The following is a 281817-nucleotide window of genomic DNA, read 5'->3' as shown; positions in this document are numbered from 1 at the left end:
TCCTGGGCATGGAGTTTACCAGAGCTTCACAGGTTGCCACTGGAATGCTTTTCCACTCCTCCATTACGACATCACGGAGCTGGCGGATATTCGAGACTTTGCGCTCCTCCACCTTCCGCTTGAGGATGCCCCAAAGATGTTCTATTGGGTTTAGGTCTGGAGACATGCTTGGCCAGTCCATCACCTTTACCCTCAGCCTCTTTAATAAAGCAGTGGTCGTCTTAGAGGTGTGTTTGGGGTCATTATCATGCTGGAACACTGCCCTGTGACCCAGTATCCGTAGGGAGGGGATCATGCTCTGCTTCAGTATTTCACAGTACATATTGGAGTTCATGTGTCCCTCAATGAAATGTAACTCCCCAACACCTGCTGCACTCATGCAGCCCCAGACCATGGCATTCCCACCACCATGCTTGACTGTAGGCATGACACACTTATCTTTGTACTCCTCACCTGATTGCCACCACACATGCTTGAGACCATCTGAACCAAACAAATTAATCTTGGTCTCATCAGACCATAGGACATGGTTCCAGTAATCCATGTACTTTGTTGACATGTCTTCAGCAAACTGTTTGCGGGCTTTCTTGTGTAGAGACTTCAGAAGAGGCTTCCTTCTGGGGTGACAGCCATGCAAACCAATTTGATGTAGTGTGCGGCGTATGGTCTGAGCACTGACAGGCTGACCCCCCACCTTTTCAATCTCTGCAGCAATGCTGACAGCACTCCTGCGCCTATCTTTCAAAGACAGCAGTTGGATGTGACGCTGAGCACGTGCACTCGGCTTCTTTGGACGACCAACGCGAGGTCTGTTCTGAGTGGACCCTGCTCTTTTAAAACGCTGGATGATCTTGGCCACTGTGCTGCAGCTCAGTTTCAGGGTGTTGGCAATCTTCTTGTAGCCTTGGCCATCTTCATGTAGCGCAACAATTCGTCTTTTAAGATCCTCAGAGAGTTCTTTGCCATGAGGTGCCATGTTGGAACTTTCAGTGACCAGTATGAGAGTGTGAGAGCTGTACTACTAAATTGAACACACCTGCTCCCCATGCACACCTGAGACCTAGTAACACTAACGAGTCACATGACATTTTGGAGGGAAAATGACAAGCGGTGCTCAATTTGGACATTTAGGGGTGTAGTCTCTTAGGGGTGTACTCACTTTTGTTGCCGGTGGTTTAGACAATAATGGCTGTATATTGAGTTATTTTGAGGGAAGAATAAATTTACACTGTTATATAAGCTGCACACAGACTACTTTCATTGTGTCAAAGTGTCATTTTGTCAGTGTTGTCCCATGAAAAGATATACTTAAATATCTGCAGAAATGTGAGGGGTGTACTCACTTTTGTGATACACTGTATATGACAAATAAAGGCATTCTGTTCTTCTATTCTATAACAGTGGCAACTTGGTGATGGTGAAGCTTGAACCAGAAACCACATGATTACAAGTCCAGTACATTAACCGCTAAGCTGCCACTGTCCTGTTCATGTCAATTGTTGATACTGCAGGAATGTTTTGGAATGGCAAGAACCCATTCTTCTCCCCTGTAGATTTTGTCCCCTGCAGCCTCAATTTTGCTCACAGTAGATGTGTTTACCAGCAATTTAAATGACATTGGTAAAAGGTAAGTCGATTATGTCCTATAATAGGTTTTGATTACAATTAACAATAAATCTAAGCTTGATCTAATCAAACGGTAAAGGGCAACTTTATGGATCGCGGTGGCAATGAAGTACTGTATACAGTGTATCACAAAAGTGAGTACACCCCTCACATTTCTGCAGATATTTAAGTATATCTTTTCATGGGACAACACTGACAAAATGACACTTTGACACAATGAAAAGTAGTCTGTGTGCAGCTTATATAACAGTGTAAATTTATTCTTCCCTCAAAACAACTCAATATACAGCCATTAATGTCTAAACCACCGGCAACAAAAGTGAGTACACCCCTAAGAGACTACACCCCTAAATGTCCAAATTGAGCACTGCTTGTCATTTTCCCTCCAAAATGTCATGTGACTCGTTAGTGTTACTAGGTCTCAGGTGTGCATAGGGAGCAGGCGTGTTCAATTTAGTAGTACAGCTCTCACACTCTCTCATACTGGTCACTGAAAGTTCCAACATGGCACCTCATGGCAAAGAACTCTCTGAGGATCTTAAAAGACGAATTGTTGCGCTACATGAAGATGGCCAAGGCTACAAGAAGATTGCCAACACCCTGAAACTGAGCTGCAGCACAGTGGCCAAGATCATCCAGCGTTTTAAAAGAGCAGGGTCCACTCAGAACAGACCTCGCGTTGGTCGTCCAAAGAAGCTGAGTGCACGTGCTCAGCGTCACATCCAACTGCTGTCTTTGAAAGATAGGCGCAGGAGTGCTGTCAGCATTGCTGCAGAGATTGAAAAGGTGGGGGGTCAGCCTGTCAGTGCTCAGACCATACGCCGCACACTACATCAAATTGGTCTGCATGGCTGTCACCCCAGAAGGAAGCCTCTTCTGAAGTCTCTACACAAGAAAGCCCGCAAACAGTTTGCTGAAGACATGTCAACAAAGGACATGGATTACTGGAACCATGTCCTATGGTCTGATGAGACCAAGATTAATTTATTTGGTTCAGATGGTCTCAAGCATGTGTGGCGGCAATCAGGTGAGGAGTACAAAGATAAGTGTGTCATGCCTACAGTCAAGCATGGTGGTGGGAATGCCATGGTCTGGGGCTGCATGAGTGCAGCAGGTGTTGGGGAGTTACATTTCATTGAGGGACACATGAACTCCAATATGTACTGTGAAATACTGAAGCAGAGCATGATCCCCTCCCTCCGGAAACTGGGTCGCAGGGCAGTGTTCCAGCATGATAATGACCCCAAACACACCTCTAATACGACCACTGCTTTATTGAAGAGGCTGAGGGTAAAGGTGATGGACTGGCCAAGCATGTCTCCAGACCTAAACCCAGTAGAACATCTTTGGGGCATCCTCAAGCGGAAGGTGGAGGAGCGCAAAGTCTCGAATATCCGCCAGCTCCGTGATGTCGTCATGGAGGAGTGGAAAAGCATTCCAGTGGCAACCTGTGAAGCTCTGGTAAACTCCATGCCCAGGAGAGTTAAGGCAGTTCTGGGAAATAATGGTGGCCACACAAAATATTGACACTTCAGGAACTTTCACTAAGGGGTGTACTCACTTTTGTTGCCGGTGGTTTAGACATTAATGGCTGTATATTGAGTTATTTTGAGGGAAGAATAAACTTACACTGTTATATAAGCTGCACACAGACTACTTTTCATTGTGTCAAAGTGTCATTTTGTCAGTGTTGTCCCATGAAAAGATATACTTAAATATCTGCAGAAATGTGAGGGGTGTACTCACTTTTGTGATACACTGTAGATAAGCTGACACCCCTCCTAATTATTGGGTCACACCCATTGCTAAAAGGTGTATAAAATCAATTATACAAAATAAATGATATGCTTTTAACTTTGTTCCAGCAGTTTGTCCCAGCATAACTGCCCCCGGTGCACAAAACAAGGTTCATAAAGACATGGTTTGACATGTTTGGTATAGAAGAACTCTAGTGGCCTGCACACAGCCTGACCTAAACCTCACTGAAGACCTATTGGATGAATTTGAATGTTGATTGCAAGACCTTTTTGCTCAGAAATGCTCTTTTGACTAAAATGGGAACAAATTCACACAGACACTCTCCAAAATCTTGTGCAAAGGTCTTTGTATTAATGTTAACGGATTTGAAATGACATGAACAACTCGCTCATGGTCAGCTCTTTGCATACGTGTGGCCATACAGTGTACATTAATTTGAATTTTGCGTTGATCAAGATATAGATTTTTAGTACAATTCTATGAAATATAGGCCTTAATGGGCCCATAAATGCCTGGGTGTTCATTAATCAACATTTAGACAAACTGGTTACTCATAGTGGTAATTTAGTACTGTTGCATTTTCTGTGACTGGGTGTTCTGCAAAGAATTAAGAAGCACAGCATGCAATGCTAAAGGAAGTAAAGAAGAACTAATGTGTAACAAGAAAAAAATAGGCTTTGATAAAGTCCATATTCATGTGGCACTGTTTGAAAACGCGCAAAAACAGATTTAATGAAGGAACACCACTGAGAAAACCATTGCACTAAAAATGATTAAATGCTTCCTGTACATGGGGTAAAGTTCTACCAAAAACATGTGAGATCATGCTCCATGAACAGATGACTACAGAGCCTAAACCATCTAATAAAATATGTGCAGACAATAATTACTAAGGCATTTATTTATTCAATTCTAATAGTGGCCGTGGAGTTAAAGGGTGGTAGCAGCATGGTTTGGGGTTGCTTTGCTACATTTCAAAAGTGTTCAAACATCGTTTACGCCCTGGTCTGTAAATAACTAATCAACGTTCAATCAGTGTGTTTGGCAAAATGTGTTTGTAAGATCAAGCCACATTTATTTAGCAACTGAAGCGTACATGTGCATGTCAAAGAATGCACAAAACAACTGTATACCAGGATATTGTGCTAATCTTTACAAAATCCCCAAGTTGCCCTTCAGCAGGGACTCTGATGCATTTTAAAAAGGGCATGTCAAGGAAAGTAAGTCACGACCTTATGAAATGAGTTTTGTGCAAATGTGAAAAACAACATTAAGTTTTGTTTAATGTACCCCCATAAGCAGTGCGTTATTGTGAACACAAACTGAATGAGGGCAGGTGGGTAGAGAGACTGCTTTTGGTTTTGTCTTAATTGTGTCTCATATCACAGTTAAAAGCACCAACCAAGCTGGTTGTGTTGACACAACAAGCACAGACCTGTTAAACTGCACCGTCAGCTCAGGGAGGTCAGCTCAGAGACCAGTAACTTACAGTAACCTCTATCAGTGGATCACAATAACATCAAATTTAATCGGTATAACTAGAATAATTAGTAAAAGAGCTTCCTTTGGCTTTTAAATCTAATTTTATGATACATTTCTTTTTATTTTATTTTTCTTCTTTTACCAAAGAATGCAAAGCCTTCTATCAGAAAAAAAACACATTTTTATACTAAACCAAACCACAGTTATTAAAATGACTCACCCAACAAACAACATTTAACTTCAATGTGTTTTAATTTACATTTTACTTTTGTGGTAGTTCTAAGTATTTAGATAATAATTCATGTAATTCATGACCTAAATCCCTAAGTCATTCATGACTTCCTGTTTAACTAAGGTATAGACTGACAACAACCAAACTCCATGAACTTTAAAAGACATACACTGATCAGCCAATGAACATTAAAACCACTTCCTTGTTTCTACACTCACTGTCCATTTTATCAGCTCCACTTACCATATAGGAGCACTTTGTACAATTACTGACTGTAGTCCATCTGTTTCTCTGCATGCTTTGTTAGCTCCCTTTCATGCTGTTCTTCAATGGTCAGGACTCTCCCAGGACCACTACAGAGCAGGTATTATTTGAGTGGTGGGTCATTCTTAGCACTGCAGTGACACTGACATGGTGGTGATGTGTTAGTGTGTGTTGTGCTGGTAGGAGTGGATCAGACACAGCAGGGCTGCTGAAGTTTTTAAACACCTCACTGTCACTGCTGGACTGAGAATAGTCCACCAACCAAAAATATCCAGCCAACAGCGTCCTGTGACCACTGATGAAGGTCTAGAAGATGACCAACTCAAACAGCAGCAATAGATCAGCGATCGTCTCTGACTTTACATCTACAAGGTGGACCAACTCGGTAGGAGTGTCTAATAGAGTGGACAGTAGATAGATAGATAGATAGATAGATAGATAGATAGATAGATAGATAGATAGATAGATAGATAGATAGATAGATAGATAGATAGATAGATAGATAGATAGATAGATAGATAGATAGATAGATAGATAGATAGATAGATAGATAGATAGATAGATAGATAGATAGATAGATAGATAGATAGATCTACACCACAGACTCAATGAAGTACCAGGAGTTTAAATTAATAAAATCTGGCTGCCTCTGCCAATAACCTAAAACTGAGTCAGGGTTGGATTGTATCTTCTAGCAGGACAATAATCCAAAACCACAGAAAGGTGGATAAATGAGCACATGATCACAGCTCTTTGATTTCAACCACACCGAAAAACAGCTGAGTGAGCTGTAGAGGAGATTTCACAGAAGGAGCTCAGGAAGACTGAAACTGGAGAGATTCTGTACTGAGGAGTGCTCTCAGATGTCTGTATTCTCCAGTCTCAGAAGACAGTGTTGTTATGTTGGTCAAGGGAGCTTACATACAGAACTAAATGCGTTAGAGGTTCTAATAACTTTTAAATAAGAATATACATTTTTAATTTTAAAGTTTTCAATTATATTGTTACACCAATCTTACCAAGGATGCCAACAATTCAGGAGCTCTTTTGATTCTTCACTTTCACCCATTTGCTCGATACTTTGGAAAGGTTCAGAGCAGCCAGTCCACCTACTTGCTTATTTTGGGAGGTGAAAGAAAGCAGAGTATACAGAGTAAGCCAGCTCAGTCATTAGAGGAACCTGACTCAGGTCCATTGAGGTGCCACACAACAACCTGAATCTGATCTTCACTTTCGGTCAGGGCTAGCCAAGATTAAACCATTAGCATAACATGCACAAATAAACATTTTAAAATAAAAGAATAGCAATCTCAAGTTTGCAATTAGTTGGGTTGTATAAAGTAATAATAATTTTAAAAAACATAACCCTGCATTTGCTTTAAGACTGCAGCCTGATACACAAACTGCATTTCCTCACGATAGCTAATGCTATTTGTCTCCATCTGGTGGAGGTGGACAACAATCAGTACAACAATCAACACCACTGTTTTATGGCGTGCATTTTGCTATGTAGCTTTCTAATAACAATATAATGACTAAATTAATTTGATTTATTTAGTGAAAATTAACAGTTACATCATTTAAAGTAAAAAACAATTGTGCATTTAAAATAATACAATAATAGCAGTATGTGTAGTGAGCAATGCACAATTATGTCCAGCAGATGGCAGAATAATCACACTTACACCAACGATATTGATACAGTAATTATAATCTCTGATAAATAAAATAAAAGCAATGAATCTCCCATTTACAATGCTGTTCTTCATTTAGAATCATTATTATTTCATTATAGTTTTCCCATCCTTTATCAACATGTCTGTCTGTTCAGTTTTTTTTTTTTTTTTTGACTAACTGTCTCCAAAAACACAGGCTGCATTGGAGGAAAACAAAACACACTGGACATGGTCAGCCAATGCAGCTGCAGGTCAACAAATGCCCACTCACTCCTACGGGTAATTTAGAGCAGCCAACATTTAGAGAGAAAACAAAGTAGTCACAGGAAACCCTTGCAGACATGGGAAAACAAAGAACATTTACAAAAATCAGTAAAATTGTAAAGCACACATGACATGCATGTTTCTTAAAAGTGTATGTAAACTTTCAACTTCACCTTAATGTTCTATTTTAAGCTGTTTGAACATCAGTTATGTTCGCATCAAAAGCTAGTAAGGAAATTAAGAAATCCTCTTGCATAGAGGTTCACTGAAAGTTATTTTTATGCCCTGATCTTCTGGAATAGTGTTTAATAATAAACATTAAAGCTGCATTACATACATTTGGTGGATATGGAAAAAGCAGCATTACTCCTGTGCCATGTTGAGAAACATCTTAGTATCAAGTCAAATCTTCAGGTTTGTCCAATAAGACCAATTATGTATGATTTCTAAGTCAGTATTCATCTACAAAAATGACAGTTAAAGGCTTTTTAAAGTGATTGTCAGCCACATTTCTCTTTGTGTTTTTAAAGCTAAAATTACATCATACAGCTTTAAGTTTAGGGTCATAAAACTATTAGAGAAACAAATCTATGGACGTATTTCTATAATAGAATTTCACTATCCATTGGATAAAGAAAACAAAATAGTTTGGAAACAAATAAGAAATGGGTCAACATGAGATCCCAGAGGCAAAAACACTTCATCCTCCAGATCAACAGTGGATTAGCATTAACATTTCAGGAAAATCTCTCTTGTTTGACTGATAAACCTAATGGCTTTAAGTTCTTCCATCAGTTCGAGAATACATGAGTTGAAAAATATATGAGAATTTATGATTTAAAAATCACACACCATGTGGTGCAACACTGCTATCCCTGCTCTGTTATTATTTGAGGTTTTTCAGGTTGACTTGCATTGACACAGGAATGCCACGTAATTTGCTTCAATCAGTCCTAAACAGTTCCACACAGGTAGCAGCTTTGTGCCTTCATAAACAGCAATACAACAAGTTCAGCTTTGGCCTAACAGTGCAATTCATTTATGATTGTGTTAAGAACATTTTAAGATTTTGTGGAGTGTACATGATCGTGCTCATGGTGAGTGTCACTATACAGGCTCAGTGAGGTCCTCTCCATGGTACAGTCCATAGTGGAGCTGCCCTTGCTGGGCTGCAGCCCATGACATCTGTTTGCTGCTAAAGCGAGCTGCCCAGGCACCTTTAGGGTCCACAACCACCACACCAGCCAGACCATGCACCCGCTCTTTCATGTAGGTCAGGGCCATGTCGCTCGCCTCCTCTGGGCTTTTTCCTACAAAACAGTTAGCCTGTTATTCACATGACTAGAAATACTTAGAGTAGAAAAGTAATGAGAAGTCGAAAGAAAAAAAATGACCTGTAAGCCCTTCATGACTAACAGATAATCATCCACAAAGACTTCCACGACCTTTACCTTCGCATAGATCTTTTTTCCACTTTATATTTACTCAGCACATTTTGCAACACTCAAATAGTGATTAAAAACAGTTTTTCTATTTTTGAAAGTGACATTTTGTGTTAGTAGATTTTCCTGAAAATGGAAGTCCATTTGACAGTTTCTGCACACGGCCCGTGGCTGGTCCTCTGGGTTCTTAAAATACTGCCACACTTCAGAAGACAATATACTAAGTGTGGCAGCAAGCAGCCCAGTGTGAAACTCATTTACACCACAGATCACATGGGAACTTTTCTCGCTGAGCCAGCTATAATTCCCAACTACACTTCCATTTGAGAAAAGTCACAAAAGTTGGCTATGCATTGTGTGTTTTGTCCAAAACATAAGCAAAAGTTTAACTTAAACTTTAAAAAAACAACCATACTCTGGAAACTGTGATTTTCCTAATGCTACACCAACCTGACAGTTAATGCTTTGATTATGTGATTTACATTTATGGTTATAAAAGGCAAACTTTGCTTAAGTGAATTTCTGGATACTACCTATACAGTGGCTATGTTTACATGCAAAGATCTTCTCCAAACTGACTGAACTGAATTCGATTACAGGTTAAGACCTACACTCTACTCAACAATCTGATGAAAATCTCAGTTTACATGCACCCTACAAAAAAATCTGATCCAAAATGACGTTTCCAAGCTACTAGTCAGAGTATTAACAGATTATCAGACTGCATGTAAATGTGGATAGTGTGCTTTAAATGCTATTCACGAGACCAGTTGAATCTCCATTCAAAATGCTGTGTAGTCAAGGACTAGGTTTAATCCCTGTCTGTGAAACCAACCCAATATGTTTACTAAATAGTTTACAAGAGTTATAGAGTAATACTGTGCATGGTGTGTAAATCCCTATAAACTCAATAAGTGCTTTAACTGTAAAAAATACTCAGACATGATCAGCATTTTATAAGAAAATGTTCTTTTAGATTTAATTTCTTTATGTTCCACATCCATCTCAAACCACACTCTGCTCTCCTGAATGACTTTTTCTGCACTGTAAATGCACTTTAGAATAAAGTATGGTTTAAACAATAGTTATCGGAAGGCATCAGTGTCACACTAGCTGTGATAGACAGGCAGAACTAGATTCTACCTCTAGAAGTGTAGTGTGCTAGTCAGTACTACAGTATATACCTGTTTGCAGTAAATACATTGACATTATGAAATGTTTTAGGTTGTACAGGTTATACTGTACCTTGCTCCATGTGAAAGAGAATAAGTCGGGACAGACAGACTTTCATGATGGCTTCTCCATGCCCAGTGGGTGATACAGCCCCAGTCTGGTTATCAGCATAGCCTCCACACCCTGAAAAAGAAACAGTTAGATGTGCTCAACCTATATGACAACAAATGTTCAAAATGGACCATGCTGGAAGCTCTGTATGATATATTTTGTTCAAAATATGAAGCATGAAATTAAGTTTTAATATAGTAATGCACTTTGGATAGTAGTACACCATTCTATATTTCCCCAGTGAAATAACAATGAATGGAAGGTTACGTTGCTTTACTAAGACTTCTTTTTTTGTACCAGTAGATGACAGTACTTCACTCTTTTATGGATGTTTCCCCTTATTTAAACTATAGAAAAACATTGATTAAACATAACTGTGTTGCAATGCATGGAAAAACAGGTTTGATGAGTAAACCAAAAAGTTATGAATGAGTGATGGCTGATGTATGACTATGCTGTTTGGGTGAACTAAACCTATAAAAGTTAATTATCAACTCAGCACCATCCTGAGCAGCTCAACAATGGACAACCTCTGCACCACTTTGATTTTAGTCATTTACTAACTCTTTATGATCAGTTTCTGTTGTGGTGATTCTTGTAACAAAAGCTCGTCATCCACAACATAAGCTGCAACAAGATTATATTAGTGAAATAAATCAATAATCAATAATCCAGTTCTACTAGTTAAAGAAGAAGAAGATATACTTTATTTGTCATATATACATATACAGATGTACAGTACAATTAATTTCTTTCTTCGCATATCCCAACTTGTTTGGAAGCTGGGGTCAGAGCGCAGGGTCAGCCATCGTACGGTGCCCCTGGAGCAGACAGGGTTAAGGGTCTTGCTCAAGGACCCAACAGTGGCTGCATAGTAGAGCCTGGATTTGAACTGCCAATCTTCTGGTTGATAGCACAAAGCTCTACCCACTAGGCTACCACTGTCCCCCACTAGGCTACCACTGTACCCCCACTAGGCTACCACTGTCCCCGCCTAGATAACATTCATTGGGTTCAGGTGTCATCAAACATGATCATAAGTTTGAATGCAACATCCCAACACCACATATTGGTACTAAATAAGGATAATGATAATCTAGGGTGGATGGAATGCCTATATTTGTCATATATACAGTGTATCACAAAAGTGAGTACACCCCTCACATTTCTGCAGATATTTAAGTATATCTTTTCATGGGACAACACTGACAAAATGACACTTTGACACAATGAAAAGTAGTCTGTGTGCAGCTTATATAACAGTGTAAATTTATTCTTCCCTCAAAATAACTCAATATACAGCCATTAATGTCTAAACCACCGGCAACAAAAGTGAGTACACCCCTTAGTGAAAGTTCCTGAAATGTCAATATTTTGTGTGGCCACCATTATTTCCCAGAACTGCCTTAACTCTCCTGGGCATGGAGTTTACCAGAGCTTCACAGGTTGCCACTGGAATGCTTTTCCACTCCTCCATGACGACATCACAGAGCTGGCGGATATTCGAGACTTTGCGCTCCTCCACCTTCCGCTTGAGGATGCCCCAAAGATGTTCTATTGGGTTTAGGTCTGGAGACATGCTTGGCCAGTCCATCACCTTTACCCTCAGCCTCTTCAATAAAGCAGTGGTCGTCTTAGAGGTGTGTTTGGGGTCATTATCATGCTGGAACACTGCCCTGCGACCCAGTTTCCGGAGGGAGGGGATCATGCTCTGCTCAGTATTTCACAGTACATATTGGAGTTCATGTGTCCCTCAATGAAATGTAACTCCCCAACACCTGCTGCACTCATGCAGCCCCAGACCATGGCATTCCCACCACCATGCTTGACTGTAGGCATGACACACTTATCTTTGTACTCCTCACCTGATTGCCGCCACACATGCTTGAGACCATCTGAACCAAACAAATTAATCTTGGTCTCATCAGACCATAGGACATGGTTCCAGTAATCCATGTCCTTTGTTGACATGTCTTCAGCAAACTGTTTGCGGGCTTTCTTGTGTAGAGACTTCAGAAGAGGCTTCCTTCTGGGGTGATGGCCATGCAGACCAATTTGATGTAGTGTGCGGCGTATGGTCTGAGCACTGACAGGCTGACCCCCCACCTTTTCAATCTCTGCAGCAATGCTGACAGCACTCCTGCGCCTATCTTTCAAAGACAGCAGTTGGATGTGACGCTGAGCACGTGCACTCAGCTTCTTTGGACGACCAACGCGAGGTCTGTTCTGAGTGGACCCTGCTCTTTTAAAACGCTGGATGATCTTGGCCACTGTGCTGCAGCTCAGTTTCAGGGTGTTGGCAATCTTCTTGTAGCCTTGGCCATCTTCATGTAGCGCAACAATTCGTCTTTTAAGATCCTCAGAGAGTTCTTTGCCATGAGGTGCCATGTTGGAACTTTCAGTGACCAGTATGAGAGAGTGTGAGAGCTGTACTACTAAATTGAACACACCTGCTCCCTATGCACACCTGAGACCTAGTAACACTAACAAATCACATGACATTTTGGAGGGAAAATGACAAGCAGTGCTCAATTTGGACATTTAGGGGTGTAGTCTCTTAGGGGTGTACTCACTTTTGTTGCCGGTGGTTTAGACATTAATGGCTGTATATTGAGTTATTTTGAGGGAAGAATAAATTTACACTGTTATATAAGCTGCACACAGACTACTTTTCATTGTGTCAAAGTGTCATTTTGTCAGTGTTGTCCCATGAAAAGATATACTTAAATATCTGCAGAAATGTGAGGGGTGTACTCACTTTTGTGATACACTGTACATATGTAGAGTACAATAGAGTTCACATATCCCAGCTTCTTCGAAAATGTTGAGCCAATCATTTTAGTCATAGTACATGCAACAGATTTAGTCATGTTAAATGCAACAGATATGATGAGGCATAAAGACTTTGCTACGTGTCAAATCATTATGGCAAAACGGCTAGGTTGAAGGTTCTCTGAAACAGCAAGGGGTGTCACATGGAACTGTGGTAAGAACCCACCAACAATGATCCAAGGAGAAACAAGCCACAAACTGCTGACGGATTGTTGGGCGTACAAGACTCACTAATGCCACAGGATATGAAGAATAAGGTTTCTTGTACAGACCAACAGAGGAGCTACTGTAGCTCAAACTGCAGAGAATTTCAATCCTGGTGATGATGTGAATTTGTCACAGAGTGCATGATATGCTTCAGTGTAATGGCTGCGTAGCTGCAGGGTAGCCAAAGTGCTCAAGCTTACTGCTGTCCACCACTGAAAGAACCTACATTTGGCACACAGGCATTAGAACTGGACATCAGATCAACAGAAGGTCGACTGATCTGATGAAGCCTGTTTTCTCCTATATAGCCGAGTGTGTATTATTTACCTGTGTGAGAAATGGAACCAGGATGCACTGTAGGACAACTGCACCACACAAACTGCAGACTTGACACAGAACCTCCTTAAATGTCTTGTGGGTCACAGCTGTTTTGACAGCATATTAGACAAGTGGTCCCAATGTTTTGGCTTATCACTCATCACATTTTATGCTGTGAACATGGTATTAGGTCATACGTTGCTTTGAACAAAAGCATCTGCTACACACCATACATGTAAATGTAGTAATTTGGCTACACCATTTTATCTTACCAACACATGGTGTATCTCCAACACGACCCTCCATTTTGTTGATCATGCCTCCTGTAGAGGTAGCACAGGCCACGTTTCCCTCTGCATCTACAGCTACTGCCCCTACCGTGCCCATCTTGCCCCTGTAGGACACATTCAAATAAAATACAAAGTGTCAGTCAACTAGAACAGCATGCATTATTAAAGCAGGCACTTTAAAAATAGTCCTATGTACATGAGCACAAGAAGTCACTAGCTATAGTCAAACATAATCATCAAGGAATAAAAAGGTCATGCTATAAAGCTAGACATTAAAGAAATTTGTGTCAAAAACATTGCAGATACCTTACATGTACATGTAAATCTATAACTATACTAGATCACTGTATTATTTTCTTTGTTGTAGCTGATCACATTTTATATTATACATATTCTCACATTTGGCTCTCCACTGGATTGGCACCCGGCACCAGGTTCTGCTTCCAACGCATCCTTGAATAGTCGGTGATCAGGGACTCTTCAGGTACTTCAGGGACGCCCATGGCTCTAGCAAACTTGGAAGCCCCCTCTGCAGTCAGACACAGGTGCTTCGTCTGCAATAACAAATGTAAGCTATTTCTGTTGTATTAACTTATAAATGAATAAACTTTTAACCAAAATGATTAGAGGTGGGAATCATCCAGGAGCTGATAGTTCAATACTATAATGATATTTTATACATAATTTTAACGGAGCTTTATTGTGTCCATGTGTTGTTTTACATTTGCATTTACAAATAAAATAAAAAGTGTTTAATCAGAATATAATACGGTCTAAAACAAAGTGTTACTGACTCACCCATGTTTGATTGGGCACAATACCTGATGCCCTTCCTAACTTTTAACACCATGTGCCTTCTTTATTTATGACCCCAGCCTAAGATTCGAACCTGCATACTTTACCATGTACTTCACACTGAATCAATTGTATCTATAAAAAAATCTCTATAAACGTAATGCGTGTCTGTCTGGTTAGCTGACCAATCAAAACAATACTTCAAAAAAGAGCTTTCACTATTCTGTTTTATGATACCTTAATTAAATCAGAATGTTACACTGTAAATGCTTGCATGATTATAAAAATTAGTTTTTATTAGGGATGTAACGATGCACCACAAGGCAGTTAATAACCGATTCAATAATTCCACGATTCAAATCGATATTCACTTTAAACAGCAGAGGGCACTGGCGCTATTCACCTCGCCTGGCTGACATCACTGGCACTAAACACCTGGTTGCCAGATTCGGGGGATTTCTGCCTAATTGGGCTTAATTCAAAATTGTTTGTACCTACCTCAGAAATTAGATGAAGAAAAGATAATTACAAATACAGTATTTTATTTTATTTTTTAGGAGAAATAATAAAAGGAAACTTTCTCATAATTTCTCTTCAATTTCAGTTTAAAAAATCTGGAAAAAATAGTATCGTGAACCCAGTATCGTGAATCGCATCGCATTGTGGGTAGAGTGTATCGTTACATCCCTAGTTTGTATAATATTCAAGATTGGGATAAGACATGCACCGTCTTACAATATTACATGTATTCATTACCTTTTACCTTAGTAAAAATTAACAAAATTAGAGTAAAAAGTCAGTACTAGATATAACCACCTGTTTTTAAGTAGCCACACAAGCACTAAGCATTAATATTTAACAATGCTGTTACTCACTTGAGGTTCTTAACCGTTTATTTACTTTAAAAAGTTCCTCTGTCTTTTGCAATCTTGGTTCCTCTTTTATGGACTTCCCTTTTTGAACACACACTTCAGATCTTTTATTAAGTCCAGACACCAAGATAACATTACAACTGTCTGATGCTATTGGTTTGTTTGTGTTGTTTAATTCTTAATGCCATGTCAGCTACTATGGCTATACATCAAAACGGCTGTCTTTAAACATCAGTGTAGGGGGTCGATTTGCTTTCTTTTCTTGTGTGTATAGTGGTTAGAGTGTTTGTGTGATTATGAGGGTGTAGAGCAGGGGTCACCAACCTTTTCAAGACTGAGAGCTACTTCAAGGGTACTAAATAATACGAAGGGCTACTTGTTTGATACAAACTTTCTGAATAACATAAAGTTGCACGATTCACCTTCAATTATATTATTATTATTATTATAAATATTCATATATATGAAGAGTCTGATCATGTTAATGTTAATGATTTTTAAAATGCTATGTTCAGTATTGTCATTTTTAAATCTACATCAATGCAAGTGTTATTGATTCAAAAAGATCTGCAACACAAATACAATTTTTAGACAGAGCTCTATAGTCACTAGTGCTATTTTAGAACATACCCTGCAGACGACTCACGTGGTCTCTGCGGGCGACCAGGTGCCCGCGGGCACCGTATTGCTGACCCCTGGTGTAGAGTTTATTTATTTAGAGAGTATTTTCTTCATACCTTACATGTCGTTTTTAGGTGATAGTGCTTCCAAGAATTTAAGCAGTTTTTTGGGGGGTAATGAGGTAGATTTCCTTATAGTTGTTTGTATGGTAAAATTTTAATGCTATTGGTCTAAAGGTTTGAGACTTCTCCTGATGAACTTGGATGAGTTTCTTTGTTAATATTTTTAATCTGTAAGCTTTCACATAAAATGCTGTAAACACTCTGTGCCCGCTGTGCCGTTGTTTTCCTATGAAGTGAGGCGGTGCCGTTTACTTTGCTGCTGTGCTATCTTAAACATTTACTGCTCGTTCTTACAGCTTTCTGCTTCGCTCAAAGTTCGATCTGATCTGATAGAACTTTGACCCGGTTTGCAGCTGACCTTTTCAAAGCGCCGCCAAGAAGACAAATTGTTTATTGAACAGTCAGAAGCGACGCACCAGATCTGATTCTAACTGCTTCACAGCACCCAGGTTGAGATATCTTCTGTTGAGCTGTGATGAATCTATTTACTGTGATCCATCTCAGCAGATCTTTTACCTGACCATTCTACCTCATACTTTGCTGAGTCTGGTTTCTTCCTTATGACATTTATTCATATATAATAATATATTACTTCCTTGCCACTGTTGCCCTTGACATGGTTATTAAAAGGTTTTTAAACCCAGAATCGGAAAGCGATATAAAAATTGATTAATTAATTGATCTTCATCTGACTTACATTTACGTGTTCAGCATTTAGCAGATGCTTTTATCCAAAGTGACCTACAGTACTGTGACAGTATACTGTCTAAGCAATTGAGGGTTAAGGGCCTTGCTCAAGGGCCCAACAGTTGCAACCTGGCAGAGGTAAGATTTGAACTGGCAACCTTCTGATTACTAGTCCAGTGTCTTACCCACTAAGCTACAGCTGCCCTGACTTGACTGTATCAGCTATTGTTTACAGATAAGGTGACTTAAAGGTGTGTTTATAATGAACAGTTGAACTCAGCATTTCAACCCAGGTACTTTTACACATAATCCCTACCTGGTAAATTACCCCATTGAACATGCATATATAAAAAAGTGTCACATGGCATTTTATAACAATGGATTTCAACTCTTACAATGGTACCTTGTCCATAACCAGCCTGGCCAGCTGAATCGGATTAGCAACTCTCCTAACAGCAGACACAGCTCCACTGGCTAAAGTTCGTCCGTCCATCACCAGAGCATCCATCTCAACTTCCCCTTTTACGTTCAACACTGACCCTCGACCTGAGCCACACAAATACCAACAATAAACACCAACAGTCCAGCACTGATCTACAAAAAAACTGTTTTCATCTCTTAATAATACCTGCATTATATGTTGGGTTGTTTTCTAAAATAGTGACCGATTCCACCACAGCATCCATGGCACTGCCTCCTGACTGAAGAATGGCATAACCACGCCTTGCTGCCTCCCGCACCCCGGCGGAGGAGAGCTCAGCTCTCTCATTGGGGATGTATCCTGCACCACCATGCACTACCACAACAGGCAACATGGGAACAGATGTGTCTCTATACCTACAAAGGCAAAATATAATCACACACTTGAGATGCAATCATTTATTTAGGCTACTTGCTTACTGAAAGATATTATTTCTTTTTTTAAAAGACAAAACACATAAAAGTATATGTTTTTTGTTTTTTTACTTTAAGTGTTTATGCAGTTTATAAACAATATTTTGCCAACAGTATTTGGACACCTAACCATGAGCTTGGTGGACATCACATTTCAAAATCAAATGGTATTAAAACAGAGTGACCACTATGTGATTTTTTTTTTTTTTTTTTTTTTTTCAAAAAAGGCTTCTCACAATATGTTGAATTATATCTGTGGGAATCTATGCCCATTCTGTCTCATGCTGTGAGCAGTTGTATGGCTGGGCACTGATGTTGGTCAAGAAAGCCTCAACTGACATGCTGTTCAGTGAGGCTGAGGTCAGGGCTCTGTGCAGGTCACTGGAGTTTCTTTAAAACAGTTTCTTAAAAAAGTTTTTCTTTACAGTCATGATGGAAGAGATGAGGGTCTTCCCTAAATTATTGCTGCAAAAATGGAACCATCTAATTTTCTTTATATAATTGAATCATCACACCTGTTTGCAATTGTTATGGCTAAAACACATGAATTCAAAAATTAAAAGGGGGGTCCCAATACTTTTGTCCATATAGTGTAAAAAGTCTTTAAAATGTTAATTTAAAATATAATTTGTATGATTAAATGCTATTACTGGGATGGAGAGCTGTTATTCTGATGTTTACCCTGAACTGTTCATAGCACTGCCGCCTCACAGCAAGAAGGTCCTGGGTTCGATCCCCAGGTGGAGCGGTCAGGGTCCTTTCTGTGTGGAGTTTGCATGTTCTCCCCTTGTCTGCGTGGGTTTCCTCCGGGTGCTCCGGTTTCCTCCCACAGTCCAAAGACGTGTAAGTAAGGTAACTACCGTTTCTGTCATGAATGTAACCAAAGTGTAAAACATGACATTAAATCCTAATAAATAAATAAATTAGAACTGTTAATTTGATCCGAAAAGCTTTATCTAAAATAAACATAAACAGACCGGATGTGATCGAGCATCAAACAGTAGTTTTATTATGGATTACATTAAATTACTACGTGAATCTGATTCATGTTTACATTATTGGCTTGTTGAACTGTATCACAGCGCGCTCATGTGCACAAACACTAATAAGAAACTACTGATAGAACGATTTACTCAGTTAAATGTACCGTCATGATCAAACCTAAATATAAATGTAATAATGATGATAATCACACATCACATGCCAAAGTTCAGTCATTAAAACGTGCGACTGTCTTACCAAACTCAGCTGAAATCACAGGACACAGAACACCCACAGAGACAGATCCTACAGAAACTCCTGCACTTCAACACTGATCATCTACCCCTGCAGATTACGTCACGCCTACGTCATGAGAGTGACCATGTGTCAAATTAAAAGTTGTACTATTGAATACTTATTTACATTTATATTTTAATAATGATCCAAAATCAATGTAATTAATTTATTAGAAAAACATTAACGTATACATAAAAATAGAGATGCATAAAGCAAATATAGCACATTCAAGCACATACTCTATATGTAAAAAAAAAACAACTAATAGATTTGCTGTCAAATCAAGGTTTATTTGTCACATACATAGTCATACACAGTACAACTGGCAGTGAAATGCTTTTGTGACTGCTCAGCCACAGTAATTACAAAAACTACAAAATAGTCAAAATATATATTATACAAAAAAATATAGAAATCTTTTTAAATGTAAAGTGTAGAAAAATTAGAAAAATGAACAATATAATTTAAAAAGAGCAATTTAAAGTGAACAAGTGTGTAAAAGTGACAAGTAGTGCAGACTCTGTGCAACATAATGCTATACAGATGTGATTACTATCCATATATATACAGTGTATCACAAAAGTGAGTACACCCCTCACATTTCTGCAGATATTTAAGTATATCTTTTCATGGGACAACACTGACAAAATGACACTTTGACACAATGAAAAGTAGTCTGTGTGCAGCTTATATAACAGTGTAAATTTATTCTTCCCTCAAAATAACTCAATATACAGCCATTAATGTCTAAACCACCGGCAACAAAAGTGAGTACACCCCTTAGTGAAAGTTCCTGAAGTGTCAATATTTTGTGTGGCCACCATTATTTCCCAGAACTGCCTTAACTCTCCTGGGCATGGAGTTTACCAGAGCTTCACAGGTTGCCACTGGAATGCTTTTCCACTCCTCCATGACGACATCACGGAGCTGGCGGATATTCGAGACTTTGCGCTCCTTCACCTTCCGCTTGAGGATGCCCCAAAGATGTTCTATTGGGTTTAGGTCTGGAGACATGCTTGGCCAGTCCATCACCTTTACCCTCAGCCTCTTCAATAAAGCAGTGGTCGTCTTAGAGGTGTGTTTGGGGTCATTATCATGCTGGAACACTGCCCTGCGACCCAGTTTCCGGAGGGAGGGGATCATGCTCTGCTTCAGTATTTCACAGTACATATTGGAGTTCATGTGTCCCTCAATGAAATGTAACTCCCCAACACCTGCTGCACTCATGCAGCCCCAGACCATGGCATTCCCACCACCATGCTTGACTGTAGGCATGACACACTTATCTTTGTACTCCTCACCTGATTGCCGCCACACATGCTTGAGACCATCTGAACCAAACAAATTAATCTTGGTCTCATCAGACCATAGGACATGGTTCCAGTAATCCATGTCCTTTGTTGACATGTCTTCAGCAAACTGTTTGCGGGCTTTCTTGTGTAGAGACTTCAGAAGAGGCTTCCTTCTGGGGTGACAGCCATGCAGACCAATTTGATGTAGTGTGCGGCGTATGGTCTGAGCACTGACAGGCTGACCCCCCACCTTTTCAATATCTGCAGCAATGCTGACAGCACTCCTGCGCCTATCTTTAAAAGACAGCAGTTGGATGTGACGCTGAGCACGTGCACTCAGCTTCTTTGGACGACCAACGCGAGGTCTGTTCTGAGTGGACCCTGCTCTTTTAAAACGCTGGATGATCTTGGCCACTGTGCTGCAGCTCAGTTTCAGGGTGTTGGCAATCTTCTTGTAGCCTTGGCCATCTTCATGTAGCGCAACAATTCGTCTTTTAAGATCCTCAGAGAGTTCTTTGCCATGAGGTGCCATGTTGGAACTTTCAGTGACCAGTATGAGAGAGTGTGAGAGCTGTACTACTAAATTGAACACAACTGCTCCCTATGCACACCTGAGACCTAGTAACACTAACAAATCACATGACATTTTGGATGGAAAATGACAAGCAGTGCTCAATTTGGACATTTAGGGGTGTAGTCTCTTAGGTGTGTACTCACTTTTGTTGCCGGTGGTTTAGACATTAATGGCTGTATTTTGAGTTATTTTGAGGGAAGAATAAATTTACACTGTTATATAAGCTGCACACAGACTACTTTTCATTGTGTCAAAGTGTCATTTTGTCAGTGTTGTCCCATGAAAAGATATACTTAAATATCTGCAGAAATGTGAGGGGTGTACTCACTTTTGTGATACACTGTATATATATATATATATATATATACAGTGTATCACAAAAGTGAGTACACCCCTCACATTTCTGCAAATATTTCATTATATCTTTTCATGGGACAACACTATAGACATGAAACTTGGATATAACTTAGAGTAGTCAGTGTACAGCTTGTATAGCAGTGTAGATTTACTGTCTTCTGAAAATAACTCAACACACAGCCATTAATGTCTAAATAGCTGGCAACATAAGTGAGTACACCCCACAGTGAACATGTCCAAATTGTGCCCAAATGTGTCGTTGTCCCTCCCTGGTGTCATGTGTCAAGGTCCCAGGTGTAAATGGGGAGCAGGGCTGTTAAATTTGGTGTTTTGGGTACAATTCTCTCATACTGGCCACTGGATATTCAACATGGCACCTCATGGCAAAGAACTCTCTGAGGATGTGAGAAATAGAATTGTTGCTCTCCACAAAGATGGCCTGGGCTATAAGAAGATTGCTAACACCCTGAAACTGAGCTACAGCATGGTGGCCAAGGTCATACAGCGGTTTTCCAGGACAGGTTCCACTCGGAACAGGCTTCGCCAGGGTCGACCAAAGAAGTTGAGTCCACGTGTTCGGCGTCATATCCAGAGGTTGGCTTTAAAAAATAGACACATGAGTGCTGCCAGCATTGCTGCAGAGGTTGAAGACGTGGGAGGTCAGCCTGTCAGTGCTCAGACCATACGCCGCACACTGCATCAACTCGGTCTGCATGGTCGTCATCCCAGAAGGAAGCTGACGCACAAGAAAGCCAGCAAACAGTTTGCTGAAAACAAGCAGTCCAAGAACATGGATTACTGGAATGACCTGTGGTCTGACGAGACCAAGATAAACTTGTTTGGCTCAGATGGTGTCCAGCATGTGTGGCGGCGCCCTGGTGAGAAGTACCAAGACAACTGTATCTTGCCTACAGTCAAGCATGGTGGTGGTAGCATCATGGTCTTGGGCTGCATGAGTGTTGCTGGCACTGGGGAACTGCAGTTCATTGAGGGAAACATGAATTTTAACATGTACTGTGACATTTTGAAACAGAGCATGATCCCCACCCCTCGAAAACTGGGCCTCATGGCAGTTTTCCAACAGGATAATGACCCCAAACACAACCTCCAAGATGACAACTGCCTTGCTGAGGAAGCTGAAGGTAAAGGTGATGGACCAAACCCAATTGAGCACCTGTGGCGCATCCTCAAGTGGAAGGTGGAGGAGTTCAAGGTGTCTAACATCCACCAGCTCCGTGATGTCATCATGGAGGAGTGGAAGAGGATTCCAGTAGCAACCTGTGCAGCTCTGGTGAATTCCATGCCCAGGAGGGTTAAGGCAGTGATAATAATGGTGGTCACACAAAATATTGACACTTTGGGCACAATTTGGACATGTTCACTGTGGGGTGTACTCACTTATGTTGCCAGCCATTTAGACATTAATGGCTGTGTGTTGAGTTATTTTCAGAAGACAGTAAATCTACACTGCTATACAAGCTGTACACTGACTACTCTAAGTTATATCCAAGTTTCATGTCTATAGTGTCGTCCCATGAAAAGATATAATAAAATATTTGCAGAAATGTGAGAGGTGTACTCACTTTTGTGATACACTGTATATATATATATATATATTCCACTTGCAAAACTGCAACAACTAGTGTCCTTACTACCCAAACCATTAAAAAGTAATATTTATGTGTTTATATATACACATACTGTACATCTCACAAATAATTCGTCCTTTGTCGCCCTCTGTTGTCGCTAAGAAGAATATTTGTGCCGTGATGTAGTCCAGCTATAAATTTTCAAAGGGCCAAGCAATATGAATTTAATAAAAGACCAATTTCTAATTAAAGTATTTATTTATTTATTTCATGTTTTACACACTTTGGTTACATAGTTCATGATAGAAACTTGACAAGATCAGTTCACAAGTTTAATATCAAATACAGTCATGCACAATTTTGTGTCTCCAATTCACCTATCTGCACGTCTTTGGACTGTAGAAGGAAACCGGATCACCCGGAGGAAACCCACACAGACACGGGTAGAACATGCAACTCCATACAGAAAGGACCACGACCGCCCCAACTGGGGATCGAACCCAGGACCTTCTTGCTGTGAGGCAACAGTGCTAGACACCATGCCACCCAAATTACAGTAAAATTGACCAATTATATCGTATCTCTAAATGGGTGGGTAAGGTAACATAAATAGAATTAGCTACAATTATGTACATTATAAATAGTAGGCATTCTAAGTTTTAATGACAGTCTCTTGGGGTAAAAGGCTGAGGTTTAAAAGTACTGACACACACTACCTACATACATACATACATACAGTATATTAATACACAGTGTACAAATTACATTGAGGTATTGAATAAACTATTGTTGTTTTTCTCAAAAAAATAAAGTAGTGTCTTACGCTAATTTAAGTTTTGTCAAAATATTGTACTTATAAGGTAGGCACACAACATAAATGCCGCCACAATCTCATAGTTTCTAGTATAAGAAGCTGTCAGACACACCTCAGTGCTCCTGCATAGAAAACAGCTGCTGTTGTGGGACCAAGAAGCAAACAAACGTTGTAATCTTTTCCCCATTGCACCTTTAAATATCCACCCAAACACACATTTTTATACAACAGTTGTGAGGTTATAAATGTATTGGTTTCATAGTTATATACCACCAAAATATGTTACCTTTGGGTTGGTTGCAGCATAACTATTTATTTATTTTACACCAACGATGTAATATATGCTTCCCTTCTGTGTATTTAATTAAACATTTACATGCATTTAATTAACTTACTAAATTATGGGTGGGTAGCACTGTCACCTCACAGCAAGAAGGTCCTGGGTTCAATCCCAAGGTGGGGCGGTCAGGGTCCTTTCTGTGTGGAGTTTGCATGTTCTCCTCGTGTCTGCGTGGGTTTCCTTCGGGCGCGCCGGTTTCCTCAGGTACAAAGACATGCAAGTGAGGTGAATTGGAGATGCAAAACTGTCCATGACTGTGTTTGACATTAAACTTGTGAACTGATGAATCTTGTGTAACTATCTGTTCTGTCATGAATGTAACCAGAGTGTAAAACATGACGTTAAAATCCTAATAAATAAATACACTCTTTTTTTGACATAGGTTTTATTGATTTTGCAAATAACAAAAGACATGAATTACACACAGTAATCGAAGAACAACTGTAAAATACAGAACAGATATTACATAAATAAAGTAAGTAAAATAATAATAATAAATAAAAATAAATAAAAAATAAATTAAGATACAGCGCCTTTTACATACCACTATACAATAAGCACAACATCCAAAATCGTAAACTAACTGATGTATTTAACCCCAGCCCACCCCAAATCGATTATCAAATCATTATGATCCCCATGTCTGCTTCTCCCCTCACCAAAAATCCTGAGACCCCACAAAAGAGCTTAATTACAAAAGGGAAAAAACATTAAGAATTAACCATACATACATAGATATTCACATTTCCCAATACCCGACAAGAACAACAACAACAAAAAAGGTTCAGTGCAAGGACAATTCAATTTCACTGTGTCTGCAAGGGATGACACCACTCAAAAACATATCCACCCTTAAAGATAATCTTCCTTAAGCTATGAGGTAAATAAGTCAGTAACGGGGACCATACACTTTTTTTTCTAAATATGGAAAGCAGATGTGGTTTGGAGTAAAAGGCCCTGACCGTGGTCCTGAAATCACTAACTTTATTTTCTTTTCAATTCAGCTCATAATTTTGTGATTTTTATGTCCCAAACACGACGTGCTATTTTTTTTTTTCATTTCACATCTATTTTACATCCATACAGCTTTTCAATATTTAATTAAGAATAGAAAAAAAACCCTTTATTTTTTTTTCTAGGATGCTATCCACCGTTCATGATCAGTGAATAATCCCATGCTTTGCTGTTCACACCAGTTTTTGGAGAGCTATGCTTTTTGTCAGCCTGAATTTATCCACGCCAATGGCTTTACGTTGACGGATGACGCTTGTAGCTACTTATAGGCACGGGTGCCGCTCTCGTGTGCGCGCACAGCATCTGGAGGCGAAGGCAAGGCGCGCCTCCGGAGAGCCATGATTGGACGACGGGCGGTGAGAGGCGGCGCGCGCACCGCGAGCCCCATTCTCAAACGAGTGCTGCGCGCGTTCTTGTGCTGAGGATGCGCGCGCCCGAGGGGCTGCGGTCCCATTGACTGTTCCGTCTCCCTGACAGCGGCGGCATCGGCGGCACCGGCTCGCAGAAAGCGGCGCACGGATTAAACCTGAGCGTCAGCCCGGGCAGAGGGGAGCTGGCTGTACTTCCAGCTGGAGGATAAACACAGAGATTCCCTCACCGCGGAGGAAGAGATATGGACTACCGATAACTGGAACAGCAGAGGGAAGACGGAGGGGAGAGGCAGGAAGGCGGTCGGTCGGTCGTTCAGCACTGGGGTACAGGGGGTGCTGGGACACCGAGAGAGGAAAACGAGTCGTTATAAGAAGAGACGCGCAAACGGCGGCCGCTCCGCCACCATGAAAGCTCCGCAACGCCTGCGAGAAGCGCCGCTGAGCCCGCGGACCATGTCGTGATTAGCGGGGGTTTCGCAGCTTTCGCAACAGAAACACGAGTCCGCCCAGGAACGGCAAAAACATGTCGGCCTCGGTGGGGCCCCGCGGCGGCCCTCACCCACCCACTGCGCCGCCGTCGATGCCCGAGCTGCCGGACCTCAGCCACCTCACAGAAGAGGAGAGGAACATAATCATGGCTGTGATGGTTCGGCAACGGGAGGAGGAGGCCAAGGAGCAGGCCATGCTCAAGTAAGGATAAGCTCGGTTCTTTTTTGAACAGCTGTTGCAGGAGGAACTTAGTGCTGCCGTGGGTTTAGTGCCTAGATTGAGTCCTGTGTGTTTATCAGGTTGCCATCCTGATAAAACACATGCACCTGCTCTGCTCTGCTGCGCCGTGTGTGTGTGTGTGTGTGTGGGTGGGTGGGTGGACGCGCAAGCGCGCAAGCGTGTGTGTGTGTGTGTGTACGCTCATTTTGGGTGCTTTACCTATAGACATAGTGTTATGAAGCTCATGGTGCTTACATGATCTTAGTAGACTGAACACTTTTGTAAAGCACAATACAACCAAACAAGACTCTGGTGCATCTTTAGCATCATCCCACATAGAATGGAATGTAAAGCAATAGAGTAGAATAGAATAGAATAGAATAGAATAGAATAGAATAGAATAGAATAGAATAGAATAGAATAGAATAGAATAGAATAGAATAGAATAGAATAGAATAGAATAGAATAGAATAGAATAGAATAGAATAGAGTCTTCATTGTCACTATACACAGGTACAATTAAATAAAAATAAAAAATCATTGTACCTGTGTATAGTGGCAGTAAAGATTCTATTCTATTCTATTCTATTCTATTCTATTCTATTCTATTCTATTCTATTCTGTGGGATGACGCTAAAGATGCACCAGAGTCTTGTTTGGTGTTTTTTATGCCATGAAGCACCATGAGCTTCATAACATAACAAGAAATCTGTAGTCCATAGTCAGATATGGAGCCATTCAGTCTAAAGCGTATGATAGCAGTATTATACAGGCTGGGTAGATTAATCTACCCGGAAGTGCCATGTGAAAGGATGAAATGGCACCTGGTTCAGTTGCAGTTACAGGTGCATTCAGGTTCAGTCTATTGTCAATCGCTTTTAAGTAATATTACCGCACCGAGCTCACAACAATCTCAATTATCTGTTAGTAAACTTATTGAACAGACTATTTCTGACATATATGTCCAGATGTTTTTGATCCCTGGATTTACACATGCTGGGTTATACACAGTGCAACATTAAACAGCTGGAATGTTACGCACAGTTCATTTACCGGTTATGAATAAAGACAGTCGCCAGGCAGGCGGGGATATACATTTGGAAGGGTTCTCTATTTTTATTAATAGGTCTTCATCACATCTGGACGTGTAACCGGTATCAAATAATAGTATCCACTTGCTTTGTCACGACTAAAATCCCCGTGCCTCGTCATCGTGACGGTCAGACTGGTTTTTAACCCATTCAGTGAATGGTTACTCTTATAGTCTACAGTTGTACTTGAAATCCAGAGACAGATTTCCTGTGTGAATGAAAAGCCATAAGATATAAGATTTTTACAGTGAAAGTAAAATCAGGAGCAGTACTGAAATAAATAGGAAAGGTGTAGTGCCCCATGCCAGCAAGTTAAGACACTATGTGCTGTCCAAATAGCAAATATATACTATTTTAAGAATAAACAAAGGTCATGATGTCTTTTTAGTTATTAATATGCTGTGTATAATCCCATTGCTCTAAATAATTTATGTACAGTGTATTGTAATACATCTATTTCAGTTTAACTTAGTTAACTAAGTATTATTTTAATGCACTTTACATTATTTTGACAGACACTTAAGTATGCCTCCATTTATATTTTATGTATTTCAGAGAGCTTGGCTAATCAACCATTCATACTGCAATACCACATAGTGCATACAGAGTGCATACTGTACTTCTTTTACAGTATGTGTGCATGCAGGGCTTGATCAAACCAGCTAAATGTACTGCGAGCTCTGAGCAGCAAAGTTCCAACACAGTCTGTGACACTAACTGAGCAAACTAAGCTATTAAAAGTATAAATCATTCCTCACTCATTTACTCTAACCACTTAATACCGGTCAGGGTTACAGTGGGTCCAGTGCCAGGGTGTAAACTGAAATGGGTGCCAGTGTATGGCTGTGTTACTTACACATACTGGCACTTCAGCTAATCCACCTTCTGCATGCACCTTGTTCCACATTGTTTTAAGTTCTACAATTTATGGTCAGAAAACGGTTCGTTTTCTTTTTATTTGTTAATTTTTAAGTAATCAGCTCCACAGTAGTGCACCAAAAAGTATAACTTTAAATGTTGTTCTCAGTGTAACAGATGGCCACCAAATGTCTCTGTCAGAACAAACACTTTGAAGGATTACAATAAAACTAGCACTGCCCTAGTCCCATTTTTCTCCCTTTTTTATATCAGGCTCTTAATATTGATTGATGAAAGTATGTTTTGATACCGGACAGGTTTACATTATCAAATTAACCTGCAGGGATGGAAATAGAATCCATCTGTAAATATACAGTTAAGATAAAAAAAAAAAGCCACTAACAAAAAAAAGGACTATTGCCAATAAATAAGCAGACAAATTATTAAAAACAAAATATCAAATGACATACACGAAAGCATTCCCTCAGAAATGTCGGAAATGACTGGGAACCACTTGAACCTGCTAGCAAAACTCAAGCAGAACCTTTACCACACCAATTTGCACTCCCCTGTGCATACCAGTCGATTTATGGGAATATCAGAAAAGTGGACTAGACCGAATGGGCCGGCCCCACAGCCTCAGAGAAATGCAAGTGTGCCAAAGAAGGGGATAGTAAATAAGACATGATATACATGGAAGTTAACTTAACGTTTTTAAGGCACAAGTGATTGTCAGTCAGGAGAAATTGATAGATCACATGCAACCAAGCCTCTGTGCCCCATCTGCCGGCCAAACTAGGCAGCGCAGAGGAACACAAGGCACAGTTGATTGTCAGCTAAGAAAAGTTGACAAATCAACATGATGCTGTGCCTCCGTGCCCCAACTGCTGAACAAACTAGGCTGCGCAAAGAGACATGACTCCTAACGTCCGGGCTCCATCAGTTTGATAATATCACTGTTTGAGCAGTAACAAAAAGAACAAAATGAGCAGAAAGAACTAATAAATAAAGACGAAGGTTACTGGTTCAAGCCCCACTGTCAGGTAGACAGTGTTGGACCTTGAGCATTGCTCTTCGTCCTCAGTTGCTTGGATTGTATTCTGTTTCAATTCTAATCCACGTTGGATAAAAGCATCCTGTAAATGCCATAAATCGAGGAGAAGAACAAACTTTTATGAACTCTGGTTCCACGGTACCTCTGCACTATCTTCAGTTGAATTGATGAGATTTAATTAAACCTGTCAGACTTATTAGTAGACCTGTAAACATTTTAAAACATCTAAGTACATTAATTTTTAATGTATTTTATATAGGCATTGGTACACTATTGTAAATGAAAGCACAATAAGATAAGTAAACATTGTTGACAGTCAGCTGCTTCTGTACAGTATCATGAACATTATATTTGACTCTATATTTGTCTCTGGTTTTTTAACTTAAAGTGTGCCTTTAGTTTGTATTTTTGTGAGATGCACTTTCCATAACCATACATGTTAAGGGGAACAAGCTCTATATTGTGAAACAGATAATTAATAAATAATACATTAAGTGCCATTAATTGGTTATGGGCTTTACAATTAATTATATACTACAACATGTACTATACCAGATGGTGCTACTTTTAAGACGAATACAGTTCTTAGTGATAGCACGAGCTCACTGAAATAGTTCTGATGTAAAAACAGGGAACGGGAGGGGGGTGTAACAGTAGAAGTCTATTTTTGGACATCTTCAGGTTTGGCGTTGTTGAATCTTTCGTTTATTTCATAAGAATACAAGGACTGAGAGGTGTTCCATTTATGAACGCTGCTCATGTTCATTAAAGAACAAACAATAACCCAGTTTAGAGGCCTGACTCAGGAATTCAAGAATGAATCCTTGGCTACAGATTTAAGGCTTTTTTTTATCAAAAAGTTTTGAAAGACACTTGTATTTTATAACACTTATTTTACCTTGAAGGTGCACAGCGGTGCTATCAACTGGTCAGGCATCTATATTTAGACATATTTGGCTATAAAGTGTTATATTAAAGTGTAAAATGCTGTTGTAGAAGAGCCTGATACTTGATCATATATCAGGATAAATCCGAAAACCCAACGTATGGTTAACAGACAAAGTATACTGATTTCAGAACCAGATTATGGAGTGCAGGGTTCATTATTCAGTATTCATTAATTATTTTATACACTAATGTTTTGTGAAGGAAAGACACAGGGAGAACTACTGATGTGCAAGGCCTTAGCAGCAGTTAGGCTATAACAACATGTATTTATTTAAGCTTCAGAAAAAATTAGATCAGGACAATCTTCACTGATGCTTGTGTGTGTATTCTTTCAGAGGTATAACATTTAAATAGGGGCAGTTTTAGCCTAGTGGTTAAGGTACTGGACCTAGTAATCCAAAGGTCGCTGGTTCAAGCCCCACCACCACCAGGTTGCCATTGTTGGGCCCTTGAGCAAGGCCCTTAACCCTCAATTGCTCAGATAATATACTGTCACAGTACAGTAAGTCACTTTGGTTAAAAACGTCTCTGAAATGTAAATGTAAATATTGCTCAGAATGCTTTACTCTCACTTAGATTTTTTTTGTCACCGTCTAAACAAAATGTCCTATTTTACAGAGAGGAGAAGCCCATACAAGCAAAAACAGTGAATCTGGTTGGGAACAAAAAGCCCCCACAGCAGAATGACATCAGGTAAGTAAAATGTTCATTCAGCCGTAGTTATTGGTTATAAATGATGCTTCCAGTTCGGAGGTGTTTGATGGAGTTGAAAATGTGGTCTGGTTTGTCACTTACAAAGAGCTGTGATCTTTCCTTTTATTGTCTTTGATTTTTTTCCTCTGAGTTTATTTACTCTGTAAATAAACAATAAATATATTTCAGTTGATTTGTACTGTAAGAAGTTGCTTAGTTCTGGACATAGTCTTGCTAAGTGCTTTAAATGTGGTTTGGGTTTAGTAATTTAAAACAGTCTCTGGAAAATAATCTGGGCTAGCATGAACCATACATGATAGATTTATACATACATAAAAAAGTGTACACCATGATCAGAGAAAATATTTGTTTTTATATGAATGACGGGTAACATTCAGGTGTGTGGTTCCTTTCTTTCATGCCTCATAATGGCATTTATGCTACATCTTGGTTTTAAATGGTTAAAAGGTGTTGATAAGGTGTTCATGGTGGTTCTAAACTGCTTTGAAATAGCTGTCTGTGGGCTAAATCACAGGTATACACTAATCAGCCAAAACATTAACACCCATTCTCTCAAAATGTGCTTAAAAATACCTGTTTTGTAACAATTGTGCATCATTTTCAGGGATATTAAATGTTGGGCTGATGGTAGATACTCATAGTAGACGTGTTGAATGCAGCATATATGATCAGGCATAAAGACCTGAGCGACTTTGATAAGGGCCAAATCATCATTAAAGCATGGGGTGCTCACAGACAGTAGTGGTGGTGGTGAGTACCAACTGCCAGTGTCCAGCTAGGGACAAGCCAGGTAGTTGGGCTGCCGAGATTCATTAATGGCGAAGGACAGGAAGCATGGTGTCTGGTATGGATCACCAGAAGAGCTAGTGTGGCTGAAACTGCAGATGAATTAACTACTGGTGATATTGTAAATGTGTCGCAACACATTTTGTTTGGTTATTAGGAGACGTAGGCCCATGCTAGCTCCTGTAAACTATAAATAACAGCTAAAATAAACATGCACAAACAATGATCTGGAGTGGCTACTGGGATCTGGTTTGTATTGTTTCCTGTTCCTGTGCTTGGGGAGTTTGGGATGCTCTCCAGATGCATGGATCAGCATTCTGTAGAGTGCCCATTGTCACCTGATGACTCTGGACCCACAGCAACCATGACCAGGATGAAGCAATTAGAAAAATGAAATGAATGAACATTAAAGTGTATGAGCTTTGAGTTAAACAGTGCTGATCTGTGTAGCGAAGTGTGAGTGCAAAACTGTTGGCTGTGCCAGCTCTGCTTTTATGATGTTTCATCATGGCATATAAATTTTGAGTGGAATGCAACCATAGGCCATTAAAATGATTATGATGCTAATGAGGGAGCTACTGCTTCAATAATGAAAGTGAAAGTAATAACTCTTTTTGTATCAGGGAGAGCTATGAGTGCACATACATGCTTTATGTCATGGTGTTTAGCCACATCCTGCCCAGTTTATGTTATCTTCTACTAAGATGTGGACATTTAACATGAAAACAAGCAATCACAATGAGCAATAAGTAATTGGAGTTGCCACTTTGGGGCCTTTAAACAGCTTGTATGTAAACTGCTTGTATTGTATTTGGTCACAATTGCTTTGAATAGACGTTTCTGCTGAATACTCTTAATATAAATGTAAATACAGACATAAAGGTTCCTGTATTTGTATCTGTGCATTTGATGCTCAGGAGAGTAATATTTATGCCACGTTAAAATATTTATGTGCCCAACTTTGCCCTTGTTTTGAATGAACAGCTAAAGACATGAAATATCTCGCTCTTTGTGTTGTCTTCCTTCTGTAAGTGCTACAGGAAATCCTAACTGGTGACTTGTGGTTTAGGATTAGAGGCCAAATTGCTTTTACCAGACGTTCCGGATGTGGTCAGCTGTAATGCCATGAAAATGTTTATAAACAGACACGTTAATACATTAAAAACTGTAAAGAAATGCTTTTTAACACAACGGGAGTCCATCTGTGTGCTGACCCGGGATGGGTTAGCACTATTTTCAGGGTGTATGTCTGCATTGTTCCCAGGGTCTCTGGGTACTGCACTATGCACTATGATTGCAAGGGAGTTGAGGTATGTGACTTGTGATAAGAAGGTCACTGGTTCAAGCTCCACCAACACCAAGATTTCAGTGTTGGGAGTTTGAGCAAGGCACTTAATGCATTGTATTTACTTACACTTGTAAGTTGCTTTCTACAAAAGGCGTCTTCTAAATGCCACAAGTGTAAATATCTGGAATACTGTATCAATTTCCAAATGATCACAAATGATCATGATTGTGTAAAAGTTGTTGTTAAAAGCTTCAATTTCAGTTTAGGTTTTTCCACAAAACTTGTTTCACCTCAGTATTCATCCACTGTCCCAACAGCTTCATTCAGATCTTCATTATAAGTAATGTTTAAGGAAAGCTTTAGACACACCAGCTTTTAGGAAATTGCATTCATCAATCAATGAATTGTTTGTGTTTCTGTGCATGCCCTGGAAGCAAACTTTTAGGACATTAGAAGACCATTTAAAGAAGCTTCTTATTCATTCATGTTTATTCATTTTCCATTAAGACAGCTTTTAGCCATAGTGGACTATGTCATGACATTTGTACTATTCTAGACCTTTCTTTGACCTGACAGACATCTCAGAGCTTAAAAAAGCTTTAAAATGATTTTTTAAAATTCAGATTAGGGTCCTAGAAGCCAGTCAAAAACATGCATTTAAAATGCTATCACAAAGCACCACACACTCACCAATTTACTTACTTTACCAGACTGTGTGGTTTTAAGAAGATCCCTTTAACATCATAGTACAAAAACGGCACAGTGACTCAGTGGGTCGCCTCACGGCAAAAAGGTCCTGGGTTTGATCCCCGGGTGGGGCGGTCCGGGTCCTTTCTGTGTGGAGTTTGCATGTTCTCCCCGTGTCTGCGTGGGTTTCCTCCAGGAGCTCCGGTTTCCTCCCACAGTTCAAAAACATGCAAGTGAGGTGAATTGGAGATACAAAAATTGCCCATGACTGCGTTTGACGTTAAAACTTGTTAACTGATGAACCTTGTGTAACGAGTAACTACCGTTTCTGTCAAGAATGTAATCAAAAGGTAAAACAAAATTTTTACCAAATAAAAAATCCTGATAATCAAACAAACAAATATAGCTCAAAGCTGTTTAAACTACCTATTTGTCAGATTTTGCTTTGCATTCATAAAAGTTATATTTAGATTTTCATATAATTTACATTAAAGCAACTACAACAAATCATTTTTATTTTTTAACTTCGCACAATTTAGTAACACCAAACAAACAGGATGCCAATTCATCGTAGGGCATTAACTCTCAATATCTGTATGTAGATGCCCGACTGGCCAATAGAACCGCTGGGAATCTGAAACCTGTATCCCAGTAGTAGTGGACTATGGTAATTTACTGCTCAGCCACGCTAGTTCTCCGCAGTTATTACATATGCATTTAAAAGTTTACATGGCAAAACAATTGTTTGGTAGCTCCTATAAAAAGGGAGGTAAATACACCAGACTTGTATCTGTCTACCCACTAGAACTAATTAATTTATTGGTTGTTAAACTTAGAGGCATGGAGGTGACTCCCAATCTAGTCTTTCCCCCTTAGAAATAGCAAACTGAGTCTGTGCAATGCCCAACCAATGTGTATTAGCTTACCACCCAAGCGCCTCTTATGACTGGGTCCTGTACTTCATGAACTGGGTCTTTGACCATCTATTGAATAAAACATTGTAAAAAGTTTTAGAAAATCTGGTAAAATCTCAGTCTGTGTGGGGCAAAGGCAGAAACCACCGTTAAATGTGCATGACTTTCAAGTCCTTGGTCAGCATTTCATGTCATTTGGGAGTCCATGTGTAACGAGGCTGATTGTTCCTCGCTATTGAATTGTAAGCTAAAGCCATGCACATGAAAGCATATACTATGGATGCAACATCACAAAGCATGTGTTATAATCTCATTAAATACAGTTCTCAATGACCATACCATTTTTGTCACAGGTGTATTTTGATCCTCAATGAGTCAGGTCCTTCCTTCCAAAGATCAGGCCAAAGAGCTCAGCTCATTATAATCCTCATCTTAGATCTTCTCTCTTCTTCTGCTTTTAGGCTCTGCTTCACCAAGCAACACTGACACAAATCCTCTAAAAAGGGAGGAATACATGAATAGGGAATAGCCAAAACAACAAGCAAATCATGCAGTTGGGGCTTTCAATGACTTCACAGTCCATACATTAGCACCCAGTGGAGGATGATCCTCAGGAAACCATTTGTTCCCACACACCAGCAGAGGCTACAGCACTGAATGTGAGTGAGCTCATGGGTTGGCATTCACTAAAGTCAGACTCCTAATGCTCCAGCTGCACAGTCTCGCTCTCTGATGAGCGGCATTACACATTGCCTGTTAGTATGGAGGCTGGAGTGGGCTTCGGCCTGATGGCTCATGCTGGCACATCTATAAGCTTTTAACTAGTGTGGATAAGTCAGCTTACACTGGCATTTCCTAATTCTTTCTTAGTGATTATATTACATGGTCTATGTTTACAGCATATAGACCAACAAAACCAGATTCACAGTGAATTGGGAGAACTTGGATCCTACATCGTTTATGGTAAAGCAAGCTTGACATTGTCATGGACCCAGAGGTTATCATGCTACAAAATCCCTTCCTTAAAGCTTGGCTGAAGTCTGATGCTGATTACATAGACAAACAAAAACGTATCTTTTCTCAGCATTACAGATTTTGAATCCAGGTTTGAATCTCAGTGGTGCTATCAGCTGGCCAGGAATCTACACCGATCAGCCACAACATTAAAACCACCTTCTTGTTTCTACACACACTGTCCATTTTATCAGCTCCACTTACCATATAGAAGCACTTTGTAGTTCTACAATTACTGACTGTAGTCCATCTGTTTCTCTGCATGCTTTCATAGCCCCCTTTCATGCTGTTCTTCAATGGTCAGGACCCCCACAGGACCACACAAGGTATTATTTGGGTGGTGGATCATTTTCAGCACTGCAGTGACACTGACATGGTGGTGGTGTGTTAGTGTGTGTTGTGCTGGTATGAGTGGATAAGACACAGCAGCGCTGATGGAGTTTTTAAACACTTCACTGTCCCTGCTGGACTGAGAATAGTCCACCAACCAAAAATATATCCAGCCTACAGCGCCCCGTGGGCACCGTCCTGTGACCACTGATGAAGGTCTAGAAGACGACCAACTCAAACAGCAGCAATAGATGAGCGATCGTCTCTGACTTTACATCTTCAAGGTGGACCAACTCGGTAGGAATGTCTAATATTGTGGACAGTGAGTGGACACGGTACTTACAAACTCCAGCAGCGCTGCTGTGTCTAATCCACTCATACCAGCACAACACACACTAACACACCACCACCATGTCATTGTCACTACAGTGCTGAGAATCTTCCACCACCTAAATAACATCTGCTCTGTGGTGGTCCTGTGGGGGTCCTGACCATTGAAGAACAGGGTAAAAGCAGGCTAAAAAGATAAGTAGAGAAATAGATGGACTACAGTCAGTAATTGTAGAACTACAAAGTGCCTCTATGGTAAGTGGAGCTGATAAAATTGACAGAGAGTGTAGAAACAAGGAGGTGGTTTTAATGTTATGGCTGATCAGTGTATACAGACATGATTGGCTATGTGTCGGGATTGAGTGGCTAAAGCCCTGCGATGGATTGCCGCCCTGTCCAGGGTATTACTGCCTTTCTTACAGTATTTCCCTGTGAGATCCTGTCAATATATAAACAGTTGATATAAATATTATGAAATAAAAAAATAAAAGAAAATTTATATTGCAGGTAGTATTCACATAAATTAGAGCAAGTGTCCACAGTATTGTGGTGTTGCTTTAAATAAAGAGACTGGTCATAAAGCTTACTGGCTATATAATAATGTCTCTATAATAATGTGCAGAGCAGTAGTATGTAATGAATAAGACCTACTGCCTGGTGAGACATATTTTGTGAAGTCTTATAAGTGCAGAGATGCTGAGTAGCACAAACTGTACTGGGTAACACTACACTTCACTAATGCAGCCAGACCAAGTACCAGCAGCTTTCTCTTTCTGGGAGTTTATTTCCCAAAATGCTTTAGTGCAGAGTCAACATAAAACATCCATAAAGCAGTTTCAATGTAACAACAAAGAAACAAAGCAAATGGAATACTTGTGCTCAGTCAGCTCCAATAAAGGACTACATGCTACCATGAAGGTGCAACTTATTCCTGTCATTTCTTCTTTTAACGAGAGCCTTCAAGCAGCAGCTACAAGAGCTTTACAAGTACATTAGCATGACAGTTGAAGACCGATTCAAAAAGTCTCCTTCAAAGTAGTGTAGCCAGACGTAACTGGTTTTTTTTTTCTGTGACTAAATAATCGGATCTGGAAATGTGCCGGGTCTTAAATGTAAACACTGCAACTTAGATTATTAATTTAATGTTGTAGAGAGTTCTATCATGACATTGGCGTGGTCTGTTTATTCATTCATCATTCATTCACTGTCTGTTTCACCACCGCTTGATTGACTATTCAGGGTCACTGTGGGTCCAATTCAACCAGACTGCATGTGTTTGGACTGTGGGAGGAAATCGGAGCTCTTGGAGGAGACCCACACATACACGGGGAGAACATGTCGCTTGATCATTAGGAGGGGTGTCCACATTTCTTGTTCACAATGACAGGAATTTGGCACAAAGTAATGATCACAAGAAAGATTCTGAAGTTGACAGTGATTTCCAAGCTTGAATAAACAGCACTTTGTCTAAACTACAGGACGGTAAAATTACAGAGGTTATAGAGGATCCAGAGACTAAGCGTTTTTAATCCTGAGCCACACAGTACAGTAAAGGAGTATTAGAGCCAGCATCTGTTACTGTGTCGCTGGACAGTGTTTACACACACCGGCCGGCAGGATTTCCCTGTGGTGTGAGGCAGGGTCACGCAAGACTCTGCTCAGATTTAGAATGTCGCACCACCCTGGGCCCTTCTGCCACTTCGTAGAGCCCTCCTGTCACTCTGCTGGTGCTGAACAGCATATGCAGGGGGTGGAAAGGCCTGGCACACAGAGACAGAATTATCATGTGCTTCTTACTAACCCTGTATAGATTATTAGGTTGGGTTTAGATATACAGTATACAGGTCCTTCTCAAAAAATTAGCATATTGTGATAAAGTTCATTATTTTCCATAATGTAATGATAAAAATTAAACTTTCATTTATTTTACATTCATTGCACACCAACTGAAATATTTCAGGTCTTTTATTGTTTTAATACTGATGATTTTGGCATACAGCTCATGAAAACCCAAAATTCCTATCTCAAAAAATTAGCATATCATGAAAAGGTTCTCTAAACGAGCTATTAACCTAATCATCTGAATCAACGAATTAACTCTAAACACCTGCAAAAGATGCCTGAGGCTTTTAAAAACTCCCAGCCTGGTTCATTACTCAAAACTGCAATCATGGGTAAGACTGCCGACCTGACTGCTGTCCAGAAGGCCATCATTGACACCCTCAAGCAAGAGGGTAAGACACAGAAAGAAATTTCTGAACGAATAGGCTGTTCCCAGAGTGCTGTATCAAGGCACCTCAGTGGGAAGTCTGTGGGAAGGAAAAAGTGTGGCAGAAAACGCTGCACAACGAGAAGAGGTGACCGGACCCTGAGGAAGATTGTGGAGAAGGGCCGATTCCAGACCTTGGGGGACCTGCGGAAGCAGTGGACTGAGTCTGGAGTAGAAACATCCAGAGCCACCGTGCACAGGCGTGTGCAGGAAATGGGCTACAGGTGCCGCATTCCCCAGGTCAAGCCACTTTTGAACCAGAAACAGCGGCAGAAGCGCCTGACCTGGGCTACAGAGAAGCAGCACTGGACTGTTGCTCAGTGGTCCAAAGTACTGTTTTCGGAAATCAAGGTGCCAAAGTCTGGAGGAAGACTGGGGAGAAGGAAATGCCAAAATGCCTGAAGTCCAGTGTCAAGTACCCACAGTCAGTGATGGTCTGGGGTGCCATGTCAGCTACTGGTGTTGGTCCACTGTGTTTTATCAAGGGCAGGGTCAATGCAGCTAGCTATCAGGAGATTTTGGAGCACTTCATGCTTCCATCTGCTGAAAAGCTTTATGGAGATGAAGATTTCATTTTTCAGCACGACCTGGCACCTGCTCACAGTGCCAAAACCACTGGTGAATGGTTTACTGACCATGGTATTACTGTGCTCAATTGGCCTGCCAACTCTCCTGACCTGAACCCCATAGAGAATCTGTGGGATATTGTGAAGAGAAAGTTGAGAGACACAAGACCCAACACTCTGGATGAGCTTAAGGCCGCTATCGAAGCATCCTGGGCCTCCATAACACCTCAGCAGTGCCACAGGCTGATTGCCTCCATGCCACGCCGCATTGAAGCAGTCATTTCTGCAAAAGGATTCCCGACCAAGTATTGAGTGCATAACTGAACATAATTATTTGAAGGTTGACTTTTTTTTGTATTAAAAACACTTCTTTTATTGGTCGGATGAAATATGCTAATTTTTTGAGATAGGAATTTTGGGTTTTCATGAGCTGTATGCCAAAATCATCAGTATTAAAACAATAAAAGACCTGAAATATTTCAGTTGGTGTGCAATGAATCTAAAATATATGAAAGTTTAATTTTTATCATTACATTATGGAAAATAATGAACTTTATCACAATATGCTAATTTTTTGAGAAGGACCTGTAGATGAGAAAATGCGTACGTGACCCACAGTTATTACATTGAAATCAAAATTAATTAATGCAGATGCAATGAATTAACCTGCATATTTAAGTACACCTGCTAATAAAACACATGGCAAAGAATCTTAAGTGTGTATGTCAGTGGTTTTTCGAGCATGATCAATGTAAGCTTTGAAGTTACTCACTCACTTTCTTAACCACTTATCCAATCAGGGTCACGTGGGTGCTGGAGCCTATCCCAGCTTTTTCAATGGGCACAAGGCACACAGTAACACCCTGGACGAGGCACCAGTTCATCGCAGGGCAGACACACACACACACACACACACACACATGCAAACTCCACACAGAAAGGACCCGGACCACCCCGACTGGGGATCGAACCCAGGACCTTCTTGCTGTGAGACGGCTTTGAAGTGCTTTGAAGTGCTTGAAGCGCTTTGATCACTTCAGAATGGACTAGATTTTTGTATTTTCTTTAAGCCCTGGTCTATCCTGTCACTCGTTGCTTTGCCATCTTTTGTATCTGTCTTCCAGTATGCTAATATTTCCAGCAGTATGACATGATTGCCCAGGTAGCAGTAGCAGGCTTGTAATGTAGAGCTGTGGTACAGTCAGTGCTGTTTAATGTTTAAACTGAGTAGATCAGGAAGAAGTGGGACAAGCACATGTGGGCTGAATAGACATGTTACATTATGCAAGCACAGTCATGCTAAATATTCGACACATGTTAGTGCTCTGTAAGTTTCATGCTTTTAATTAGCAAAGCCTTTAGTCAGACAGTCAGTCAGTGAAGTGTGGTACCAGCACCTGCTGCTTTACACACTCCCCCTCTCTCTCCACTGGTGTGTGTATCAATGTATGTGTGTGAGTTTCAGGTTGTTCGGTAAGTAGTTTTCTCTCCACATCTTATTTTATTCCTCTGACTGGTGTCACATTTCTTGTTGTGAGCTGGACCTTACGCCACCCTTGGGCTTTGAATATCATTATTAATCTTAAACTTAATCAGTAAAACCTTTGAATGGTCTCACCAATACAATAATGTTTAGAAAATTTTTATTTGCATTTCTTAGTTTCTTGGGCAACAAACTATTTTTACTAGTGCACATAGTGACAAGTTGACATTTAGGTTAGAAAGTAGGGCTGGCTCGATACCACTTTTTTATGTCCGATACCGATACTGCAAATTGAGTATCTGCCGATACCGATACCAATCCGATACGTCATTTCTCCTCTCAAACAACTAAGCAGTAATAATACGTCTCAATGCACCATGGTTAAACTAGCTATCTAAATAACAACGCTCAGACTGTGAAACAAATATTCTAAAGGAATAAATAAAGAACCTACAACATCACACTTATTCTAAACTGCTGTTAGTATTTTAACTTTTACACACAGAACATTTAGCAGCATTTTTGGTTTCACTTACGTTCGAGCTGTTGTTCACGTGACACATCTCGCTTTACAGCATGTCGTCCAAAGTGTCTACAATTGGAAGATGTGGATGTCAATCGAACACGATGGACCAATTGGAACTGACGCAGAGTTTGGTTGAGATTTTCCGTTAAAGTTCTGTCACGTTTTTAGATTATTAAAAACCAAAGCGCACTTATTAAAAAACCCTGCTGGATTTTGGAGAGGACATCTGTGGCTAAATGGTCAACTGTGTAGTTTGTTTTATTTCATAACACTAATGGATTAATTGTTGAGGATGTGAGATATCTCCAAGCCGGGACAAGATAGATTTTCTTTATCTCAGGTGAGCGATTTATCATTTATAAAGTGATTTTTATTGTGTTTAAACAGTGTTATTAGATGTGGCAGTAGTAGATGATTTTTAAAAATGCTAAAAGTTTAAGTATATCACTGTGTTTTAATTTCTGAATGGCTGTTGCAGATGAGTTGTAGATCAGTGGCACATGTTAATGATGTCATTAAGTTACGGCAGTTGTCGAGTGAGCTGGCAATAAACGGCACTCTGTTGGAGCGTATCTTTGTGTGTTATTTGCTTTACACACAAACAATGGCCTTATTTACATGAAGTGTTATTTACATTAAGCAACAGTATCAAATTGGATTACACATTTTTTTCCTTTTGATATCCGATCCAGTGATTTGGGCCAATATCGGACCGATACCGATACAGAGGATCGTATCGGTGCCAGCCCTATTAGAAAGGCTATTTTAAATACAGCTTATTTTTATCCAAATATTTAGATTTAAAGTAAGCTCAACCAAATGGTTAATCTGACCATTAAAGGAATAAGCAACTATGATTTTATAATGTAAACTTTTTTTGCATACACCTAATACACAATACATATACCCATACATCCTAGCATTTTTGTGTACTTGGGTTTGATATCCAACCCTGGAAAGGTTGGGACATTTTGTAAAATTGTTCAATTGTTAAATGTTTGTTCACAACAAATATGGAACTAAATGGTTTCCACCAGATCTCTGCATGTATCAAAGGATTCTCCACTGTTACCAGTTGGCAGATTGCATTCCTTTCTGCGTAGGAGGTCCAGGTTTAGTATTTTAACACATATATCATTTGATCCATAAAGCTGTGTGGTAGCCCTTGCTCTGATGTTCAGACTGGGTAACACAATCAGTTCTATTTTTTGGCATTTAGTAACTTTTTTCTTCTTTGCTGAAGCTGTATGTCCGTGTTTGTCATGTACTGCCTTGACTTTTGAGTTCCCTCTAAAGCAGTTTTTTTATTTTTTTTCCAAATGACCCATTTTGTCCATGATTTTTACCATGACTCAAGCAACAGTGAATCAAAACGACACACGAAACGAAATATACCTAATTATTAAAAATGGTGGCAATCTGGTCCCACTGTGGTTTACAAGATGTGACGTAAAGCTTCCACAAGGTGTGTTGGTGTAGTTTTTTTTGTGTTTATGTGTCTTTTTAAGTTTAAGTTTATTTAATTATTATTATTTTCTCTGCAACCCATTTTTTGGCTTGTGACCCACCCAAGGGTGACTCAAGGTTTGAAGAACCCTGCTTTTAAGCATTGAACGCTTTTCCAGTTTTGTTTTTGTTTTATTTATAGCTTTTGCAGTTTGGGCACCTTTTATTTGGCCTAAAGTGTTAAATATTGAGCTAATAATTGTCAAAGCTCTTTCAAGGCATGCTGTTAATGAACAATTATGCCAATATACCCACCTGTGTAGCTGTGTTTATAATTGAAATTAATGATTGACTGCTTTAAATTGCCGTTAGGTATTAGTGCCTTTTTGTGTGATATGTGATGCCCTGTAATTAATTGGCACCCTGCACTACTGTTTTTGGGTGGCACCAGACCTACCGCGAATCCTGACCCGGCTATATCCATTACTAAAAATAAATGAATGAATATTTATTATTTATCACGTTCACTACTTGCTTGTGCAATTTTCACACTTAAATACTGTGATATCAGGAAATTGTGGACAAGATGGCTAGAAAATGTCACCCCTAGGTGACAGACATGAGGGCATTTCCATTTCACAACCCTCCTATAGCCTGTACTGACCGAACACTGAAGAGCTGAATTAAGCAAGAACTAATGTGTTAGAGAGATGGAGGAGTCTCAAGTCTATCACGTCTATTTATGGATGTTTTGTACTGTGCACAGTATTAAGTGGGATAAACACACATTTACAGCATGTCCAAACTGCTTTGCTTCAGCCTGCTCTGAGATCGATGTGCATCCAGGTCCTTTATTTTACTTTGATGTGTTTCGCTTGTTCCCTCGAGTCCTCTCTATCTCCGGGAATATCCTTCACTAGGGTGACAGATTTTGTCAGATGAGTAGAGATTTACAGGAGTCAGAGCTGCTCTTGTATTGATGGGTGTCCACTCTTAACCTCACATAACTCTTACACTGCGCTGTACTCGAACTGTAACCCACTCGCCTGAAAGAAACGACCACACAAAAGAAATGACAGAGAAAGACAAACCCAGATATAACCTAAGACCAACGTTTGTTCATTCATTCATTCATTGTATGTTTTACCACTGCTTTATTCTGGTCAGGGTTGCGGTGGGTCTGATTCATTAGACAAAAGCCAGTAAACACTCCGGACAGGTTGCCAGTTCATCACAGGGCACACACACTCACACACACCTGGGACATTTTCTAGAAGCTCCAATCAGCCTGCATGGTTTTGGACTTTTGGGAGGAAACCAGAGCATCTGGGGAAAACCCACATGGACACAGGGAGAACATGCACACTCCACACAGAAAGGGGAATCAAACCAAGGCCCTTCTTCTATGAGGGGACAGTGTTCTGGGGATTTCTTTGGCGTCGTTTTTTGGTTGTCATACTTTTGTTTGTGACTCCCTACTAGTTGAGTCTTTCTTATAGCACAGATCTGATTAGAATTATACTTGGTATAAGCTACAGAGTTGACACATGTTCCCTAGGTTAATTTAGCACATCAGCAGTGTGTATTTTTATATAAAGTACACTCATTTACAGTGGCAGCAGTATAGCATGCACATACAGTATGTACACAGAGTAATGCAGCAAGCATAATCCTCTCCAAACACGCTAGAGACAACAGCTTACATTCTGTAAAACACATAAAACAAGATGCTGCATCTTTGTAAATGGTCACTTATTCAATAAAGGTCATAGGTTAGCTAATCAGACTTGAATAAGAGTGGTAACTGCCTACCATGGCATTGATTAACTGAAGAGAAAGCACTGCCATCCTTTTACCCAGAGAACAAGGCCAGCTGGCTGCCTTTAAAATGACATTTTCACTGTAAAGAGTCTCTGTAGAACAGAAGTGGGTATTTCCATGTCACAAAAAGGCATTTTCACACCACAGTTTCTAAGTTGTGTTAATTAGGCTCCATAAAATCTTTCTTTTCTAAAATGTTCTCCCTTCATCTCAGAATTTAGTCATTTCCAGTTCCCAACTGGTAATCGACTGGCGCTTGTGAAACCCACGATCTAAATAAGGAGAGCCAGATCACTACACGTCCCCTTCCGACTTGTGTCCAATCTGTGGCGCTTCTTATCACCTGCAAGTGTTGCATACGGAGAGCCATGCTATGCTCTATGTGCCCAGATCCAAAACATGGTCTTCAATTCTTCAAAATAGGACCAGCTGTGTTTGTGAGGATCATATGAGATGATATGAGAAATCATATCAGTGGCTACTCAAGAGTTTGAACACTATCCAGCGATATGATGGACAGTTAGACCACTCTGCTACACAAGTGCCCTGTCTTAGCCCTTCTGTAATATGTTGCATCTATAGTTATAATAATTTGGTTGAGGGTAGGGGTAGTGCTATGGTTATCTACTATTTTTATGGTGTATAAATTCCCAATTCCATTCGGCAGAGACTCCAGACCCTATTTTATGACAATTCCAGTCTTAACTAGTCATTGATTTTAATGTAGAATAATCAAATCCAATCAAAAACATCCACTTAATTCAGTAAATGACAAGTTAATATGTACCTGGTTAAACATGCATGTGTCAGGATATTAAAATACACTCCCACGGCTGTATAACGTGATTGTTTAATGGGCAACTGGGCAACACACAGGGTTGCCAGGGCTTTTCTTTGTGACCAACCTTTTTTTTTTTTTTTTTAGTCCATTGCTGCTGGTCATAAATTGCTGTATTTTTAGCGTGATTTTTGATAGTCTATGCTCTTGTGAATCCCTTTCCATTTGTGTCTGCACCTCAACCAGTCCTAGGGATCGAAATTGAAGTGGCAGCTAGGAAAAACCTCATCGTACCTTTTATCCCTCAGGCACAGCTAACTGTGTCTGTAGAATGACCGGCAGGAAATGCCCCGTAGAACTGCTGAGATTCTGACTCGAAAATTTGAGCACTTAACAGAAATAATGAGATTTAGTGAGTATTCTAAAGAATAAAGATATTTGATGTGACCAATAAAAAGCTCCTATGAGGAATTGGGTCACACTTTGGTTTCAAACACTAGAACAGTAAATCCGTTTTCTACTCTCCTTGTATAAGAAGCAGGAGACTCTGGAGAAGTCTGGAGACTCTGACTGCCCCGAGTGCATTTCTCTCTATCTGTATTCTTCTCTCTCTGCTCTGTTGACTAGAGCATGTTCTTCTGGGAAGGCTTGGGTGACAACCATGCACTGGTTGGAGAAAATGGGAAGCCCGGTGTGCATAAGGGCTGTATCCATGGTGTCTGCAGTGTGGAAAAGCTCCCAAAGCCCATGTCTGTGTGCTATGTTTTCTTATTCCCTATGGCCTTTGTCTTTTTTTTGGCATGATGCCTTTGTTTTTCGCCTCAGCATCATTAGATTCTTTCTTCGGAGGTCAATTATCACTCCAGAGCCTCGGGGAAGGCATGGCACTTGTGGTGAAAATACATTCTGGACTTTACTGTAATGTACATGGGGATGTTGAAAAGTGCAGCTTTTATGTTTCCGTTCACTTTGTCATACAGAATGAAAGGCAGCAATTTAAAATGAGGGCTGAATTTTCCTTTTTTTAATACAAACACCTCCTACAACGCCTCTCTCTTCCAGAATATTTTTAGAGCGCACTGAATGTGTTTAGTCCTCTCTGGTCTGAAATCCCACCCCTGCAGATTTCTGAGGATACGCACTTCCATCAGAGCCATATTAACAGGACTTAGAGCTGATCTCTCTTATATTATATCTTTTAGAGCCAGGTAATGTCCAGTACTGACTGGATACACATGTCCTCATAGTAACCCTGTAACCAACTCTGCAAACCTCTAATAGGTCAGTGCATCAATGAGTCCAGCTTTAAACAATGATCCTGTGAACATCTGGATTTTTTTTGCTATATCTAGTGGTAAAGTCCTGATGCTTTTTTTTATTATAATATTAATACTAAAACTTCCACTAGTAGCCTCAAGGATTTCTGCATAAGAACCAAACTGACTTCTCTGCTATCATTCATTCATTGTTTTTTCACTCTCTTACTCACTGTCTTAACCGCTTATCCAATTAGGGTCACGAGGGGTGCTGGAACCTATCTCAGCTTTTCAATGGGCGCAAGGCACACAGTAACACCCTGGACGGGGCGCCAGTCCATCGCAGGGCAGACAAACATACACACACATACACACCCATTCACCTATAGGGCAATTCAGTGTCTCCAATTAACCTGACTGCATGTTTTTGGACTGTAGGAGGAAACCAGAGCTCCCGTAGGAAACCCACGCAGACATGTGGAGAACATGCAAACTCCACACAGAAAGGACCCGGACCTCCCCGCCTGGGGATCGAACCCAGGACCTTCTTGCTGTGAGGCAACAGTGCTACCCATTTAGCCACCGTGCCGCCCATGTCAAACACAGTCATGGACAATTTTGTATCTCCATTTCACCTCACTTGCATGTCTTTGGACTGTGGGAGGAAAACGGAGCTCCCGGAGGAAACCCACACATACATGGGGAGAACATGCAAACTCTAAAAGGACCTGGACTGCTCCTTTTGGGAATCAAACCCAGGACCTTCTTGCTGTGAGGTGACAGTGCTACCCATCAAGCCTCCTCTGAGTATGTGGTGCCTGATGAATTGACACAGATTTTAGCTGACCATGATTAGGATAAAAGACATTTCTCATATTAAACTGTAATGCCCTACCCCAAAGAATAGTATGCAAATAATTAAATTACCCTCCCCACCCAAAAAAGCAAGATTAGGTGTTGTAGTCTATAATAAACACAGAAAGACATGAAGGGCAACCATTGTCTGTGCAGTGTAAAATTATTTTGCTCTTTCTCTACACAGTCTGCCTATGCATTTTAGGCACCATGTATGTTGGCTTGCACCTGTTTCCTCTGTGGATTAACCATATGGCGTGCTGTGAGGTGCACTGTACGATCGTGTACGGTTATAACACCATGCTGGAACGTAGAATGCGCTTTACACTGAGTGTCAGGATTAAGCCTCTTGGTTGGAACCACTGATGGTTTCTGATGGTTGAGGTGTGTAAATGCATTGCCAGCCATATGGACAGCATTGTCTGGGGAGGCCGGTACCCGCTTACTGTAGCTTTGCTGCTGCCACCACTGCTCACACAATTCATCTGTCTTTTTTTTTCCACCCCTCTTTCTCTTCTTGTTTTTCCCCTTTCTTCATTCCACCACCCTTCCTCACTTTGGTCGATTTGTAAAAGCAGATTCATGAGTAAAAGAAAGGCACAGTTATGCATATTCCCCTAATGAATGCATCATGACTCTTGTGCTGGCAGGTGTAAAGACAGGCAGGTTTATTAAGCTGAATGTTTTCATTGGGTTTCTTAAATGAAGATGTGGCCGGTTACTGATGTGTCACTGCTGCTGTTTAAAGGAAAGAGTAATTAGTTGTGCTATTGAGTTTAGTGTCCGCTTCTGTAAATGCTAGACTCATATCATTCTTATTCTACAGACCTTGTTCCACTGTTTTCTGTTTACAATTTGTAGTTTCTTTCTCTTAAACACTCTCTGATTGATCACTATAATGTACAATACTGAACATATACTAGTACCACATCTTTATCTTTCAAAAAATATAATTTAATATTATATAAAATACATAAAACATTTTTAACTTATAGTGTACCAGAAAGTTTGTGTTCTTAAACAGCTGTCTATTACTGGATTAAATATTTACTTAGAAGCACTTCTGTAGGTTGTTCTGTATAAGGACGTCTGCTAAATCCTAGTTAGAGTTTATTAGGAATTTCTTTTTATTATGTTTGTTACTATGGGTGCCTTTAATTTTGTAGCTGTTCACAAACTACTTTATAGCAATTGTGTAGCCTGGCAGAGGGGTGCCGGCAGGGGAGCAATCGGTTCCTTTAACCATGGTCTCTCATCTTTTCCCTATTTCTTTTCTATGGAGCTGCAGATTTTACACCGATCAGCCATAACATTAAAACCACCTGCTTGTTTCTACACTCACTGTCTATTTTATCAGCTCCACTTACCATATAAAAGCACTTTGTAGATCTACAATTGCTGACTGTAGTCCATCTATTTCTCTGCATGCTTTGTTACCCCCCTTTCATGATGTTCTTTAGTGGTCAGGACCACCACAGGACCACCACGAAGCAGGTATTATTTGGGTCGTGGGTCATTCTTAGCACTGACATGGTGGTGGTGTGTTAGTGTGTGTTGTGCTGGTATGAGTTTTTAAACACCTCACTGTCACTGCTGGAGTGACAATATCCATGCAACCAAAAATATCCAGCCAACAGCGCCCCGTGGGCAGTGTCCTGTGACCACTAATGAAGGTCTAGAAGATGACCAACTCAAACAGCAGCAATAGATGAGCAATTGTCTTTGACTTTACATCTACAAGGTGGACCAACTAGGTAGGCGTGTCTAATAGAGTGGACAGTGAGTGGACATGTTATTTAAAACCTCCAGCAGGACTGCTGTCTGATCTACTCATACCAGCACAACACACACTAACACACGACCACAATGTCATTGTCACTGCAGTGCTGAGAATGATACACCACCTAAATAATGCCTGCTCTGTGGTGGTCCTGGGACAGTTCTGACCATTGAAGAACAGGGTAAAGTCAGGTTAAAAATGTATGCAGAGAAATAGATGGACTACAGTCAGTAATTGTAGAACTACAAAGTGATTCTATATGGTAAGTGGAGCTGATAAAATGGACAGTGAGTGTAGAAACAAGGAGGTGGTTTTAATGTTATGGCTGATCAGTGTATATTTCTTTTTGTTTGGGGATATTGAGCCACAGTACTGTTATGCCTTGATTAAGCATCATGCAATTGCATTCATTTTCAAAATCTTGCAGGTATGGGGCTCTGTCTGGTGCGTATTACAGTAATAATAGTGCTATAATGTAGTGGTCAATCTAACATTTGTTATAGGCTACAGCTTAAGAATTATTGACCCAAGCTAATAAAACAAAAGTTGAAATTTGTGTAAATTCACCTAACTAGAGTAAGATGCATTTATTTATTCATTCATTTATAGTCTGTTTTATCACAGCTTTATCTTATTCAGGGTCGCGGGGGGTCCTATTTACCGGGCGTAAGGCTGGAAACACCTTAGACAGGTCACCAGTCCATCACAGGGCAAACACACACACTCATACCTAGCAGGGACTTTATCTCCAATTATTCGGACTGTGTGTCTTTGGACTGTGGGAGAAAACCGGAGCACCTGGAGGAAACACACAGATACAGAGAAAATGCAAACTCTAGACTGAAAGGACCTTGATTAAGCATCATGCAATTGCATTCATTTTCAAAATCTTGCAGGTATGGGGCACTTTGTGGTGCTTCTGTAGCGAGGCGTGGCCTACCCCATTACAGTAATAATAGGGCTATAATGTAGTGGTCAATCTAACATTTGTTATAGGCTACAGGTTAAGAATTACTGACCCAAGCTAATAAAACAAAAGTTAAAATTTGTGTGAATTCACCTAACTAGAGTGAGATGTATTTATTTTTTTATTCATTCATAGTCTGTTTTGCCACCGCTTATATCTTATTCGGGGTCCTATTCACCAGGCGAAAGGCTGGAAACACCTTAGACAGCACCTTATTCGGACTGCGTGTCTTTGGACTGTGGGAGGAAACGGGAGCACCTGTAGGAAACCCATGCAGACACAGGGAGAACATGCAAAATCCATACCGAAAGGACCTGGCTTGCTCCACCTGGGAATCAAACCCAGGACCTTTTCATAGTGGAAAGTTTTGAAGAGTGGTGAATCTACCCAGGAGTGGCCTGCTGATTTTTTTTCCAAAGGCTCAATGATAACTCATCCAGGATATTGCGAAAGATCCTATGAACAGTTCAATATCCTATAAAATCTACCACACTGGGTTTGTAATGAAAAAGATCAGAGATAAGCATCATCTCCTACAGTGTTTTCTGAACAGGAGTTTAATGTTGAAGTCACATTAATCTGCTCTGGAAATAAAACCTGAGGACATGGTTGTGAATCTCAGGTCACAGGTGAGCTGTTCTGTATGTGAATATTTACTATATGGTGTTAGTACTGCTTTAAGGCAGGCTCTCACCGGGTGAAGGGAGGAAGGGGCAACACTCCCCCGATGCTGCACGGATGCTCCAGCTTGACATAATGAGGGCACTGCTGTGCACTCCTCCCTACCTGTCCTGTGGGAGTCTCCTCACATCATGTGACCAGCTCAGCCTCCCATATTTAATGGCCCTTGTACTGATCATGTGACCTCCTTCACTTTCTATATTGCCTAATATTTTCAGTGATGACGTATGTGACGCTCTCAGTGCTCTACATTCTGCTATCCCAGAAGGCATTGCCGCTCTGCATGCCACAGCTTTCCTGGTTTGTTTTGCAATATAGAGCAAGCTTATGCTGTGCTGTATTCGTATTAGGCTGTTGTTATACACTTAAGTTATATTACTATTACACATTGATATCAAGTAAGTACACTGTATGGCCAAAAGTATGTGGACACCTAGAACAACATCCCATCGGAAAAGGCTTCTCACAAGACTTTAAAGTATGTCTGTGGGAATTTGTGAAGATATTTATGGTTGGCCCCTGCTGTTGGTCAAGAAAGTCTCAGCTGATGTTCCAGTTCATTCCAAAGCTGTTCAGTGGGGCTGAGGTCAGGGCTCCATTCAGGCCACTGAAATTTCTTTAAACCAAGCTTTACTTCATGTCTTTATAGAGCATGCTTTGTGCTAAAGCAAGGCTGGTATCACACACGCTTTGAGAAAAAAAGCATGTTTACCAGACAGAAGAGCTGGCAAATCTGTAACAGGGAAACTGTAATATATAGAAAGACTCTCACCTGAAGCGAATTTATGCTAATAAGGCGCAGATGACTTGTCAATTAAAATCAACAGACACATCAATCATATGATCTTCCATACCCCCTCTGTTGGCCAAACATGGAGAACATGACAGGCAAAAGGCAGGAAACACCCCTGACATCACAAAGCAGACACACACACACACACACACACACACATTCACACCTAGGGCAATTTTAGTTGCTCCACTTAACCTGACTGCATGTATTTGGGCTGTGGGAGGAAACCAGAGCACCCAGACGAAACCCACACAGACACAGGGAGAACATGCAAACCCCACACAGAAAGGACCCAGACTTTTCCACTTGAGAATCAAACATAAGGTGGTTAATGAAAATAAAATGAAATTAATAAATCTAAAATTTACACTTAGGGCCATTTATAGTATTTCCAGTTGGCCTGACTGCATGTCTTTGGACTAGCTAATTGTTTATTATAAATAACTAATTGAATTCATTGATTTAATATAATTATTGCCTGGTGTCTATTAATAAACTACATTATTAATGATATTCATTAATTATGTTTATTAATAAGCTATTAAACTGTATTTCCTAGTGACATTTTGCCACCTGTATTACATTATATTATAGTATATTATATTATATATACATGATGGTCTGCGGCTCTACTTGGTTGCAATTTAAAATAATTGGATATGACTAGATTGGCAAAGTGCAATGATTTATGTATAATTACTAAGTAAGTCATTGATAATAAACATCATGTTTGTCACTGTGTAAAGATTTAAGATTGTGGAATATGAATGTTAATATAAGAGAGTAATTGCTAAACATACTGTACATAATATAATGTGTGTATTTTAGGAGGCAGGGGGAGACATCAGGGCCGGACCAGTGCCACCAAGCAGAAATAAAACACAGATTATGTGATTTTGATTAAACAGAATGAGAAATGATTGAGGAATGGAAACAGAGCACATATTGGCACTGGTTTATGTGGAGCACTAGTCTCGTTGGCGGCAGTGGGGGGTGTGCATGAATGTTGGCCACAGTGGGGGAGTTCCGGTGGAAGAAAGACATAGTTATGCCAGTTCAGCCGTGTGCTAGCGGTGCCATATGGAACCTCACAATGCATCCACTCCCTCTCATGCCTGATTGCCTGGTCTGAGGGAGCAGAAATAATAATCTGGCACAGTGAACCACTAAGAATCAAGCCGAACACGTCACAGTATGGCTGCTAAAGGTGGAAAAAATATGGCCACATAATATGGGCAAAAATAGTTGCTCTTACCTAGTCACCTAGTTACACCTGTGATGTTGACTAAAATTATTGTAGTTTTTCTATTTGTTGTTTTATTTTACTACAGAACTGTTAATCCCCGTAACACTTCTACAAATTACCTATTTAATTTACACAATGACACACAACATTACAACAATTACAACTTTACAACAGTGGTATTTCATGTTCACTTTTCATTTCTTATTTATATATTTTTCTATAGTTCCTATATTGCACAAAAACACTGCACATTTAAACCCATAATGTGAATAGAGAGAGAGTGAGTTGCGTGTGATAAAAATGTCTTATTGTATTTTTCGTGCACTGTGAGTATGCATGTAACCAAAAACAAACTCCTTGTATGTGTGAGCATACTTGGCCAGTAAAGCCTGATTCTGATTCCTCAGTTTTCCTCAGTTTTTAGCTCATTCTTTTTGGCATGGAAGGTGTTAAAAGCTAATTTCTTACCTTAGCTTTTGCTCAGAGCTCTGTATACACTCTGTCTAGTAGGATCCTGTTTAAGCATTTCCAGGGGAAGCATTTCCATGTCTGGCATCACCTGAAGCTTCATTATGGCAAATAATATAAAAATCACAATAATGCTGTAAAATACACAAAATCTCACAACTTCAAAACCAATTATGTGTTTGCTATATTTTTTGCAGTGAAGCTTATTTTCTACATTGACAAAGATTCATTTTGTCACATACTTTACTCTTTTTACATTATCATTTGATAAATTTCCTAACACATTTTAAATTAAAAAAGGCTCGGAACATTTCATCTAACCTGCTCTTACCTCTGTAACTGTAAATATGTAACTGTAAATGTTATCAGGGTTTCGAGGGTTTAAAAGTTATTTTAAGTTACAAATAATTATATGCATTCTAGATGTGTTTTGTTTTATTGGTAACCTTTAGATTGGCTAATTCTAAAAATTTTGTTTTTAGGTGAAGTTACTTCTCACTGAGACCAAGTTCTTCTAGGAAAAAAAGTTGATGTTTTAAATATTAGGCCCCAGACAGTTAAGCAAGTCGCATTAAATTTTTTTTTCTATTTTATTTATGCATTTTCTCCCATTTTAGCGTAGTCAATTTGTCTTCCGCTGCTGGGGGATCCCTGATTGCAGTTGAGGTGGGTATATTGCTGCTCACGCCTCCTCCGATCGTGTGCAGCCCTTAACGGAACCCTTTTTTCACCCATGCATTCTGCACAGCCGCCTCTATATCTGCCAATCAGGGTCCTTACACAGCGTTTGAAGACCCCACCCACATAGTTCGGTCATCCCGCCCTAGCAGAAACGTGTCTGCTGCAGGCACTGCCAATTATGCCCGCTAGATGGCACCCAGCATATTTGGCTACTATGAAAGATAAAGTATATTCGCAATATTTTTTTTCGGCTGCTCCCATATTCAGGGTTTGACACAGTGGATCATTTGGGTCTGCTTACCTGTTCTGGCACAGTGTCCGGCACATATCCTTATTTATGCACCTCTTAATGGCTAGGCTGTTTGAAAATAGCCCTCCGCCCCTGCTAAGCAGAGTCTTCATTGACACTTATGTGTGTAGTTGCTCGATCAGTCAGTAGCACAATTGAGATCCAAACCCTCGTAGTGGGCTAGCATATTTTACCTCTGTGCCACCGGAGTGCCCAAAATTCCTCAGAATATTGTGATGCAAATAAAGACTGTACTGTACAATCCCTCAATCTTTCAGAAACTGACGAATGCAATGCCTTAAAGAGAGAACATATTTTATAATCTCAGTATTACCAGTAAAACATGGATGATAATGAATTTAGCTATGCAGCTTAAACATTGGTGCAGCGGGAATAGCTGGAAGTACTTAAGCCTGTACCTGGATTGATTTGACCCAGTGGATTTGTTAGACGGTGTGGGTTTAGTCTAGTCCTGCTGTGATTTGAGCCTGTTGCTGCTCCTGGGGCAGATACACACCCCAAAGGAGCATTCAATTATACAGGTCAGCCCCATTTAAGCAGGACTCGATTTGATTATAAGTCTGCTAAAGCATGGAGTAACGTAGAAAGCACTCTGTACAAAGTGCTTTTATGAATTGTCCAGCTGTTCTGTGTGTGAATCAGGAAGGGCTAGTTTAGTGGAGTAACGGCTTCAAGCTAATGTAACACAGCGCAAGTCCATCAGTATCAGTGTCCCAGCAATACAAATAAATCATGTTGGATTAACACGGGAACTCTGAGGCTAGCTGCTGTCCCTGTATTCTCTGGGGAAACCCTAGCAGAGTAGGGCTAGATTTACACTTGTATTGGGAATACGGTAGCACTGATGTTTGCTTTTGCATGTAGGCCCTTTCAAAGCCCCCCTCTGAGAGCGCTGTATGTAGTGTATGAGTTATTGCCGTACACATTAGCATGAAAGCAGATTAAAGAAGTCGTTTTGCTAAAAATACCTTTATATCTCATATTATCATCCCAGAAGTAGTCAAGTAAAAGAACATATTTGGCGATTCAAATTATATAGGGTTAATAAAGCTCATTAAGTCATAGAAGTCAATAGGATGCATTTTCATAGACACTCACCACACAGAACATAGGTCTTGAATTTTAAATAAGTTTAAAGGTTTACATACGCTGGTATGTGTCGTGCATTGTAAGTATCATCTGTCAATAGAAGTCAGTCTACCAGTAAAGATTTGACTGTGCCATTCTGCCATAATATAGATGCATCCTTTACAATATGCTATTAACTGTTATAAACACAACACTGTTCATCTTAAATTTATCAGGCCAAACTACTTTATATATTTTTATGTGTAACCCTAACCCTTTGTCATTAAGTTTTTTAAGTGTTTTAATGTAGTGGACTATAAATCTTATTGTATCACTTTTATGATAAAGCAGTTCATTCATTTCCATTCATTCAGTTTGTGCTTGAAGGAATGGAACGAACACACACACACACACACACACACACACTCACACACAGCAATTTTAGTAGCTCCAATAAACCTGCCTGTGGGAGGAAACAGGGCTCCCAGAAGAGACCCATATGGACACAGAGAGAACATGCAAACTCCACACAGAAAGAACACAAACTGCTTTCCTTGGGAATCGAATCCAGGACCTTCTTGCTGTGAGGCGACAGAGCTAAAATGAAATGAATAAATCTTAAATCTGATAAAATCCATAACTGAATTTTTAATAATGTGTAAAAGATGCCTGGAACCTCCTTCCTCTAAACAGTTCTGCAACTTTTGAAAATTAGATTGTCATTTCTTGTATCGGCAAGCACAGTATCAATATTAAACATCAAAGTGGCACAGTCATGAAGGAAGGAAAAGGGCCTTCCCCAAACTGTTGTCACAAAGTTAAGAGCATAGAATCGATTTTATAAAATTGATTCCATACAGGTGGCAAGGTGGCTCGGTGTGTAGCACTGTCGCCTCACAGCAAGAAGGTCCTGGGTTCCCCAGGCGGGGTGGTACGGGTCCTTTCTGTGCGGAGTTTGCGTGTTATCCCCGTGTCTGCGTGGGTTTCCTCCGGGAGCTCCGGTTTCCTCCCACAGTCGAGAACATGCAGTTGAACATCCGGTTGATTGGAGACACTGAATTGCTCTATAGGTGAGTGTGTGTGTGTATGTGTGTGTGTCTGCCCTGCAATGTACTGGTGTCCACATACTTTTGGCCAAATGCTGTATAACAGATTCGGTGCTAATTAGACAGAAGTGTTTAGGAATCTGTGTGACAGTAAAAGCAGTTTCTTGTTCTTATTTTGAAAATTCAAACCATAAATGCTGTATAATGTTTCAGAATCACAGTATGAGTCCAGCTGTTATATAATATTTAATAATAAAACAAAGATGTTAATTATATTAGTGCTACTTGGATTGTACAATAACTGAACTACAATGAATTGGTACCAGATTTCAAAAAATGAAAAAATTCATCTCACTAAGAAATCAGATTACTGTTCGATGTAAACATTTAAATGATCCATAATTAACTGACTGAAGTGCATGTAAACCCAGTAATTATTTATAATTGCATGATTCTTGCAATCATCTGATTATTTTGTGCATGTAAACGCGGTGTTAGTTGCCCTTTTTCTGACCTTTGACCTGCAGGCAGTGCTTGCTGGGGGTCACGGTGGGGACAGGAAGAGCAGTGTGGGGTACACTCAGGAGGAGTGATGCTGTCATGTAGGGGTGGGGGGATGAGGCACAGACATGAATGATCTCTCTCTCTGGGACGGGGCTGAATGGTTGGCAGATGTTCGTTACATGATGTGGATACTGTATTCTCAACTGTATGGATTGTTTAAAGGAATGCTTTTACGATACAGGAGATGAACATGTAATGGACAACGCCCCAAAGTAAGTCAGGCTTGAAGCATCGATGATTTAATTAATATTGATTGTTGACATTAAAATCTGATATCATTTTAATTGTGAATGTATTTTCCGGTCATTCTGATTCATAACTGCATTACGAAGTTCAGTAACTGTTTTTGATGACAGAAGGGTGAATATTGTGTAGGTGTATAATTGTTGTGCTCCTGGTGTGTACTGTCAAGAGAGATCTGGGCTGTTCTGGCTGAGAGACAGAACTAGAAAAGGCAGGTGAAGTAGGAATAGGGAAGTACATTCAGGACATGTGGTAAGGTTCTACACTGACCCACTCTGTGAGGAACACGGTCCAGTGAAACCACTATGTTTTATCGATTTTTCTCTGGAAATCGTTGTATTGGTTCTGTCCCCTGAAAGCTCACATTTCCTTCAGTCTCAGCACCAATCTGGCAGCCCATCAACTTCACCCACACCCATGTACTAGTATTAGCAGCTTTATTTTATATCATAACAACTAGCTCATGTTTCTTTATGTGCCATTTCATGAACTCCAGCTTGATCTTAATGATGATTAGATGTACATGATACTATATAAACTGTATAGAAATGTTTTAACTGTAGTGTGGTGCTCAAGCAGTTGCAACATGCACAAATACGTATATTTGGCATGGTGATGTCACAAATAATTTTGATGGCTTACAGCTCTGGTTACAGCCGTACATCCTAAAAACATGACAGCAGTTGGATTGTTGACTTGTAATTACCCTTATGTGTAAGTGTGTATAAATGTGTGGGTGTGTGATGTCCTTGTGATGGACTGGAGTCCTTTACCAGTAGAAGTCACATTGTGACCAGTATTTCAGGATAAGCTATGATCTTACTGCAACCTTGATCAACATAAACTTGCTTTTAAAATGTGGACAGTAGAGACAACTCACATTTATTATTTTCTTTTAGCTTTTTTACAAACATTTTACAGACTTTTAGGTTTCATTAAAGAAAGAAATATATTAGGCAACATATTTTATTTAGATTTACTTAATTTTTTTATTTTAAAGTACATTTTCTTGTAAAAATGCATGACTACATAAACTGGTGTAGTTAATGGCAACATTTTGTCTCACTATTTTTATTACTGAAAGAAGTATGCTATAGATAAGTGGTCCCCAACCACCACGCCGCAGAATGAAGCTGAACAGACAAAACATGAAATATCTTGGGTTGTATTCTGTCTGTAATGATTTTTTAAATGTGAATATCATATTACATATTGTCCCAAATTGTTCTGATTTGGGGTTGTATATGTTCAGAATCACGTTGGTCATTCACTATAAATAACTTCTGCTGAGAATTAACTGTCACACAAATGATTGTGATTATGATATTATCATATCTGTTTTATATCTTATAATCAATTATTCATTGCATCAACCTGGTGGAAAATAATTAGAATACCATGTTTGGAAATTCAGTAACTAACTGTTTAAAATGTACATTGCTTATTAGTACTATAGTTGTTTTTGTTCATTCCTCATAAACATATGTATTTATTTAATGTTTGTTGTTTTTTCTCTACAGTATGCACCAGCAGTTATCCAGCTATAAGGAGCAGGTGCGGCGGATAGCGCAGGAACCTCAGCAGCGACAGCAGGGCCAGCACAAGGATGATGCACCCACCTGTGGCATTTGTCACAAGACCAAGTTTGCTGATGGCTGTGGAAACATTTGTTCCTACTGCCAAACCAAGTTCTGTGCCCGCTGTGGGGGAAGGGTCTCCCTGCGCTCCAACAATGTAAGCCGCACCTTTTTATACCTTAACCTGTCAGACTTTTTCTGCTGGATTTAAGCAAAACTGAGTTTCACATTTTCTAGCCATGTTTGTGTCTCTATTTGTCTATCTTTTTTATTCAGTTCATATGCTGTATGCCCGCACTGTTATCAGAAGAAGTGTCACAGGAACATATGTCTACACTAATCAGTAAATCTAGAGTCTAGGGTAATGATCAGCATCATTTGAAACGTCCCCAATGCTGCGGCCGCTGACCTTGTTCCTACTGTTTCTAAAAAGAAAGCATAAACTCTTTATAAAAACACATTTTATCTACAGTATTACTGTATTATTAAATGTTTATACTCTTTTTGCCTGCTCGTTTCCATTTACCTGTGTCTGACTGACTGATGTGGGGACATTTAATCACAGCAGAGATAAGAAAGCCAGAACCAAGCAGAAAGGTTAATTAGGCATTACTCAGTGGAGATGAGGACCTTGGTCAGCGGGGGGTCACTGTATGCTCTCATCAGGGGGCTCAGTCTGACTCGTCATCTCTGCGGGAATATTGATGCCACTGGCAGGGAAACCCCAGAAATGATGCCTCTCTCCCAGGGCGTGATATTTACCCTCTCTAGGCCAATTTTCCCTAATGCTTCTTCCTCTTAGTCTCTGCTGCTAATTATTGTCTGTCCATACAGAGTCACCAAAACAAAACTGCTTGGTTTACCATTAAAGGATATTTTTATTAAATGTTTATATTAGCCTGGTTTAGGTGGTTGGATTGGTGTTTCAGAGACCTGTGGAAAATTTGAAAAAGCTACCATCCACAACAAAAGCTTATGTACTTACTGATCACTTCTGTAGTATTAGGCCTCTAAGACCGTCCTCAAATAGGTGTGGTCAGAGCTTAATTTCTTCTTTTATGATAAGATGGTTTGATGCATACAGTCAAATAATTTTAATAATCAATGAATGTACTGGATGTCATGTTAGTCTTTAAATTTTAATGATTTCTGCAACTGTTGTTTTCTGTGACTGAATGACTGGTGCACATACGTATCGGTCTAAAAGAGGTATATCAAAAAATAGATGCATGGGTTTATTTTGGGTTTTCTGCTAGGAGAAAAATACAGAACAGCAAAACTCTGGTTGGATCTTTAAGCCTTGTGCTTATACAGAATTACTTACAGGGTCACCAAATGTGGTACTTCAGGAAGACCATCCTGAAAGTTAAATTTTTTGGATGGTTGAATGGTTTGAAATGGTGAGTGGCACTGTTGCCTCACAGCAAGAAGATCCTGGGTTCGATCCCCAGGTGGGGCAGTCCAGGTCCTTTCTGTGTGGAGTTTGCATGTTCTCCCCGTGTCCGTGTGGGTTTCCTCCGGGAGCTCCGGTTTCCTCCCACAGTCCAAAGACATGCAAGTGAGGTGAATTGGAGACACTAAATTGTCCAAGACTGTGTTTGATATAACCTTGTGAACTGATGAACCTTGTGTAATGAGTAACTATCGTTCCTGTCATGAATATAACCAAAGTGTAAAACATGCTGTTAAAATCCCAATAAACAAACAAACTTTATATAAACAAACAAAGCATATAGTGTTGTAAAGCCTGCTTGACTGTGCACAATTACCCGTGTTTAAGCAGCTGTTAATTTATGGCAGACTTGTTTGACCATCCAGACAAAACTCTACTTTACACAAATGTTTGTACAGGTGATCTTGAGACTTAAGGTTGCTTATAAATGCCTCATTCCTGACTTTTCTATGCTTTGCTTTTTGAGATCTGTACAGAGCTCCCCAGGATTTCCAGTTGTAATTCTGTGGCTCATTTTTACTTACAAGTGTATTTAAACTTTCAACTTCAGCTGTATAAACAGGGTTCCAAAGCAAAAACTACCATGATATATAGTATGCAAAATTTGTTCATCACAAATGGCATCATACTTCTGTTTAGTATGCAGAGGCTCTGCGTTCAGTTGAGGCCGACCAAAATGCAGTGTTAAACAATATATAATGTTGAACAATGGCATTTCCATTTAATAACAGTTAGATTAATTATAACAAAAAATAAAGCGTTAATAAAAATACATTGCCATAGATGGCAGCAGGGTGGCATATCAGATAATGTGGGTGTCACACCCTGCAGAATCCTGGAGACCTGGTTTAAACCTCACCCCCCAGGTAATATCTGTGTAGATTTTGATATTTACTCAATGTGTTCTCATAAGTACTTAGATTTCCTCCCACTCTCCAAAACATGTCAGCAGGTGACAAATGCCATCCAACGGATTTGTGAGATTTTCCATGCTCTGGACCCAATGTGTTGGGCTTTGGACCCACCGTGGCTCTGAACGGTATACTTAAAAAGAACAAATGAATAAAACCGAATTTATGATGAACTATGAACTTTCTAGGGGTTCAAAAGTTTGATTCTGAAGCATTTTTGATGAAGCATGAACCAGACTTAGTGTCATACTTTCTGTAAGAGTGTATTGAGCTGACAGAATAAGAACAGATTAGCACTGTGGGGGCAGATTGAAAGTGTACAGCTGGTCTTGTCTGTGACTGATATCAAGCCAGGAGGTCAGAATGTGATGTGGGATGAGCTGATGTGTCCTGCTTATGGATGGAAGCTGCCCATAGGTTACTTTTGCTAAAAGGAGCATAGTGAGTTTCTCTTAGAACCTTGTTACGTCTTAATAATAAGAACAGCAGCTTAATAATGGAGTCACTGAAAGACTGAAGGTTAAACACGAGTGCTTTTACATGCACACTAATAATCAGATTAAGATCAGGTTCTGGAAGTAATCTGATTATTCAAATGTAAGAAGGCATACTTCGATCATCTTGATTCGATTAAGGGCTTATTAGGATTATGAGTAATTCGATTAAGATACCTGGGCTTCTGCCCAATAATCAGTTCAGATTAATCTTGTATACGGGTAATCGTCTTGCTATCGAATTTCTGTGTCTGCGCATGTGTGGCTGAAGAGATGATTCAACAGAGGTATTAAAAACTACATAAGGTAAAGAACTAAACACTGGCACATACACTGCGTGTTGATGGGCTGGTATTTACATTATAATGTTGCCTGAATACACACAATCAATACTTCCACACAACATAATACAAACTGTCTGTGTTGATGTGTGTCGGGTTTCACATTATAAGGTGTAAATGTGCCTGTCAAAATACATACATACAGAGTGTAAAAATCTGTATGCAGGTGGGTCTGTATGTAGATTTTTGTTAAAATTGAAGGGGAACAAAGACTGTGGGTCCATGAGCGAATAAAGCTTGTACTTTTGGTTAAAACAGACCAGTTAAAACAATGAAATGAATACCTCCAATTCTACAGTATATGGAGCAGGTCATTTCTGACATTAATTTTTTTTTAATTTTGGGTTACAATTTGTCTGCCTTGTTGGCCAAATCATTCACTTCTTAAGTGATAAGCTGATTAACAAGTGTGTAAACTCAGAGGTATAATCAGAACAGAGCAGGTATTATTTAGGTGGTGGATCATTCTCAGCACTGCAGTGACACTGACATGGTGGTGGTGTGTTAGTGTGTGTTGTGCTGGTATGAGTGGATCAGACACAGCAGGACTGCTGGCGTTTTTAAATACCGTGTCCACTCACTGTCCACTCTATTCGACACTCCTACCTAGTTGGTCCATCTTGTAGATGTAAAGTCAGAGACGATCGCTCCTCTATTGCTGCTGTTTGAGTTGGTCATCTTTGAGATCTTCATCAGTGGTCACAGGCTGCTGCATACAAGGTGCTGTTTGGTTGGTGGACTATTCTCAGTCCAGCAGTGACAGTGAGGTGTTTAAAAACTCCATCAGCACTGCTGTGTCTGATCCACTCATACCAGCACAACACACACTAACACACCACCACCATTTCAGTGTCACTGCAGTGCTGAGAATGATCCACCACCCAAATAATACCTTGTGTGGTCCTGTGGGGGTCCTGACCATTGGACAACAGCATGAAAGGGAGCAGATGGACTACAGTCAGTAATTGTAGAAGTACAAAGTGATTCTATATGGTCAGTGGAGCTGATAAAATGGACAGTAAGTGTAGAAACAAGGAGGTGGTTTTAATGTTACGGTATTTGCATATGGTTGTCTGTGTGTGCAGTGTACTATGTGAAAAATGACACGGGTAACTAGTTCTGTGATTTTTGTTTGACATGTTTCTGTTTCTGTGTGGCTTATTTTGTCTTTGCTTTGGAAAATGTCAATTAGACTTTTTTTAAAAGCGTTTTTATAGTCTTACTTTTACTGACCCGTGAACTATCTTTATTCTCTCACTGATTCACCATTGAATTATCCATAGTAAAGGTCGAGTAATAAACTGTACTGTCTTTAAATGTCCTGTGGGTGGCAACAGACCTGCAAACTTTGATCTTTGATCCGTTCTTACAAGCATGGTCAGGAACTGGAAAGAGGGTCCAAATCAAAATTTCTAGTCTAGTGAGCTTTTAGTATTAAACTTATTACATTGTTTTCATTTTCGTTCAGTTTTGCAGATACGTTCAGAAGTTGTTATTACTACATGCAACAAATCAAGATTCTGTGAGTTTGGTATGGATATTAATGAGTTTCTACATGTGATGGGACATGAAACCTGTTTTCTCCTTGCATCCCAAGAGAGTTCTAAAGCTCTCAGATAGTCAGATTCAGAGAAAAGAAGGGCATCTATCACTTTTTAAAGAATGTGAAATGGTGCACAACTTGAATTCAGTTTGCCAAACCAATTCTTTTTAACTGTTTTATCATAATGTACACATAATGTACCTGCATGGTCAAAAGACATGCAGTCAGGCCAGGTGAAGATACAAAATCGCCTGTGTGTGCATGTGTGTTTGCCCTGTGATAAACTGGCAACCTGTTCTGGGTGTTTCCTGCTTATTGCCTGGTAAATTGTACCCGCCGTGACCCTGAATAAAATAAAGCGGTGGTAAAACAGATAATGAATAAATGAATGAATGTGTTTGATACCCTGTAATGGACTGACACTCAAGTGTGCATGCCAAATGCCTCATGCCAAGTGATTCAGGGAGGCACCAGACCCATCTCAACCCTGACCAGAATGAAGCGGTTACTAAAAAAATAAATGATTTAATAGTGCATTACGGCAGCAGAGCAGTTGGTAGAATGGGTGCTGATCAGCAACATGGGTCCAGTGGACTTGGATTTGGTCCTCAGTTCAAGTTTAAGAATTTGGCAGGTTCCCCTCATGTCTGCATGGGCTTCTTTTTAGTAATCCATTTCCTTTCATTTGCCAAAAACATACAGAAGGTGTATGTTTTTTTACTCCCGCTATCTGTGAGTAAATGTTTGAGCATCTGCTGCTAGTTTAATACTTTAATCTATGATAAAGATTAAATTATGACGCACTGTGATTTGATTATATTAATTATATACTGTGTGTGTATATATATATATATATATATATATATATATATATACAGTGTATCACAAAAGTGAGTACACCCCTCACATTTCTGCAAATATTTCATTATATCTTTTCATGGGACAACACTATAGACATGAAACTTGGATATAACTTAGAGTAGTCAGTGTACAGCTTGTATAGCAGTGTAGATTTACTGTCTTCTGAAAATAACTCAACACACAGCCATTAATGTCTAAATAGCTGGCAACATAAGTGAGTACACCCCACAGTGAACATGTCCAAATTGTGCCCAAAGTGTCAATATTTTGTGTGACCACCATTATTATCCAGCACTGCCTTAACCCTCCTGGGCATGGAATTCACCAGAGCTGCACAGGTTGCTACTGGAATCCTCTTCCACTCCTCCATGATGACATCACGGAGCTGGTGGATGTTAGACACCTTGAACTCCTCCACCTTCCACTTGAGGATGCGCCACAGGTGCTCAATTGGGTTTAGTTCATCACCTTTACCTTCAGCTTCCTCAGCAAGGCAGTTGTCATCTTGGAGGTTGTGTTTGGGGTCGTTATCCTGTTGGAAAACTGCCATGAGTTTTCGAAGGGAGGGGATCATGCTCTGTTTCAGAATGTCACAGTACATGTTGGAATTCATGTTTCCCTCAATGAACTGCAGCTCCCCAGTGCCAGCAACACTCATGCAGCCCAAGACCATGATGCTACCACCACCATGCTTGACTGTAGGCAAGATACAGTTGTCTTGGTACTTCTCACCAGGGTGCCGCCACACATGCTGGACACCATCTGAGCCAAACAAGTTTATCTTGGTCTCGTCAGACCACAGGGCATTCCAGTAATCCATGTTCTTGGACTGCTTGTCTTCAGCAAACTGTTTGCGGGCTTTCTTGTGCGTCAGCTTCCTTCTGGGATGACGACCATGCAGACCGAGTTGATGCAGTGTGCGGCGTATGGTCTGAGCACTGACAGGCTGACCTCCCATGTCTTCAACCTCTGCAGCAATGCTGGCAGCACTCATGTGTCTATTTTTTAAAGCCAACCTCTGGATATGACGCCGAACACGTGGACTCAACTTCTTTGGTCGACCCTGGCGAAGCCTGTTCCGAGTGGAACCTGTCCTGGAAAACCGCTGTATGACCTTGGCCACCATGCTGTAGCTCAGTTTCAGGGTGTTAGCAATCTTCTTATAGCCTAGGCCATCTTTGTGGAGAGCAACAATTCTATTTCTCACATCCTCAAAGAGTTCTTTGCCATGAGATGTACTCACTTATGTTGCCAGCTATTTAGACATTAATGGCTGTGTGTTGAGTTATTTTCAGAAGACAGTAAATCTACACTGCTATACAAGTTGTACACTGACTACTCTAAGTTATATCCAAGTTTCATGTCTATAGTGTTGTCCCATGAAAAGATATGATAAAATATATATGAAATGTGAGGGGTGTACTCACTTTTGTGATACACTGTATATATATATATATATATATATACAGTGTATCACAAAAGTGAGTACACCCCTCACATTTCTGCAAATATTTCATTATATCTTTTCATGGGACAACACTATAGACATGAAACTTGGATATAACTTAGAGTAGTCAGTGTACAACTTGTATAGCAGTGTAGATTTACTGTCTTCTGAAAATAACTCAACACACAGCCATTAATGTCTAAATAGCTGGCAACATAAGTGAGTACACCCCACAGTGAACATGTCCAAATTGTGCCCAAATGTGTCGTTGTCCCTCCCTGGTGTCATGTGTCAAGGTCCCAGGTGTAAATGGGGAGCAGGGCTGTTAAATTTGGTGTTTTGGGTACAATTCTCTCATACTGGCCACTGGATATTCAACATGGCACCTCATGGCAAAGAACTCTCTGAGGATGTGAGAAATAGAATTGTTGCTCTCCACAAAGATGGCCTGGGCTATAAGAAGATTGCTAACACCCTGAAACTGAGCTACAGCATGGTGGCCAAGGTCATACAGCGGTTTTCCAGGACAGGTTCCACTCGGAACAGGCTTCGCCAGGGTCGACCAAAGAAGTTGAGTCCACGTGTTCGGCGTCATATCCAGAGGTTGGCTTTAAAAAATAGACACATGAGTGCTGCCAGCATTGCTGCAGAGGTTGAAGACGTGGGAGGTCAGCCTGTCAGTGCTCAGACCATACGCCGCACACTGCATCAACTCGGTCTGCATGGTCGTCATCCCAGAAGGAAGCTGACGCACAAGAAAGCCCGCAAACAGTTTGCTGAAGACAAGCAGTCCAAGAACATGGATTACTGGAATGCCCTGTGGTCTGACGAGACCAAGATAAACTTGTTTGGCTCAGATGGTGTCCAGCATGTGTGGCGGCGCCCTGGTGAGAAGTACCAAGACAACTGTATCTTGCCTACAGTCAAGCATGGTGGTGGTAGCATCATGGTCTTGGGCTGCATGAGTGTTGCTGGCACTGGGGAGCTGCAGTTCATTGAGGGACACTTGAATTCCAACATGTACTGTGACATTCTGAAACAGAGCATGATCCCCTCCCTTCGAAAACTGGGCCTCATGGCAGTTTTCCAACAGGATAACGACCCCAAACACAACCTCCAAGATGACAACTGCCTTGCTGAGGAAGCTGAAGGTAAAGGTGATGGACTAAACCCAATTGAGCACCTGTGGCGCATCCTCAAGTGGAAGGTGGAGGAGTTCAAGGTGTCTAACATCCACCAGCTCCGTGATGTCATCATGGAGGAGTGGAAGAGGATTCCAGTAGCAACCTGTGCAGCTCTGGTGAATTCCATGCCCAGGAGGGTTAAGGCAGTGCTGGATAATAATGGTGGTCACACAAAATATTGACACTTTGGGCACAATTTAGACATGTTCGCTGTGGGGTGTACTCACTTATGTTGCCAGCCATTTAGACATTAATGGCTGTGTGTTGAGTTATTTTCAGAAGACAGTAAATCTACACTGCTATACAAGCTGTACACTGACTACTCTAAGTTATATCCAAGTTTCATGTCTATAGTGTTGTCCCATGAAAAGATATAATGAAATATTTGCAGAAATGTGAGGGGTGTACTCACTTTTGTGATACACTGTATATATATATATATATATATAAAGTAGTATATATAAAATATATTTTTAATATATAGAAATATTTTCCCTGTCCCAACTTTCAGACATCAAATTATAAATGTGTTTATATTTACAAAATACATCATATAATATGTATCATTTGTCAGTGAAAAAATTGGAATTTTTTCTTGGTATTTTTGTCAGTTAATTAAAGAATCAACAGAATGAACAAATCACAGATTGTTTTTATTGCATTTTACAAAATGTCCCAACTTTTCTGGAAATAGGGTGTGTAGCTAAACGAACACAATGTGCTGAATGTTATTGTCTACATTAAATTAGGCTTCACAGAACTTTTGCTCCACTGAAGCTGGTTTGGACTGTGGAGATCCAGCAGAGCTTTTTTATTAAAATAAATGTGATGCAGTGAGGCAGAAATTCAAAGGAACCCATCCTGTAGCTTACTCAGACTAAAAGTCAAGTTAAATGCAGCCATGAATTGATTTAAATGCACTCAAGTACTAAAGATAGAAACTCTCGTTTTAGTTTAGTGGCAGTATGACCTGCTCCTGCTCAATAGTTTGCATCATGTGCATCACACTTTCTCATGGGAAACTGTTTAAAGTTAATCATAGCCCTGGCATGTGCTTCAGTCCTGCTGATAAAACCACTGAAATGCAATCCAGCCCTCATTATTTCTGTAATGATCAGAACTGCCTTTCTACATTTCTGAATTCTGAATGGTGCACCTGACACTTGGTATTCTGTGATTATTTTTATTGGATCTGTTTGATTTTGTGGTCAGCTAGACTGGATTTGTGCTGGGTATTTTTATAGCTTAATGTTGATGGCATAAAAAAATAGACTAATGTGTCATTTTCTCTAAGAGCAACGCCATGAAATGATTAATATCGATTCCTTCCTTCCGTGTTTGCATCAGGTTATTGACTGAGACTCAGAGAACTGTTTCTGCCTGAGCATTAACATAGTAAAAGACAGAAACAATTGTAAAAAGCATCTGTTTTAATAAAGGATGAACATTTTAGCCATTTTTATTATCTGTTTGATTATCTTAAGTGATAAATAAATAGTATTCAAATTACTGAGCAAGACAAAATGCCATAATAGCAAGTATTAATTATTACAACAAAGCAAATAACATTTGTTTGGAACTTTATTCAAACGAAAAGGTCAAAATGGATATAACTTATCTGATTATGGCTGAATCTCAGTTGCCATTCTTTTGTTCTGTAAATGTATAAATAGATTGTAGAATGGTAAACTATGTAGAGCGCTAACTTGTATGTTTATTAAAATGTCTACTTCAATTACTGTGTTTAAAGAGGAATAGTAAAAGAGTCATACATAGTGTAGTGTACACGATCAGCCATAACATTAAAACCACTTCCTTGTTTCTACACTTACTGTCCATTTTATCAGCTCCACTTACCATATAAAAGCACTTTGAAGTTCTACAATTACTGACTGTAGTCTGTTTCTCTGCATACTTTTTTTAGCCTGCTTTCATCCTGTTCTTCAATGGTCAGGACCACCACAGGACCACTACAGAGTAGGTATTATTTAGGTGGTGGATCATTCTCAGCACTGCAGTGACACTGACATGGTGGTGGTGTGTTAGTGTGTGTTGTGCTGGTATGAGTGGATCAGACACAACAGCGCTGCTGGAGTTTTTAAATACCGTGTCCACTCACTGTCCACTCTGTTAGACACTCCTACCTAGTTGGTCCACCTTGCAGATGTAAAGTCAGAGACGATCACTTATCTGTTGCTGCACAGTTTGAGTTGGTCATCTTTGAGATCTTCTTCAATGGTCACAGGACGCTGCCCATGGGGCGCTGTTGGCTGGATATATTTTTGGTTGGTGGACTATTCTCAGTCCAGCAGTGACAGTGAGGTGTTTAAAAACTCCATCAGCATTGCTGTGTCTGATTCATTCATACCAGCACAACACACACTAACACACCACCATCATGTCAGTGTCACTGCAGTGCTGAGAATCATCCACCACTCAAATAATACCTGCTCTGTAGTGGTCCTGGGGGGGTCCTGACCATTGAAGAACAGCGTGATAGGGGGCTAACAAAGCATGTAGAGAAACAGATGGACTACAGTCAGTAATTGTAGAACTACAAAGTGCTTCTATATGGTAAGTGGAGCTGATAAAATGGACAGTGAGTGTAGAAACAAGAAGGTGGTTTTAATGTTATGGTTAATCTGTGTATAATCAATAATCAATTTAATATTAATAATACTGTAATGTGACAAATGCGTCAGCTGTGCAGAGTATAGTATGGTGCTTTAGCATCCCAAATTATTATAGTTTGCCTAAAAGTGAGAAACAGATGGCACATAAATGTAAATAAACTGTATAGAAGAGCTACATGTGGCAAAGTGAAGACCAGTGTTTATCCTGTGCATTGTAGCTGAGTGGCTTTGGGCCGGTGAAGTCATTGTTTTTGTTGTAAGCTCATGTCCCCAGGGGAATGTGACAGCACAAAGAAATGCAAAATACACATCCAAGCATGGCTGATTGAGAAAGTGTATGAGGCATGTGCTTGCTTTATTCATAGGTTCATTGATCTGGTTAATTCAGTGAAAATCCAGTGTTTGGAAAAAGGAGCCAGGCTAAACTTATCATGATATTGATCCCGGGATGCCGGATGCCTTATCCAGTGTAGGATGTATGTCTTGGTAAGAAAACAGTGAGGGCCGGGGTTTTGTAACATCAGCAGGGACTCATGATAAATTATTTACACTATTGATTCAGTATTTAACAATTGAAATGCCCTGTGTATGAGGGACGAGTGAGTAAGTGTTTGTAAAGGCGGTCAGGGGGCGGGCGTCTCCAGGCGCTGATATACTGACTCATTAGAGCAAATGGACAGTAATCTCTTTTGTGGCAGTCTTTCATCCTTACCAAGGATTTATAACATGCTGAGTTATGGGGCCAGCTCTGCCCGTTGCTGCCCCCATAAGTCAAGCTGTCAAAGCTGGCGAGCCTGCCCTCCGTCCAGCCTCTCTTTCCGCTCCGCACTGCTCCTGCCACTCCATTTATCTCACCTGTTTGGCTGCAGCTGACAACGCCAATAGGGGAGCTCAACTCCGCCTGGCTCCATCTCAACAAGCAATGGAAATGAAATGGTATTAAAGAGTTGCAGAAGTTGATATGGCTTGCATTGATGTATGATTAACACTCACGGCTGCTGCGCCAGCACACGGCACCTCGTGAGCCAGACAAATTAAAATGAGCAAAACAGCCGGCCAGCTTACAGAAAATTGACTGATATCACTGGTAGTTTTGTTTCTTTTGATACTGGGGTCAACCAAAGGTTTTCTATAGATTTATTCTGAAAATGATTATAGGAGATATTAACCATATGTCCCAATCTGATTTCAAAATCAATGTAGGTAACAGCAACCAACCTGACTTACCACAAGCATGTTATTAAAATATATAACAGTGTAATTGTGATGTATAAGCATATACATCACAAAATCATTAATACAATATAGACATTTTGATTTCATATCAGCTAAGCAAGTTAAATCAGTACCCAAAGATCAGTAACAATTACAGAAGTTTGGAATCCCCACCCATTAGTTATAATTAAGGAGAATGATGATTAGCATCTGAGTGGCCGTTTACTTGCCTGCTGGTCTGTTTTTTGTCCTCTCTACTGATGTTGATCTCCACCCTGACTGAGGAGAGCCGTGACTTACACACGCCCCCTCTGACTGCATCTTTTCACCTGCACAAGGCGAGTTCATATGCGGATCAGCTTTGTGTACGGAGAGTCACACCCTGCTCCACATTATCCCTTGTCTCTGTACAGGCACCATCAATCAGTCAGCAGAGGTCGTAATTGCATCAGTTATGAGGTCCTGTCCGGCTCCCACCCTAGAACAACAGCCAGTTGTTGTTTGTGTAGGTGCCCAACCTGACAAGTTTGAAATGTCAGCTCTGGTAGAATTTATTTATTTATTTATTTATTTATTTATTTATTTATTTATTTATTTATTTATTTATTTATTTATTTATTTATTTATTTATTTATTCATATATTTTTATTTTAACTGCTTAATCCTGTCTTCATAATTAGAGCCAGAGTTTATCACAGTGCAGCCCACAATCACACATTTCCTTCATACTCATTATAAGACAAAGGATGACTTTTGATTACTTTATTGTTGAATAGACAATTTGTTGTTTGTTACTATTTTCTAGGGCTGGCACCGATCCGATATTCTGTATCGGTATTGGTCCGATATTGGCCCAAATCTCTGGATCGGATAACGAATAAAAGTGGTATCGAGTCAGCCCTATTATTTTCAAAAACATAAATCACTACAAATACTATGAAGGTCGCTGACTTTATGGATTTTAAGTCTTTATTTATACGCTTGGAAGCGATTTTTCTTTATACAGAAGTGTAGAAGGTGGCATGTTGTGACAGCTTAAAAACATGATTGCAACACATTAAAACCTAAAGCCTCTGTTATTTTACTGTAGCTCAATTTTGCTTATCCAGCCATGAACAGTGACACACTGTGATCTTTCCCCATGATGCTTTCCTTACCAACACAACATTTCTGTAATTTTTTACTTAAGAGCATTATGACAGCTCAGACAGTCTCCATCTGCACATCTCTTTAACAGACACTAACTGTATGTGATTAGATTCACTTTATTGCATCACCGACACATAGAGATTGATTTTTTATTCCCAGTCGAGTATAAAAATAGCCTATTCTCATAGGATGTTTTAAAAACTGAGATGTATAGAAATATCTCCTGTTGAAGGAAGCAAAAGAAAAACAAGCATGTCTGTGTAATCCAGTATCATGTACCAGATAATTCATGTACGCATGCATTGTGCTACTGATTTTATTGTTACAGTACATTAACTGATGCTAAAAGTCACTCACTCTCACTCACTCACTGTCTTAACCGCTTATCCAGTTGGGGGGGGGGTGCTGGAGCCTATCCCAGCTTTTCAATGGGCGCAAGGCACACAATAACACCCTGGACGGGACACCAGTCCATCGCAGGGCAGACACACACCCATTCTCCTATAGGGCAATTCAGTGTCTTCAATTAACCTGACTGCATGTTTTTGGACTGTGGGAAGAAACCAGAGCTCCCAGAGGAAACACACACAGACACGGGGAGAACATGCAAACTCCGCACAGAAAGGACCTGGACTGGAAAACTGGAACATACATTTGATGATGGAGTTGATGATGTGGACTTGGTCTTATTTGAAATTATGTTATTAAGTAAAAAGAAAATCTTTGACTTCTTGGTTGTGTATTTGTGCTTTTTGATTGTTGTGTTGGATTATTTACTGGATTTACAGTGTGTTGATCAGATCAGTATTGGTCAAAACTAAGCATTTTGGTAGCACAGCGGGATATTCCGCTAGCACACCAGCGCCGAGATTCTGAACTCCTTGGTTTGAAACTCGGCATTGCCATCGGTTGACCATGTAGTGGGCACAATTGGCAGTGCCTGCAGCAGACACGGTTCTGCTAGTGGGGGATGACCGGACTATGTGGGTGGGGTCTTTAAACGCTGTGTAAAGACCCTGATTGGCAGATAGAAAGGGGCCTGTGCGGAGTGCATAGGTGAAAAAGGGTTCCGCTAAGGGCTGCATGGTCGGAGGAGGTGTAAGCAGCAATATACCCACCTCGACTGCAATCAGGGATCCCCCAGCAGCGGAAGACAAATTGACTACACTAAATTGGGAAGAAAATGGAAGAAAATGCAAAAATAAAATAGAAAAAAAAACTAAGCATTTGGTGTCAGCATTGTATTTTAAATAAAAAAGTACAATTGTGAAAACCCTAATGGAAAGTAACATCACTACTTGCATTACTATCTAGGAACAAAAATGCTCAAGAATTAATGAAGTTTATTTTTTAAGTACAACCTCTTTTTGTCTCTCAATCTTTTACACACACACACAGACTCTGTAGACACACTGTAGACGGTGTCCTACATTTTGCATCCAGAAATGGCTAATGGTGCTCTCTTTTCTCCCCTGAGATGGCTTAAAAGTGTATAACAAATTGCCTTTATGGCTTACTTAAAGACCTTTGAAGTGATACGCAGTCTGCCACGCCACATAAGAAAAAACTATTTTTCCGCCTCATCCTACTTGAATTACTTTTAGTTTTAGTTACCATACATTAATGAATATACACAGGCTATGTCATATAAAGTACATAAAGTAATTTTTAAGGTATTTGAATTTGTTTATAAATACATTATATATTGAAAGTTATTTTTATACAAACATTTTTTCATACACCTCACTCATGTAGAATTGTGTTGTTGGTGGAGCGGGGATCAGTGTACTGGTTACTGGTATAATCCTTGCAGGATGATACTGGGAACATATGTTACAGCTGGAGATTCTGTAACTGATGTACTTTAAATTAATATGAAGCTCAGAGCTAAGATTTTGAACACATCGTTTTGAATCTCAGCTCTGCCATCCGGCTGGGCTGGACGGCTACATGAACAACAATTAGCTGGACCAGGGTTCCTTTATAACTGATGCAGCTACGGGGTGTGACTCTTCATACACAAAGATGATCCGCATATGAACACGCCTCGTGCAGGTGAAAATATGCAGTCGGTACTGCACATGTGTCGGAGGGGGCGTGTGTCAGTTGCGGTGCTCCTCAGTCAGCAGTGGAGGGTAGAGGACGGTACAGAGGAAGCGTAATGCAATCAGGGTAATTGGATACGACTACAGTAGGGAGAAAATTGGGGGGGAAATTGCACGCAAAAAATAAATAAGAATTAGTATGAAGCACCACCAGGTCTGCAAAATCAGAGCATAATTTGTTTTCATGGTCTGTAGCACCCTGATCTACCTTTCTACCCTCCACACAAATAATTTTGCATGTTCTACCTGTGTCCACGTGGGTTTCCTCTGAGGTCTCCGGTGTCCTCTCACGGTTTCCCAAGTCTTAAATTGCCCTAAGCATGAGTGTTTGTGTGTGTGTGTGTGTGTGTGAGAATGTGCACAATGAATCAGACCCACCAAAACACGGTGATAAAACAATGAATTAATGAATAATTACTGAGTGACAGTTGTAGACTGAACTTTCCAATGATCAGATCACTAAAGTACATGCAAACCCACAGATCAGATTATTAGCATAATTGCTCAGATTATTGATTATTGCAGTTGTTGGGTGCAAATAAATGTATACAATGTTGGTTGAGACAATAAAACTACACAAAAGAGCCCAAAGTTGCCCCAGAGATAAGACAGTTCATGTCTGGTGGACATAAAACCGTTCAGAGGAAAACGGCTTGCTTTATGCAAAATGAATTTGGAACTTCCTGTGTTTAAAGAGTGGGAGATTGGAAACTAGGACAGGAGCTCTGATAGCAGGTGGCATATGTGAACACTCTGTTATCCTGCTATAACCACAGAGTGTCTTTGCTTGGCACAGATATGAGCAGCAGAAGGCTCTGGGTGTGTATATGTAGGTGTGTGTATATAAGAGTTCTTCTTTGGCAATGTGCTCGTGGGGGTTTTAACCACCAGAGCTACGCAGCTAGCTAGGAAAATGTTTCTAGACTCCTGATGGTGCCGACTGGGTGGCTGCCCGGATAAATATAGCCGCGTTTCTGTCCCCTCCTCAGACTTCTAACACTTCGATCAAAAGCAGTATGGAGGAGGAGGGAAGGAATAAAAAAGTGAAAATGTGGGATGCGTCAGGGTCTTTTGTGTTCTCTTTTCAGCAGCTTGAATTCAGCAGAGACTAAATAGAGATACTGGGAAAGTGATGGAGAGACCTATTGACGCGTATGACTTTCATCATGACTCAAGCGGTTCTCCCATTAGGGAGTTTAGTCATTGCCCATGCTGATGGTCATATGCCTTTATCCAACAGCCTGATAGCATGCTTTCAGTATCCGTGTCATGTCTGTTGGACCTTTACAAACCGGAAAACAAGTAATAAACTTAGAACTCATAATTATAGACCATATTAAAACCCAAACAACTGATTAATCATTTACAGTCAATGCTGAAAAACAATTTGTGAATGTTTTAATAGCAATTTGAACCTCCGTCATCACCTGTAACAAAATTTCTAGCTGCTGATCAGCCTGGTAAACACAGATTTTGCTTTTTTTTTTTGGACTTTCTTGCATAAGCCGCCCTTTTCAGCTCATACACTACATCTTAATTTGGTAGAGGTTTGGGCTAAACACATTGTTATTTTTTAAAACAATTCAGTTGTTGATTTACATTGTAATTTACTTGTTGTAAATGCTGTCATTGTGTTTTTGCACCATATTATTTCTCTTATGGACCATCACCTTGAAATCTTTAATCAAACTGATTTATCACAGGTTTAATTTGTATCACAGTATTTTTAAGATTCTGATGGTTTCACGGTATATTACAGTTTTTTTTTTTGTTTGTTTTTTTGTAAGACTGGGACGTGTTATATGTTTGTGGCTTATTCTACTGTCATAAGTACATAGAATATACACCGATCAGCCATAACATTAAAACCACCTCCTTGTTTTTCACACTCACTGTCCATTTTATCAGCTCCACTTACCTTATAGAAGCACTTTGTAGTCTACAAATACTGACTGTAGTCCATCTGTTTCTATACATACTTTTTTAGCCCCCTTTCTATGCTGTTCTTCAATGGTCAGGACCCCCACAGGACCACTACAGAGCAGGTATTATTTGGGTGGTGGATCATTTTCAGCACTGCAGTGACACTGACATGGTGGTGGTGTGTTGGTGTGTGTTGTGCTGGTATGAGTGGATCAGACACAGCAATGCTGATGGAGTTTTTAAACACCTCACTGTCACTGCTGGACTGAGAATAGTCCACCAACCAAAAATATATCCAGCCAACAGCGCCCCGTGGGCAGTGTCCTGTGACCACTGATGAGGGTCTAGAAGATGACCAACAAGATGAGCGATCGTCTCTGACTTTACATTTACAAGGTGGACCAACTAGGTAGGAGTGTCTAATAGAGTGGACAGTGAGTGGACACACTCCAGGACAAAAACTCCAGCAGTGCTGCTGTGTCTGATCCACTCATACCAGCACAACACACACTAACACACCACCACCATGTCAGTGTCACTGCAGTGCTGAGAATGATCCACCACCTAAATAATACCTGCTCCGTGGGGGTCCTGACCATTAAAGAACAGGGTGAAAGCAGGCTAAAAATGAATGTAGAGAAACAGATGGACTACAGTCAGTAATTGTAGAACTACAAAGTGCTTCTATATGGTAAGTGGAGCTGATAAAATGGACAGTGTGTGTAGAAACCAGTAGGTGGTTTTAATGTTATGGCTGATCGGTGTAAAACATTTTAATTTCACCATGTATATAATGAAGGTTTTGAGTACTATAAGCTTTGCTTGGCCCCACAAAATGACACAATATATGATGGAATCAGGACACGTGAAACAGTAGCAATAAATACACTTTTCATTGTTTATTTAATATTTAAGTATTGTACAATTACCCTTAGCTCTCCCTTTAACAAATAAAACCACGTTTGAAAAGTGGACGACTTTAAATATCTCCAATTCCAGTTTGCTTATAATGTTGGTTTAGCAACTGACCTGAAGTATTTTTACCCCGTAACACATAACTGGAATCTACTGTTTTAATTATTGCTCTTCATAATGTTGTTGTTTGCAACAGCCATGGCTCAACAAACCATATAGTATATAGTGTTTTAGTCTGTTCTTAACTGCTGTGCCTTATTTCTTTGGCGGGTTCTTCCAGTGCATATTTGGTCTTCCCCTTTTCATCCTCCGTTTTTGTTTATTTTTTTCACCATATTGAGGAAACCTTTCTTATATATTAACACTGTCATGTTAACACTACCTGGCTAACAACTTCATCTGCATGGCGCTCCATAGCGCTTTTAGCGGTGAACAATATTATATGATCTGCTGCCTTATGGAGCCTACAGCTGTTAAAAGTAACTATGTTATGGTATGGCAGTATTTGAAAAATACATACTGTGTGACGAATCAAAGATGGTATACCGAATGTACCGTCATACCGCCCAGCCCCAGCACAAGTTTATATGCAGTTCTCAAGTTCTAGAGGTTTCTATAGGTCTTTTGCTGTTTTGACTTGCGGGGTTTTCACCCCCCTTTAGCAGTGCATGCTGTACTTCTGCTGCAATCATTACAAGATATGTTGAATTTCATTCTGAGTAACATTGCATTGATTTGCATCTCAACAAGGGAACGTGTATGTAAACCATGCAGTACAGCTGTTAGGAAAACTTCTGCATTTGTTGATCATTCTTGAAATCTAAATTGGTTACCTATTCCTATCTGTGCAATGTTAAAAAAACAGTAGCAGTTGAAACTTACATAAGTGTAGCATATTAACAATTCTCTGCTCTCTGCAGGTAATGTGGGTTTGTAACCAGTGCCGTAAGCAGCAGGATATTCTCACTAATTCAGGGGAATGGTTCACGGATCAAGGTCAAAAGCCAAAGCAAGGGGCCCTCGGGGCAGCCGTGAGCGAGCCAGCCATGTGTGGAGACTCAACCGAAGAGAAGAATTTGCGCTCCAGGTCTCAGATCCCGACTGGTTTCTCTGCATTCACTGCCCAGAATAGCCAGCAAAACTCCAGCAAAGGTCCTGCTGCTGGACAGGCTGATTTGCCTTCATCCCGCTCCCGTAGTGAACCACCACAAGACAGGTATGTAATGTCTTCCTTCGTATTAGACTTCAGTCAATAAAATAAATAACATTAGCATTAGCTTTTAAAGCTTTTAGCTAAACCCATAAATTTTTAAAACTTTAATTACATCTGACGACTGTTTTCCTGCCCCTGAAAGGTGGTTTTGGCATTTGGCGAGTATGCTTTCTCAGAGACAAATGTATTTTACATTTTGTTCACTCTGTATGCTTTTTGAAGATCATTGTGGAGCTACTTAGTGTAGACTTGCTTAGCTTAATACATGCAACTAGAAACAGAAGAGTAATTTTTGCAGAATAATACAAATTAATAATTAAACTAATTTATAATAATGTTTTATGACTGGAAGCTCTCCAGACAACCCTGTTTATGGTATTTCAGCCTGGTGCCCAGTGTTTCCCAGTAAAAACCCTGACCAGGATAAAGCAGTTGATGATAATAAAATTAAAAAAATAAATCTGATTGGTGTCTAAACATGGAATTTTACTGCTTTACTTGCAGATGTCGTAAAATAAATAAGGTACCATGTAAATGCAAGCTGTACCTTAATGATTAAGGTACTGGACTAGTAATCAGAAAGTCACTGTTTTAAGCTGGTTCAAGCCCCACTAGAACTGCTCCGACTGGTCGACCTAGTCGATGACGCGGACGCAAAAAATGCGGCAACGTCAATATTTTAAGTCGATGCATCGTTTTTAAAACTATGCTTATAAATGATCCTTTGTCATTTCTACAGTGATTCTATTCATATAACTGTTCATATGATTTCCCTCAGCACTGCTTGCTGTGTGCATGACCTAAGTCGTATTTGATCCAGTCACTGGTTGGCGGCATTAAGCGCAGTTTTAAAAAATGCCGTCTGCAGCAGTCAGAGGCCGACTGTAGTGAGCTTTCAAAGAAAAGCTACAAATTTTCCAAGACCCAAACCATCAAAAGTTTGGGAATACTTAAAACTGGCACAAAACAAAAATGTGGTTTGTACACTGCAAAGCTTTGATGGTACCACAGCAGCACTAGCACGATGTTGCACGTCTATATTGTTTCATAAAACTTCTTAATCTCAGAGATCCTAGAATACCGTATTTCTTAGCGAGTTCAGTTAGGGTGCATTTTTACTTCTATATTGTTTCATTAAGCTTCTTAATCGTGGAGATCTCGCGATCAAAGCCCAAAAAGTTTGAATGTGCCTTAATGCTTACCACTTTGTTTACATCGCTTAGAATTTTGAGTAAGTGTTGAGTGAATGTGTAGGTTAGAATCTGGGCTCATTCTGTGTTTACTGTACGTTGGACTTAATGAGATGTGTTCACCTCTAACTATTTTATTTCTGCTATAAGTTTAAGCACTTTGCTTTGTGTACTGTATGCCATAAACACATGTTGCACTTTGTTTAATATGGAGCACTTGAGAATTTGATAATATGGACATAAACCCTGTTTACATTTAGTTTTGTGCCATATTATTATGCAGTACAGTTCAGTTTGTTGTTAAAATAAAAGAAGCTTTAATGAGATTCTAAATAAAAAAATTTAAAGGAAAATTAATTGTTTCGATTAATCGACTAATCGATAAAATAGTCTATAAATTAATCAATAGAAAAATAGTCGTTAGTGGCAGCCACCACTGCCAGATTGCTGCTGTTGGGCCCTTGAGCAAGGCTCTTAACCCTCAATTGCTCAGACTTCATGCTGTAACAGTAATGTAAGTCGCTTTGGACAAAGACGTCTGCTAAATGCCAAAAATGTAAATGTAATATAAATGTAACAATGAACTAATAATTTTATTTTCAATTTTATATAAATAATTTACATAATTCATAAATAGTGATCAGGCTAGTTTACTACCATTGGAATCATACAGACATGATTAGCTGTGCCTGTGGCAGGGTATGACCAAGGCCCTGAAACACACTGGGTGTGTTACTGCATTACGCCCAGTGATTCAGGGGAAGCCAGACCGCTTGTTCAGGGGTACTGACCCTAACCAGTATAAAGTGATGGTAAAACATGATGAAATAAAAAATAGTGACCCTTTAGTGAGTTATCTGTGACATTAGATCCCTCTCTAATCCTGGACTTTCTTTGCTTAACCAGGAAAAAACAATCATCAACCTCAGATCAAAATGGCCAATCTGGCCCAAAGGCTGAAAGGCGTCGAGGGCTGTCCAAACTCCAATCGCAACCTTCAGAAGAGTGGGAGTCTGGAGACACTCAGAGAGAGAACCGGCATCTGGTCAAGACTCGATCGCAGGATCGTAGCAATGCTGAGCTGAGAGGGAGCGTTAAGGAGCTGAGAAGGACAGAGAGTGAGCTGAGGCCACCTCAGGAGGAACAGCGAGTTGATGCTAATGCGCCACGACATTTAGCGAAGGCTCAGTCAGTAGACCAGGGAAAACATGTGCATCCAAAAGCAACACAGTCAAAGCAGGCTGAAACGGGCATGCCTGAGAGGGAGGCTGGCGGGGCAAGCGTGAAATGTAGAACAAACCGAGGATGGACAGAAAAGCGCCAATCATCTCTGGAAAGTCCACAGCAAGGTTACACAGGGGAGAGGACCGTGGGGGGCACGGCAGGATCTGCAGCGCAGGCTTCTAAGTCTAATAACCCCCCTCAACCGCCTGCCCCAGGGTTTCGTGTGGGTTCTACTTTGCCCGCCGGTACCTCTGAACTCAGGGAGCCTCCTGACCGGAACAGGAAGTTTCAGCCCAGCAACCTGGAGCCGGGCTCGGCCGCCGTAGGACGAAAGACAAAACGGGATAAAAATGAAAGCATGCTTCGGAATGACTCGCTCAGCTCAGACCAATCCGAGTCCCTTCGGCCTCCTCCACCCCGCCCCTACAAGTCAAAGCGTGGCGGCAACAAACGGCAAATGTCGGTCAGCAGCTCTGAGGAAGAGGCTGGATCCACTCCCGAGTACACAAGCTGTGAGGACGGCGAGATTGAGAGTGTCAGCGAGAGAGGTGGGTCTTAATGACTTTTTATTATTATACACTGATCAGCCATAACATTAAAACCACCTTCTTGTTTCTACACTCACTGTCCATTTTATCAGCTCCACTTACTATATAGAAGCACTTCTACAGTAAAGTTCTACAATTACTGACTGTAGTCCATATGTTTCTCTACATACCTTTTTAGCATGCTTTGATGCTGTTCTTTATTGGTCAGGACCACAACAGGACCACCACAGTGCAGGTATTATTTAGGTGGCGGATCATTCTCAGCACTGCAGTGACAATGACATGGTGGTGGTGTGTTAGTGTGTGTTGTGCTGGTATGAGTGGATCAGCAGCGCTGCTGGAGTTTTTAAATACCGTGTCCACTTACTGTCCACTCTGTTAGACCCTCCTACATAATTGGTCCACCTTGTAGATGTAAAGTCAGAGACGATCGCTCATCTGTTGCTGCTGTTTGAGTTGGTCATCTTCTAGACCTTCATCAGTGGTCACAGGACGCTGCCCACAGGGCACTGTTGGCTGGATATTTTTGGTTGGTGGACTATTCTCAGTCCAGCAGTGACAGCACAACACACACTAACACACCACCACCATGTCAGTGTCACTGCAGTGCTGAGAAACAGAAACAGCAGTAAAAACACACGCTGGAACCAGAGCTGGGATCTCGAATACATCGTATCGAATCTCAGCTCTGCCTGCCGTCTGAGGCTGAACGGCCACATGAACAGCGATTGGCCTGTTGTTCAGATATGGGCGGGACTAAGCCTGATGGGGTCTCTCTCTCATGACTGGTGCAATTATGACCTCTGCTGGCTGATTGATGGCGCCTGCACAGAGATGAGAAAAGAGTGCTCTCAGGGTGTGTCTCTCCGTACACAACGCTAAGCTGCACTGCACTCATCAAAGTGTAGGTGATAAGATGCATACGGCACACTGCCCACGTGTCGGAGGGTTAGCTTCGTTCTCTTCAATGAGAGCAGGGATCTGCATTGGTGGAGAGGAGGAATGATGCAATTGGGCAATTGGACACGCTAAAAGGGAGAAAAAAGGGGAGAAAATGCATAAAACAAAATAAAAAAAATTTATTTAAAAAATGTGACTTGTGTTTTTGGTTAGTAGATTTAGTTTAAATACTGCTGTAAAGTCAGTCATCTTTCTGACAAAATTTGACAAATGAACTGAACAAGAACTGAACTAAAGGGAAGAGTTTGCTAATAGTAGCGATGTGTTGTCAGACTAAGTGGTTGCACACAGACCTGAGTATTAAAACAAGCCAGAGAAGAAATGTAAACAGCAGAGAGTGAGAGAGACGGAGAGGAAGAGAATAACAGGAAGGGCACATTCAGTCTTTCTTATCAGTGTAGCAGGACTTCACTAACAGCCGGGAGATTTCATTTACACAGCAGGTAAGAGGACTGATACACACAGCGGATATGAATAGAGACGTATGCCAGAGGTTTTTTTATTGTGCTTTATGGGAAAAATTGGCTTTGCTTTACAATAGCATATTTGACATCACTAAAGACTAAAATATATTTTTTGTTTGTCTATTAGATTTTTTTTAATACTGACAATTCCAGATTAATATACAGTGTATCACAAAAGTGAGTACACCCCTCACATTTCTGCAAATATTTTATTATATCTTTTCATGGGACAACACTATAGAACTGAAACTTGGATATAACTTAGAGTAGTCAGTGTACAACTTGTATAGCAGTGTAGATTTACTGTCTTCTGAAAATAACTCAACACACAGCCATTAATGTCTAAATAGCTGGCAACATAAGTGAGTACACCCCACAGTGAACATGTCCAAATTGTGCCCAAAGTGTCAATATTTTGTGTGACCACCATTATTATCCAGCACTGCCTTAACCCTCCTGGGCATGGAATTCACCAGAGCTGCACAGGTTGCTACTGGAATCCTCTTCCACTCCTCCATGATGACATCACGGAGCTGGTGGATGTTAGACACCTTGAACTCCTCCACCTTCCACTTGAGGATGTGCCACAGGTGCTCAATTGGGTTTAGTCCATCACCTTTACCTTCAGCTTCCTCAGCAAGGCAGTTGTCATCTTGGAGGTTGTGTTTGGGGTCGTTATCCTGTTGGAAAACTGCCATGAGGCCCAGTTTTCGAAGGGAGGGGATCATGCTCTGTTTCAGAATGTCACAGTACATGTTGGAATTCATGTTTCCCTCAATGAACTGCAGCTCCCCAGTGCCAGCAACACTCATGCAGCCCAAGACCATGATGCTACCACCACCATGCTTGACTGTAGGCAAGATACAGTTGTCTTGGTACTTCTCACCAGGGCGCCACCACACATGCTGGACACCATCTGAGCCAAACAAGTTTATCTTGGTCTCGTCAGACCACAGGGCATTCCAGTAATCCATGTTCTTGGACTGCTTGTCTTCAGCAAACTGTTTGCGGGCTTTCTTGTGCGTCAGCTTCCTTCTTGGATGACGACCATGCAGACCGAGTTGATGCAGTGTGCGGCGTATGGTCTGAGCACTGACAGGCTGACCTCCCACGTCTTCAACCTCTGCAGCAATGCTGGCAGCACTCATGTGTCTATTTTTTAAAGCCAACCTCTGGATATGACGCCGAACACGTGGACTCAACTTCTTTGGTCGACCCTGGCGAAGCCTGTTCCGAGTGGAACCTGTCCTGGAAAACCGCTGTATGACCTTGGCCACCATGCTGTAGCTCAGTTTCAGGGTGTTAGCAATCTTCTTATAGCCCAGGCCATCTTTGTGGAGAGCAACAATTCTATTTCTCACATCCTCAGAGAGTTCTTTGCCATGAGGTGCCATGTTGAATATCCAGTGGCCAGTATGAGAGAATTGTACCCAAAACACCAAATTTAACAGCCCTGCTCCCCATTTACACCTGGGACCTTGACACATGACACCAGGGAGGGACAACGACACATTTGGGCACAATTTGGACATGTTCACTGTGGGGTGTACTCACTTATGTTGCCAGCTATTTAGACATTAATGGCTGTGTGTTGAGTTATTTTCAGAAGACAGTAAATCTACACTGCTATACAAGCTGTACACTGACTACTCTAAGTTATATCCAAGTTTCATGTCTATAGTGTTGTCCCATGAAAAGATATAATAAAATATTTGCAGAAATGTGAGGGGTGTACTCACTTTTGTGATACACTGTACATATAATTTGTCTGTATTGGTAAAAACTGTATTGGTTCACAACATGACATTGCATTATGGTTTAACTAGCAATCAGTGCCATCTGCGTAGGTAACGGGACACTGTTGAATGAAGACTCGGCAGCTCGCCCACGTTGAGTCGCGCCCTGCTGTGGGGTACACTTTGGCCAGCAGAGGAAGCGCACAGTCACAGTGTGATCTGCCTTTTTCTTAATGACAATCACCTGTGACTCAAGAGCACTGATGCACTCTGGATGACATATCACGGCTTCTTCCTGTCCACTGCATCAGCGCAGGAGCTGGCACACCTCTTTATGTTAAAGCTGTGATGCCAGACCACAAGGTTCACTCCAACTGGAACTGTGGCAAAACAGAAAACTACAGTTTACGTTCACCTGTAATTGTAAATATGCCACTTAGACCTATTTTTTAATACAGCATCACATTCTTTCATACTCTTTACTATAGACGCTTTACTTAGAGTCTGTATCCTGGTGGAGAGCACTTGTAGGATAAGCTCACTGAGTGAATAGTTAAAGCTTAGCTTAAACAAGCCCAGCTCTTCTTCAGCATGGGTTAATTTTTTAGTCCTGTGTGAGCGTTGTCTTTACAACAAATACTTAATGGTCTCAGCAAAGCTTAAGGAAATACGAATGAGGTTGATAGAGTTGTATACACTGCCAAACACCTTACCATTAAAAGCTGTTGAGTATGTTAGAGGACACAAGTACACACATTAAATGCTTTACTACTAAGTTGAGAGTTGAGCCTTGGCAGGGTGAGCTAGCACATTAGACAGCCATCCATGTTCCACTTTGCTATTAAGTTTGAATACAAAAGTACAAATACATGCTGTGCATAAATTCAGAAGTATCTGGACAACATTTCTATTTATCAAGCTACATAGTTCCAACCACACTTGCAATAGGTGCAGAAAATGAAGAAGTCTGATGTACGTAGAAATGAGCATAAAACATGCCAAGAGTAAATATGAGGCTAGCGTCATGGAAAGACCTGAGGCCGACTCTAAGTCAGTACTGGACACCATTGCATGTCATTCAGCTTCCACAGTCAGGAGACATAATGCAGCTCTTAGACTCAAACAAAAGTCTCATTAATCTCTGTTCCTGCTGCCGTTCTGCTGGGTGAACAGTGCTGGGTGTGCTTTAGGGTGACAGTTGGCAGAGTATGTTCTTCCAAAGTGGTCATCTTTAGTAAACAGAGATCTGTGAGTGTAAACAGCAGGGCTGGAATTCTGGATAGCATAAAGCAGCAGCTCGTCAGTAGAGAAGTGCTGTGTTTGTGTTGCGCTGTCTGTTCTGAGGTCTTACTGAAATCTCTTCCATTTTTGCTGCAGGAGACTTGGAGTGCTACCCTCTCGATCCCACAGCATGGCATGTAAGTACCTCCAGCTCATCTGATAACAAATTATACATTATTATGTTTAAGTAAAGATAAAAAAAAATGACATGCACTTGATGTAATTGATATGTGTTGTAGGATGTTTTTAATAATTTATAATAACTTTTTAAGATATTTTGATAATTTGTTGTGTTGTTTATCTTCTGGGTCAAAAACAAATTCAAAAATTAATAATATATTAAAAATATAATATAAAAAAAACATATAAACATAATAACTAAACAGAGAACCTCACAGACAGGTTGCCAGTTCCTCACAGTGCACACACACACACACACACACACACACACACACACTTGAGGAAATATTTAATAGCTTCAACTGGGCTGACTGCATGTATTTGGACTTGTGGGAGGAAATCCACAAGAACAGTGGGAGAACTGGGAGGAAAACTCCACACAAAAGGCCCAAACCCAAGCCCTTCTTGCTATGAGACAACATCGCTACCTACTGTGCCACTTGCTGGCCTATTTCAATGTTGGCAATCCATATTAACTATACCTTGGCTTTCATGTTCCAATATAAATAGAACTAGTTTCAGTGCACTTATTAAAAGGAACATGGAACAGTGGTTTAATGCCAAAATCAGGGGAACTAAATATGAAATAATTCAGCTTTTAACAAAAATGCCATTGTGAAATAAAATAACTAAAATAGTGTAGCAACTGGCAACCTGTCTGAGGTGTTTTCTGCCTTCCGTCCAGTAAATCACTCCCACTGTGACCCAGACCAGAATATAGCAGTGGGAAAACAGACAATAAATGAATTAATAAATGAGGTACAGATATGCTCAACTTCTTAATGTTCTTAATGTTTTCAGATTTTACGATTTTCTGAAGTTAATTCCTGAATTTAAGTTGTAAACTAAGGTTGCCATTTTTAATGCGGCTCTAAATCTTTACTTCCTCCTGGCACTTTACTACTTATTTTTGTCTTGTTTGAGGGGGCAGAAGTGAGTAATGCTTCTGCGTATTAGTGGTGTATAATACATAAACAGACGGACAAAAAAGTCCTTTTTAACCCATATAACCACGTCATGTTGAAATTACACAACATGAATCTGGTTTGTGTGAGCCAGCAATGTAAATGTAATTTGTGTGTGTGCTTATAGTGTATGTAAAGTGGGTTATTGTAACTAAAACACTAAGTTAAAGTAAGTTATTAGTTTATTCTTAGTGCACTAAGGCCTTATATAACCGTGTATATAAGTGAGTAAAGCTGATGTAAGGGTTTGATGTAATGAAAAAGCTCCGTCTGTGATGGGATTAAATCCCGGTCTTGTTCTTCCAGCATCCGGTTACATGGCAACCCTCCAAGGAAGGTGATCATTTAATCGGTCGAATCACTCTGAGCAAGCGCACAGCCATGTCCAAAGAGGCTGGAGCAATGCTGGGGTTAAAGGTCAGCTCATTCACACAGCTCTCACAACAAGTACATTCTGCTACACGCATCCTTTCACCTACAGACAACACCACACACTACAAAATAATTAACCACAGCTTTGAAGCTTATTTCCTCTTACTGATTGTGTTGTGTTGTTTTGTGATATGTAGGTTGTAGGTGGGAAAATCACAGAAACAGGGAGACTAGGGGCCTTCATCAACAAAGTTAAAAAGGGAAGCCTGGCAGACATTGTGGGCCATTTACGACCAGGTGAGCTCATTTTAAATTTGTCTTTCGATGCAGGTGATTAGGGCGTCTGGGTGGCGCAGTGTTCTTATTCCGCTAGCTCACGGCTATAAGATCTGGTTCAAGCAGAACTGCAGAGACCCTGACCAGGGTAAAGTGGTTGATTAAAATTTGACATTGTAACCATATGACAGTAATATACATCGATCAGCCATAACATTAAAACCACCTCCTTGTTTCTACACTCACTGTCCATTTTATCAGCTTCACTTACCATATAGAAGCACTTTGTAGTTCTACAATTACTGACTGTAGTCCATCTGTTTCTCTGCATGCTTTGTTAGCCCCCTATCACGCTGTTCTTCAATGGTCAGGACTCTCCCAGGACCACTACAGAGCAGGTATTATTTAGGTGGTGGATTATTCTCAGCACTGCAGTGACACTGACATGGTGGTGGTGTGTTAGTGTGTGTTGTGCTGGTATGAGTGGATCAGACACAGCAGCGCTGATGGAGTTTTTAAACACCTCACTGTCACTGCTGGACTGAGAATAGTCCACCAACCAATAATATCCAGCCAACAGCGCCCTGTGGGCAGCGTCCTGTAACCACTGATGAAGGTCTAGAAGATGATCAACTCAAACAGCAGCAAAAGATGAGTGATCGTCTCTGACATCTACAAGGTGGACCAACTAGGTAGGAGTGTCTGATAGAGTGGACAGTGAGTGGACTTGGTATTTAAAAACTCCAGCAGCGCTGCTGTGTCTGATCCACTCATACCAGCACAACACACTAACACACCACCACCATGTCAGTGTCACTGCAGTGCTGAGAATGATCCAACACCTAAATAATATCTGCTCTGTGGTGGTCCTGTGGGGGTCCTGACCATTAAAGAACAGGGTGAAAGCAGGCTAAAAAACAGATGGACTACAGTCAGTAATTGTAGAACTACAAAGTGCTTCTATATGGTAAGTGGAGCAATGAAAAAGCAATGGCTTGCAAAAAGACCTGCAAAACATTTTTATAATGGTTATTATAATGTTTGCTCTTTGATTGAATAAATTCTGTGTTTTTCTGTCTGTAGGAGACGAGGTGCTACAGTGGAATAATAAATCATTACCTGGATTAACCACAAAAGAAGTTTACAATATTATTTTGGATTCCCAATCAGAATCACAGGTTGAATTAATTGTTTCAAGGCCCATTGGGTAAGTCTTACATTACCAGTCTACATGTTCAGTACATCAGTTCTTTTTGCACTAGTTAATGATCTGCAGGATATTTAAAGCATAAAGAGTAAAAAGTCTATTTATAAGGATGTGTTTATTTATGGAGAGTCTTATTTGGAGAGTCTAAATTGCTCTTTTAATTTTAGTGACATACCCAGAATACCAGAAACCTCACACCCTCCATTAGAATCTAGTAAGTCATTTTATAAACAGCTCTTGAAAATGTTCTTTTGTAGTATTTTTACATTACTCAGAACTTTCCATGCTGTAAGTTCTGATGTTAGCAATGTCTGTTGTCTCTGTGTCTCTGCAGCAGGCTCAAGTTCCTTCGAGTCACAAAAAATGGAGCGACCATCTATATCTGTCCTGTCCCCATCCAGCCCCAGCGGCCTGAGAGACGCTCCCCAGCTCCTACCTGGACAGCTCTCGGTGGATACAACACCACTCAACATACTACTGCCCTCTACTATCTTTGTCATGAGGGTGTTTCTAAAACCAGTCTTTTTTTATTACAGGTGAAAATGTGGTATGATAAGGTGGGCCATCAGTTAATAGTAAACGTCCTGCAGGCTAAAGACCTGCCCACCAGACCGGATGGACGACCCAGAAACCCTTACGTCAAAATGTACTTCCTTCCAGATAGAAGGTGCTTACACAGATACTTACACTTACACAGATCTTTAAAGACAAACTGCAGCTGAACAAATGCAATCCAGTGTATACTCTTTTATCTTCGCTTACTAAGGGAATTTTTAATAGAAGGAGCATTTTGTACACAAGGCCTTCATTAACCTGCGCTTTTACTTGCTGCATGACTGTTTGAGTGTGTAAACTAAGCAACACTCACACATGCACCATTGTGTGTTTGAACAAGTACACAATCTATCCACTAGAGGGCAGATCGGTGCTAAAAACTTCTCATTACTATGCTGTCATACTGATTACTTCAAAGTATGCTACTCTTGTCCACTGTTTTGTCTGGCCTAAAGTATGTAGACACCATAGTTTGTTAGACATCCCATAACAAAACGAAGGACATTACTGTAGAGTTGAATTCTCCTTTGCTACTATAATAACTTCCACTCTTCTGGGAATGTTTTAAAAGAGTGTGTGTGTAGGGGTTGTGCTATTACGTTAGTTAAGAAGTTATGTTAGTTAATCAGCATAACAATTAATCTCAAAGGTGATGAATGGGGTTAAGTTCAGATACAGATGTCCTTATAAACTTCATTTTGTGCACTAGTGTACAGTCACACTGGTTAAGGTCTTCCCCAAACTGTTGCTACAAAGTTGAATACATATAATTTATTAGTGGTGGGTGAGTGGGTGTGGCTGAAATGCCTTACCAATGCCTCACCATATACTACAGCTGTGAGACGTCCATTTTCTGAATCGGTCACCACTTATAATGTACGTTAAATGTACCACCTGGTGTGGTTAGAGTGCATTGCCAGTTCTGGCTGGTTCTAAAGAATCCCACTCAGGCCAGAGCAGCCTGTCATATTGGGTTCTCAGCCAGTTCTCAATTCTGCACTATCTCTGTTCTATCCACTTTCTCCATTACAGGCTGCAGTTGTTTGTTATTACGACCTGTGCTGGCTGATTAATGGCATCTGCACAGAGACGGGGATAATGGAGATCTATGCATGGCTCTCCGTGCACAATACAGATCTCCATTTGATCATGCTTCATACAAGTGAAAAGAAGCGGCCGGCTACTGCACGTTAGGGTGTGTGGTAGTCATGGCTCTTCTTGGTCAAGAATGGAAGTCTGCAGCAGTAGAGAAGAAATATGATCGGGGAATTGGATACAACTAGATTGGGAGGAAAATGCATAAAATATTAAGTGTTCGCTGAAATTTAAGAACAATCAATGCCTACTGTGAAGACACCCTAACAATAGTTTGGTTCTACAGCATTTTGAGTTAGTAGTTATGTGCCTCTGTTGTCATTTGTTGTGACTTCTCAGTGATAAAAGCAAGCGGAGAACAAAGACGGTCAAAAAGAGTTTAGAGCCCAAGTGGAACCAGACCTTTGTGTACTCACATGTACACCGGCGAGACTTCCGAGAGCACATGCTGGAGATCACAGTCTGGGACCAGCCAAAAGTTCAGGATGAAGCCAGCATTTTTCTAGGAGAGGCACGTAAAGAAAAAGAATTGGGGGTTTTTTGGGCTTAAACTAAGACTCTTATGATCAACATCTTGTCATGTATTTACGTCATGCAGATCCTGATCGAGCTGGAGACAGCTCTGCTGGACGATAAGCCCCACTGGTACAAGCTGCAGGTTCACGATCTGTCCTCCATTCCACTACCCCACCCCTCGCCATACTTGCCACGTAGAAATACCCACAATGACACACCCACCAAGAAGCTGCAGCGTGAGTATTAAGGAAGTCTTAATGCTGTTGTATTTAAATGTGTGCAAAGTCTGGTAGGAGGAATACAAAGTGTTTCTTCAGGATTATTTGTCACTAATCAAAGCATGTTTATTTGTTACCATCAGGGTTGGCTTAGTACTGCTAGACATTTACAAATAGAATGCCTTTATTTGTCATATATACATATACATGTGTACAGTACAATGAAATTCTTCACGTATTCCAGCACGTATCCCATTGTATGGTGCCCCTGGAGCAGAGTGGGTTAAGGGCCTTGCTCAAGGGCCCAACAGTGGCAGCATGGCAGAGCCAGGATTCAGACTCTTAACCTTTTGATTGATAGACCAAAGCCCAAAACTCTACCCACTAGGCTACCACTGTTTGATGGATGCAGCTTTTACAATATGAGAAGTTTGGGATGTGGGAATGCAGAGCTGGGTGTTGAATTTATTGCAGTTTAGAGACATAAATGTGGACCTTTTTAAAAACATATGTTAAATAAAGTAAATAACAAATAATAATAATAATAATAATTAAAAGAAAATATAATTACATTAATGATTATTGAGACGGGTGGCACGGTGGCTAAGTGGGTAGCACTGTCGCCTCACAACAAGAAGGTCCTGGGTTCGATCGTTTGCATGTTCTCCCCGTGTCTGTGTGGGTTTTCTTCCAGGAGCTCTGGTTTCCTTCCACAGTCCAAAAACATGCAGTCAGGTTCATTGGAGACACTGAATTGCCCTATAGGTGAATGGATGTGTATTTGTGTCTGCCCTGCGATGGACTGGCGCCCCGTCCAGGGTGTTACTGTGTGCCTTGAGCCCACTGAAAAGCTGGAGTAGGCTCCCGCGACCCTGATAGGATAAGCAGTTAAGAAAGTGAGTGAGTGAGTGAGTGAGCGATTATTGAGACAGCACAGTGGTCCAGTTGGCCGCTTTAGTCAATGTCTTTAAAAAGTGTGTCATGTTTTTTTTCCCCATGTCCCCTATAAAGTTTGGCATGTTCTTAATTTACCTGTTTGTTTCTTGTGGTTACTCCGATTCCCTCCAGTCCCCCAAAACGTGCAAAATGTTCATTGGCTGTTATAAACTGCTTCTACATTTATTCAGTACCGTGTACTAACCAACACCACACTTACCTTTGGGTCCCGTTTTTGCTCCTTTTTGGGACCCAAAAAGTCTTTTTTTGCGTTGTCAACATTGCGTTGTTTGCACTTGTGTTCTGTGTTGCATCCTGGTCCTAAAGTAATGTTGTTTTGTTTCAGAATGTACTTGTTTATAGCTGTAATAACAATAAAGCCTTTTAAACTTAAACCTTAACCTGAACATATGCATGTGTTCATGTATACATTTATGCCTGTGACTTACCCATCTGTCTTGTGCATTTATCAACATATCTGTCTGGTGTCTGTCTGTGTTTGTACGTGTATGTCTGTGCAGGCTCTCAGCGTATCACAGAATCAGATTATGATGATGGTATTGGCGTAGTGGCTGCAGGTGGGTGGGGGGGCATGACATCACCAACCTCTACACTAATAATGTGATTTGTGCTGTAGATACAAAAAGAGAAAAACACTGAGTCAGTAGTGAGCTTTTTACTTCTACTAAAAGCATCTGCTGGTTGAGGCGACAGTGGCACCAATGGCAGGCCTTATAATGTATTTAGCATAAAAAATGTCATTTTAAAATACTTTCCTGCAAATAAACAGTGAATTACACCCAGTAGATAGCTTATTTGGTTCACTTAGTATAGAATTAAATGCATATTTGTCATTTATATGTGTACCTGAGTACAGTACAATGAAATTAATTTCCAGGGTTAGCAACTGTGTGCCGCCCCTGGAGCCAATATGGTTACGGGCCTTGTTTAAGAGTCAAACAGTGGCTGCTTTGCAAAGCCTAATACTTCATGGCCAAAAGTATGTGGTAACCCAATGTTTATATATGCCAAATCAAGATCCATTAACAAATTCATTAAAAGTTGTGTCCACATACTTTTGGATATATGGTATGAAGTTCCTATACTTCTTCTGCCATTTAGGTTGGTATACAATCCTGACTGTAGCACCTTTGTTGCTATGTGGGTGCATTAAAATGTACTTAACTTACATGAATAAAGTTGCAAACAACTTTAATCAGACACAGTTTTCTAGAGTAGACCATAAAATAAAGAAAACACTATCTGCTTGAGATCCAGCTGTTATTGCTAGCAGCTGTTTTTGGATATGTGCTTATTAAAACTGTACACAGCGCTCTCTCAGCTTTGTTCGGAAGAGGTTGCGTGCAGCATTTTTAGGGTCCTACCATAGATGGCATTGAGATTATAAGTCTGATAGATGATGTGAGTGCACTAATAAATTGTGCACAGCAGTAGATTATTAATAATTAAACACAAACCAAGTGCACCTATGTGGTAACTGTACTGGAAAAGTAATCACTGTTTTATGTAGTATTAAACTAGAACATTACTTGTGGTCTCCATGGACAGTGTTGCGTCTTCAGTGCTTTTCTTTGTAGCAAAGTAGTAAAGACCATGCACACAGTGCACAGTGTAAGATGTCCACAGGAACATCTTTAAAAAAAGCGTAGGACGTGTGCTCTGTGTTGTGTGTTTCTCTCTTTTATTGTCTATGCACGCATGATAACGTGTTTGTGGTAGTGTGTCCTTGATATCCGAGTGTTATCCTCCAAAAGCACCACATCTGTTTTGACTGCAGGCATTGCAAAGTTACACAATGAGCTATCAAACAAGGTTTGTATAAATGTGGCTGGAAGTGGGGTCATGAAAGGTGTTTTGTATATTATTTGGTAAATTCCCAATATTATTGCTCACTTCAATTTGGAGGTTAATAAATTGGAGAATGTATTATATGTCATGGTTTATAAAGTGTAATACATAAAGTCTGGTCCAGTAAATAGAAGCTTCTCAGTAAAGCTAATGCTTTTTAGCAGCACTTAATGTAGTAAAAACTGACATGTAACAATTACTTTTATTTGGTTGTTCTAATATGTCTAACATTAAAATCTTTACGATACCTAAATCGGCACGGTGGCTAAGAAGGTCCTGGGTTCGATCCCCAGGTGGGGCGGTCCGGGTCCTTTCTGTGTGGAGTTTGCATGTTCTCCCTGTGTCTGCGTGGGTTTCCTCCAAGAGCCCCGGTTTCCTCCCACAGTCCAACAACATGCAGTCAGGTTAATTGGAGACACTGAATTGCCCTATAGGTGAATGGGTGAGTGTATGTGTGTGTGTGTGTGTGTGTATATGTGTGTGTCTGCCTTGCGATGGACTGGCGCCCCGTCCAGGGTGTTACTGTGTGCCTTGCGCCCATTGAAAAGCTGGGATAGGCTCTAGCACCACCCCCCGCGACCCTAATTGGATAAGAGGTTAGGAAAGTGAGTGAGTGTATGGACAAAAGTATTGGGACAACCCTTCTAATTTCAATTCATGTGTTGCAGCCACAACAATAGCTATCAGGTGCTTAGACATGTAATGAAACACATATGATAAACAAATAATAAACAAACACATTTGTTCCTGGCACAGAAGTTTAATTGTACAGTGAACAGATGTATCTGCTGTTGAATCTTCTCATTTTTGCATGTATGTCTGAAATCTCTATACATGTGTTTTTATATTTTGCTTTTATACACAGTACCTATATTTGCAATAGTGAAAATGGTTTGTGTGTATTCGGATGGTTAATAGCAGCAGAGAGCCGGCCGAGAGAAAAAGAGCGTGAGAGGGGTAGAGAGAGAGAGCGAGAGAGGGAGAGAGAACGGACTTCACTGGAGGTTCCTGAGCAGCAGAGGTCGACACATCATCGCTCTCGATCAGCATCACCTCACAGAGAGGAGGAGAGCATGGCCAGGTCACGGCCTCCCAACATCCCCATGCAGAGGTACGACACACTGCTTTAAGTAACTTGTAACCAGATAAGCATGGGAGAAGTGACACTAACAACAGAAACAGGCTTAAAGAGTATTAAAATATGAAAACAGCAAAATCAGTAGCACTGATCTTTATCACTCTGTCTCTCTCCAGGAGTTTGGATGAGGCGCAGCACAGTCGCAGGTCTCGTTCCCCCAACCGCTTCTACGAACGGGGTCATGTCCAGGAGAGAGAATATGTAGATGACAGGTAAACAAGTGGCTATGCCTGCACATTACATGATCTTCAGTCCCTTATAACAGAGCTTTTTAACGCTTGGGTGTTTTTCTACATATTATGCAAGAACGCAGCTGATTATCACAATTGTTTTGATCAATATAAAAATTATGAGTATTTACACTTATTTTTAATATGCCTGTTTACCATAACATGTGTAAACCATAACTTTTTTTTGTCCCAATAATTAGGTCTATACTTTTATTGCAATAGAATTACAATTTGCCCCTAAGCCAAAATGAATGCCACCGTTAGGAGAGCATCTATTTATTTACTCGTCTTTAATAATAATATTTTATCCTGACTCTGGTGCCAGTCCATCACAGGGCACACAGACAACCTTCCTGGAAGCAAGATTTAAGCCCATCAAGTTCTCATCTGTGTGGCACCCACATTACCCTTATATATTAATATAACGTTGTGAAATGTATTTGTTAGTGCTTCAACAAATACAGAGCAGTTCAGACCAAAAGCATGAACACTTTCCTGCTAAACTTAAGCTTTAAAAGATACACATGGGACATTCACTGTATTTGAGGATCACTTTATGTTAAACATGTTAAAATCATAATAATTCTTTCAATTAAATATAAAGCTGTAGCTTTAGCGTAATGGTTCATCTTAACAATTTTGATTGATTAATTGATTTTGATGTCTTCAATTTTATGTCAGTTACACACAAAACTTGTAGTGTCACCCCACTAGTTTGCTCCAGCATTGCTTGATAAATTATTTTATTAATGTTTATGAGTTATGATGAACTTATGTGCTGTGGGTAACGTTTAGATAAATTGTCACCTAAATTTATTAAAAAAGCCTTAGAATAATTGCCAATGAGAATGTTGAAGAGGGCTTTTAAACCTCTGGTTCCGGTGTTTATAAGATATAAGATATGACTGTGAATGATGGTGTAATAATTTATTTTTTATGCATTTCCATTTCATAACACATTCTATTAAGTAAATTTACACATCCAGCTACCAGGTTTAGCATCCTGAAAGTTCCATAGTGGTTTACGTCCATGTTCATATAAAGCCACCTGTTTCTCTGAACAGGATTAATTCCACAATCCACAATCCTTAATTTGTGATTTCATCATTGATCCTGTATTCCAGTAAAGACCCTCATTTAGTTCTATAGTCTCCAGGTGACATGATTGCTAATAGATTGATGTAGTGCTAGTTTATCTAGGAGTGCTTCTTAATTAATTTCTCTGGTTTAGGACACTCAGCTCCAAGTCCTGTTATATCCATGCACTCTTCTTGTGTTTGCTTGTTTATCATTTTGCTTGATGTATCTTTACCTTCTCATGTGTCACCCATCTCAATGCTAATTGCAGTGAGGCCACCTTGACACACAGATCAGTGTGGGGTAGGAGCGCAGAGTGCCTGCACTTCCAAAGGTAAACCGCTGGGCCAGGAGTGGATCTTTAAATAGATTACTGTTTATCAACATCACTTTGTTACGTGTGTATGTACAGTCTGCTGTGACTGATTAACATTTTCTTCCCATAGTAAATCATTTACTCTGGAGTGTTTCTAGTTTGCCCACCACTTAAAGTGTGTTTAGTTTAAATGTATGGCTGTAGTGTAGATCCTGTTATGTAGATACTGTTTCTGTATATTCTGTATATTATGTCTTCAGTGTTTGCATTCAACCTCTTCAGTCAGTAATGTACTATGCAGTAGCTCACTGACAAGAAGCATTACCAGTGGAACTTTCCACTTTTTGATGGCCCACTGCCCAGAGACAATGCCGCAGTCTCTGAAAGGCAAATGTTTACTTAACTTTCAAATAACCATCATTTAAGTGTTATTATGCCACATTTATTTTAATCAGTATGACTGATTGCAATATACATCCCTACATAGAAAAGGGCAACTAGCTGACCGGAACTGGTTCCTAAGCAATGCATGGTTTTATTTATTTTCTTATTATATAAGGTGTGCTAACGTTTTTATTTTCATAATTGTGCACATTTTGCCTGCTACACATCATTGTGCCTTAAATACAACAGCACATATCCACTTAATATGCCTTTCTATCTATAAGAAAGAAGTCAAAGTCAATGTTTATACCATTAAAGACTTAACATTAACTTGCTACCTACAGAAATCATAACAGACTTATTGAAAGATTAAATCTATTAATGAAAAATGTAAATACTATAAAAAGATTCAGGTAGGACCAAATATTGGCCAGTATAATGGTTTAAAGGATTTTTGGATTCCTTGTAGTGTTTGTTCAGTGTTTATTGGCCTAAAAATTACTTTTTAGTTAGGTTTAAAAAATGTGAGAATATATAAGTCAGGTCAGAAGTCTGAGACAACTAGTGAACATACTTTCATTTAGCATTTGCCCAAATGAAATACTATGTTTCTCATTACAAAATATATAACCAACAACCAACAAAATCTGGAATGTCTTAATGTTTGGCACTATTGAAAAAAGAACTGAGCACATTTGTGAAACTGATTATTTTGTTCCTTTGTACAAAAGGTCAAATTTCCCTGAGTCTTAATCTTTCCATTAAAGCACAAGCTCAGATGACTGGAAACAGGTCTTGTGATCAGATAAGGCAAAATCAAGCTTTTAGTGTCTTTTTTATCCCAAAGGCCTTATTCCAACTGTGCCATGCTTAAATCTTTCAGCAGGATAGGTCAAAAAATGTGTATAAATCCTCTTGCTCATGGTCATTGTAAGAGAGACAATAATTGTGATACATGTGGCTTGTCTATTAAAAGTTGGTCACTTCCAAGGTTTAAAAAACAGTTTGTGTCTCTGTAGACCCCCCAAAACTAAGCACCTAATTCTAATTTGGGTCCTCTGCTGAAAAAAACCTCAGACAGGGAATTATATTGTACTCTACAGTTTCATCTCGAATATTCAAGCTGCACTCATCCTTCAGAGTTTACTTTCAGTAAATTGAATAATAAGTGGAAAAAGATCTTGGATTACACCCACAGATCGTTCCACAAAAACCACTATTGCCTGAACTCTGCATTTAACATCTGGAGAACTGTACAAGTTCTTGAACATGTATAATCAAATTAAGTTTTTAAAATGGGTTCGGAAAGTAGCCTACCATTTAGTTTTGTTTATAGTGCAGTATCACTTGGTAACCCACCTTTTATTTGTCCCACATATCCAGAGATTATTTGTATCATATACATAGTTAACGCTATATGTTTTACCAGGAGACCTTTATGAGTTGCCAGGGTGGTCTCAAGAAGAAATAAAAAATTGGATTAAATAGCTAGATAAATGTACTGTACTTCCTACTTGACCAAATTAAAATGTTTACGTTTAAATGTAAAGTAAAAGCCTAGCCTCAGTACCCAATTGCTTTTATACACATCATGCTTTGTATCCACGCTCACTGGAATTAGGCACTTTCTGATAACAACTACATTCATCAAAGCACAAAATGTGTTTTCACTGTACATCAGTCTATTTGAGGTTATCTGTGTTTGTGTCTTAAATGTGTGATTGTGTGTTTAATTTCGCTCATCCTGCATGCCTTAAAACTCAGCCCTGGCTATCAGTGGCTTTGGTCATTCACCAGACCAATACTTTGTTTAAAAGGGACACTTGAAAAAACTACACTGACTGAACACGTTATTAGGTTTTTATTTTATAAGCTACACCTACCATAGTCATGGTTATTTATCAGTAGTTAGGGACCCCCACAGGACCTTCACTGTCCAGATGTGTTTAGGCTGGTGGACCATTCTCAGCACTGCAGTTATACTAATATGGTATTATCATCCCAGTGTGTGTTTTACTGTTTTACTTTACTTTTGTCCTACAACAAGTGCTTACATGGTTACATTGTGTTCCTAATAAAAAGACCAGTGAGTTTAAACAGTGTCAAATACATACATATATACATACAGAAAAATAATACACAAGCAATTGGAGTTTCTAATTATTCATTCCAGTCTTTAATAAAGAATCCATAGTGAGTTCTGAACATTTTTGGGTTTATTTCTATTGATAAAGTGGGTGCAGGGGTTGGGAAAACAGTGTAGCTTATAAAATGATCTAATAAAGTGCTTGGTGAGCGTACATAAAGGAAGTGTAAGTATAAATAGCCAGTTATATCTCCGCCAGGGATCATATGCATTGTGTCATTCATCATTTTTGTCATAATGAGTGAAGCATGTTTTTATCTAATATTATTTGCTTGTACTTTTTCATCTTTTTGTCTTTTTGCCTTTTTTCCCCTCTCTCCGTTGGATGGCATTTTGTGACCCTAGTGATCTGCAACCCCCACTTGACAGGGTTAGAAGTGCTAGTACCAACTGTCTGAGACCAGGTTCAAATTCCAATTCACCTGACCGAGAAAGGTACTCACAAGACTTATTTTAGTTCTTAGCTTTATTTTGTTTTTCTCATATCGTTTTTATTTACACAGTAAACTGCATTACTCATCTTTGCTTAACCAGTCCTTTAAACATTTCGTATTGTAGATTAGAATGTCCATGCATTTGTTATTAGATCCTGTACCTTTGTGAAACTTGTGCATAGTTAGAGGTTGTGTTGTTGTGTGTAGGATGTAGTGTGTAGGAACAAAGTCGTCCCCTGAGTGTTTGCATACCGCATCATAAATGTGAGATAAATAGACTTCATGTCTCTGTCCTGACTTGCCCTGTTTTTTTCACATTTTCACCTCCAATCTCTTGGGGTGTGTCGGACCCTCACTTTCTCAGGAGCACGAGGTCTCTCCCCCGCATCAGACCCACCAGCCCCAGGATCCTAATCCAACACGCCTCCCCTGAGGATGACAGGTACCGACCCTGTCCCCTGATGCCTCCGCTAACCCTAACTTCTGTCCTCTCCTGTCCTAACCTCCTCTGCCCCAGGGCTCAGCTACATTTCTTTATGTGCCTTCTGGTTAATTCTCTGCTTTACTTTATCTTTTCTGATTTCTGTGTAGCCTGTGGCTTTATAATTCACTTAGACCCCAGACCCCAATGCTGGCTTTGTTGTGAGTGCTGTAGATTATGAGTATGATGTGTTTTGTAGGATTCTCCTTCTTTCAGTCTGCTTATTAGCTTCCTTCTTGTTTGAATCTTCTTGATCTTGCCTTTCTTGTTTAATTATATTATTGCCGCTTGCTCACATTTTTCCTAGTTTTAATACAATTGTTGTTCAATGTCTTGATCCTATGAAGATTATGCCACAAACGTCTTTGCTGGGCACTGACTGTAAATGTACTGGATTTTGTAACTCCTTGTTGTTTAGTGTTTAAAGTGCATTTACAGATCTAGATTTACATGTGCATTACTTTGGATCTTCGAATTTGGATCATTCTGTGTAAATATGTGTGCGCCTTATTATTATGCATTTTGTTCTCCTGCTATCCCATAATAACAGACAGGTTTGCTAGCTACTAAAAGCTCCACTTGTTTGCATTTGTCAAAGGTAGATGAATGGAGTGGGACTTCGATATTAACTTCTCCTCATTGTATTCTCATTGAATCCTGTGTAGTAGCAGCAAAACCTGCTCAAATTCATAGACTTTTATCACATTTGGTGGATGTTGGGTGACCCACAAAAGTGCTTAAAATACACCAGAAATATTCCAAATAATACTTTATATTAGTGCACTAACAATAATGTTTTCAGTATTCAGACATAGTGTGCATCATATGGTTTGGGATCCTACCAGTTAGCATGCTGACTGCTGGTAAATCAGCACACATTGCTCATTAGTAGTGGAAGGGGAATTTTAGAATGGCTTTATTTCTCATATATACATATACTACATGTGTGCAATACAATGACATTCTTTCTTCACATATCCCAGCTTGTTTGGAAGTTAGGGTCAGAGCACAGTGTCAGCCATTGTATGGCGCCCCTGGAACCGATAGGGTTGAGCAGTGGCTGTGTGGCAAAGCTGGGATTCAAACTTTTAACCTTTTAGTTCATAACCCAAAGCTCTTCCCACTAGACTACCACTGTCTGATAGTGAAGTCTGTTAGTGAATACTTATATTCAAAGCAATTATATATTTATTTTTAATAGCACCATAATTACCATATTTTGTGTACGGAAAACTAGCACATGCCTGTTAGGCTGGTCATCCTTAATAATTTGACTATCAAATGTGATTTGCTTAAAGTTTACTTGAAATAAAACTACGAGGTTCTTTTGTTCTTGGAAGAATTTACAGTGGGAACTAGATTACAAACATAATTCTTTATTAGTGAACAAAAATATGAAGCAAGCACCCCAAATTTTGTACATGGAGAATCAGAGCCTATTGGAAAGTGTCTATGTTAGGCTAAGATGTCTTTAAATGCTTCTGCAAATTATACTCATTCGTCCTCCATATTAGTTGCGATTGCAGAGTACCCACAAAGGCTTTGTGCCAACCTTAACAAGCATGTATTTTTTCCTTGATTGTAAATGATCTCTTTTAAAACCTTAGGAGTAATAAGGAAAACAATGCAGTGGTCAGAAGATGTGCAATTGCTTTATTTAGCTGGCTGTAATAGTTCCTATGGTTTATAATACTCTTTTGCTTGTTGTCATACTAAATCCCATATATGCACTTTGTGTTGTATGGACTCATTGTCAATGTGGATTTATGACCATATACAAATTCCATTGTCTGATCATTTACACTGCAGTTTGCATCTTGTCTTTTTGTCTGTTGTTTGTGTCTTTGTAATTTTGTCTCACCATCATCCACATGTCTTTGACTCAATCACATAGCTGGATTTCGGAGCCTATTTATCCCACTCAGGACTCAGTAAACCACCTCAGTGCAAGACCTGGGGTACAGAGGTATAATAGGCATATAGTGGAGATTCTAATAAAATTACAATCATGTACACTCATCATGTCCATTCGATTCTTGTTCTAGTCACACTATATTATTTAACATTCATCTTTCCCATCTGCTTAGTATTTTCCACTCATCGTTTTGTTTTGCTGTGATCATTTATGTATCATAGGCAGGCAAGAATTCTGGACAAGCCTAGCTGTCAGAGACCTGGCAGGAAAATATCTGACAGTGAGTGGTAAGCAGATATGCTATACCATAAAATTTCATTCTACAGCGAGATCCTATTTTTTATATGTACATAAATGATACAAATGATATGTGAGAGGCTGATTTTCCTTTATTTTATGTATTTGTGTTAGTTGTCTGTCTACTGTGTTTAGTCATTTTGCTTCAACTCCTTCACATATTTCTTACATTGACACTCTGGCACAGGTTCTGTGGTTTTAAACACGAACATCTTTTCATGTGCTACATTTCTACAAGAAAACCTGGTTTACCTTGATGAGTTATCACTGGTTTTGTTTGTTATTTAACCCTCACCTCTTTTGTACATATTTTTAATGTCTTAGTGCTCTTAATGTTTCCTTTTCTTTTAGTGTGTACATGCTTTGCATTTTTGTTTTGTGAGCCTTCCTGCATGTTGCTTTTTCACTATGGTCTACAGAATACATCTGTATGCTTCTATTTTAAAGGCCGTTAGATGCGGGTGTCTCTACATCTCCTAGTAAAGAGTTTTGCCCAACAGGTCCAGTAATAACCCTTTTTTATGTTAATAGATCTTAACATAATCCTAAAAGATACATACACTGATCAGCCATGACATTAAAACCACCTCCTTGTTTCTACACTCACTGTCCATTTTATCAGCTCCACTTACCATATAGAAGCACTTTGTAGTTCTACAATTACTGACTGTAGTCCATCTGTTTCTCTACATACATTTTTAACCTGCTTTCACCCTGTTCTTCAATGGTCAGGACCACCACAGAGTAGGTATTATTTAGGTGGTGGATCATTCTCAGCACTGCAGTGACAATGACATGGTGGTGGTGTGTTAGTGTGTGTTGTGCTGGTATGAGTGGATCAGACACAGCAGCACTGCTGGAGTTTTTAAATACCGTGTCCACTCACTGTCCATTCTATTAGACACTCCTACCTAGTTGGTCCACCTTATAGATGTAAAGTCAGAGACGATCGCTCATCTATTGCTGCTGTTTGAGTTGGTCATATTCTAGACCTTCATCAGTGGTCACAGGATGCTGCCCACGGGGTGCTGTTGGCTGGATATATTTTTGGTTAGTGGACTATTCTCAGTCCAGCAGTGACAGTGAGGTGTTTAAAAACTCCAGCAGCACTGCTGTGTCTTATCCACTCATACCAGCACAACACACACTAACACACCACCACCATGTCAGTGTCACTGCAGTGCTGAGAATGATCCACCACCTAAATAATACCTACTCTGTAGTGGTCCTGTGGGGGTCCTGACCATTGAAGAACAGCGTGATAGGGGGCTAACAAAGCGTGCAGAGAAACAAATGGACTACAGTCAGTAATTGTAGAACTACAAAGTGCTCCTATATGGTAAGTGGAGCTGTTTTATTTTGCCTACTATTTTATGGTTGCTGTTTCTGCACTGAAGCCCACATATTTTTAAAGACCTTGATTTGTTGCTACATATTAATGGACTTATCTTTTCTGGTTCCTGTGTTTTACAGTTTTCTGTGTTTTCTGTCCTTAACACATTTTCTCTCCATTTTAATGTGCTCAATTCCACCCTGGTGTTACAGGTGATAGCAAAAATGCATTGTGAAATAAACAATTTTGTGTGAAACCGTAGTACTGATTGTGTATCATAGAACAACTTGGTCTCAATTTTGGTACAACTTTTAATTATAATACAGCATACTGAAGTTTTACCATTTTGCCAGGTGTCAAAAATACCTCCTTCCTGTCTCTTGTTTCCTTTTCTCTTTTCATCAGGGTGCATCCTCATGCCAGCTCTGCATACTCTTCATCGGCAGGGAGTTCCTCATCCGCACGTAGGGGGCGACAGTTGCCCCAAGTTCCCGCCAAAAGCAGCAGCGTAGAACAAGGTACTGCTCAATGACATTCTGTCTGTCCTGTAATGCCACATCAATTGCTATTCAGGGTATAAAATAAGTTGTAAAAAGTAAATTATATTATATTATAAAACTTTGTGGCCCATATAGACAGGTCCAATTTTAGTCCCCAGATGGGCACAAATTCCCCAAACACATACTCCAAATCTTGTGAAAATCCTTGCCAAAGATAGGAGGGTGCCATTGTCACAAAAGGGCTAGAGCATCTCCATGTTAACTGTTGTTCTCAGGTGTATACATACTTTTGGCCATATAATGTATGTACTTATGGAGAAAAGAAAACCATGACTTCTTAGACTAAAATGTGGATTTTTCTAGACTCATTTTTAATTTTCAATCAGTTCAAGAACAGCATTTCTTAATGCAAGATTACAAATAATTTAGGTAATTTACCATCTACCATACATAATATTGTGAAAAGGTTCAGGAATAACCTTTGTTTGTATTGGGCAAGGCTAGAAATCACTGTTGAATGTGTGTGACCTTTGTGCCATCATTCAGCACTGCATCAGATACCGTCATGCACAGGACTATGGATTATTTTGAAAAACAATTGTCTCTTCACACAGGCCACCGCTGTTATCTGACTGTTATTTGGGAAAGGTGCAAAAGCCAACATTCCAAAACAATTCAAAAGGTGTTTATCTGACTTCCATATGCATAAAGCTACCACTGAGCAAAAATGTCCAACAAACATGCAAAGCTGCAACAATTAGTGTCCTCATTTTCCAAACCATAAAAAATTCATAGAACTGGTGATGAAAGTCTAATTAACACTAATGTTATATGCCTGATTTTTATAACAGCCCTCGCCTCAGAGGAGAAAACACGGCAGATGAAGGTGCACACCTACAGGGCACCAGCTCCATCCAGTGCCAGCCAGGAATCAGACAGGGCACTAAAACACAAACGAGAGGTAATATCTCCTGTCTCTTTTGTTTTATTATTTATTTTTAAATATGTAATGTTTATAAGATTTGTTTACCTTTGTTTTCTCTACCTGTACATATTAAGTTTCATCTTTATTGCCACAGCTTTATAAAGAGCAGCGGCAGAGCTCTGATAACGTATCTCATAAGTCCTCGGACAGCGATGTCAGCGACGTGTCAGCCATCTCTCGCGCCAGCAGTGCCTCACGGATCAGTAGCACCAGCTACATGTCCATCCAATCAGAGCAGCCCAGGGGTCGTTTTAGGTAAGAGACTCACACCTGAGCTGTACAAAGCCTGAGCTGTTGATTTTATTATTCTTTTATATTTAATATTTAATCTTTACAGATATGCCATCAGATGGCCCTCAAACACACTTAGTCCAGTGTACTGCCCAGCATGTTGAAAGTTGAAAAAGCTTTATTGCCATTATATGGTACATATAATGAAATTGCGGTTGCTAATCCCGAGTGCAGACATAACAAAGGAGACAGATGTAGAGCAGACATAGACAATTTGACAGACATACAAAACAAACTATATTATAACATTGATATAAAATGTTATTAAATGTAGTGTTTTAGTTCTCAACTAGTCTGTAAGGCTTTTTTCCTTTTGTTTGCTGCAAGTATACATTTATGTTAAACATTATGACAGCCAAAAGCCAAAAGTAATTAAAGTGTTGTAAATGTGAGAAGGGTCAGCAGAATTAAACAGTTGATGAAAGTGGGATAAGCTGAGCTGGAGTTTCTCTAATAAAGAGAATCAATTATGTAGGTCATGCTTTTTGACCCTGTGGTCTTAAAAACAACCAGTTAGGGCTTATCCTTGCGCATTGGCACTAAAGATTTGAAAGATCAGTCCTTGGTCCCATCATTGTTATGGTAACTCTATTATTTACCTTTAAAACAATTTTAAAACAATAATACATTTTACACATATCAATTCTACATTAGCTCACATTTCAATGCATTTAAATTAAATGAAATACATTTTTGCTAGTTTTTTATTCCCTATCATTTTTGCAATGTGGTATATTTCTTTCTTGTGTCTAGTGTTTTCAGTGGGTTCTGGACCAACAGCAACTCTAATTAGGATAAATAAATGACTAAAATTGAAACTAATAGTAAAATTCCCTCTTTCAACCGGACTGTCACTATAAGATTTAATTAAATGATCTAAACCTGGGTTACTACCCAGCTAAGTTAAATACAGGGTGATTATGTTAACACTAATGGATCTATTCCCCGCGAAATGTGTGTCCAGGCTTTAAATGTTACTGTTGCTTGCTGGTTTTTGTGTGTTGAACATGATGGCGAACAGATTCAGACTGTCCTGTAAATCATTTTACACATATGAAGTATGTTTTGTGAATAAATGGTTTCCGCCATTCAAGTGTTAAAGATAATTTTGACATAAATAAAACAACTGAAACCTTAAAATTGCTTAATTTCAGCATTTGTTCCTGTAATTGCTTTCTCTGTGCATTAGCCGTCATGTTCGCCCGTCCAGCCAGAGCATGCTGAAAAGCACGAGCGTGAGCGGTGAGATCTTCTCTCTGGAACGCACAGACGGCAGTCAGTCAGACACAGCTCTGGGGACACTGGGAACGGGAGGGAAGAAGAGGCGTTCCAGTCTCAGTGCTCGTGTGGTGGCAATTGTCGGTATTCCCTCACGACGTAGCAGGAGCACCTCTCAGCTCAGCCAAACAGGTGGGACTCTAACCCAGCCAATCACGAGCACACTGTTACAGCATCAACACTGATGTTAATCGCTTATTTGCAACAGAGACTCCTGCTGTGCGGTTGATGTACCAAACTTGCAAAGGAATACAGAGGACGTAGCTTGATCCTATGTTCACGTTAGGGCTCTTTGTAAGAACCCCTCACTGGCTCTTGTAGACAAGTGGCTGGCTGCTTTATGCATGTCGGAGAAGGGAAGGTGGTGGTGTAATATTTTGACATCCTATTTAGCAAGGTAGTAGCACTTTTAGATCTGACTTGCTTAGTGGATATTACATAAAAACAATACATGCATACACATAGGGGTAGCGAAAGGGTGAACAGTTTCATGCCATGTGGCAAAATACCAATATTGCACACCATTCAAGTTTACAGTATGGCAGCAGACTTGATGTAAATGTTTTGACCTGTAGGTTTGTGAGAGCTAGAGCCATTAACATTAGCAGGATTGACCTCTGTCAGCTAGAACTTAACCCTTGACTTTAATCAGATGTAATGCAGACAAATGCCTTTGAAGCTAAAGCTGATATTTTATTGGACCATATTTTAACCTCTGTCTATTTATGGTTTAATAAATGGATTTTAGAAAAGATAATGTAAAAAAGATGGCAGGTAGTTCTTGGCATGCGAAGCTGCCAAACCCCTGGACTGAATCTTAAAAGCCTAGGAGATTATAAATCACACAAAGTAGCCGAGATTTTATAAATCTTCTGTTCTCTGAAGCCTCCCTGTGTGTATTCTGCAGAGAAACACGTTAAGAATCTTTTAGAAAATCACTTTAGTTTTTATTCTAGATCTTTATAAGATCACTTATTAGGTTGGGATTGACAGGCAACTTGCTGTATGATCTGGATAGTAAAAATCATGTTACCCTAATATTCTCTATGGGGTCCTGAAGAGTAGTACTGGTATAAACGCGTGATACTTTATGGGTTATGTAAGATACACAGTTCTAGTTTTGGTCTAGTAGTAATGTTTAAGTGCTTTGTAAAGGTAAAGTAGCTAACAGCCATATCTATTAACACATCTGCTTTTAATCTAATCTAAAATCTATCTGATGCATTTTACAATGCATAACCTTGCTTAACCTGGATTTACATACCAAAACAGCCGGCAGTATATATATTAATAACATATGAGAGAAATTTGTTGGGCTGTTCCTAGGAAACTTTTCTAAATGAGTTTCAGGCTGCTATCTAAAGCATTTTTAGAAAGCATCCTGTAGTCTTTACTTCATAGCAGAAGAAATGATTGACGATTTAATATCTTCGCGTCCGCTGCATTTAATTATGTAGGATAAAAAATCTAGGAAAATTGTTCACTTATATTTAAAAGTTTTCTTATAAAAACATAAAATATTTAGAATCATAAAGCCCTCAAAGATCCTAAAGCCCAGATAACCAAACTGAATCTCTGTTATTTTGAGCACATTATGAGAAGAACCAGTTCATTGGAAGTGACACACTTGGAAGAGTAGAAGGTAAAAGAGAAAGAGGACGGCCAGCAACAAGATAGATGAATACAATTAGAGGAATAATAAATGAGCCATTATTACCTCAACAGAAGACAGAATGCTCTGATGTCCCGGAAAAGGACTATCCATGGGGTCACCAGGATTCTGAATCAACTTGGCAGCACTTAATAATAATAGGGACAATCTCAACAAAACATGAGGGTTAGAAATTGGTAATCATGTTTTAAAGTTCTCAAACTTTTGCATATTTAGTTTAGAAATGTAGCTTCACATAAAGCACTATTTTCTTTAGCTCAGTAAATGCCAGGATTTTCTGTCTATTAACCAGTAAAAGGTTTTATCTGTTACCTCCAATAACCCGAACAGCATTCAAAGCCCTTTCTGTAAGCTCTGACTTACCGCCTGATCGGAAACAGCAGCTGACGGCTGGTTGATGTATTGTGAAAGGAGCAAAAGGGCTCTTCTGTGCTGTGTCTGACATACCTTGATCAGATTTAACAAACAGCCGGCACCCAGCGTTCAACTTCAGCGTCTGGCAATTTCCAACCATCTGCAGTTCATCAAAAGTCCATAAATAGTGAAGACGGCACCCTGTGCCATCCAGCAGGACATGGTTATACTCACAGCAGCCAAAGCATCTTGTCTCACACAGCAGTGTTTCCTATTGAATAAGGACGGGCAATGAAAGACAGCAACTTAGCAAGTACTAATAAACAATTTGTTTGTATTACAGGAACTAATACATTTACCAGACAACTTATAACGTATAACATATTTTTACCTCCTTAGTTTAAAAGACCATGATGCCTTTTCAGTAAATGTACGGTTTGAAATTTATTGATACAGTAAAGTTTTCCACAGTTGTAAATGAGCGTGCCTGCACCCTTAAGAGCTGAAAGTTTGGCCAGCAGTGCTCATGTCGGAACATGCTCATGTCATCTGAATGTTTTCTGGAAAAAGTCATATTTCCTACTAGTCATTGATGGTACCTACAGTGTGGAAAATGTTCTATTGGATTTCTTTCTTTCTTCTTTGTAGAAGCAGCAAATAAGAAGACAAAAGGCTCAAGTCAGATCCAGAGGAGTCAGGAGACAGGCATGGCAGTGGAGTACCCACGCAATGCCATGGCTCGCCAGGCTAGTCGAGAGTCCACTGACGGAAGCATGAACAGCTACAGCTCTGAGGGAAAGTCAGTATTACAACACACATGTAACACAAACTCTTTTTTGCTTCTATTTGCTTTCATATTATTCTAGCTGAGTAACTAGTTTATCAACTCAAGTTCTTACTGAAGGTTTGTTTTAGACATTTAGACAAGGTTTGTTTTGATCAAAGATGAACAATGGTACATACATGTCAGTAATCTAAAAATAGAAAGAGTAAAATGCAGTAGTCAGTAAAAATAATTTATTCAGTAGTGTTACTTGTAGTGAAGCTCGTTATTATTCCTAGCAATGTGGTAGCATCCTAACCTTTTAACTAATGTTTGTTTGTTTGTTTATTAGGATTTTAACGTCATGTTTTACACTTTGGTTACATTCATGACAGGAACTGTAGTTACTCATTACACAAGGTTCATCAGTTCACAAGGTTATATCGAACACAGTCATGGACAATTTTGTATCTCCAGTTCACCTCACTTGCATGTCTTTGGACTGTGGGAGGAAACCAGGGCTCCCGGAGGAAACCCACACAGACATGGGGAGAACATGCAAACTCCACACAGAAAAGACCCGGACCGCCCCACCTGGGAATCGAATTTAACTTATGTAACTTAAAACTTATTAAACTGTTTTTTATCCTTTATTAAACTGAAGTATACAGTGGCCCTCCTTGACAAGCCTGAGAGTTGGGTGAGTGGCAAAGGAATTGTAATAGATAACTGGAACTGGATACATTTGGAGAGTAAATGTGAAATGCAAAAAAATACAGAATAAATGTGTACAAAATATGTAAAATAGGTGTACAGAAAAATGTAAAACCTTGTCATGCAAATTTCAACTTGGGTTTCTTATAAAATATGTTTTTATAACAAAAGAAAGTTGATAGGATGCAAGGTGTACAGTGGTGTGAAAAAGTGTTTGCCCCCTTCCTGATTTTCTGTTTTTTTGCATGTTTGTCACACTTAAGTGTTTCGGAACATCAAACCAATTTAAATATTAGTCAAAGACAACACAAGTAAACACAAAGTGCAATTTGTAAATGAAGGTGTTTATTATTAAGGGAGAAAAAAAATCCAAACCTACATGGCCCTGTGTGAAAAAGTGATTGCCCGCTAAACCTAATAACTGGTTGGGCCACCCTTAGCAGCAACAACTGCAACCAAGCGTTTGCGATAACTTGCAATGAGTCTTTTACAGCGTTCTGGAGGAATTTTGGCCCACTCATCTTTGCAGAATTGTTGTAATTCAGTTACATTAGAGGGTTTTCGAGCATGACTGGTCTTTTTAAGGTCATACCACAGCATCTCAATAGGATTCAGGTCAGGACTTTGACTAGGCCACTCCAAAGTCTTCATTTTGTTTTTCTTCAGCCATTCAGAGGTGGACTTGCTGGTGTGTTTTGGATCATTGTCCTGCTGCAGAACCCAAGTTCGTTTCAGCTTGAGGTCATGAACAGATGGTTGGACATTCTCCTTTTGGTAGACAGCAGAATTCATAGTTCCATTTATCACAGCAAGTCTTCCAGGTCCTGACGCAGCAAAACAGCCCCAGACCATCACACTACCACCACCATATTTTACTCTTGGTATAATGTTCTTTTTCTGAAATGCAGTGTTACTTTTACGCCAGATGTAATGGGACACACACCTTCCAAAGAGTTCAACTTTTGTCTCATCGGTCCACAAAATGTTTTCCCAAACGTCTTGGGGATCATCAAGATGTGTTTTGGAAAAATTGAGACGAGCTTTAATGTTCTTTTTGCTCAGCAGTGGTTTTCTTCTTGGAACTCTGCCATGCAGGCCATTTTTGCCCAGTCTCTTTCTGATGGTGGAGGCATGAACTCTGACCTTAACTGAGGCAAGTGAGGCCTGCAGTTCTTTGGACGTTGTTGTGGGGTCTTTTGTGACCTCTTGGATGAGTCGTCGCTGCGCTCTTGTGGTAATTTTGGGTGGCCGGCCACTCCTGGGAAGCTTCACCACTATTCCATGTCTTCGCCATTTGTGGATAATGGCTCTCACTGTGGTTCGCTGGATTCCCAAAGCTTTGGAAATGGCTTTATAACCCTTTCCAGACTGATAGATCTCAATTACTCAATTCTCAATTGTTCCTGAATTTCTTTGGATCTCGGCATGATGTGTAGCTTTTAAGGATCTTTTGGTGGACTTCACTTTGTCAGGCAGGTCCTATTTAAGTGATGTCTTGATTGAGAACAGGTGTGGCAATAATCAGGCCTGGGTGTGGCTAGAGACAATGTACTCAGGTGTGATAAACCACAGGACAGTATGTTTTAACAAGGGGGGCAATCACTTTTTCACACAGGGCCATGAAGGTTTGGATTTTTTTTCTCCCTTAATAATAAACACCTTCATTTAAAAATTGCATTTTGTGTTTACTTGTGTTGTCTTTGACTAATATTTAAATTGGTTTGATGTTCCGAAACACTTAAGTGTGACAAACATGCAAAAAAACAGGAAATGAGGAAGGGGGCAAACACTTTTTCACACCACTGTATATACAGGTCTACAGTACAATGAAATTCTTTCTTTGCATATCCCAGCTCGTTTGGAAGCTGGGGTCAGAGCGCAGGGTCAGCCATTGTACGGCGCCCATAGAGCATAAAGAGTTAAGGGCCTTGCTCAAGGGCTCAGCAGTGGCTGCATGGCAGAGCTGGGATTCAAACTCTCAACCTTTTAACTGATAGCCCAAAGCTCTACCCACTAGGCTACCACTGTCCCCGTACAGGTTTATTAAATATTTCAGGCAATCAGTCAAAAGACAGAATCTAAAATCATAGTCACAAACAAAGCTATGGCCAGTCTGTCTGCTAACAGGCTTATTCAGACAAGACTATGGAATAAGTCAAAAACAGTACAGGCTGTAGCCAAAGTACAAGAAAGTAGAATCAGAAATCTGCTCAGTACAGACTCTGGTGATGCTCTGATATTTCACACTGGTCTGTGGCCACAAACTGGTTTAAATAGACAAGGATAATGATGAACTCAAAACAGGTAAGGCAAGGCAAGGCAAGGCAAGTTTATTTGTATAGCACCTTTCATACACAGTGGCAATTCAAAGTGCTTTACATAAGGAAAAATTAAAAGCAGTAAAACATTCCTGAGATCTAGAACCTCAGAAAGACTTCTTGCAAACATTTAGTTACAATTAAGAACATGAAATTCAAACAAGAGAAATAAAAATTAAGAACACGAAAAATTAAAAGAAAATATTGCAAAATATACCCTACCCTTAGAGAATATAAAATTAAAACAAGCAACAAACACTCATACACTACTCTATAAAAAATTATTAAGAGCATGAAAAACTAAAAGAAATATGGTAAAACAAATCAGGATGTGAAAACCAAGGCTGAAACTCTGGGGACTGAGGTCTTCATTGATTGGGAAAAAATATCATCCTAAAATTTTAGGGATTATATTATTAGGGATTATATTATTAATCAACATTTGAATGGAAAAAGCAGCAGAGCCAAAGCAAACACCTTTCTACAAATGCAAGAGATCACAAAATCACAAATTGTTCTTTAACAGTTTTAGGTTATTAATATTCTTAGGCTATTAATAAAGGAGTTGTGAGAGAAGCAAATTTCATATAGTGCTGTCCATGAACTCAACTGTTTTAATAAATTATTTAGGGTTTGTTTCAAACCTTCCTACTCCACTACTTCCATAAATAGAGTGTATTCATTAGTGCTTCTCCCACTTAGTGTATAATAAGAAGTCTGGAGCAAAACAACATTTTTCTGCGCTGGATAAATTTACTTTCCTAAAACACAGGTGTCTGATTTATTCCAATTCCAAGAGTATTGTGTTTAAACGTGCGCTTATGTAATCAGACAATCAGACTCCTGAATTAAACATTAAATTGACTTAAGTTTCTTTAAAAAAGCTAATGAGACATACCGTGCCAAAGATAAGCTAATGGAAAACAGAGCTTAAAGTAGGCTGTTTTTGCACTGATTTGCAGTCAATGTGTGCATTGTTTTACTTTATTTGGGGGCCAGATGGTGAGCCTTTCACTCTCTGATCATTTAAATATCCATCATTTGTGAAGATGGGCCTCAGCAGGGTCCTGGACTGAGCGCAAACACAACAGATATTGCCCACAGCTATTGCTGACCGCACCTGCCCTCAACAATCCAGCACGCAGCCCATCCAAGCTAAAAGTAATAGAGGCCTGTGTGATTTAAAGCTAACTGTACATTAATTTGTATTGAATTTAAGTATCTGTTAGGCCTCTTATATGGTAGCATGACACCGGTTGGCAGTGCTCTCAGACATTCCTTTTGGAGTTAGATCATGGAAACTGTACTGGTCTCAAAGGAAATATTGGCTGGTTTTGAGGGGCCGCAGTACAGGACAGGGTTTACATACCATGCTTAATACAGGTCTGCTGTTCCAAGATAGACTGACTGTAGCTCAAAGCCTTTCCTTATGTTCATGTCATATAGTACTTGTGTCATAATTGTGATAAAAACAAACGAATTATATTTTTTTAATTCAGATTATGCTAGTTAGTGGTTTACAGTATGGTAGTGATTAACTGCTGCACTTTAGGCACAAATTTTATTAGGTTTGTTTCATTTCTTTCATTTTATTTGCTTCCCACTACTCTTTGCTTAGCGTTTTTATTGTAAAAGCATAAATACAAAACTTTAATGCATATTATTTGTTAATGTTGAGGGACACATGTTGGATGTACACAGACGTTTGGTCATAAAATGTCATATTCCTAATACAAGGACTGATGTTGGTTCAAATGTGTAACCTAGATAAACATCTATATACACAGAAACTAAAATCACACACACACACACACACACACACACACACTTTATTGCAATGGTTTCATTGAATATTTATAATAGTTTAAATATATTTTTGTTTGTGTGTGTGTTGCAGTCTGATCTTCTCAGGGATGAGGCTGGGGGCTGATAGTCAGTTCAGTGATTTCCTGGATGGCCTTGGTCCTGCCCAGCTAGTGGGAAGGCAGACACTAGCAACGCCCTCTATGGGTAAGTATTTATCTCTTATAATTTACCACAGCCCAATTGAACATATTTGAATAAATTAGTTACAAACTCAATAAAAACTTATTGCAATAAAAAAATATATGCAAAACCTCAAAATATCCACATGTTGTTTGAATGTGTGTACTTCAGGAGATGTTCAGATTGGGTTAATGGACAAGAAAGGGCAGCTGGAGGTGGAGGTGATCAGAGCACGTGGCCTTACTCCCAAACCAGGATCCAAATCGCTGCCAGGTAAACACGTTACTGTACAGTGGGGTCAAAAAGTATTTAGTCAGCCACTGATTGTGCAGGTTCTCCTACGATGAGAGAGGTCTGTAATTTTCATCATAGGTACACTTCAACTATGAGAGACAAAATGAGAAAAAAAAATCCAGGAAATCACATTGTAGGATTTTTAAAGAATTTATTTGTAAATTATGGTGGAAAATAAGTATTTGGTCAATAACAAAAGTTCAACTCAATACTTTGTAACATAACCTTTGTTGGCAATGACAGAGGTGAAACGTTTCCTGTAAGTCTTCACCAGGTTTGCACACACTGTAGCTGGTATTTTGGCCCATTCCTCCATGCAGATCTCCTCTAGAGCAGTGATGTTTTGGGGCTGTCGCTGGGCAACACAGACTCCACAAATTTTCTATGGGGTTGAGGTCTGGAGACTGGCTAGGCCACTCCAGGACCTTGAAATGCTTTTACGGAGCCACTCCTTCGTTGCCCGAGCGGTGTGTTTGGGATCATTGTCATGCTGGAAGACCCAGCCACGTTCCATCTTCAATGCTCTCACTGATGGAAGGAGGTTTTGGCTTAAAATCTCACGATACATGGCCCCGTTCATTCTTCCCTTAACACGGATCAGTCGTCCTGTCCCCTTCGCAGAAAAACAGCCCCAAAGCATGATGTTTCCACCCCCATGCTTCACAGTAGGTATGGTGTTCTTGGGTTCTTCTTCTTCCTCCAAACACGACGAGTTGAGTTTTTACCAAAAATTTTCATTTTGGTTTCATCTGACCACATGATATTCTCCCAATCCTCTTCTGGATCATCCATATGCTCTCTGGCAAACTTCAGACGGGCCTGGACACGTACTGGCTTAAGCAGGGGGACACGCCTGGCACTACAGGATTTGAGTACCTCTCTGCATACTGTGTTACTGATGGTAGCCTTTGTACTTTGGTCCCAGCTCTCTGCGGGTCATTCATCAGGTCCCTCTGTGTAGTTCTGGGATTTTTGCTCACCGTTCTCATGATCATTTTGACCCCACGGGATGAGATCTTGACCCCAAGGGAGATTATCAATGGTCTTGTATGTCTTCCATTTTCTTACAATTGTTCCCACAGTTGATTTATTCACACCAACCTGCTTGCCTATTATAGATTCACTCTTCCCAGCCTGGTGCAGGTCTACAATTTTCTTCTTGGTGTCCTTCGACAGCTCTTTGGTCTTGGCCATGGTTGAGTTTGGAGTCTGACTGTTTGAGGCTGTGGACAGGTGTCTTTTATACAGATAACGAGGTCAAACAGGTGCCATTAATACAGGTAACGAGTGGAGGACAGAAGAGCTTCTTAAAGAAGAAGTTACAGGTCTGTGAGAGCCAGAAATCTTGCTTGTTTGTTATTGACCAAATACTTATTTTCCACCATAATTTACAAATAAATTCTTTAAAAATCCTACAATGTGATTTCCTGGATTTTTTTTCTCATTTTGTCTCTCATAGTTGAAGTGTACCTATGATGAAAATTACAGACCTCTCTCATCTTTCTAAGTAGGAGAACTTGCACAATCAGTGGCTGACTAAATACTTTCTGATCCCACTGTACCTATTTGACTTTTTTTAGTATGTGAAAGAAATAGCAAGTCAGCCAACAATTACCATTGCAACCAACCTCGTTAATTTTATCAGTCACCACTGAAAGCTTTACCTTTTTAACTCTCTAACTTCTCCATGTGTTTGCTGTCCTCAGCTCCATATGTCAAGGTCTATTTGCTGGAAAATGGAGCATGCAAAGCCAAAAAGAAAACCAAGATTGCACGAAAAACTCTTGATCCACTGTATCAGCAATCGCTGCTGTTTGAGGAGAGTCCGCAGGGTAAAGTTCTACAGGTAAGCATTCAGTAGATGGTTGTGTTTCAAAACACATTTCATAGAGACTCTTGTACCCTAGTAGTTTGCCAGGTAAGAATTATGAGGTAGATGGACACATGACAGCATAGCACACTCTGTGTATCATGTAAACAATATACTTTGGGCTGATGCTTTCGGGCTGGTGTGTTACAGTGCCGTTGGTGTGCACTAATTGGACATACACCAATCAGCCATAACATTAAAACCACCTCCTTGTTTCTACACTCACTGTCCATTTTATCAGCTCCATTACCATATAGAAGCACTTTGTAGTTCTACAATTACTGACTGTAGTCCATCTGTTTCTCTACATACTTTTTTAAGCCTGCTTTCACCCTGTTCTTCAATGGTCAGGACCCCCACAGGACCACCACAGAGTAGGTATTATTTGGGTGGTGGATCATTCTCAGCACTGCAGTGACACTGATATGGTGGTGGTGTGTTAGTGTGTGTTGTGCTGGTATGAGTGGATAAGACACAGCAATGCTGATGGAGTTTAAACACCTCAATGTCACTTCTGGAATGAGAATAGTCCACCAACCAAAAATATCCAGCCAACAGCACCCCGTGGGCAGCATCCTGTGACCACTGATGAAGCTCTAGAATATAACCAACTCAAACAGCAGCAATAGATATGCGACCGTCTCTGACTTTACATCTACAAGGTGGACCAACTAGGTAGGAGTGTCTAATAGAGTGGACAGTGAGTGGACACGGTATTTAAAAAAACACACCACAACCATGTCATCGTCACTGCAGTGCTGAGAATGATCCATAACCTAAATAATATCTGCTCTGTGGTGGTCCTGTGGGGGTCCTGACCATTGAAGAACAGCATGAAAGCAGCAGGAAAACAGTATGTAGAGAAATAGATGGACTACAGTCAGTAATTGTAGAACTACAAAGTGCTATGGTAAGTGGAGCTAATAAAATGGACAATGAGTGTAGAAACAAGAAGGTGGTCATATTGTTATGCCTCATCGGTGTATTATTTAGTCTGTTTTTTTCTACAGCATCTTATAAAAGTACATTACTAAAGGACTTTAAACCTTGTTAAAGATAAAGTATGGCCCCGGTGGACTATATAATCTAAACATGGCAGCAATCTATTCAGGCTACCCACACTTTGTAAACTTAAGTAGTTTATTTAAAGCCTGCCAAGCCATAAGTTCTAATTTCATTAGCATAATCACTTTACAGTAAATGTTTCTTTAAAACAAAAGCAAAAGCCAATACACAAACTAAAAAGAAAAACAGAAGAAATGTTAAGGATGTAAGTAATTCATGAATAAATATGCTCAATTTCATTGAAATTCATTTATTTGTGAAATGAAAAGCACAATCTAAGTATGTGGTCATTTGTGAGACAATACTATACTATACTATACTATACTAATACTATACAAATAATACTAGGTCTGTTGTACACAGGATTTGTTCTGTTACTGGCTGTGTAACTGGTCAAATTTTGTAAAACTCAAATCCTTCGAAAGACTACTGAAAAATGTATACTTGGAAGCAATTGTGTAAATTAGGTGACCTTTGTATGAATTCTCCATGTTTTGAGTGAGAAATATGCTATAAAAAAGTGTTGTGTCTTTGGAGGTTGTTGTTTTGTCTAACGGTGGAAGTATAACATTTTGTGAGTTGTGTCTGTCCAACAGATAATAGTGTGGGGCGACTATGGGCGCATGGACCACAAATGCTTCATGGGAGTTGCACAGATCCTTCTGGAGGAGTTGGACCTTTCTAGCACAGTGATTGGCTGGTATAAACTGTTTCCTCCATCCTCTTTGGTGGACCCAACGTTAGCTCCTCTCACTCGACGTGCTTCCCAGTCATCACTCGATTCAGGGCCACCAGGCGTCAGGTCTTAGTGAACAGGAAAGTAAACGTGGGACTAAACGCGACTCAAAGGGGTGAATACCTGTGGCAAAAACCAGCACCAGAGAGGCAGCCAGGTGGATGGGCGGAATCCTGATCAAAGCTTTGCTGGAGCCTGACAATCACTTCTCCTCTCTTTTATTTCTGATCTTTGGATTGCTGCGATTTCCTTTGATCCACTCTGCTCCTTTCTGCATGTGTTGTTTGTTTTAGCCATGTTGCAAAGATGACGAAAGAGCATAAACAAAAAAGGTAATGACGAGCAGCTGAAAGCAATGTGCCGTGGCTCACAGAGATACCAACTGTGGTGCTGGTAGCTTCAGTGATTCTAGCCTGTCAGTTACATTTAGGAGTTGTTTTTAACCGGAGTGTGTTAGTAGTGGTGTGATGGTGGTTCTGTGAGAGTGCAGACAGTGCTGCCACTCCTCAGTACTGAAGGCCACTGTGCTGCCAAGGCATCAGGTCAGAGTTAAAGGGCACAGAGGCATTAGGTCAGGGTTAAAGGGTAAGGTTTATTCTTCATGAAGCCTTCCCTCTTCTTCACAGAGTCGATGGTCGCTCCTTGTGCCAGTGTGGCACTAACTCAAATCAGGCATGAGAGAGGGGAGACCAACCTGAATATTTGTCTGTTTACAGCAGTTACCATTGACTGCTTTGCCTTTTTTTTTTACTTTCATGCAGATTTGATACACTGGCACATCTTGTTGAATGTGAAGACATGGCTTATGTTTTCTGACAGTTGTATCAAGGAAGATGCAAAGACATTTATTGTTAGAACACTGGGAGTAAAGTTCATTTCAGCCTGGCCAGGAGATTACAAAAATAGTTAATTCAGACATAAATACTTATTTATGATACTTACTGTATTTAACCTCCCAGGTTGTTGGCAATCTAATTTGCAGTTCAATCCTGTTAGTCAACAGAGAGCTGTTCTTTATGGGCAAGTCCAGTGCACACGGGCAATACACAACCACTATTTTATTGTAGTTCATCTTATTTATGGGAATTGCGCCAACTAAACTTCCATCCAATTAGAGATGATGTTACGTTAAAGCAAGCACAAATGCTTGATTTTTTTTAAGTACAGTTTTAAAGAACATTAATATGAAATAATATGACATGTTCATCTTCCTATTTTTGCATATTTTAGTTTGTGCTAGTTTAAGTTTTTAATAAATCAAGTCCTCCCGAGCATCTGAACGAACGTGACAGTGAGAGGTGGCTCAGAGATGGTGGTTCTGAGACAGTGACCTCCTAAAACTCGCCACCTTCTCTTCCTAAACTGGGCATCAGCATGACTCTGGAACCGTTCCAAGCTGCATGCACATTTTGTAAAACGAGACAGATGAGAAAAAAGAGACTAAAATAAATGTGTGTTAGATCCACATACTGTAGGCCAGCTTGTATGTTGCATGTACTTGTACAGTTTGCTCGTACTTGATATTACTAGATTAACCAATAAAATGAAGCCATTCATTCCACGTGTGGGCATTTGGCCAAGTTTAGCCATGCGCACAGGCCTCATTTTGGGCCAGAATGTCTAGTTTTTGACTTTTTTTTACCCGATGGATAAATAAGTTCCGTACTGTAGTACTGAGCAAACGCAAGACCCCCATTTTTACTAAAGATGTTGATGTTCTATGTAGTCTACTACTGTGGGGCTAGAACTGAGCTAGATAACATGTATACAACCAGAGCTATCTATATATAAAAATGATTATATGGAAAATTAAAACAGCATAGATTATATATATATATATATATTTAAAAAAAGAGTGTATTTAAGTAAACGTCGCCAAGAGAAACATGCACATACTGTAAAAAATGAGTAAGATTTACTTATATTTACAAAGTGGCCCTAATTAAATGGATGAGTGCTATGTCTCCTGGCTTCATTGAGTAGAACAAAGGCTGAGAAGGGACACCTCCAGAGTTCCCGATTCTTTTAGATATTTATAGCTAGAAAATGCTCACTATAATTGGGACCTCTGCTTATCTGTTACTACATTAGAACAAAGTCCATGAGATGATGTTTTGATAACGAGTTTACTTTTCACATACTTTACAGCGGACTTCTTTCCTTTCCTTTGTCAGTATTATTCCAGGATACTGATTGTTTACAGTTCACGTGTCCCACTGAAACAGAAGAGAAAGTATTCACTGCAACATTTCTTGTTTGTACAACAGATGTGACTCAAATGATGTGTATGTTTTATATTCAAGAGTTCATTTTTATCATTTACAAATAAAAGACTGTGTGGAAGAAGAAAGGAGGCTCAGAATAATTTGTGTGCATGTTTATACTTAATATCATAATTCTTTCATTCTAATTTTTCTTTAAACTGTTCCCAAGAGTGGAGTTTCTATGTGAGTCACTGTCAAGATAGCATTGTCGCTAATGCCTTTATTTTATAATAACTGAATAATCCACAGTCCAAAAATGTCAGGTGGCAGAATGAGTTGATAACATATATTGTATATTTGTGAATATTCTTTATTTTTAAGTATCGATTAGCAATAAACAATTAAAACAAAGTAGTCGAATGATATGATGTTGGGTGGTGTAGCTGGTTTAATGAATATTGCACAGTAATACAGCAACTGGTCCTGATGACCTGGTCTGATCCTCACTTTAAGTCTCCGTCTGTTAAAACGTTTACATGTTTTTTTTTAGCTTTTAGGTAGTCTGAGTTTGTGTCAGCTTCAAGAATCATGCAGAATTTAAATTGGCAAATTACTCCTAGATAATGTATAAGTGAGTGTGAATGTGTGAATGTGTGAAAGTGAATATGTAGGTGCCCGGTGGCAGATTAGCTCCAAGTCCAGGTTCTATTTATGCCTTGTAGTTAGAGTTTTCAGATCCTAGACCACACTCCCTGAAGTTCAGTGAAAGAAAAAGACATAAATGATCACATTCGGCAATGTAATGCTAAATGTGTCAAATAATTACATCATTTTGTGCAGCCAGCTTTTATTTTGGTATGTTTTTAAGGTTGGAGTCAGCAGTGTATGAATAATTCCTTTTGTCTGCTCTCATTAGGGGCTGCCACAGCGGATCATTAGACTGCATATTAGATTAGAGGCATAGTTTTTACGCCGGATGCCCTTACTGACGCAACCTTCTATTTATCCCAGCTTGGGACCGGCACTAAGGGTGCACTGATATGTGTTCCAACAGTGGCTAGGCTTATCTAACACCAAGTGTCTTTTGTATTTGTGAGCCACACACAACACTAACACTAAATTCTAGTAGCTCCAGTTGGCCTGAGAGCATGTCTTTAGACTTGTAGAAGAAAACCAGAGAACATGGAAAGGACCCTTGCTGTCCGGCCGGGGAAATGAACCCAGGCCCTTCTTGATGTGAAGACTACCAACTGCACCACCATTTTTACTGTTATTGAATTATGAATACATCGGGTTAAATATACACTTACCGAGCACTTTGATTATGTGCATCTACATGGTACAACATTGATAACTTCATAAGATACATCTAGTATCTTAGGCAGTGTATGTGCTGCACAGATCCTGGACACCTTGGTTTGATCTTTCACCTTCCAATAACCTGCTCTAAATTACCCCTAGGTTCCCTAGATGTGAATGGGTGAGTGATTTCCTGTCCAGGGTGTATTTCTGCCTTGCACCAGGTGTAAATGATTATATACTTGTATATAATTTGTACATAAATGTACAGCTGTTATGAATGAATGAGTGAATGTGTGTGGTCTCACGATGAATTGCCAGCCTGACCACTGCGACCCACTCTATGATTAAGCTATTAATACATATAAATAAATGCTTGAATTCACGTAGTTTATTAGTTTACTAACAATCCTAAGCCTCCACCATGTGGACACAGTGAGTAGTACACCTTGTTAATTGTGTTAATTCATTCAATCAATATTTATTCATTAATTCATTTATCCTGGTCACTGGGTCTGATTCACTGAATAAAAGGCAAATCTCCAATTAACCTGACTGCATGTCTTTTGGACTTTTTGGAGGAAACCGGAGGACCCGGAAGAAACCCACTCAGAAACAGGGAGAAAATGCAAACTCCTCACAAGAAAGGATTTTGGCCACCCAGCCGGGAAATCAAACCCAGGCCCTTCTTGCTGCGAGGGCGACAGCACTACCCACTGCGCCATCATGCCACCCCACTCATTAACACTCAGAGACGATTCAAAGCAGCCAATCCACTGTTCGCATGTGTTTGGGAGGTGAGAAGAAAAATGGAGCAGCTGAAGGAAAGCCACACAAACACATAGAGAACAGAATTCTCCACAGAGAACATGAGAAGACGAGGATTAGAGTTGATTATTGTATTTTAATATAGCACTTGTAACATATTTTTGCGCTGTTGGCAGTTAAATTGTTTTCATTAAAGATTCCGACTCTTTTTAGCCTCTTCAAATATTTTTCAATAAGTTCCCACACATCAGTTCTAGTTATTTCCCAGTGTGCTAGTATGTGAAACTGCTGAGTGCACAGCATCAGATTAGATCATTCAGCTCCTGTACTTGCTTTCTCATCCCCAGAGCTTGTATTAGTTTTGAGAAATACTTATGAATGTTTTTAACTGCACGGTTAAAAGCTGCACACTTGATTTTAGGAGGGTCTTGTTTTAATGAGATTCTGTCTCAGTTGAGTGGTCAATATGGACAAAAAGATTTTTCCAAATAAATAAACATAGTGGATGTAGAACCAACACGATGGATTAACAGACTATGTGGGTCATGCATAGGACCAAAGTTCTGGGGACCTGGGTTTGAACTTCATCTTGGGTCACGATCTGTGAGGTGCCTCTTCTTTCCAGTTTGCTCCCACCTTTCAAAAACATACCAGTAGGTATATTGACTGTTCTACAATACCTTTAAGTATAAGTAAAAATAAATGTTTTATGCCCTGTAATGGACTGCATCTAGTGTGTCCAGGTTGGGCTTTAAAGACCCACCGCTTACTGAAGACGAATACATTAGGTACTTACTATACAGCAATAAGTTTGTTTGTTTGTTTAAGTTCTGCCCATGTATTTTTTCCAAATTCTATACTTTTCTCTTGAACCCCAAAAGTAGGTCAATAGGTAGATCAGCTATTATAAATTATCTGCATATTTGTAAGTAAGTGAATGTGTGAGAGTGATTCTCTAAAATAGGCTACAGTCTTGCAAGCTGTGTTTTCATGTAAGCTCAGGATCCACTGTAAATCTGATCAGAATGAAGCAGTTAACATAGATGATTATTTTAAGGTAACATCAGTTGAAATGAACCCAGCTGTAATGCCGTTACAGTGGTTGGCAGCCGTATACGCATCTGTCTGCTTTCAGTCTGAGGGGAAATGAAAGTAGGGCTGCAAAAAGATTTCTAGCATTTTAAAACAGGTGGTGATTCAGGTTATAGTCATACAAATATGATATCTGAAAGAAATCACACAAATTTTTCATAGGTGCATTCCTCAGATGAATTCATTGCTAATATTTTAAGAACCATTACTCATATCTCACTGCCTTGATCCCGATGGGCATGAAATTCTTGCAGTGTTTTTATGACTGGGTTTGTTGAACTCATCTTGGCCCTCACCATCCCTCAGCACCATGCCATACGCACACCGTGCAGGAATGTGTTTCAGGTCGATGGATTCTAAAAATACAACCTGAGAATACTACATTTCAGGCCAAATTAAACTTGTTTCTTTGACTTACAGGCTTTGCAGACAATCCTGAGTGCTGCTTTGCTTAACATGAGGGCTGGACAATGGGATGTATTATACGGCCTGATGATAAAATGATCACATACCAGTCAATATTTTACTATGCTGTTTATACTGTGGTAAAACAAAATAGATGATTGAAGCCATGCTGTCAACTGTTACTAAACAATTGACCTTTTTTTCAATTGAAATCTATTAATGAGCAATGATGTATGCCATGAACATCCATTTCTTCCACTTTTCTACAGTCATGTCATGTCGCTACGCTGTCATCGCTTTGATGGCTGGCTGCACAGATGAGTCAGCTTTCATCAATACCCTTATATCACTTATAGCAGACTAGCCCCTGATAATGTAATCCTTGTCATTATGTCGTCAATCTAGCTTATTCTTGATCTTTCTCGTCTCCTGAGTCTTTCCACAAGTCAATTTTCCAATACAAGCAATGTTTCAATTCATCTTCAGGTGGTTCAGTGGGGTTGGGTCAGGGCTCTGGTAAGGCCAGTGGGGTTCCTCCATACCTTATAACTACATTTAGCTTTGTGCAGGAGAAAGGAAAGCACTTTTTCCAAAATGCTGCCACAAAATTGGATGTATATATTTATTTAATATAATTTAATATCATTGTTTTTGCAATATAGCTAATAGCAATAGGCATAGCTAGAAAGTTTGCCACCTGTCACGTGAACAACACATCTACATATTAAAATACCTGTTAGAACAGACAACTCTCTTTTGGAAAAGGTTGGGGTCGTAAATTCCTCTACACCAATTCAAATCATTTCTTCATGGACCTTACTTGTGTATGTGTGTTGCATTGTCATGTTAAAGCTCATAAGTACTTCAAAATCTACCTCTACCTCTACGAACATGAAAGAACACATCTTAATGACAATTTATGATGTAGAATTAACATCTTCCTGTAACTAAACTAAGACCTCATTCCGAACTATCATAAAGCCCAGAGTGAAGCATTATCCTGGTGCCAAAGTACAAAAGTGGTATGCTTTACACTTTGGGTAATGCATGGAATTTTGTATTGTGTTTTTTGTGTCCGTTTGATGTCTCGTTAAACAATTCCTGTGAAAAAAGAAACATAAAGAGCTGTGGAGAACATGTGAAGGATGTGGGTGTGAGGATTCATAAAGGAGGAAAGGTATGATGGATAAGTAAACAGGCAATCAGTTAGGAGGAGTTTCAACCATACTGTTTTCTCGTAAACTTTAGTTATTTCATAACTCCATTTAGTGTCAATCTGTGTGTGTAGGAAAGTGCTATAAAAAGACTGCTTACTTAAAACTGAGGAAGGTTCATGTTTTACACAACATACACTTAAACCTTCTGCGGTGTGTGAGCTTATGAGCTTGTGTTTCCTACTGCTTTGAGGCTGTTTTGTTACTCCTAGACATTTTCAAATCACAATAGCAGCAACTGACCCAGGCAATTCTAGTAAGGCTATTAAAAAGCCACACTAACCGTCAGCTTAATTGCATAACTCATTTTACTATTGTTTGTCTTCGGCATAGTTTTCTAACTCCATTTTTCAGGGGGCCATAAACTAGCATGTTTTGGTCATTTGTATGTTCAAACAAGCCTGTTGATAAGCAGATTAGTTGGATCAGATGTCATTTACCTCCAGGCCTTCTGTAGCGTGTTGTTCATAGGCTAAAACCAACATGAAACCATGGCCTTTTTAGTCCTGTAATGATAAGTTTGTGCCACTAGAGTGTGTGTGTTGTCGTCGACTGTAAGACACACACTCCTTGTATACGTAGAAAATGCACCGACACTCTTCTGTGAGAAAGCTTTCAGTCTTAGTGAAACTCAGAGGCAAGCTAGCAGAGTCTTGGTGTGCATTAAACAGCAATAAACAACCGTTTATTGCTCAGTTTGGTGTTTTCCAATTCCATCTCTACCTGCAATCTGAAATGCAATACATATTTGCATACTGATGTGTTTTCTATAACTTTCCCCTCCACCTTATTTACAGTTTCATTTATGGAAGCCTGGAGCAAAACACTGGAGGAGTTTCATAAGTAATAGAAGAAAAAAGATGACATTCTCACTCTTGACACCACTGATTAAACACGTTTAGAAGTAATACAAAAGCAGGATATGTGATTATCTGAAAAGTGTGCATAATAACTTCAAGAGAAAGTTTAAAGCAATCATAAATCACTTGCACAGTCATGTCTTCTTTTAAAAAACATAACTCTCTAATAATATAACCAATAGATAATGAGTGTGTGCATGCTGTTTTAAAACTCAAATCCAACATCACCCAATCACATAAGTACAAACTTTAAAAACACAAATAAAACTTTTACCTTTTTAAGACTATGTAATTTCATACAATAATACTTTAATGTGTGTAGTTTAAACGGTATTTAAAAATCCCAACAACACTGTTGCACTTGATACACTCATACCAGAATAACATCCACTACCATGTCATTACCAAATTAGTGTCACTGCAGTGCTGAGAACTCTCTACTGCTCAAACATCAACTGTTCGTAGAATTCCTAATGGAGTCTTTTTTTATTCATAAATGGGGTACAGGAGGGTGACAGGGCATGCATCCCTACCTTCCTAAAATGACAACTAGTGTTGGACAAAATGTGCCGAATGGTCCAAAATGTTACTTTACCACTGGACCAGCAAAGCAGTACTTAAATCATATCAGCTACTCAGGCACCTTCATCTAAAATGTGCAATCAGCAACTTCTAAGAAAGTTCAGTATAACAGTGATAAGAACATAGCATTTAACATGATTTATCCTGTCATAAATTGCTGTCTTGGGGAAATACAATGCACCTTAGCAAAGAATGAAATACTTAAAAATCTCTGCTCTGCTTTGCCAGTAGCTCTTAGTTCACCTCTCAGTTCAACTCTCAGTTCCCAAATACAGTTCAGTTATCATGAATTTATGAGTGAAGACCACACCTCCAGCAATAGTGGATGAGGAGTAATTATAAGACAATAAGTGAAACAGGGAGGGGATTCTGGGCATGTTGGGCTAAAGTTCTGGGTGGCTCCCTTTTTGTGCTTTTGCCCCTCTTTTTTGTTAAGTAAAACAAAAATGTAAAGAGCTGCGAAGGAAATGGAGAGGAGGTGGATGTGAGGATCGATTAAGGAGGAAAGTATGGGATGATGGGTAAAATATACAGGCAGTCAATTGGGAGCTGGGAGGAGTTTCATTTGAGTCCTTTCTCTCAAACCTAAGTGATTCCATAACCTTCATTTAAAACACTTTATAAAATAAATATTTAGTATTGTTACTCTATTGTAACATCCTTTTACTGATATTACTCTTACTTTGTGTAGCCTTGTGCAGTCTTTTCTACCATCAGTCTGATGCCTACACCCTGATATAATTAAATAATATGTAATTAAAAATTTGAATGTATTAACAGTAGGTATCTGTGATGTATATCCTATTTCATATTAAATAATTACAATAAATATCAGTGTAAAACTTCAGTAAAGAATAGTTGTGTTTCTTCTATAACTAAACGCAAAATAGGGCGACATTAGATGTTTTGGTACTTATGTGCAAAAAATAAAACATTAAATATCTTTCTGCTGTTTTAAATTAAACACAAGTAAAAATGATTTCAAGACAATTTTCCCACTGTCCAAACTTTTGTGGAAAATCATATTAAATTGCATTCTAATTCTCCAATGCAACAATTCAACATTTTGAAGGTTTAAAATAATGTCAGCTGTTTTATTTAGAATTTTCTAATAACTATAGGCTTCAAAATCACTGCAGGGTTTTCATTCTATAAGGAAAGCGGTTAATATGGGTGATGCACAGCAATATTGTTCCTGAGTTCAATACACATCTGGCCTCTGTCTGTGAGAAAGTTTGCATGTTCTCTGTCGTTTGTGTGGGATTTCTTCCAGGTAGTCTGATTTCCTTTCACACATCGACATATCATGCAAGGGGTGGAACTGTTACTCTTAATCACCCCTGGGTGTGTTAATAAAATAGTAAGTATGGTTTGCTCTTGTGTTTACATTTACTTTTACATTTTCAGCATTTAGCAGACGCTTTTATCCACAGCGACTTTGTCTGAGCAATTTAGAGTTAAGGGCCTTGGTCTTAACTCTAGATGAACCAGCTCTGAACCAGCGACCTTTTGATGACTAGTTCAGTACCTTAACCACTAGGCTACAACTGCTCCTAGTGTTTAGCTGGTATCAGACCCACCGCGACCCTGACTAGGATACGCTGGTTATTGAAAATTAATAATTAAATGAATGAATAAATAAATGAAATCGAGTGCAGGCTGCACATGTGTGCATTTATACTGTACTGGGAGGATCACGTGATTGGTGTGACAGCATCTCTCTCTCTCTCTCTCTCTCTCTCTCTCCGCGTGAGTAGCGCTGCCGCCGCGTGCAGGAATTGCCTTGAGAGCGCGCGGACTCGGTGTCGTTCTTCAGTAACGTCGGTGACAGGACGTCGGTTGTAAAACGTTAGCTGCTTTTCAGTTTTTCATTTAACCTGACTAAAACACACGTAAACTTACATGTTTTATATCGGACGCGTCTTGTTTTATCGTCTTATTCGAAAAAGTAGCCTAGAATAATTGAGCGAGAAACTGCTGCTTCTACAAGTGAGTAAATTAGCAAGCAAGTGGTTTGAGCTAGCTAACCTGTCTGTGCTGTTTGTTTTAGAGCCTTAGTAACCACACAAAGTTAGCTCATAAGCTAGTCTAATATAACGACTGCTTTTGCGTAGGTTAAAACTTAATACGACACTTTGAGTAATATATTTTTTAATTCAGGTTTAATACGATATTAATTCGTCAGCTTTCAGTCTAGATAAAACTCCATGTACAACTCTGTCTGTTTACAGTGACTTTAAATGGACATTCAGAGCTACAGAGCTCTCTCTGGGGGGGGGGGGGGGGGGGGGGGGGGTTTAGTGCTACAGTTCAAACGCGTGTAATAACAGCTTGTTCATCTTTGGTTAGAGGAACATAATTGTAAAAAGAAGCAAAATTAAACCTTAAAGGCGACCCTGACCAGAGCAACGCAATTAACCTGTGGTCACTGTTCAGTATCTAGTGGTGGCCGGGCAACTTTAGTTCATAGTTCATATTTCATCCACATTCTTATCTTAATGTTCCTCCTTTACTACTGTTTAGACATAAAACAGACAATAAAATGATATAAAAGTTAGAGATAAATAAATGCAAACTGGATTTGGGAGCACTTTACGGAATACAGTGGTACCTTGTAACTCAACATCCCCTAAACCCAAAATCCTCGAAACTCAACGCCCTTCATCGAGAAATTTGTACCCTTAAGCTCAACGTGTTCAGTTTGTTTTAAAAAAATGTATTTATTTAATTTCAGATTAACAATGAACGGTCGCTTTGTTCAGCTCTCGGCTTGAGCGGTGAGGTAAAACGTCATCAAAGTGTGTATATGAGACGAATCATATTCACACTTTAAATAAATGCAAACTGGATTTGGGAGCACTTTACGGAATACAGTGGTACCTTGTAACTCAACGTCTCCCAAACTCAAAATCTTTGAAACTCGACACCCTTCATCGAGAAATGTGTACCCTTAAACTCAACGTTTCCCTTAAACTCAACGTGTTCAGTTTGTTTAAAAAAAAATGTATTTATTTAATTTAAAATTAATAATGAACAGTCGCTTTGTTCCGCGCTCGGCTTGAGCGGTGAGGTAAGACGTCATCAAAGTGCGAATATGAGTCGAATCTGCATTTGTGTGGAATAACCGTCTGATTCACTCTGCACTGTTTCACTTTCAAACTTGTGTTACAGCTCGGGGTTCTGAGAAATTGTAAGAATCAGCTTTTTATTTGAGTGTTTTTATATTATATTTGTGTTATTTTCAGTGTGTAGGTGTCAAAAACAACCCCATTATTTTACATAAGCCTAAAATATGTGCATGTCCACAGAACCATGGAACGCATTAACAGGTTTCCCGTACATCCTTACGGGAAAAAATACCTTAAAACTTAACGCCTTTTAAACTCAATGCCAGTCCCAGAACCAGTTGAGGTCGAGTTCCCAGGTACCACTGTACTTTACGTTTTATAGCACTCTATGGGAAAATGTCAAGATACAGACCCTATTCACGAACTTCTACCAGTCTTTGTGATGGTTGTATTAAAAGCGTACACCACATTGCGCTTAGCGTAAATAAAATATAATTGGACCCTAAATAGACTGAAAAGCATGACGAAAGTTATTCTAGGTACTCTGATAAACATAATGTCCAGGAACATTAGGTGTACAATAACCTGCATGATTTCGAATAAGCCTGTATACTGGTATAATCCAGTATACAAGTACTTTAGTATTTACATTTTCGTCAAAGTCTAGCATTAGTTGAAGTCTCCCTACCTCTTTTATATTACGGTTTGTGACCGAATCCCCCACTGTTGAAGGCTGGCCCGGGAGCAGTGAGTGTGCGCACAATAAAGCCGCAAAAAGGCGTAACAGCTTTCTTACCCTTGCGCTCAGTGTCGGGTGTTGATATACAACAGAGTATCTTTGACACTCTCGGACAGAGGGAGGGGAAGAAGAAGCTTACGTTTATGTCGGACGATGCCCTCCCCTCGCCAAATTTCTACCCCTGACATGGTGACACTTCTTCAGAAGCGCAATTTCCCAGTGTCCACTTTGTCTCAACCGGCTGTAGTAAAACCGCTTGGATGCGCTTTAGCAGGTGTATTTGGTGATCTTCATTAAGAACACCGCAGTTGGTTGTAATCTGAACACTTGGTCTTTGTGAGCATCACTCTTGTCGTTTCCGATCCCTCCGGTGCAGTTTACTGTATATGCGCGCTTTGCCGGTGCGTTGCGCGCGTGTCCGGCCAGCACCGGCGATGCAATGCCGCGCGATCACGGCGCCGATGAGAGCACTTCTGGCCTCTGGATGAAAACGTCTCCGGGTCGCCGGACCGAGAACTACGGTCTGAAGGATGTGGAGAGCTGCCGCAAGGCGATAAGCAACGTGGAGGGAGGGAGCAGAGTGCGCGGGGCTCGGCTCAGTCTGCTCGGTAAACCGCTGGCGTACGGAGCGCAGAGTGGCCGCAGGAACGCGCGCTACCGCAAACTGCAAAACTACCTGTACAACGTGCTGGAAAGACCCCGAGCATGGGCCTTCATCTACCACGCTTTCGTGTGAGTACCACCTGTGTTTGTTCTTTATTCACATGCACCTGTTGCATTTTCTGTTTGTTAGTCAGTTATTAGATCCCAATAATCTGTTCAGATCTCACATGTTGATTTAGTAGTTTTTACACGTGTATTAAAATGTTTACTTTTATTTATAAGTATAATCCAGTGATTTACACTACGCTGTGCTTAGTAGGAGCGTTCTTCCAATTATGTGTGCTGACTGCACTATTACTTAGCGTTATGATCAGGGTGACTGCGTCAGTCAACATGAGCAAATAGGCACTTTATTTGGTATGCTGTGTAAGTGTAGCAGGTGCAGCAGTGTTGTTGGAATTTTTAAACACATCGTTGTCAATGGCAGCAGAATAGAAAATGGGAGACTGGTGCTCCAACCAAAACCGACAAGATTCCAGTGAAGGGGAACTGGAGATGACTAAATTGGAAGCAAAATGGGTAAATTTCCTAACAACACTGCACCTGATATATCGGTACAACACAAAATTCTATATTATTACCACCTTAGTGTCACTACAGTGCTGAGATTGGTCCAACTTCCAAATAACAAATATCTAGTCAGTAGGGGTCACTTCTGATGAAACAGTATTAAATAAAAGCACTACTGTAAGGCAAGGCAAGGCAAGGCAAGTTTATTTGTATAGCACCTTTCATACACAGTGGCAATTCAAAGTGCTTTACATAAGGAAAAATTAAAAGCATTAAAACATTCCTGAGATCTAGAACCTAGATCTAGAACCTCAGAAAGACTTCTTACAAACTGTACCCATCATGTTTTTGTAATTGGCTGGCATTGAGTAAGCTTAGTTACTGTAAGGTGGTGAGTGTATGATTAGGATCAGTGTAGACCACTGAACACTGACTCTACTTTAGACTAGTTTATATCTAACAGATTTGTTCTTTGGTCTAGACAGAAAAAAAAGCTTTGTAACTCATGACTGTGTGATTACATTTCTGTGATCATGTCAGACATTTTGCAGGAAAAATATTACAAAAGCAACCCTTTTCTATTACTTTTTTACAAATATGACTTTGTAGTGGTGTATAACATGACGGTGATAATAAACATGAAATAATAGAGGATTTTGACTATATTGCTCCAACCCTTGAGAAAAACATTAGCAATTTCTTTGTTGTATCACACCACCAAATAAAGGAAGGAATGAATTAGGAATAAACACATTTGAATATAAAGTGCTAGTTCACAACTTTTTTGTAAATAACGGAGGAGAGTAAGAGTATGAGAATGTTGACTTTTGTAGTAATGAATGCACATGCTGGACTGCCTCATTCCAACAGCCAGCAGCTGTGATACAGTGTACTGTGAGCTTTTTCTGCAATCATTCAACATAAATCACAGAGTGACCAGTCCAAATCCAGAAATGTTAGTTATGTGCGAGAAAGATACATGGCTTTGTCAACATATTAAAAAGCTAATTTCAATGGCTTATATAATTTGGTTCAAATGTATTTTTGTTTAAGCTGCTTAAAATGTAATTGGCTAAGTGATAAAATCACCACTCAGACTTTTTCATTGATTTTTATTAGCATTCTAAACAATCCTCACTGAGCAATTATAATAAAAACAACCCCTTTACTTTTAGAGTAACACAAAAATAGTTTATTTATAAAGTTATAAAGCTGTAAATGCTCAAACGTTCTTTCAGTGAAAACAAGACTGTTGACTTTCTGCATACCTCCTTTATAGGAGTTTTTTAAGCTGCTGTGTAACGTGAGTGAGGGAGGCTAGCTGTCACTCGGCTGGTATGATTGGGGTGCGGAGAGGGGTTGCAAAGCAGGATGTTGTTGTTTTATTTGCACAGACGGCACAGCTAAGGTCAGAGAGGTTAAGTTGTTACATCTGCAGAGGCCACAGCGTCCCACACCAGTCAGAACTTCACAGAAAATCTAACTTGTATCACATAATCCACTGGCATATCAACAAAGAACACATTTTTTTCGGTAAAAGAGCAGATAGTTTAGCAGAAGTGATTAACGGTGTCAGAATTACGATTGTGCATTGAGTCATTATTAAAAGAGCTTTCTATGTAGTCATGCTAGTGGTCTAGTTATAAGACTTTAAGGCAGTAAGGTGGTAATTAGTGACACACAGCATGGAAAATTGATGTAAAAGCCAAGAGCAAGTGATAATTCTTTTATTTGCTGCATATTTACTCTTTAAAGCATGTTGTTAGTTAATTTAGCACAGCACATATAACTGTGTTACTGGATTTAATGCATTGTGAGTTTTTATTTGTCAAATAAAAGTGGACTGCTTTCAGCATGATCACTAATTAGAATGACTAACAAGAACCACCTAATTGGGACTTTTTTCCCATGTCATTTTTTAAAAGGATCTTTGCCTTATTTAGCATTTCAGGCTTGTTTTTAAAATCTGAGGGGTGCACTTGTAGCTCATTGGTTAAGGTACTTAACCAGTCCCTGGTTCAAGCCCCACAACTGCAAGGCCTCTAAAGTGCTTAAATTATAGAACTCAATCATCTTGTTATAAGACTGTGAGGCAATTACATGGCGGTGAGTAATTATTTTATCCTCCACATGACTCTTTAGACTATTTTGGTATAACTTTTACCATGCCCTTGTATTATATAACCCTTAAAAACCAATGGATTTAGTTGTTCCATGATATGCAATATACATTTGCTTTTAATTTGCAATGAGATACTGGTTAAAACCATGTTGCTATTGATTTGATTCATTTTCATTGATTCATTTTTAAAAAGCACTTCATCCAGTTCAACTGAGTTGCTGTGGGCTTGCCAGCACTCAGAATCACTGAGCACTAGTATGATACATGCTTATGATTTTGATTTGATGAGAAACGATAGAAAATTCTGGTTCGCTGTGGGTCTAAATCATTTGGCGAAAGGTAGGAGACACCACAGACAGGTTGCCAGTCCATCAAAGACAAACAGACACACACACGCATGGCAGTTTTTGGTAGCTCCAATTAGAATGTCTTTGGACTTGTGGGAGGAAACCAGAGCACCCAGAGAAAATCCACGTAGATACAGAGAGAAGATGCAAACTTAACTCGGCTGGGGAATCAAACCCCAGTGCTACAGTGCTACCCACTGCACGACCGTAATAAACATACCATAATCACTGTGTGAAAACAAGTACAAGTAAACCTGGCTCAGCATATTTATAGTGATATCAGTATTAATGTGCTGCCTTAAAATAAAACGGTTCTTCTTTGACAATCTATTTGTCACTACAGTCCGCTGACCACAGCAGATGTTTTTACAGTGTCTCACAGGGCACTCATTCATGTCACCAAGCCTGCGGGACTGCAACTTAGCACATTTTCTGGTCTTAAAGTTATGCTCGCATAGTCTACCAAGCAATTTCTCATAATTTACTAGCCCCCAGCATTTCTTTAATCTAATCCAATCACAGGCACTAGAACAGAAATGAAAGTAACAGTGCTAGGGTGTAGAATGATTAAACTGTGATCTATATTTGTGCACCATGAGAAAGACTGAATATGAGTTTCATGTTCCCACTGCACACAGGAAACATGCTAATTACACTGGGCCAGGCAGCTGGGTAGCACATATCTTGGTTGAGTTGTAATATTGGCTCTGATAAAAATATCCAAGATAAATGTGTTGTAACGTGATGCAAGCAAATCACAAGCTTATTATTATTATTATTATTATGGTTATTATTATTATTATAAGGTTATTATATTATAATTCAATAGGATTTAAGTCAGGACTTGACTACGCCAATCCAAAAACTGAATTTAGTTTATTTAAAGCAATTTGTTGAGTTGCTTCTATGTTTTGCACTTTAGATTATTTAGATTTAAAAATTGGTACATTGTGTAAAATGCAAAGTCAGTTCCAGGACGGTTGTTGTGTGAGGGCTCGAAGGTTCAACAGTGGTATCTGGTCTTGCCCTTCACAGACTGAGATTTATCAGGATTCTCTAAATATTTTCACAATATTATGTACAGTTGACCTTAAATTATTTGCATTTTTGCATTGAGAAATGTTGTTTGTGAACAATTTTCTTAAGTTTGGTGAGCTATAATCTATATTTGCTTGCAAAGACCAAGCCTTTGCTTTATGGCACTTTTATTAGTTAAATAAAGTTCAAGAGAATAAACAAATCTCAGATTTTTGGTTTAATTGCATTTTACGAAATATCCTATATTTTCCAAAGTCCAAGTCAGCTATAAATTAAACATGGGTTGTTTTTCCTAAATTCACTGCCCCACATTTGATAAATGTACAGATAAGAATGCTGGATATATATAAATCTGTAGTCTATTTATATTAGGCAAATGATGGAGCCTGATGTGTACCGTAAAATCTGCTTTGTAGTAAGGTATGATTAAGTGTATATACTGATCAAACTGCATACAGTAGGTACTTGTTTGATTCATTGTTTTGAAACAAGATAGAATTTTAGCAGAACCACTGCAAAACAAAAACAATAGCACCCATGGGTCTATATAATATACAGTATAGCCAACTACAGGAGGACTGTGATGCAGAATCACAGACTGATTTTAATGTAAGACATTATCAAAACAATATCTTTGCAAACATGTCATTAATATAAAAGTGATGTTTTTTACATTTAACAATGACCTATTGTCTTTTTTTGGCTGTGGCCAAAATACTGAGCGTACTGTCTCAGTGTTCTTGGGAATTATTCTAACCAAAGCCTAAACTTTTAATTGTTGTAAATGTACTTGATTTTAACTGTCATGTTTTACCCTATAAACACACTGGGCACTTGGATTTAATGATTACTTTGACTGTAACCAGTGCAACCAGTGCAACCAGTAATGTTTCCCACAGTTATCATAGTCAAAACATGTCGCAGGAAATAAAGCATAAGCTGGTAGTTCTCACAGTTAAAAGGTGTCTTATGGAAAACTGTCATTGGCTCCCGCTCAGTGGAAAAAGTTTTGAGACAGCTCAAACAAATTACAGATCATGAATACGTGCAAAGTGATGGCCGTAAACGGGGTGTCATGCCTGTGTTTCTCTAGAAGTACAGATAGCGGAAGGGGGAAACGTTTTAAAGCAACGCTGATTACTCCAAGGGGCACCTGACGATAGACAGAGCTGAACGCACATGGGATAAAGTGTTACTGGCTCTGCCAGCCTCTCAGAGAGAATAAGCAGAATGGAATATACCGTTTACAAGCAATATTAGACACTCACCCATCAGTGTCATTGCAACACACATTTACTATGTGGTTTCCATTTATTTGTTGACAGAAAAGAAATACAGTATTTCAATGATTTAAATAGCTGTTCACTTAAGATATCTTTGTGTCTGAAATGCAAATATTCATCTTAATGCCATAAAAATAGAAGATAAATTTAGCAGTAGCAATCAGAACACTCACAGTATTATATCTTTTTACTTTTTTTTGAACCATCGAAGATGAAACTTGGGGCCTTTCCTTAGAAAATTTGTGAATGGCTTTGTTTTTGTGTAACAGTTCCAGTAGTATTTATTGATACAGTGGTGGACTTAAGTTGTTAAGTGACAACTATTTTCAAGGTACTTCTGAAGTCTGTGTGGCTACATTTATTACAGTATCATCAAAACATTAAAAAGCATTACTTTGCACCTTTGTCAGCTAAATTAAATGTTTAAGAGAGGTTAACCAATTACAGATTCTTGTTTTGATATCGTTTCACAAAATGCCCCAACTTTTGCTGAAATAGAGTTTGTAGTTTATATGTAGGCACAAGTTCATTAGCTGAACCATAACCAGCAGTAAATGTCATGAGGCAAAACAAGTGATGCTCTCGTTGGTCACTGCTGAAGGGACGCGTGTTTCTATCCCTTTACTTGTCTTTATTTTTATTAGGTGTCCACAGGAGTTCCCCTTTAGATGAAAGAACATTACAGTTCATTACAGATCATTATAGTTTCTCTGTGCATTAACTATGACATGCTTGTGATGTGGCAGTTAGTTTTATATATTGATTCAACTGCAGGTCTGTTTTTAGCATTTAACAATTGTTGTTATAGGATACCTTTAAATGGTGATGGGGTAACAACATTAGACCTGCAGCCCTAATAGTAACAGACAGTTACTTACATAAAACGCATTTCTGATGTCAATGTTATGGATCCTAAGGTCTTAGGGTCTGTAAGTCACTTGCTGAGGATTTATCTCAAGACATTTTCATTCTCTTTTTCATTCTGAGTTTATTTGTTTTCTTTTTATTTTCCAGAATTGTCCCCTGAGCTATATTTATCTGTTTTCAATACTAATATTAAGTTATAGTGCTCTGGAGTCCAGAGGTTCAGACTAAACTGCATTACAGACATACTTTATTATAGATTTCATAGATAGGCCTTTTTACAGTCCTTAGTTTAAACCATCCAGTAATGATATGCACTTTTTAAAAAATAAACGTTTTGCAGATGTGATTAAACTACCAGTATTTGCATGTAATGATCCAACGAAATATGTATGTAGCCAATGTCTGACAGCCTCACTTTGGACATTTTGTTGAAATCAAATTTTAAAATAGTCATATTGCAACAGGGCAGCACGGTGGCACAGTGGGTAGTGCTGTCGCCTCACAGCAAGAAGGGCCAATGTCCTTTCTGTGTAAGGTTTGCATGTTCTTCCTTTTGTTTCTTTCCAAAGGTCCAAAGACATGCAATCAGACCAGTTGGAGCTACTAGAAAATGTCCTTAGTGTGTGTCTGTGTGTATGTGCAGGGCTCTAGACTAACGTTTTGCACTGGTGCGCCTAACTTTTTTTCTTAGGTGCACCAGCACAAAAGTTAGGTGCACCCAAATTTTCGACCGCATCGCATTTAACACCGCAGTTTTACAGGTTCACTTTTTTTTTTAAATCACTGTCCATACAGGCAATATTGACTTATATATAACTAACAATCTGGTCAACATGGCCTCGTCTGATGATCTGTTTGCTGCTGCCTGCCGCTGAAAGGCAGTGGGGAGAGGGGGACACTTGGGCAGTGCATTTATCGCGGCATGTAATGTGTTTTATAGATGCATTGGGCTTTTTCAGCCTTTCAATTCAAAATGTATTAGAACCAGTCACAAATATACTATTGCCGGCCACTGTCTTCCCATGCTCTTTACAGTTAATATAGTAATTATACAGTTAATACAGGTAATTATAGTATTATAGACTAATTATAGCACACTTATAAAAATTATAAAAATAATAATAGAGTAAATGTGTATGTATGTGTGTATATCTATTTATATGTGTGTGTATATTTCAAATTATATGTATATGTTTGTGTGTGTGTGTGTGTGTGTGTGTGTATGGGGCTCTAGAGTGTTAGAGTGTAATCTTAAATAAAGTGCATTATATTATCAGCTTTACTGAATCTTTTACACAGATTCCCAAAATCGCTTGCGGTGCACTCACTGCGTATTTTGACTACATGTATTGTAATATATTTTGGTCTTTTAGTTATTTTTATATTTTACTTAACGAAAATATTGTCGTGTTTTTACTTTCACTATCGCGGCACTTTACCGCTAGCATTAGCCCCTTGCTACTGTAGAGGGTCGGCTCACCTAGCCGCTGTCCGGTGGGGATGCTGCGGGTCTTTTGCTGTGCGGTGGTGGAGGTGTGGGAATAAAGACACACGACAGGGTAGAGTCACTTTAACTGTTTAGTCAGGACTTAAGTGAGCGTTACAACACTTTACACCGCCGAGCTCCAGAACCCGAACTTCCATTCTGGGGACATCCGGCGAGTCTCATATACAAAACTAAACTTACTGCAGAACGTCCGAACGCACGTGTATAAACCTGGTGCTGCATTCTGATTGGCTGAGCTGAATGTCGCTCACATATCACCACTAGAATATTGTCCCGCCCTTCACTATCTCTGATTGGTTTAGACCATGATATTGGCCTAATGTGTGTCTGTTGTTTTGTTTTGTTTTTCTCGGACGCCTGGTCGCACCGGTGCAACCTGAGATTTTTTTTAGTCGCACCATTGAGAAATTAGGTCGCACTCTAGAGCCCTGATGTGTCTGCCCTGTGATGGACTGACAAACCTATATATAAGCACATTAATAGATTACAGCTTTTAAACGAAGCCATTGGTCTGTCTTTATAAAGAACCCTAAACAATTCTATAGTCAAAATAAAACAAGTATTTAAAAACTTTGATGACACTTGTTTTTATTTATTATAGGGAATTAAATACGTAATATGCTATTTGTGTTCAGTTTTTACTTTTACTCTCTTTAGCAAGCAAGGAAGAGTAAACAAGAGTTGTGGCATCAAGACTACAGCTTTTTATTGCTGTTTTAAGACTGCTTTTGTTGTGGTGATTTTTCATGAACTGCTTTTGAAGCGCCTTAACAACAAAATGTTCGCACATATGCTTAACTGCTAATGAAATATATTTAACCATGCTAACTTTTCCATTTGTCAGACAAACATCTCTTGTTTAGGCTGGATTGTTCTTTTTTTATTTTGTGAACTATTTAAGAGTAAAACATTTTTACTGGCACCAGTTTTGTGTAAGTGTATAAATAAGAAATAAACAAAAGCACCGCTGGGGATTCAAACCCCGGACATAAAACCAGCAAGGTATTAACTCAATAATTGTCCAAAAAGGACAGACATCATAACAAGATTTTACATTTGTCATAGACTGGCTGTAAGCTGTGATTAAATAAATTGCAGCCATAACAGAAGCACATCATCCTTAAGCTTTAATTTCTAAAGCCAAACGTTCAAAATGAACATTTCAAAAAGACTTGGGCTTTGATTTAGTTATCTTATATGTGTTTAATGCACTGGAGTACCTTTCACATTCTTATGGGTAACAGCACAATGCTTAAATTCACGTTATTTTCATGACCAAAGCTGCCAGTTTTTTAAGCAAATATTTAGTCTGATTGGATTATCCTTTAGTGAATAGCAAAGATGCACTGCATCATTAATCACATTTACCTCCAGTACAGATTCCCTACAATTGTCTCCTGATGTCTTATCTTGTTAGAGAAGTCAGCTGGTCCTTTGAAAACCAAACATGGTATTAGATAGTTACATTTTTATTGTGAGTTTTAGAAACTTTTATTTACTAATATATGATCTCCAAGGTATGATTCACATCATCATATCTGTTTTCTTCATCTTGCTCTGCTAAGGCACTTATGTTAGACTACTGGAGCTCCACATTTTTTATCCTGTTTGTGTTGGTCCACTGCACAACAATCTGAGAGGAGTTAACTCATATTTGTACTTCCCAGTACAGTGATAGGACCACCCAGTTTACCAAACACGTGTCAGCTGAGACCACAACTCAAGCTTTAACCTAAATCCCAGAAATTAGATTCTGGAAACTTGACCATAATCCAAAAGAGCAGCCAAACTAACGAGAACTGTCCAGTTTAAACATAGAGTGTCAGTGTGATGTGCATGTAATGAACATGGTGACACATTCTGTCCTGCTGCCACTTCAAGTAAAATAAAGGAAGTGATGCCTCAATAAGATAAGAAATGTTGTTGTCAGAAAGATTAGGGAAGGTGCTGTCAGTGACATTCGAGATGGTGTTGTCTTTGGAGGGGCACTGCATACCTAAATCGTGGGAACTTAAATTAAAAATTTCAGTGTTTGACAGGACCGAGAAAACATTAAGCTGTTAGTGGAGGCACCTGAGGTCTAATAAAAGCCTCTATAAGTGCTAGCTGGCCTGACTGGCAGTTAGACCCTTAAGGCCAAGAGTAAACCTAGAGAAGGTCTTCAGCCACTGGTGGCTTTGTCTACATTTCCCAGGCCTCAATTCCAGAAAGAGGTGGTGACAGGGACAATAGGGAAAGCAGAGTGGGACACCGGACACACCTGACAAATGGAAAGTTAGTCTTAGTATAAAAAGTCATTTTTCAGCAAAGCTGTGTCTTAACTGGGGATTTCGGGATGTTGGGGATGTTTTTATAATCTTAATCTCCTTTTTGGCTAGAAAAAGGTTCTCTAAACATTATTTATGTATATTAGTTTTAAGAGGTCCTTTTTCCTTGGCTTTTTGAAGTCAGTAATATAAACCTCTTCATCATCTCCATTGTTTTCTAGATCTTTTCTTAGAATCTTCTGATCGCTTGTCCAGTACCTTAACCACTGAACTGCCACTGCCCATTACTGTAATGTTTTATACGTTACACTGTTTCTTTATAAAGCATTAAGACTTGTTGATCTGGAACTCATAAATGTCTTTTAAATTGTGATTGCATGCTATAAGCTTATATGCAATGTAGTTTTAGCAATATAACTTTAAATAAATGTTTTCTGATTAATTTACAGCCCAGCTGGCTAATAGCAGATTTTGAAGCCAGTGTTTATCAGCCTTTTTTGTGGGCAAAATGACCACACAAAACATGATACCATAGTTTACGTAACCTTTTATAAGTTGCAACAAAACTAGCTGTATTTGTTTTTTGGTTAAACAAATATAATTTGTACTTTATGTAACAAAATTATTATGTAACAAAATTAAAGGAATAAAATTAAAAGTAAAAGGCAACTGGCTGTTTAGCACAACGGGTTATCATGTGTGTAACAGCACTTACCGCACACCTTAAATTATTTTACAACAGCTGACATTTGGAAATGTGTAGCAGCAGATTTCAAACACAGCACAAGTGCACTCTACTGGCTCGCGTAATTTACATCACAACATCATAATAGAATAATCTGTGTCAAGTACGAATAGAAGTACAGAGATTCAGAATTGGCAGATTTAAGGTACCTAATACACAACAGCAAATTAGTTACTATCAACAACACAGACACATTGTCAGATACAAGGTTATTTTGAACAAAAAGAGCTGAAAAGCAGACAATACAGATTACAAATAGCCGTATATCATTTTCCACTCCTGTGTTAAGAATACTAGAAATGAGAAGCTGACTTAAAATATGCAAACTGTGTTTAGTAGGTCAGGCCACCATTTTTATAAGAATATTGCAAAATACCAGATAGAGTCCAGTATTGTCATTGTGGTTTACAGATTGTACAGACATGCTCCCTTTTACAGCTAATCCCTGATAACTATTCCTCTGTGAAGTGCACAATTTTAGTAAGTGTGCAAACGTTAAAAATATATGGTCCTCCTGATGAAAACAGGCATGCTTTGGCATTTTATACTGGAACATCACAATGTCAGCTCTGGTCATGATGGTGAAATGGTTTTGTTGTTCTTACACTGAATTAAAATGTTTTGTCATCTTTTAAAGCTTTCTGCTGTGCACAAAACTGGTAAAATTCTAGCTCTGTTCCCTCCAGTGAGGTCTAAAATTAAAAAGTAAATAATGTGTGTGAAGCGTTTTTTTTATGAATCAGATTTCTAGTGGTGTTCCAGCTGCACTTCAGTTCTCATGGTAACACAAGAAACTTGCAGTTCTCTATGAGTTGCTGTTTAGTCTGCAGTTTCTTTTATTGCTCCATTAGTTTATACTGACACACCACTTCACAAGGATGTAGTTTTTTTATTTCAGTAATTATTTGTTATTCTCTACAGAGCTTTTTTTATAAAGTGTGAAAAAGGAAAATTAGCCTAAAGAGAGCAGGTATGTTTTGTGAGCTGTTTTATAACTCTCACTAGAATAAACAACTGAACTCTTGTTGGCTTTTTTAATCGTGGAACAGCAAGTGGGTTTGTTTTATAGGTATTCACCATGTTTAGCACAGGCTTCTTAGTTTAATGTGTTTACTGATCTACTAGTGTTTTCTAACTTGTAAGTGTGTATGTTTTCTTTATAGAACTGAAAGGTGCCAGTAATTTTGTTTAGTCTTTTTCCGGAGTTCTATGTGGAATCTGTTTATGTGGATATCAAGTTTGACTTTTTTCAGGTTTGAGTTTTTGTTGTGTAATTACAAAAATATAACACATAAGAAGAAAATCATTTGTTAAGAATTTAGCCATGACTTTATGATATCAAGCTAGCATCCAACCTACATTCTATGATTTAAGATGTCAGATATAAACTTCTGGATTTTTTAATTTGTTAAAAAACATTTTGAAACCTCAGAACTTTTCCTCTAGATGGGAGGTATTAGCTATGCTGATTAAGTTAATTCTTTTATGTGCATAAACTCATTTCTTATAACTAATACCATAACTAAAATCATCTTACAATTAATTATACTAAAGGAAATCATTTTGATTTTAGTTATAGCACTTAATCAAACAACAAACCACTTGAGCATGTTTGAACATTATTGTTCTGCATGGTTTAGGGCTTGTAAGGATGATATTCTCTCCTCTCCCTTAGTTCTATGGGTTTCTTTTTGTAAGGGTAGTCTTGTTTACTGCTTAAAATGCTTCGGCATTCAGGCATGAAGCCAAAACAATATTGTTTCTTGTTTTGTGGCCAACAAACTGTTGCCTGATGGTTATTGCAGTTATAGTACAAATTGCAATAGGCTCTGTTGCGGCAGGCATGACCGGGGATGCTCTACTAGCACTTTGATTGTGGAATTTAATTGATCAATGTATAACCAACAATGAAAAATCTGTCTGACAAATACACTTAAATGAACTGTTAGTGTAATTTGTTACACTCTGAACTGTTGTTTTAAACAAGAATACAATAAATGTTTAATTTAAAGATTTTTTTACATTTAGTTACGAGCTGTATGCTGCTTTGGAAAGCCAATTTGCCGTATTCATCATATGTCATCATTAAAGGTTTCACTGTTCATAATTTGACTCACTGAGATCTGAACAACTGCCAATAGATGTTTGAAAGTGTTAAAAGGAATGGAGTCAGTGTTTTTTTCATCTTGAAGTAATTGCTGAATTTATTGTGTTGTGGCCAGCTCATAAAGTTGAAATGCTTTTATCCGCTCTTGCTCTCCCTTTTATCCCTGTGTCATGCTTTCATTGTTTTTTTCCATTATAAATCCTTTTTTATTTCAAAATTAAGAAGAGAACTCTGCCTAATGGTACGAAATAAACAAAACACGCCTTTTGCCTAAAGTGCAAATGGCTTTTAATCAGGGCTCTAATTAAAGTGATACAGCAGGAATTGTTTAAAATTATTTAGAAAAAAATAAAAACATTTTTTGTTTTTGTTTTTCATGTCCTTATTAGCTCTGTCTTTAAAACAACCTAAACAGTAATGCTTACACACAGGTCGAGTGTTATCATGAGCCCTGTTTGTAACTGTCTGTTCTCTACAGCATCTCTGACCACCTTTTTCTTGCTTTATAAATTTATTCATATAGGTGATATGTTAGAGGGGAAAGCCTAGTGAGTGTGGAATATTATTTAAAAAAGGGCTCATTAAAAATACTGTGCAATATATACACACACTCTCTCCATGCCCTTTATTGGGTACTTCTTTGTTGTACTTACATTTGTTGATTATTCTAAAAGCTCTACCTACCATACAGATTAACTTTGTGACTGACTCAAGCCTATCTGTTGCTCTGTATGCTTTATCAAGCCCTGTACCCCATTTATCAGTTAAAAGAAACCCCCATTGGACCCCCAACAACCAGCTGATGTTTGGTTAACCATACTCATTATTGCAATGGTGCACTAGTATAAAATCTAGTATAAAATCATAATACTACAACAAACTACCATGTTATCATAACCTTAGTGTCATTGCACTGCTAAAAATGCACTCAAAGAACATCTAGCTGACGTGGCCAAGACTCACCAATGCCGGGGAACATGAGGGCTATGGCATCTGGTTTAGATCAACAGTAGGGCTACTATGGCTCAAACTGTAGAGAATTTAACACTGGTGATTAGGTGAAGGGCATTTGGGTGGCTCAGCGATCAATTACACTAGCCCACCACCACTGAGATCTGGATTCTAACCTATTGGCCAGCCAGGGGGGGATGGTTAAAGCCCTGCAGTGTCCTGGCACCCTGTCCAGAGTACTCCTGCCTTGCTCCCAGTGTTTCCTAGTGGAACCAAACTCACCGTAACCCATTTTTTTCTGTGCCAAATGTTTTACTTACATGGATTTTTATTTTATGTCATTGATTTGTGTTATTAATGTCTTTGAAGGCACTTTATAAATAAACCTGACTTGACTTGACCCTGACAAGCATAAAGCAGTTGATAAAAAAATTATTTTGGACTATTTTCTCCCCTGGAAAACTTCCTTTTAACTGCAATAATTGTTCACAAATCATAAATAAAAAAGTATTTTGATGTCTTTAAAGTCTCTTGACTGTTCATGCACAGATATTGCTGTTGACTGCAGTGGCCCATGGTCAGGTTCTTGTATAAACATCTATCCTTTTGACTGGCAGTCTCATGGTTGTTATGGAAACTAGATTCTGTAGGCTGTAGCTGGTTGATTATGCAGCGGCCTTTTAAGCAAAGCTGCATGCTGTGAAGCTCTTATGTACAATACTCAGTAATATTAGATGAACTGGACTAAGGACAGCCTTTTATAAGTGCTCTATAGACCTTTGGAAACAAACAATTCTCTGTCATCCTTGCTTAGTTTCAAATTCATTAAGGAAAAACAACATGACATCAGTGGACACCTGCCTCCATCATTGTGTGTTCAGACAAACTAAACAGACATGCAGACTTTGATGCTGAAAGCCCAGCTGTAATAATACAGCAGTGAGTCCTGAGCAGTTAACAAAGTAGGGCTGTTTCTTAATCCCCTGCCTTACCTGCTACAACTGATATCTACCTATTGTGTATGATCCACAGGGCATAATGCTGGCACTCTTATATCCTTCACTCATAGGATGTAACATTTTTCTTGGGTCTATTATTCAACTATCCCCCCAGTTTAGACAATAGCCACCAAACCAGGGTGAGGGGTTTACTTATGTAAATCAACCATAAAATGAAACATTGACTTTTATTAAAAATTGCAGATTAAATATAAATAAAGATGAATTTCAGAAATAAATACATATGAATTTTAAATTTGTATTTTTACCCTCGTTTATGCTTTCACTAAACCCAGCTGTATCCTTGAAAAACCTTTTACACCTCGGTGTGCTCTTCATTGTATTAAACTTGTTTGCACCCTTGCTGACTAGATCACTTGTTCACTGTGTGTATTGTGTAGTCAGGGTCCTGAAGGAGAAACACAGTGATTGATGTTTTCTTTAATACACAAAGACACACAGAAGCAGAGGTACATTATAAAGCCTGTAACATAAACCAAACCAAACAGATAAAAAAGACATTTGCTGTCATTTAAAACAAACCAAACTTTTTTCTAGACGTTTTTTTTTATTTTCTAGACTTTTTTGTAAAGTGCTGATACACACATTCAGAAGTGTAGTTATACAAACACAATTTCAGGGCTGAGACCTCATCATGGATTGGCATCCCCGTCCTGGGTATGTTACTACATTGTGCCCAGTGATTCTGGAAAAACCGGACCCACCATGTCCCTGATCAGGATAAAGTGGTAGTAAGACATAAAAGTAAAATGATTACCTTAAATTGAGGCAGATATAGTTTCAGCATTTTTTAACCTATAACATAAATGATTAATTTATGTGTTACATAAAGACATGGCATTGTATGTGTAATATTAATTCACAAACATTATCCTTCAGCATTATATTACAACAATAGTGTGGCTGTTTTACAAAGGTTTAAATCAGGCATAGCCTCTGGATTTTGAAGGCTGGAGCAGTACTTTATTGATCACTTATCATTATTGTACAGTACATTGAAGGCTCTTTGTCTCATTTACACCTACACGTATTTCTCACCCTTAACTGACCAGCTATGTCAGAATTGCTTACAATTAATAGCATTTTAACGTGTTTGAGAGCATACTTGGGTGGATGGGTCAGAAACTGTACTCTCTGAGTAACCTTGTTATTTTTCACCAAAATGTATCCTACTATTCTTTATGAAGTAAATCTGCCGACAGCTGTGTAAAAGGTTTTGTATCTTTTAACTTAAAAAGACAGTTGTTTTTTTAGTTTTATGCCTACTTTGTGAGTGAACTGCTGTGTTTAGCAGAGCTCTACAGTAAAGCCAATAAAAGCAATTAGAAATAAAATCACTCTCACAATGATTTCTTAGTGGAAATATGCTGATCCATCAAGTTTGGTTGATCTGTTGGCTGGCAGTGAAGGCTAAAAAATTGGTGTGTGTGTGTGCTTCAGTTTTGTATATTAAAAATTCTTACATTAAATTATTTAAATGGTGTTGGTGGTATTGGTGCATCCCTGCTGTTTTTCATTATTAAAATTGGCATGCTGCGATTGATTGGCACTCTGTCCAGGGTGTGTTCTTGCATTGCTTTCTGTGATCCAGACCAGAATGATTCATTCATGAAAATGAATGATTAAAACAGTTTGGCTCAGTTTAAACAGTAAAATGGTCCCTCATGATTCCCCCATGTCTGTAAAATGTGACTTTGTTCTTGTATTCTTGTTCACATTTCTCACATGATCTATCTTCTTTATTCTGAAGACTTTAATATACTTTCATTTCTACATTTGTATATACTTTATATACTTTTATTATTTTTATGTTGTTAGTAAGTTATAAAGAAGAATGTCCCTAATGAAATTTCTATTTCACTTTTGTTGCCTGGAGGTAGTAACAGCTTAATTTCTTTTGCTTAATTAAAATGCAACCATTTTTATTTTCAAAGTCTTTGTACTGTAAGCTAATTATTTAACTCAGTTGGTACAAAGCAAAAACGCCAGACAGGTATATTTACTCATATGAGACCACAGAACAGCAGGCCTGCACTGGTCAGTTCCATGAGTGTACACCAGTGAGCCAAAACATTGGGACCACCCACCATATGCTTCAAAACAGCTCTGGCCTGACAATACAACTGAAGGAGTCATGTGGTATATGTTACCAGGACATTACCAGCAAGTCTTTTAACTTCGGTATGTTGTGATTTGGATTCTCATACAGTGCATCCTGGTGCCATCTCTGTTACGGGTTAATCTGCATTATCTTGGAAAAAAGCAAGACTTGTTGGTACATTTTAATTGCTCCAATGTCCAGTTCCAGGACTTGTGTGCCCATTATAGGTGCTATCACAGGTAGACAGGAGTTATCATTATACTCACAAAGGCTGCCTGCCAGAAACCTTATTCCATCCCACTCAAAAGGCCATAAGGATTATTTTTGATCATATTTGCTGCATTTATCATGTGCACTACAATTAACTACTATATTGGACATTTTAATGCACATTTCTTTCTGGAGAGGGCTAAAGTTTTATAAAAATGCATTTGTCTTCAACTATTAGGAATTATGCCCTTAAGTTGTGAGATTGAGTTGTGAATCGTGTGCTTGATTTCTATAACTAAGCCGAGAAAGAATATTGAGTTTCTACATAGCCTTTCATAATTAAACATTACATTATTTTTTCATTTCATCTTTTTACTAATTAATGGTAAATGTTTTGTGAATAATGAAGATTTAATCTGAAATGAAGCTTGAAAGGATTCATATTTAAAAGAATGTTATGTTGCCTGTGTAGGCTGATCAGTTAGTAGACAGACAGCTCAGACTCTGTGTTGTACACACACATACAGCCTCACTAATTTGCTTAGTAAAACATGTTAGCTTTGCTAATCACCGACTGCTTCTTATGACTTATTTCTTATTTCTCTCATGCACTGCTCAGAAACACTAGTGGCAGGACAGGAACACACACAGGACAAGGTGTCAATCCATTACATGGTGACACACACACACGTTTACTTTCTCACACCTAGTGGCATTTTAAGTACATGCAATTCTTCTTTTGCATGTTTTTTGGACGTGAGTGAAAACCGCTTTATGTAATTGAGCATCAGCTGTTGGAAAATAATTTCATATCTTTTTATCTTTTAACTGACAGCAATTACTGGTTAATCAGTTAATTATTAACATCCCTACTATTACCTAATAATGCAAGCTCTGATATTCAGAAAAAAAATGCTGCAAAATTGTATATGTTTGCAAATGTTTTCTTCAAATCCAAAGTATATATTTCAGAAAGATTGTCAGTGATGGTGGTGTTGTACCTGGTTATTAAGGAGTGGGCATAACCAAGATACTTTTTTTGTGGCAAATTTATTTTTATTTTTTATTTATTTATTTTTCTCCCTTTTAGCGCGTCCAATTGCCTGATTGCATCATGCTTCCTCTCCACCAATGCCGATCCCCGCTCTGATTAAGGAGAACAAAGCTAACCCACGCCCCCTCCGACACGTGGGCAGCAGCTGTATGCATTTAATCATCTGCACTTTGATGAGTGCAGTGCAGCTCAGCGTTGTGTACGGAGAGGACACACCCTGAGAGCACTCTTTTCTCATCTCTGTGCAGGCACCATCAATCGTAATCGCACCAGTCATGGGAGAGAGACTCCATCCGGCTTAATCCCACCCAAATCTGAACAACAGGCCAATCGTTGTTCATGTGGCCGCTCAGCCTTAGCCGGTAGGCAGAGCTGAGATTCGATACAATGTATTCAAGATCCCAGCTCTGGTTCCAGCTTGTGTTTTTACCGCTGCGCCACCTGAGTGGCTTTTGTGGCTAATTTAGATCTTTTTGGCTATGTTTTTATACAGTAGATGCTACAGTGTGGTACTTCCTATATTTTCCATTCTGCTTATGATTAATCTTTGCACCATTTGTAAAGGCTTAGTTCTTTATCTTTATGTGTGGAGACACAGTGATGTTATTTACAGGTTTATTTGGCTTTTTCCACAGAAATAGTTTTAAAAGTTAATAATGAACAAGAACTGGTATAAAAAAACTACTTCCTGCAATATAAACATAGATGCACATGACTATACTTCTTTGAGTGTGATTTAGCACTTTCTTTTCCACAGATGTCTGTTTGTCTTTTGATGGATTGTCAGTGCATAAGAATGAAATTTCACTAGGCTTATTTTTCTTCAGGGCCAAATCCTAAAGTGCTGTGTGTGACTATATGTGGCTGTTTACTGCCTTTTATTACCCACATATAAGGCACATCAATAGCACCTAATACAGGCTTTTGTCAGTCACAAGCCTACAAGCCCAAATCTGACCAGTGTTGGAATATTAAATGACTGGGTTGAGTATTAAGCAACCTGGTTAATTCTTGTAAGGTTTTGTTCAATATGCAGTAATATCTACATCTAAGGAATTAAGCCATTATTGGATCATGTTTTTTAAGAAAATGACAGCTTTGAGTGATTGTACAAATTCATGCAACTATGTAGCAGTGTTGGTTAATATAGCCCTGTTAACATTATGCATATGCAGAAGTGGAGTATAATATCCTATTTTTCTAATTAATGTAGTTTTTTTTTTAATGCATTTTCTCCCCATTTTCCTCCCGATTTAGCGCACTCAATTTTGTCTTCCGCTGCTACCAGAGATACCAGATTGCATTAGAGGAGAGCACGTCGCTGTACATGCCTCTTCAAACACGTGCACAGCCCTCCTCTTCTCACCCTCTGCACAGGCGTCTCTTTTGCCAATCAGGGTCCTTACACAGCGCATGAAGACCCCACCCACACATAGTCCGGCCCCCACCCTGCAGATATGGTGGCCAATTAGTATCTGCTGTAGGCACTGCTAATTATGCCCAGCCGACCGGAGGCAACACCGAGTTTCGAACCGAGGAGTTCAGAAACTCAGTGCTGGTGTGCAAGCGGAATATCCTGCTGTGCCACCTGGGCGCCCCCTAATGTAGATTATTTTGCTATGAGCAGGTTTTACCTACTTTACTCAATTGCATTCATAGTTCATAGCTTTGTGACAGGATTCTCAGCCACACACACAGTTAAGCTTTGTTTTATTCTCTTGAGCACCGATGTGCACAAAAATGCTCTTGTATTAAAAATGCTCTATTTTTGTTGTTTACTCAAAGATTTGGAGCTAATTGGATTTATGCTATAAGTCAGTTCTGTTTACCTGTATTAAAAGATCCAGTGCCAAAAAAAGTCTTAACACTGAGGCAAACAACCTGTTTTGTGAAGTGTGTGGATATGTTTCTAAAAGTATGCCACTGGAATGGTGTGCAGCATTACATTTTATTAAGTCTAGAGACGAGAACATTGTTTATCTGCTTCTTTTCTCTTTCAAAATCAGGCTTAGGTCAAAGTTTTCTTAATCTACTTTTTCATCTGTAGGACCAGATGTTGTACTGTATTTTCCTTTCATTTAGCAACATAAATAATATTAAATCAACAAATGGTTCTTTGATTCTCAATATAAACAAAATAAAAAAAATACAGTAGACCCTTGACTTACGAATTTAATTGGTTCCGAGGGGCTGTTCTTAAGTCAAAATGTTCGTTAGTTAAACCTGTTTGGCCCATAAGAAATAATGTAAATAGAATTAATCCGTGCCAGACCTCCCAAACCACCCCCTTACCTAACCTCTCTAATGTCTAATATGTTCCCTTAAGTCTTAAATTATAGAATAGACATTCCTGTAATAAACAATAATAAACAATACACAGTAGTACTGTACATAAAAACACACATCACATTTCAGTACAGTACGTGTGCTGTACCATACACCATAATACATTTCTTTCTTTTTATATAAAATGTATCTACCAGAAACAACAATAACTCTCATATTTCTCTATTATCTCCTTCTTTATTTCAATAGTGTTGTATTTTGTTGGTGTAATTGCAGGAAAGAATAACTTCTTTCTTCTCTCTCACTCACTGTCCCCTCTGTCTGATACACAGTGACACCTACTGGCAGGAGTAATTAAACAACAACAAATAATAATAGATTGTTTTATTTTCTCACCACTGCACTTTCTCTGCACATTCTTTGAGGCCATTTTAATATTGAATTTTACAAAATATAAAGAAAACACCGAAAAAACACTGTTCGCTTTCCGCTCACTGTATATATATATTTACATTTACATTTTCTGCATTTAGCAGACGCTGTTATCCAGAGCGACTTACAGAAGTGCTTCCATAGTAAACAATTCATTTCTCAAGTTTTAGTAAACAACAGTCAAAGAACACAAATCTGCTGAAACCTGTTAGAGCCAGTTTTTATTTATTTATATATTAATTTTTTTTATTTATTTATATATATGTAGAGAGAGACGGTCGGAGTCAACTTGTTCGTAACGTCACGTGTTTCGCGAATTTCGGTTCGTAATCCGAAATTTGTTCGGACGTTAAGCTGAAAAAAGATCGTTCGTAACCCAAAATGTTTGTATGGTAAACCGTTCGTAACTCAAGGGTCTACTGTACTAATGTTCATTTTTAAGGGGAAATCATGAAACCACAAGAAACCAAAGATTTTTTCCCTGAAATGAAGAGTTCAGACAAATTTGGTTATTTTTCAGGAACCATTCTTATTAACGAACTGTAATGTTGCATGCCTTTATATAATCATGTCAATTCATCCTTTTGCCTGTTAATGCTTAATGCTAATATTGTGCAGCTGAAAAACATCTTTTGCTGTAAAGTGTACTTGTGTTGGAAATTCTATACACAATGTGATCAGATACAAACATTTCAAGGTAAATCTCAATTTTTTTTTGTCAGGTTCATGCTGGTTAGCTTTAGCTTCTGCTTTCTATGTGCATGCATGGATGTGCGTATATGTATTCTTCTAGTGCGGGGGTGTGTTTTGCTCTCAGGTTCTTGCATGATTTATCTTTCTCTTTGTAGGATAAGCAACTAATTGCATTTCCCAGCCCAAAGAAGAGGGAGGAAAAGTTACGCAGAAACTCGATCTGAACTCCTTTTCCCTAACTATATTGACTAGAATGAGCTATATCTCTGAAGTGAGCTAGTGACAGAGAATTGACAGACCCACCAGTCCCCAGTAGAACCTGACCTTTAAAAGTGTAGGTGGTGTAAAATGAAGGTGTGTTTGTGGTGCATGGGGTAAACACTACTGTATCTTGGCAAAGGCACACATTAGGCTTTTCTTCCTCAACTTTTATCAGATTTCCCAGCCATTTGCTTAGTAATTTTATTTATTTATTGCTGTGCTTATATGTCTGTTAGGTTTTTCATTTTATTGTGGATTGTTATACAATGAGGAACTAAAACATTTGGACAGCCCTAAAAATCTGCATTGTAATGCTCATTTTAATTTTATTTACATTTTCATAACTTGAGTGGCTTTAATTGAAATGGCCTGTTGAAGTATCTCCAAAACAGCAAGGGGTAGCCATGGTCAGTACCCACCAACAGTGGTCTGTGGTTGGTGGTTGAGTGGCCAAGAGGGTGGCACGGTGGCTTAGTGGGTAGCACTGTCGCCTCACAGCAAGAAGGTCCTGGGTTCGAACCCCAGGTGGGGCGGTCCGGGTCCTTTCTGTGTGGAGTTTGCATGTTCTCCCCGTGTCTGCGTGGGTTTACTCCCGGTGCTCCGGTTTCCTCCCACAGTCCAAAGACATGCAAGTGAGGTGAATTGAAGATACTAAATTGTCAAACACTGTGCTTGATATAAAAACTTGTGAACTGATAAACCTTGTGTAATGAGTAACTATCGTTCCTGTCATGAATGTAACCAAAGTGTAAAACATGACGTTAAAATCCTAATAAACAAACAAACAGAGTGGCCAAGACCAGATGATTCCAGAAGACATGAAGGCTATGGCATCATTTTACCCTGTTTACTACTAATCTGGTCTGTTTTAATTCCATGCAGAAATGCACCTTTTGCTGTCCAATTTTTTTACAACAGCCAGTGGTGGATTTTCACAGTGAAAAGTCCTGAGAGACATGCTTTGCTCCATGGGAATGTTGCACTATTCATGTTGGCGCCTCAATCAGACAGCAGAGATTGCATTTTGCAATGGCAGTGAGGAAAAGCCCCCATCTGACTTTCCCTCTTCCTGGCATGAACAATTGTGTTAAACGCCTGACCAGTTTGTGCCTACTCTTTTTCAGTTAGTGGGAAAAATACCTGAGTATATAAATCTTACTCTCTGCACTGATGTTTTAATACCTTTCCGGAAAGACTATGTGAAGCTGTCTGGAATAAAAACAGACAGCTTTATATTTCATATAAGCAGCACAGTTTTATGATTTTTCTGACATAGCCTGAACTTTTATAGTGAAATAGTAGAACCAAATCTTTTCTGGTATTAAAACTTTTACCATTGCTGGGTACTCATATTGGCCAGACGTACATGTGATGTGTTGATCCCTCACTGATCATTATTTACTGTAGTTCTGTCTTAAATTATAGATCATAATGCATTTCCAAATAAAATAGTCAAGGTGAATATAGAACACTAAGACATAGTTCTCAGCAAGCTGTCCTGCTGCTTTCCCACACAATTAAATCTGCTCTCTTTTCTGACCACTCTTTTGCTGCCCAGAAAATGCCAATGGTGTGGTTTGCAAGAGGGCTAATTAGACTTGTGGTCAGTTTTGAGAATTGTGGCTACACATCTCGGTGCTGTTTGGAAAAACACATACTTGACCCCAAGAACTCACTCTTACTCTTGGTCCACAAATGTCTGCTTGTAAACTAGTGAAAGTGAGTAAAAAAGATTGATTGTGGTCATGACATAATACGCACTGAAGCAATTGAAATAGTTCTGATTTCGAAAAATCCTTAATTTTGTTTACCAAAGTGATGCTATCATAAATTTAATGAGATTCAATGAAATTCAGTACTTACTAAAATTACAGTTGTATTTGTTAAGGGGTGTTTGTTTGTTTGTTTGTTTATTAGGATTTTAATGTCATGTTTTACACTTTGGTTACATTCATGACAGGAACGGTAGTTACTCATTACACAGTTCACCTCACTTTCATGTCTTTGGACTGTGGGAGGAAACCGGAGCACCCAGAGGAAACCCACGCAGACACAGTGAGAACATGCAAACTCCACACAGAAAGGACTCGGACTGCCCCACCTGGGGATTGAACCCAGGACCCTCTTGCTGTGAGGCGACAGTTCTACCCACTTAGCCACCGTGCCGCCCTTAGGGGATGTACAATGATAATAGGACATTATTTAGTGCCATATAAACTATCATCCATAATATCATTTATTATTCCATTTTATCCTGGTCTGCGTTATGATGGACACCAATTCATCACATGGCTTCGGCCATCCACTCTCAAACAAAGCCAATCATATCTGTATAGCACTACTGAGATTTAAACTCAGATCTCCACCTGCCATCCAAGCTCCTACCTATCCACAATCAGTGTCATTTTCTTTAGGTTGAACACCACAAATCTTAAGTGTTATTCGGTTTTTTAAGCAGTTTTGCTGAACTCTTAAATCTCATTGCCTCTCAACATTTTTGTTTCCTGGCTGTAATTTCTGTCATTTTGAAATGTGTAGTCACTGCACCGGAACACCTACTGAAATTAAACCCACATTTACAGTGCCTGCCTGACAGGAAAAGTCAATGATGTCAAATGCTTTTCCAGGAACAACAGTAGCTGAGCTGATGGCTGTGCTTGATGGATTCTTTGAATGCTCTTTGCGAGTTCTGATCCTCTGTAATGTAGACAGGAAGCATGGCAGCCAGTAGCTGGGTCAAAGACACATATGGAAACACTAAGCTGCGAACAGGGCTCCCACCACACAGCCTGGCCCTATAAAAGTTACTATCCTGCTCTCTCTTATTCCATTCATACATTTTATTTACTCTGATCCTCGTTGTGGTGGCTGAGCAGGGTCAAGCCTGGATACTGGTCTCAGGTACATACCTTAGTGGTGCAAGAGAAAAGCTCAGATTCTTTGATTTACATAATGAAAGATTAAGCCCTGACAATGCTGTCATCATGTTTTTACTTAAATTAAAATGAAACAAGACAGTGTTGAACATTTGATTTGAAATAAGCAGGAACGGTAAAACCATTTCTTTACCTTAACATAGAGATGGTCCAGCTTACATTTACACAGGCAGGGAAAACCCTGAAAATGTAGCAAAGCTTCAGTCACAGTCTTAAGTAACAGATTATGATGTATAAAACATATTGAAACGGCTGATGAGATTCCTGTTACCAATCCTAAAAGGGCCTCTGGCTCTAGCAGCAGACTCAGTAATTACAGTTTTGAAAATCCTCTTGTTCCCTTTCTCCTCATATCTACTCCTAATTTGGCCCTCTGTTAATGGACAATCCTATGTGGGCTGGCACTAATGAGTCTCTACATATTTCATAACAAATTCTTTGGCATTATAGAAGGTTAATATTTTACTGTCAGGGTGATTGATAATTGCACCCAAAATAGAAATGTGGTGTCTGTGCAGAAGTCTGTTGCATGCAATGAGTGTGTGTCTGTAAGTGAGAGAGGGTGACCGAGAGAGATGGAGAGTACATTGATTGCCAGACTGAGCTCTAAAGAATGACTTGGATCATGTGTAGCTTTTTTGCCTTTCTTCCAGCTAAATTCACACACACACACACACACACACACACACACACACACACACACACACACACACACACACACACACACACACACACACACACACACACACACACACACACACACACACACACACACACACACACACACACACACACACACACTACTACATGTGTAAATATATGCATGTAGAGACAGTGGTAGCCTAGTGGGTAGAGCTTTGGGCTATCAACCTGAAGATTGGCGGTTCAAATCCAGGCTCTGCTATGCAGCCACTGTTGGGTCCTTGAGCAAGGCCCTTAACCCTGTCTGCTCCAGGGGCGCCGTATGATGGCTGACCCTGCGCTCTGACCCCAGCTTCCAAACAAGCTGGGATATGCGAAGAAAGAATTTCATTGTACTGTTCAACTGTATATGTAAATCTAATGCTGGTTGTTGGACACTGACTAGAACAATTCCTAGAGCACAGAGAGCATAATGGATTTGAGACAATGGATTTCAAATATAAAGATGTATTTTACTCACAGTTTACTTGGATTTACAGTTTACTCTGCTGGTACTTAACTGTAACATTGGCACTCAAATATCAAAGCACGGCTCAAATTACACCTTTGCATTTAACCAGTTTGGTCCAGCCATGCATGCACACAGACAGACAAGTGTTACACTGTTGCTATGATATGCTATTTAGTTTTACTACTTTACTGTTGAGTTCAGGTGTTTTAGCCACATCCACTGCATAAACTATATGCTTTTAGCTTTAGGACTACAATTTGAGAAAGGCCATTTACTGTGTCAGCCTGACCTGTGCACAAAGCAAGAGAGCTTTGAACTCCCCAGTAAACGTCTTCAGTATAAATTGAACTTTGATAGCAAGACAGTGTAACTTTTCGGAAGACGATGTTCCAGTTACATCTGGAACCATATCGTTTCCCGATAAGATCACTGTATTAACTGTTTAACCTAGCTGTGGTAGTTTGATGGTGTGTAGATTGCTTTTGTGTTTCTCTGAGGCTGTTTTTAAAACACCATACTGCACAAATAAACTGCATAGTACGCTTGATTCACTTGTGCACACAGAGTCAGGCCAGATGAGTTTATGGAATGTAGGGGATGTGCGGACTATATATTAAATCTGGATATTACTATTGCGACTTGACTGGTGACAAGCTGAAAATACTGGACATACTGGACATCATCCAGTATTTGTGACAGACTACAAGTATTTATGTTGTTCTTTAGTATGAGTTGTACAGTGTGTGTCTGTGTTCATACAGAGGCTCTATTTTTCAAATGCTCTGTCCAATTAATCAGTAAAGCTTAGTTTTGTGCTGTACATTAAACATTCTCCTACCATGCTGCACTGTAATGTGTTCAGTATAAGTGCTCACACTATAAGGGCTTTACATAAGCATTAGATTTAAAAAAGTGTGAAAGTGAGTTAGGTCTAACCTTTCAGATAGTTATTTTTGGCTGCTGTAATGGTTGCTTATTAATGGTAATATTAGCTAGTGAAATAGCTCTCAGCCACATTTTTTCTTTGACAGCATAGACTGCTGCAGTTATTCCTCCACCCACCCACTTTAACATGCCCACCCAGATGCCCCTTGCTTTACTGTTACTGCAGGATATTTCTTTTTATATCTTTAGATCTTTGTTCGTAATGATTATTATGCAGGCTTTTTTATGCCAGCCAGTAGAATAAACTTTGACTAAAATGAGTGTAATGAACTTTTAGTTGTTTTGCACATTGCTCATTAAGAACTGGAGTAGCATGGGGTCAGATCAGATAGTGGGTGTGGGTGCTGCTTTAGGGTTTTGGGGACCTAGGTTACTGATAATGTGTTCTTTTAGTGAACGTGTAGGTTTCCTTTAGGTACTCTAATTTCCCTCCACTTTCTGAAATATGCTAATAGATCTGATCGCTCTTGATTGCTTCTAGGTGAGTTAGTGAGTTGGTAAGTGGGTGAGTCTGGGATGCCTTGTGACGGATTGATGCCTTATACAGGGTATGTTTTTGCTTTGCTCCCATTGTGTTTGGAATAGGCAATTAATCCATGTGCAGAATAAAGTAGATACTAAACATAAATAAATGATAAACTTTAATGATTTATTGATAATTTATTTGACTTAATTTTTGTGTATGAAATTGTTGAATTGCTCTTGAAAGAAAAATTTTGCCATAGCACGAAGGTTCATAATTAGACCAGAACAAGATTTTTGATCCAAACATGCAATCTGCAGATTTATGTCCTGATTTTGGCAGTCATTCTTTATGGTGTACAGCTGTTTGCAAAAGTTGGAGTACTACTGACTAAATGGGATAGTTTGTTGTTTTTAAAGTAATTAAAATTGCCAAATTCCACAAGGACAAGGACAAATCCCTTCTCTAGTGCTTCTTTGCCTGCACTATCAATATATTTTTACAAAATGTTACAGTGGTAACAGACAGTGGAATCATTAGTGAAATTGTGTCAGGGTGATTTAGTGAAATGGCCCCTGCAAGGAACGGTGTGTGGTATGGTGACGTAGGAATTGCTGGGAGGAGAAAAGCAGCCAGTAATGATAACCTAATGATGATTTCCTGCTCAGAACCATGCTCAGCTGTGAATTCCATTCTAATGATGTGGCTTTGGCCCTGGCGGTGAAAATCAAGGCCAGTTTTACCCCAGATACAGATGCACCCTTCTTGCATGACCAAATCATGCAAAAAAAGTAAAACCAAATCATCGTTCCCATTATGGTGAAATGGATGCATTTTCACAGAATTCCACCACAGTATGAAAATGGATTGGATGACCTGAAGTGGGATTATTAGTGATTTTGTGTCGATAGCTAGACAAGCACTGAAAGAGTGTGGATCAGTGTACAAAAAGCTGTGTGTGTGTGTGTGTGATACACTGCTGAGCCAAAACAGTAAGACCACCCCCAAAAATGTGCATATGGATGCCTATTTTGTTCCAGTTGTGGTGTGTGACGGTCAGGAAGATATTAAATGTTGGGCTGACTTTAGGCATCCATGGTGACTACACACTCAAACTGAAGGGATTACAAAAAATGTATGAATAAACAGATTTATGAAGTGGTCATTAATTTGAAGTAAAAAACAAAAGTCTATTAATTTTTTCTTTCATTAACCACTTTATCCTGATCAGGGTTGCAATGTTCAACTGGGACACGCTGGTTGCAAGACACTGTACCCACTGTACTCAAGGAACAGGGCATAAATTCATTCCAGGGCTTGGGCCAAACAACCACCCCCAAGACAAAGCCAATATGGAAAGCCCGGCCGGCTGATAGCACTGCTGAGATTGTAACCTGCTCTCAAATCTTAGCACTGATAAGCTAGTGTAAGCTGTGCCACCCAAGCTTCAATAAATGTTCAGATTTTATTAAATCATCCAGCTCTAGTTTGAATTCTATTTGTAGTCTATACAATATACTGCCTACTTTAGGGGCCTTGTATAAGGGCCCAACAGTGTGAGTCTGGCAGATTACTTTCAATTACTAGTCCAGTACACTAACCACTGAGCTACCACTTGTACAGTAATAGATCCAGTCAGGTGCTTGTTAATGGGTAGAATTGGTTAATTTAATGTAAAAGTATTATTGATACCAGCAATACATACATATCTTATCACAATATCAAGAGTGCATTGTCAAATCTTTCACCCTCAGCTGACTCTACAGCTGGAAGCTTTAAATTCATTGACATCGTAAGCTACTGTTCTTGTTGCTCACCATGCAAATGTAAAGCTCATGAATAAATAAAACCAGGTTCTCTCTCACATTTTCTTATTTTATTTTTATCATTTAGTTCACTGTAACTTGCCCGTATGCCCTTATGTAACCACATTGCTTCTGTAAAGCTGCTCTGTACAGTGGTAATAAGCATGTGATGGCATTGAGGGCTGCAGAAGTAGGTAATCACTTGTCATGCACATAGGGATGATCAGAACACTTGCTCTGCTCAGGGCACATGATTTACTTGTTCCTGACAAAAAGGTTTTTGCTTCAGGTTTCTTCCACTTCCAGCTGCACGAACAGCTCCGTTTTATATTCATGAATACAGTATACTGTCTTTTTATCATCTATTGCAGTGTTTGTTTAGACTGACATCTAATTACTAGATTAGTCACAGTATCTGTATGTGTTTTGGCCTCAGTGCGTCAATGCCTGTTGGTGCAAAAAGGCCACCTGAGATCAAAAGTGGTGTGGGTGGGTTGCTGGATGAGATGCTTTTAAATTCAGGTTTTACATGGACAATACCAGGCTTTCTCCATGATCTGTTTGTCTGAATGATTGATTTTAGCAGCTTAATCCCCATTTATTGTCATTTTTTGACAACGATAGCAGGGCAGTAAAAAGCACCCAGACACACATAGTTGTTCCACACATACATACACACACATATACATGAAACCAAAGTCACACTGACTCAGCAGACCAAAGTTACATTGTGCTTTCACACTGTGGCTATACTGCCCCACACTGCTCTATTATGTGCCCTAGCCTGTGGAGTTGCTAAATATGTTTAAATGACGCAAATAACCCAGTCAGCTCTGTCTGCACTGAGACCACAAGTATACAAATTGTGGATTCACAAGTCATGCAAGAGATAATAGGAAGGCATGCAAAAAATTATGAGAAGGACAAGAAAATTCATAGATTACATGATGTTCTTCTAAAGCTTTCCAGTGAAAGCAGAGAAGTGTTTTGGTAGCTGTATATGAGTAAAAAAGGAAAAGTCGAAATTGAATGCTATAAAATGTAATGGGTCAATAACCCTGTCTATTCCTTCTTGCAGCAGGAAGTGTAGATCTGCTTGTCGTAGTCCCAAACGGGCTGCAAATCCCAGAAGCTGTACCGGTAATGAACGTAAAAACCACACCTGGCTCTGGGCCATTTTAGGGAAAGCCATTGAGTCGTTTTCCATGCTGAGGTGGTAAGGTAGTCCACTGGTGTGCATTCTCCCTTGCCTTTTCCAATTCTAGATCTAAGTAAACGTTGTACCAGTTTCTGCGTTCTTGGGAGTCATTTTTCCTCCTGAGTGAAACTTTTGACTTCTTAAGCATTGCCTTTTGCTAATTTTAGGTTATCTCTTCTTTGAGAGAGAAGCATCATATCTGTGGACCGAGTTCCGCCTAGCACTGTTAACTATTAGTTGTAAATAGGAATGCATGTTTTTTTTTATTTAACCACCAATTGTTTACTGTGTGTTACAATTACAATCACACTTAAATTTAGTTATTGCACTATATGCTAACCTCCATCAATGAACTACAGGCAGGCCTGTCTAGCAAACACACTCTAATTTTGTTGTACTTAAGAACAAGCAGTCTGGTTGAGTGAAAGCCAACATGCCTTTGTAGGAACTGCAGCTCAGGCCATTTTTAGGGCATATGAATGGGTTAGGGTTCTTCACTGTTGAGACATTTAGGTTGGGTCATTTTTAGATTTTACTAAAACATAATCTAATCTAATTCTAGGCCTTGAAACATATTTAATCATCATGTAAAAGTATGGGTTGGCTGCCCCAATACATTTAAAGTAAAGAGTAAAAGCCAAAATAAATGCCTTTTAATACACATCAAGGGGTCTGGTATAACTTAAAAGGAAATCTGATTAATATAAGCACATTTTAGAAGATTTTTATGTTTTACAGTGTTTCATTAACCCCTCAAAATGTGTAGCACCTGCCTGGTGGTGCTGAGTTTGTTGTAATTAGTTTTAAGTGATTAGTAAACTTTAGGTTTTCTAACACCTATCCATTACGCTGAACTCTGAGCTCTGCCTTCAATCCTGGGCTTCATTGTTTTGATCAGGAGGATTTGGTGACAATAAATCTGTGTAATATGTCTGAATCCCTTAGGATGTAAATCACAGGATTAAATCTGTGGAATTAGTGGTGTTAATGACTTTGGGTCATGCAGGATTGTGGTCGCTCTTGCACTTGACAATTTAATCCTGTACAATGCTGCTTTTGTAAAGCACAAAGTGCACATCGCATACCCTTGGTTCAAATTACGTCTATAAAACAGCAATGAATAAAGGTTCTATTTGTGTAATAAATCAGCTTATTGTGAAACAGGATGGAGAGTTATTTCCTTTCTCACAATAGTTTTAATAAATAAATGTCATTAAAACTAAACGTTTTTAAAAATATTTTTTTCCAAATATGTTTAACATTCAAATACATGTTATATCACAGCACTGTTGATTTCTTAAATCTGTTTGGCTAAAAGATGTTCATTAATTTTCTGTAACAGCACAACCCTGGCATGAACATTTGTGTCGGATTAATGGTAAATTAAAGGTATATTTTTAATGTGCTTATTCTAACATTCTACTTTCTTATATTTACCTTTTCCACAGATAATTAACAGGAACTTATATGCCACATGCTTCAAATGAATAAATGAAGCTCAACCATAAACAAATTAAAAAATCTGCTTGTAACAGAGATTCAAACTTAAGCAGTGATTTCTTAGGACCTGTAATCATGCATCTGGTCTTCAGCTCCAGGAATTAAATGCTAAAGGTACAATATAGGGCTAATAAAAAGGTGATTAAGCCGCTCAGGTGGTGCAGCGGTAAAAACACAAGCTGGAACCAGAGCTGGGATCTCGAATACATCGTATCGAACAACGATTGGCCTGTTGTTCAGATATGGGCGAGACTAAGCCGGATGGGGTCTCTCTCCCATGACTGGTGCAATTACGACCTCTGCTGGCTGATTGATGGCGCCTACACAGAGATGAGAAAAGAGTGCTGTCAGGGTGTGTCTCTCCGTACACAACGCTGAGCTGCACTGCACTCGTCAAAGTGTAGGTGATAAGATGCATACAGCTGCTGCCCACGTGTCGGAGGGGGTGTGGGTTAGCTTCGTTCTCCTCAATCAGAGCAGGGATCGGCATTGGTGGAGAGGAAGCATGACGCAATCGGGCAATTGGACGCGCTAAAAAGGGAGAAAAAGGGGAGAAAATGCATAAATAAAAAAATTATAATAAAAAGGTGATTGCTTATAGATTGAAAAAAATAGTAGGGTGTTATCTTTTATTTGGAAGTTGTCAAAGGCTGTCATAGCTGGTTTGTTCTGTAAATCTATACAAATATTATAATTAGTCAGCATGTACTATAGTATAAAGTTCTTTTTGAGCAGGTTTCAATGGTATTTTAAAGCTTTTTACCTTAAATGACCTTAAAATGGAGCAGTCTTTGTTTGGTTACCATGGATTTAGTGTTATGGCTGTGAGTGGTTTGCTGTCACTCGCAGAGACAGAGCATTATGGGTATTGTCTTAGCATTGTGATGAACTTCAGTGCCGTTGTAGCAAACAGGAAGATCTGTCACCACCTCATGAATTCACCCCATGTACCCTGTCATATACAATGTGTGTGTGTGTGTGTGTGTGTGTGTGTGTGTCAGTCTCTCAAGTCTCTGTATAAACAGCAGTTGGGGTGTTCCAAAGAATTGAACAGGAAGCACCCAGGGAAAAGGTTACTATAGTACGGTAGTGGGTGATTAATTAGCTAATTAACACTGTGATTAATGTAGCTAAAGAGAAGAGGCTACACTAACCCAGTCCTGACACTATCTGTTTTTTAACATTATAAGCATGTTTGTAATTCTCTACCCTGATTTATTTAGCTCCAGTAAGTTTGTACAGGATGAAGGGAGGGACAGGGCAGTGCAGTGCTGAGAGCCAGAGAGAGATCTTTATCTCATAGCAGCTTTCCTAGGGTCAAGTTCAAAGCACCTGTTGATAATGATGGAATTAGGGGGATCTTTTTTAAGCACCGGGTGTAGGCATGTGCATGCAATATTGTGGGACAGTGTAGAAGTAAAATAGAAGTTTTTTAAGTTGATTGTATGAATATTATAGTCTGTTTGTGTGACTGAACACCAGACTGGACAAGCAATAAAAATGCCTAGAGTAGAATTTTTAGACTGCTTTATTAATGTCACATTTTTATTCTGAACCTTCTGAGGCCTTGTCATATGATCCACTGTGAAATGTTATCTGTAATTAAACTCCTGTTTGGATAATAATACAAGCTTACACATTGTGTGAGTTCATTTTAGGGACAACGTTGTAAAGATACTCTTTATTTAACTTTTTTCAATAGCAAATAATATTGGTATATTAGTAAATTGTAATATTTGTAGTATGTTGCTTGCTTTTCTTTGTGTGTGTGTGTGTATGTGTGTGTGTGTTTGTGCGTGTATGTGTATGTGTATGTGTTGCATTGCTCTCTGGTGTCAGTACACTGAGAACAGCTGCCAGACAGAGCAGCTTGTGACAGTCAAAAAGTAGAAAGTTATGCCTCACTGGCATGGCATTTCCGGGAACTGAAATAGAGGTGACAATACTTCTGTATATGTTGTTATCCTTCTTCAGCATTTCATGAATCTAAATATACGTATTTCTGCTATTTCTTTCAGATTTCAGTGCATTCAATTTGATTAGTTATCAGTAATAGAGCACATTGCATCTAAATACGATTTGAAGCAGCCAGTATAATTTCAGCTTTTATTTGAGAGGTGGTAGGAAACCAAAGTACCCCAGGGAATCCCAGGTGGACACAGGGGGAAAATGCAAAATTCTTAACAGAAAGCAATACCAGGACTCACGTTGCTGTGCATCACTCCCTCTACCCGCTGTGCCACTTTGCCACCAACAACTTGCACGGATTTTGTTCAATGGCATAAAATAATCTAGACAATTAACAAGACAATGGTCTCCGCCTAGTCAAAGACAGTTTAATACTAATGTGGGTTACTTGTTAAAATTTGAATTAGACAGCTCCACCAGCTAAGTGCCTAGATATGATTTGAGAACACAAAGAAAAATAGTTCAATTGAAAAGATAGAATTATTAATACCATTTTGTTAACATATTACAGTAATTCACAAGATTTTAATGAAGCTTTTATTCAGTCTGCTTGATTGTTCCATTAGTTTTGGAATTTAAATGAGCTCTTCCCTCATTTAAGTACATAAAACCCTGTTCTTATATATGGGTGGAAATAACTGATTGAGATGACTTTCAAATAAATGGATTTTCTATTCTTTCTATTCATTTTCTTTTTTTTCGGCTTCTCCTGTTAGTGGTCCCCAAAGTGGATCTTTCATCTGCTTCATATCCTCTCATGAACATCCTCCTTTGTCACACCAACCTCCTGCATGAATACATTAATGAATGAATGCCCTTGTCTAACTGGCTTAAAGCAATGTGTTGGACACACTTATTTGCGGAAAGTTGAGCTTTTGCTGCTCTAAGTAGCCATGTAATAAACTGATGATGCAGAGCTCTTTAATGAAATTAATAGCATGTAATGAGACACTAAAGTGTAAGTGGGCACGCACCACTCATAAAGACAGTAACAAGGAAAAGCCGAGAGACGCACTGCAGGAAACCTCCCTAACTGTGGAGAAGAGAGAATGAAACATCCCTTAATGATGCAAGAGAATCTATGACAGCATAAATTGTGAGCACACACACACACACACATCTCTGCACTCAAGCAATTAAGGCATTTAAGCTCATATATATTTAATTATTTATAGGAGCTCTTTTGGCATTTAAGTAATTACCTTTGATACAAACTCCAGCCTCTTGCACAAACTCTCACAAGACATTTAACTAGCCGTGTCACAGTGGTTCACATTCATCGTAGTAGCTGGATATGAAAGAGAGGGGGTGGTCCTAAAAAGATGAAAGAGAAAAAGGAAGGAGCTATGCACATAGGGAAATAGCAAATGGAAAAAGACATAAATAAGTGTGAGAAAGGAGGGGGGGGGGGGGGTTGTGCTGTCAGAAGAGAGGCAAAATGCAGAGCAGATGTGTTCGGTGGCGCTGCAGTGCACAGCCATGCGATTTCACAGAGATGTACCTATACCTCAAAGAAACCAGCTTTTTTCTGGGTATTTCACTATTAGAATCTGAATATACAGGGGTTGGACAATAAAACTGAAACACCTGGTTTTAGACCACAATAATTTATTAGTATGGTGTAGGGCCTCCTTTTGCGACCAATACAGCGTCAATTCGTCTTGGAAATGACATATACAAGTCCTGCACAGTGGTCAGAGGGATTTTAAGCCATTCTTCTTGCAGGATAGTGGCCAGGTCACTACGTGATGCTGGTGGAGGAAAACGTTTCCTGACTCGCTTCTCCAAAACACCCCAAAGTGGCTCAATAATATTTAGATCTGGTGACTGTGCAGGCCATGGGAGATGTTCAACTTCACTTTCATGTTCATTAAACCAATCTTTCACCAGTCTTGCTGTGTGTATTGGTGCATTGTCATCCTGATACACGGCACCGCCTTCAGGATACAATGTTTGAACCATTGGATGCACATGGTCCTCCAGAATGGTTCGGTAGTCCTTGGCAGTGACGCGCCCATCTAGCACAAGTATTGGGCCAAGGGAATGCCATGATATGGCAGCCCAAACCATCACTGATCCATCCCCATGCTTCACTCTGGGCATGCAACAGTCTGGGTGGTACGCTTCTTTGGGGCTTCTCCACACCGCAACTCTCCCGGATGTGGGGAAAACAGTAAAGGTGGACTCATCAGAGAACAATACATGTTTCACATTGTCCACAGCCCAAGATTTGCGCTCCTTGCACCATTGAAACCGACGTTTGGCATCGGCACGAGTGACCAAAGGTTTGGCTATAGCAGCCCGGCCGTGTATATTGACCCTGTGGAGCTCCCGACGGACAGTTCTGGTGGAAACAGGAGAGTTGAGGTGCACATTTAATTCTGCCGTGATTTGGGCAGCCATGGTTTTATGTTTTTTGGATACAATCCGGGTTAGCACCCGAACATCCCTTTCAGACAGCTTCCTCTTGCGTCCACAGTTAATCCTGTCGGATGTGGTTTGTCCTTCTTGGTGGTATGCTGACATTACCCTGGATACCGTGGCTCTTGATACATCACAAAGACTTGCTGTCTTGGTCAAAGATGCGCCAGCAAGACGTGCACCAACAATTTGTCCTCTTTTGAACTCTGGTATGTCACCCATAATGTTGTGTGCATTGCAATATTTTGAGCAAAACTGTGCTCTTACCCTGCTAATTGAACCTTCACACTCTGCTCTTACTGGTGCAATGTGCAATTAATGAAGATTGGCCACCAGACTGGTCCAATTTAGCCATGAAACCTCCCACACTAAAATGACAGGTGTTTCAGTTTCATTGTCCAACCCCTGTGTATTTAGTTTCTCTCTTTTCTTGTCATCCTGTTCATCTCATCAATATATTTAAATTCTAAAGTAGATTTGTAATTATTTTCCCTGACCTCTGTAATTTCTTTGTTTACACTGTTGGTATTTACAATGAAAAATGGGTAAAAAAAATCCACCACCCATGGGGCTTGAAGTACTCCACATTTACCCTAGAGTGATCTGCATATGCACTATGCCCTTTACACAGTAATCTTTTGTCTGTTAAAGAAGTAGCTTATATTTAAGTGGAAATTATCATCACTGATGTCCCAAGCAGGCTCTTATGCTCATTACATTTATGTTTCTGTTAACAAGTGACATGAGGCGGAGTACTACAGACACAATCCACAAAAACAGAGCTTGTAAAAAATTTATGAGTCAGATGTACAGCAACAGACAAAATAAACACCCGTGGTGAGAAGACTTGTTTAAGTAATTTGTTTCTTCCTTACTTTTACATCTTTGGAGTTCAGTAGTGGAGGCTCTAAAAAGAAAAGACATAAACAATGAAGTCAAACCCTAATTGCACCACGGTTAAGCTGTTTTGTGAAACAGAAGTCATTTTAATTTTGCACCATTCGTGATAGATTGGCGCCCTGTCCAGGGTATTCCTGCCATCCTGCAGTGCAGACCCATTACAGAATAAAGCAGTTGATGAAAATGAAAACTTTATTGATTATATGTTTTGTTCTACTTTTCCATAATATTTGTTTAAAGTTTTAGCCTGTATGTATAGGAGCTCATTCAGCATTCATTATTTAAGCATGATTTCTGTTATTAAGGAACACAGACTGTACATTGTTACATGTAACAGTGCTGGTGTGCTGAACTCTCATGTGACAGTAAATGGGGCAAGTCTTTTAGTGTAGAATTGTTTTGTCTAAATTATTCAAATGTAAAATGCTTATTGCCAAACATTTTGTGGCTTAGTTTTTGCTGCCATACTAGGTGCATATACACCGATCAGGCATAACATTATGACCACTTTCCTAATATTGTGTTGGTCCCCCTTTTGCAGCCCCATATGCAACAAACTGCGATGAACTGTGTATTCTGACACCTTTCTATCAGAACCAGCATTAACTTCTTCAGCAATCTGAGCTACAGTAGCTCGTCTGTTGGATCGAACCACACGGGCCAGCCTTCGCTCCCCACGTGCATCAATGAGCCTTGGCTGCCCATGACCCTGTCGCCGGTTTACCACTGTTCTTTTCTTGGACCACTTTTGATAGATTCTGACCACTGCAGACCAGGAACACTCCACAAGCTGCAGTTTTGGAGATGCTCAGACCCAGTCGTCTAGCCATCACAATTTGGCCCCCTTTTGACTCGCTCAAGTTCACACGCTCACCCATTTTTCCTGCTTCTAACACATTAACTTTGGGGATAAAAGAGATAATCAGTGTTATTAAATTCACCTGTCAGTGGTCATAATGTTATGCCTAGTCGGTGTAAACTGAGTTGTGCATCTTAGCCCAGATCTTAGCCCGCTCTGATCTGCTCCGCTCTGCTCTGGTGCAGTCGGCCAAGTGTCTTTCCTTCAGCCGTCTTTGATGTACAGTCTTGCTCTCAGACCCTGCAGATCTGTCCCACAGCTGGAGCAAACTGGAGCTGGAGCTTTCGTGATATCTGACGTCTTTGTCACAGCTTAATATTTTTACTACCTTTTTCCAAAACCACTGTCTCTACACAACTCCTCCAGATCTTTCAAAACTGTGTGACTTCACCACTAATGATTCCAAATAAATATTCACATTCTTCATGTGCTAAAGTCTTAAAAATTCTAAACTTTAAAAAGTGACTATAAAACACTTCAACCTGTTATTGGCACAAACTGGTTTTATGGGATTTGTTATATGTGCCTAAATCGTAACATAAACCACCACAGCAAATAACTAAATGAATACATTCATGCTTGAGCATGTGAACTAACATTTGTCTGTCTATTTATTTCTTTATTAAATGAATGATTGAAAAAATACACATACTGTTATTACTAATATTATTGTGATTTGAAATAACCAAAAAATCCCATTAAAGTATAATAGTAAAAAAATGAGATTGCTGTAATAATATTACTTACTCAGGATAATTATTATTTTCAGTATCATCATTAGTAATACTGTTAAAATATATACAATTATTATTATGTTTATTCCTTCAAATGTGCAGTATGAATGTACACTCATGCAAAAATGGGCTAAACCTTTGAAATGAATTTCATTTCATTTCTGCTTTATCCTGGTCAGGGTAGTGGCAGGTCCAGTATCACATGGAAGCACTGAGTGCAGGGCTGGAGTACCCTGGAATACTGGACAGGGCATCAGTCCTTCACAAGACTTTGGCTGTACAGGACTGGTGAAGTCTTGTATCAAGCAAAAATAGACAAATATTCAACTTGCAAAACTGCAGCAATTAGTGTCATCAGTTCTCAATCAATTAAAAGTGTAATTAATAGGAAAGGTGTGTTGCAGGCATCAAAATATAAATACAAAATACAATGAAGTTGATCAATGAAAACATTGAAAATCTTTTCTTGTAGTTTTGCATAAAATGCCCCAACTTTACCAGAAATGTTCTTTGTATACAATATAAAAGCTTGGGTCATTGTTTTAAGATCATTTGAGGTGCCATGTCATGACATAAATAATGCTGTGCTATGTGTGCATTAGACAAAGGTTGCTCTTTTAGTTTTCCTTTAGTTCTACAGCTAGCTGACCCAATTATCACCCTGGCCAGTCCCTCATTTCCCCACACTCAGGTTACATATGGGTGTTTTACCAGCCAATTTACAGGCTCAGTAGGTAAACTGCCAAATAAATTGGACAGCTGGTTGTTTAAAAAGAGTTCAGTGTGGGTGTGCACCAGCTGTTAAAGCGTGTGTGGGTCTAGGCAGCCGAGGCTGTCACTGGACTGGATAATAGAATAAAAGCACAATGCCACAATCCTTTCCAGATGTAGCAGGTGTGGAAAGGTTTGGGCAAAACATGTGGGCCAGCAAGAGGTGAGAGGTCAAAGATTCTTATCGGTCAACTACTTGGGGCCCGGCACTAATAAAGATAAATGCAGGGAATGATCAAACACATTGAAGCCTCTAGTACAGAGGTTTGATTTAATAAAAAAAATTCCTAGTTGATACTGCCGTAGAAAATACAGTCATTAGTGACACAGTGGCACATGGCATAGTGCTGCACTGTTTTAGGGACAATTCCAGTTACTGCATGTGCAGATTTGCAATGTTCTACCCATGTGTGAGCAGGTTTTATCCAGATGGTTTGATTTACAACACCTACCACACCACTCAGTACAGTTTATTTTTCCTTTAACTTGTAGCTCTGAATAAGCTTAGTAAAAACTAACTACAGATGATTACTAAATTCATTTTAAATAGGACTTGGTGTTATTGATCCATAACAGGTATGATACTGATGTTTCAGTAAGAGGTTTACAGCAGGAAATGTGTTAATGGATTTTTTTAGGATCCTCAGCCAGCCCAGAAATGGAACTAATAATGTCCACATTTTCATTAGTAAATCTAAAGAATTGAGGATTCAGATATACAGCAATGATTAAAAGAAACTGCTGATGAATCGATTAGAAGCTAAATTATCTGAGCAAGTCTGCTGGGTAAGTGGTGTTCAGGCTAATCTAATCATTAACTGTGACTATTCAGCAGTTTCCAAAATGAACCATGGCAAGGAAACAGTTGATTATGGCAGCTTTCTTTGGACTTCAATGTCATAGTTGAAATAGAATCATACCCATCATCATGCACACATTATGACCAAGATAAAGCAATAAAACAGACAATGAATGAATAAATATAAACATAAATATGTCTATAAAGCACTTGGACAGACATTTATGAAACAGAGATGTTATGTAAATGTTTGTAATCAGTGTTTTGCCTCTGACTCACTGATACAGATTTAACCCAACAGTCTTTTTCTTTCCATTACTTTATGTGAGCATCTCATCTTTGTTGCCCCACTGCTCTCTGTGAGAATACTGATACATTGCTGTTGTGATAAGCGAGTAGAGGAGAAGCACCAGGGTGGACGCTAATGTCTGGTGCAACATTCAAACTGACTTTCTTCATCAATCTCATAAACATTAGTAAATCTAATTAGTCAGGAGGTTTTACATAATCTGAGAAAAACAATGTTCCAAAAAACAGTTGTGATTAATGCATTTGTGCATTGTTTCAGCAGTTTCAGCAGTTCATATGCCAACAGAATACACGGGCTAGCCAGAGCTATTTAGCTATGAGCTGAATTTAGTAATGGACTTTTAGGGTAAATCCAAAGCAGGCTGCATTTTGAACTGTCTGTTTGAATGAGTGCAAGGAACAAGGCACCAGTTTATTGCAGGTCTTCGTCCATTCCTCCCTCAGACTGTTTGATTCAGATTTTTTCCTGTTAATGTTTTGCTACAGCTGACAAAAAATGCTTTTTGTAGTAAAAAACAAAAGTGGCTGTCTGCTCTTACATTTTTGGACCCATCTTGCTCTGTTGTACATCTCAAATGTTTTTTTTTCTTTATACATATTAACAGTATGACAGTAAAGAATTATAACATTTAGAAAGGCTTACTCCTTTCCTTTTGAGGTATGAAATCCATTCAGTTTTCCTTAAACATTCAGTGTGTGTTTCTACACTCAGTGTCCATTTTATCAGCTTCACTTACCATATAGAAGCACTTTGTAGTTCTACAATTACTGACTGTAGTACCATCTGTTTCTCTGCATGCTTTGTTAGACCCCTTTCATGCTGTTCTTTAATGGTCAGGACTCTCCCAGGACCACCACAGAGCAGGAGCACTGCAGTGACTTTGACATGGTGGTGGTGTGTTAGTGTGTGTTGTGCTGGTATGAGTGGATAAGACACAGCAGCGTTGCTGGAGTTTTTAAACACGTCACTGTCCCTGCTGGACTGAGAATAGTCCACCAACCAAAAATATATCCAGCCAACAGCACCCCACAGCATCCTGTGACCACTGATGAAGGTCTTGAAGAGGACCAACTCAAACAGCAGCAACAGATGAGCAATCGTCTCTGACTTTACATCTACAAGGTGGACCAACTAGGTAGGAGTGTCTAATAGAGTGGACAGTGAGTGGACACGATATTTAAAAACTCCAGCAGCGCTGCTGTGTTTGATCCACTCATACCAGCACAACACACACTAACACACCACCACCATGTCAGTGTCACTGCAGTGCTGAGAATGATCCACCACCTAAATAATACCCGTTCTGTGGTGGTCCTGTGGGGGTCCTGACCATTGAAGAACAGGGTGAAAGGGGGCTAACAAAGCATGCAGAGAAACAGATGGACTACAGTCAGTAATTGTAGAACTACAAAGTGCTTCTATATGGTAAGTGGAGCTGATAAAATGGACAGTGCGAGTAGAAACAAGGTGGTTTTAATGTTATGGCTGATCAGTGTATATAATCAAAGATAGCCCTACACATGAAACATATCAGATGTAGCCTCAGATATATAGCTGTGTGTGCATGCACAAGCAGAATAGACTATAGATACTTTATGGTGGGTTACGTGTTGTCTTAACTCCTGTGTCAGTGTGGGAAGGTGAAAACTTTTGGAGGAGTATGATTGTGTCCAGACGTCCAGACGCATCTCTGAGGATGGATGGGACAGTGCTGTGATACTCAGACACGAGATTCCATTACGTAATTCATGTGTCTCTTAGCTCAACAACAGCCAGTAACCTTCACCCCGTCAAACAAACCTGAGCTCTCTCAGAACTGTTTACACTTGGTACCTAACCATCATTCTGCTACCTCTCTCAGCTCCTTCAGTGCTACCGATGTGCACCGAAAGCCATCCATGACATTTCAAATGTACATGCTTGTGTTTAAAGGATACTTTTCAAAACCAACAAGTACTGTAGTTGTAGCAAATGTACTCTTGATACTCTTTAGAGAACGGATTGTTCAAATCAGTGCTAAAGTGTTGTAGTGTTTTTAGTTGTTGCTGTCAGATGGGTTATTTATTACCAGGACCAGTGGTTTTTTATTTGATGTTTTAATACCCTATCTCACGTAGCTTGTAAGTGATTTATTAAAACATCATTGGTTGTGTAAGAGTATAGTGTTCAAAAGGGCTCTTGGTTGGCGCAGCAATCTAACCGCTACCACACCACTGCAGAGAGTTTTAATCTCAGAAGAACCACCAACTAGGCCAAGCGTCCACATAATTAGAATTAGATGTGTTTGAGGAAAGGGAGGTTGGACGTGGTCTCTTCCTGCTGCTGCTGCTGCGATTTCTGATCTCAGAGACTGGTCCAGTCGCCTGCGCGAAGGTGTGTGTGTGTGTGTTTTAATTTGCTTAATATGACAGGCAAAACATTCTAGTGGCATCAGTCGTCAATCAATTTATGGTCAACACAACCTTACCATCATTACAGTGTCACAGCTTTTTATTTCAGTTATGTGCATTTAGATTAAATGTCTGATTTAAAGCAATGGCTGATTGAAGCATTTCATAAAATTCTACTAATTGGCCACCATATCTGCAGGGTGGGAACCGGACTATGTGTGGGTGGGTGGGTCTTCATACGCTGTGTAAGGACCCTGATTGGTGGAAGAGAAGCCTGTGCTAAATGAATGGGCGAGAAGAGGAGGGCTGTGCACGTGTCGGAAGAGGCGTGTACAGCAACGTGCTCTTCTCGGATGCAATCTGGTATCTCTCAGCAGCGGAAGACAAAATTGAGTGCGCTAAATCAGAAAATGGGGAGAAAATACATTTAAAAAAAAAAGAAGCTCTGGGGTCTCAGCATCTCCAACCAGAACTTGAGGGTTAATAAATTTTTTTACATCTATTTTGTTGTAGTTTTTCTGACTTTTGCTTTAAATACATTTACCACCTATAAATCTCTATAAAATACTGGAGTAAGATCAGTGTTGTAAATCCTGTACAGATACCAGTGTTGCATATTATTGACTGAGCAATGTTTTATAGACTAGCTTGTAGCGTATTTAATTAGACAGAGAGAACCATTATTTATGTTTTTTTTTTGTATCTTTTTTATGTATCTTGCTGTGCCTGACTGTGTCTCAATTTTCTGACTTAGGTAAGTAAAACAACCTGTTTATTTTTACCTTAAATCCTTCTTAGACTCTCTCAAAGGGATTCTGAAACTTTCTAGTCATCTTCAACACACAGACACACACACACACACATTATCAAGTAGGCCTATATGTGCAGTAAGTGTGTATTATTTGGTGAACATGTGGTCTGTTTTTTTCTCTGACCCTGTATAATTTCATTTCAAGCTTTATAACACTTTTTAACACTGCTGAACATGCTGTTCATGTCAAAATACATAAAATATAATGCATTGTTGATGTATAGTCCTCATTCTCAGCACGTTGGTCTGATCCATCAGAGCTGGCATCAGTCATTCTGGCATCATATGTAATTCCAGAAAGTTTAGAAAATGAGAAATGGTGTGTGTGGCATATGGATGTAGTGAATACGCCGTCTGTGTAGCCTAGTGCATGTAAATACAAACATGACTTTTGATTAAAAAGGGAAAATGTGCTTTTTAAAATAGAATTACTAAGCTAACTTTTACTATTAGCTACTGTTAAATGTAAAGCAACTGCTGGATGACTTACAGGGACGATTTGTCGTCATGAGTTATGAAGGCAAGTGTGCATGTCAGTGCCAATTGTAAGGGTTTTTTTTAGCTATAGACCATAAATGTAGTGTAATGTGATTAGTAAACTAAATTAATATATAGAAAGTGGAAAGTGAGTGTGTGATCGTAAGCTGTGAATGCAAATGTGTGTGTATGTGTGTGTGTAATTGTGTACGTTTTAGTGTGTGTCTTTGTCCTAGCGTGAAGACCCACACTCGACTAATGAATGGAAAATATATCAGCACACACTGCACTGTTAAAAATTTCAACATTGGGCCCTATTTTCCACTTGCTTTCTTTGGCTTCCACCAGACATCTACAGTGTACCTCAGTTCCAGCAAAATGTTGTGTTAACTAATATGGGGGTTTCATTTAATAACACTGATGAAGTGCAAATTACAGATGGGCAAATTACTTGTTTTTCTTTTACTGGCTCTTTTGATCAATGTAGTCAGGGTAGTGGTAGCTCAGCGATTAAGGTTCTGGATTAGTTCCAGCAGCACTGCTGTGTCTTATTCACTCATACCAGCACAACACACACTAACACACCACCACCATGTCAGTGTCACTGCAGTGCTGAGAATGATCCACCACCTAAATAATATCTGCTCTGTGGTGGTCCTGTGAGAGTCCTGACCATTAAAGAATAGAGTAAAAGCAGGCTTAAATGGTATGTAGAGAAATAGATGGACTACAGTCAGTAATTGTAGAACTACAAAGTGCTTCTATATGGTAGGTGGAGCTGATAAAATGGACAGTGAGTGTAGAAACAAGTAGGTGGTTTTAATGTTATGGCTGATCAGTGTAAGTTGCTTTAGATAATATTGTGTGCTAAATGCCACAAATGTAAATATGATTCTCAGTTGTATTTATTTTACGTGTTAATGCTATTTTCCTATATTTTAAGTTTTCTAGAGAGATACCTACAGCCAGAAAACAAATTCCTTGTGTGTGTAAACATACTTGGCCAATAAAGCTGATACTGATAGCTGATACTGATTAGTTTTAATCCAAATAATAAACACATACTGTGAATAATTTGAGATAAATATTAAAAGGTTTTTTCTACTTTATTAACAAAGAATGGACTTGATTTCATTTCTTTATTCTTTATTTGAATAAGTATATGTAGATGTATCAATCAGATATCAGTTTAGTTTAAAATGAACATTGAGTGAACACTTGTCAATTGCATATTTAAGCGATTTTTCTTATAACACGTTTAAACAAGTATTTATGTGACAGAATATTAATGCCAGTGTAAACATAGATTTAAACAGACTTTGTTCAGTGACCTAAATTTTATGAGCTATGAAGGAAAAGTTGTGCTCTCAGCAGTTTGTACCCTGCCTTCTCAGGTGGAAAGCCCTCTTTTTTACCAGCTTGTTATTTATACACCTGGACATGAATTAAAAATCTCCTGAACTGGGGCATTTCCAGGCCATGTCCCCGGAGACCCAGGACTTTTAATCTAATGACGGCAAAGGCTTGACTGTGATGCAGCAGGCTCTTCAGCCACACTAAGCCTGGCCCATACCGATGGAGCTGCTACTGCCCAGTAATTTTATACAGGATCCACTTGAAAGTAAGCCACTACCATTAGAGCTAATTGGCTTACATTTACATTTACATTTTCGGCATTTAGCAGACGTCTTTATCCAAAGCGACTTAGATTACAGTTACAGTATACAGTCTGAGCAATTGAGGGTTAAGAGCCTTGCTCAAGGGCCCAACAGCATCAACCTGGCAGCGGTGGGGCTTGAACCAGCAACCATCTGATTACTAGTCCAGTACCTTAACCACTAGGCTACTGCTTGCCTTGGCTTAACAGTTTCCTACCGATCAGCCTGAATTAAGAAAAGCAGATGTGAAGGCTTGTCGGTGAGAGACCAGGCATTTGTGTTCGGTGAATGAATCACAAGCCTTTTTAGTTCCATTTATTAAGTTATGTTCATTCTCTTGTTTCCTTATTAGTAACTAGTAATAATGCTGTTATAACGTTTTTAGTTTTGTTTATTTGTTCAATTTCCAATAGTAACAACATATTTATTATTCTGTTTCTGTTAATAGTCTTTATCTTACATTTAAATTATAAATTTGTAGCATGATTAATACAAACCCCATTACAGGAAAAGTTATCTTGAACACATGGACATGTTGCAAATCTATCATTTGTTAATTCTCTTAAAGATGAATTAAACTGATGTTTAATGTTTTCACTGACCAAATGATTGTGACAAATTTTAAATTTTAAAGCCATTGACCTGCATGAATGGTACATTCAGAATGCCTCATTGGCTTGGTGGGTAGCACTGTCACCTCACAGCAGGAAGATCCTGGGTTTGATTTCCGGGTGGATCAGTCTGGGTCATTTTTTTGTATGAGTTTGCATGTTCTCATCATGTCTGTTCGGGTTTTCTCTGGGTTTGCTCCTACAGTCCAAAGACGTACACTGATCAGCCATAACATTAAAACCACCTCCTTGTTTCTACTCTTACTGTCCATTTTATCAGCTCCACTTACCATATAGAAGCACTTTACAGTTCTACAATTACTGACTGTAGTCCATCTGTTTTTCTGCATACTTTTTTAGCCTGCTTTCACCCTGTTCTTCAATGGTCAGGACACCCACAGGACCACCACAGAGCAGGTATTACTTAGGTGGTGGATCATTCTCAGCACTGCAGTGACACTGACATGGTGGTGGTGTGTTGTGCTGGTATGAGTGGATCAGACAGAGTATCCTTCATCAGTGGTCACAAGACGCTGCCCACGGGGTGCTGTTGGCTGGATATGTTTGATTGGTAGACTATTCTCAGTCCAGCAGTGACAGTGGGGTGTTTAAAACTACAGCAGCACTGCTGTGTCTGATCCACTCATACCAGCACAACACACACTAACACACCACCACCATGTCAGCGTCACTGCAGTGCTGAGAATGATCCACCACCTAAATAATACCTGCTCTGTGGGGGTCCTGTGGGGGTTGAATGAATGAATGAACACAATTTTTTGATGCTTTAAAGCAAACTCTACCAGTATATGCTAACGCTGTTATTTTTTTAAATTAGATTGGATTTTCAGTTTGAAATCGTGGTGCATCTGCATGATGTTTAACATATTCTTACTGATTACTGAGAAATGGACAAAAATCATTTAGCTGAAGTTACAGTGAGTAGAATAGGCCTGTGTTTACTCACACTTATGCATGCATACTATACAGGACAAATAAACTCTGACCCATGGTTCATATTTCATGAAGCTCGGTCATTCAAAGCACCTGTTTATATAAGAGCACTGTTAAGTGATGAATAGAGTGGGTTTGGTGGTTTTCTATTCAGGCTGCTTAATGGTTCTGATTGAAAGTAGTGATATTTCTACCTTTTGTTCATTTGTCTAATTATGAAAGTACATTAGGCATATAAGTGAACTCAAAGTGTTCAGAAAAACATGCACTTTAGTGTGATTTTCTACTTTTTTATACATTTCCCTTTGCACACCAGCCAGTGTCTGCAAACTGTTTGCCACAGCTGTTTAAAATGGCAGTGAAATATAATAAAAATGAAGTTGTCATATTCTGGATTACTTTTATTACTTGGGAACACTGGATATTATTGTGCTGATATTAAATCTGAGGAAATATGAAGTACATGCAGGAACAGCTAGCAGAATGTACATGCAATAGTCCTGTTTCCCCATAGAGGAGCTATTTTGTGAACAATATGAACAGCAGGAATATAAACTGTACAAATGAAAAACATGATTTTTTTTCATAACATGAATAGTGACTGTAAAACGCCGCTGTTCAGTTCTCTCAGTAGTAGAAGCAGTTGTTATTAAATAATTTTTATAGCAGCCACTTATTGCTTCTTTTGTGTTTGTACTGTGTGAGATCATTTGATCCCATGAGCGTTCAATGCTTTTCTGATTTGGTGTATTCATTGAAACTATTTTATCAGCTCCACTTACCATATAGAAGCACTTTGTAGTTCAACAATTACTGACTGTAGTCCATCTGTTTCTCTGCATGCTTTGTTAGCCCCCTTTCATGCTGTTCTTCAATGGTCAGGACCCCCCACAGGACCACTACAGAGCAGGTATTATTTGGGCGGTGGATCATTCTCAGCACTGCAGTGACACTGACATGGTGGTGGTGTGTTAGTGTGTGTTGTGCTGGTATGAGTGATTCAGACACGCAGCGCTGATGGAGTTTTTAAACAACTCACCGTCACTGCTGTACTGAGAATACTCCAACAACCCAAAATATCCAGCCAACAGCGCACCGTGGGCAGCGTCCTGTGACCACTGATGAAGGTCTAGAAGATGACCAACTCAAACAGCAGCAATGGAGGAGCGATCGTCTCTGACTTTACATCTACAAGGTGGACCAACTAGGTAGGAGTGTCTAATAGAGTGGACAGTGAGTGGACATGGTGTTTAAAAACTCCAGCAGCGCTGCTGTGTCTGATCCACTCATACCAGCACAACACACACTAACACACCACCACCATGTCAGTGTCACTGCAGTGCTGAGAATGATATACCACCTAAATAATACATACTCAGTTGTGGTCCTGTGGGGGTCCTGACCATTAACCATAGTAGGTTAAAAAATATGTAGAGAAACAGATGGACTACAGTCAGTAATTGTAGAACTACAAAGTGCTTCTATATGGTAAGTGGAGCTGATAAAATGGACAGTGAGTGTAGAAACAAGGAGGTGGTTTTAATGTTATGGCTGATTGGTGTACACATATATATGGGCATCAGAACATTAATACTTAAAAATGCATGGAATAAGTGCTAACTAAATCTTTAACATGGAATTGCACAGGTTTTAAATACAACATAGAATAGGAAACCAAGTTTATGTCATTATCCATATTCTTCATTTGTAGTTAAGATTGTACCACTATTTAAAAGCTCATAAAAAGTTTTTATTCTTAGCACTCTTAATTAGCTCTATATATATATATATATCGCTCTATTATAGCTTATAAAGATTATTATATCTGCATATATTCAATCAGCTGCTTTCCTTAGAGCATTACTGTTCTGCCGTGCTTATGAAAAAGTCAATTATATCTGTGTATGTAATGTAATTCCTGCCACATCTTCTCTTACTATATTTGGTTCTCAAACATCTGGCCACGCTAGTGAAGGACTAATTCCAAGATTCTCCCACATATTCATCTCCATCATCGTTCACTTTCAGTACATGGTCACAGATTAATGCTGTTCATTCTAAACGATTAGTATTTTTTACAAAGACAATAAAAAGTATAAAAGGTTTGCAGAATGGTATTTTTATTTCTTTTTTTGTTCTGTCTCTTATCCAAAAGCTTTGACCTGAATGTGTTGACCCTGGTTATGTTTTGGAATGTTGGAATGAAAGACCTTGAAAACACACATTTACACACACACACGAACACACACACACACACACATATGAACACACACACACACACACACAAAGCTCTTTGAGAACACTTATATTGTTCTTGGTGAGATCTGTAACATTAAATCTTTTTTGTCATTTCTCAACTAGCTCAGTTAAAATGAACTGGAAATCAACTAATTGTTCAAGATGTAGTTGTTTTCCCCCCAACACATAACACTGATTTGTAGAGTGTTTGCAGGATCAACTACGTGTTAAATTATTGGCACAGCTCTTTCGTGTCTTTACTCTCATTGTTTCTTCACGTTGTCTTACTCCACTGGCCTTGATAAAAATCACTATATTGTGGGTTATTGCTTCGTTGATCTATGATGCCCCAGCCCCCCTTGCAAACTAAGAAAGCTGCAAATATTTTTAAACTATGTAAGACATATACAGTGGATTAAGAAAGTATTCGGACCCTTTGATGTTTTGCCCAGTTTAGTGTGTTTGGATTTGATTTTGAATGGATGTAATTGCCATTTATATTTATCAATCTACAATGATGAAGTAAATTTATATTTTAGTTTGTCCAATATTCATTAAAAAAAACAAAAAAACAAATCTCTTATTCAGAAAAGTCTTCAGAGCCTTTGCTATGGCACTCCAAAATGTAGTCAGGTGCATCCTGTTTGCTTTAATTATCCCTAAAATGTGTCTTAGGCTTAAGTGGTGTCCACCTGTTTCAATTTGAAACAATTGGACATCGTTTGGAAAGGTCCACAATTTCCATTGCATTGTCAGGACATAAAAACAATCCATGCCATTTAATGAACTGTGAATCTCCAATGATTTTAAAACGGTAGAAGAAATAACCCAACAGCTGCTTTGAAAAAGCCCCAAAAGTACTATGCAGAGATGGGAGAACATGTCTAAAGAACAACAATCTCTGCTTTACCTCATAAATCAGGTATTTATGGTAGCAAGATGCCACCATAAATAAAAATGACATAGAAGTGCCCATTAGAGTTTTCTGAGGCATGATAAAAGAAAAGACTCTCTGGTCTGATGAGATGAAAATGAAACTGTTTGTACAGAAATGCAGATAAACAGGCACCGATCGTCACCTGGCTGATGCCTCTCAGACAAGGCGAAACCCCATCAAACATCTGTGGAGAGACCTGAAGTGCTATCCAATTACCCGATCGTAATTTGCCTCTTCTGCAAACCTCCACTCCTGACCGAGGAGGGTCACAACCATCCCCCAACCCCCCATCCCCCATTCTATTGGAATACTGACCACTTCTTTTTACGTGCACGAGACAGGCTCGTATGGGGATCGCACGGAGAGTCACATTTTGATCTCCATTATCATCCTTCTCATTTTGCAGAAGCCACTGATCAGCCAGCAGAGGAAACCCGGTTCAGCCATCGTCCAAATCCTTACAGACACACAGTCACTCGTGTCTGTGTAAACGCCCAGACAGCTGATAGCAGAGCTGAGATTCGAACTCGAGAGCTTGAGATCTTAGCACTGGTGGGCTAACGTATTTTATCACAGCTCCACCCGAGTGGCAGCAGTGCTTAGCACAGTGTTTAGCAGTTATAACAAACCCTCTATATTGTCCAGTGGACTAATCCATGTCTTATTTTAATGTTAACTTTACCAGAAATGTAAAATCATGGCATATAATGTACACACATAAGAGCATCTTTGTATGCTTTGCTTGCATAAACCTAGGACTTGCTTCTGAGTCCCTCCCTATTCTTTTCTAAATATAGTTTGTAGGGGGTCATGAAGATAGAGATGGTGATGGAGCCCCTCTGTTCAAGGATGATGAATGGCTTCACTGCTATTTTGGGGGCTGAGAAAGGATTGCCTGTGTAAAGATCAGCAAATAAAAGATCTACTCAGCACTACTGGGACATATTCTTTATAGTCGTACCAGTAAAATAAAACTAGAAATATGGAGGAACCTCCTCATGTTGCACACAAAGTAAAAGAGATGCTGTATTTCTTTTTCTGTCCACCCTTAGATTATGTTTCATTTCCTTTTCCCATTGAAACTGAACACGGGGTGTGGGTTTAGGGATGTTTCCTAGATGTGCACACTACACAAACACAGCTGTCAGCATTTATGCTAATAGATTTACCCAACAATCTATAATGAAGTTCGCAGGGTAGCTCTGCAGGTAAGGTATTGGACTCGTAAACAGAAAGTAGTGGTTTTAGACTCAACACTGCCGGGTTACCCTTGTTAAGCCTGTTATATTTGTGAAAATAAATTTTCTGTTGACTTAAGTAATATTAAATAAATAATTTGATTATAATGATTTTTATGTAATTAAAACATGTTAATCAAACTTTTAATTTTGTGTTAGTTTGTTATAGGGGTGCTCAAATAGTGCAGCGGTAAAGTACGCTAGCCCACTACCACTGAAAAATGAGCTTTAAGCTTCCTGTACCTTTTATAAACATCACAATATTGATAGCATTTTTCTGCTTGTTCTTCAGTTGTCCTGCCCATCATCATCTCATATACTACTTGACTCCAAATTCTGTATGTACTGTAGATTTACTGCTCTCCTTTGGGGCAGGCACACATTTACGTTGTCAGCATTTATCAAGACGCTTTTCACCTCCGAAGTCCAAAGCGACTTACACAATGAGCTGAACACGATGAGCAATTGAGGGTTAAGGGCCTTGCTCGGGGACCCAACAGTGGCAACGTGGTGGTGGCGGGGCTTAACCCGGCAACCTTCTGATTACTAGTCCCGTATTTTAACCACTGAGCTATCACTGCCCTTGCACACATGAAGTTGTTTTAGGCAGGGAGGACTGTCACTTGAATGTAAAATTGTGGATGACTGAGAACAATGTAATGTAGCCAGAATGTAACTTTTTAACTTTACCTTCATATGGTAGCTGTGGGGCACTCAGGTGGCACAGTGGTCTGAGATCCAGGTTCAAATCTCAGCAGTGCTATCGGGCAGCCAGGTGTCTACACGGACATTATTGACTGTGTCTGAAAGGGATGGCAAAAACCCTGCGATTGATTGGTACTGTGTCCAGGGTCTTTCTCACTTGCGCCAAGTGTTTTCTGGAAAAAAAAGGACACTCCATTAACCTGACCAGGACACAGCAGTTGATGAAAATGAAGTGAAATAAAAAAGGTAGTTGTATAGGCTAGTAGTGATAATAGAACTATTTAATGCACACACTGGGACTAAAACAAATAACCTAGGCAAACACTAACTGCCATGGCAGCTGTGTATCAACAATACCATTCATGTTTTACCCGATATTATAGAGCACTAAATGCAGCACTGCATCCTACTGTGTTGCTTATGCTTCTAAGAGCAGGGGAAATTAAATCTGTCCAAAATGTTCACTGTGCACTTAAAACACTTTTAAAGCTATAAAAGCTCTATGACACAACATCTAATGTTTCATTCTGCCCCCTGATCTAGTTTTCAGTCGTGGTCTGAGCCACTGTAAACAACATCCTGTGTTGTGGATGCAACATGGTCAGAAATTTTGAAACCTCTTTAACATTTGGAGTACAAAAGGGCTTAATTGACCAGTGTACTTACTTGAAAAAACGTCTCTAATAATGTGAATGGTGAAGGCTGTGCTGTACTTGCTTCTTCTGTACCCAAATACTATGAAGGAAATTTAAATAGTTTTATTTTTGTCCATTTTAATGCATCTTTTAATGAGCTTCTTTCACCATTTAATTTCTTTCTCAGCCCTTCTACTTCCTGTAGGCTTAGGGGGCTCCGGCAGCTACCCCACCTCCCACATCTATGTTTTAGGGCAGCTGCATGCCTCTACACCACTGTGAACAAGCATTATGTAATGTAACTATCTAATCAGATATCTGCATGACAAATTGCTTGTTAGCTGATAACTGTACTTTGGTGATATCAATTTGGCTATAACATTTCCTGATGACAGAATCTATGTTGTTTTCTTCACTACAGTCTTTTTCCCAACAATCACTCCTTTAATAACAGGAAATTTCATCATCATAAGCCTAATGAGGCAACTACAACTTTGTCTACATCATTAATCTACCTGCCTGTAATAACTGAAAACAAATGCAACTGATTAAGGACAATGAATTTCTTATCTGTTTGGTATTAAACCCACTACTAGGGCAACATTTCTTAATTCTGATTGTCAGTCATGCCAGTCAAAAATAATGGAAGCCTCAAACGTTTTGTAGACTATATACACCATAAGGACAAAATAACTGGGACACTGACTTGTTTCACCTACAGGATCTTGTACGACATCCCATTCTTAATCCTTAGGCATTAATATACAGTTGGCCCCCCATTTGCAGCTATAATAGCTTTCACTCTTTAGGGAAGGCTTTCTAAAAGGTCATACGCTTATGTCAGACGAGAGGGCCTGACTCACAATCCCAAAGGTGTTTGATGGAGTTAAGGTCAGGGCTCTTTTCAGACCAGTCAATTTCATCCACACCAAACCATGTTTATATGGACCGAGCTAGGGCAAAGTCATGTTGGAAGAGAAAGTTGTTCCCACAAAGTTGAGAGAATACAATTGTCCAAAATGTCTCTTTCAGTAGAACTAAGCGGCCTTGGCTATCTCCTAAAAAACCCATAGCGTTATCCCTCCTCCACTACATTTTACAGTTGGCACAATGCAGTCAGACAGGTAACGTTCTCATGACATTCATCAAATCCAGACTTCTTCATTAGACTGACAGATAGAAAAGCGTAGTTCATCACTGCACAGAACACATTTCCACTGCTCCAGAGTTTAGTGTCGACGTGCTTTATACCACTCCATCCATCGCTTGGCATTGTATTGGCATACATGTGTTTTTTTAATGGATGCCAGGAATTTCTTGTAAATGCAGCCTAATACTGCAAGAGTCTTTTTCTGTATTTGTCATGCCTCCGCTACTGAGCAGTGAGTGTTTACTGGGCCAGATAAACAAAGATAATAGATGGTCATGTCGTAGGTGTGCTGCATTTTTGACCCAGTGCAGGGTGACTCAACCAGCTTATGAAAGCACTAGATGATGGATTCCTTGTTCTTTCTTAGTCGTGTTCAGTACTATTACTAAATAACACAGGATGCAAGAGGATGCAGATTCAAGTTTAAAGTCACACAGATAAGCTTATAGCTGAAGAATATGTTTGTTTAGAAAAAAAAACAGTGCTTTATGTATTGTAGTATGGACACTAACATTACATTAACAAAATATATATAGCGGTCGCCACAGCTGATCTGGTCTGCATATCAGACTTGGCACAATTCTTCCTAACGCAATCCTTCTGTTCCTATCATGTCCGTGCAGACGGCTGACTGGCCAACAGCGTTGCTGAGATTTAAACACCAGGACTGCGAATCCCCAATTAGCGCCAATTAACTGATTATAGAATTTGAAATTAATAGAAATGTCCTACATACATTTGTGAATTAAAATAAACATTCATTGTAAGCAGAATCATTTTGTTTAGCTTTTTTGGTCATTAACATTAAGAGCAAGGGAGGAACATACAGTGTATGGGGCATAACACACTCACTCTTCACTTGCAGATTTTTTGTAGGTGGCAGGAGACTAAAGTATTCAGGAGAAACACATACAAGCATAAGGATAATACTGAAATATTCTCAGTCAGTGAATGGAAGTAAGGTTTGTCAAAAGGTCCACAAGGTCTCTTGCTTCTGTGTGGCCCACAAAGAGTAAAAATGCATATGGAAAAAAATGATCACATTGTATATAGCACTTTGTAATAAATAGTAGCAATCACATACTGTATGCATCAAAGCACCACATTAAGCCATTTTACCTCTTTAGTCATAAAGCATTGTGTTCTGTCTTTTTTCATCTAATGCACTCTTTAGTGCCACACGTTCTGCAGCCACGTGTATTCCCGTACTGCTTGGGTGTATGCTTGATCTTATACATGTAAACTGGGCACCGATTCATATTCGGTGCTTCTGCCATCCCTACCACCTTTCCATGTCTGTGTAGATGCCCAGCCAGCCAATAGTTTTTTTTGTTTGTTTTTTATAATATATATTTTTATGTTCATGTAGAGTGTAGAGATTTCAGGTATAGTGATGTTTTACCTGTGTTCTGCTCTAGAACATGGTGTGTGCTTTAGCCCTTTTGGCACCGCAGTGTGAGACTGAAGTAATTCAAAGCGTTAACAGCTGCTCAAGCCTGATTTATCATGGAAAACAGAGCGTGCTGGAGTGGTTTTAACAGTTACTTAATGTGATCTCTTTGGTTAAACCTTTATGTGAAGTGCTGTGAAGGCGAAAGGAGATTTACTGTGCACGTGTCCTAATTGCACATGTATTAATATGCATTGCTGCACTATAACAGAACTCTAGTAGGCTCCATTTCCTCATCGGCACATGCTGCTGTTTACATGTGCTTGTCTGTCTGTGAAGTTACTCCCTTAGGAACAGAAAAAGCAGATTTTATTGAGTAAATCACCTTTTTAGCATAACATGTGACTGGGAATGTTATTGGCTAATAAATGAGAGGTGTGCATTTACTGAGTGTGGTTGCTCTCCTGTTACAAATCCTGCTCAGTGTCAGCATTGTTAAAGATGTTCTTATCAAAAATACGGAACAGATAAACATGACCAAGAATAAGATGCCGTTCAGACAAACACTGACTGTCCCAGTAAATAGATGTCTGGTCGCTCCACTAATCTCTTGCTGAGCTCCAAAGTCAGGAGTTTTATACTCTATATTTAATAACCTGAAATGTGTATTTCCTTTTCTCTTCCTGTTTACCTGTCTCTAAAGGATGTCTGACAGTAATTTGGCAGGCTGACAGTGCTCTCTCCCCGGGTCTGTAATTGTCTACCTCTCAGTCTCTACCCAGGCTGACTAAAGAGCTCAGTCTGACCCAGCACAGCCAGCCATGATGCTGTCACTCCACTGGAAGTCTGTATGACTGTGTGTACATGCCAGCACTAAAGCTTTTAGTCCACATAATTGTCAGGAAAATTGAGTTAGTAATCACCTGGTGTAGCTTTCATATAGTTACTCACTGGGGTAAGTAAGTGTACTGCTTTCATAAATAAATTCCAATCTGTCTGGGAGGCAGAGAAAGGATTTCTTTAATTTAACACTGTTCGTTTCACTACTTTATACAAACCAGCTTTTCTGGCTGATCAGATTTATAAGTCAGTGATTTATGAAAGGGTGAAAATAAAGAAATGGAAAAACCAAGGAACTCAAACGTTAACTTTGGGGTTAGAGAGCCTTGTAACACATTTCTTTTAAATCAGTTAATGTATGCCGGGGCAGCACGGTGGTGCAGAGGGTAGCACTATCACCTCACAGCAAGAGGAGTCTGAGTTTGATTTCCTGGGTCTTTTCTGTGTGGAGTTAGCATGTTCTCCTAGTGTCCACATGGGTTTCATTTGAGTGCTCCAGTTTGCTTCCACAATTTCACAGACATGCAGTCAGGCTAATTGGAGCTACTAAAAATGCCGTGTGTGTGTGTGAGAATCTTTGCCTTGTGATGGACCGGCCACTTGTCTGCAGACAATGATTTTTTTCAGCTTTTATTTCTCTTTCACCACATTCCCAGTGGCTCAAAAGTTTAAATACATGTGGTTAGTATTTAATAGATTTGCCTATAAATTGTTTAAACGTTTTGGGTAGCCTTCTACAAGCTTCTCATAACAGTTGCTGGAATATTGGCCCATTACTCTTGACACAATTGGTATAACTGAGTCATGTTTGTAGGCCTCTTGCTTGCAAAAAAAGTTAGATTTTTGTCACCATGTGCAGTTCCAAAATGTAACCTGGCTTTTTTATGACGATTTTGGAGCAGCAGCTTCTTCTTTGCTGAGCATTTTTTCAGGTCATGTCAATACAGGGCACTTTTACTGGTGATATAGATAACTTGCATATAATTATTTGAACAGATAAACATAGTATATTCAGGTGTTTGGAAAGTGCTCCCAGGGATGTACCAGACTGATGTCTTGGCTGATTTCTTTTGATTTTCCCATGATGTCAAGCAAAGAGACAATAGGCCTTGAATTAAAGCCCTAAAACACTGTCACAGGTACACTTCCAGTTATATTATATTGTTTTCTGGAACTTTCCAAGCTATACAAAGGCACAGTCAACTTGGTGTATGTAAACCAAAAACTATAGTTTTATCTGTCAAGCAGTTAAATATGAGTTTTTAAGTAACTTAAGTGTATGAAACTTTATGACTTTCATCATTCTTTTGGTTAATATTGTCATTATTATGTTTATATATTTCATTATATGGCCAAGTGACTTCAGTGCCTAAATAAATAGGGCTAGTTTAACTTCACCTGTTAGACTGAGACAAAGCATTACAGTGAAAAAGCTGTAGCCGAAAGTCTGTTACTTTCACTTGAGTATTTTTTAAATAATGCCACTTTTATTTAAATTATATTTTACTTGACTACCCACATCTAGTAATGTTAAGATTTAAAACAAATACAATACTTAAGTAAAGTGTACTTTAGATCTTTAACTAAGTAATTGTCAGTGTGATCTTTATTTACTGAATAATTCTTTTTGTATTGAAACTGGTGGCAGTATATCCATATGAAGTTTCACTGATGGAAGCATTAAATAACTCACAGTGGGGAATTAAACAGACAGGATGTGTAAAAGGAAACCAAGTAGAATAAAAGGTGCAGAAAGTGGTGGCGTGACTGTGCATTGTCTCTCATTACGGAATTGTATGTGTCCCAAAGCAGACACTTAACTTTCCTGTCTCTACTGCTTTCAGGAACTGCCTGTGACCTCAGACCAGGGTTATAATAGTTAACGAAAAATGGTTATGGGCATCTATCCATTTATGTGTTACAGCTTAATCATGATGAGTAGCAGTAGGTCCAGTGCCTAATATTGGGATGCTGGGTGCAAGGGATACACCCTGGACAGGTCACAGGCCATTATACACTTACTGATTTACTCATTAATCATTTACAGGCAGTTTACAGTAGCCAATTTGCTTGGAGGCATGATTTGGAGTGTTAAAACCCACACAGTTACTGGCAGAACTTTATCATGTTCAGGGTTGTGGTGGGTCTGATTCATTGGGCGAAAGGCAGGAAACACTACATACAGGTCATCACAGGCAGTCCAACACACACATACACACTCATTTTCACACACAATTACACTTAGAGCACTTTTAGTAGCTCCAGTTGGCATCACTGCATGTCTTTGGACTTGTGAGAGAAAACCAGAGCACCCAGAGAAAACCACACAGACAGGGAGAACATGCAAGCTCCACGAAGAAAAGAACTGAGGGGACTGCATTGAATCAAATCCTGGCGCTTCTGATATATTTCACAGATTTTAAGGCTCATTACAGCAACCCTTCGCACCCTGTTCTGTAAAATGCAAGACCTGCACCGATTCCGCAAAATTAAACACCTCCGCACACATGGCTCTGTCTTCTAAGCCAATTCTGCCATATTATACCATATTTCTTACACTGCCCTTTTCTCCCACGCACAGACAGTTTCTCCATAACTAACCACCAGAAGTATCACTTCGTCTGAGGCAGGTCACCCAGTGGTGGCTAGGGAGGGGTTGTGTCCGGCTGCTCATGTTACGTCTGCATGTCTGGGGAAAGTGCTGAGGAGAGAAGAATTTGAGCTGCTATTACTTTTACTTTCCTTTCCTCCTAGGCCTGTATGGTAACCTTTTGATGAAGTTACCTTATCAAAAATATTATGTTTTGTCTACTGATCTAAATCTATTCTATTCTATTATAAAATAGTAAAGGCAATAAAAAGGAGGGAAATTCATTTTTTCTTGCATGTCATATACTAAAGGTTATTAAATCTATTTACATGTTACACACACACTCTATTTCTGTGATGTGCGTAAATCATTATGCAGGGTTGAATGTCAGGGTTTAGTATTACATACATGTTAAATGCTGTCTGTGTTTTTAGTTTTTATAATTGCCAGGGTAGAGAACCTGCTCTAGCAAGTAAACATTAGCGAAACATTATTGTCAGTTCAACAATTTGCTAAATTACAGTTTCTCTTGCTGTCCAGAAATCTGCCAGTGGCTTTCTTTAAAAATAATTTGCTTATACACTGTGTTCCAAATTATTATGCAAATAATATTTTCTCAGATTTTCCAAAATTACCTATATGAATTGCAGTCATTGTAATTTTCCAGTCATCAACTATTAGAGTACAATTGAAAGGTTTTTGAACAAACTGCCAATGATAACAGTATATAAAAAAAAAAATAAAACACTCAAAATGCATGTTCCAAATTATTATGCACAGCAGAGTTTTCAACCTTTTCATTTTTATAAAGAACAAAAAAATGGTCATTTGTGAAATTATAAGCATTAGCAGGTTATTACAAACTGAAATCAAACAGTTTTCAAGTCAAAACTTTATTCTAGGTGATGTTACATTTGCACATAGGACCCCTTGTTCGAAAGGAGCTTCTGAACTCTCTCGTCCATTGAATTTGTCAGGTTTTGGATGGTATCTGCTTCAATTGTTTTGCATGAGGACAGAATACCCTCCCAGAGCTGTTGCTTAGATGTGAACTGCCTCCCGCCATCATAGACACTCCTTTTGATGATGCTCCAGAGGTTCTCAATGGGGTTGAGGTCAGGGGAGCATGGGGGCCACACCATAAGTTTGTCCCCTTTTATGCCCATAGCAGCCAGAGATGCAGATGTGTTCTTTGCAGCATGAGACGGTGCATTATCATGCATGAAAATGATCTTGCTGCGGAATGCACGGTTCTTCTTCTTGAACCATGGCAGGAAGTGCTGTTTGAGAAACTCCACATACCTTTTGGAGGTCATCTTTACCCCTTCAGGGATCCTAAAGGGGCCGACAATCTCTCTCTCCATGATTCCAGCCCAAAACATTACTCCACCTCCTCCTTGTTGGCGCCGTAGCCTTGTTTGCATGGGGTGTCCATCAACCAGCCATCCTCCACTCCATCCATCTGGACCATCGAGCGTTGCACGGCACTCATCGGTGAACAAAACAGTTTTGAAGTCAGTCTTCATGTATTGTTTGGCCCACTGGAGCCGTTTCTGCTTGTGTGCAGTGGATAGAGGAGGTCGACAGGATGGCTTACGCACAGCTGCAAACCTCTGAAGGACCCTGCATCTTGTTGTTCGGGGGACGTTGGAGGCACCAGCAGTTTCAAAAACTTGTCTGCTGCTATGACAAGGCATTTTTGCAGCTGCTCTTTTAACCTGACGTAATTGCCTGTTGGAAAGAGTCCTCAATTTTCCCTTATCAGCACGCACACGTGTGTGCTCTGAATCAGCTACATACTTCTTGATTGTGCGATGATCACGATGAAGTGTCTTGGCAATGTTGATTGTAGTCATGCCTTGACCTAAACACTCCACAATTTGTTGCTTCTCAGCAGCCGACACATCCTTTTTCTTTCCCATTTTGGCTGAAAATGTAGGCTGCTTAATAATGTGGGACAGCCTTCTTAAGTAGTCTTGCCTTTAATTGGACACACCTGCCAAACTAATTAGCACAGGTGTCTGCAATTGCTTTCAGTGATATAAAGAGCCCTGACACACATCACCATCAATGAGTTTAACTGACAAACAAAAAAATTCTTACCTTATCACTCCTAAACACTTTTTGCATAATAATTTGGAACACAGTGTAGAGCTACTTAGGAGCAACTTTGGTGAGGTCTAATAGCTCATAGGTCTGTAAAAAAAACTGTAGGGTTTGCATTAAAATGAATAAATAAACTTGTTTGCACCACCAGGATGGGATAGTACCTGTTTGATAAAAGTACCCAATATTTATTTTTAAGCTGGACTAACCAGTGGCGTAACTAGGAGCTCATGGGCCTATATATATATATATATATATATATACAGGGGTTGGACAAAATAACTGAAACACCTGGTTTTAGACCACAATAATTTATTAGTATGGTGTAGGGCCTCCTTTTGCGGCCAATACAGCGTCAATTCGTCTTGGAAATGACATATACAAGTCCTGCACAGTGGTCAGAGGGATTTTAAGCCATTCTTCTTGCAGGATAGTCTACGTGATGCTGGTGGAGGAAAACGTTTCCTGACTCGCTTCTCCAAAACACCCCAAAGTGGCTCAATAATATTTAGATCTGGTGACTGTGCAGGCCATGGGAGATGTTCAACTTCACTTTCATGTTCATCAAACCAATCTTTCACCAGTCTTGCTGTGTGTATTGGTGCATTGTCATCCTGATACACGGCACCGCCATTGGATGCACATGGTCCTCCAGAATGGTTCGGTAGTCCTTGGCAGTGACGCGCCCATCTAGCACAAGTATTGGGCCAAGGGAATGCCATGATATGGCAGCCCAAACCATCACTGATCCACCCCCATGCTTCACTCTGGGCATGCAACAGTCTGGGTGGTACGCTTCTTTGGGGCTTCTCCACACCGTAACTCTCCCGGATGTGGGGAAAACAGTAAAGGTGGACTCATCAGAGAACAATACATGTTTCACATTGTCCACAGCCCAAGATTTGCGCTCCTTGCACCATTGAAACCGACGTTTGGCATTGGCACGAGTGACCAAAGGTTTGGCTATAGCAGCCCGGCCGTGTATATTGACCCTGTGGAGCTCCCGACGGACAGTTCTGGTGGAAACAGGAGAGTTGAGGTGCACATTTAATTCTGCCGTGATTTGGGCAGCCGTGGTTTTATGTTTTTTGGATACAATCCGGGTTAGCACCCGAACATCCCTTTCAGACAGCTTCCTCTTGCGTCCACAGTTAATCCTGTTGGATGTGGTTTGTCCTTCTTGGTGGTATGCTGACATTACCCTGGATACCGTGGCTCTTGATACATCACAAAGACTTGCTGTCTTGGTCACAGATGCGCCAGCAAGACGTGCACCAACAATTTGTCCTCTTTTGAACTCTGGTATGTCACCCATAATGTTGTGTGCATTGCAATATTTTGAGCAAAACTGTGCTCTTACCCTGCTAATTGAACCTTCACACTCTGCTCTTACTGGTGCAATGTGCAATTAATGAAGATTGGCCACCAGACTGGTCCAATTTAGCCATGAAACCTCCCACACTAAAATGACAGGTGTTTCACTTTCATTGTCCAACCCCTGTATATATATATATATATATCAGTGGCGATTTCTGTAAGACTGCAAGGGAAGCTCAGCTTCCCCTAAAATGTCAAAAATTAAATGGTCAAATATGTACAGTTGTGTTAACATTTCATTGACTACAAATGTGTTAGAACACGTTCATCTCGAAGACGAGTTCGTTCAGAATCAGCTACTTATCACAAATCGACTCGATTTTGTTAACTTAACTCATACATTCCCGGAGCGTCAATGCATTTACCCGCAGACGCTGAGCGTCTCTTTGCTTCTATGGGGCTGCATGGGCGGGACCTTGAAACTGGCCGGTCATGGGATAAATGCCACGATTTTGTCCCGCCCCCAGACGCTGAGCGTCTCTGGGGGTCAATGGGGCTGTGGGCGGGTCTGGATGCTGAGCTTCTGCAAGATCATTGGAGGATCAGTCGAAAGGCTGAATCCCGTTTTGATTGACAGCTGTCGCTGGGAGCTTCAGTACCATCGCGGATTTTGCGAGTGAAGTCGGAAGACAAACTGCAACCCATTTCATGCCATTTTCTTGAAAACTAACAAAGGGGAGAATTTATACATTTATATATAAATAAATTGACAAATTTTATGATGTAAGCCGACAATGAGCTTCCCCTCTTTGAAAGACCAGCAGCCGCCACTGATATATATATATATATATATATATATATATATATATATATATATACAGTGTATCACAAAAGTGAGTACACCCCTCACATTTCTGCAAATATTTTATTATATCTTTTCATGGGACAACACTATAGAAATAAAACTTGGATATAACTTAGAGTAGTCAGTGTACAACTTGTATAGCAGTGTAGATTTACTGTCTTCTGAAAATAACTCAACACACAGCCATTAATGTCTAAATGGCTGGCAACATAAGTGAGCACACCCCACAGTGAACATGTCCAAATTGTGCCCAAAGTGTCAATATTTTGTGTGACCACCATTATTATCCAGCACTGCCTTAACCCTCCTGGGCATGGAATTCACCAGAGCTGCACAGGTTGCTACTGGAATCCTCTTCCACTCCTCCATGATGACATCACGGAGCTGGTGGATGTTAGACACCTTGAACTCCTCCACCTTCCACTTGAGGATGCGCCACAGGTGCTCAATTGGGTTTAGTCCATCACCTTTACCTTCAGCTTCCTCAGCAAGGCAGTTGTCATCTTGGAGGTTGTGTTTGGGGTCGTTATCCTCTTGGAAAACTGCCATGAGGCCCAGTTTTCGAAGGGAGGGGATCATGCTCTGTTTCAGAATGTCACAGTACATGTTGGAATTCATGTTTCCCTCAATGAACTGCAGCTCCCCAGTGCCAGCAACACTCATGCAGCCCAAGACCATGATGCTACCACCACCATGCTTGACTGTAGGCAAGATACAGTTGTCTTGGTACTTCTTACCAGGGCGCCGCCACACATGCTGGACACCATCTGAGCCAAACAAGTTTTTCTTGGTCTCGTCAGACCACAGGGCATTCCAGTAATCCATGTTCTTGGACTGCTTGTCTTCAGCAAACTGTTTGCGGGCTTTCTTGTGCGTCAGCTTCCTTCTGGGATGACGACCATGCAGACCGAGTTGATGCAGTGTGCGGCGTATGGTCTGAGCACTGACAGGCTGACCTCCCACGTCTTCAACCTCTGCAGCAATGCTGGCAGCACTCATGTGTCTATTTTTTAAAGCCAACCTCTGGATATGACACCGAACACGTGGACTCAACTTCTTTGGTCGACCCTGGCGAAGCCTGTTCTGAGTGGAACCTGTCCTGGAAAACCGCTGTATGACCTTGGCCACCATGCTGTAGCTCAGTTTCAGGGTGTTAGCAATCTTCTTACAGCCCAGGCCATCTTTGTGGAGAGCAACAATTCTATTTCTCACATCCTCAGAGAGTTCTTTGCCATGAGGTGCCATGTTGAATATCCAGTGGCCAGTATGAGAGAATTGTACCCAAAACACCAAATTTAACAGCCCTGCTCCCCATTTACACCTGGGACCTTGACACATGACACCAGGGAGGGACAACGACACAATTTGGGCACAATTTGGACATGTTCACTGTGGGGTGTACTCACTTATGTTGCCAGCTATTTAGACATTAATGGCTGTGTGTTGAGTTATTTTCAGAAGACAGTAAATCTACACTGCTATACGAGCTGTACACTGACTACTCTAAGTTATATCCAAGTTTCATGTCTATAGTGTTGTCCCATGAAAAGATATAATGAAATATTTGCAGAAATGTGAGGGGTGTACTCACTTTTGTGATACACTGTATATATATATATATATATATATATATATATATATATATATATATTGGTCTAGTAACATTAAGCAGGTTACACAAATTCCCAAAATCCCTTGCTGTGCACTCTCTGTATATTTTGATTACACGTATTCTGATATTTCATTGTCTTGTAGTTATTTTAATATTTCACTTAACGAAAATATTGTGTTTTTACTTTCGTTATCATGCTGCTCAACCAGTGGGGATGCTACAGGTCCTTTGCTGCGTGCGGTGGTGAAGTTGTGGGAATAAAGGCACACGACAAGATAGAGTTCACTTTAACTGTTTAGTCAGGACTTCAATGAGCGTTACAACACTTTAGACTGCCTAGCTCGAGCATCCAAACTACCTATTGGGTTCAATGCTGGGGGCATACGGCAAGCTGAGCTGAGTGTCACTCACATATCGCAGCTACAATATTATAATAATAACGACCGGGCGAGTGCACCCGCTATGGGCCCCAGTGCACCTGCTATTCCTCCCCCCCCCCCCCACCCCCTTCACTTCAGGTGGAAAATTAGAACAGCCAATGCACCTGCTAGCAGATTTTTGGAAAGTTACTACATTACTATCCTACTATGGTTTTAGAACGCCGAAAGCAGAATATCAAATAATATGCAATATTTCTCACAGACAGTGATCGAAGTTGAGTATTAAACCCAGGTTTCTATAATTCTGAAGATGTGCAGCCCTACTACCTGCTTTGCCATATACCACCTTTGTTATCATTATTATTATTATTATTATTATTATTATGAATATTATTATTATTATGAATATTATTATTATGGTGATTATTATTATTATGATTATTATTGTTATTGGGGTGCTCAGGTGGGCACTATTGCTGGGATCCAGGGTTCAAATCTCCTTCAGTGCTATCGGCCATCTGGGCGTCTATGTACATGATTGGCTGTGTCTGAGGGGGGATGGATCTTTTATAATTAAAAATTAATTTAAATCTAAATTTAATCAGAGCGCATCATCTGTTAGTCATACAGCTATGTTAGTCAGCTATGTTTTACAATAGTAAACGTATTAATGCTATTTAGCGTATTTCCTTATTCATGTCTGAATCAGAATGGCCTCTTGTTGGATGGTTTGGCTTCTTTTTATCATTAAAAAAATGCTAAGAACTTGTAACCATGGTAACAACACTGCATTAGCCCCATTTCTTTACTAAAAGCTTATTACCATCTTGTTACTACATGCAGTAAACCAAAGAACGTGTTAGGCTAATGATTGTCGTATAAAATACTGACACAATATTAGTTCATTTAGATATAAATTATTACCAGAGTAGGTTTAAAAGGAGATCAGGGGACAAGTTCCCTGACTATGAAAAAGGACTAATATAAAGCATTTTTCATAGTAAAAATATTAATAAATTATATTAAATATGATCTGGGATTTTTCACTCCATCCAGTGGATCTTTTGTTTCATTAAATTAAGCCACACATTTACATTTGTGGAGTTCAGCAAACGCTTTTATCCAAAGCCACTTAAAATTATGACTGGACACAATTTGAGCAATAAATGGTTAAAAGCCTTACTCAGGGGCCCAACAGTGGCAACTTAGCAGTGTTGGGGGTTGAACCAGCAACCTTCTGATTACTTGTCCACTAGAGATTTATGATTCAGCATCTTCCTTACTGATGTTAAAGCTGACTTAGTAACTGACTTGTAGAACAAGTCCCTAGCTTTGCACACACTTGATATTGCTTGAGCCTCATCTGAAAAAAACAAAACAAAACAAAAACATAATTAATAAAACAGCAAACCACCCCAGACTGCTCCTTTAAAAAAAATATTATTATAGTTGCAGGTGGCAAGTCAATTATTATGGAATTATTGAAAGTAGCGTCTACAAAAACCATCTGTAGCAAACTCAAAGTAAAAGCTCTGTCCTTGCAAGATTATTTTAGGGTTTAGGGTGTTCGAAAACCTAGTGAGCTGCCTTGCTGTCTTACTGCCTACATAGGCAGCTGCCTCAGTAGAGAGGATTCTAATAAGTCATCGACTCATAAGGCAGGTTATTCAAACGCACTACTTAGACAGCGATGACATTGGGTTTTGCTTACTAAGCTAACACAGTTAGCCTTATGCCATTCAAACAAATGGGATGAGGTGGCACAACGCGCTAGCATGTCAAATAACATCTGCCGGCGTGTACCGAAAACGGTTAAACTGTCCCTGACGAGCCTGAACTTGCAAATAAATACACTTGTACATGTTTATACAAATTAAAAATCAATAATAATTTATTTACGTTTGAACATAAGTCTGTTCGTTTCTCTGCACCGTCCACCATATTTTTTATTTATCTGTGAGAAAAGTTATGCCGCATTGAATGCTGGGATTGCCTCCACTGCTTAGGTAGCATCGGATGCTCCCTCATTCTTGAGTCAAAATAACATTGAAATTTTAAGATACCTTAGTAGACAGCATATTAAGGCATCTAGGATTTCAAACAGCCTCCTTCTCGAGAGCACGCGTAGGGTGACGTAAAATGCTGTCTATGTAGAGAGCTCACCCTGTGTTTCATCTACTGATTCATCTACAGTGTATTTTATGTAATGCATGTAGGAGCAGAACAATACAGAACCAGTATTTACGTACACTAAACACAGAATGTACTGACTTGTTTTGGTGTAACTTTGGTATCTCATGGCATGTGTAAGTTTCTTATGGCATGTGTATGAACAATATGAACTGAACAGTCCTGAAACAGGCCTGCTTTTTCTTTCCTTTTCTGTTCCATCCCACCAGAAGCTGAAGTGGCTGCTAAGCTCTGACTGTCCTGCTGAGACAGTCCAGGTGACAGTACGCAGAACTACTTACTCTCAGTACAGTAGCAGCAGTAAGTTTAGCTTACGCCAGAAAATCTCTGTCCACAAATGCACATAGTCTCTGTTTTCATTTACTGGGTTATTTAGTCACAACCTTAGCTAATAATCCCCAGGTGGGGTGGTCCGGGTTCTTTCTGTGTGAAGTTTGCATGTTCTCCCCGTGTCTGCGTGCTCCGGTTTCCTCCCACAGTCCAAAGACGTGAAGAAGTGAAGAGGTGAACTGGAGATGAAAATTGTCCATGACCGTGTTTGATATTAAACTTGTGAACTGATGAATCTTGTGTAATGAGTAACTACAGTTCCTGTCATGAATGTAACCAAAGTGTAAAACATGACGTTAAAATCCTAATAAACAAACAAACAAACCTCAGCTAATAGGATTTAATCCCTGTGTAGTCACTGCAGAGTCAAAACTAATAAAAAAATGTTGTTGGGTCCTGGTTATTCAGGCTCCTACTACCTGTCCAATTCTTTATCTCCTCTTTTACCTGTCTCCATAACTCCTCTGCCTTTTCTCTTTTTAGTAATCTTCTTCACCTCTATCAGCGATTTATAGACATATACTGACATCTGGTTAGTACAGACTTACACAGAGTGTGGTGGAAAGGAAAAGAAAAGGAGGCAAGTAAGGGAGTACGGGGGCAGCGTTTAGGGTTTGATGAGAACCTGCTGCTGTCTACCTTTATGCCAGCAGTGTTTATGGAGCCTGTCAGCTGCTGGAGCTCACCAGTTTCCCTGGGTCTGGATCCTGTTAGAACAGGATTTGTGCTCATCACATGGAAAAGAGCTTGTGTCTTAAACTCCCACTCTTCTTAATAGTACCCAAAAGAGAAACGATAAAAGAGGAGGGGGATAAGCGAGTTAGGGAGAGTTTCCTGGCCCACACCTTCAAAGCCAAGCAGCACTGCATCATGGAAATTTGGCCATGCTCCTCAAACAAACGGGCGATGTCAACTGCCCTTAGGAATCATTATGACTCTAAATGTTCAGCTCACTGCTGAGTGTGTTTCTCTGCCACTGTCTGTCACGCCCTGGTGACTGAGGATAATTGTAATTTTTTTACTTTGTCATTTAAATAATTCAACATCTTGTTTTTATGGTAGCAGTTGTTTTGTCTAGGAGTTGTTTTGCTATTCTTTGTTACACCCACAAGAGTGTAAAAAAGACTGGTCATTTACAACTGACCATTGCCTTCATGAGAACTGCTTATAATGATAAGTGTCAAGCCCTTAGGGTTGATAAAATTGGTTGCCTAGAATTATGTGTTTCGGGCAAGCACATTTTGTGTCCTGCTTTTTTGTGTGTTTTTTATTTGTACTTTTTCAGTAGAAAGTAACTCAGTAGGCAGAACATTGTGATCACAAATCACATTTTAGATCTACACATCACCAACATCACCAAGTCTGTACTACATGGGAGCAAAGAGAAAATGTACGACAATAGAGAGCTTTGCAACAGAAACAAAAACAGCAACGTATGACTTTTGCTAACATTTTAGCTACTAGGTTATCTTCTACCACCACAGATACCTTAATCTGTGATTCAAAAAAAGGAAGAACAGTCGCAGTTTTCTTAGGCTTATGTTTGTAAGGGCTAGATTTACATTACATTTCATTTTACCCTACTTTCATTTAGCAAATGCAAACAATTGAGGGTTAAGGGCTTTGCTCAGAGGCCCAACAGTGGCAACATTGGAGGTGGTGGGGATTGAACCAGTGATCATCTGATTACCAGTCCAGTACCGTAACCACTGAGAACTTCCATACAATTGAGTTGTATTTTCCAGATGTAGATAAGCCTCTCGTACCTAAAGATTACATAAACATTTATAAAGTCTGATTTGTCATTTAAACTGACCTTGACTATTTTTAGGTCAAGTAAACAAAATAACTAATTGAAGTTACAGGCCTCTAGAGCTTTGTATGTGAACACCTGACCATGAGCTTTTTGGGCATCACATTCTAAAACCATGGACTTTAATATATTGTGGCACCCACAACCTGCCTAGTGTTTTTCATGTTTTGTTTAAATACCTCTGCCAGTGCTACAATCTTTGCTTCTTTAAGAGTATCTGATATCAGTTCAGTTTCTGTTCTTGATCTCATGGTGGTTTAACATCGTTTTGAAAACCTTGTCCTCCCTGTGCATTGCCCTTTTTCTTGCCACCCTACCCCACAGCCCAGACATATGATGAACATGGAAGATTGTTGACACATGTAGTACACAACCAGTACTAGCCAGAAATTCCTGCAGCCGCTTTAATGTTCCTGTAGGCCTCCTGGCAGCCTCCTAGAGCAGTTTTCATCTTGTCTTTTTATCGACGTCCAGTTCTTTGTAATGTCACTGTTGTGCCATATTTAATCTTCACTGTGTTCCATGGTATGTGTAATGCTTTGGAATTTTTTTGTACCCTTTCCTGACTGATGCCTTTAACAATGAGCTCCCTTTGATGCTTTGTAAGCACTTTGCAGACCGTACCTTTAGCTGTAAGGTGCAAAAGAGCTGAACTTTATATAGGGGTAATTAGAGTCACTTTAATTGATGGCAGGGACTGACTACTATTTAACATGAGCTTAAATGTGATTGGTTCACGTGTGAACACATCTCCAGTTATAAGAGGGGGACACACGCAGCCACATTACATTACATTACATTGCATTATTTTATTTTTTCCCTCTAAACAATTTTAATTTTATTTTTTTTCAATTGAATTGCACAGATTGTTGGTCACATTAAATGTGGAATTAAATCTGAAATGATTTTTCACTTTCTAAATTTTGGCACATTACAAAACCTGCACAAGGGTGTGTAGACTTTTAAAATCCGTTGTAAGAGAGTCTGGCTACAGTTAAAAAATGAATAAAGAACTGCATTTGTTAGAAACCCAGATGACAGCAACACAAGCACCAGTGTGTCTCAAGAAAATTCTTGGACGAACTACTGCTTCTTCGCCTTCCAAAAATTACTGAAAGATCACAGTTAAAAATAGAATGACAAAAATAGAATTACGGTCACTGTTTATGTTTCAAAAAGGAATAAACAGTGGGCACGTGTTATTATTTGTGCTTTCTGACTAATGAGCCTAATAATTATAATGACTGATTGCTGATGGTACAAGCTTAGTAAGTGTTTGCACTCACTTCAGTCAACTATTGCCCCGAAGATTTCTCGAGGCTTTGAAAGCCTTGGCTCTGCCGTGTTTTGTTAAGTAGTTGCTTAGAAATAAAACCCTGTGTTTTATCTACCCGATCAGTCTTGTAAGATAGTGAAGTAGACTTTATAAACAGGGATTAGTTAATAGACTCTTGGCAGCGGGACATCCTGTCTTCTGCTTGTCCTCCCTAAGACAGACTGCGAGACCCAGAGCAGCACTCAATAGCTCATTGCTCTGTTACATCAGCCAGCCAGAGGGGGTGAGAAGCAAACAGATCTGATGTGTGTGTGGTTGAAATGATTCAATAGGTTTGCAGTTAGCGCAGAGCTGAGTGAGCTTTACGGGCTTCCTTACTGTTTTATTTGGCCATAATTGTGAGATCTTAAACTGCCTCCTTCTGTAAAAGTGTTTGGGAGGAATTACAGAAGAACGACGCTCCTTTAACGTCAGATGTGGTGTGGGTTACACATTAGCGCTGTGGTAGGTGAGTTTAAATGAGGCCTGAAGACCCTATAAGTTCACTCATTTAAGAAACCTCCTCATAATGAGCATGATCACGGTGTGCAATATATTATTGTATATAATATTCTCATTTAATATACCTTTAGGGATTCACTGATTAATGTGGACCTGTCAATAATTCATGACGCTGCAGTGAAAACATTTTCTGTGACATGGCTGTGGCATTATGGGAACAGTTTCAGTACCCTGGACAGCACCACGACAACATTCTGATTGGACAACAACAGGCCTGTGTTAGACCCTGGTATTTAATCTTGTCCACAAAGTGCAAGTGTGGTTGATGATTTTCTTACTCCACTTGTTAAAATAGCTGCCTTGGTCCTCGAATGAATGATACAGTAAAATGAGGTAACACTCCTGCCTCTTTGTGGATAAATTTAACATATAAATGAGTTAATGACAAAGAAGAAAAGACATTAATTCGAAAATAGCTATTAAAAGTTTTTTACATCTGTAATAATTCATTTAGGTGGCACAGTGGGTAGTGCTGTCGTCTCAGAGCAAGAAGTGCCTGGGTTAGATTTTAGGTTCGAATTTCCCAGCCAGACGGCCAGGGTCCTTTCAGTGTCTGCAGGAGCGTAACTACCGGGGGGACAGGTGCACTGGGCCCCATGGCGTGCGGGGGCCCTCCACGACATGAACCAATTGGCTGCACTCGCCAGGTTGTTATCGCTATATTGCACATTATATATTATCATTATTATATATATATATATATATATATATACAGTGTATCACAAAAGTGAGTACACCCCTCACATTTCTGCAGATATTTAAGTATATCTTTTCATGGGACAACACTGACAAAATGACACTTTGACACAATGAAAAGTAGTCTGTGTGCAGCTTATATAACAGTGTAAATTTATTCTTCCCTCAAAATAACTCAATATACAGCCATTAATGTCTAAACCACCGGCAACAAAAGTGAGTACACCCCTAAGAGACTACACCCCTAAATGTCCAAATTGAGCACTGCTTGTCATTTTCCCTCCAAAATGTAATGTGATTTGTTAGTGTTACTAGGTCTCAGGTGTGCATAGGGAGCAGGTGTGTTCAATTTAGTAGTACAGCTCTCACACTCTCTCATACTGGTCACTGAAAGTTCCAACATGGCACCTCATGGCAAAGAACTCTCTAAGGATCTTAAAAGACGAATTGTTGCGCTACATGAAGATGGCCAAGGCTACAAGAAGATTGCCAACACCCTAAAACTGAACTGCAGCACAGTGGCCAAGATCATCCAGCGTTTTAAAAGAGCAGGGTCCACTCAGAACAGACCTCGCATTGGTCGTCCAAAGAAGCTGAGTGCACGTGCTCAGCGTCACATCCAACTGCTGTCTTTGAAAGATAGGCGCAGGAGTGCTGTCAGCATTGCTGCAGAGATTGAAAAGGTAGGGGGTCAGCCTGTCAGTGCTCAGACCATACGCCGCACACTACATCAAATTGGTCTGCATGGCTGTCACCCCAGAAGGAAGCCTCTTCTGAAGTCTCTACACAAGAAAGCCCGCAAACAGTTGCTGAAGACATGTCAACAAAGGACATGGATTACTGGAACCATGTCCTATGGTCTGATGAGACCAAGATTAATTTGTTTGGTTCAGATGGTCTCAAGCATGTGTGGCGGCAATCAGGTGAGGAGTACAAAGATAAGTGTGTCATGCCTACAGTCAAGCATGGTGGTGGGAATGCCATGGTCTGGGGCTGCATGAGTGCAGCAGGTGTTGGGGAGTTACATTTCATTGAGGGACACATGAACTCCAATATGCACTGTGAAATACTGAAGCAGAGCATGACCCTTTCCCTCTGGAAACTGGGTCGCAGGGCAGTGTTCCAGCATGATAATGACCCCAAACACACCTCTAACACGACCACTGCTTTATTGAAGAGGCTGAGGGTAAAGGTGATGGACTGGCCAAGCATGTCTCCAGACCTAAACCCAATAGAACATCTTTGGGGCATCCTCAAGCGGAAGGTGGAGGAGCGCAAAGTCTCGAATATCCGCCAGCTCCGTGATGTCGTCATGGAGGAGTGGAAAAGCATTCCAGTGGCAACCTGTGAAGCTCTGGTAAACTCCATGCCCAGGAGAGTTAAGGCAGTTCTGGGAAATAATGGTGGCCACACAAAATATTGACACTTCAGGAACTTTCACTAAGGGGTGTACTCACTTTTGTTGCCGGTGGTTTAGACATTAATGGCTGTATATTGAGTTATTTTGAGGGAAGAATAAATTTACACTGTTATATAAGCTGCACACAGAGTACTTTTCATTGTGTCAAAGTGTCATTTTGTCAGTGTTGTCCCATGAAAAGATATACTTAAATATCTGCAGAAATGTGAGGGGTGTACTCACTTTTGTGATACACTGTATATATATATATATATATATATATATATACATACAGTATATATATATATATATATATATAATAAGCACAATATTAAAATAACTAAAAGACAATGAAATATCAGAATACATGTAATCAAAATATAGTGAGTGCACAGGATTTTGGGAATTTGTGTAACCTGAACGAAGGCACGCCGCATGAACTTCTGAGTGAGTACCTATATATATTGTTGAGGGGGCCCAAATTTCTTTTTGTACTGGGGCCCATGAGCTCTTAGTTAAGCCACTGAGAGTCTGAGTGGGTTTCTTCTGGGTACTCCAGATACTTTTTTCCCACAAGTCAAGGGACATGCAGTAAGGCCAATTGCCCCATGTGTGAATGTGTGGTGTGTGTGTGGCATGTGTGTGTGTGTCCGGTGATGGACTGCAGACCTGTCCAGGGTGTTTCCTGCTTTTCCAGCAGTGGTACAACAGACGAACGATCGAATGAATGAATATAGAACTAATTTTATATAATAATAGAATTATTAGACATTATAAATAATATTTTATGAATAATTATGCAAAAGCTATTGACTGTGTCATTGTTCCACAAAGGTCACTTAGGGTCATGCCATGTTTTTGAAGCGAAGTTATTGACAAAAAAAATATTATTAAGGCCAGAGGTATAGCTTCTCTGACATATATTATATATGTTTAACAATATTAGACATAACTGATGTTTCTCATTATTTCTCACACCCTGCTACACTGTCTGGTTTGGTTCATATTCGAAGTCTGAAAAATAAAAGCTGGTTTTTGATTAAGTAAATGAAGTAAATCTTCGGAGTAGTTTATTTTACTCCATGTTTTGCAGTAAGACTAAATTACCTGTTTTTTACATATGTGGCATCCAAAGCGACTAAGCAACTGAGGGATCATGGCCTTACTTAAGTGTCCATCAGTGGCAACTTGGCAGATGTGTGGGTTGAACCAGCAACCTTTTGATTACTAGTCAGTACCTTAACCACTGAGCTAGCTTTGCCATGTTACCAGTGTATACAGCAGCACATCAGACTGTTTTTCTTTACAACTGAGTGTATTTGAATGGTGTGTGTGTGCGTGTGTTTGATTTGTGTTTATCGTTTGACTAGCTATGTTCATTATGCTTTATTTAAACTGTGTGCACACACTTCAGACAGCCATGAAAACACCCACTTTAGTGTCTACAACCTATTTTTAGTCTAAATATTATCTCTCATACACTTTACATTTCATAAAACAGTTGCTGGACTGAATCATTTGCTTTTTCTGATGTAGTGTTGATAGCTGAATTGCGTCTACATGAGAGCGTTAGTCATTGTTTGACGCGCCAGCTTCCAGCCGACCCTGCAAGTAATCCCGATTTAACCCAAACACATTTTCACCCAACAAAACCAGATGTTTAAAGGTCTGAATTGAATTTTGAATCACGTTTTTGTTTGTTGTAGATAAATCAGGTAAAACCACTTTGCTGGTTGTTTTAGGCGAGTGTTTGTAAACAGCCAGAGACAGCATTGGGCAAGAACGGTGTCACCGTAATGAATCTGCTCTGGAATGATCCAAATGTGCGTAATTGAGCATGTAATTTAATGCTTTGTGATGTGCAAGACTTTATTTACACAAGTGAAGCTGTTAAGAAGGCGTGTCATTGTGTATAAACGGGCTATTGGACATAAACAGCAGCAGCTGCCAATGGGCTGAAGAACAGAGGGATGTGAGCTTTTGTTTTACCAGACAGAATGAGTTCACTTGTATTTCACAGTTCGTCCTTCAGCCCACAATTACACTTAATATCCAGATCTGGTGTTGGTCAAGAAAGCCTCAGTGTTCCAGGTCATTCAGTGGGGCTGAGGTCAGGGCTCTGTGCAGGCCAGTGAAGCTTCTTTTAACCAGACTTTTCTTTATGTCTTTATAGACCATGCTTGGTACACAGGGGCAAAGTAATGATGGAATAGGAGAGGGCCTTTCCTAACTTATTGCTGCCAAGTTGAAAGCACATAATTTCCAATTGATTATTGATAACTGATTTATTACACCTGTTAATTGTTTTGGCTGAAACACATGAATTCAATCTATTCAAACTATTATTCAAAGTGTCTTCTTCATTTTAACCTACTTTATAATTGGGTGCAGTTTAACGCTGTCCTTCTGAACTTAAACTATTTCGAGATGTAATGAAACCAGGTATCTGGTTTCACGTGGTGAAACGTGTGATGATGTTATTTTCCCAGTCATAAACTATAAACAGAGGCCGCTCAGGTGGCACAGCAGTAAAAAAAAAACACGCTGGAACCAGAGCTGGGATCTTGAATACATCGTATCGAATCTCAGCTCTGCCTACCGGCTAAGGCTGAGCGGCCACATGAACAACGATTGGCCTGTTGTTCAGAGATGGGTGGGATTAAGCCGGATAGGGTCTCGCTCTCATAACTAATGAAATACGATCTCTGCTGGCTGATTGATGGCGCCTGCACAGAGATGAGAAAAGAGTGCTCTCAGAGTGTGTCTCTCAGTACACAGTGCTGAGCTGCACTGCACTTGTCAAAGTGTAGGTGATAAGATGCATAGGGCATGCTGCCCACGTATCGTCGGGGGCGTGGGTTAGCTTCGTTCTCCTCAATCATAGCGGGGTTCGGCATTGGTGGAGAGGAAGCATGACGCAATTGGGCAATTGGACACGCTAAAAAGGGAGAAAAAGCATAAATAAAATATAAAATAAACTATAAACAGAAGATGTAAAATCTATCACTTGTTTACTTCGGCTACTTTTATTGCTTGACTACAGTTTTTGTTAAAGACAATTAGCATGCAGCCGCACTCTCTCTCATTTAATCTGATGTTATTACAAGAGCATTTTCTGTGCATTAACATTAGCATGGTAGCAATGTGGCAGTTAAAATGACCATCAAAATGATCCCTTATTCCTTTGGTAATAATTGTGTTATGCTAGCCAATCACATCCATCTGTGGGTTTGCTACTTATGGCTAATTAGGCTAGTTTTGCCTAATCTAAGTTTGCAGATGCAGTCGAGTGTGTGGTCAGAAAATGTATTAGCCAGCTTAAACAACAAATTATCTTTCATTTATTTTATTACTTTTAATAAATCATTTATTTCCAATTATTCACAATAACACTTTTGTTCTGATCAGCACCATGCACAAACACTGGACACAAGGCAAAAACACACCTTGTAGGCGCCCAGGTGGCACGGGGGGATATTCCGCTAGCACACCAGCACCGAGTTTCTGAACTCCTCGGTTCGAAACTCGGTGTTGCCTCCGGTCGGCTGGGCACCATCTGGCGGGCATAATTGTTAGTGCCTGCAGCAGATACTAACTGGCCACCGTATCTGCAGGGTGGGGGCTGGAAGATGTGTGGGTAGCTGAGTGGGTCTTCATACGCTGTGTAAGGACCCTGATTGGTGGAAGAGACGCCTATGCAGATAGCAGGGGCGAGAAGAGGAGGGCTGTGCACGTGTCGGGAGAGGCGTGTACAGTGACGTGCTCTCCTCGGATGCAATCTGGCATCTCTCAGCAGCGGAAGACAAAATTAAGTGTGCTAAATCCGGAGGAAAATGGGAAGAAAATGCATAAAACAAACAAACAAACAAAAAAAACACACCTTAATCAGGGCACCAAAGCATGAAAGACCTTAAGGTACCCACTTCACTTACTTGCATGCTTTTCAAGTGGACATAGAAAGAAAATGACAGACTTTTCACAGGCAGTGACAGAAGGTGAAAATCAAAGCCACATCCTTGTGTCCCTGGTCCTTAGCGAAATATACACCGATCAACCATAACATTAAAACCACCTCCTTGTTTCTACACTCACTGTCCATTTGATCAGCTCCATTTACCATATAGAAGCACTTTGTAGTTCTACAATTACTTCCTGTAGTCCATGTATTTCTCTACATACCTTTTTAACCTGCTTTCATGCTGTTCTTCAATGGTCAGGACCACCACAGAGCAGGTAATATTTAGGTGGAGTTTGAAATACCGCGTCCACTCACTGTCCACTCTATTAGACACTCCTACCTAGTTGGTCCGAGACGATTGGTCATCTTTTGCTGCTGTTTAAGTTGGTCATCTTCTAGACCTTCATCAGTGGACACAGGACGCTGCCCATGGGACGCTGTTGGCTGGGTATTTTTGGTTGGTGGACTATTCTCAGTCCAGCAATGACAGTGAGGTGTTTAAAAACTCCAGCAGCGCTGCTGTGTCTGATCCACTCATACCAGCACAACACACACTAACACACCACCACCATGTCAGTGTCACTGCAGTGCTGAGAATGATCCACCACCCAAATAATACCTGCTCTGTGGTGGTCCTGTGGGGGTCCTGACCATTGAAGAACAGCATGAAAGGGGGCTAACAAAGCATGTAGAGAAACAGATGGACTACAGTCAGTAATTGTAGAACTACAAAGTGCTTCTATATGGTGAGTGGAGCTGATAAAATGGACAGTGAGCGTAGAAACAAGGAGGTGGTTTTAATGTTATGCCTGATTGGTGTATATATTTATATTTTTTAATTCTGTAAGTTGTCAGTAAAAATAGAAACAAAAATACTACCAGAAACAAACAGGTGCATGATTAAACATCAAAAATGTCCAGTTTAAAAGAACCTAGAAAGGAATTTGGAGGGCTGTATCAGAATGATATCATCAGGTCAGAATGAACCTGAGGAACTTTCAAAGAGCAAAATGAACTTGGATGCAGGTCAGCGGCTCTGCGCCACGTATGATCGTACTCAAAGATTTGCAGCGTTCCAAACTATTCGAAGGATTCTCATTTAACCACATTATAAAATACTATAATCACCTGTTATCATCGCTGCCAAAGCAAAGGAAGATACACAACCGACATCTCGCGTATTGTAAGCATAATACTGATCTCAGGCCTGTAGGAAGACATACTTTGACTTTTCATTTTCAGATGTAACTGCTTTTACACTGACCCCAGTGCTGTGTGTGTGTGAGCAGATGCGGTGTGTAACTGGACTGCAACAGGATAAACAGAAGCTTTTCTCTCAAACAGCACAGATGAGGGTTGTTAGGAGCTCAAGCCAAATCAGAGCCAGATGTCTGCAGGTTATTTGTACACGGCATTCAATAACTCACAGAGCAGCCGTTATAACTCAGGCGATATTGTCTTTTGGACTCTGCTTTGCCTACTTAATATTTCATAGTAATCCAATGGAAAATGAATTAGCATATTTATCTTGTCAAGAGCCCAAGACATGACCTGTGAGCTAAAAGAGTCCAAAGAGAACACTTTCCTACTTTCTTGTCTTTTTTTCTACCTTTCTCTTCTTTTTCTCCACTCCACGTCTTTTCACTTCAGTGTATTTCTATCGTTTTGCCCTCTTTTAATACTTTGACAGACATAATTAACTGTTAAAATGTAAATGCATTAATAGCAAGACATTCATTCATTTTCTTATCCGCTTATCCAATTAGGGTCGCAGGGGGGTGCTGGAGCCTATCCCAGCTTTTCAATGGGCGCAAGGCACACAGTAACACCCTGGACGGGATGCTAGTCCATTGCAGGGCAGACACACACACATACACACACACACACACACACACACATCCATTCACCTATAGGGCAATTCAGTGTCTCCAATTAACCTGACTGCATGTTTTTGGACTGTGGGAGGAAACCGGATGTCCCGGAGGAAACCCACGCAGACACAGGGAGAGCATGCAAACTCCGCACAGAAAGGACCCGGACCGCCCCGTCTGGGGATCGAACCCAGGACCTTCTTGCTGTGAGGCGACAGTGCTACCCACCGAGCCACCATGCCGCCCTAATAAGACATTGTGTAGTAATATTTTTAAGAGCCATTAGTGTAGCCCACACAGACTCACACTCACACACAGGCACATGATAGGACGTGAAATATTACACAGTACTACAGCGATGAAAGAAACTTATTTTCCAGCTAATAAGCACAAAACGCGTACTAAATATACATAGTACAAATATTTGTATATTAATTTATGCATTTTAAGCACAAATCAGCTTATAAGGAAATTAAAACACCTTGGGTGTGTTTGAAAACCTAGTGAGCTGCCTTGCTGTCTTACTGCCTAAATAGGCAGCTGCCTAAGTAGGATTCTAATACGTCATTGACTCATAAGGCAGGTTATTCGAATGCGCTACTTAGACAGCGATTCCATCAGTTTTCGCCAACTAAGCTAACACAGTTAGCCTCATGCCATTTAAACCAATGGGATGAGGTGGCACAACGCGCTAGCATGTCAACTAACATCTCCCTCAGTGTACCGAAAACAGTTAAGTTAGCTGACAAGCCTGAATTTGCAAATAAACGACACTTGTGCAAGTTCATACAAATTAAAATTCAGTAATAATTTATTTAGGTTTAAAAATATCTCCGCACCATCAGCCATGTTTTTATTTTTCTTTATTTTTCTGAGAAAAGTTGTGCTGCACTGAATGCTGGGATTGCCTGCACCGCTAAGGCAGCATCAGATGCTCCCTCGTTCTTGAGTCAAAATACCGTTGAAATTTTAAGATACCTTACTAGTGAGCATATTAAGGCATCTAGGATTTCGAACAGCCTTCTTCTCGGGAGCGCACGTAGGATGACGTAAAATGCAGCAACGCTGTAATTTGTTGATTTTAATTGAATAATTAAACCCTTACTTAACTGACAAAATTCAAAGATTTCCAATGTTTTCACAGATCAACTCCATTGTATTTTGTTACTATAAAAAATGCTGAATGAAGACGTGTTTACCTTTTTAATCAGTTGGGAACTGATTATACTAATTTAGAGTTTTACAAGAGGAATCTTAGCTCATTTTTGCTTGATACGAGACTTCAGCTGCTATAGAGTCCGTGGTCACCACTGTCTGATGCTCCTCCCCGTTTGTTTGTTTGTTTATTAGGATTTTAACGTCGTGTTTTACACTTTGGTTACATTCATGACAGGAACGGTAGTTACTCATTACAAGGTTAATCAGTTCACAAGGTTATATCAAACACAGTCATGGACAATTTAGTATCTCCAATTCACCTCACTTGCATGTCTTTGGACTGTGGGAGGAAACCGGAGCACCTGGAGGAAACCCACGCAGACATGGGGAGAACATGCAAACCGCACACAGAAAGGACCCAGACCGCCCCACCTAGGGATCGAACCCAGGACCTTCTTGCTGTAAGGTGACAGTGCTACCCACTTAGTCACCATGCCGCCCCTCCTCCCCAATGCATCGTATGTTTTTAACAGTAGACAGATCTGGACTGCAGGCAGGCCAGGAGTTTGTCATGTTTTTTTGGGGGGGTTTTTCAGTCCAAAAACATGCCAGTAGGTGGACCGACTTTTAAATTTAGATTATCAATAGAGTGATGCCTTGCAATAGCTGTCAGCATTGTACTGTAATACTTACTTAATATTTCTTACGCACCTTGAGACTTAATTAATCATTTTTACTCTTTTACTTACTTAATTTTTTTTCTAATGCACCTTAAGCCTTTACTAATTTTTTCTGATGTACCTGGAGCTGTTGTAATACTTGACTTTCCTTTTGGGATTAATAAAGGGATCTATCTGTCTGTCTGTCTGTCCGTCCGTCCGTCCGTCCATCCATCCATCCATCCATCCATCTAATCTGGCTAAAGCAGTTGCTAAAGATAAATCAAATAAAAACGGCACTAAACATTAACTATAGCAAATTGCAATGTAGCATGACATCTGAAAAGTTGAGCTGCAAAACACCGCTTTGTTTTCCAGTCAATTGTCTGTTTCTTATTAGGCGACTGTCATGTTTTGCGAGTTTGTAATATTAGAAAAAGCTGTTGATTGTCATAGTTTAATTGTATTAAATCAATTTCCCTTCTTACTATCAAAATAGAAAGTGTGTGTGTGGGTGGGTGTGTGCAAGTGTGTGCGTGAGACAGACTGCCTCAGTGCCCTCTAGTGTATCCTATTGGACTTTGCAATGTTAGTTAATGGGTTTCCAGCTGTTGAGGAAAATGTGTGCTATTTAAAAGTTATAAGCTGTTCCTTCCTTGATTAATCATTTTACTCAGCATAACAGGTAACAATGGCTACTGAACCTAATCTTGCAAGGAGACCACTGTTCCATGTACTTTGTGCTTATGGACAAGATGGTCATGATGAATACATGCCTGACATACATTCATGGCTGGTTGAGGGAAAAAGAGAAATGATTAATTGATTCTAATCGTCTCTTGAGCATGTTTGTGCGTAGGTAAAGGCTGGACAGACAGGCCATAGCTCACAGATACACAGTAAAATAGTGAAGAAAGTGAGGGATGTCAGCAGGGCCACAGCATCTGTTAACACATAAATAAATCACTGCTGACGACTGTCACAGACACACATACTGTACAGTCTTTCTCTCAACAGTTTCAGCACTGGCATATTACTCATCAGCTTTTCAAAAAAGAGCAAGAAAGAGACAAAGATAGATCGAGTGAGATGGAAAAACAGAAAATCCAGATCACCAGAGAGAGAGAGATACACTGGGGACTGAGATGTTTTAACCCTAACAACTCAGCCTCAACCTTGATTATGAGCCACGATAAACAGTATTTAATCAATCATTGTCACTGTCTGTTTAACCACCGTTTTATCCCGGTCAGGGTCACAGTGGGTCTAATTAATTGGGCGAAAGGCAGGAAACACCCTGGACAGATCGCCAGTTGGTGACAGGGCAGACACACAACACATTCACACTAGGGCTGGGCGATTTTGCAAAAAAAAATCTCGATTATTTTTAAATTATACCCGATTGTCGATTACGATTTCGATTTTTTTTGTTCTTGTATAATGCAATTAAAATAAGACTCAAATTTCTTTTTTTGCATTGTAATTAAAGGCAGCAGAAGTGCAAAAATAGTAACAGCACCACCTATAATTATCCTTTTAAGGAACTCAAACTTTATAACAATAACGATATCACAATAATTAACAATAATTAAAACAAAATAGATCTAAATTATCTATATCCTTATCTATCTATATCTAAGAATAGCTCACAAACAACTTTTATTTTAAATAATGTTCAGCAGAACCTCTTTACATTAGGAAAAAAACTACAAAAAGTTCTTAAAAGGAACACGAGCCTGTACTGTGCTGTTTCCACCACTGAGTAAGTCTGTATCAGTATCTACATTGGGGGGGCATCAAGTGATCACTCAGCTCAGCTTTGATTTTGTCCTCTTGTGATTTGGGGGGTGGAAACAACATTTTAAACATTTAAGGATGTGTAATGTGTCATTTTAGTCCCATAAAACTTTCAAACTGTGTTCGATTGAACGGCCCTTTAAGCCAAAATAAAGGAACTGATTTGCGCATTTGGGAGTCGTTACATACATACGGCTCTTTAAAAGGAACCGAGACAAAAGATCCGACTCCCTATCGCAGAATTTACTGCAGCAGTTTCCCAGACGCGATTTTTTTTTTTACTCAGTAACGGATGTGATTTAAAATGTAGCGAATTACAATTCTTAGTACAAAACTTACTTAAGTAAAAGTAAAATTACAGGCTGTAAATCTACTTTAAAAAGTACAAGTACACAAAAAAAACTACTCAATTACAGTAACGCGAGTAAATGTAATTCGTCACTTTCCAGCCAATCCTGATCACGCTCATCGGCTCCGTATTTTGATTCAGTTCAGTGGTGTTTGATTCAGTGAATCTTAATGAAACTCTTCTGTTTGTGTCTCGTTTTGCCGATCGTGTTTGCGTTCCTTATTACTGAATCTAACCGTTACCGTGTATAATCCTTGTTGTCTTCCGTTTACTGTTTTGGGTTTCGCTGGTTTTGGACTCTAAACTTTCCCTGATTTATATTCCATGGGCGTCTGGTCAGTTTCTGCTTCGTGACATGTTGGTATTTTAATTAAAATATAAAGTATGTAAACAATCGCGATTGTCACATTCTAACATCGGGTGAAAACGTTCATGCGAATTAACCGAATTAATCGTGAAAATCGCCCAGCCCTAATTCACACACACTCACACTTAGGGCAATTTTAGTGGCTCCAGTCTGACTGTATGCCTTTGGATTGTGGGAGGAAACCGGCGCACCCGGAGGAAACCCACAGGGACACAAGGAGAACATGCAAACTCCAGACAGAAAGGTTCATGGCTGCCAAGCTGGGAAAAACTGTGCAGCACTGTCGCCTCTCTGCAAGAAAGGCCTGGGTGTATACATATATATACAGTACACACCGGTAAGGCGTAACATTATGTCTTGTTTCTCCTTGTTTCTACACTCACTGTCCATTTTATCAGCTCCACTTACCATATAGAAGCAGTTTGTAGTTCTACAATTACTGACTGTAGTCTATCTGTTTCTCTGCATGCTTTGTTAGCCCCTTTTCATGCTGTTCTTCAATGGTCAGGACCCCCACAGGACCCCCACAGAGCAGATATTATTTAGGTGGTGGATCATTCTCAGCACTGCAGTGACACTGACATGGTGGTGGTGTTTTAGTGTGTGTTGTGCTGGTATGAGTGGATAAGACACAGCAGCACTGCTGGAGTTTTTAAACACCTCACTGTCACTGCTGGACTGAGAATAGTCCACCAACCAAAATATCCAGCCAACAGCACCCCGTGGGCAGCATCCTGTGACCACTGATGAAGGTCTAGAAGATGACCAACTCAAACAGCAGTAGATGAGTGATCGTCTCTGACTTTACATCTACAAGGTGAACGAACTAGGTAGGAGTGTCTAATAGAGTGGACAGTGAGTGGACACGGTTTTTAAAAACTGTGTCTGATCCACTGCTGAGAATGATCCACCACTTAAATAATACCTACTCTGTAGTGGTCCTGTGGGGGTCCTGACCATTGAATAACAGGGTGAAAGGGGGCTAAAAAAGCATTCAGTGAAACAGATGGACTACAGTCAGTAATTGTAGAACTACAAAGTGCTTCTATATGGTAAGTGGAGCTTATAAAATGGACAGTGAGTGTAGAAACAAGGAGGTGGTCATAATATTATGCCTGATCGGTGTGTATGTATATATATATTGGACATCCCAGTTTAAAAACAAATGGTATTAAAATAAATAGGGTGACTTAGTGAGCTCTTGTTGTTTGGAAATTGGTCACTGTTGTGTGTGTGTGTGTTTGTGAGTGTGTGCGGTGGTGTTTAGACATCAGTTTTATCAGACCAGGCCAGACACTGGCAATAAAACTGCTGCCACTGGGTCTGATCCCAGGCAAAAATCAGGTTTATATTCTGCTCGCTACTTCACGTTTTTGCTCATGCTGAACATTTTTGGTAGATGATAGAACGTGATAAGTCTTGGTCAGTGCACTGTGCCAAATGGAGCACGGCATGGCACGGGTGCACTTTACTCAGTCAGTCTACTTTTTTACACTTAGATGATACAGATCAGCGCTTCTCATGGGGTTGAAATGAAGGACACATTGCATGCATCCATGCAGGGACAATTACTTATTAATTAAATGTGTGTGTGTGTGTGTGTTGATTCCTGACAGTTTCATCCTGGTGTTTGGCTGTCTGGTCCTGTCTGTGTTTTCCACTATCCCGGATCACATAGACCTATCCAACCACTGCCTGCTAATACTGGTGAGAAAAGCACACACTCTTCATCCCAGCACTTGCAGAAGTACATTCTCACACAGATAAAAGAGAAAACACAACAATATTTTCATTCAAATAATGTAAGTCTCAACTGTCTAATAGATTGTTTTTCTTTTATCTAATGTCTCAAAACCCATTTGGCCCTTGCACACCATTCTGTAGTTTTGTTACATGATATGATATGTTTTATTTTCTCTGTTTTAAAAAGCTGGATTTCCTGTATTGTCTTACTGGTAAGTATGATCACAGCTAATGATGGCCAGTCCCAACTGTGATCATGATCTGTCCACAGCATCTTTGTTTAGTTGTTAGATGAGCCTTCATGTCCCACAGTGAGGTCTTTTTGCCTTCTCTCAGGGGCTCAAACCTCACCTGGAAGCGGGCAAAGGTGGCCTGCCTCCTGCTGATAGACAAATAGAGAATCCTCAATGCACTCACTATCAAATGCATCAGATAGAGTGCTGGGAAAGTGGACCGTGTTATGGTAGTGCATGAAATCATACTCAGCTGTCATCACCTGCTAAGTGAATCCTCTGCAAGATTAGGTTCCCCAGAGATCCAACAAAGAGGAGCTGCTGAATAGTGTGTAATCTAAAACGGTGTAGTCTCCGAACAGTCCATGTCAAGTCACACAGCAGGTGAAAGTGGCTCACACTTAACACAGATTTATTCTGTTTATGAGAAAGTGAACAGCAAAAATCTAAAATGTAATTGTAAAGTAGGTAACTTTAATATTTGGGACTGAAATGTAATATGTATTACCTTTACTGCAATCCTGTTTCAGTCAGTTCAGCATGTTTTTAACCATACTGGAGCAATTAAACTGTAATAATTAGCTTTAGGATTGATATTATGAAAAATGTTTAGTATTTTAATAAATCCAAAAAATAACTCCAATACTACCACATGATCATGATGAGTCATGATAAATCATGATAAAAGAAATTACATTCATTATCCACAGACAGTTGCTTCATCAATAAGCACATGCACAAACATTAAATGTAATACCTCATCAGAGTCTTTGTTTGAGCTAAAACATTAAGAACACAAGGTGCTTTGGACTCTTTTGTGTATAGGGATGCATACTTGCAGTCAGAGTACCCATGCTACCCCTGTTTAGACTTGAAAGTGCTGCCACTGGTACACTGGGCATGCAAGTGTCTGAACGGAAGAACTTACACAATTGAAGAAGGTCACTTGATTTGGTCAATCTGGTTTTCTATTAGATTGTGCGGATGACCATTCAAGTGCACTTTAATTCTAAAGAAAAATGAAAACTCTGGAATTAAAACCTATAAGAAATTAAAACAACCAAGGTGGCACAGCAAGAGGGGCCTGGGTTTGATTCCCTGGCTGCTCATTTCTGTGTGGAGTTTGCATGTTCTCCCTGTGTCTGTGTGGGTTTTCTCCCAAAAGACATGCAGTCAGGCCAGCTGGAGCTACTACAAATTGTCCTAAGTGTGAATGTGTGCTTGTGTGTGTGTGTGTGTGTGTGCGTGCTCGGTGATGGACTGGCGACCTGCCTTTTGCCCAATTAATCAGACCCACCATGACCCTGACCAGGAAAAAGCAGTGGTAAAACAGACAATGAATGCATAAATGAAAACAAACAACCTGATCCAGCAGGTGAAAGCATTCAAATAAAGTGATCTATACACGAGTACACAAACACAAAGTCTGATTTGAAGTCTCAGTAACCCAGGCATGTTTATGTACTGTATGTGTAAGCTACACATGTATGTGTAAGCTTCATGTTGAGTCCAGCGTGAGTGCTTGAGAGAAGCTGCTGCACAGTCAGCTTCACTGTAAAGCGCTATAATGACAGATGTTTTAATCTGCCGAAAGTTCCATTGAATGCTGTAAGATTTATCAAACAATGCAATTAGCAGCGTCTGTACTGGCACTGATATACGAGCTTTAGTGGTAATTACACTAACCAGATAGCATTATAAGCTCCTGCAGGGCCTGGTGCCTTACAGTTTCAAACTGCACAGTCAGGCTTTTTGCTGTGTTGGCACTTACTGCACATAACAGCAAACTGTGCTCAGTACTGGGACTGAGCACTGGACTGGTGCTTCCATTCTTATTGTTCTGATTTATAGCAACACTTCCAGCTTTACCAGGAAACAGTGGGCGCAAGGAGAAAATACCTTGGACAGGGCACCAATCCGTTGCAGAACTGCAGATGATTTTTCTTTATTAAATTAAGGTAAATTCAAGGAACTGATTATTTTGTGCTTGTTAACATACTCGCACACTCACAAATCTTACATAAACAAATAGAATAATCAGTTACTTGAATTTACAGTAATTTAATAATGAAAAATCATCTGGCCAGCCAACAGCACTGCTGAGATTAAAACCTGGCTCTCAGCATGGAGGGCTTACATAATAAACTGCTTCACCAACCAAGCGTGTTGTACAGAAAATTTCTTTTCTATTTGTTTTCTAAAGTGACCTTTACTTAATAACTTGTACCTTTTAAAGAGCTTAAATTCACAAGGCTCTTAAATTTACTGCATGGACAAACACAGGATCTGGATTAAAACATTTAAAACTATATACGAAAAACAAAATAGCTTGTAACAATCACAGCAATCTAGCAATATTTTGTACCATAGCAAAATATCATCAAGCCAGTTTAGTGTATTTGGTAATGAAACCCGGAGTGTTACTGTATAATATGTTATTATGCTGATGGTGTGTTTTACAACCTGCAGGAGTTTGTGATGATCGTTGTGTTTGGTCTGGAGTACATCATTCGCATTTGGTCTGCTGGATGCTGCTGTCGCTACAGAGGATGGCAGGGGCGTCTGCGCTTTGCCAGGAAGCCCTTCTGCGTCATAGGTGAGATTATCGCCTATGCCTGTATGTTAATGGGTTTGTGTATGGCTGTGCATGCGAACATGAGTGTGTGAAGTGAGTGAATAAACAACGAAGTGAAAGAGAGCTTTAACATGATGAGGATGAACCTGTAGAGCTTTTGCTTTGAGTTCTGGATCTGTTCATCTGTTAGGCTTTGGGCTGTTGGTTATTATCAAAGACACACAGATTTTTTTTTAAGTAATACTATATTGGATGGGTTTGTGTCCTGTCTGGGGTGTGCAATGTGGCCGGTGATTTCATGAAAACTGGAACCAGTGCAACTCTGACCAGGATAAAGTGGTATTAAAGCATTAAAATGAAATAAAACTAAAAAATACATAAAACTAAAAAATGAAATAAAACTAAAAAATACATGTTCCACCCACAAAAAAATGTCTCTGTAAGATTGATTAAAAAAAAAATGCATTTTCCTCCTGATTTAGCGCACTAAATTTTGTCTTCCGCTGCTGAGAGATACCAGATTGCATCCAATGAGAGCACGTCGCTGTACACGCCTCTTCCGACACGTGCACAGCCCTCCTCTTCTCTTCCGCCGATCAGGGTCCTCACACGGTGTATGAAGACCCACCCACCCACACATAGTCCAGCCTGCAGATATGGTGGCCAATTTAGTATCTGCTGCAGGCACTGCCAATTATGCCCGTCAGATGGCGCCCAGCCGACAGGTGGCAACACCGAGTTTCGAACCGAGGAGTTCAGAAACTCGGTGCTGGTGTGCTAGCGGAATATCCCGCTGCGCCACCTGGGCGTCTGTAAGATCTATTTTTGATTGTGGTTTTTAATTAGCAACAGTGACTGAAATTGTTGCGATGAATCTGTACTTAAATAGATTGCATAATTCCTGTTAAAATCATTGCTTTTGTTAGCATTACTACAGTGATGCTACAGACATTTTTATTTAGTTTTATCCTGTCATGAGTAGGGACCGCGTGTAAGGGTCTAGAAGAAAACAACAACTGTCGGATTTGTGCAGTTGTAATATTTTCCCAAGTCTGGTTCCAGGTGCCAGTGGGCTGGTAATGAAAAAAAAATTAGGTGTTTTTTTGCTAGGATGTGGCTTTCCCGGCCTCCAGTGACCCTTTCTCCGCTTCTCTTGATAGACATGTGAAATTGCCATCAAATTAATTCATCACACCATGTCTGCTTTCCTTAGCATTTCCAGTAAGTGCACCATGAAGGTTTTCCCAGATATCAGTGCTTAGAGGCGCCTGTTTAAAAAAAAGAGAGACCAATACAGTGAGTTGTTTCAAAAGGGCCACTATGTAGTCATTCTAAGTCATAATTGACACGGCAATATTTTTGTCAGATTTTATGTCTACATGTAAATGATTATTAAGAATTTGATGTTGATCCAGCTCAAGCTCATGTAGAAACCAAACATCCTTCTGTGTTAACGTTTATAGTGCTGATTTTTTTTCTCTCCTCACATCGCAGACATCATCGTGCTCATTGCATCCATTGCTGTGGTGTCGGCTGGCAGCCAGGGGAATATTTTCGCCACGTCCGCTTTGCGCAGCCTTCGCTTCCTTCAGATCCTGCGGATGGTGCGCATGGATCGACGAGGCGGTACCTGGAAACTTCTAGGATCTGTAGTCTATGCCCACAGCAAGGTACTCCAGTATCAACAGATTAGCTCTTACACTGTGTTTACACTAGCTCGCCGGTGTGAATATTCAATTTCAATCTGAACTGACGCAGAAAAACACATTAATGACTTCAGCAGTAATCCATTCTTCTATTAGGCTTTGGGGCTGTTTGTGAGTCCTTGATAATAACCGTCTTTATTTTGGAAGAATACTATATTGGATGGATTTATGTCCTGTCTGGGATGTGTTACTGCACTGTGACCGGTGATTCTGGGGAATCCATTCTGTGTCAGAGGTTTTAACAGACATTCTAAATATGGTTATCTTGCATACTAGTCAGGGTGTTGTAAAGTGACAATCCAGCTGAATGGATCCAGTATATTTAACTGTGTTGCACAAACGTTTTAACATAAATCTCCACCTCATAAATGAAGAGAAAAATGTATAACCACTATCCTGTATTTTTCTTATTATAATCATATTAAAATAAATAAACACTCACTCACTCACTGTCTTAACCACTTATCCAATTAGGGTCGGGATGGGGGGGGTGCTGGAGCCTATCCCAGCTTTTCAATGGGCGCAAGGCACACAGTAACACTCTGGACGGGGCACCAGTCCATCGCAGGGCAGACACACATACACACACCCATTCTCCTATAGGGCAATTCAGTGTCTGCACGTTTTTGGACTGTGGGAGGAAACCCATGCAGACACGGGGAGAACATGCAAACTCTGCAACAGAAAGAACCCGGACCGCCCCGCCTGGGGATCGAACCCAGGACCTTCTTTATCTGAGGCGACAGTGCTACCCACTGAGCCACCGTGCCGCCCAAATAAATAAACTCAGTAAATGCCAAGTCTAGAGCAACAGTGACTGTTCACTTGCTTGTGTGACCTAATAGTGTGTTCGTCTACACCTAATCTGAATTCTAGTTATTTATCTATCTATTTATTTTTTTCATTTCCTCTCTTTTTCATAGAAAGATGCACCGTGTTTAAAGAGTAACATTATGACTTTTGTGTTCCTTTGCTGTATCCTATCAGCGGCTCAACAAGACAGAAGTCACAGTTACAGCAGCAATAAGAAGAAACCCTGTCCTACCCTGTTCCTCCCTCAGACACAGCCAGTTGTGTCTGTTGAGTGCTGTCTTTGCTAAGTTGACTGAAGCTTGAGCTCTATGTGGTGGTGGGCTTGCAAGCATATTATACCACTGCGACTCAGTAGCTCCATTATTTGTTCAAGCTTATATGAATGAAATTATTATGAAAAGTGCATGGATTTCTAATTAATAAGCAGTACCAGACTGTCACCCATGACTGTGTCTCATTCTTCTCCATATTACTGAAGCAAATTGGGTGTAAAATTCATCTAATTAGACAGTCAATGCACTAGCAGTGCCAAGTGACCAGTCTGCCACAAAAGCTTTGCCCATCAGTGACCAACAAACACCTTTTTAGACACTTTTAGACACACACAGTTAAACACTACCATGTTGCTGTTCACACACAAGCCACTTGTAAACATTATCACAAACCTGAAACAACATTAGCCACTTTTAATGTGTTTCTATGAAAGCAGGGCTTTGTTTATTTAAGCAACTATTTAAAATTATGCTCTTTTCAATGTATTTTGTCTAAAATTAAATGGAATAGACATAACGTGTTAAACAGTTTTTCAAGACAGCAAATAGGCATGTAAAATAAAACTTGGTCTGCAGTCTAGAATCAAACAAAACAGTACAAACATAATACCGGATCCAGAAACTGATGATGAATACGGGTAGGTCCGCCAGGTCATGGTGATAAGTGTGTGTGAGTGTTCCTGTCAGCTCCGGACCTGTGACCCCACTTCTAGCCTCTCTCTCGGCAGCGCTGTCTGGGCTTCTGCTCCTGCCATGAGCCACAGCCAAACCACAGACTTTCTCAGCCCTCAGCCACCCGTCATTTAGCGGACAGATTATGGGATGTAGCTCCCCACTGAATAACTGTGGTCTATGAAACGGCTGCTTTACTCCTCTACCTTATATTACGCTTGTACTTTTGATTTTTCTGTCCCATCACACGGCACTCAGTCTGATTGTTTTTGGCATTCTGTCATTGCTCTGTGCTGTTGTGTCATTACAGGAACTGGTGACTGCCTGGTACATCGGCTTTCTGGTGCTGATATTCTCTTCATTTCTGGTTTACTTGGTGGAAAAAGATTTAAACAAGCAGTTTGCCACCTACGCTGATGCTCTATGGTGGGGAACGGTAAGTCTACCTGAAACACCTCTGCTCACATTTTGTTTACACTATCCCTATTACACCACATTGTGGAGACCTATTTTTTTGTATCTTACACTCTGTGTGACTTTAAAGATTTTGCAGGTCAGAATCCTTGAAGCTTAATTATCTGTTGTTCTTTATTCCTATAGGTTTAATTCATTTTAGTTTCCAGCTCGCAAACCAACATTGTTAAAAAGGGTTACAAGGAGTACAGAACCATTTTGAGCACTGTGACAACACTAAGTTTATGTATTGCTTCTCAGGCTACTGTAACAACAATTTTACATTAAAAAGATGCAGCAGCTTAAGAAAAATGCTTATGATTTCTTGTCAGTAAAATAAACAAATCAATGAATTTAATGTTACATATATACTGTATATATATATATACATAGATACTGTATATATATATACATACATATATATATACACCGATCAGCCATAACATTAAAACCACCTCCTTGTTTCTACACTCACTGTCCATTTTATCAGCTCCACTTACCATTTAGAAGCACTTTGTAGTTCTACAATTACTGACTGTAGTCCATCTGTTTTTCTGCATGCTTTTTTAGCCTGCTTTCAACCTGTTCTTCAATGGTCAGGGCCCCCACAGATCAGGTATTATTTGGGTGGTGGATCATTCTCAGCACTGCAGTGACACTGACATGGTGGTGGTGTGTTAGTGTGTGTTGTGCTGGTATGAGTGGATCAGACACAGCAGCGCTGCTGGAGTTTTTAAATACCGTGTCCACTCACTGTCCACTCTATTAGACCTAGTTGGTCCACCTTGTAGATGTAAAGTCAGAGACGATCGCTCATCTATTGCTGCTGTTTGTGTTGGTCATCTTCTAGGCCTTCATCAGTGGTCACAGGACGCTGCCCATGGGCCCTGTTGGCTGGGTATTTTTGGTTGGTGGACTATTCTCAGTCCAGCAGTGACAGTGAGGTGTTTAAAAACTCCAGCAGCATTGCTGTGTCTGATCCACTCATACCAGCACAACACACACTAACACACCACCACCATGTCATTGTTACTGCAGTGCTGAGAATGACCCACCACCTAAATAATACCTGCTCTGTGGTGTTCCTGGGAGAGTCCTGACCATTGAAGAACAGCATGAAAGGGGGCTAACAAAGCATGTAGAGAAATAGATGTACTACAGTCAGTAATTGTAGAACTACAAAGTGCTTCTGTATGGTGAGTGGAGCTGATAAAATGGACAGTGAAACTAGGAGGTGGTTTTAATGTTATGGCTGATCGGTGTACAGTATATGAGATGTCACACAAGCTCATACTCAGATGTCAACATACTTTTAGCTATATCATTTATAGTAACAAATGAATCTATGCATTCCTACAGATATTGTTACTTGTAACATTAGGCTGCTTTTAGAATGTTTTTGTTATATAGATCTGAAAACATGTTGTTCACAAGAGGAATGAACAGTGCAAAGTATCAGACTAAGGAAACTTTGTCAAGCTAAGGGCACAGCAATGGTTTAAGTGTGCTGCAACTAAAGGAAAAAAAAAACCTTTTTAAAGGGTGCAGATAGTAAGTGGTCCCAGGCGCAGTTTGTATCATAAGTAAAAGCCTTAGTAAATTTAACATGTATGTCAGATTTATTTAGAGTGCAGCTTGCAGCTACATCAAGTCACATTTTGTGATACACTTTCATGCCTTTGTGTATCCTACCTGAGTTTAACAGGTTACTCTGGGTGGCATTACACTGCTGCCAAGATTACAGACTGGTCCAGGCCTGTATGTGATCTCCCAAGCTCGCTGGAGTGTTAAAAACAAAAGCAGAACAGGACGCCAGAGTGCGTGAGCATGCTGTGACCATTCAGTGACACCTAGAAGTACAGATTGACCGATTGCTCAGTGTTACTGGATGTATTGAATTTGCTTTGGCCTGGGATTTGTTTAACTGTCCCCTGCCTATAAGATTTCCTCTCTGACCACTATGGAATGAAGCGGGAGCTGTGAGACTAATGCTTTCTTAAGGCAAGCTACCGATTTATTGCTTTCAAGGAGAAGCAGTGGTAACACAAATGGCAGTGTGGCTGTAACTCTAGAGTCTTTTTCTATTTGTTTTCAGATATTCATGGCCTTTTAATATGTCAGATTGGGCAGGAGTTGTTGTAAGTAGAGCTTTGCGTCCCACACGTGGCTTTAATTGCACAGTACGGCAGACTCTCACAGGAATATGATAAGGGCAGATGGTGAGAGACAGTGCTTTGCATTGTAGCCAGCTTTCCATTTTAAGTCTGTGCACTGGGTGGTTGTTTGTAGGAAACCAGATCGTATGAGGCCTCTTCTTGGCTGATTTATGTATCTATGTATCGTCTAGGTGCTGCTGTTTTTAATCAGTAGGGTAACCCAACTCTGTCTGCCTGCAACGAGCTGGTACGCTTAAACTCTGACCATTGACCAGTGTTCTCTGTATCTCTAGATCACTCTTACTACCATTGGCTATGGGGATAAGACACCACAGACATGGCCGGGTCGTCTCTTGTCAGCAGGGTTTGCTTTGCTGGGCATCTCATTCTTTGCCCTGCCTGCGGTGAGTAAACACAGTGTAACCTGGATCATGTTTACCTGTGTATTCATTCTCATTCACTCACACTTAGGGGTGATTTAGTGTGGTCAATCAATCTACAGTAAAGGGTTTGGGAGATGTGTGGAAACCTAAGTTTCTCAAGAAATTCTACATGGCTAAGGTAAGAGCATGCCAAACTCCACACAGGCAGTACTCGGAACAGTGCTGCATCTGTGCATTACTTAGTTACATGTCAAAGCTACATTTATTAAAGAATATTAAATTCAGGTAAAATCTTAAGTTGTAAATGGTAAATGTTAAGGAACTTGTCACTTAAGTTTCCATCCAGTGTTTAGTTACCCGATCACATTTCGCTGCCTCTACTGCTGCAGACCTCTACTCCTGATTGAAGAGAGCCATGATGAACACACACCCCTCCCACATGTGTGCAGTAGCCGACTGTTTTTGTTTTTATCTGCAATCCCCACACCCCCTACCCTGCCACGCAGATGCGCCATTGATCAGCCAGTAGAGGTCATATTTGCATCAATCATAAGGAATCCACTCCGAAACTCCCACCTTTCGGACCCTCTAGTCATTGACCATATAGGCACTTGCCTACTGGTAGCAGAGCTAAGATTTGAACTCGTGAGTTTGAGAAATCAGCAGTGGTGAAGTACACTAATCTGTATGGACCTGTAGAGTGGCCCTGAGTACCGAGCACCAAGTATAAAAAGTAATTTAATCCAAAAGCTAGGCATTAAACAATGTAATGTGTACTAATACTTTCTTTAAGTTTAATACCAGTGAGGAGTGGGTCTATGTGGTCATGTATGGGTGATCGTTGGCAAGTTAAACTAAGTAAATATTTAATCAGTTAAATACATAAACATTAATACACACAAAGAGCTGTACCTGTGCATGTTATTTCCTATTTTGCCGAGTGTTTTGGCAAAGCCCTCCTTTGAACAAGCCCAGAATTTATACAGGTACAAAAACCTTTAAATTTCAAGTCCATAACATTTTATATTACCAATAAAAAATATTCATTTTTACAACAGAAACATTATGTGCACAATCATTTTAATACGCACAAGGGAGGTAATGCATTACCCACCTGTCATTTTATGGAATAAGGTCAAAATTTAAAAAAAAGTTTTGCGAACACAAAGCATAGGTTATTTTCTGCAGTCATGTCTTCTATTAAAATATCTAAAGTATTTTAAGTATTTTTAAGTATTTGTATTGAATAATACATATGTATTGTTACAAATAAAAAGAACAAACTTTGCAAAAATTTGAACAGTACAACAGCTTAACAGAAGAGTTAGAACTACCACATGCAGTGGTGTAATTGGTCTAGAATGATGTTTTTCATTATTTCTGGGCTCTTTTAGTAAGTATTAAAATCTTATTACATAGAACGTTTATGAAGTACTACTGCCTGGTTTTGCACTTATCTATTTTGGCTCTTTGCTGAGGAATCCGGCCGTGCGGTAGGTCATGCTGTGATATTAATCCAAGGTGCTTTAGATCTTTGTGTTGGGATCCATATGCACGTCATTCCAGCACAGCCACATCTGCCAGCTCTGTGTGGCCAGTGTTATTTCAGGAGAGCAGTATTTCATTGAGCTCTCACAGGAGAAGATTAATATCAATCATGTGTCACATTCTATCCAAGACTTTTTCCAAAAAGCTTTTTGTCAGATTTAAAAGATCTTTGTTGCCGTAGCTTTCATGTGAAGTGTGTTCTGTTCATGGGCCTTGTTTAACGAGACCCAGTACTGTGTCTGTAACTGTATAGATCTGTCTGTTCTTTCTGCTTAGCCATGGCATATCTTGCTATAGTGTTCAGATACGTGTAAGCCAGTTAACAAAAATGTGTGTGTGTTTGTTTGTGTGTAGGGTATTCTAGGCTCAGGCTTTGCTCTAAAGGTGCAGGAGCAGCACAGGCAGAAGCACTTTGAAAAGAGAAGAAACCCAGCTGCTAGTCTTATACAGGTAAATCTACTGGATGAGTGCATATGTCTAAAGAACAGTGGTATTCTGGGTGGTTTGAAAAGACAGTTAATTAATCTGCCAAGGTAAAGCCCTAATTAAAGTTTAAAATTCATAATTTAGGAGTATATTCTCAAGAGAACACTTAATATTAAATAACATTCAATTCTGCTAAATTGTTCAGTTGTACAGCGGCTGAACAAAATGATTTAAACACCACATGAAAAAGCAGTTTGAGCTTAAATTACAAACATGCTGCACAGATGAGTTCTGTTTAGCTGATTACCCTGGCATGCTCAGAATAATCTATTGGAGAGCTCTGACAGCTTTGTAAAATATGAGATGTAAGCCGTATAAAGCAACAAGTTTCCATAAGGCTGAATCGCAGGTGCATCAATCACATTATCCAAAAATAGTTTACACTGAAACAGTCTTAAACATCGAATGTTAAACAAGGCATCAGCAAAGAAGAACAGTTATTGTGGGATTGACAGACACTTTACAGGATAGTTTTTAAAGGCCCTAAAATACAGTCACTATTTTTTAGATTAGTCACTGTTTAACTATGATTTTCAATTGCCAAAGTGTCACTACTAGGCTGCAAATAGTCCAGCACCAAAAAAATACCCGACTAACAGCATCCTTTGCTAATAAACTAACACTAATAAGCCCAGTAAAATCATCATAACAGTGTACACAAAATAATAATAACTACTTGTAGCAATAATGTATTTCATGTCTAGATATTTGTTTTATAACTTTAAATGCTTTACTTTCTTAATTGGATCCCATTGGTAATAGACTAGCATAATTCTCCACTGCACCACTCAAGCAAACCTATTCAAAACACGTTCAATACATTTTAAAAGTATATACTGCACAAGACACATAAGCCCAGCTAATCAAGATTAAAAAATAACCTTGTTTTGATTATTTGATTGACACCAAATTTTAACTGTAATTTTAAAAGTTTCAGCGGAATCTATAAAAATTTTAAGACAAAAAACGAACAATGCCTACAATTATGTAATTATAGACCATCAGTATTAAAATCTAAAGAAAACCCTAGCTGATATTTATTGTATTTCCACAAAAGAAACTCTGCATAAGGGTTTCCCTACGAACAATAGTTCTTTCATATAGGTCGAGCATCCTCCTATTAAAAAGTAGAAATACTTTTACCCCAGGACAAACTGACACACATATACATGTAGTTCCAATAAACTGAGGTGTTATGTTATTTACAATAAAGACAAACTAAAATAAAATTGGACATTTTATTAGTTTTTATAGTCTATTTGAAATGGTTATATGTATCATTGTTTTCTAAAGCCTTCTTTTTAGGATGAAGAATTTGTCGAACGTTGTTGGCAGTAATTTTGGCATTAATATGGCATTTAATCGATTTTAAAAAAATGCCATGCTTGTTGTTTTGGTGTGTTTGTGTTTTGTGTGTGTGTGCCACCTTGCTTTTTAGCTTTCCCATCTTGCTTTCCTGCTCAAATGCTTGTTGTTTAAAAAGAGCAGTATGCCACCATGTTTAGAAAGTTTGTGAGTTTGACTCTGTTTACATTATTCTCGATTTTTTTAATTGTTCTGTCTTAGAGCAAACAAAGTGTTATAACATTTTTCATTTCAGGTTTCATTTCAGCACTGCTTTTATAAGTGCATTTTTGTGTTAGATGATACTATAAAACTTAATTAAATATACAATGTTTTAGCTTTAAGTAATAAAATTTTTTATTCCTAATGATTAATGATGCAACCTACAATGTTTAGTGAAGTCAAACAATGTAAAAAAATATATAAATGAATCTGATCTGCTGTTGATTTTAATCTGGTATTAAAATCTACAGCAGAAAAGTAAACCGCTCTTAAGTATTCCATGTTATTTTTAGTACTTGGCTACAGGCAGTAGTCCACTGCATAAGTCTTAATTAGTTTTGTAAAACATTGTGCCCTGGTTTATTACTATGTTTAAATACAAAAATTTATTTTAGTTTAAGCTCTCTGTTGTGGGAGCAAGTATTTATTTATAAAAATCTCTGCATCTATTCATTTTTTTAACAATCCAAAACGAACTGTCTGTTCCTACTGCTAAAAGCATTCCAAGTACATGGAAGCTTCGACTACAATATACAGTAAGAATGGTGTTACCAAGCTGTTTGATTTGATGCTACCGCCACAATACTTCTTTAAGACACCATAAAATATAGCTATGGTTAAATGTTGAGGAAGGATGCTCTATTTATTGATTCACTTAATTACTCTGTTTATTATATTTAATGTTTTATATTTACATTTAATTTTATATTACATTTTTAAATTATGAACTGTAGCTGTTCTATAAGCCTTTAATTTTAGTATTCTCCACAGCCTGTTTTGATGTGTGTACCCCACTATGCAAGACATTTTTTCAGTGTTGCTGCTTTTTGTTGTATTAACAAAACAACACAATGACTGAAAAGAGTCTTTTCAGAGATAATTAGCCAGATCAAAATTATAAGAGACATTCACTGAACAAATGTCTTGGTCCTGTTAGGTGGCCTGCTTTTCTATCCTTGCTCTCACCATGCTGATAACTTTCTGCACCCATGTCCATGTGTGTGTGTGTGTGTGTGTGTGTGTGTATTCCTGTGTATGTGCATCCTGTACCAGGCTGCGTGGCGACTCTACTCCACAGACTGTTCCAGAACGTACCTGAGTGGCACATGGCGTTATTATAAAAGTATTCTTCCTCCTCAAAGGCATGTATCCATGCAGTGAACTGATGAGAAAACTCTGACCTGAACTGGTTTTTACTAATCTGCTTTTTTTGTTTTCTTTTGTTTGTTTGTTTCCTTTTTCCAACCCCCCGCTCTCTCCTGGCCTTGTGTTCTTTTTCTTTTGGTTTCCATTTCTCCTACCTGTTTTCCTTTTGTATACTCTGCACGTAGTGTGTTTGGCGTAGTTATGCGGCTGATGAGAACTCGGTTTCCATTGCTACCTGGAAGCCTCATTTGAAGGCATTGCATACCTGCAGCCCTACAAAGTAGGTACAACTCTGGCAGCTGGGTGTTCTCTTTGGTGTCTGTGCTCCTTTAGCCTTCGTTGTTCCCTTTTTCTCATCACAAATCTTCAAGTCTTTTGTCTTCTGTTTCTTCAAGCCTGAAGCCCTCTTTTTTACATCCACTTTCAAGTCATTAGTCAAGCTTTGTCACCAAAACAGGATAGTACTGTATTATATAATTTTGAGAACTTTATTAAATACTCTCAACAATGTTAGATACATTCTCATCCTCATGTAAGCTAGAAGTTGATGGCCAAATTTATCAGAACATTGCTTTTAATGTATAGTTTTAGCAGTTTTCAGTCAAGGCCATAGCTCATTCATTCATTTTCTCAACCGCTTATCCAATCAGGGTTGGAGGGGGGCTGGGGTGCTGCAGCCTATTCCAGCTTTTTAATGGGCGCAAGGCACACAGTAACACCCTGGACAGGACACCAGTCCATCGCAGGGCAGGCATACACACATACACACACACACACACACACCCATTCACTTATAGAGCAATTCAGTGTCTTCAATTAACCTGCCTGCATGTTTTTGGACTGTGGGAGGAAACTGGAGCTCCCGGAGGAAACCCATGCAGACACGGGGAGAACATGCAAACTCCACACAGAATAGACCCGGACCACCCCGCCTGGGGATCGAACCCTTCTTGCTGTGAGGCGACAGTGCTACCCACCATGCCACCGTGCCACCCTAGCTAAAATCAGTACAATTTAATAGACAAACATTGGCAGTAGAATGTGACATACACTCACTTAAATAAATAAATCAGAAAAACGTCTTACTGTGATGCCATAGAAGAACCTTGTTTGATTTCCTTTTCTTTAACTTTAGTGTTTATTGATAGAATTAAATGAGCAATAAATAATAAACCTTACTCATAAGCATGTAAAATGGAAGGGCATGCATTAAAATTACATTGTCTAGCACATGTATTTGTGTACAGGACTAGCAAGTGTTGAAGTGCAGAGAGTGTACAAATCACCTCACTCCTGCCCGGGAAGCCAAATGTGTAATGTCCCAGTCCGCAATGCCTACATCATCCAGCAGGTTGACCTTGGTATTATTTTCTGAAGACTACAATTCCCAGCATTCCACTCACTGCCAACAGTGAAAAGAGCGATTAGTTGTTGTTTTCTGCTTCCTGCTTTCTAACCGATCAATGTTGTTGATCACCTGAGGGCTTATCACGTTCACAGAGTGTGAAGAGCTATTGTTGTTTTCCCTTGCTGCTCACTAGGCAATCAATATTGTGAGATATATCAGAGGACTGATCGCATTTGCAGAGTGAGAAGCAGCTTTTAGGTGTTGTCCTCATTTAATCACCCAGCTGGTTAGCTGTATGCTTTGGCCATTTATGTTTTTCTCTTAGCCAACAAGTGTTGTAGTTTGTGGTTGTGGTTTTGTTTTGTTTTAATTTGGTCTAGTTACTGCACCTGGGTCCTAATTATTTGGAGCATGTTTTTTCACCATCTGGCTAGATAACCGCCTTTGTAATCAATGGAGAGACCGTAAGATTGAGGCAGTTGGACACCCCTAGGGTTGAGAGTTCCTCTGGGCCAGTCCAGGTCTTTCCTCTGCTACCCAGTGGTTCTTACAGCCCATGTAACTAAGCAACATATGTCACTTGCCCCTAGAATAGCACTATATCTTTACATATAGGCCAGCATGTGGAGGAGATGTCATTGCTACTAACCCAGACTTTGGAGCTTCAGCTAATTCAGGAATTCCTTTTGATAAAATGCCATAATCCCCACATCGATTGGTTGGATTGTTGGAGATCAATCAAACCACAACGCTCTGGTACTTCCTCCTCACAGACCTTATGACTGAGCTATAAACCTGCTCCCGGGTACTACTCCAATCTGTGGTCTGTTCTTCTTTTTAAAACCAATGCAATGGTATATTTGGAAGTCCTTGGCACTAAGGTATATTTGACCTAAACCCTTGCTGGCAGGAGTAAGGTTTTTCTTTGTTGGGAAGAAGAATGGGACCTTGTGCACCTGCATTGATGAACTTGGCCTTTGAGTTGCTGCAGCAGACCTTTATTTTAGTTAAACCTCCACTGTGCTTATCATCTGATCCCTGTAAGAAAAATAAATTAAAAACATATTTATCAAACTATCCACTTACTACAAAAATCTAATGTTCCCTTTTGGGTGATAAATGTTCTGGTTGAATATTTCCAATTGCAGCTTTAAATTGGAATTAGCCAGGTCTTATTACTCAACATTAATGCACAATCTCACTAAGCTCTTATGCCTGAATGAAAGCAGAATCCTGCATTCATGTTACAAAATACTTCCAGAAAAGTGAAGGCAAATGAGGGACCAATTTCCTAATAATGTTCATGTTTGACTTGCACGTATAGGTATGATGTTCACATACTTTTGGCCATACAGTTTAGACTTAAGGAGCCTGAAAATACCTGCAGAAACAGAGACACACACCCCTACATACACAGACATTAGTTCAGACAGAGGAAAGCATTATTTTCCTTTTTTCCAGTAATCACTGACTTAGTTCCTGTCCATTTTAAAGCTAAATTATCCTTGCTGGAGCTTTCCTAGACAGCTTGATTGTGCGTTGCTGATTGCTTGCATGTCTGCCTGGTGCCTGTTTATGCTATCTTCTCTCTGTTTTTCACATTTTTATGTCGTGGTTTGTTTTTGTTCTGGTTTCTACTGCATGTGTGTATGTGCGTTGGTGTGTTTGTGTAAGTTTTTCTTTCTTAACTTTCATACTGTACACTATTGTGTTTAACACAGAGAGAAATATATTGAAAATTCATTCATGTTTATGAACGATTCAGTATATTTCAGAGCCATTTGTCTTTCTATTGTACACCTTTTGGTGCTGTTTTTCATTAAATTAATCCCCTGACCCTGTTCTCCCCTTTGCTGCTAACTAACACCTGAAGGAAAGACCAGGGTGAATCCATCACCAGGTTTGTATTCTTTTACTGTATATAACCTGTGATTTTTGACTTTTGTACTGCATTTTATTTATGCTATGCCTGGCTTACATTTATAGTTAAGGGGGTTACTGTTGAGACTTTGCCCCTCCTGACAACTGCAAGTTGTCCTTTAATGAAAAACGATCTTAAGATGAGGTGTGTATATTTAATTAGCGAATTAACTCAACAGTTCAGTCAAGGCCACCTCAATTGTAAATAAATGTAATAAACATGTTTGCTGTTTATAACTCAACATCCTGAAGCCTGTAGAAACTTCATTAATTTAAAACGTATGATCATTGCCTTAAGACAAGTCTGCGCCTCAAAGATTAATATTATTCTTAATTTCACCTTAATATCATTCTTAATCCTTAATATTATTCCTAATTTACGTATGTATTATTCTTATTTTATGTATTTTCAGACTTAGTTGCCAATATTGTTAATCTGCTTTGTTAAAGGTGCACAATCCAGGGTCCGAAAGACTACAGTAAATAAGTCACTTCTTTCCAACAATTTAGTTTGTCAAATATCTGTTCAACACCTTGCTAGCTATCAGGTACTATCAGGTTTTATTGCAACTTATGTCTCATAGTATACAAACCTATATACAAACCTAGCTAAACATATTAAGCCTGTGTTTTAAGATTCTTGTTTTCTGGAGTCAGGATCATTGGTTAGGACTCTGTTTTGTTCTGGATGTACTTTGTAGTGCAGGAGGGGTTTGATAGATGAAAGTCAAAATAATATAACGTTTATATTTTTATATTCCGTTTTTATATAGTCACCCTCTGACAATGCAGTGTGGGCCAGGCATTGATTACAGTGAGTTTTATTTCAAAATATATACCATCAGTACATAGGCTGTAAACAACAAAAGCTATCTCATGCTGAGTAGACACTGCTATACATAGCTTTCATTGTTTTCAAATTGCTGTTTTATTGAGATTGCTGAGACAAGCTGTGTACAAACTTCCCACAGCAGGGTCAAGTGACTGGAAACTTATGTAAGCTTAAAGATGTTTGCAATGAAATGATATGTTTAGGTTTGTGTGTGTATATATAGGAGAGAGAGTCAGAAATAGGTTGTGTGTGTGCACAATATGCAGCACTGTCCTGGCAGTAGTTATGTATCGGGCGTAGTACCACTTGTCCATCTGGCAGACAACACCATGATAAAGTTTTTCCATTCTGAGGGTATTTATCTTCGCAATCAAATATTACTCCAGCCAGTGCATTATTAACAAAAGAGAGAGAGAAAGTGAGAGAGTTGCTGCTTAAGGTCGCACTGGACAAAGATGGTAAGAGGCCAGTGTATCTTTAGCCATCCTAACTTGGTTTTCCTTAAAGGTGCTATGTTTTTTAGTAACAATCTGAGTTCTGACAGAAGTAGCAGGTCTATGGGTTCTAGATAATAATATATAATATATAATAAACAACATAATTGCAGTATGGTGATCATCAGCTAAATTTTCTGATTATATAGTGAGGGTAAAAAAATAATGTAACCAAATTTGTTTTTGTTTGACACTTAATAACTCTATTACTATGTTTATCCATGTAAAATATACCCATATAATGTATTTTGATGTTTATTTTAAATGCTAATGAAAACGTATTTATAAGCGTTATAAAAAATAAATAAATAAATTTTTTCTGACAATTACATTTCCTTCTAATGCTCAGTTTGGCCTGGCGGTATAGGACAGGGTGCTGTTGGACAAAGTGTAACTCTCGCTGAGCTAGCATTCAAAGTATTCTCTGTGCTTCATCAAACATGACTTGCTAAACCTGCGGCCAACAATTTAAAAGCATGTCTGACTTTCTGACACTCTAGTGCTCCTGCTAGAAGACTTAAGCTTTTGTTGCTGGGAACCAGGGCTGTAATCACAACATATACAGTGTATCACAAAAGTGAGTACACCCCTCACATTTCTGCAGATATTTAAGTATATCTTTTCATGGGACAACACTGACAAAATGACACTTTGACACAATGAATAGTAGTCTGTGTGCAGCTTATATAACAGTGTAAATTTATTCTTCCCTCAAAATAACTCAATATACAGCCATTAATGTCTAAACCACCGGCAACAAAAGTGAGTACACCCCTAAGAGACTACACCCCTAAATGTCCAAATTGAGCACTGCTTGTCATTTTCCCTCCAAAATGTCATGTGATTTGTTAGTGTTACTAGGTCTCAGGTGTGCATAGGGAGCAGGTGTGTTCAATTTAGTAGTACAGCTCTCACACTCTCTCATACTGGTCACTGAAAGTTCCAACATGGCACCTCATGGCAAAGAACTCTCTGAGGATCTTAAAAGACGAATTGTTGCGCTACATGAAGATGGCCAAGGCTACAAGAAGATTGCCAACACCCTGAAACTGAGCTGCAGCACAGTGGCCAAGATCATCCAGCGTTTTAAAAGAGCAGGGTCCACTCAGAACAGACCTCGCGTTGGTCGTCCAAAGAAGCTGAGTGCACGTGCTCAGCGTCACATCCAACTGCTGTCTTTGAAAGATAGGCGCAGGAGTGCTGTCAGCATTGCTGCAGAGATTGAAAAGGTGGGGGGTCAGCCTGTCAGTGCTCAGACCATACGCCGCACACTACATCAAATTGGTCTGCATGGCTGTCACCCCAGAAGGAAGCCTCTTCTGAAGTCTCTACACAAGAAAGCCCGCAAACAGTTTGCTGAAGACATGTCAACAAAGGACATGGATTACTGGAACCATGTCCTATGGTCTGATGAGACCAAGATTAATTTGTTTGGTTGAGATGGTCTCAAGCATGTGTGGCGGCAATCAGGTGAGGAGTACAAAAATAAGTGTGTCATGCCTACAGTCAAGCATGGTGGTGGGAATGCCATGGTCTGGGGCTGCATGAGTGCAGCAGGTGTTGGGGAGTTACATTTCATTGAGGGACACATGAACTCCAATATGTACTGTGAAATACTGAAGCAGAGCATGATCCCCTCCCTCCGGAAACTGGGTCGCAGGGCAGTGTTCCAGCATGATAATGACCCCAAACACACCTCTAAGACGACCACTGCTTTATTGAAGAGGCTGAGGGTAAAGGTGATGGACTGGCCAAGCATGTCTCCAGACCTAAACCCAACAGAACATCTTTGGGGCATCCTCAAGCGGAAGGTGGAGGAGCGCAAAGTCTCGAATATCCGCCAGCTCCGTGATGTCGTCATGGAGGAGTGGAAAAGCATTCCAGTGGCAACCTGTGAAGCTCTGGTAAACTCCATGCCCAGGAGAGTTAAGGCAGTTCTGGGAAATAATGGTGGCCACACAAAATATTGACACTTCAGGAACTTTCACTAAGGGGTGTACTCACTTTTGTTGCCGGTGGTTTAGACAATAATGGCTGTATATTGAGTTATTTTGAGGGAAGAATAAATTTACACTGTTATATAAGCTGCACACAGACTACTTTTCATTGTGTCAAAGTGTCATTTTGTCAGTGTTGTCCCATGAAAAGATATACTTAAATATCTGCAGAAATGTGAGGGGTGTACTCACTTTTGTGATACACTGTATATGAGAGGGACTTGTCCTCAATATTCAGATATGCTCAAAATGTCCCCCCAATATAGTGAGGTAAAAATTATGAATAAACATATTCCACTCACTGGTATTGTGTTAGGATGTTAGGATATGTTATTTGGCTGGAAGGTTTTAAAATTGCAGTGCTGGAAATAACTGGAAATGTATTAAATAATTATATATACAGTTTCATTTGCTTTAACAATTTCCTATTCATTTTAGCTTGGTTTATTACTGCTTACACACAATTATGTTTGTACTTTTAAAATACACTGCTGTTAATGAGTAGCCTAATTGCATTATGGATGTGTGGTTCATATTCACCAGAAGAGCTTAGCATTAATGGCTTAAATGTATTTATTTGCAGTTTTCTTAGTGGGTGGCAAATACAGTATGTCACGTAATATGTGGCTGCCCTCTGAACTAAAAGAAACAAACCAAATAAAAAGGCTATAAATAGAGCAACGCTGTAAACCACCACAGTACAATAACAAGAATTCAGTTATGTGATCTGTTAGCTAGAGGAAGAGAAATTAGTTCCCAGAGAAACACAGTTCTACTGTAATTGGCGAACACATTGCCAATAGCTTTATATTCGGTACTCTGGGAGGGTATTAATGTGGGAATTTGAATGTACGTGTGAAGGTTTTTACTCTAATCATGCATGTGTGCAACTGATCATGTCCTTACTATTTCTCTAAATGCAGAGATGAACTAATGCAGTGTTTTTATTTTCTCTTTTATTGTATGGCCACATGTTTTTAATTTCTATCCAAACCACACATTTGTTTGTTCCACTGAAATTTACTTTCTCCTCACACTCACTAATCCACACTTGTCTGTTTCTTACACTCCATAGTAAGGTTCATATTAATGGGCAGAAGCTCTTCAGGAAATATTCCACAAGGAGTTATAGGTACCAACATTACTCGCACTCTGGCCATATGACAAACAATGAGAATGCTAACTAACTGCAGGTGCATGGATGATGACTGATACTCCAGATGTGCTGTTTCCCTCCTCACTGTGACCTAGGATAGTGATCTTCTCTGCCTCTCGACTGTTACATACAGAGCTTACATTAGGTTACACACAACAGATTTTGACATTAAATGAATATAAAAGCCTTTGAAAAAGAGACATATTATTGGCTTTGCAAATGACCAGCAAACAAGATACTCAGCATATTACAGAACAGCTACTAAACTCAAGGGCTGGAGGCTAAACCATGATTTCTTTAAGATACATTGAGTCAGTCACTACAGATGCAGTGCAGAAGAGAACTAACTGTCCTATATAGGACACCACTAGGTTTATTTAACTGGTAAGATACTGGCTTTATTTACACGTTCAGTCTTCACTTTGTAATTCACCAGGTTCCACCCATACACACACTGAAAGATGCATTACAAACAATAACAGTTTTACAATCCCAGGTCCCAAATACCAACAATCTAGTTGATCTATGTGATGTATGTTTTAAACATAGCTCTGTGTTTCTCAAAGTTACTTACAGTCTATTTAAACATGAGTTACAGGCTGTGCACTTCATTTAAAGAAAATACATCATTTGCAGCACAAATGATCCCTCTAATTTTATACTTTTCTGCTCGTTTATATTTAAGTTTTTGTTTAAGCTTTGTTTTTAAGCTTTAAATATCCAAATTGTATTAGGTCTAAACATAGTAAATTGCATCTGTCTACCTCATACACTATATGTCCAAAAATATGTGGACACCTGACTATGAGCTTGTAGGACCTTCCATTCCAAATTGATGATTATCGATTTTGAGTTGCCCCCTCTTTGCAGCTATAATAGCCTCCACATTTGTGGGTCTTTTCACCAGATTTTGTAGTGTATCTGGGGTAAGTTGAGTCCATTCAGTCAAAAAAGTATTTGCTAGGTCAGGCAATCGTCCGTCAGAAAGCCCTGGCTCTTGATCACATTACAGTTCATCTTACAGCTGTTCAATAACTTTGAAGCCAGGACTCTGTGCAGACTGGGGGTTTTAACATACCTTTGGCCATACAGTGTATATAGGGTTCATTCACATTAAACCCCCCTTTTTGGTCTGGTGAATGTGTAAACAGAAAACTGTGACAGACCTGCTGGTGTCTTTCTTAGCAAAAAAGCACAAACCTAAAAGGATGAAACACCATCCTTTTCATTCACTAGATTCAAAAAAGCATAAATGGTTTGGCATTTAAATGAGTGATCTACCAGTGTTAGGGCAAACTATTAAAATGTTAAACCCACCACTGGAGTTTTAATACCCAAACTAATAAAGGCAGTTGTGTGGGAATGTGATTTTAGATTAGGCATTAAGACCAGGTTTTATGATTTGTAATTAGTGAGGCAGGTAGACTGTAAGAGAATACATATTTAAATGTGCATGCTGCATGTGCTTGCCTCTTATTTTTGCTTTTGTTGATTTTATCTTGAAAAGTGTAAAATCTGAGCACTAAACAATAGCTACTAATATCACTTATACTGCACTTTGCTCTCACATGTGGTACTGTTTATGCTACTTCTGCATTTGTGAGTTATAAGGTCTAAAAAGGTATTCAACTTAATATGTTCATATGTCTTATTTGTCTTGTTATAACTGGCATTTTATTCTGGATTGAAACGAATGTCTTCAGCTTTCTATAGGCCCATAATTATGGTGGGTGGCCTGACAATGTTGCCTGCTGATTGACAGCTATCGACAGAATGCTAACTGCATTGCATGCCAGTCTATTTATGTTGTTTAGGCTACAAACATCTTTTATATCAATTATTTAATCTTTAGATAGGACATTAATGTTTAAGTAAACAATCATTGGCATAAAATATAACAGCACACATAATTAATGTCATGACAGAATTATCGTCATCATTTTAATTTGACATTTAAGTTGTATTAAACAAATTGTACCATTTTTTTCCTCTTCCTTTTCTCTTTTCTTCTCCACTGTTTTTCCTCTCATAGTCAGAAACTGAGTTTTAAGGAGCGAGTACGCATGGCCAGTCCTCGTGGTCAGAGCATTAAGAGCAGGCAGACTTCACTGAATGACAGACGATCTCCTGTCACTGAATTGGCCACAGAGGGGAGCAGCCCGGCCAAGGTGCAGAAAAGCTGGAGTTTTAATGACCGAACACGTTTTAGACCATCGCTCAGGCTCAAAAGCCAATCACGTACCATGCCTGAAGGTGAGCGCGACCCCCTGATTAGACTTTCTTAGTGTTTTTTGAAAAGGCTTTTTACAGGCTTATGCAGTATGTCTGTAGAAATCTGAGCCCATTCACCCATAAGAACATTTATGAGGAACATTTATGAGGTTACGCAAAGGTGTTGGACAAAAAAAGACATTGGACAGGAAAGGATAGTTCTTTTGTGACTCCAGAATGAGTACATGATAATGAAGAAGTGTATATGTTTGCTTTTGTTTTGCCTTCGGCAACAGTGTTTTATACAGACATTTTCATATTTAATACGAAAGTAGCTGGAATTAAAGTAATGCTCTTCTGGGTAATAAATATATCAGGATTAACCATAACCTTAATTGGGGAAGACACTACAGAGAATGAATGTTCTGTTTTAAATTCTGTAGTCTAGTGTTGTGACAGCTTCTGTACAGTCTTAATCCTCTCATCCCCACACTGAGGTCAGGTTCAGTTCCTATGTGACTACTTTAGTCCACATCAAGTCTTAAGTCCTCCTGTTTACAATGGCTTCTGCTTTTTGGACACTTCTGCTTATTGTGTGTAGATGTTTTAGAACCACTCACTTTTAAAAGCTGTGTATATTTAATGATATGCTTTTAACACATAGTAACAGTACGGTGCAAGTCTATAAAAACATGTTTTGATAAGTTTGGAGCCCTAATCTCAACCCTGTTAAAGACATTCAAGAGTTTAAGTGTTCATTGTGAGCCAGGCCTTTTTTGTTCAACATCTTTGCCTAACGTCATAAATGTTTTTTTGGGTGAATGGGCTCAAATTTCTACAGAAATACTTCATAAGCTTGTAAAAAGCCTTTCCAAAAAATTAAGACTGTTATAGCTGGGGGTGGGGCAATTTCATAATAATGCCTATGTTTTTATAAAAGGACATGCAACAAGCTTACGGTCAACTGTTTACATATTTCAATAGATTTCACAGGGCGTCACGGTGGCTCAGTAGGTAGCACTGTCACCTCACAGCAAGAAGGTCCTGGGTTCGATCCCCAGGTGGGGCGGTCCGGGTCCTTTCTGTGTGGAGTTTGTATGTTTGTGTGGGTTTGTTTTGGGAGCTCCGGCTTCCTCCCACAGTCCAAAGACATGCAAGTGAGGTGAACTGGAGATACAAAATTGTCCATGACTGTGTTTGACATTAAACTTGTGAACTGATGAATCTTGTGTAAAGAATAACTACCGTTCCTGTCATGAATGTAAAATCTTAAAAAACAATATATTTCACACATATATTCAAACCCTTTATTCAACATTATATAAATTATAGCTGTTTTATTGAATAGTACTCCAATACATGCTTTGCATACCTGGATTTGGGTAGTTTATCCCATTCTTTATGCCAGATCATCCTAAGCTCTATGAGAGTGGATGGTGAGTGTGTGTAATCTGCCATCATCAGGTCTTTCCACAGATATTTGATGGGGTTTAAGTCTGGGCATTGGCTGGGCCATGAAAGAGATTTGTTCTATTTTTTCAGTATGCTTTGGGTCATTGTCATGTTAAAAGTTAAACTGTTACAAAGGTCTGAGTGTGCATGCACTCAGGAGGTTTTCTTCAAGGAAGTTCCTGTATTTGGGGCACCCATCCATCCCTTAATTTTTTTTGTCACTTTGTCCCGACCTAATTTGGCTGGACAGCCAACTTTTAGAAGGGTTTAAGGTTGTGTCAAGCTTGCTTCATTTCAAAGTGATTGAGGACACTGTGGTCCTGGGAACACTCAAAGCCTTACAAATTGTTTATTCTAGCCCTGATCTGTGCCTTGCCACAATGCGATTGAGAAGATCTACAGACAGTGTATTGGGCTTCATGGCTTGGTTTTTGTTTTGACAATGCAGTATAAATTATGGGTCTTTATAGACTCAGATGAGTGCCTTTTCAAACCATGTCCAATTAATTAAATTCCAGGTAAGATTTAGACTCGTCGCAGGGATAATTTAAGCAAATAGGATGCACTTGACCACAATGTGGAATATTATGTATTATGTGTACACTGATGGGTAAAACAACAATCATATTCAAGCAAAATTAAATACACAATAAAAAGTGTGCACAAGAATCCACTGTATATATGCAGTACAGGCTGTTGAGACAATTTTAAGTGGAAGAGTAGGAAACTGGAACACAAAAAAAACAAATTTGTCTGACTAAATGAAAGCAAAATATTGTGGTTTTTTAAATAACATTTCTTCTTTTCTTAGGGTTTTTAAGTATTTGTGTTTTGCTGAACAGTACTGAATACGTTATGTGCTGTATAGAGACAGATTTATATGTGAATCTTTGTAGTAAGAGGACAGTGTTTGTATATTGTGCTGTGGCAGCATGATGTTAAACATCAGCTACAGTGATGGCAGACTATGCAAAACAGATGACACAGGAACGGCTCTGGAATCAGACCGAGGTTTAATTACCTCAGTGGCTTGGGTATCACTCAAGGCTGATTCATCAAAACTCACAATGAGTTTGAGAAAACATTTTTGTGGCTTTTACACAGTGTCACAGCTGCTGGGTACTCAATGGATCACATGACTGAACAGCACAGCTACATGCTGGCCATTCCTTGAAACCGGGGAGTAAATTTGTTGCGTTTTCTGACTCACTTAACTATCCTCCTTATGAAATGCATACATGAGCATCTTGGAGATGTGATATTCTATAGACAACACACTGTGCATGGCCTATCAGCTTAGATTAACAAATATATCATCTGGCCAAATAATGTCAACCGTCTATTATCTTCCCCTATCACATGCTGTGTAGATTAATCCCAGAACCACATATTGTGGAGAACTGCTGAATTCTGCATTTTACTGGCAATCTGGATGAAACAGCTGTCTGTCTAATTTACAGCATATTTGTCTCATTATGTTACAATAAATCTAGTTATGATAAGAACGTCGTCATCTAGGGTAAATTATAGCCACATGATCACTTATGGTTTTGAGGGAAAATGTCATTGTTTTTATGAAATAGCAAATGATGTGAAAAAAATGATTCTTTTTAAATGTACACTTGATACCTTTTATTTTGCATTTTCCCCATATTTTACCTAATCTAATCATTGAGTGTTCCCCGCTTGTACTGCCCTCGCTCTGGCACCCTGCCGGTAGAAAGAATTGTACCCCGCACAAAGAGCCACGCTATAACTCAGTGTGGCAAGCAAGACAAATTACCAGCAGACTATCAGTGTGCCATATATAGTACACACTTAACACTTGTTACTCATGATTTGGTTTACCGTCATTAATGTAACTTAAATTCTTTCTTAAACCTGTAAAAATGGTTCTCAGTTTAGTCATGTTTGCATCATATATTCCCCCACCTTATGGATCATATAAATAAATTATTTTTGTACTATTTTACTTACCTTTACTAACAGAAGATTTTACGATTACGGAAATATAGTAAGATAGTAGGGCAAATAAGATCCCATTATTATAGTTAAATTTAACTGAAATATTACAGTTTACATAATTGACATCAACAGCTTGTCAACTAGTTACCTGCATTAATAAAAACTAGGGATGTCCCGATCCGATCTCAAAGATCGGGGCCGATCAAGGCATTTTTTAATTGATCGGAATCGGCTTTACTAAACCCGATCTTAATCCCGATCTTTTGTGTTACGTCAGCATGTCCGCTGTGTGGAAATACTTTAAATTGAAAAGTAAAACAAGTCCAACAGTGAAGTGTAACGTCTGCAGTGTGAGCGTTTCACGAGGCGGTGGGAGCAGAGCCGCGTTCATGTGTGAGAGTGTGTGTGAGTCAAGGATCACACCGGTTTACAAAACAACGTAGTGATGCACTCGTTTAATAAAGAAATAAATGCACAGTATATTCACATATTGTCGGGAGCAGAACACTTTAACTTCTGTTACGGTACCGAATAGCCTACAGTTGAGAAAAGCACGCTATTTCATGTTCTATGGAAGGCCTAAAGGGTCAAAACACACTCACTTCGTGTACAAACGTCCACCAAACCACTGTCACAATAGAAGCACTTTAAAAACTGGCTTTCCTTCATAGCAAAAAAGCCTTTCCATTTTATTTTGGTATTCAGGTTTTACTGTAATGCTTTTAAGTAACTTTTTTCTTATATTCAAGTTAAGCTGCTACACAGATTTCTGTTCATTTTTAGTGTATCACTGCATTAAACATTTTTTTTTTTAATGTAAAGTTTAAAGTAAAACTAATTATCTCACTCATTTTGATTGATTTAGTAAAAATACAAAAACATTAAGCAATAGCTTGGATGCAGCATTTTTCCCTACAGCACTGCAGAGCTATTTAGTTGTTAAACATGTACATTGGATTAATTTGAATAACTGTAATGTACTTGAAGTGTGCACTGTGTGAACAGTATTATCTAGTTCTTATCTAGACAGTATCTAGAAAATACAAGTATCGGTTTGAGAATCGTTATCGGATCGGGATCAAAATTAATAATCGGGATCGGTATCGGGAACAAAAAAACGTGATCGGGACATCCCTAATAAAAACTGGTATTAATATATTATCATGCTAATACACTTGTTGTTGGCAGTAGTCTGCCACTTGGCCTTGTTCTAAAATGCAACTTATAAAACGGATAGTTCCGGTCCTAAAATCTGATTGGCTGAGCCGCGTTCGAAGCCGTTGTAAAATCCCCGATAAACGCACACCTAGGACCACCTCACATCATTCCATATTAATACGCCACTGAATAGAAAAAATTTATGTTATTTTCGCCCTCATGTTGCCTAGCAACACTGTTAATCGAACTATTTTGCGTCGCGGAAGAATGCTTTATTGTAAGTTTATACACAATAAATACATTTATGATTAAACATTGTTGTATTTATTATATTTTATGTTGACCGCCGTTTTATAAAAGCAATAAGCCACTCGAGACCGTGCGTTACTGTTATGATTTTAGCACGGAGAAAGAAGTTTTCCGAAGAAGTGCTAAAATCACAGTAATGCACGGTCTCTCGTGGCTTATTGCTTTATTTTATATATCTCTGAAAGCCAACAAAGAGCTTCCTCCTACTGTCTTATCTTTCACTTCTTCTCCACTGTTCCTTTTTCCGTCCCGTTACTTGTAGCTGACAGTTTGGGAGGAGAGGAATGTTTTGATGAGAAGGGCTGTCACTGTGATGTCTCTGTTGAAGATCTGTCAGCACCTCTGAAGACAGTAATCAGAGCTGTCAGGTGAGGAGATGGATGTACTAAAACAAGAGAGGTACATGCATACTGAAAAGACATAATTATACCATCACAGATGGGTTTGGTTTACAATTTGGGTTCAATCCAACCTGTGAAATTAAGCAATATTGTACTGAACTCTGGAATTAACACTCATGATGATAAAATGGCCTGTTGCTGCCCCAAAGCAACATTGCATTGAACTCTGCTTAGTGAAAAGGTCCATCAAAGGTGAAGTGGGTGAGGTTTCTCTCTTTATTTTCCCAGGGTGTCAGATAGACACAATCACAGCTGCTTCTGCTTACACACTGCCTCATCTGACATGTATAGCCGAACATATCCGACAGGAACACAAAAATCAATTCAAACCAGGCAACATTGAGATCCGAGTATTACTAGATCAACATTGTAGCTGTAGAATAATACTAATGTTTATCCACCCCTGGATATAGTGTCTATGATACTGGTGAGAATTGATTTCATTGGATTAGTGGAACAGGTTACATCTCTGTTTTTTTAAACGCTCATTACTGAGCTAACACGTGGTTAGTCATTGCCCTCTAGTGACAGGGAATGATCACTGCAGCTCATTAAGCACTTGCGCATCGTCCTGCAAATGGACATTAAATAGAAACTTGGGTCAATTAAAGCAAAATAGTTTTTTTATATTTCCATTCAAAATTCTTCTACACTTTTCATCCAAAACCTTTATCTTTGATTGCTCTGATATATCAATAAGCACAATCAGTACAGGCTTATTCATTAGCAAATTAACTTAACCGACCTACACCGACCAGGCATAACATTATGACCACTGACAGGTGAAGTGAATAACACTGATTATCTCTTCATCACGGCATCTGTTAGTGGGTGGGATATATTAGGCAGCAAGTGAACATTTTATCCTCAAAGTTGATGTGTTAGAAGCAGGAAAAATGGGCGAGCGTGAGGATTTGAGCGAGTTTGACAAGGGCCGAATTGTGATCGCTTGACGACTGGGTCAGAGCATCTCCAAAACTGCAGCTCTTGTGGGGTGTTCCCGGTCTGCAGTGGTCAGTATCTATCAAATTTGGTCCAAAGAAGGAAAAGTGGTAAACCGGCGACAGGGTCATGGGCGGCCAAGGCTCATTGATGCACGTGAGGAGCGAAGGCTGGCCCATGTGGTTCGATCCAACAGACGAGCTACTGTAGCTCAAATTGCTGAAGAAGTTAATGCTGGTTCTGATAGAAAGGTGTCAGAATACACAGTGCATCACAGTTTGTTGCGTATGGGGCAGCAAAAGGGGGACCAACACAATATTAGGAAGGTGGTCATAATGTTATGCCTGATCGGTGTATGTTCAGGTTTTATCTTTGATAGCACTGTGCCTTATGTAAATAAGCTAGCAGTTGCTAAAAGAGAGTTGAATTTTTTGTTGTGTCTTTTACTTTTGCTAGAATAATGAAGTTCCATGTGGCTAAGAAGAAGTTTAAGGAGACTCTGCGGCCATATGATGTGAAAGACGTGATAGAGCAGTACTCAGCCGGACACTTGGACATGCTGTGCCGCATCAAGAGTCTTCAGACTAGGTTAGAGCTGACTGACCTTTCCATACTTTCAAACAAACCACTGAAATGACTAAGATAAATATGAAAATGTTTTATTACAACCCAGCTATTTATTCCCTGCACCTAACTGTAAGTGACACTTTGCTAGGTAAGCTTATCTTCTGTCTTGTTTGTATATTTCATATTCACTTACCATTTACTTAGGTACACCCACAAATTGGTGCACAAAACAATGTCTTTATACAATGTGGAGTACTTAGGAGTACTTTCGGCCACAAAGAGGGTTTGCAAATGTCTGTGTGCATTTTTGTGACTAAATCTTAAACACTGCTTGTTTTATCTATGTGTGCACTCTCCTATTTAGGCTGGATACAATAGTGGGTCCACCACAGACCCTAAGCAGCAAAGCCAAGACTTTTTCCTCTACTTCTCTGCACTCCTATTACAGCCAAGCCACGAAGAAGAACTCAGCCCCAGGGTCAGCTGACCCACAATCTTTTGCACCTACCTCATTTAACATAGATAGCGTGGTTATGAGTCACATGCTTAGGCTATGTGTTCAGTCTATTTTTCCAAAACAAATAGTTCAAGTTAGTTTAAATTAGTTCATTAGTTCAAGGCAGAGCCACCGACCTGGCCAGATGTCCACACAAACACACTTGGCCGTGTTTGAGGGAGGGAAGGTGGTCTTTTCCCATTGTCACTGCGATACATGATTTTCATGACTTGTTCAGGTGCCTGCACAAGTGGTGGGGTGTCTCATGCAGCGTACCGTGGCTCTGTGTGGGAACCCAGCACCAACAGGTGATAAGAAGTGGCCGCAGATTTGGCATATGTGGGATCCGGCTCTCCTTAATCAGATCAGGTGCTGTGCAAGCAGCAGCGGATTCACAATCGGGAATTGTAAAAGACTAGATTGAGAGATAAAGATAAGAAAAATTCTGGAAAAAATGCCTTTGTATTAAACTTAATATTGAAATATGTGTAGTACACACAATTGTATTGCACATTATTTGCCACTGACGGACACATGACCTAAAGCTGCTCACTTTTAACTTCTTGGTATTTTTTTGGTTTCATAAAACCCTTATGTTCAGTTTGATTTAATTATACAGAAATATTAAGAATGAATGCCTCCCTTGTTAAAGAAGAGTGATAAAATGTTTAGGTGGTTAATAAGAGTAATATCAATACATGGCACCTCTAAAACCACAATTTTTAGCAGGATGTCCAGTGGGATGCATTTCTGTTATAAGCACAAACATACAGTAAATGCTAGTTTTACAATTACTGACTCATTTACTTTTTTAACTGCTTATCCAATCAGGGTCTTGCTGGAGCCTATCCCAGCTTTTCTATGGGCGCAAGGCACACAGTAACACCCTGGATGGGGCACAGACACACATGCACACACCCATCCACCTATAGGGCAATTCAGTGTCTCCAATTAACCTAGCTGCATGTTTTTGGACTGTGGGAGGAAACTGAAGCTCCCGGAGGAAACCCATGCAGACACAGGGAGAACATGCAAACTCCACACAGAAAGGACCCGGACCGCCCCGCCTGGGGATCAAACCCAGGACCTTCTTGCTGTGTGGCGACAGTGCTACCCACTTAGCCACCATGTCGCCCAATCAGTGAACTGAACATGGGGGTTTATATTATCATGATGTCTTTTCTGGTAAGACAAACTGTGCGTCTTCTCTGTCTTTTTAATGATGAGTAGCAATTTCATATCTAACCAAGAGACTTTTCTCCAGGTGTTTGTTAATAATAATTATTAACATGTATATATGTATACATTATATACTGTATATAATACAAAACCTATTATCTATTGTTATATATAACATCATACAACTAAATGCATAAACTTAAAAGCTACACCGATGAGCCAAAACATTAGGACAATCTAGGATGTTCCAGATGCCAAAGCCCTCCTGTCCTTTGCCATTAGTGAGTCTAGGAGTGTTCCTGATGTTTTGGCTGATCAGTAAACATTTTTTGATCTAACAGTGACTTGCATTAAGTAACAGTCTTTGCTTACAGTTGCTTTTGCTTTCATAGCTCTGAATACCTTCTCTTAAGTTATTCCTCTTGTTTTATAGTTATTGTTTTATAATGAAACTCTAAAATACTTTCTTTCACATGCAGACTTGTTTCAGGCTTGTGTCCACAGCAGATGCTCAGCAGTAAAGCACGGAACATGTCCTCTCCTTCTCTGCACTCTTATTACAGTCAAACCAAGAAGAAACACACCGGCTCAGGGTTAGAGTTGTGCCAGTGCTAACACAGGAGTACTGGACTCCACACATACTTAAATTTACTCGTCTCTCAGGAGTTCAAAACTGACACCAGCCTGGTGCTTTCAATGTGGCATTTATTTGAATGCATCATGTGCTTCAGAGTTGGACTCCAAAATGACTTTTTTACAAGTTCACCATGTTTTCCAACCTCTTTTAACACCTGCTGTTCTGTTATAAAAAAAATTGACATTTTTATTAACGTAGGTCAATGATAGTTCTTGTGTGACTCAGAATGACTTTCTTCTTTAATGATTTGCAAATGAAAAAGTGTGAAATGATTTTCTAACGTTTTACTAATACACGACAATTAAAAATCATTTTATGGTTGTTTTATACTTGTTCTGTTTAATTAACTAATCTTTTAAAGGTATCTATTAAAGTTAAAAGGCACATATGTGTATATTTACTTGAAGCGAACATGTATGTGTCATGTCATCCAGTGTTCGAGATTGTAATTATTTCTGCAACTGGTCATTTTATGTGACTAAATAATTCAAACACATACTGTTTTACCCAAAAAATCTTTCATGAATTTAAGCAATTTCATAAATGCATTGTGGGTTTTCTTTCAATATAACAAAGTCTGATGCACAGAGATGAGGGTTAATGTAGATCGGTGTGTGACTCCTGCTAAGTGTGCATGCTACAGATCTACAGCTGAACCCACCTCGTGCAGGTAAAAACAAAGCAGTCGAGTACTGTACACATATTGGAGGCAACCTGCATTAGTTGCAGCAAAATGACACTTGGTAATTAAATACTACTAGTTAGGGAGAAAAATTGTGGGGGCCTATATAAATTGAGTTTCATTGTCCATACATTTTTAGCATCAATAAACCAGTTTCACTGTCAGCAAAACAGCCTAATTATACAACCAGTAGGTACAGCATTGTTCCATCTAGACAAATTTCCTCTCAGCATTAAATTACAGTATTTGCAAAGATGTCAATGTGGTTAATGTATTTTGTATCTACAGTGTATCACAAAAGTGAGTACACCTCTCACATTTCTGCAAATATTTCATTATATCTTTTCATGGGACAACACTATAGACATGAAACATGGATATAACTTAGAGTAGTCAGTGTACAGCTTGTATAGCAGTGTAGATTTACTGTCTTCTGAAAATAACTCAACACACAGCCATTAATGTCTAAATAGCTGGCAACATAAGTGAGTACACCCCACAGTGAACATGTCCAAATTGTGCCCAAATGTGTCGTTGTCCCTCCCTGGTGTCATGTGTCAAGGTCCCAGGTGTAAATGGGGAGCAGGGCTGTTAAATTTGGTGTTTTGGGTACAATTCTCTCATACTGGCCACTGGATATTCAACATGGCACCTCATGGCAAAGAACTCTCTGAGGATGTGAGAAATAGAATTGTTGCTCTCCACAAAGATGGCCTGGGCTATAAGAAGATTGCTAACACCCTGAAACTGAGCTACAGCATGGTGGCCAAGGTCATACAGCGGTTTTCCAGGACAGGTTCCACTCGGAACAGGCTTCGCCAGGGTCGACCAAAGAAGTCGAGTCCACGTGTTCGGCGTCATATCCAGAGGTTGGCTTTAAAAAATAGACACATGAGTGCGGCCAGCATTGCTGCAGAGGTTGAAGACGTGGGAGGTCAGCCTGTCAGTGCTCAGACCATACGCCGCACACTGCATCAACTCGGTCTGCATGGTCGTCATCCCAGAAGGAAGCTGACGCACAAGAAAGCCCGCAAACAGTTTGCTGAAGACAAGCAGTCCAAGAACATGGATTACTGGAGTGCCCTGTGGTCTGACGAGACCAAGATAAACTTGTTTGGCTCAGATGGTGTCCAGCATGTGTGGCGGCGCCCTGGTGAGAAGTACCAAGACAACTGTATCTTGCCTACAGTCAAGCATGGTGGTGGTAGCATCATGGTCTTGGGCTGCATGAGTGTTGCCGGCACTGGGGAGCTGCAGTTCATTGAGGGAAACAGGAATTCCAACATGTACTGTGACATTCTGAAACAGAGCATGATCCCCTCCCTTCGAAAACTGGGCCTCATGGCAGTTTTCCAACAGGATAACGACCCCAAACACAACCTCCAAGATGACAACTGCCTTGCTGAGGAAGCTGAAGGTAAAGGTGATGGACTAAACCCAATTGAGCACCTGTGGCGCATCCTCAAGTGGAAGGTGGAGGAGTTCAAGGTGTCTAACATCCACCAGCTCCGTGATGTCATCATGGAGGAGTGGAAGAGGATTCCAGTAGCAACCTGTGCAGCTCTGGTGAATTCCATGCCCAGGAGGGTTAAGGCAGTGCTGGATAATAATGGTGGTCACACAAAATATTGACACTTTGGGCACAATTTGGACATGTTCACTGTGGGGTGTACTCACTTATGTTGCCAGCTATTTAGACATTAATGGCTGTGTGTTGAGTTATTTTCAGAAGACAGTAAATCTACACTGCTATACAAGTTGTACACTGACTACTCTAAGTTATATCCAAGTTTCATGTCTATAGTGTTGTCCCATGAAAAGATATAATAAAATATTTGCAGAAATGTGAGGGGTGTACTCACTTTTGTGATACACTGTACATACAATTGTTTGCACTTATAATCTTTGCTTATAAATGGTTCCAAGTAAAATTGCTGATATGGAAAATCATGAAAATTTGTAGAGCTTCTGAAACCATTATATGGTATTGCTTGTGGTTTAGACTAATAGGAGCAGTCAAACTTGTTCTTTTTATGTGGAGAAAGCAAGAGGAATTAGGAGGACATGAGATTTTCTACCATTCAATAAATCATTTTAGTTGTGTATGGGTGTTTTAACCAGCAGATCTTGTCATATTTTAAGAAAACCCACAATATACTGTGTATAAGTTAAATGCTCCAATCATTGAGCCACAGAAAAAACAACAACTGTATGTTTACATTAGACCACCAAATGTATTAAAGATGACAAAACTATACTGGTTTTACAATCACTACTGTTTGTTCAACAATTTCACTTTGATTAACATTAACTGTAATCCAATAACCACCTTTTTCTTCACTAACTGGAATCAGGGTTTGTGTACCTGTGCCGTGCCATTTTCTGTTTGTGGGGATTCAACATTTTTAGGTGTCTGTTGATTTTGCAAAACTGATTTAAATGTTATTTGTGATAGGGTGGACCAGATTTTGGGGAAAGGACAGATACCTTTGGACAGAAAGATAAGGGACAGAATCCTTCCAGAGGGGGAGTCACTGGAGCATGACATGAGCATGCTGGGCCGTGTGTGTAAGGTGGAGAGACAGGTGAGGCACACATGAATGCTGACACCTGATATCCACGCCATTTAGAGTAAAGACTGGTTAATATAATAAGTAGTCTGTGACCATAAAAGTATACATCCAGCACTTGTTCTGTGGTATAGTGTTTCACTGAGCATTGCGACAAGAGGCTCATTTGAACCACTCTATCCAGATTTTATAGTACACAGTGGTTTCAACAAAGGAAATGTGGTTTTAGCCATACCATACTGCTGCACTACACCACCCAAATTAACATGTTTAATTCTTCTTATTAAAATAGCTAAGAGAAAACAGTACAACACCAAACTAAATCTGCAATAACACTGCAGATATGTTAGTAAATAACACTTCAGAGCAAATTTTAGAGCAACTCATTACAATCCAAATGATCTAATTCATTCTGTTCCATGTGATGCAGGTACAGTCAATTGAAACAAAGCTGGACTCCTTGATAGATATCTACCGCCAGGTTCTTCATAAAGGCTCATCATCAGTGCTAGGTCTATCAGCCCTTCCTCTGTTTGAGCTCGAGCAGACCTCTGACTACCACAGCTCAATCCAGAGCAAAGATATCTCCTCCACTCAGCTTAGTGGCAGTGGAATTTCTCGTTCAGTCAGTGACAACCTGCCCTGCGGCCTTCAACTTGTCCTAGCACCCAGCGAGCTCAGCATGGGCACTGGCTACCCGATGGCCTCCTCTTTCTCTCCATCTCCTTTGCTTCAGAATTCACCATCTAGCCCAGACAGTGTGTATCCAGCCTCTTCTCCTCCTATCCTCACTCCCAACAACCTGTCAAGAACTCATCCATCCTTTCCAGAGCTAACCAAGCCACTTCCTGTGACCACTCCCAACACACACACACTGCAGCTGCCCAGTGTGGCTCCAACGCCTCCTAGCAGGCCTTCCAGCGTAATCTCAGAGACTCTGCCGGAGAGCAGTACCAATGCATGCCACCTTAACAGCAAGACTGAAGCTGCTTTAGATGCAGGGGCTAAATCAGCTGAGAGCGAGGTGCAGTTCAGAGGCCGGCCTGAGCGCAGCCCTAAAGAGGAGAGCTCCTGGAGAAGACACTTAAGTCTTGAAATTAATCCACTGAGCATCACATCTTCAAAGGCAGTCAACTTGCTGCAGAATGAGCGGGCATTGGGGAAGTCACTATCTGCTCAGAACCTCATGCTGCCATTAGGCACTGACTGCCACCCAAACCTGTCCGCTCGGAGTAGCGGCAGCAGCAACAACGAGTCCAGCGACCGGGAGACTCTGACAGACTGGGGTGAAACAGAACTCTTTATCAATGATAAAGAGCTGACCAACAGCAAGGGGAACTTTAATTTCCTCTCTGCACAGAGCACAGATTCTAGCTACTCAGCAGAGCTTGTACAAATGGCAACTGGTGGACCAACTCAGAGCCAGGCAGGTCCCTCAAATAGCTCAGAGAAGCTGAGTCTGCCTCCTGGCCTTCTAAAGTAACATCAACACACAGAACAGCCTCACTGTGGAAGCTGGACACAACCTATAATCCTATATGCTTTTTTTAAAAAGTAAAGGGAGTACCAGCTTCACTTTTTGCCTTTCTTAAATTGCAGTGTTAGTTGATGGGATGGTGTTTCTCATGACTTTTTGTTCTTTCATGCCATTGCATGGATGGTAATAAAAGGCATTAAAAGACCAAATGAAGAATAACGGTACTGAATCAGCTCTGTTCTCAGTCTTGCACGTGCACTGCATGTTTAAAATGCAACCACACATAGGATTGAGAGTATTTATGCATTTATGGTTATTAACATCCTATTAAGTCTTAGAATTTATCATTTGTCTCATTTTATACTGTACTCACAAATGTATTGTCTTATCTGCCAGTTAAATATTTTATCATTCAAAGAAACCGAGCAAAAGCACGAAGCGTATGTGATTGTTCAGAGAAACAGCAATATTTTTAGTTAGTAAGAGCCTGTTCCCATATGAGTGAGTTTTCCTTAAGCTGCTAAAAGTGTTTAAATTGTTCAAATGACCAGAGTTTTTTTTTCTTTTACATATGTGACTGACTTGGAACTGTAATTAATGCAGCACAGTAAAGTAATAATACAAGTGGTCAGAATATGTATCCAAAAAATCTTTTCAGTCAAAGATGCATTTTGAAAAGGCAATATTCAATACAGTTACCTTATCATTTCAGGGTAATACATCTCAACGTTTTACTGTTTTAAAATGCATGTACAAACATCAAGAGGGAAACAAGGGTTTAATCTCTTTTTTAATTTTTGTTGTTTAATAATCTTTCACTATGGATTTATAATACAAAATGTATTAATGTATTAATATGCATAAATACATATATGTCCAATATATTAATATTAATGCTTTTTTGCAAAACAGTTGGCAGTTGGCATTTACAGCAAAGGTATATATGGTAAGAAATAATTCACTTTTTGTAGCACTGGGGTTTAATTTTTTTCCGTTCTCCTTAACAAATTGTCATGACTCGTCCAAGATTGCAAAAGTTATTAAATTAACCTGAACTATATATATATAATTTTATGCATTTTCTTCCCTTTTTTCTCCCTTTTTTAGCGCGTCCAATTGCCCGATTGCATTATGCCTCCTCTCCATCAATGCCAATCACTGCTCTGATTGAGGAGAATGAAGCTAACCCATGCCCCTCCGACACGTGAGCAGCAGCCGTATGCATTTTGTCACCTATACTTTGACGAGTGCAGTGCAGCTCAGCGTTGTGTACGGAGAGGCACACCCTGAGAGCACTTTTTCCTCATCTCTGTACAGGCGGCATCAATCGGCCAGCCAGCAGCAATTGCATTAATTATGAGAGAGAGACCCTATCTGGCTTAATCCCACCCCTATCTGAACAACAGGCCAATCATTGTTCATGTGGCTGCCTAGCCAGCAGGCAGAGTTGAAATTTGATATGATGTATTCGAGATCCCAGCTTTGGATCCAGCATTTGTTTGTTTTTTTGTGAACTTTTAAAATAACTCAGATTTTTTTTCTTTTGATTTAAATTATATTTAGATTTGGAGATTGGCTAGACCATGCAAGTACCTCAACATCTTTTAGTAACTGGCCTAAAGGTTTTGGTTTTATGTTTAGGATTGTATCTTAAAACAAAAGTTTCTTTTCTAATATTTAATACCCCACACTCCAGTATCACCTGCACCTTCACTGGGGGTATGCTGTTCTTGGATTCATACTTGGAATAAATCTTTCTTTTTCTAAACTTGGCAAGTTTGGCAAACACTTCTGTTTCAGCTGATCATTTTTCTCATTTGTGTAAATGTTTGTGTGCATTTATTTCAACAGCTGCAGAAATAGTTTTGTAGAATAACTTGGTTAACCCTGCATCCCCATTCCAATCAGTATGTCGTACCACACATGCCTTTTCAAAATGTACTTTAAATGTATCCTGATGCTATCATTCAAGTGTTTTACTGGAATACATTTCTGCATACAGTGTATTTCATATTCACCCATTTAAAGTATTCTGTCCAACCCTGTCTGCATTAATATCAACATTGAATTGTTCAGACAAAATGAGGTTTGTTTTATCACAAAATACATAATCTTTCTCATGTTTATACTCTGCTTTAGACCACAGTGGTCTTAAAATAACATGCTGTTTTATAAATATCAATAACTAAGAATGTAACACAAACATCATGATGTCAATATCTGTAAGTCATAGGGCATGTATAGTTATGTGAGGGTTTTATTAAGCTGTGGAAAGCCTCTGCAGTACACACAGAGGATGATTTTGGCACTGTAGCGTACACCAATGGGAAGCACAACTCTTTTAAGAATGATATGAAACCTGCAAATGTGATTAAGGTTTTTCCACAATTTATGTTATTATTTGTAATCCAGATACATATACAGGATGGTACATTAAACACAAAGTTGATTATTTGTTTCTATGGATTATTTAGTATGGAGTACCTAGGTTTGAATTGCATTAAATAGTTTAGATTCATATTAACAATTATCTTTTGGACACATTTTTGATTTATTTGTTTTTTAACTAAATGCTTCATAGTGCCTTTTCCATTGTATTTCAGTTTAACCTGTCCTATTTATCTCCATTTTTTCTTTTAAACTGTCAATTGTTTAAAGTTTAGGTTGGAATAATGATTTATTTCTGCCTGATTGTGCTTCTTTCTTTTGATTAAAATCAAGAATCATGCTTATGTTTTTTTTCACTAATACAGTAATTTATTACTCAAAACTGGCCTTAATATACATGCTTGATGATGTTAGTTTGTCATGCTGATTAATTTATTTCTAAACTAAGTGCACATAACAGAGTTGATGCTCTGAAAAATGCAAATTAAATTTGATCTTAATACAATAAAGAAAATACTTGAACCTATAGAGGCTCTTTGTGTTTGTGCAGGTAGGACCTGTGTGTTATAAGTATGCACCATTATTCATTTAGAATAAAATTGTTAAGGGCACACAAAGTACAATTCAGATACAATCAGGGTCTAAAAACTTAGCAGTGGTTACACAGGTAGTTTTAATTGTCTTGGTGTTGCCATAGATAACTGATGTGCAAATTAGTCCTAATTTATTTTTGTTTTAATTGTTCATAGAACTATCATCCATCACTATAAATATTGGTATGGCATTAATTGAAATTAAAAATCCTTAAAATGAATGTATTAATATTATGGACACATTAATAATTGTGAAAATTATGTGACAAAATTAAATGAACAGTTATTTCAGTCAGAAGGATGACATTAAGCATATGGAGTCTGGAACGGATCACCAGAAGAGCTACTGTGGCTTAAATTGCAGATTATTTTAATACTGGTGATGAGATGAATGTGTAAAAACATTATAAAATCTATAATACATTACATTGTACTGTGTATATGTACAGTATATCATATATACAGTATATGGCAAATAAAGAAGAGAAGTAGGTTGTGAATTAGACAACCACAGCACTTGTTGTTTTGCAGGTAAAATATTGCAAAAAAATTGCCTGAAGTGTTGGATAAACACTTAGAAAATAGATATTCTTAGTAAATAAAAACCTCTTAATATAGAGACATTTATTTAGCCATTTATTTTTTTTAAAACATGCAGCACAATGGCAGAGCTGGTAGTCACACAGTATCATGGTCCTGGGTTTGAACATCCCAATGCCCAGAGTTATGCAAAAGGTGGATTGAGTGCTCTATATTATTTCTTAGTGTACCTAAGTAAAAAGGTGATTACATGGTACCCTGCAATGGATTGATGCCCTGACCAGAATTAAGTAATTGGAAAAATTAAATGTATGTTTTTGTTTGATTGATTTTTTCACAACCAACTATATAATTTCTACTCTTATCATTTCTAAAAAAAAAAAGAAAAAAATACTATTTGTTGATTTAACTAATAATGACACAAATTAAAGATCATTTTAAAATTGACAGACATCACAATTTACATAATCCAAAATAAAAATAGACAGCCAAGTATGGTTATTTAATGTAATATACAGTATAGTGGTAGTATTTAATTTAAAAGTCATTTAGTTTGTTATTGTGTCTATGAGTTCAGGTGCTCTACTGATGAAATATCCCGACTGTACCCAGTGTTCTCGTGCTTTTGGCATGTTCTCCATGCTGCTGTATTTCATGTATTTACTAGTTCTGTTACTTTCAGTCCTGTTACTTATATACAAACATCTTCCAATTAGAAACCTTGTAAAAATGTAAACAAAGTTGCCTGAGATTGAGCAATACACGTTCTTAGTCGTTTGTAAGTATGTGTGTTACTAGATTCAGTGTTGAACAAAGAATAAAAAATTAAGTTTTATTTCATGAGTTACTACACTCAAATGGTACCCATTTGGTGGAATGGCCCAAGTATAGTCCAGCCTTCACAACTGACATAATCCTGAATAAAAATAGACAGCCAAATGTATAGTTATTTAATGTAATATATAACTATTTTACTATCACTACTACTACTACTACTAATAATAATAATAATAATCTGATGTATTTCATTTACAAGACATTTAGTTTGTTATTGTGTATATGAGCTCAGGTGCTTTGCTGATGAAATATCCTGACTGCACCCAGTGTTCTCGTGCTTTTGGCATGTTCTCCATGCTGCTATATTTCATGTATTTACTAATTATATGTGAAAAACTCAGTCCTGTTATTTTCAGTCCTGTTACTTACACACAACCATGTTCCACCTAGAAACCTTGTAAAAAAAATTTAACAAAGTTGCCTGAGATTGAGCAATACACATTCTGAGTAGTTAAATATGTGTGTTACTAGATGTCAGGGGCGGCACGGTGGCTAAGTGGGTAGCACTGTCGCCATCACAGCAAGAAGGTCCTGGGTTCGAACCCCAGGTGGGGCGGTCCGGGTCCTTTCTGTGTGGAGTTTGCATGTTCTCCCCGTGTCTGCGTGGGTTTCCTCCGGGTGCTCCGGTTTCCTCCCACAGTCCAAGACATGCAAGTGAGGTGAATTGGGGACACTAAATTGTCCATGACTGTGTTCGATATAACCTTGTGTGAACTGATGAATCTTGTGTGATGAGTAACTACCGTTCCTGTCATGAATGTAACCAGAGTGTAAAACATGACGTTAAAATCCTAATAAACAAACAAACTAGATGTCAGTGTTGAACTGAGATTAAAAAATGAAGTTCAATTTAATCGAGTTACTACATGCAAATGGCATCCATTTGGTGGAACGGCCCAGATATAGTTCAACCGTCCCGTAAAATACGAAATCGTTCCTTATTTGGAAACTAAACGTGGTGTTCCCTATTGAACTGATACGGGACGCGCTTTGTTCCGTTATTTTATCAGTGGGAGAGAAATGCTGCAGACAGGCCGATATGTATGAAACAGAAGGAAACTGTTGCTACCGTGGGAATCAGAAAGCGTTTGGTTATTATTTTAAGTAGTGTTCACTTTTAGTCTTAGTTATGCCGTGTGTGCGCAGGCATATCAGCATAACAACTTATTTATCACCCCGCTGTTTGAGTACGTAGCATCGCGCATATATTTCCGCCCCAGGTTTTTTTATAGGTGCAACCCTAACCGCCTACCCGCCCGCTCCCGCTCAGGTAAACACCCGCCATCCCACCCTCACCCTATGCCTTCCGCCAACCCGCCAACCCAGGGTGTTCCTTATTTCCAGTTGGCGACCCTAGTTCAACCGTCACAACTGACATAATCCTGAATAAAACTAGACAGCCAAATGTATAGATATTTAATGTAATATATAATAAATAATTTACTACTACTAATAATAATATGATGTATTTATTTTACAAGACATTCAGTTTGTTATTGTGTATATGAGCTCAGGTGCTGTACTGATGAAATATCCCGGATGTTGATGGCTGATTTGGCGCCTAAACAGTGAGTCTGAGGAGAATCTGGTCTGAATGAGAGCAGCTCGTCTAACAGCCTGAGTTTAACTGTGTGATGTCCGACTGGGAAACCGACTACGACGAGGATGGCGGTGCAGTTTCAAAGCCTTCACCTGTCCTCACAGCCCCGCGCACAGACTGGAAGGTTCCCTCACACGGCGGTGGTAAAGAAAGTGTGTGTTTTGGAGGGAAGCGTGGAGGGAGAGTGGAGGGAGACGGAGCCCAGTGGCGAAACTGGAGGGAGCGGGACAGGGACACCGGCTCCGCCGAGGGAAGTGACTCTAACCGGGGGAGGTTCAGAGCACAGAGCGGTGCTGCTAGATCAGCTTCCACACCACCTCTCACCGTCAGTATAGACAGCTCTATGATTGGCAGAGTCATAGGTGAGCTGCTTTTAATTAATATAATGTCAGACGAGTAAGTACTTGTTCGTTTTTTTGTCCAAATAGTGGATTGTCAGCTCATTACAGTATTAAATATCACTTTTCTGTCATGTTATCACACTGTCTTTACTTTTATTGCATTTAAATGGGCAATTCCTGTCCCCAGGACATCATATGTATAAATGTATATAAAAATTAACTTGCATTAAAATGCATTTTTAAATTGAGCAAAGTGTCCTGTACATTGATCTAAGTGCAAATTAAAGATATATTTGATTATTTATTAGGATTTTAGCGTCATGTTTTACACACTTTGGTTACATTCATGACAGGAACGGTAGTTATTCGTGACACAAGATTCATCAGTTCACAAGTTTAATGTCAAACACGGTCATGGACAATTTTAGTATCTCCAGTTCACCTCACTTGAACGTCTTTGGACTGTGGGATGGAAACCGGAGCGCCCAGAGGAAACACAAGCAGACGCGGGGAGAACATGCAAACTCCACACAGAGAGGACCCGGATGGCTCCAATTGTAAAGAGTCGCCTCACAGCAAGAAGGTCCTGGGTTTGATCCCCAGCTGGGGCGGTCTGGGTCCTTTCTGTGTGGAGTTTGCATGTTCTCCCCGTGTGTGTGTGTGTGTGGGTTTCCTCCGGGAGCTCCGGTTTCCTCCCACAGTCCAAAGACATGCAACTGAGGTGAATTGGAGACACTAAATTGTCCATGAATCTTGTGTAACCAGTGACTACCGTTTATGTCATGAATGTAACCAAAGTGTAAAACATGACGTTAAAATCCTAATAAATAAATACTAGACTCAGTGTTAAACAATTATAAAAAATTACGTTTATTTAGTTACTACACTCAAGCGGCACCTATCCGGTGGAATGGCCCAAATATAGTCCAGCCATCTTCTTACACTCCAGTCATGTTGCCATGTTATAATGGTTCTGTCATGCTGTCGCACACCTTGTGTTTTCACATGTCGTGGATCTGACACTCATGGCATCTTTGTCACACTTGCCACACTGTCACATTCTTTCTTGTTGCCATGTTATCACACTCCTGCCATGTAGTAACACCTGTCATGTTATGCTCACAACATGCTGTTACACTCATGTCATATTATTATGCTTGTGTCATATTGCCATGTCCTCACATTCCTGTCAGGTAATCACTAACGTTTGTGCTATGCTGCCTGTCATGTTGACATGTTATTTCACTCCTGATATGCCATCACATTTCTGTCATAACTCCCATGTCATGTTTTCACACATGAACAGGTCGAGGCGGTGTGAAAATTCGGGAACTGGAGGAGACTAGTGGAGCCAGAATAAAGGCAAGTGCATTTGGCAATGTGTTAATAATGTAGCTTCGTGCTCGTCTGACACAGCGATAAAACGTGCTAGCCCACAATTGCCAAGCCGACAGCACATCTGAGATTCGAACCCCAGATCTCAGCCTGGGAATTCTCTACACAGACATGATTTGCTTTGTCTTTGGTTGGGTGAGGTGGGGGTTTGTAAAGCACTCTGCCACTGGACTCTGCAGCAGTGGAAACGTGTTCTGTGGAGTGACAAATCACGCTTCTCTATCTGGCAGTCTGATGATCGAGACTAGGTTTGGCGAATTGCAGGAGAACGTTGCAAAGGGGGGGAACAACTCCATATTTATGCCTACGGATTTAGAATGGCATGTCATAAAAAGCTCCTGTAGGTGTAATGTGTTGGAGTCCTAATGCTTTTGTCCATATGGTTTAGCTTTGTATAATTTTAATAATTGGGGCGGCACGGTGGCTCGGTGGGTAGCACTGTTGCCTCACAGCAAGAAGGTTCTGGGTTCGATCCCCCAGGTGGGGCGGTCCGGGTCCTTTCTGTGTGGAGTTTGCATGTTCTCCCCGTGTCTGCGTGGGTTTCCTCCAGGTGCTCCGGTTTCCTCCCACAGTCCAAAAACATGCAAATGAGGTGAATTGGAGACACTAAATTGTTCAAGACTGTGTTCGGTATAACCTTGTGAACTGATGAATCTATTACCGTTTCTGTCATGAATGTAACCAAAGTGTAAAACATGACGTTAAAAATCCTAATAAACAAACAAACATTTTAATAATTGGGCAGTTTTGCTTTTTATTTTACTATAACCTATTTTTAAAATGAACCAGAACAGTTTGCTAGTGTCCCTCCTGCTCTAACTTTATTATTAGAAAAACTAAATATTATGATTAGGGATGTTAATGATTAATTGGTTAACTTGTCGTATTAATGAGTTTAAATCCATTAAATTCAGTGCACAATGATTTACTTGCACTATTAAACTCATTTATAATGAACATAGTGTTTGCCAACATTAATTGTGCTTAATATGTCACTTTTATTGAATACATAAAATGTTTTGTAGGCAGCTGTAGCCTAGTGGTTGAAGTCCTGGACTAGTAATCAGAAGGTTGCCGGTTCAAGACCCACCTCTACCAGGTTGCAACTGTTGGGCCCTTGAGCAAGGCCCTTATCCCTCAATTGTTTAGATTCTATACTGTCACAACTATACTGTAAGTCGCTTTGGATAAAGCCGTCTGCTAAATGCTGAAAATGTAAAAAATGTAAATGTTTTGTAATTACAATAATAATTCCTGTCATCTCACATTAGGCAATAATAATAAGATCTAAATGTGTCTTCTTCAAAACAATGTATTTATTAATCACAAATCTCAAATGTATTGCCTTTGTGTGATTGGTTTGTCTAGATTGATCATGGAGATTATGAGGGCAAGGTGCTGATCTTTGGCAGCAGTGAAGTTCAGCAGAAAGCCAAAGATCTGATAGAGGAGCTGATCTCACCCGATCCAGTCCAGGGGGCAGGTCTTTATAATGGTAGGAGAACAGCAGTATGGAACAATATGTAAACCATTTCAGTAGTAGCATTTTGTATGTCTTTGAAAAGCCTGAAGTCCAGTCATTGTAGAAACACTGTGGTTTTGTATTTCAAATTCAGAGACGTCTGAGCATAGAAAGAAGACCCATTGGGTCAATGCAAAATGCAAAGCAGAAGCATATTTACTGGTGGTCACATGCATGCAAGCGGTCAAGCATGGTTACTGGCAAAATCCTCTCTTAGTATTGTTTATCGTCATAGCCACTACAATTTACCCATCTTATAATGCCTACTTCCAGTATAGAAATGTACCATGTGACTAGCACCGGTCTTCTTAAGCTGCTTCCATGAACATGACGATGATTTCAGTGTATTTTAATGACCTGTCTGGTCAGCAGATATGAATAGAGCACACTTTAAATCTGTACTTGTAAATATGGCCCAAAATCTCAAAGTAATGTTTTCAACACTGAGCAATGGGTTTCCCAGTAGTAGTATGGTGTTTCTGATAAAGTGTCCAGTGAGTGTATACATTTTTTATTAGTATACATTTTTTCATTTTATTTTATTTGAAATTGGCTGTTGATATTGTTATAGTATAAAACTGGTATTTTTCAAGAACATAGTCATACTGTGAAGATCTTTTGCTGTTACACTCCTACCTGATGCACACCTCTATGTCTGTTCAGGTTCAAGGAGTGACTCCTGCTGGTCAGCATCTGCACTCCAGTCTTCATCTACTGCTTCCTCTTCTGCTCCCATAGACTGGAACGCCATAAGAGAGAACAAACAGAAATATGAGACTCTAAAATGGCAAGGTAAATTTTAGTTGGAACCTGTAGAACCTCTAAAAAAATTGTATGTAGTATTTTTTGCCTGCTGTCTTTAGTTAGATTAAATCTTTGGCAAATCAAGAATGGTCCTTGTGTGTCTTAAGAAATTGCTTGTTGTAGTTTACAGCATCTCTTTTTTTTTTTTTTGTCCTTCTGCATCTCCCCTCACACTTAAACTTAGACATTCCTGATTTCCGCTGTGTAATTGACAAATGCAACTTTTTAAATGATTAATTCCTTACATTTATTGGATTTGGTAAAATCATGTTGTAAAGGTGACATTATAGGGCTTTTGTTTTCTTCAGAAATGACCAACATACAATGCATTCTATAGAAATATGTGCTGTGACTGAAAGGAATCTGTCCAGTCTTAATATGTCATGTTTAATATAGAAGGACACTTAATAAAATAATAATTTGTTACTTTTTTCAGATCTTCCACCCCTGAAAAAAGATTTCTATATTGAGGATGAGGCGGTGGCCAGGCGCAGTGCAGAGGAGGTCAAAGCATGGAGGTGTGTATGTGCATGCTTAGATGTCTGAGCAGAGAGCTCCTTTTGTCTAGCATTCTTTGTCCTATTGTCCTTAGTTGTGTACAAGTGCCTAAACTGGAGGTAAATTTGTCTTTTCTGTGTTAACTTGTTCCCTCTGGTTTTATCATACTTTAGGATTGTGTGCAAGCAAGTAGCAAAAGAAACATTGCATAGAAGCCTCAGCAGGACAGTAATCTAAAACAAGTTTAAAAACACTCCTAGTCGGCTTAAAAAAGAATTAAGCTGATATCTGCCAAAAGGTGTTAATAAGCATTGATTTAACATTTTTTAAACATTAAAAAAAAAAAAAAAGAACAAGGGTGGCGTAGTGGGTAGCACTGTCGCCTCACAGCAAGAAGGTCCTGGGTTTGATTCCCAGGTGGAGCAGTCCGGGTCCTTTCTGTGAAGTTTGCATGTTCTCTTCATGTCTGCGTGGGTTTCCTCTCACAGTCCAAACACATGCAAGTGAGGTGAATTGGAGATACAAAATTGTCCACGACCTGAACTGATGAATCTTGTGTAAGCAGTTACTACCTGTCTTGTCATGAATGTAACCAAAGGGTGTAAAAACATGACGTTAAAATCCTGATAAATAAATAAATAAATAAAGAAGAAAATATGTGCTTGCGATGGTACCGTGTGCGTGAATGTGAACTTGCTTCCAACATCCAACAGAGGGCATTGTTCAACCACTTGTGCTGTAAAGAAAGAGGGAAAAACTGCATATACAGTTTTAAGTAGACAGTTGATGATATGCTTAAAAATATTAAGTTAATTAATATGTTAAGAAGAAATATATTATGTCTATGCCATCCTTTAATAATGCATTGCATGTCAATTCTAGTCACAGCATTGTATTTCTCTCTAACAGAAAAAAGAACAATAATATTTTTGTGGATGATCTGAAAGAGGAAATGAAAAGAGCCATCCCTAATCCTGTGTACACGTTTGAAGAGGCTTTTGCTTGCTACCCTGAAATAATGGAAAACATAGTAAGAGTGGGGTTTCAAAAGCCAACACCCATTCAGGTACTGTATGATTAAACAACACCCGTTCCAACTCAGCAGACATCAGGGTATTGTGGGATCAAACAAAACTACTATTCATGTTCTGTAATAGAAAATAACTTGCCACATTTCAGAGTATTAAACACATAAACTGAACAACACTTATTTATGAACTTCCTGATTAAAAACAAACTGCTACACATAAAGGTATTGTCTGGTTTAACATATTCAGCATAATTCAGGTTGTGTGTCATTAAACAAACTCAGCAAGCTCTCAGGAGCTGTGTGGTTTTAATACGTGTGTGCATGTTTTGCATTCTAGCGTAGGGCAGGTCCTGTTTGGCAGGGCATGATGTACAAAGAATTCACTGGGCAGTGGGTATATCAATGAGTATAACAATGGTTATAAGAACATTTCTAGAGACAGCTTTGGGTGTATCGTCCGAAAGTGTCATATTTAAGGCGCAGCAGCAAACCTGTCTACTGATGATGACCTAATGAAAGCTGGGACAAATGCAACCATAAGAAAATTATTGAACCTCTAAGGACTTCATGGCTGGCTTTCATGACACACTCCACTTTTGACCAAGAAGCTCGTAAGGGTCGACTGGAATACGCCAGAAGGAATTTGGATAAGCTTGCAGAGTTCTGGGACACAGTTCTATAGAGTGAAAATAAAAGCTGGAACTGTTTGGCCATGGATCAGCGGTTTGTCTAATGTAGGAAAGTCAAGTCTTATAACCAGAAGAATATGACTGATGGGGGCTGATCAGTTATGTAAAGATGCATTTCTGCTGCTGGAACTGGCAATTCTTTTACCCTGTGACTGGCATTTCATGGCACGACATAGAGGTATGTTTTGCCCACTCTGGTGAAATTAAACCTTGGTGATAATTTGACTTTCCAGCAATACAGTGATCCCAAGCACTCTTCTAAGTCAACCAAAGCTTCATTAAAGAATCAGTTCTGGAATAACATGGAGTGGTCTTCTCACAGTCGAGATTTAAACCCTATTAAAAATCTTTTAGGATAGGATTTAAAGGAGGCAGTTGCAGCATAAAGGTCATCAAAGCTTAATCATCTGCAAGCTTTTACACGAGAAGAATGAGTGAAAATTCCACAAGAGAGAGTCAGATGCTTGTTACCATTGAGACTGGGTGTTGAATAATAGTGCAAATTGACCTTTGTCAGGAGATCTAGATGCTTCTCATTTAAGATAATGAGTTTCAACATATGTTATTGAGGTTGTTTGTATGTACAGTACATATTATTTCTTTCTTTACTGAGCCTCTACTCTTAACTTGTATATTCATTTTATACACAACACCATATTAGCTTTTGAAATGAGAGGGGTTGAATATTGCCAATTGCAACTATACATAGTTTGTATTGTAAGTCAGTATTCAAATATAAACGATGTGTTTAATATTAATGCAAATAAAATGCTATTTGGACCTTGGGAACACGTACTCTGAGTAGATCATTGGCTAATAGGGAGAATTTGCATAAGAAGGCTCACATGCAAATATCCAGACCAGTTAAGGTGCATGTCTGTCCACAACCTAAATAATTTGTGCTTTTTCTTTTCAGTCTTATTGTTAATTTCGCTTTTATTTTGCTTAAAACAGGCAGCACAGAAGCATGATTAGGTCAAGAAAGATTTAAGAAGAGTAATCTGTGCAGTTTATTCTAAAGGTGGTGGCTCAGTGGGTAGCACTGTCACCTCACAGCAAGAAGGTCCTGGGTTCGATCCGGGGTCCTTGCTGTGTTGTTTGCATGTTCTCTCTGTGTCTGTGTGGGTTTCTTCCGGGTGCTCCGGTTTCCTCCCACAGTCCAAAGACATGCAAGTGAGGTGAATTGGAGATACAAAATTGTCCAGGACTGTGTTTGATAATAAACTGATGAATCTTGTGTAACGAGTAGCTACAGTTTCTGTCATGAATGTAACCAAGGTGTGTAAAACATGACGTTAAAATCCTAATAAATAAATTAGCTGGAGAGGTCTTTAGGAGTTTTAACTTGTCATTTTTTATAATCATCAAACACAAAAACACTTAATTACTTGTCAACAGTCAGTGGTTGAAAATTAATCTTTAAGTTAACTGTTAACCTCTTTGTGTTTTGCAGTCCCAGGCATGGCCTGTTGTTCTCAGTGGGCTGGATTTGATTGGCATTGCTCAGACTGGAACTGGAAAAACTCTGTCCTATTTGCTTCCAGGTTTCATTCACATGGACCAGCAGCCTGTGTAAGGAAAATAATCTAACACAGTTTGAACAGATCTGATGTAAAGTCTGGTTTTAATAAAAAAATACTTTGTATATTTACAGCAGCCCAAGCTTCACAGCCTGGCGGTCATGGTGTAGCTTTACCAGCATACAGACTTTTTAATGCTGTGTTCTGGCGGTTGAGATTTGCATATTTATCACAACTGCACATTTCAAATCAGACTACTTTTAATATTACACAAAGAGAACCGGGCAGCACGCCACAAGCCACCAGATTACTAAACTCCATATAACAGCACACACAACATACCTGCCCACACTTACGGACTCTCTAACCACATATATTTATTAAGATTTAAATACCTACACCATGCTGCTACTCTTTCATTATATTCTGTGCAATATCTTAAGTGTTTAACACCAGGCATTTTTTATTTTTTATTTATTTATTACACCGGTACCTCATCACTGCAAATTATGTGCAATATTTCCTACTAGTGTGTATATATTTTTTACTCCACTTAACGTGTATTTTTATGTCTGTTTACAATGTATGTGCAATAGTGCTTTTCTGTATATCTTTTTTTTAAACTTAATGTATATTTTGTCTTGTATATGCTCTTTTCTATCTTGTTTTATATTCTGCACATTGGAGCTTGGGAAACGCAATCTCGTTCAGCTGTGCACTCCTAGCTGTATAGTCTGAATGACAATAAAGTTCACTTTGACTTTGACTTTGACGGTGGCTCAGTGGGTAGCACTGCTGTCACCTCACAGCAAGCAGGTCCTGGGTTCGATCACCAGGTGGGGCGGTCCGGGTCCTTTCTGTGTGGAGTTTGCATGTTTTTCCCCGTGTCTGTGTGGGTTTCCTCCGGGAGCTCCGGTTTCCTTCCACAGTCCAAAGACAAGCAAGTGAGGTGAATTGGAGATGCAGAATTGTCCACCACTGTGTTCGATATAACCTTGTGAACTGATGAACCTTGTGTAATGAGTAACTACCGTTTCTGTCATGAATGTAACCAAAGTGTAAAACATGATGTTAAAACATGTTCCTGTTTCTTTCTATTCCAAATATACATATTGGTGTGTGCATGTTAGAGATGGTTGCAACAAAACCATGCATTTCTGTCATGTGGCTTTTTTTTTTTTTCAGGCCCAGAGACAAGCGAAGCGGCCCTGGAATGCTGGTCTTGACTCCGACTCGAGAACTGGCACTTCAGATCGAAGTAGAGTGCAGCAAGTACAGCTACAAAGGCTATAAAAGGTAAACAGTCAATTGTTCTTTGTGCCAAAGGCTCATGCTTTTCAGACATTTAGGTTCTATGTGTAATAAGTTGAGCAGCCATAATGAATGTTTTTTCTGGTCTTTAGTATTTGTGTTTATGGAGGAGGGGACAGACGAGCTCAAATTAAGACAGTGTCCAGCGGTGTTGACATTGTGATTGCCACACCGGGACGACTAAATGATTTACAGATGAACGAGTTGATCAACCTACGTTCTATTACTTACTTGGTATGTATCGAGGAGTCTGGTGTACTGCCAGGGTGGGGTTGCACATGCACACTGTTTATGTAGTGCTGGTTATGTATGAAACTGGTTTTTCATGCTTTTTCTAAGAATAGCTTTCATCTTTTATGTTTTTGTGATGTTGTCTTTAATGACAGGTATTGGATGAGGCAGACCGAATGTTGGATATGGGCTTTGAGCCTCAAATTATGAAAATAATTTTGGACATTCGACCCAACAGACAAACGGTTATGACCAGGTCAGAGACAAATTGTTTATTGTTTCTGAGATTAATATAGCAGACATCCTGAAAATAAAGAATAACTTTAGAGACATTCTTTGGCTGTAAGCATTCAGTTTTGTTCAAATTAGTTGTTAGTATTTTTTTAATACTTACAAAAAATATTATTATTCATGTAGTTGAATTAAACACGTCCTTAAACAACATCTTTTCCTTTTTGCAAATTCTCTTTTTTTAAATACAGTGCTACTTGGCCAACTGGTGTGAGGCGTTTGTCCAAATCTTACCTGAAAGACCCCATGATGGTGTATGTGGGCACTTTAGATCTGGCGGTAAGGTTTCATTTATTCAACTGATTTAGCTTTGATAATAAAATCAAATTATGGGTTGCTTTCTTTGTCAACAGTTGTCTTTTATTTTTTACTTACTATTGTTACTTAGTTCTGATTCTGACACTGTATACTAAACCCTAAAATTTGGAGCAGTCAAAAGAAGGGAGAAATACCCCTTTTTTCACGCCTTCAACACATTCCAATAAAGTTAGAATTGGGACAAATGATCTAGGAATGATGTGAAATGTTAAACACTTAAAACTGATGATACCACCACTATTGTTTATAAAATATGCATTAACAATGAGTAGGGATTTGGTACTCACTGAGTTTTCAATGAGTTTTGTTGTTACTGACATTAGTATTTGCATGAAATTTGAAGTTTTACACTTACTGCATTATCACAGTTCTTTACATTGCTTCACATTTTTCTTTTTTTAATGTTTGCATTCTTGTCATGTCCGCTGTCCCACAACAGGAATTTTAGTTGTGAATATTATCATTTAACACTGGGGAACCAGCAGGTTGTGCCTAACGCACAGAAATGTTAGCATATAAAATAACTGACACATCTAAATAAAAAGTGTCTTCTTATTTACATTTAGGGTGAATTGAATGCAATTTCTCATAGTAAGGTACGATAATGGTGTGGGCTATATCACATATAACACATGGTCTTTAAAGTACCGGATGAGTCAAAATTACACGAATAGGTGGAGACTGTCCTGTAAATCATCTTACACATATGAAGTATGTTTTGTGACTAAATGGTTTCCGCCATTCAAGTGTTAACATAATTGTGACTCACCCTGTAGTTGAGCATTGTGGCTACACAACATTTTTGTTTAAACAATTTCCAGTATTTCCATCCAAAAGATAAATGTCCTGTTGTTTCTCTCTTGTGTTTAGGCAGTGGATACAGTCCAGCAGACGGTATTGGTAGTGCAGGAGGAGGAGAAGAAGTCGTACATCTTCGACTTTATTCACAATATGGAGGGACAGGACAAAGTGTTAATATTTGTTGGAAAAAAGATTGTGTGAGTTTCCTAAGAGTTTCTAAGAGTTCTGGCATTTCCGTATTGCTGATGATTAGAAGGCGCAGGTTTTGGGGAAGTGAGAGAATGCACTGGTTTTATTGGTGTAATACATCAGGCTCAGCATTTACCATATAACATTACACACCTGCATTTTCAACCACCACCACGCTGGCACTATGTTTAGATTGTAATATAACCCCCCCCCCCCCCCCCCCCTTTTTAACCAGATTGTCTGCTCAGGTAATGACATCAGTGTGTTTTAGCTTAAAATTTGCCAGGAGAGTTTAGGGAAAATGCTGTTTTTCTTCTGTGAGGGGTAAAACCTTCGACTTCTTTCACCCACTGAATACATGGGCAAGCTGTTTTACTGACCAGAATTTAGTAACAGTGCAACATCATAACTTTACTCTCACACACACACACACACACAGGTCATAACATAACAACATTAACTGAATATGAAGATGTGCAAACATTTGAGCACATATTTTAACATGTTCTTTTTGTGAGAACTACACTTGCTGGAAATCCCGGAACATTTAACATTTTGGTCTCTTCTGGACTCTCCCAAATTCTCACTGAGTCCACACACACATTAAGTTCTAAAACGATTGGGTTGATATTTCAGTGGGTCACTACAGGCGTGACGGGCAACAGCTAACTGCAGACTAATGTTTTGCATATCTAGTAAATATTAACACACTATAGTTTATAATTATTGCTATTTAGGATTATGGTAATTTCTTTGATGATTACAGAGAGACCATACACAGATACATATACTAAAGGGTTTTTGTTTACAATGAGATGATAAAGGCCTAATAGACCCATTGGAGTACTGCTTAGAAAATCTACGTATATATTCTCTACTTCTATATGATCTAATACAATATTTATTTATATTATTTATTTTCTTTTTCTTATTCTGTTAATGTAAACAGAGCAGACGACCTGTCCAGCGATCTTTGTCTGCAGGGAATTAAAGTTCAATCCCTGCATGGAGACAGAGAGCAGTGTGACCGAGAAGAGGCTTTGCAAGACTTCAAAGATGGTATGCAAGTTCTTTTACAAAAAGAAAGAATGCAAACCTTGCTAATAAACAACTCGTTTTTTTATAATGTTTTATTAACTATTCCGTTTTCATTTCCAAAGTTTCTTTACAGTTTCTATATATGAAAAAGAAACAAAATTACACAGGCAGAAGCAAAACACACACATACATACACACAGAATTTATGGCGAATACTGCTGCATCATTTTAAGTCCTGTGAAGCCACGATTTCACTGGGGTTAGTAAAATGGCTCAGTCATGTTTTTGACATGTTTTTTATTTACTGTGTGCAGGACATGTACGTATCCTGGTGGCCACTGACCTGGCCTCTCGAGGACTGGATGTTCATGACATTACGCATGTCTTTAACTACGACTTTCCTCGCAACATTGAAGAGTACGTGCATAGAGTTGGTCGAACCGGCCGTGCAGGGTAGGTAAATTCCTCGGAATGGCTATGAGGTTGTTTAAGGCTGGTAAATGGCATAGTTTACATGTTAACCACCTTTAGATTGATTTCCTAGGCGGTCTGGAGCTTCTATAACCCTGATTACTAGAGCTGATTGGAAGACTGCAGCCGAACTTATACACATCTTGGAAAGAGCCGGCCAGGTAGAACTTCATACTTTCATATACAGACTTCACACTGATCAGCCATAACATTACATCCATTTACCATATAGAAGCACTTTTTAGTTCTGCAATTCTACAGGTACTGACTGTAGTCCATCTATTTCTCTACATACTTTTTTAGCCTGCTTTTACTCTGTTCTGAGTTGTACCACCTTGTAGATGTAAAGTCAGAGACGATCGCTCATCTATTGCTGCTGTTTGAGTCGGTCATCTTCTAGACCTTCATCAGTGGTCACAGGACACTGCCCACGGGGCGCTGTTGGCTGGATGTTTTTGGTTGGTGGACTATTCTCAGTCCAGCAGTGACAGTGAGGTGTTTAAAAACTCCAACAGCGCTGCTGTGTCTGATCCACTCCTACCAGCACAACACACACTAACACACCACCACCATGTCAGTGTCACTGCAGTTCTGAGTTTGATCCACCACCCAAATAATACCTGCTCTGTGGTGGTCCTGTGGGGGTCCTGACCATTGAAGAACAGCATGAAAGGGGGCTAACAAAGCATGCAGAGAAATAGATACCCTACAGTCAGTTACTGTAGAACTACAAAGTTCTCGTATATGAGAAGTGGAGCTGTTAAAATGGGGGTTTTAATGTTATCGCTGATCAGTGTACAGTATATACAATGGATTCAGAAGTTATTTAAACCCCTTAATATTTTTTGCACTTTATTTTAGTATGAATTTGATTTTGGTTTGACATTATTGACATTTTTTGGCATCTGTTTGCACATAAGCACCCATAAAGACTAAAACCAGACTGGGGCAAAAGTTCACCTTTTAAAAACACAATGTCTGATGGCCGTGAAGAATGGGATAAACTGATTAAATACAGGTTTGCACAGCTTGCAAAGACACATCCAAGAAATTTTTCAGCTCTAGTTGATACCAAAGCATGAAAATATTAAATAAATATTCTGAACATGTTTGTAAATAAGAGATTTCAGTTTATGTTTTTTAATAATCAAAAATAATCATTCCGGGTGATTAAGTGTAGGTTGATGGGTAAAAATGGCAATTGCATCCATTCAAAATCAAATCCACCCTGTAATAAATCTGGAGTTTCTTTTTAAAGTGCACTGTGTTGTAGGAGGTACCAGATGATCTAGTACTGATGGCTGAACGCTATGACAAACACCAGCGGGAGAAGGAGATGTTCTCTTCTAAACCCCAAGGACAGGGATGGGGACGAAGAGGAGGGACAAGAAATGGATTCAAAGAAAACTCGAATCGGCGCTTCTGATCAATGAAGGTAAAACTTATTTTATTAATCTCACAGACAAGAGCAGTCAGTTATTGACATTAGTGAACTTACCAACCATTATCAATCATATTTTTGCACAGCACAGGATAACTGAAATACGTCAAATTATAATTCATTTACCTTTTTTTACCACCGCTTTATCCTAGTCAGGATTGCGGGGGGTCTGATTAACTTATTCTTATTATTAGAGTGAGTGATGGTCAGAACGGAGGTACTGCAAGTGGCAGCACCTTTAACACCTTTAACTTATGTCATGTACAATACATAATACTTAAAATAAAAAATAAAAATTCCATCTGTATTTAACACATTATAACCCTCAACATATAAGGTTCAATTACAATCTTGCTCATGTGCAAACCCTATTTCACAAAAAAAAAAGACATTTTGTAAAATGCAATAAAGCAAGAATCTGTGATTGTACATTTTCTTAAACCTTCATTTAGAAAAAGTGCAAATAAATCAGCAATGTATTTTGAAAAGATAAAACATTTAATATTTTGCTTTTAGGGGGAAGAGGCCAATCAAGTTCATCAGGCACCACCCTTAAGTTTTTGTTGCTTTTTTCCTAAGGAGCCTGAATATTGTTTACTTTAATGGTTCCATGTTATATTTTCTTTTCCTGGTTGATTAAATTATTATTTTCAGTTTTCATCCATCTAAAATGAGAAAATGTGTGTAATTAATAATAAACAGAAATGTCATGTTCAAGTGACAAATAAATATTTCTCAGAATCCAAATAATTTGTGGTATAATTTGCTGCTAAAATTTCAATTTTGTAATAAGGGCGTAATGATCCGGGGTGAATTTTGGGTGTGGGCACTTAAACCCACCAGCAACATCTTTACAGCTGCGGATTCTTACAGAGGTCGTTAACACACAGAAATGACCATACTGATCTTTTTTATGTATTCTTGCATAGCTAGTGTCGGTGCTTTATGGACAGTAGAACCCCACCCAGTCTTTCCTTCCTTAGACATAACCAGTTCAAATGTACTAAAACATTCTGAAAGTTAAATTGCTTAACAACCTTTTTAACCCCATTAAATAAAAGTCTAATAAAAGCAGGGCAAGTTTGTTCATACATGCTTTACAAATTGTAAAATTTGGAGCTAAAAATTAAAATAAAAAATAATTATGAAAAAAAAACCCAATTATGATTAAACTGTAGATTAATAAGAGAATAAACCAAACATACATTTAGAATTTGAAATAAAAGATTAAATTGAGGATATTTAAGTGTCACTACATAATAAAAAGTGAAACTGTTTTACACTGAGCTCTAAGCTTTTAGTTTGGATTTAAAAGTATCTGCAGTTGAGGCCCTTGTAATGTTCTGTCAACTGGTTCCATTTACGAGCTGCATTGAATTGCGAAATAGCCATTTTTATGGTAGAATTGGTCCAACTGATGGTCCAAAACGTTTGGGTAAAAGGGCTAATACTGCTCAAGATAAAATTGTTTAAAATTTGCAGATGCAGGCAGATTAGTTGCTAAATTAATGCTAACAAGCCTGAGCTACAAATGTTGTAACTTAGTCAGTATTTTTTTCACAATCACAAACACCCAACTTTGGCACATCGGTCTGTTTTGGAGTGCCCCGTGTGTTATCTTGTTGGAAAAGAGGAAACCCGTTGTTGCGCTGGTATTGGATGCAGTTTACCAGGGCGATGCCTCCTTTATTGGTGAGATTTTTTAAAAGGTTTTGTGAGGGAATGAAGAAGTTGGAAAGCTGACCATCTTTCAGATGCTTCTCAAAGTCCTCCAAGAGCTGCTGGAAGCAGTGACTAAGCTCACTGGCTGCCCACTTACTGTCTTCCACCCGGGTAGCACAGGCATGAAGAAGAGTTGTTTTAGCATGGTAGGAGCAAAGCTCGTCTGCTTCCTTTGGGTGCATCTCTTTTAGTTGCTGCACGAGGTATTTTAGAAGTTTTAAACAGTCCTTCCTGTAATACATTATTACAGTATTAATACATATTAAAGTATTAATACATAATACGTTATTTATGATTATTAGTAGATCATGTTTATCATTAAGCCTCTGCATCAAAAGATTCATTATGTATTGCAGCAAGTTTATCAGGTGTTCTATCACCGTTTTATCCCATTTAGGGTTCCTGACCAGGATAAACCAAAATATAAAACCAATAGAAAACGTAACACTGTACACAATCTTTATAAGAATGATTTGCAGTGCTGAACCTTCTCGAATCTTAAACTTGACCAACATAATAAAGACCTTAGCGTAAACACATTCGTGTGAGAAGTAAATGTCATTCACCTGCAGCATTTTGGTCCAGTGTTGCAGCATGTCTTGGAATTACCATGGTTAATCATCATGTCCTTCTCCACGTGCGAGAAAGAGATGCGCCAAGCATCTGCCCAAAATACACAACTTTTTATTAAAATAGTAACTATTAGCATAAAATTAATAGGAAGCACATAATTTTACATTCTCAACTAACCTAAAGGATCAATCTAAAAACTTTAGTACTGCTCAATAAAACAACTTAACAAAAAAAAAAAAACATTTGGTCATATTTACCCTTGGCAGTAACTCCATCTTGCTCCACATTGCCTCTGCCTTCATATTTTGGCACCAAATAAAATGGTTTACGTCTTTGTTCCATCCTTACTTTATGGCCAAGCCATGTTTCAATCTTGAGGCCATCTCTAGTGAAAGCTGGCCAACTTCCACTGACCTCCAGCCCAAGCACGAAATCGATGGAAATCTCTTTGCCATCGTTCTTTACCTCAAGTGTAACAGCAGGACAGCCCTTCTTCTTTCTGTTGACGTTAATTTTATCTACAACCAATAAACACAAACAGGGTAAGAGGCTTCATTCTCCCTTTATTATTACACATTTGTTACAGGGTAATTAAGTAAACCCAAAACATTTTTAAAAAATGTAATTTATTTCAATGAAATTATTTAACATGCATGTATCACTTTTTTGAAAAAGCAAATTGCCCCTTGGTTGCTAATTGTATCACATATATTCTCTTAGTCGATTTTTTTTTAATAAAGCAATAAGCCACGAGAGATCGTGCGTTAGCGGAGTGCCTAAAACGTCTTTCCCCGTGATAAAATCATAGCAGTAACGCACGGTCTTGAGTGGCTTATTGCTTTTATAAAATGGCGGTCAACATAAAATATAATAACAATGTTCAATTTATAAATGTTTTTATTTCCAAAAACACTTTGTTTCTTCTGTGAAATCAGGTAGTCCGTTAACAGTGTTGTTAGGCAACATGAGGGCGAACATAATATTCGTAATAAACATTCCTCCACAAACACTATTACACTATTTCTAGGACGAAACACCAGCTTAATGATCAGGATTACTGTTTATATTAATCTGGACATTTCCATGTATAGTACATGACTTAAAATAGTGTTCAACCACGTTTGTACTTTTTCTTTTCAGTGGCGTATTAATATGGAATGATGTGAGGTGGTCATAGGTGTGCGTATATCGGGGATTTTACAACGGCTTCGAATGCGGCTCAGCCAATCAGATTTTAGGACCGGAACTATCCGTTTTATAAATTATATTTTTATGCATTTTTCTCCCAATTTTAGCAGTCAATCCCCACAACCTGGCAGTGGTGGCGTTTGAACCAGCAACCTTCTGCTTACTACTCCAGTACTTTAACTGCTAAGCAACAACTGCTAGGTTCTACTCCTGCCTTGCACCCAGTGTTTGTGGATGACACCCAACAAAAGTTAATAAACATGTATATACATAGTTGGGTGGATTAAATTGTTTAATTATTAACAGTACCCAGTACTTACATGTTTCTTTCAGTGGTTCTACAGCCTTCTTTACTTCCTCTCGGAATTCCTCGAGCATTTCGCTGGCTTTAATGGTGCCTTTCTCATCTAGAAATTTATTTAATAAACTTTTTGGATCCCGTTTCATTTCAACACTGTAAAAAGCTCCATCTTCTGAGTAAGGGTTCACAGTAGCTCTGTTAATGTTTACTGTTAGCATCACATCAAACTCATCAGGCTCGCAGATCTAAAAAGAAAAGACGATAAAATCAAGTATTAAAACTGTCTTAAGACATTAAAACTCATATTTATCACCTCTACAGATTTGTCAACAAACCATAGAAAATGTGCAATAATGAACATTGTCATGTGAGGAAAAAGGGAGAGGCTTACAAGCCAGTGAACACCATACAAACTGTGAAGCATGCAGGTGGCAGCATCATGTTGTGGAGGTGCTTACCTACAGAAGGGACTGGCAGGGGTGTCGTAGTGGGGTGAAAAGTGGGACTGAGTTACCAGGGCCTCAAGTCGGGGGAGGGCCCTTGAGTCTGGAATTTTATTTTCCTTTAAATATTAATATCATTTAAAGATCAAAATAAATGTTGCTAACTAATGTAAATTTAGTGTTTTGGGTAAATAAATCGGTTGATTGATGGATTGAATTGTGTGTCCTAGCCTACATATAGTGTCTGAGGACAGGCACCCCCACCCCTTGCACGAAATGGTTTAGTAGGCCTTCACCGGGCTAGGCGCATTTAACTTAGCGTTCATTCTGCTGAAGCCGCAGTGCGCGCTGTATCCGTGCTATGGAAGATGATGCCCAATAAATCTAAATCTGGTTTTCAGAAAAAAAAAAAAAAAGAAATGTGGGAAAGCAACTGCTAACAAACTTTTTTCCCAAGAAAGGTGAGCCCAAATGTGAAAGCAAATGAACATTACATGAACTCCTGTGGTTATAAAACGCTTCAATACCACCGTGATTGTCAGTGCTAAAAACTGCATAACACAAAATTAGAAATAACATGATGCCTTATCTGTAATCTGAGGTAAACTCTAAATACATTTTTGTTTGCATAGCCTACCACACCACTGCAATAGTATACTAATTCAACTGGGGTGATGGGGGCCCATGGGCACTGCTTGTGCAAAGGGCCCAGAATTTGGTGCTACGTTCCTGGGGACTGGTGCACTTTACAAAATACATGACATTATGAGGAAGGAGAATTATGTGGAGAAATTGAAGCAACATCTCAAGACAGCCGGGAAGTAAAAGTTTAGGCATAAATGGATCTTCTAAATGGACAATGACCCCATACTTCCAAAGTTGTGGCAAAAATTGTCCATCATGTAGCCTGGACCCTAGTTCTATAGAGAATGTATAGGCAGAACTGACAAAGTGTGTGTGAGCAAGGGGGCCTACAAACATGACTCAGTAACACCAGTACAGTCAGCTGGAATTTACCAAAACTCCACCAACTTATTGTGAAAAGCTTGTGGAAGGCAACCCGAAACATGTAACACAATTACTAAATACTAAGCATGTTTATGAAAACCTCTGGGCCACTGGAAATGTGACATTTAAAAAAAGCTGAAATAAATCATTGTCTTTAGTATTTTTTGACATTTCACATTCTTAACGTATAGTAGTGATCCTAACTGACCCAAGAAAAGGAATGTGTACCAGGATTAAATGTCAGGAATTGTGAAGAGAGTTTAAATGAAAGTGTTTAACTACAGAACTTGGGTGGCACGGTGGCTCAGTGGGTAGCACTGTCGCCTCACAGCAAGAAGGTCCTGGGTTCGATCCCCGGGTGGGGCGGTCCGGGTCCTTTCTGTGCGGAGTTTGCATGTTCTCCCCGTGTCTGCGTGGGTTTCCTCCGGGTGCTCCGGTTTCCTCCCACAGTACAAAGACATACAAGTGAGGTGAACTGGAGACACTAAATTGTCCAAGACTGTGTTTGATATAACCTTGTGAACTGATGAACCTTGTGTAATAGGGCAAGCCGTAGCCTAGTGGTTAGGGTACTGGACTAGTAATCAAAAGGTTGCTGGTTCAAGCCTCACCACTGCCAGGTTGCTGCTGTTGGGCCTTTGAGCAAGGCCCTTAACCCTCAATTGCTCAGATTGTATACTGTAACTGTACTGTAAGTCGCTTTGGATAAAGGCATATGCTAAATGCTGAAAATACCTAAAATACCATTCCTGGCATGAATGTAACCAAAGTGTAAAACATGACGTTAAAATCCTAATAAATAAACAAACAAACTACAGAACTTACTTTAACATGTTCATAATAACTTCCAGTCTTCAGCACATTGATGTCCTCACACCAGTTCAGGTTCTTCTTCAAATGACATATTATTTTTTCCTGAATGTCATTGACACATTTAGCTGACACAGATGTGTCACTTTTTTTGACCCTTAACTTGTCAAGAACATCCTGGAGGATTTTAGATGGACTTTTGTCCACGCTGGAGCCACTTCTAACCAACCGCCCATGTTTCCCTTTGGCACTTGTTGGTGTTGTTGGATCTTTTCCAGTTGTGTCAGGATCAGATGGAGTGACACTGTTTCCTCTACACAGTTCTATTGATTTCTTTTTCCTGACTGCACCAGAAGCATCAGGAGGTGATTGTTTCTTGTCCTCATGTTTCCCACCAGCTCGGACAGTTTTACCTTCAGATGCGCCTGGAGTTTGAGACTCGGTGCTGGGCGCTTTCCTCACCGAACCGGTAACTTTCCTCTTGGTGTCAGATTTTGGACTTGATGGAGTATCGGAGTACCGCGGATCGGCCGGTTTCTCGGTATGGTGATGTGAATCTCCCTCCTTCACTGCGCGGGTTAATTTGGCGGCTTTTATCTTCCCCTCATCGTTTCCTTTTAGCGGCTTCTCGCTTTTATCTGCTGTTTTTTTCTTCACCTCTCCGTTTCCTCTCGTCTCTTCTAAACTTTTGCTTTGTCTTTGTAATGTTTTAGATGTAGAGACTCCTGGATTTGCGTGGGCACTGTGGGTGGGTGAATTTGAACAGGTCTCAGCTGATCTCTCTGCTCTTGTGGCGCTGGTTGATTTGGTGGTTGTTTTCTTCCCCTCATCGTTTCCTTTTGACGGCTTCTCGCTTTTATCTGCTGTTTTTTTCTGCTGTTTTCCGGCAGACGGTGAACTGTCAGTACCAGACGATCTGGGATCCTTATCTGAGATTTTACTCTTTGAACTTCCTCTGCTGCTCATGACGGCGGCGGCGCGTAAAAGACCGACGGGCGCGAACCGGCGCGCTTATATCATTACTCTGACGTCAGAGGAGGCAAAACATTCTCTCACAGCGACGTCATCAAAGTATGAATATTCAAAGTATGACCATAAAAGTAGTATATACTTAGATACGCTTTGATGTATTGATATTGCTGAATAGAATGAAAAGAAGGAACACGTTCACATGTTAAAGTCATTAATACACCATTTAATAATACAGTACCTAATAACAGTAAATATAGGGCAGCCGACACATGATGATATATTTACAGAATACAGTTCAGAGACATTTGTCAGTGTTATTATCAGTGTTTGCTATATTATATATTTCCTGTTTGGCTTGCCATAATACATGCATAATACGTGCAGCCAGTGGGGGGGCAGTGAGGTGGGTGGTTGAGTTCATGTCGTCGAGCCCCCCTTCCTGGACTGCTTGTCTTCAGCAAACTGTTTGCGGGCTTTCTTGTGCGTCAGCTTCCTTCTGGGATGACGACCATGCAGACCGAGTTGATGCAGTGTGCGGCGTATGGTCTGAGCACTGACAGGCTGACCTCCCACGTCTTCAACCTCTGCAGCAATGCTGGCAGCACTCATGTGTCTATTTTTTAAAG

The 281817-nt window shown here is 39.4% G+C and overlaps 5 protein-coding genes across 5 annotated transcripts; 3 read left to right on the top strand and 2 right to left on the bottom strand.

Moving 5' to 3' along the window:
- Positions 1-7055: 7055 nt before the first annotated feature.
- asrgl1 (asparaginase and isoaspartyl peptidase 1) lies at positions 7056-18966 on the bottom strand. The gene is made up of 7 exons (XM_062994798.1): positions 18906-18966; positions 17401-17609; positions 17176-17318; positions 14075-14229; positions 13658-13779; positions 9990-10100; positions 7056-8612 (listed from the first exon to the last, which is right to left on the bottom strand). The coding sequence occupies exons 2-7, from the start codon at positions 17585-17587 to the stop codon at positions 8410-8412; spliced, it is 921 nt and encodes a 306-aa protein (XP_062850868.1). The 5' UTR covers positions 17588-17609; positions 18906-18966; the 3' UTR covers positions 7056-8409.
- Positions 18967-25397: 6431 nt separating this feature from the next.
- On the top strand, positions 25398-118192 carry LOC134314833 (regulating synaptic membrane exocytosis protein 1-like). The gene is made up of 31 exons (XM_062995592.1): positions 25398-25985; positions 30573-30647; positions 58385-58598; positions 77536-77831; positions 79925-80790; positions 85328-85368; positions 86683-86793; positions 86946-87045; positions 88108-88231; positions 88399-88445; positions 88566-88681; positions 88768-88898; positions 90221-90392; positions 90480-90633; positions 92073-92129; positions 94339-94531; positions 94675-94770; positions 96137-96199; positions 99057-99146; positions 99510-99587; positions 101521-101592; positions 101763-101828; positions 103577-103689; positions 104523-104632; positions 104751-104911; positions 106137-106357; positions 108900-109050; positions 113944-114056; positions 114204-114305; positions 116033-116172; positions 117858-118192. Exons 1-31 carry the CDS (start codon positions 25819-25821, stop codon positions 118068-118070), a joined length of 4653 nt encoding a protein of 1550 aa, XP_062851662.1. The 5' UTR covers positions 25398-25818; the 3' UTR covers positions 118071-118192.
- Positions 118193-130667: 12475 nt separating this feature from the next.
- Positions 130668-254534, top strand: kcnq5a (potassium voltage-gated channel, KQT-like subfamily, member 5a). Its single transcript, XM_062995589.1, has 13 exons — positions 130668-130960; positions 216398-216488; positions 219227-219353; positions 220827-221002; positions 223106-223231; positions 225698-225808; positions 227690-227785; positions 230441-230529; positions 240313-240533; positions 245656-245743; positions 247175-247306; positions 252735-252864; positions 253280-254534. The coding sequence occupies exons 1-13, from the start codon at positions 130668-130670 to the stop codon at positions 254330-254332; spliced, it is 2733 nt and encodes a 910-aa protein (XP_062851659.1). The 3' UTR covers positions 254333-254534.
- A 5721-nt stretch (positions 254535-260255) lies between these two features.
- Positions 260256-274924, top strand: ddx43 (DEAD (Asp-Glu-Ala-Asp) box polypeptide 43). Its single transcript, XM_062994797.1, has 17 exons — positions 260256-260646; positions 261932-261987; positions 263389-263515; positions 264206-264334; positions 264783-264864; positions 265754-265910; positions 268017-268135; positions 269269-269379; positions 269487-269628; positions 269781-269881; positions 270108-270195; positions 271105-271232; positions 272174-272283; positions 272577-272715; positions 272807-272894; positions 274007-274168; positions 274691-274924. Exons 1-16 carry the CDS (start codon positions 260319-260321, stop codon positions 274157-274159), a joined length of 2058 nt encoding a protein of 685 aa, XP_062850867.1. The 5' UTR covers positions 260256-260318; the 3' UTR covers positions 274160-274168; positions 274691-274924.
- Positions 274925-275715: 791 nt separating this feature from the next.
- cgasa (cyclic GMP-AMP synthase a) lies at positions 275716-281185 on the bottom strand. The gene is made up of 5 exons (XM_062995402.1): positions 280235-281185; positions 277978-278203; positions 276727-276987; positions 276463-276559; positions 275716-276127 (listed from the first exon to the last, which is right to left on the bottom strand). The coding sequence occupies exons 1-5, from the start codon at positions 281183-281185 to the stop codon at positions 275716-275718; spliced, it is 1947 nt and encodes a 648-aa protein (XP_062851472.1).
- Positions 281186-281817: the final 632 nt, after the last annotated feature.

This window comes from Trichomycterus rosablanca, chromosome 5 (genome assembly GCF_030014385.1).
Source record: "Trichomycterus rosablanca isolate fTriRos1 chromosome 5, fTriRos1.hap1, whole genome shotgun sequence".
NCBI classification, from domain to species: Eukaryota; Metazoa; Chordata; class Actinopteri; order Siluriformes; family Trichomycteridae; genus Trichomycterus; species Trichomycterus rosablanca.
This window is presented reverse-complemented; position numbering and strand designations above follow the sequence as displayed.

Bases quoted from the DNA above. Each gene is read 5' to 3' on its own strand.
- cgasa (XM_062995402.1), bottom strand. From the start codon at position 281,185: ATGAGCAGCAGAGGAAGTTCAAAGAGTAAAATCTCAGATAAGGATCCC. The intron at 276,560-276,726 runs GTAAATATGACC...TATTTTGGGCAG, and splicing joins AGATGGAGTTACTGCCAAGG to ATGCTTGGCGCATCTCTTTC. The intron at 276,128-276,462 runs GTGAATGACATT...AATGTATTACAG, and splicing joins ACTGGACCAAAATGCTGCAG to GAAGGACTGTTTAAAACTTC.
- kcnq5a (XM_062995589.1), top strand. From the start codon at position 130,668: ATGCCGCGCGATCACGGCGCCGATGAGAGCACTTCTGGCCTCTGGATG. The intron at 219,354-220,826 runs GTGAGATTATCG...CTCACATCGCAG, and splicing joins GAAGCCCTTCTGCGTCATAG to ACATCATCGTGCTCATTGCA. The intron at 245,744-247,174 runs GTGAGGAGATGG...TACTTTTGCTAG, and splicing joins ACAGTAATCAGAGCTGTCAG to AATAATGAAGTTCCATGTGG.
- asrgl1 (XM_062994798.1), bottom strand. From the start codon at position 17,587: ATGTTGCCTGTTGTGGTAGTGCATGGTGGTGCAGGATACATCCCCAAT. The intron at 14,230-17,175 runs GTACCATTGTAA...TTGTTATTGCAG, and splicing joins CCAGGCTGGTTATGGACAAG to ACGAAGCACCTGTGTCTGAC. The intron at 13,780-14,074 runs GTGAGAATATGT...TGTGTCCTACAG, and splicing joins AATCCAGTGGAGAGCCAAAT to GGGCAAGATGGGCACGGTAG.
- LOC134314833 (XM_062995592.1), top strand. From the start codon at position 25,819: ATGTCGGCCTCGGTGGGGCCCCGCGGCGGCCCTCACCCACCCACTGCG. The intron at 30,648-58,384 runs GTAAGTAAAATG...TTTTCTCTACAG, and splicing joins CCACAGCAGAATGACATCAG to TATGCACCAGCAGTTATCCA. The intron at 114,057-114,203 runs GTAAGTATTTAT...TGTGTACTTCAG, and splicing joins ACTAGCAACGCCCTCTATGG to GAGATGTTCAGATTGGGTTA.
- ddx43 (XM_062994797.1), top strand. From the start codon at position 260,319: ATGTCCGACTGGGAAACCGACTACGACGAGGATGGCGGTGCAGTTTCA. The intron at 260,647-261,931 runs GTGAGCTGCTTT...ACACATGAACAG, and splicing joins TATGATTGGCAGAGTCATAG to GTCGAGGCGGTGTGAAAATT. The intron at 272,284-272,576 runs GTATGCAAGTTC...TACTGTGTGCAG, and splicing joins TTTGCAAGACTTCAAAGATG to GACATGTACGTATCCTGGTG.